Source organism: Pinus tabuliformis, chromosome J, assembly GCF_031772625.1.
Source record: "Pinus tabuliformis cultivar Carrire ecotype Pingquan chromosome J, CPIR1, whole genome shotgun sequence".
NCBI lineage: Eukaryota > Viridiplantae > Streptophyta > Pinopsida > Pinales > Pinaceae > Pinus > Pinus tabuliformis.
Genome location: NC_142295.1, coordinates 399,121,501 through 399,409,858, shown reverse-complemented (window position 1 = coordinate 399,409,858; position 288,358 = coordinate 399,121,501). Strand labels below are relative to the sequence as shown.

At 39.2% G+C, this 288,358-nt stretch overlaps 1 protein-coding gene across 2 annotated transcripts; it reads left to right on the top strand.

The window, feature by feature from the left end:
* Nucleotides 1–44,902: 44,902 nt before the first annotated feature.
* On the top strand, nt 44,903–254,323 carry LOC149227460 (U3 snoRNP-associated protein-like EMB2271). 2 transcript variants are annotated; one of them, XM_089377796.1, is made up of 7 exons: nt 44,903–46,166; nt 105,173–105,530; nt 105,618–105,842; nt 106,934–107,195; nt 107,530–107,705; nt 179,389–179,454; nt 253,816–254,323. In XM_089377796.1, exons 1-7 carry the CDS (start codon nt 45,718–45,720, stop codon nt 253,891–253,893), a joined length of 1,614 nt encoding a protein of 537 aa, XP_089233922.1. In that variant the 5' UTR covers nt 44,903–45,717; the 3' UTR covers nt 253,894–254,323. The 2 variants fall into 2 exon arrangements, with proteins under 2 accessions (XP_089233922.1, XP_089233923.1); XM_089377797.1 differs by lacking the exon at nt 179,389–179,454.
* Nucleotides 254,324–288,358: the final 34,035 nt, after the last annotated feature.

The following is a 288,358-nucleotide window of genomic DNA, read 5'->3' as shown; positions in this document are numbered from 1 at the left end:
GATAGTGGCAAGACTGTTGTGCGACAGGATATAAAATTTCAGGAGGAGAAAGCCATGAAGTGTTCGCTTGAGAGGGAGCCACACTTGCATGCAGATGAGGAGCTATTAGTTCCTAAGGACGAGCTTTAGGATGTGGATCAGCCATAGGACGAAGTTCATGGAGTGGAAGAGACCACTCATGCAGCGCCAACCATCAGAGGGCAAAAGCACTTGACAGAAGCTGAGCGACTGGCTCAAGATGCAGAGAAGGTTGTAGGACCACCTACAGCTCAACGTAGACAGAGACAGTCACTTGATCAGTACACTGGATAAATGGCTCTTGTGAGAAAATGTGTTGTGACAGAGATATCCTCTTTCGAGGAAGCTGTGGAGGATCCCGCATGGGTAGATGCCATGGTGGAAGAGTATGATTCGATTGTCAGAAACAGTGCATGGGAGATTGTCCCAAGACCGGAAGGGAAATCAGTGGTGGGTTCGATATGGATCTACAAAGTTAAGCAAGCAGCTGACTGGAGTGTGGAGAAGTACAAGGCAAGATTTGTTGCCCGAGGCTTCTCACAGATAGAGGGGATCGATTATGAGGAGACCTTTGCACTTATCGCAAGGTATTCTTCCATACGGACGATTCTTGCCCTCTCAGCGCAGATGGGGTGGCACTTTCATCAGATGGATGTGAAGACTGCGTTCCTCAACGGAGTCATTGAGGAGGAGGTGTACATAGAGAAACCTGAAGGTTTCGAGATCTTCAGCAGAGAGTCGCATGTGTGCAGGCTCAAGAGAGCGTTGTATGGGTTGACACAAGCACCACGTGCTTGGTACACACGGATAGACAGTTATTTCACCGGACTTGGATTCTCCAAGAGTGAGGCAAATCCTAACCTATACCAGATTGTGGTGGAGGGTAAGTTGTTTATCATTGTACTTTATGTAGATGATTTGATTCTAACAGGTGATGAGTTGTTGATACTTTCATGCAAGGATGATCTTGCTAAGGAGTTTGAGATGAAGGACTTGGGCCTCCTTCATTATTTCCTGGGATTGGAAATCTGGCAGCGCAGTGATGGACTATTTGTTTCTCAGGGTAAGTATGCTCGGGAGATACTGGAGAAGTTCAACATGCATGGCTGCAAGCTTGTTGATACTCCTCTTCCTGGAGGTTGGAGGAAGGAGGATGCTACTTCAGCAGAAGTAGTGGATGCCACTGTTTATCGACAGTTGGTGGGGTCGCTTATGTATCTGGTCAATACACAATCCAATATATGCTATGCTATTAACTAGCTTTCACAATCTATGATTAAGCCAACCAAGCTCTTCTGGAAGGCAGGCAAGCATGTATTGCATTATCTCAGAGGCACATCGGGATATGGATTGTGGTACAGACAGGAGGATGAGGTGAAGCTATGTGGCTTCACGGATGCAGATTGGGCAGGGAGCCCAACGGACAGAAAGAGCACATTTGGAGGGGTCTTCAGTATCGGGTCAACAACAGTTTCTTGGTACAGCAGGAAGCAGAGATCTGTGGCACTCATTTCATCAGAGGCTGAGTATATGGCAGCAATTTTGGCTGCAAGCGAGGCTATATGGATGAGGAAGATCCTAGTCGGGTTGTTCGGTTCATACTTGGAGCCTACTGTGATTTACTGTGATAACCAAAGTTGCATTAAAATCTCGGCTAATCCAGTATTTCATGATAGATCTAAGCACATTGACATCAGGTACCATCATATCAGAGATTGTGTGCAGCGGAGAATCATGTTACTTTCATACATTCCAACGGAAGATCAGGATGTTGATATCTTGACGAAGGCGCTCACCAGGAGCAAATTCGAATACCATCGAGGCAGGGTAGGGGTTTTTGATAATCCATATCTTGTTGAGAGGGAGTGTTGAGAATGCAACAAGATGATGGAGCTTAGTGGAAAGAAGTCGCCTTCACTAAGTGGGCCCGCAAGCTATTTTTGGCGCAAAGTCTATTTTTAGACTACGTCTATTTTTAGACATATGGATCATGGTCTATGAGTTGCAGGATGCTATTTGTGGATGATTGGTCATGTTGGTAAAAATAGATGGACTTCTATTTTTAGACATATGGGCAGTTTCTATTTTTAGACTACCAGGCTAAAAATAGAACAGTCGAATATTATTAGCTCATAATAATATTTGGACTATAAACATTATCTTATCCTCTTGTAGCAGTTTATTTTGAGCTATAGATGTGGCACATGCAACTGTCAGAAGGAAATACGCTTTTCTTTTGGGTCAGTTGAGCTATTGCATGCAAGACTTCAGTTAGAACTCATGTGGTTGAGTTTCGATGGAGTTGATTGTGGAGTTGATGGAGTTGTGTTCAGTTTGACTTAGTTAAACTAGTTGTATTTAGTCTAACTGCAAATACACTAGTGATGAGTGATGTGAATTAATTGTTAAATTAATTCACTAATTATTAACTCATAAAGCAACTAAAGAATACATCAGTTAACTCAGTGCATGGACAATTCAGTGGAGACAAGTGATAGAGGTTGAGATTGCTATCAGTTGTGACTATAGTTGTGCATGAGATCTTGCAAAATCAGTGGGATTGAGTAATGCTAATGAGGATTGCGTGGTTCAGCCAAGGAATACGAGTTTGCTTTAGCCATTCATCATTATTCCCTTGCAGGATTGCGCTGTGGAGGCAGGCAAACAGTGGAGGAGATTTGAGGCATCAGATCTGAGCTAGTTTGTGTGTAACAGGTGGAGATAGTACTGAGTGCTTATGAGGAGTATTGTACTATGTATTGTTACATGTTCTCAATCAATATAATATACAGATAGTGTGAGGTTTTCATCTGTATGCTTTCCCCGGGTTACATATTGTGTTAATGTGCGCATGCGATTGATGTTTCATTGTTTTTAATGCTGCTAGATTGATGCTCAACGTAGAGGAGATTATGTATTGTGCATGTATTCCGCAATAGTGTATAATCGGGATAATCTCTGTGAATAAGTGTCAAATTATTAAAAAATTCTACACTTTTCTCCATCATCGTATAGGCACTCAAAGTCCTTCTCATATCAATCTACCTTAGCCCTATGAGTAAAGAACCAATCCATTCCCAAAACCATGTTATATGCACCCAAAGGAAGCGCATTTAGATGTACTGATGTAGACATACCATTCGACTCAAATGCAGAAGATCTTACCCAATGGTGAACTCTTCTCTTAGTCCCTGTAGTCAACTACACCAACCAAGATTCTGCATGCACTTCTTTATTCATACAACATTGATCCACTAGGCAAGGACTAACGCAACTATAATTAGATCCAGGATCAATTAAAATGGAAACAACTTGATCACAAAGCTTACCTTCCATCTTAATAATAGATGTCAGATGATCTGCCTGCCTGTTATCAAGTGTTGTGTAGATCCAAAGAATGCTCTAACCAACATCCCCAACTATCTGCACCTTTTTAGCACTGTAGATATGTGGCTTGCCACCCTGGAACATTGGGCAACCCTTCTTTCCATGGTCCTTACCACAAATCCACCACTTCAACGATACCCTCCATTACCTATATTCTACTGCTCTCTAGGTTGAGAGCCATATCCTTTCTCAACTACATTAAACTTCTTATGAGGGGCCACATTTTCTTTCTCACCTACATCCTAAGATCTTCCTCGATTCTTGGACCATTTTCCTTTAATCTTCTCATTACCTTTCAAGTCACGCTTGAACTCAAGCTTGTGCTTTGACTGCTCATAACAATGCTTTAACTTCTTGATAGCTTCCTCCAATGACAAAGTCTCATCAAACTCAATTTTATCTTTAAATAACAACCAAAATCCACTGATGAAACTTTGGATATTTGCATTCTCATCCTTGAGGTAGGGAAGCTACCTCAACAACTCTAGAAATTTGGTTTTATACTATTCATCTATCATGGAACCCATCCCGAGCTCATATAACTATTTAGCCTTCTATCATAATTTTTTGGTCAATTTAGAGTGTCCTAAATTGCTATATTAATTGTCAATCCGGGAGTCGTAAACTGTTGAAGTGCGGCGCACTATATGTGCAATATAACCTATTTCTTACTTTTTGTCGTTTTTTATTTTTATGTCGTTTTTGGGTTTATCTTTGTTGATTTCCGAATGTGAGATGGAAATTCTAAAAGACAAGTATGGAGATAAATGTTCAAGGCAATGATGTCCTTTAAAATGATTTCCAAAACTCCAAACTTTTCAAAAAGGTTTTAAAACATGCAATGATGAAATTAATTCCTAAAAGAGAATGAAAATGTGCCACTATTCTAATTAAACAAACAGTGAACTGTTAATCATGAAACCATTAGTCTTGTTATGGCTTTCGGAGATAACTGAGAATGACGTGAATAATTTAATATCTAATCTAACTAATAAAGCAAATGAACAAAACTGAAATAAATAAAAAAAGTGTTGGAATTAAAAACTAAGAAAAATAAATCAACAGAAGGACAAGACTGATTCCATGTCATTAGTCATTGTAAAACTATGAGCAAATGCCCGGGCTGCCTACTGTAATCTAGAAAAAAGACACTGATCAATTAACAACAATATAAAGCATGAAAAATTATGGACAGAAATAAAACGTTAATACCATAAGAAATGCAATATATACAAGTGAATGATTATGGAATAAGGAACGTAAAGAAATAAAGCATGAAACTATACAGCAATAAACAAAACCTCGGTGTGTACAGGGGCCCTCTGCACAACCTCGGGCAACAGCTATCAACCACGAATTATGCTTATGAACAGAGTCTTCTTATGTATTTAAAACGCAGTCATAACAAAGAAATAATGTCACGGCACAGTGGGCTCGTTAACAGTCAAAATCACATTCCAAAGACTAACTATTATGCGTATGGGAACACATTATTTATAACAGAAGACGACATAACTAATTTCCTAAAAATTGCGCTGATAGAGGACACGTGAACAACGACGTCTAGGGATCTAGCATCATGGTTGCCGTGGTGATTAAATCTATTGAGGGTGGTTGTTGGATTCTCCTTATGGAGCAGTCCACAGGTGTTGATATGTCCCCTGAGATCTAGGAACGACCACGCAAGTCCTCACGTGTTGAAAAATGGAGTCCTGCTGCTGTAGGACTCTTATGTTAACCACCGCTTGACTACCTTTGACCGCGACCTTCTTTGGTGAATTCGATTGAGCCAATAGGACTCGGTCCATGTCCATGTCATTTCCAACTTGCCCATGTGGCTCGATTTGCCTGAAGACACCTGCAATATAGACTTTAACAAAAAGGTTGTGGAAAGTTGAACTGGCTGCAGAAAGTGACAAGATTCCGCAGCTCAATGAGAAAAAATCTAATTCAAACAACAGACACAAAACATAGTTAGGAAACCACTTTATATGTTCTTTTAAACTAATATGCAATGACGTTGACAGCTTAGGAGGTCTACGTAAATGGAAAAAGTCTAGAAAGGTGTATAGGAAAGATGCAAGTTTGGGACTCAACATACCCCCACTGTGAAGGTGTTGCATGTCCCCGTGCAATCAAAATTTTGATCATACTCCCTTTAGTCCATGTGCTCTGAAGCTTCTACCAGTACATCCAGTCCTCTTCTCCTCTTCCTTGGTACTACTACCATCCTGGGCTTCCTCCTCAAGCATATGAATTTGAGACTGATCAATTCCCTACTCAACTTCCTACACTTTTTCTTTAATTTCCTGTTCTTTTTCTGCCACAGTCCCAGATGTAACATAGTGTTGTCATGAATGATCTTGTCCAATCTGCTTTGCTCCTTTAATGCTTCATTTTCATTTTTAATATGTTTGTTTAAAACCTCCAATTCAAAGACTTCTTGTTTCAATTATTGGACTAGAGCTTCTTGTGATGTGTGAGGCTGAGTGGATGATGTGCTTGGACCTGCAGCTGTCTTCTCTAAGGATTCTATATAATCGTACATCTCCTACTGATTTCGGTCTACTATGGGTGTAGCCTTCCTTGGGCTGACCCCAAAATCCTATTAAGAAGGGCTGATTTCAAACTCTGGCTGAGAAGGACTCGTGTTAACATCTGGCTGTGAAATGTAAGTATGGTGTGGGCTATGGTCAGGAGAGGTTGCTAGAGGCCTTTCTGGGGTTTCCTCCCCCAAATAAATAAAGTGGGGCCCTTTGGTTTTTACTGTTTTTAATTTCCCTTTAAGCCTAGAGCTTCTTCTTACATGTTGTGGACTAGTATCTTCCTCCATACTCTGTTTTTCCATTCGTTTCTTCTTGGCTGCAGCCGCTTGTTCTTTAAGATAAGCTAACCTTTCGGATAGTGTTTGGTGATCTTTTTTTTTAGAAGGCTCTAAAGTTTGATATACAACTTCTATGTTTCGTTTACCTTTTGATTTTCTTTGGTTTCTATCCTTTGTTCTTTCCAGCCTCTCTTCTTGATCAACTTCTTTGATTTTGCTAATAGGAGGGTCTTCAATTATTACACTTGTCTCTTTCCTCCTACTCCTTGCTTTACTGCTCTTAGGTACCTCGGGTGGCTCTTGAAAGTAGTTTCTCACCAAAAATCGTTCCCAGGTGTCCCTATTTTTCTTCAATTGGTCTTCAATTAGAATTTTCACAAGCCCATGATGATACAAATGGGGCTCTATGTCTTTTATATTCTTTTGGAGTGTTGTACACATCTTTTTCAAGCTCAGCAATAAAAAGTAGGGAAGATTGAGGGTTTGGTTTTCTAAAAAGTTCATTAACAACCGAGTATGATACATATGCATTGCCCCAAAACGGCCTTTACAAGTAATGAACTTTTGAATGATTAACAGTAAGCTGGCCCACTCCTCTTTTAAAACATGGACAAGAATTCCTTTTTTGAATATACTTATGTCCATACCTGGGTTGCGTAGTATGACTCTCCAAGCCTGCTCGTCAAAGCTCTTGTTCTTGAACCAGCGTTCACCTTCCTGGGGAAGTTATGTAGTAGCTACTATGGATGCCTAGGTGATTGTAAACTTAAGGTCCCCAATTTCCACCACCTGGTCGTTAAAAGACCTCGCAAAAGCCTTTGTAATCTCCTTATTGTGGCCCTTAAATTTTTGAACAAAATGTATCCATCTTGCCTTCTTCAGTAAGTCTTTCACTTGCAGGTATCCTTCCAAAAACATAGGCCCTTCTAGTTCGGCCTTCAACAACAGACCCATCCCTCCTTCTGTTCTTAAAATTTGTCTGCGTGAGGAGGGTTTAGCGGAAGTGAGACGGCTGGTTATGGGAGTGAGAAAACCAGTGACTGTGAGCGGAAAAACAGAGGACAGACAGCGGAAGTGAATTCGTGAAATGGGGTGAAGGCTTATGTGAGCAAGGTGGAAATGCAGTTGTGATGTTAATAGAACAGTATGGAGAGTACAGTGCATCTGGCGGAATTTTAAATTGGTTGGCTGCAGAGTAGACGCAAACACGTTCATGAAATGGCTGCGGATTTTGTGCGACTGAGAAGAGCCGTAGTCAAATCGACCACGTCCTTATGATTACAGGTGGAGTGTTAAGATGCAGCCAACACAAATTAAATCCAAAGGCTAATCATAAGACCGTTCAGAAAATAAATGCATGGTTTGTGGAGGAATGTCGTGGAATGGTTACGGAGCTATCACGGCAATCATTGCATATAGTGGAGCTTATGGTTTAATAACTATGCAAAAATGTGCTTTGATTGCTATTTGAAAGAAATTTTCACTCATACCTTGGAATTTTTGCCATTTGTTGTCCATTAACCCTTGATCAACTGCTCCTTATTGATGCCTTTAGGTGCTCCATGTCTTCATAATATGTCCTCAGTCATACCTGCATTTACTTTCATGATTACTGAACTAACATCTTGACTTTCAAATTGAAAAACAGAGTGTTGGCTGCGGAAACTGCTTCTGGTTGCGGAAACTGACACAACAACCACTTGACTGAATGGAGATGGAGAGATGATAACCGACTGAGTGAAAATGGTCATGAAAGAAACTTTTATTGGTGAAATGAAATGAAATGGATGAAGTGGAGTGGAGTGAAATGAAAATGAAATGGAGTGGAATGAAAATGAGGTGAAGTGAAATGAAAATGGGAGAGAAAGAGATTTTTTTTTTTTGGAAAATATAGGGTTCTGGTGTTCCTGATTTTCACTCTATATTTTCTGTATAAGACTGTCAATCAGTGATTGGTTTCCAGGCTTATACAAAATTTCTATATATATATATATATATATATATATATTAACAGAAAGGAACAAAGGCTAGGCTGGTGGAGAAGAAGGATTCTTCTTCACCAGCCTTATTGCAGAACTATCTTAAAACATTTTGACAAATTCCTCTTTTGAGAGTGGCTTATGATAGATCTTTAATATGTGGCCATTCACAACAAGAGGAGTTTGAAATTCATCAATGGTTTTGATTCTTACCGCTCCATTGCTAAAGATTTTGTCAATCTCATATGGCCCAAGCCAATGAGTCTGAAATTTACCTTTGAAATCTTTAAACTTGGAATCAAATAGTAATCCCTAATCTCCCTCTTGAAACTTTTTCTCTTTGATGTATTTGTCATGCCACTTAGCTCTTTGATACTGAACTAGATTAGTTCTTAGGATTGCTTCTTGTCTGATCTTGTCTAGCTCATTTAGCTGCTCCATTCTATTCTTTTGGGCTTCTAATAGATCCATCCCCAAATGAACTGCCATCTTGAAAGTTTTGACTTGAAACTCAATGGGGAGGAGGACTTCTTTCCCATAAACAAGTTCATAGGGAGAATGTCCTGTTGTATTCCTCCATGTAGTTCTGTAGGCCCATATGGCTTCAGGAAGCCTTTCTGCCCAATCTCTTCTGTGTAGATGAATAATTTTGGTGATGATACCTTCAATAACTTTGTTTGTCGACTCCACTTGGCCATTTGCTTGCAGATGGTGAGTAGATTTTCTGTGCTTGATTTTGTATTCTTCCTTCAGCTTCTCCACCAAGTTAGATGTGAATTGACTTCCCTGATCTGTCACAATTTCTCTTGGAACACCAAAGCGAGTAAAAATATCCCCATAAAGAAAACTAACAACTGAATTTTCAGTAGCAAAAAGTAATGCTTTGACTTCTACCCATTTAGTGACATAATCAGTACATACCAATATATACTTCTTTTGTTTAGATGGTGGATTAATGGGTCCAATGAAATCTAAAGCCCATTTTTCAAAGGGTTCGATGAGTACCTGTGGTTGCAATGGCATTTCATTTGAAAGAGTAAGTTTCCCTACTCTTTGGCAGCTATCACACCTTTTGACATATTCTTTTGTATCTCTAAAGAGGGAAGGCCAATGATATCCTAAAGAAAGGATTTTATAGGCTGCCCTTTTGTCAGCAAAGTGTCCGTCGCATGGTTCATCATGACATGTCTTGAGGATGTCAGGCATTTGTTCTTCCCTAACACATCTTCTGATCACAAGATCTGGCCCTGTTTTAAACAATTCGTTAGAAATCCATGAATATTTTGAACTCTCCTGAATAATGTTTCTTCTTTCAATAGGAAATAGATGTGTAGGTAGTTTCCCTGTAACCAAATAGTTAGCAATATCTGCATACCAAGGAGTCTTAGTAGTTACCGCAAATAAATATTCATCCGGAAACTTATCCTCTACAGGAGAATCTTTTTTAGTATTTTGGATCCTAGACAAGAAATCAACTACTGTATTTTGTTTCCCTGGTCTATCCAACATAGTAATATTGAATTCCTGTAAAAGTAAGAGCCACCTTGTAACTCTGCCATTGGTAATAGGTTTTTTCATTAGATATCTAATCGCAGAATGATCAGTATGGACAAAAGTTTCATTACCTGTTATATAATGTCTAAACTTATTGATTGCATGAACAACAACTAAGAACTCTTTTTCAGTCACAGTATAGTTCAACTCAGTGGGAGTTAAGTTTTTACTGGTATAGTAAATGGCATAAGGAACTAAATCCTTTTGACCCAACACAGCTCCTAGAGTTGTATCTGAAGCATCTGTAGAAATATGGAAAGGAAGTTTCCAATTTGGTCCTCTCAAGATAGGTGCTTCAGATATTCTTGTCTTCAAAGCTTCAAATGCTGATTGGCAATCAGGATCCCATTTGAATTCACAATCTTTTGTAAGTAATTTGAAGAGTGGAGATGCTATTTTAGTGAAGTTCTCTATAAATCTTCTATAGTACCTAGTAAATCCCAGAAAACTTCTAACATCTTTTTGAAAATTTGGAATAGGCAACTTGGAGATGACTTCAACTTTTGATCTATCAACTTTAAACCCATCCCCTGAAATGTGATGTCCCAAAATAATACCTTCAGTAAACATCATAAATCATTTTTCATGACTCAATGAAAGGTTTGTTTCTTTACATCTTACAAGGACTTTTTCCAAATTCTCTAATGCCTCTTCAAATGAATTACCATAAACTGTAAAATCATCCATATAAATCTCTACACAATCATGGATTAGATCAGAAAAGATTCCTAGTACTGCTCTTTGGAATGTTGCAGGTGCATTACATAATCCAAAAGAAAGCACTCGGTAAGCAAAAGTTCCCCATGGACAGGTAAATGTGGTCTTATATTGATCTTCAGGTGCTACCTGAATTTGATTATAGCCGCTAAAACCATCCAAGAATGAAAAGTACTTTTTGCCTGCTAGTGTATCTAATACCTGATCAATAAAGGGCAAAGGAAAGTGATGCTTCAAAGTTGCTTTATTCAATTCCTTGTAATCAATGCATACTCTCCATTTACCATTCTTTTTAGGTACTATAAACAAAGGAGAAACCCATCGGCTATCTGAAATTGGATAAATGAAGTTTACATTGAGTAGTTTTTGGAGCTCTTCTTTCACTATCTCCCTAAGGTTTGGATTCATCCTTCTCTAAGGTTATCTAATTGGTCCACTATTTTCCTCGATATAGATGTGATGAATGCAAGTCTTAGGGTCAATATCTTTCATATCAGTATACTCCCATGCAAATGCAGTAGAATGTTTTTGCAAGATTTTTGTTAGCTCTTCCTGTTGTGACTTTTCCAAATTTTTATTGATATTCAATGTTTTACCTGGAAAAATCTCAATGGCGGAACTACCAAACTCTTCCATAGAGTAAAGAGACATTTGTCTAGATGATAGATACTCAATGTCAGAATCTAACTGAAATTGTGTGTGGTCATATTCTGAAGATGTTTCAAAATTTTCTAGTGTGTTCAAAATTTTACTATCTTCACTGATTTCAGAAATGGTAAAGACAGGTTGTATAGTGTCCTCATCATCGACCCATTCATTATCTCCTACTTTTGTAATTGCTTTTGCTGGAGGATACAAATTGAATTTCTTTGTCGAACTACCATCAAAGATGTACATATCTCCAGAACTACAACTAATGAAAGCATCAGCTGTGGCTAGCCAAGGTCTTCCTAAAATGAGTGGGTGCCCTCCTAAATTACTCTTGGGAGTCAAAATCATGAAATCTATTCGATATTCCCAAGAATCTAAGGACACTGAAATATCTTCTAATACACCATTTGGTTTGATAATTGATCGATCTGCAAGTTGCAGTAAAGTAGGTGTAAAAAGAAGATTAGGAAGTTTTAGTTGTTCCATAGTCTGTCTACTCATAATGTTGATAGCAGCCCCTAAGTCAATCAAAGTATTTGGAATTTCTACCCCATTTATATGTGTCTTAACAATTGGACTACCAGGATCTACATAATTCTGCATGGTAATTTTTCCCATCATGATATCTGCAATTTTTCCTACCAGGTGAATTCTTCTTGTATCTCTTGGTTTCCTTCCTGGTCTTTTGAGACTCAACTCCTTTATTGTTTTGTAGAATAGGAATCTCTCTAATGGCTTGTAGAAAGGGAATCTTGACACAGACATTCTTTAATTCATCTAGGAAATCATAGTCAGGTAACAAGATTTGTTTGTCCACTCCTTTGTCAATTTGTAATCTTTCAGGGAAAGGAGGTATGGATGAAGATGTAGGTTGCTCAACTATAGGAGTTGCGGGGGTTGACTCTTTTTCTTTTTCTTTTTGAGTGTTTTGGTTTTGAAGAGATGCTTCAGAACCTTTATTGGCTTCAAGAGAGTCTTCCTCAGAAATACTTTGCTTTTGAGCATCTATAGAATGTTTTTCTAAAACTCTACCAGATCTGAGTTGTACATCATTAAGAGGAACAATCATATAGGTAGGAAATTGTCGTCCTTCTACCATGTAAGCATTTTGAGGATTTTTATTATTGGGATTTGGTAATAGCTGGGATGGTAGTTGATTTGTATTTTGTTGGAATGGAAGCAAGAGTTGAGAATTTGGGTTTTTTTGAGAAGGTTGTTGTTGTGGAAATGGCAATGAAAGTTATGGATTTTGATTTGGAAGTTGTGGAGCTTGTTGATTTTGAAAAGATGGAGGATATTGATAAAATTGAGCAAATCTCCCATAAGGATTTTGCATACCTTGTACCCATGATTGATATGGATTTTGTGGTTGGGACCAAGGTTGTTGCCAAGGATTCCAATTTGGTGGGGGTTGAAAGTTCATGGGGTTGTTAAACCCTTGATTTTGTTGCCCCTGCCAAGGTCTCCTTGAAACAAAACAAAGAGACTCTATTGAATTTGGATCTTCTTGAAAGACAACTTTGATCCCAGGAATTGAAGGACAATCCTTGGTCTCATGGATTTCTGAGTAAATCATACATGTTTCTACAACTTTTGCATCCAAGGGGCATTCCCTTAGAGCATGTTTCTTCCTACATTTTGGACAAAAGATGGCCAAAGCTTCAGCTTCTGCTTTCTGCTTGTTTTGTATTTTAAGGGTGTCTAGTTGCTCACTAAGGCTCCCTAAAATATCAGTTTTGAATTCATCAATCATATTGCCAATCTCTGCCCTACTTACTGATCCAGTTGCAGATTTGTTTTCTCTAATGAGAGAAGGATCTCTAGGCCCTTTTCCCGTTTTAGATTTTCCCCTCGAGAGATGGACACATATTTCTACTATGTCATGAAGTGGAAGTTGAGAAATATCTCCCCATCATGTTTAAAATATCTATCCATTCATCTCTAATGGCTTTTAATAGAAGGGCTTTCAAGGTTTCCTCATCTAAGTTACTCATTTTTGCTCTTTTCAGGTTGTATTGAAATCTTTCAAGTAAATCCTCCAAGTTTTCATCTTCTTTTTGCACCATTTTGAACACCTCATCCTTATGGTTGGTGGGCATGCAATAGTCCAAGTATATATCCAAAAACGTTTGTTTCATATCATTCCAAGTCCTAATAGATTGAGTGACTAATCCCATGAACCATTTCAAAGCAGCTCCCTTCAATGTTGAAGGAAACAATTTGAGTTTTTGAGAGTCTTCCATATAGTCATAAGTTCGGCACACGACTTCAAACTCAAATAGAAATGTTTCAAGATCCTCACTTCGCAACCCATAAAAGTTTGGGAGGACAGATGGTGAGATGTTTTTCATTGTTGTACCTAGCTATAAACCTTCCCCTAGAATCTCTTGCTCTATGCATGTCATTTTTTTATTTTTAGTTTTTTTAAGTCGTGCTAATAATTCTCTTTCTGGTCTTCTAGATCACTCTAGGTGCAAGAAGAGAGCATACACAAGAAATTATTCAACCAATAACTGTCTTTTTTGATCCTCCAAATCACTCTAGGTGCAAGAGGAGAGCATACTTTGAGAAGTTATCAATTTTTCCCTTCTTAAATTTTTTTTCTTTTTTTTTTAAGAAATTTGCTACCTAGTTTCACTTCCCCGGCAACAGCGCCAAAATGTTTAGCCAATTTAGAGTGTCCTAAATTGCTATATTAATTGTCAATCCGGGAGTTGTAAATTGTTGAAGTGCGGCGCACTATATGTGCAAGATAACATATTTCTTACTTTTTGTCGTTTTTGATTTTTATGTCGTTTTTGGGTTTATCTTTGTTGATTTCCTAATGTGAGATGGAAATTCTAAAAGACAAGTATGGAGATAAATGTTCAAGGCAATGGTGTCCTTTAAAATGATTTCCAAAACTTCAAACTTTTCAAAAAGGTTTTAAAACATGCAATGATGAAATTAATTCCTAAAAGAGAATGAAAATGTGCCACTATTCTAATTAAACAAACAGTGAACTGTTGATCATGAAACCATTATTCTTGTTGCTGTCTAAATACAAAATAAACTGAACTCAAAGAAATCCAAAAATTGCAAGCAAAATAAAGCTAAAATCAAATTACATCAACTCGTATTCTGACACCTCACCATTAGTCTCGCTATGGCTTTCGGAGGTAATCATAAACAACTTGAGCAATCTGATATCTAATTCACAGAAAATAAAACTAATATCAAATTACATACTCATATTTCAATCCCTCACCATTAGTCTCGTTATGGCTTTCGGAGGTAACTGATAATGAAATGAGCAATTTAATATCTAACTTGCAAAAAAATAAACTAATATCAAACTACACACTCATACTTCAATCCCTCACCATTAGTCTCGCTATGGCTTTCGGAGATAACTGAGAATGACATGAGCAATTCAATATCTAATTTGCAGAAAAAAAAAAAAAAAAAAAAAATTAATATCAAACTACACACTCATACTTCAATCCCTCACCATTAGTCTCGCTATGGCTTTCGAAGGTAACTGAGAATGAAGTGAGTAATTTAATATCTAATCTAACTAATAAAGCAAATGAACAAAACTGAAATAAATAAAACAGTGCTAGAATTAAAAACTAAGAAAAATAAATCAGCAGAAGGACAAGACTAATTCCATGTCATTAGTCATTGTAAAACTATGCGCAAATGCCCGAGCTGCCTACTGTAATCTGGAACAAAGACACTAATCAGTTAACAACAATATAAAGCATGAAAAATTATAGACAAAAATAAAACGTTAATACCATAAGAAATGCAATATATACAAGTGAATGATTATGGCATAAGGAACGTAAAGAAATAAAGCATGAAATTGTACAACAATAAACAAAACTTCGGTGTGTACAGGGGCCCTCTGCAAAACCTTGGGCAACAGCTATCAACCACGAATTATGCTTATGAACAGAGTCTTCTCATGTATTCAAAACACAGTCATAACAAAGAAATAATGTCACGGCACAGTGGGCTCGTTAATAGTCAAAATTACATTCCAAAGACTAACTATTATGCATATGGGAACGCATTATTTATAACAGAAGACGACATAACTAATTTCCTAAAAACTGCGTTGACAAAGAACACGTGAACAACGACATCCAGGGATCTAGCATCATGGTTGCCATGGTGATTAAATCTATTGAGGCTGGTTGTTGGATTCATCTTATGGAGCAATCTACAAATGTTGATATGTCCCCTGAGATCTAAGAACGACCACGCAAGTCCTCACGTGTTGAAAAACGGAGTCCTGCTGCTGTAGGACTCTTATGTTGACCACCGCTTGACTACCTTTGACCACGGCCTTCTTTGGTGAATTCGACTGAGCCAATAGGACTCGGTCCATGTCCACTTCGTTTCCAACTTGCCCATGTGGCTCGATTTGCCTGAAGACAACTGCAATATAGACTTTAACAAAAAGGTTGTGGAAAGTTGAATTGGCTGCGGAAAGTGACAAGATTCCACAGCTCAATGAGCAAAAATCTAATTCAAACAACAGACACAAAACATAGTTAGGAAACCACTTTATATGCTCTTTTAAACTAATATGCAATGATGTTGACAGCTTAGGAGGTCCATGTAAATGGAAAAACTGTAGAATGGTGTATAGGAAATATGCAAGTTTGGGACTCAACAATAATACCTCTCGGATAGATACTTCTTCCAGAACAGCTTCTCAGACTCTCCCCAAGTCAACTTCCCTTCTCTAATGCCTCTGACATTCTTAAGATCTTCCCACTAGATATCTGTTTTTCCTTTGAGACTAAAGGTGATTATCTTGGCTTTCATATTCTATGAGTGATCATGCAATCTGAAAATTTTCCTCATCCTAAGTAGTCACTTTTCTACATCTTTTGCTTTCTTCAACTCACCATCAAAAGTAGGGGGCTTGGCTTTCTTGAACTCCTCTAGCAAATACTCACTCCTCCTATTGATATGATATATGATCTTAGACAATTATTAAGGTACTACAGACTCATGTGCTTGGATATGCCTATGTTACTTTGTGCAATGGATCGATAATATTGCAAAATACATAGACAATGAAGCAGTTAATGAACATAATAGACAACACACATAAACACAACAAGTTTAATAGTGAGTTCACCCAACATTCCTGGGCTACATCTCCTGGTCCAACGTTCAATTGTGACCTCTCTATTATGTCTTCAAAAATAGAGTTTTACAACATTACGCTCAATTTGAGCCTCACAAAACAAGTACATAACAATAAGGCTTTACTTGGATCCCCCAAGTCTCTTCTGAGTACACAGACTCTCCTCACTGACTCTCTGTCTTTATTGCTCTGTCTCAGCACTACTTGCCTCTGTTTGCTCTCTGCCTATGGCTTTTAAAGCTAATATGCACTGTCTGTCCACTTCACCTTCCCGGGCTCTGTGGCTTCTCGACCTCTGTCCGCTCAGATCCCTTTTTGAGTGTTATCAATCATTGCTAAATGCTTCCAGGGTTGGTGGCCACCTGTTCTGTAACGGAATGGGTCATCGGGCCTTTGAAATCCCAAAATTGGTCGTTTTCTATTTACACAGAGAAACACTACAAAACATGGAAAAAGTCTCCAAACATTGTTCATCAGACTTCAAATATTATGAATCTACCTTATAACTCCTATCAAGTCCGCTTATACACCAACATCGTATCTCCACCATTGATCTGGGAGATCTAGATCCAATGACTGTGGTTCGTTTCAGGTGGTTTTCTCTCTCCTCAGCCTAGACACGTGGCAGCCATTATATGGGATCGGGCGAAGCCCAGCCCAAACCATTTACTGCCCACGGCCTACCCGAAATCCTGCTTGTTTCGTTTGTATTAAAAAATACATTAAACGTTGAAATCTCGCTCATATCGGACTTGAAATAGTATTCAACAACGTTAATAAACCCTTTCAGATCCGTAATATCGCATCGGTGCTCGAGTGTGTAATATCGCATTGGCGCATTTTCTTTGGTTTCTCATTTATTTAACGAAAATGTGGTTTACAAAGGAAAACCTTGTTTTCCGGATCTCAAATCATATCAAACATCGTTTATAATCTTTATCGGGTCCGGCTATCAGCCCCGCTCCATTGTAATGTTCTGATGCGATATTGCGATGCGAACGATCGTAATCGCATATTGCACATGCCCCAGGCCGATTGTAATCGCTCATTGGTATTTGCCAATTGCGATATCGCGTATTAACATGTGTCATCGATCTGCGCGCTTGATCGATGGTCCTCGTTGATCCGCGCTGATCGCAATCGCAATTGTCATGTGATAGTCCCCGATTGCGTCTCCCTGCCATCGCTGATTGTGATATGTCGATCGGATCTGGACCATTGATCGGCTAGATCCGACGGATCCGATTCAAAGTTGCTTTAAACTGCCGATAAGCTTGTTTTCACTGATTTCTTCATGTTTTTGCCTCTTGATAGTGTTATCCAACTTTTTAAGAGTTTATCCTCATGCGATAGTTTTGATCTTTTGAAATATTTTGAAGACTTGGAGGATTTTTAGATCCATTTTGGATCATGCCTTCCCACTGAAAAAGCTTTTGGACCACGAAAAGTTGGTTTTTAAGCATCAATCAAGTGAGAATACAACTTCCTCACTTGTACAATCTCTATCCATCTTGCACTTCTTGGTTTTGAACCTTTGAGTCCAATTCTGAGGTACTCAACATCCCTTTTGTGTGTAGTTCTCACCTTCCTGTCCAGAACTGTATCTTCCTACAACTCATTGAAATATTTAGGCAACAGATCATCAATAGAAGGCAACTGACTTTGCTCTTCGGGATCTTCAATCAATGAAGGTTCAAATAGTCTCAAGTTCTTTGCATTAACCACTGAATAGATGTGTATGTAAGCTGGAAAATCAAGGCGAAAAACATTCTCACCAATTTTCTCAAGTATCTTGAAAGGCCCATACCTTTTTAGCTTCAATTTCTTACCTTCACCTTGCATTCTTTGTTGATGTACAACCAGACTGATCACCAACTTGGAAGCTATGCTGAATTTGATGCTTATCATGCCTTGCCTTGTACTTGGCTTGGCTCCTTTCCAGCTGTTCCTGCATTGCCTGGTGAATTTCTTGGATCTGTTCAATAAACTTGGTTGCTTTGTCCACATCACTATGTCCATCAACTGCTATGTCTTTACTAAAGACAAAATCCAAGGGAGACGTTGGTATAAAACCAAAACAAGTCTCAAAAGGAGATCTTTGTGTAGAAGAATATTTATCATGGTTGTAAGCATGTTGCACATACATAAATGTTCATCCCAAAGTTTGGAATGCTTGCTGTAATAGACCCTGAGCAACTGGATCACTGTCCTGTTGACCACCTCTTTTTGACCATCTGTTTGTGGATGAAATGTTGTGCTCTTCTTCAATTTGGTGTCCATTAACTCCCATAGACTTGACCAAAACTTCCCAACAAATCGAGAATCTCGATCAGAGACAATAGAAGTGGGTAACCCAAAATGAACCCATATATGCTGAAAGAACAAATTTGTTGTTTGTTCAGCTGTAGTCTGCTTGTTACAAGGTATTAAAATACACATTTTGCTGAACCTATCCACAATAACATATAAAGAGTCATGACCTTTTCTAGATTTTGGCAATCCCCCAACAAAGTCCATGGAAACACTTTCCCAAGGATGTCAAGAAACTGGAAGTAGAGTGTACAAGCCTAGTTTTCTATTGCTAGGCTTTCTTTTAGCACACATGGTACACCCTTTAATATATCTAGAAACGGTTTCATCAAAATATACAATTACAAAATCATCAATAAAAGCCCTGAGTACATCATTCATTACTCTCATGAAAGTGGCAGGATCATTAGTTAAGCCAAAAGGCATAATTAGCCACTCATACAACCCTTTCTATGTTTTGAAAGCAGTATTCCATGCATCTTGTTCTGCAACTCTAACCTAATGGTAGCCACTACGCAAGTCCAACTTGGAAAAGTAAACAGCTTCTTTCAGTTGATCTAATAGATCATCTATGTGAGGAAGAGGATAATGATTCTTGATCGTTATTTTATTCAGTGCTCTATAATCAATGCACATCCTCCACAAACCATCTTTCTTTCTCACCAATACGATTGGAGATCCGCATGGTGATGTGCTTGGCCTTATGAACACTTTGTTGAGCAGCTCTTGTACCTGCTTCTTGATCTCTGCATTCTCTAAAGCGGATAACCTGTACATTCCGATGTTAGGCAATGGAGCATCTTATTGCAAATGAATATCATGTACAATTTCCCTTTTTGGTGGCAGGCCTTTAGGTTCTTGAAATAGGATATCATATTCTAAAACAACTTTTTCTAAATCAGCTTTTTGTTTAGCATCACTGCCTTCAAATATATTGGTTTTATCAGGGGTCTTTTCCTTTACAACCATTAGTAAAAATTGCTTGCATGAATTTACAATATTTTTCATCTGCCCTGAGTTAATGAGAGTGTAGTTATTTTTGAGTAGATGAGCTCTTACAATATATTCTATTCCATCTTTTGTGAGTTGATACTTATTTTCAGCTCTATAGAATATGGCTTTTCTATCATACAAGTAAGGACTTCCTAGAACAATACCACATATATCCAAAGGAACTATATCTAACTCAACCTCATCTACAAAAGTTGACCCATAAGCAAACCTAAGTTTACATTATCTAGTCACTTGTAGCTTTTTTTTATCACATACCCAACCTAATGGATATGGCTTCTTGTGAGGTGTGGTTGGTAGTCCCAACTTCTTTACAATTGCTTCAGAAATCAAGTTTACTTGTGAACCACTATCAAATCAAGTATCAATCTTTTGATGCTTGGAAATAACTCTAATATGAAAAATCTCATGCATTTTCCTCTCATTTTCTTCATTATCAATAGATTGTGCAAAATTATTAGTAGATACTTCAAAAATTTTACCTTTTATGCCTGTAGTTGTGACTATTGTTTCATCACTTGAGTCTGACCCCAAATCTTTTTGAAAAGTAGCAACAGTCTTCTTCTTCTTGCCATCGAACTTCTTACATTTCAGCTCTGGATGCAAATACCAGCAATGTTCATCATCATGTCCAACCTTCTTGCAATGAGTGCATGAAGTTTTGTCTTTCTATACAGTGTTTGTCTTCCTCTCTTTCCATTTCTACTTCCTATTTTCCTTGTTCTTGCTTGCAGTGGGTTTTGATGATCCCCCAATATTTGGGTTCACATTCTTGCCTCTAGCCACCTGATGTGTAGCCTAAACAAATACCTCATCTATGCTAGTAGGGTTAAACATGAGAATGGTGTGCCTCAAATAGTTGTGTAAACCACCTATATACTTCAACAAAGTTTCAGGTGAGTCTAAAGAAATGCCTAGAATTAACGCTCTTTTTCTAAATTCCTGGGTATAGCTTTGTACACTTTGCCCTTTTAGCTAGTGAAGAGTTTGCCAACTCATCATTGCTTGCTGCATATAAGCTAGTGGATAGAATTGTTTTTTAATGGCAAAAACAAATTCACTCTAGGTAGAAAGAATTTTACCATGCTTCTTCAAATCAGCTTGTGTCCTGCCTTCCCACCACACTAGGGTAGTTGCTCCAAGGCGAAGACTGACCAGCTGAATCTTTCTCCTTTCTTAATCGATGTTCTGCACCCTACAATATACATCAATCTGTCTAATCCAGTTATCTAGCTTTTCTGCATTTAATTCTCCATCATATATTGGCAAATCAAATTTTACATTTAATTTAATCAAAGGGCTAGAAGGAGGTGTTGATAGAGGAGGTTATTTTCCTTTCCCTTTGCCTTCCGAATGGCCATTTACAAGAGTTTCCTCTTTTCCTTTGTCTTGTTTGGAGGTGGAAGCATCTTTAGCTCGACCTTTCTTAAATTCTCTATACATCTCTTCTACCATGGCTCTCATGGTCATGAAACTGTCCATGAACTAAGAGTCTGATTCCAAGGGAATTTCATCAGCATTTTCCTCCTAGACTCTTCCTATTTCTAGGTTAGTCTCAACCAGTTCTCCCTCTCCTAATTTGAGCTTTGACCTAGTTAGCATTCAACAATCCAGCACAAGCTTGTCTAACCTTAGCAAACCTAAAACTCTGATACCACTTGATCTGATATATGATCTTAGAGAATTATTAAGGTATTACAGACTCATGTGCTTGGATATGCCTATGCTACTTTGTGCAATCGATCGATAAGATTGTGAAATACAGACAATGAAGTAGTTAAAGAACATAATAGACAAAACACATAAACACAACAAGTTTAATAAGGAGTTCACCCAACACTCCAGGGCTACATCTCTTGGTCCAACCTTCAGTGGTGACCTCTCTATTATGTCTTCAAAAATAGAGTTTTACAACAATGAGCTCAATTTGAGCCTCACACAACAAATACATAACAATAAGGCTTTACTTGGATCCCCCAAGTCTCTTCTGAGTACACAAACTCTCCTCACTGACTCTCTATCTCTGTTGCTCTGTCTCAGCACTGCCTGCCTCTGTTTGCTCTCTATCTGTGGCTTTTAAAGCCAATATGCATTGTCTGTTCACTTCACCTTCTCAGGCTCTCTGGCTTCTCGACCTCTATCCGCTCAGATCCCTTTCTAAGCATTAACAATAATTGCTAAACGCTTCCAGGGTTGGTGGCCACTTGTTTTGTAACGAAATGGGTCATCGGTGTTGGGTTGTGTTATATTCTTTCCACGATTAGCCCACGTAGTTAACCGGGGGATTAGAGGGGGGGCAGATCCCCCCTTCATTGAGTCGATTGTGTAGCGGGAGGGGTGGGGGGGTCAAAGGGGGTTTGAGGCGTACCTGTAACCTCACTTTATAGGGTCCGGGGCAGCGCCCAGGAAAATTTTGGTTTTGGACCCTATGTTAGATTGGGTGGACCCACCTATGGTTTTGTGCATGATTTTCACACATGTTTTTTTTGGACACAATGGTTTTCGGTCCATGGTATTGGATGCTTCGGCACATATAAATATGTATTGTAACATTGAAAGGAACATAATGAAAAATCAAGCTGGTAGTCCCAGTTTTGGGATCCAAGGGAAATCTCTGTGTATATGTGTTTTATGTGTTATGCTCTCACATTTTTTATTTTCTGTGTTTTAGAATTCGTATGCAGGTAATTTCTATACGGGGTTAAAAGCTACATTTCGTATCAAAGTTGTTTTGGCTTCAAGGGGACGCCTTTGTTGCTGAGGGGTTTCGCTCGGGCTTGTGGTAGACCCTGTTCAGTGGAAGATCTGCAAGATCAATTCTGGTGGTGAGAGAAGATGGCGAGTAGTGGAAAGATAGAGATTGAGAAATTTAATGGTCAAAGTTTTGAGCTGTGGAAACTCAAGATGGAGGATCTGTTGGTGGATAAAGATCAGTGGATCGCAGTAGATCCGAGTACTAAACCAAGGAGAGTGCCCGATAAAGAATGGATGAAGTTGGGTCGGAAGGCAAAGATCATAATACGATTGTGTGTCTCAGATTCAGTATTGCTGAATGTATCAGGGAAAGCTACGGTGAAGGCTTTTTGGGACAAGTTAGGGACTTTGTACCAATCTAAGTCTCTAGTGAATAAATTGTTCTTATGGAAAAAGCTATATAACCTGAGGATGAAAGATGGAGACTCGGCGATAGAGCATCTGAATGCATTTAATACTGTGGTAAGTTAGTTAGCATCTGTTGATATTAAAATTTCAGATGAAGATAAGTGCATCAATTTGTTGTGTTCTCTACCAGATTCGTGAGATAGTCTAGTTATTGCAATAGGTAGCAATGCAACTGCCTTGCATTTTGATGAAATAGTCTCACCCTTGCTGACGGAAGAGATGAGACGGAAAAATACGGAGAGCTACAATGCTGATGCCTTGTCTGTACGAGGATGGTCCCAGAACAGAAACAAAAATAAGTCATAGAGTGGGAGATCTAAATCTAGAGGGAGATCTAAATTTCCAGGAAAACCTGTAAAGGTGGTGTGCTAGAAATGTGGAAAGGAAGGAAACTTCAAAAGGGACTGTAAATCTAAAGCTCCTGACAAAGGAAAGGGATCTGATGATGCTCCTTCTGTAGAGCCGAAAACCACCTCAGATGAAGGTGGAGATGTATACTTGGATTCTTCAAGTACACATGTAGATCATGAGGCATGGTTGATTGACTCAAGTGCATCCTTTCACTCCACTCCCCATAGAGAGTGGTTCTGCAAGTATGAGAAATATGATGGTGGTGATGTCTTCTCGGGGGATGATAGGAAGGCTAGAATTATTGGTCGTGGAAAAGTAAAGTTGAAGCTACAAGGGTGAAGGGTTAGAACACTTTCGGGTGTTTTGCATATTCCTGCATTAGCCAAAAATCTGCTTTCTGTTAGCAAGTTGGATGATGCAGGTGTAAAAATAGTGTTCGAGAAGGATACCTGCAAGATGGTTCGGGGAGAACTAGTATTGATGTAGGGAGTTCGGATTGGAACTCTGTACAAGCTGCAAGGTAGCACGGTTGTTGATAAGTACAACAATTCTGTGGTTCCTGAAAGTGGAGTAGAAAGTCTAGTGGTCTCTGGAGAGAAGACCATGCTGTGGCATCAAAGGCTTGGACATATTGGAGAGAAGGGCCTTCGAATACTTCATGGTAAAGGTATGGTAGAAGGTATGAGTAATAGCTCTCTGGATTTTTATTTTTGTGAAAATTATGTATATGGGAAACAGAATCGGGTGAGTTTCCCCTCTGGTAGTAAGAGGGCGAAACAAATATTAGAACTTGTGCACAGTGATGTGTTTGGACCTATGAAGGTTCCATCACTGAGTAAGTCTGTGTACTATGTATCATTTATAGATGACTTCTCAAGGAATACATGGATATATTTCCTTAAGAAGAAGTTTGAAGCCTTCGAAAAGTTTTAAGAATTTAAGGCTCTTGTGGAAAATCAAACAGAGAATGGGATAAAGGTGTTGAGGACAAATATTGGTGGAGAGTTTTGCAACAAGGAATTTGAAGAATTCTGTAAGAAGTGTGGTATAACACGAAAGAAGACTACTCCATATACACCTCAGCAAAATGGAGTTGCAGAAAGAATGAATAAGTCATTGATGGAAAAGGCAAGAAGCATGCTCAGTGGTGCTGGGTTAGGACAAGAATTATGGGCAGAGGCAGTGGATACTACATGTTACCAGGTCAACAGGTCACCTTCATCAGCGTTGGAGGATAAGACTCCACAAGTATGGATTGGTAAGAAACCCTCTCTTTCACATCTGAGGGTATTTGGATGTGATGCATATGTACATGTTCCAAAGGAGAAACGAACCAAGTTTGATAGTAAATCTGAAAAGTGCATCTTTATTGGCTATAAGGATGGTTTAAAGGGTTATAAGCTTTGGAACCCAGTTACACGGAAGGTTGTGTACAACCGAGATGTGGTGTTTAGAGAGGTAAAAGATGTTATTAAACATGAAGTCCAACCAAAGGAACCTAAGAAGATAGAGTTTGAACTTAAGGAGGAAGAATCAGACTCTACAACAGAGGAGGGATGAGAAGATGAAGAGCCACAAACTCCGAGTGTAAGAAGATCAGTTCGAGAAAGAAGGCAGCCAGAAAGGTATAGTCCATCTACTTTCTGTTCAAATTTTGCTTTATCTATTATTGATGATGATCCCAGAACTGTGAAGGAAGCAGTAGATTCAGAGGATGGAAAACTCTGGAAAGAGGCCATGGTTGATGAAATGGCATCTTTGCACAAAAATGAGGTTTGGGATCCGGTGGAGTTTCCGGTTGGAAGGAAACCCATTGGCAGCAAATGGGTGTTCAAGAAGAAGACAAATGCAAAAGGAAAGGTGGAGAAATATAAAGCTCGGTTGGTAGCAAAAGGTTATTCCCAGGTGCTGGGAATTGATTTTGGTGATATTTTTTCTCCTGTTGCCAAGGTAACTTCTATTAGATTAATTTTATCTGTTGCTTCTGCTTTTGATTTTGAGGTAGAACAGATGGATGTGAAGACAACATTTCTTCACAGGGATCTGGAAGAGGAGATCTACATGAAGCAACCTAAAGGCTTTGCGGTGAAGGGTAAGAAAGAACTGGTATGTAAGTTAAAGAAGTCTCTGTATGGGTTAAAACAGTCACCAAGGATGTGGTATCAGAAATTTGATACATTTATACGGGGACTTGGTTTCACCAGAAGCAAAGCAGATCACTGTGTGTATTTAAATTAATTGGTGACCGTGTTATTTATCTAGTCTTGTATGTGGATGATATGTTGCTTGTTGGAAATGACAAAGAAATTATCCAGGATTTGAAGACCCATTTTTCCTCCAAATTCAACATGAAAGATCTTGGTTCTGCAAACTATATTTTGGGCATGGAAATTAAAAGAGATCAGACAAAGAGGAAGCTCTGGCTAAACCAAAGGAAGTATGTTGAGACAATATTGGAGATGTTTAATATGCAAGATAGTAAACCGGTGAAGGTTCCTATTCCTGTAGGTGTGAGGTTATCCGCTGAACAGTGTCCCAAGACACAAGAAGAGGAAGAGTACATGTCCCGTGTTCCATATGCAAATGCAGTCGGTAGCCTTATGTATGCAATGGTCTGTACTAGACCAAACATTGCACATGCAGTGGGAGTATTGAGCAGGTTTATGTCAAAACCAGGGAAGGAGCATTGGACAACAATGAAGCAGGTTTTCAGGTATTTGCGTGGCACTAGTAATTATGGTTTGTGCTACCGAGGAAGACCATGATTGGATAGAGTGTTGGATATCCGTGGCTTTGTTGATGCAGACTGGGTTGGAGATCTGGATCAGAGAAGATCTACAAGTGGGTATATGTTTAACCTATTTTGAGGTGCAGTCAATTGGATGAGTAAGAAACAACCTGTAATGGCACTATCAACTACAGAGGCAGAATACATGGCAGCCGCTCATGCAAGCAAAGAAGCAGTTTGGTTGCAGAGATTGTGTTCAAGTATGGGGTTAGTACAGGGAGCTATAAGGATAGACTGTGACAGGCAAAGTGCAATTTTCTTAGCAAAAAACCTTGCATATCATTCAAAGACAAAGCACATTGATGTTCAGTATCATTTTGTGAGGGATATGATAGAAGACAAAAAGGTGTTGCTGGTAAAGGTGGACACTTTGAAGAATACCACAGATGCATTGAAAAAATTTGTGATCTCTGGAAAGTTCTCTTGGTGTAGAGAGACAATGGGTGTTTCAGGGCTGAAAAATGACTAATCTCTCTTGTGGCCCCCAGTGGAAAGAAAACAACAAGTGGGAGAATGTTGGGTTGTGTTATATTCTTTCCACGACTAGCCTACATAGTTAACCGAGGGGGGCGGAGCCCCCCTTCATTACACCGATTGTGTAGTGGTGGGGGGGGGGGGGTCACAGGGGGTTTGAGGCGTACCCGTATCCCACTAAAATTTTGGTTTTGGACCCTATGTTAGATTGGGTGGACACACCTATGGTTTTGTGCATGATTTTCGCACATGTTTTTTTTGGACACAATGGTTTTCGGTCCATGGTTTTGGATGCGATGGTTTTCAGTCCATGGTATTGGATGCTTCGGCATGTATAAATATGTATTGTAACATTGAAAGGAACATAATGAAAAATCAAGCTAGTTGTCCCGATTTTGGGATCTAGGGGACATCTCTATGTACATGTGTTTTTTGTGTTATGCTCTCGTGTTGTTTATTTTCTATGTTTTATAATTCCTATGTAGGTAATTTCTGTACAGGGTTAAAACCTACAATTGGGCCTTTGAAAACCCAAAATTGGTCGTTTTCTGTTTACACACAGAAACGCTGCAAAACATGAAAAATTCCGCCAAACATCGTTCATCAAACTTCAAATATTATGAATCTGCCTTATAACTCCTCTCGGGTCTGCTTGTACACCAACACACATCTTCACCGTTGATTTGGCAGATCCAAATCCAACGGTTGTCGTTCGTTTCAGGCGGCCCTTTCATATGGGGGTTAACCGCCCGATGAGGGTGGTTTTCTCTCTCCTAAGCCTAGACACGTGGAAACCATTGTATGACCTGACCCAAACCATTTACCACCCACGACCTACCTGAAATCCCGCCTGTTTCCTTTGTATTAAAAAATACATTAAACATTGAAATCCCGCTCATGTCGGACTTGAAATAGTATTCAACAACGTTAATAAACCCTTTCGGGTCTGTAATATCACATCGGCGCATTTTCTTTGGTTTTTCGTTCATTCAACAAAAATGCGGTTTACAAAGGAAAACCCTATTTTTCGGATCTCAAATCATATCAAACATCATTTATAATCTTTATTGGGTCTGTCTATCGACCCCGCTCCATTGTAATGTTGCGATGCGATGCAATTACGATCACATATCACACATGCCCCGAGCCGATTGTAATCGCTCCTTTGTATTCGCCAATTGTGATATCGCGTGTTAACATTGGCCATCAATCTGCGCACTTGATCGACGGTCCTCGTTGATATGCGCTAATCGTAATCGTAATTGTCATGTGATAGCCCCTGATTGCCTCCGCTTGCCATCGCCGATTGCACTTTGCCGATCAAATCTGGACCGTTGATCGGCTAGATCCAACGACTCCGATTCAAAGTTGCTTTAAATCGTCGATAAGCCTGTTTTCACTGATTTCTTCATGTCTTTTCCTCCCAATAATGTTATCCGCCTTTTTAAGAGTTTATCCTCATGCGATAGTTTTGATCCTTTGAAAGATTTTGAAGACTTAGAAGGTTTTTGGATCCATTTTGGATCACCTATGATGTTGACGACGATGGTGATGATGTCTCCTAGAAGAAGAGCTAGAATAAAACCCATGTGTATCAGTCCTCTTGTTAGGGTTATCCAAGAGTCTGCAACTCCTCACTGTATCATCCTTGTCCAAATTGTACCTTATCTAAGACTTGCTACCATCTGCCCCATTAGTCTTCTCTTCCTACCTATCTCCATGACTTATCCTAATTTTTCCCTAATTTTGCAACTCTGAAAGGCTTTGAAGAATCACTGCATTGAATTCAATTTGATTTTCTTGAGCCTTGGAAGGCATTTCTTAGGCCTCAATCAACTTGTTATTATCTTCTTTTCAACTTCTAATATATGCCCTCAGATTCCTCAATGTATCTGCAAGATTAGGAGAATATTCCTCTCCTTGTTGCGCAACTGACGTTTCCCATTCCATTAATTTCACTTTGGTTTTGTACAGGGATTCACGTGAATTGTAATCCACCATTCTACTCTTTATCTTTGGTCTTCTATTTCCTGCAACATACCATGTTAGATAAACGAAATAGAAGACATAATTAAAATCATACCTTAATGTATCTCAGGGGAGGCCTTTACATCTGCACAAGTGAGACTAGATTATTATATATATATCGTGCTAATCTAGGCTCACTTGTGTAGATGTAAAGGACTCCTCTGAGATACATTGAGGTATGATTTTGATTATGTCTTCTATTTGGTTTATCTAACATGGTATGTTGCAGGAAATAGAAGACCAGATATGAAGAGCATAATGGTGGATTCCAATTCACATGACTCCTCATACAAGCCCGAAGTGAAATCAATGGAATGGGAAAAGTCAGTTGCGCAACAACATATCAACATTTGGATTCATTATCATGCATGAATCAATAAAAAAAAATTGTAACAATAACTATATGCATAATAATTGTAACAGACCTGGGTTAAAAGTTCATGTAATAAAAATTAATAAAGGAAAAAAAAGACCACGGTTAAGGGAGTTGTATCAAGGACGAAGGTCCAAGAAGGGTGGGTCAGCCATTGGGGGCCTTGTGGCATCAGGAAGAGGTCAGTAAGGTCTAGTTGTGTCGACTCCATTGCCTTAAGGTCATCTAGGAGGTTGAGTCTCATCATAGTAGCCCCTCAGCTCGTGTTTAACCCAGGCAAGCCAATGAAAGTGGGTAGATATGAGATGAGGTGTGTTACAATAACCATGACCTTCTACATATACCCTAAAGTCCAATACTGTAAACATCTCGCTTTGATACCACTCTATAACATCAGTACTAGAGAAAGTTTTATAGGGAACGAAATTGCTCTGATACCACCCTATAACCACCTCATCCCACTTTTACAAGCTCTCCAGGTTAAATATGGAGTTGTGAGTTACTATGACATGACCCAACCTCCAGGTTTCCACATCTACCATCCCCAAGCCTGGATTTTGTGTAACAACCACTGGTTTATTTCTTATGTAAATAAAAAAGAGACCAAGGTCATGGGACACGTATTCCAAGTTGAATGTTGGGAAAAACATAGTGATGGGTATCACTAGCGATCTAGGAGGATCTTGTCAGATCAATTACACATGTGCAGTGTCGTCGTCAACAATTCAGTCCGGTGTCATTTAGTTTCGAAAATGTTGATTATGGTTCAGGTTGTTTGGGTGATGTTAATGGTTTTCATGGTGATGGTTTTGTATCTGGTTGTCGACATGTGATTGTCGTCCGCCTCAAAGGATTTCGTTGTCGACATGTTGGTTGTTGTTAGTCCGCCAAGATATGGTTTGTCTTCCATGTTGCCAGGTTTGGTTGTCGTCTTCAAGTTACGATTGTCGCAAATGTCACTTTCTGACAATTTGATGTAAAAGGTTTTGGTTTGTCTTCCATGTTGCGAGGTTTGGTTGTCGTCTTCAAGTTACGATTGTCGCAAATGTCACTTTCTGACAATTTGATGTAAAAGGTTATTTTTAAAAATTAACCTAATACAAACCTAAACCCTAGCCTTAAAAGCTATGGAGGAAAAAAAAAAAACAAAAAACAAAAAAAACAAACAAAAAAACAAAAAAACAAAAAAAAACAAAAAAACAAAACAAAAAAACAAAACAAAACAAAACAAAAAAAACAAAAAAAAAAAAACAAAAAAAAAAAACTAAAGACCTAAAACCCTAATACATTACCTCTATGCATTAAAACATGTATTAAACATATATTAAAATGCATTAAAACAACATAAAAAACACCTAAATCTAAGTTCTAGGCCGAAGTCCTAACCCTATTGATGTATTGTATTACAAACAATGCAAACCTATGTATTAAACATACCTAAAACCTAAGTTGTTAACCCTTGACCTTTGCAGTACAAACAGAACATTATAAACAATCCTAACCACGGTTTAGAGACCGCAACAGGACCGCGGCTCATGTGAGCAATGTGCGGCTATGGGTAACAGACTATCGGAGTTGTAGTGGGAACCGCGAGGGTATAAACCGTGGTCATGTGCGCAGCCACTACGGTGAACAAACGATAGGAGGTTGCAATAATTGCAGCGCCGGAACTGCAGCATGTGACCAAATGTGGATTAACCGTCAGGGTTATAAACTACACCAAACGTAACTGCAACAGTGTAGACCGCAAGTCAGAACTGCCGACATGTGAACGGGTCGGGGTATTCGCCAACGGTTAACTGTTTCGGCCAACATGCAGCGAAACCGCCGGGCTGTAACCGCAGGATATTAGCAGCGTTCACATGCATTGTCTCTCCTCCGCCTAGTCAGCAAAACTACCAATGGTTTTTGTTTTAATACAAAGTTTATAAATGGGTTTTCATTGTAATTTTGGAGGAGAACTAATTCAACCACCATGGTGTTATCCCTAAGGTGTCAAAACCTAATAAGACCGAGACCAACAAACTCTAATTTGAGTCTGATTCATTCCTAAACTCTACCTAAGGAGTTCGAATTACTTGCAAGGATATAAGAGGCTGTTTTGCACATTGAAGTGGACATTGGTGGTTTTGGGTTTTTGTATGCAGATTCTGGAGGTTAGAGGTTGTTTTTGTTTTCAGTGTAACAGGAGCATTTGGAGTCGGAATTGGGAACCGTGATAGGCATTGGAAAGCTGGTTCAGAGAGCTTCCTTATAACAGTGATAAAAAGTTCTTGTGTGCACATTCAGTTTGGTCAAATATCTCTGTAATCGACCTCTTTTGTTTCAATCCTAATAAAGTGGTCACCCATCTTGAAAGTGTACCCGGAGATGTAGTCCATCAGGGTCGAACTCCGTAATCTATTTTGTTGTCTGGTATCACTATGTTTTGTTGTTTTCATTACTGTTTTGCATCTTACTTATGTTTTATCAGCTGCCGTAAAGTCTTTCTTCTGAAGCAGTGCTCTTGTTTTCCGCACTTTCAGTTAACATTCAACTCATTAATGGCATAATCAATTCTACATCAATTTTAACTTATGATCATTTCAGATCAACTAGTGATTAATTAATGGCTATGGAATTTGGAAAAGGCAAAGTGGCATTAATTTCCATTTTATTTATGAAATAAAGGAAAATAGGAGAAAAGGGAGATGAAAGGTCACAAAATTGCATGACGAGGAAATTGAAGGAAAATCAAGAAAATAGAGGCCTCAATGATAAAAAGGCTTCTAAGGATCAATTCACAACTTTTGTCAGTTCAGTCTTTGGCTCTCTCATTCAATTCACAATCGGATTGCTTTGTAGGTAATAGGTTGCATGTATGATCTCCTTGTTGATTTATGGATGCATGGTATATGCATGTGATTATTTGGTTATGAGTTGTCATTGACAAGGAATATTGCTTGGATTGATAGTGGTTTTAGCCTTCCCTTGCCATTTCCTAGATAGCCATGGTGTTGTGGGTTTTTTTCCACTTGATTATTTTTTGCTGGTTGGTGCTCATAATTCCTTATGGTTGTGGGTTGGAATAAACGCTCTAGAAGCCTTGAAACATTTTGGGTTGAGTTACTAGTCCTAGATCCTAAGTTGGGACAAATGATTTGGACCCCTTGGTGGTTTGAGTTACTAGTCCTCGAAGACGGGTTGGACAAATGCTCTGGAGCCAAGGAAGGGTGAGGGTTGAGTTACTAGTTCCTGGAGCCCTCGACAGCTTGGGTAGAGAGTGATCTGGTGGGTATTAGTGATGTCCAACCGTGACGTGGAATCACTAGTTAAGGGTTAAGGTGGTTTAGCCTTTGGAAGTCCTGGTTTTATTTGTCTTGGTTTATTCCATGAGATCCCACATTCATGCTTGGTATATGGCGCGAGGATGATTGGTTGAAAGAGAGATTTGGTTCAACCCAATCTATGGCCGGGTGGTACGTGAAAGTCTCTAACTTGGTTGGTATTTTCATATGTTAATAAGATCCATTCTTCTATTGTGATTCATGTATATTTGTAGCGATTATGTTGATGATATTATGGCTGAGTTACCATGGTTTCTATGTTGGTTATTTTATGGTTATAAGTTGGTTATATGTTGTGTATCATCTATGACTATTGCCATTAATCGTTTAGTTATTGATTGGTTGATGAATGTATGGACTAATAATTGTTGTTGCAACTATGTGGAGAGGGCATAAGGCCTTCTCGATGATTCTCAAATGAATCATAGACTTTTACGATCATATATGCATGCATGACTTGTAGCTTACGTGTTTGCCATGTGTTTGACGAAATGTTTCTTATGTTCTAGGCAATCTAGGTCAAGTTATGCCTTCAAGTTTGTATGTTTAGCCTTGTTGTCATATCATTTATGATCTTGAGAAGTTTCAAGAAGTTTTGGGCAATGGTTTGGAGTTTGATATGGAATTTGGGCTCAGATATTGGGACCACACCCTTTGAACTAGACAACTTGGGTTACATCCACACTCAAGCAGGCTTATGCTTGCCGTTGAAGGCCTATAACTGCATGGAATCCTTGTCATGCATGCAGTTGGGGGGTTAAAGTGTGTGAAAAAGAGCCCCAGCTCAGGGTTTGGTCACTTGGGGTGGTTCTTTGCTCCTTGAGTGTCCTATAGCCCTGGGGGATGAGGTGAGATGTTAATTTGTCAGCCCCGCTTCCTTAACTGAAGCTAGGAGGTCGGGTCATGTCATAGTAACTTTTTGTCTCATTTTTACCCTAGCAAGCCGGTTAAATTGGGTAAATGTAGGACAACATATTACAAATCAGTGTAACAGCTCCTAGGTTCAACACTTGGACTGGATGGACGAAATGTGTTTGTCATGCATTCATGTTTGTTGTCTATGTGTTCGTTATGCATGCATTGTGATAGTCATTGTTGTATTGGTGTTATCATGCATGATGTCAATATATTGATATGATTATGTATATACATGTATCATGTTAATATGGATTGGTTTTGTAGACGAGATAGACTCCCCTCAACTTCACTGAGGCATGTGAATTATGTTTATATTTGGTATATTTGACATGGTATGCATGCAAGAAGTAGAAGATTAAGATGAAAAACAAAATGGTGGACTACAGTTCACGTGATTCTCCCTACATATTAGATGAAAAACATGGTGATGAGTACTCCCCTGACATAGCAGACACATTGAGAAGTTTAAAAGCATAGATCATAAGTTGTAAGGTGGATAACGACAGGATCATTCAGTCACAGGAAAGACTTGCTAGAGCACAGGAGAAGCAAGCAGAAGTCAATGAATTGATTCTTCAGAGTTTATTAGATTTGCGGAGATAGAGACCGTTTAGGATCAATCATGGATAGGAGGAAATTACCAATGGGGCATATGGCAATAGGTCTCAATCATGATACAAGTTTGATAAGGATGACACAGTCAGAGATGGTAGGTTCTTGGATACACCTGACAGGAGGGGTAATGACCGTGGGTTCTATTCTAGTTTTGATTCAGAGAGACAACATTGTCATCACTGTCACCATCTGTATAGGAGGAGTGAGAAGCAGTTCTTGCCATAAGAGTTCAAGAAAACAAAGCCTCCTACATTTGATGGAGAAATGAAGAAGTCACAAAATGCAGAAGTTTTTGTTTGTTTGTTTGTTTAGATTGCATGATTATTCATAAAATATGAAAGCTAGTATAACCACTTTCAGTATTAAAGGAAAAACAAACATTTGGTGGGAAGATGTAAAGAATGTTAGAGGCATTCGAGAAGAGGAGCTAACTTGGAGCGAGTTCGAGAGGCTTTTCAAGAAGAGGTATCTATATGAAAGATACTATGATGACAGGGAAAAAGAGTTATATGAGTTGAAGATGGGATCTATGACCGATAAAGAGTATACTAGCAGATTCTTAGAGTTGTTGAGATATGTGCCTTATCTTAAGGAGGAGAAAACAAAGATCAAGAGATTCATCAGTGGGTTGTTGGTATCATTTAAAGAAAAGATTGAGTTTGACGAGCCTAGATCGTTAGAGGAAGTCATCAAAAAGTTGAAGCATTGTTATGAACAATTGAATCACAAGACTTAGTCTAAGTAGGATTGGAAAGGTAGTGAGAAGAATAAAGGAAAGTGGACCAAGAAGAGAGGAAAACCTTAAGATACAAACGACAAGGAGAATGTAATTCCACACAAAAAGTTTAATGCAACTAACAAAGGACATGGATTTCAGTCTCAGGAGGAGAACAAGGGTGATGGCTGGAAGCCTTTACAGTGTTGGACTTGTGGCAAGGACCATCATAAGAGAGATTGTCCACAGTATCAGGGTGGCAGGCTGCAGATTTACAGTGCTCAGGAGGCACAAGCAGTTAGGGATGTTGGAAAAAGTATTCCTTAGCTTTATGTAGCATTGAATAATAAGTAAGTTGATCACCATGCATTTATTATAAAGATGGAAAGTAAGCTTTATGATAAAGTTGTTTCTAATTTGATTGACCCTGGATATAACTATAGTCATATTAGTCTTGACCTGGTGGATAAGTGTTGCTTGAATGAAGAAGTGCATGTAGAATCTTGGTTGGTGTTGTTGGCTACAGGTACTAAGAAAAGAGTTCATCATTGGGTGAGATCTAGTGCATTTGAGCTGAACGGTATGACTACATCAGTGCATCTAAATGTACTTCCATTGGGATCATATAGTATGTTGTTGGGTATGGATTTGTTATAGATTCACAAGACTAGGGTATATGGCTATGATAAAGCTATTGAGTGCTTGGATGATGATGGAGAGAAGAGAATATTACATGGTAAGAAGAAGCCTACATCATTGAGGATGGTTACAACTATGCAGGAAAAGTGCAGTAGTAGGAAAGGATGTGTATTTTTTGCAATTCATATTTTCAGGATGTTGAGGATGTTGAAGTCTCGAAGAGGTATCCAGTTTTGCATCAGTTTCAATATGTATTTCCAATAGAGATTGAAGAGTTACCACCGCATAGGGAAGTGGACTTTTCTATTGAGTTGATGCCGAGAACAACACCAGCATTGAAGGCACCCTACAAGATGAGCACTCTAGAGTTGGTGGAATTGAAGCTGTAGTTGAAGGAAATGTTTGATAATGGATACATTAGCACAAGTGTGTCGCTTTGGGGTGCACCAATATTGTTTATGAGGAAGAACGATGATACTCTTAGGTTGTGCATTCATTATAGACAACTAAAGAAGGTGTCAATTAAGAACAAGTACCCTTTGTCGCAGATTGATGACTTGTTTGATCAGTTGAAGGGAGCAACAGTGTCCTCAAATATTGATTTGAGATTAGAATATCATCAGGTACGCATCAAAGAAGAGGACATCTACAACACTACTTTCCGGACTAGGTATGGGCATTATGAGTTTGTTGTGGTTCCTTTTAGTTTGACTAATGCTCCAACTACTTTCAAGTGTTTGATGAGTAATGTGTTGTTTATCTAGACAAGTTTGTGATAATATGCATTGATGATATATTGATATATTCTAAGAATGAGGAAGAGCATGCAAAACATCTAGCAACAATGTTGAGATTGCTAAGAGAGCATCAATTGTATACCTAACTTAGTAAATGCAATTTTTTTTTAGACAAAAGTTCATTACTTGGGGCATGTTGTTTCCAAGGAAGGTATAGCATTGGACCCGAAAAATAACAGAGCTATGATGGAGCGGGCAACTCCTAGGAATGTGGATGAGGCCAACACATTCATGGGACTAGCAGGTTGTTACCAGAAGTTAATCAGGAACTTGCTCATGAATTTCCTATCTTATTACATCCTTACAACAAAAAAGAAAGAAGTTTGAATGGACAAAGGAATGTGTAGCTTGTTTTGGGTATTTGAAGCAGTTGATTACAAATGCTCCAGTTCTAAAGATTGCAGATCCATAAAAAGAGTCTGTGGTATGTATAGATGCTTGCAAGATAGGACTTGTTGGAGTCCTGATACAGGAAGGACAGTTAATATGCTATGAGTCAAGGAAATTGAATGAGCATGAGCATAACTATGTGACTCATGATCTTGAATTGGCAATGATCATCCATGCATTGTAGATGTGGAGACATTATCTCCTTGGTAGGAAGTTCATCTTGATGAGTGATCACAGTGGGTTGAGGTACTTATTTGACCAACCTGATCTGAATGTCAGGCAAGCTAGGTGGTTTCCTATGCTAAATGAGTTTGAATTTGAGATTAGGCACATTAAAGGTAAAGAGAACAGGGTTTCAGATGCTCTTAGTAGGAGAGTGCAAGTAAATCACATTGTAGCTATGAGTTCATATGGTACAAACTTTCATGAGCAGATCTTACAGGTAGAACAATAGGATGACAAGTACCAAAAACTTAAGCACATGTTACAACAACAGAGTACAAGTGATCAGGATGTGGATTATCATCTCATGGTAGATGGTTCGGTCAGATTTAGGGACAAGATATATGTACCAGACAACAATCAGCTCAAGAAGCTTGTATCTATGGACTTTCATGTTGAGCCTTATTTAGTTCACCCAAGATATCAAAAGACATTGATAGCAACGAAGAAGTTTTGCCATTGGTCGAACTCGAAGAGAGAGGTGGCTGAGTTTGTTGCGAGATGTTTGGATTGTCAACAGGGAAAAGTAGAGTGTAAGCATCTAGGTGGTTTATTGCAATTGATTCCGATTCCATAGTGGAAATGCGAGGTCATTCCCATGGACTTCATTACAGGTTTGTCGAGGACATCTAGACAACATGATTCTATTATGGTTAAAGTTGATAGGTTGACTAAGGCAGCTCACTTCATTCCGGTGAAGTCTACAAATTCAACTAGTGAGGTAGCTCAGGTATTCATTAGGGAGATAATGAGGTTACATGGTATTCCTAGGGAAATTGTGTCAGATAGAGATGCCAAGTTCACTTCAAGGTTTTGGAAATAATTGATTGTAGGTTTGGGGATAAAGTTGGCCTTTAGTACAACTTATCATCCGCAGAGAGAGAGGGTCAACAAGATGTTGAGGATGTATGTCATGCATCAGCATAGGGATTGGGAAGAGTTTCTACCACTAGTTAAGTTCTCATATAACAAAGGGTATCAGGAGTCCTTGAAGATGATTCTGTTTGAGGCACTTTATGGGCAGAGTTGTAACACTCCTATTAGTTGGAGTGATCCCGTGAACAGAGTATTGATTGGACCAGACATGTTGGAAGAGATGGAATAGGAAATGCAGATTATCAAGAAGAATCTAAAGGCAATACATGACATGCAGAAGAGTTACGAAGATCAAAACAAGGCATTTAAGGAGTTTTAGGCTAGGGAACATGTGTACTTGTGTATCAAGCCCATTAAGAGCTCCTTAAAGACTGGATCATGTTCCAAGCTGACACCTCGGTATTGCGGGCCTTTTGAGATCCTTTAGAGGATTGGACCAGTGGCCTACCAACTGCATTGCCTCCGACAATGAAATTACATGATGTTTTCAATGTGACATTACTTAAGAAGTATTTGAAAGATGTTGACCATGTGGTTGACTAGCCTGTATTGCAGGTAGATCCAAAAGGAGAATTATTGCCAGAACCATAGTGCATTTTGCAGCCGAAAGATGCTCATGCTCCAAAATCAAGCAATCGAGCAAGTTAAATGCAGTGGAAGGAGTTTGGGCCCGATGAAGCTACATGGGAGATGACTGATTAGATGCGGGCTATGCATCCTTCTCTATTCGTTGGTTGAGTGGATGTGCTTTGATATATGTTTTGATGTTGTGTTTTGGTTATGTCTGTATATGTATATGTATGTAAATACCACATCAAGTTGTGTTATAAAGCTCCAATAAGCGGTATGGTGTTCATGGTATGATATGATGTAAATGTTGCATTGAGCTGTGTTATAAAGCTCCATGGGAAACATGTGTATTCGCTGGTTTATAGGTGTCATTGAACACCGATGACAATGTTCCCCCAAGGGGGAGGGGTTTGTAACAACCCCTGGTTGATTTCCTATGTAAATAAAAATAAGACCAAGGTCATGGGACACGTATTCCAAGTTGAATGATAGGCATCACTCGCTATTAATTAATGGCTATGGAAATTGGCAAAGGCAAAGTGACATTATTTGACATTTTATTTATGAAATAAAGGAAAATAGGAGTAAAGGGAGATGAAAGGTCATTGAATTGCACGAGGAGGAAATTGAAGGAAAAATAGAGGAAAATGAAGTGGCTTCAATGATAAAAAGGCTTATGAAAACCAGTTCACAACTTTTATTAGTTCAGTCTTTGGCTCTCTCATTCTATTCTCTCACTCTCTTATACTCTTGCACACTTAGAGTATTCTTGGAGAATTCTTAGAGCACTTTGACATGCATTGGATTTGGAGAAAGAAGGCAAGGGAAAGCATGAAAGCACAAGGGGACAACAGGATCAACAACTACAACCATATTGTTTTGTAGGTAATAGGTTGCATGTATGATCTCCTTGTTGATTTTTGGATGCATGGTATATGCATGTGATTATTTGGTTATGAGTTGTCATTGACAAGGAAAATTGATTGGATTAACAATGGTTTTAGCCTTGCCTTGCCATTTCCTGGATAACCATGGTGTTGTGGATTTTTTCCACTTGATTGTTTTTTCTGGTTGGTGCTCATAATTCCTTATGGCTGTAGGTTGGAACAAATGCTTTGGAAGCCCTGAAACAACTTAGGTTGAGTTACTAGTCCTGGAGCCTAGGTTGGGACAAGCACTTTGGAGCCCTTGGTGGGTTGAGTTACTAGTTGCTAGAGCCGGGTTTTACAAACGCTCTAGAGACCTGGAAGGCTTTGGGTTGAGTTCCTAGTTCCTGGAGCCTTGGGAAACTTGGGTAGAGACCGATCTGGTTGGTGTTAGTAACAACCGACCGTGAGGTGGAATCACTAGTTGAGGGTCGAGGTGGTTTGGTCTCTAGAAGCCCTATTTTGGTTTGTCTTGGTTTATTCCGTGAGATCCCACATTCATGCTTAGAATATGGCATGAGGGTGATTAGTTGAAAGAGAGATTGGTTCAACCTAATCTATGGTCGGGTTGTAAGTGGAAGTCCCCGACTTGGTTGGTATTTTCATATGCTAATAAGAGTTATTCTTCTATTGCGATTCGTGTATATTTGTAGTGATTATGTTGGCGATATTATGTCTAAGTTGCCATGGTTCCTATCTTGGTTATTTTATGGTTATATGTTGATTATATGATGTGTACCATTTATGGTTCTTATCATGGATGGTTTAATTATTAATTGATTGATATGGTTTAGTTATTGATTGATCGATGAATGCATGGACTAATAACTATTGTTGCAGCTACATGGGGAGGGCATAGGGCCTTCTCGGTGGTTCTCAGATGAATCATAGACTTTTTATGATTAAATATGCATTCATGACTTGTAGTTTACATGTTTTCCATGTGTTTGATGAAATGTATGTTATGTTCTAGGTAGTCTAGGTCAAGTTCTCCCTTCAAGTTTGTATTTTTAGCCTTTTGTCATGTCATTTATGATTGTAAGAAGTTTCAAGAAGTTCTGGGTAGTGGTCTAGAAGCTAATTTGGAATTGAGGCTTAGATCTCAGGACCGCACCATCTGAATTGGACACTTTGGGTCACAATTGCACTTAGGCAGGCTTGTGCATGTGGTTGGAGGCCTTGTCATGCACGCGATTGGGGATTAAAGTGTGTGAAAAGGAGTCAAGGTTTGGTCACCTGGGGTGGTTCCTTAGCCCCTGAGTGTCCTGTAGCCCCGGGGGATGAGGTGAGTTGTCAATTTGTGGTTAGTTTGTTAGTCCCACTTCTTTAACTAAAGTTAGGAGGCCGGGTCATGTCATAATAACTCTTCATCTCATGTTTACCTTGTCAAGTCGGTGAATTTGACTAAATGTGGGATGGCATGTTAAATTTTGGGTCCCCGATCCTCCAAATGGCGAAAAAAAGTTCAACTTCATGTCGGAATGGAGCCACAAAGGTGGAGATCGACCCTCTCCAAACCTCTAAGTTGTTACCCTCTTGTTGATGGGTATATTTTGGGGTACTAACCCAAATTTGCCAGAGACTACCTACTTTTGATTCATAGTTGACCAATTCTTCCTCCACCGTGTAAGTCCCCGAGTTGGAACAAGTCAACCATTATTCCTATTGAAGAGTTGTTGACACGTTACGATAACCTCCCAATAGTAGAGGTATCCAAAAAGTAAGGGTTGACAAAGATAGAGAGGAGATTTGGTTGGTGTTGAAGACAAAGATAAGACACAATTAACTTAGAAACATAGTTTGCGCCTACTACTAAAGATTTCAACTATCTATATATTTAGGGCAATAATCCCTACGTTCTCACGAAACCTCATTTGGCTGACCACCATTCTCTTGTGATTAATATTTGATATGAATTTTAATTATTTGTGCAAAACATTAATTTGATTATTATTTTCATATCAAATAAAGATTCAATTCAAATTGAAATTTTCAAATTTAAAAAATCAAATAAATAAAAGATGTGCTTGTAACAATATTTTTTTTAATTTCAATATTTAGTGATAAACAAAAAGAAAATCTCATTAATTTATTTATTTTTTCTAAAATTTTGAATGTCTAAATCAAATTTAAAATTAAATAAAATTTTAACCACATTACTTTACTATACACTAATCTGAAGTCACGATAAGTATTTGGTTGAGCTTCAAGAAGAGTATCTAAAATGGGGATTGAACACTCTTGCACCACACATCATTGAAATATTCAACAACATCATTTAGCAAGGATTCCCAAGGGACTGGACAACTAGCCTAGCAATACCCCTTTTGATAAGTGGAGACATTAATAATCCTTCCAATTATAGAACCATTAATATTCAACAACATCATTTAGCAAGGATTCCCAAGGGACTGGACAACTAGCCTAGCAATACCCCTTTTTATAAGTGGAGACATTAATAATCCTTCCAATTATAGAACCATTATGATCAATCCTTTATTTGCAAAGCTTTTCGGCAGCATGGTAGAAAATAGAATTAGTAAGTGGGCAAAAGTAAAAGAAAAGAGGGCAAAAGGACAAGCAAGTTTTAGGTCGAAGCATTCTACAGTGGATCAGGGTATCACATTGAGACACATTATTGAAAAGGTTTGAGGGGACAAAGAAGAAGTATTATGCTGCTTTGTTGACTTCAAAAAGACATTTTACACAGTCCCTAGAGATAAGCTGTGGAGTAAAATGGAAGAACTTGAAATTCCTTTGCATTATAAAGCTATTGTCCATAAACTTTATGAATAGGTGAAAGTCAAAATTAGAACCTCAACGGATATTTTAAAAAGCTTTAGAAGTGACATTGGAGTCAAGCAAGGTTGCCCTCTATCCCCTACTCTTTTTGGTTTATATATTGATAAACTGGAAGAGTGCCTAAATCTGCAAGGTGGAGATGGTGTTCGGTTGGGGGAATTTGTGATAAAGCTTTTTTTATATGCTGATGATCTTGTATTGATTTCTAAATTGGCCCATGGATTGCAGATGTACCTATATGCCCTTGAGGATTTTTGTAGAGCAGTGGGGATGTAAGACAATACTAGCAAGACCAAAATAATGATTTTCTCTAATAAAAGGAAGCTGGGCCATCATACATTCTTCTTTGAAGGAAACATTCTTGAAGAAGTAATGAGTACAAGTACCTCAAGATTGTTTTCAAAAACAAACTTAATTGGGAGGACTATAGAAAGAAGATAATTTTAGGAGGGTGGAAAGCATTATATGCTCTTCAAAACATATTTAGAGAGGCAGAGTGTTTAGTCAATTTAGTGTTTCTAAATTGATGTCATTAATTGTCAACCCGGGGCTCGTAAGCTGATGAAGTGAAGGTGTACTATATGTACTTAAGCAACCTCTTAGAGCTTTTTGTCGTTTGGGGGTGTTGTTTGTGGTTAATTTACCTTCCTAAAATGGAGTGGTGATTTATAAACAGATGAGTGATGGTGTGTGTAAAGTGAATTCTAGATGAGTGAGAGTGTGTGATTAGTGATTTCTAACTACTTGCTGAAAAGGAAAAGCTTGAATGAAATAAATAACTTGAAATGACTTGAAACAAAGAACCACTTTCTAATGGCATTAGACACCATTCATGCTGCTGCAAATAAAAGGTAAGAAAATCACTTAAAAGACCAATGATAATGTTTATCTCTTCCTAACTCTCTGCCTCTAACACATAGTACTGTGTAAGACACGATTAGGGAGTAGCTAAAGATAAGTCTAAGAAATGATAAAAAAATGAGAAAATCTACTTTAAAGACTAGTTATGATGTTCAGCTCTCTCTAACTCTCTGTCTCTACCACATAGTACTGTGTAAGACACGATTAGAAAGTAGTTAAAGATTAGTCTAAAAAGCACTCAAAGCCAACTGCAAGTTATTAGTATTCTGATCTCTAAGAGATAGACAATTTATGATAAAGAGATCATTCATATGTTAGCAAACCACTTTGAGAAATAAATACTAAAAAATCAGCTATGAAAAATAAGTAAAGGCAGCAACTTGAATCTGTCAACTGAAACTACCACTAGATATTTAAGCAAATACACAAACACAAAATCAATCCCGGGCTTAAAAACCTGCAAAAGAACAATGCTGATCAGCGTAAAATAAAGGCTGGAAATGAAATAACAAGAAAGTAAAGCAAGCTGTACATGTTTCAACTAAAAGAAATGCTGAATAGAAATAAGGAAATGCTGCACATAAAATACTTTACAAGGCTAACATGAACAGGGGCCCTCCATTCATATCATCCAAAAGAGACTCAAGGAATTGTAAACTTCAAAACAGCACTGTTTCTATTACTCCATGTGCAGAAAAATACAGTCCAGAGTGCTAGAACAGCACTATAAAAACAGAGTCTTCGAATGCTCTAAAATAACAACAAGTTTATAAAATGCAGCAACTAAAAAGTAACCTTCAGCGTATGCAAACGCTAGTTTTTATAGGCATCTGAAAGACGGCCTAATGCGTACAGCTAAAACTGGAAAACTAACTAACTGTCATGCGTAATTAAGGATCAAAACACGTCATAAGTCTGCGTGGATGAGCTGGAGGTTCTGGTCGTTATGGGCATTGAATCCAGAGTTGGATTATGTCCCCCATGGTCTGCATAAGACGGACAAGTCACCTTTTAAACTGACATGACCCAACAGCTTACGTATCACCGTTAGGCTGCCTTTGTTGACCGTAACTTGACCCTCGTTGACCGGAGGTACATATGACATGGATGGCTGAACGGATAGCACAGGAACCTCGAGCACCTTGATTCCTAAGTGCCCATGTGGCTCATTTGGAAAAATGACACGTGGAACCTTGAGATTAACAAAAAGACTGCGGGATCATCAGATGGCTGCGGAATCAGCAGATGGCTGCGGAATGCCTGTAAATATGTCAAAATCTAAACAAAACAGTCACACATTAGCAAAATCCCTAAATCATGCTTAATGCCATCATATGTAATGATCTGGGTGAGTTTATGCAGCAAAATAGAGCAAAAGGGAGAGATGAGTGAGGGAAAACTGTAGGAAATGATGGATAACCAAGTGTAAAGTAGAGACTCTACACAGAGTTATGGGATTGGAAAACAATTAAAGTGCTTTTGGATTCCTAGTTTCTCCAGTGATGCTATATGGGTGTGAATTGTGGGCTAGCAACACCCTCGTCTCAAAATGGAAACAAATTAAAAAAATCCAAAAATGCTTGATCATGAGCAAGTTCAGGACCTTATGAGATAATGTTGAGTGAAACAAGAGCAACTCCCATCGAAGCAATTGCTATGATGTGACTCATAAGATATCTAAAAAGAATTGAGCAAATGAGAGTAGGTAGATGGCCTAATGTTATCTTCAATGAAGGCATGAGTGAAAGAAAGAAAACATGGATGAGACAACGCTACACATGGATGTAAAAGTGGAATACCTACCTCAATGTTTGTCCCACAAATAGCAAGGAGCTAAAGAATTTTTTTATGGAGAGATTTTGTAAACAGGTATGGGGAAAAGAGTTGGGTAGAAAGAAGAAGTACTACATTAAGGAATTCAACTCTACGTGTGATCTCCAACAAAAAGAGTACATTGGAGCTAGCATTCCATGGAGGGCAAAGGTTCTTATTGCTCAATTAAGGACCAACTCACATCAACATCGACGTGAAACAAGATGGTGGAAAAGGCCTAAAGAAGCTTGGGAAAAACGTGTGTGTATATTTTGCACGTCTAGGGTAGTGGAATCAAAAAAATATTTCATTTTGAAATGTGATGCGTTCAAAGACATCAGAGAAAATTGTGGGAATATGTTAACATCAATTTCTTGGCATTGTCTTTTCAGTGAAAAAATTGTTGGAAAATTGAGCCAACTCATCATCAATTTATTTAAGAAACAAATTGAATTGCAAAAAACCAACAAAAATTAATAGTCTCACAAACTATTTATTTTTATATCATAAACCTTAAAATATCATTTCAATTCATTATTTCAAATTTATAACCTAGAAAATAAATTAACTTGTTACAAAATTAACTTACCCCATTGAACTAACCCAACCACACTAAAACAACCATAAGGTTTTCAATTATAATCACAGCCCTTCGCATAGTTTTGAATTTTGACACACTATCACCAAGGGGAAAGATACTCGAAAGCAAGGTCGGTTGATGCGCTGCGAAAGGCTGCCTGCTACTACCTACGAACAAAGAAGAGAGGTTGTCAAAGACGGAAACGATGGTCCAGGTCGAAGCTTTCGTTTAGCGTGGTGGTTTTCGTGGGAAGAAGACTGAGTCGTGGGGAAGAAGGCAACTCAGTTGAAGTTGCTCGTGGATTCTGGAAGCACTGAAGCAGCAGTCAGAAGGTGAGAGCTTATTATTGCTGAAGTGAGTTCTTGGATCCAAGTTCCCTTAGTTAAGGCGTAAGGTCAGTCTGTTCTGTATTGTTGGGTGAGGTGTTCAGGATTGTAGGGTGAGGCAGGAGTGTTGGGTTTCGGGAGGTAAGTAACTAAAAGTATCCTTCTCGGCTTGTACATGGATGTAGCTCAATAAATAAACTATGTCTGGCCAGCACAGTTCCTTCCATCCTGCCCCGAACGCTCAGTAAATACTCAATTGTGCCCCGCTGCCGCCCCCGTCCCCGCCGGAAAGAGTGAATCCCCCAACGCTCACTACAAATAATCCAGTTTTCTGGTTCAAACCTTCTGGATATTTTGCTTCAGCCTGCTGTGAGAATAATGTCTTCCTGTGAGAAATTGTGTCTACCACTATAAAATATCCAGTCTTCTCTGTGCCTACTACAATAAATTTCCAATCTTCTCCGTTCCGGCTTTCTTGATATCTTGCTTAAATCCTTAATTGTCAAAGGGTTTTACACAGTGTTTAGCAGCATTTCCACAAGAAGAAGAGGAAGAGGAGTTCCAATAAGATGAAGAAACGGTCACGACCCAGCAATGGGCACCCATCGGCTGGGGGGAAAAATAAAAGCCGAAAAACTGCCCCTATAACAAAAGACCCGTTCTTTAATGGAAGCAAAAGTAAAGGCAAAGGCAAAAACAGAGGCAAAGGAGAAGAGATTTTCAGCAGTGAAGAAGACGATGACGCTATTGGCAGAGATGCTCCAGCAGAAGAAGAAGAGGAAATTCCAGAGGAAGAAAGGGAAACCGCAGATGAAAAGCGCCTCAGGGTGGCTAAGGCCTATCTGGATAAGATCAGGGCCATAACTAAAGCCAATGAAGAAGATAACGAGGAGGAGGCGGGCGAAGACGAAGAAACTGAAGCAGAGCGAAGGGGTAAAAGGGATTCTCTTGTGGCCGAGATTCTTCAGCAGGAACAGCTCGAAGAGAGTGGGCGAGTGCAGCGCCAGCTAGCCTCCAGGTACACACTTTGTGAAAACTTTTGTATTTCTACCCCTAAAGGTTGTGCCTTTTTACTTTTCATGAATGCAGGATATCCAAAAAAATATTTGCGCAAGTGACCCACAAGGGCAGAAATCATGGTGTTAAATAATTGCAGGCAGGCTCTTTGTTCATGTGCTCAAGTTTGTTGTTATGTCGGGGGCCTGTTTGAAGGGAAGGAAGTAAAATTGCAGCGTTTAGGGTTTTAGATGATATCAAAGGGTTCGGTGTTATTATCAGGAAGGGAGAATTATATGCGATACCAGCTAAAACCCTAAACCCCAGACTTTCATTTCATTGAAGATTTTGGGAATGACGCTTTTATGTGTTCTAGGTTATTTATTTATAATAAAATTTTAATTACGTTGTAAAGCATCTCCCTATTGTGAATCATATGTACGATTCAGACCTGTAAATCGCACGCTACAGTCTTACGGATCCTTTGGACAACTATGGATTCAATCATGTTCGGCCATCCTCACTTCAAGTCAGTGGGCATCTTGCAGGATAAGTAGTTGGAATTGTTTTGCAGTAAACCTGGGTATGACGTTTCGAATTTTCTGTGGAGAAAGAGAAGAGCAGGACTTGTTCTAATTTGTGCCCTTCTTGAAGCCAAGCTGTGACCGGAGCATCCCCTGTTTCACAGGCGGGTGGAGTGAAGTCCTATCCAATTTAGCGAAGGACAATCGGAGCAGTTCATCACAAGGGAAGTGAGTAGTCAAAGGTGTGAACGTAGAGTTGGTTGAGTTTTACGAGTGTTGAACAAAAGCTAGGGTTTTTGGAATGAAACACCATAGTTCATTCCGATGGGGCTATACTGCAGAAGAAGCTCCAGGTTTTCTGCATTTTAAAAGTTTTACAATTAGAGGAAGGATAGTTTTAAGCACCACCGCTTGACATGGTGGGGATGGTTTTGACGACTTGGTTTTTGTTGTAGTTGAAGATGGAATCCTTACTGGCAAAGATGAAGAGATTTCCTTCTGGAAGAAAGATGCAGAAACATTTACAAAGTGTTCTCTTCTCTAGTGGTGTTGGTCTTCACCATGTTAGGAATAATTGAATGGGCACTCGTTTCAGATGATGGATTATAGGATTGACATTCAATCTGTTACTCACCTTGCGCATCCACAACATGTTACTCACCTTGCCTATCCACAATATTCTTAGGCATTATCACGATTCATTATTTGGGATCAAAATATGTTTTATGCATTTAACTACGTCATCTCAACTCAATTTCTATATTTTGCTCTTAAATTCATAAAATAAGATAATTTTATTAAACTTGGTCATCTCAACTCAATTCTACTTTTTTTGTTCTTAAATCCATAAGATGAGATGATTTTATTAATGTCCAACAAGATGACCATAAATACTTCGAAGGGACTGCTATGTACAACATTGTGGAATACAAAATGGGAATGCAAAGATCTCTCCTATAAAAATATAATCAACATGGCAAATGTATATTTATGTGGTGGGTAGTTACAGATTGAAGCAACACTATAGTTCCTTGCTTGCATATTGAAAGGTTGGGCCTCTAGATTCAAGGTGGAAATTTTTTGAGACCAAGAGGCATCGACAACATCTTTCTAAGCTCATGAAAATGAGTTCGATGGTCTTGTTGTCAGTACAGATACTAGAAATATGAACACCATTGTTGTTTACGATAGATTTTCTGGCGTAAATCACATGATATTTCATTTGTCGACGTGTTTCGAACCAACCAGTGTGGTTCATCGTCAGGACAAGTTGAGGAGCAGATCAAGCTATGCATGTTAAATAGGCAGAGCAGACCTCCAACGGCTATAATTCATGACCAGGCAACGGCTATAACGGCTAAATTTGCCTGGTCATGAATTATAGCCGTTGGAGGTCTACTCTGTCTATTTAACATGCATAGCTTGATCTGCTCCTCAACTTGTCCTGACGATGAACCACACTGGTTGGTTCGAAACGCGTCGACAAATGAAATATCATGTGATTTACGCCGAAAAATCTATCGTAAACTTGATATGGATCACAAAAGCCTCAATTCAACCATTGCTGTTTTTTGTAAACTATTAGGAATATGGTTTGCTTGATTACCTAATTATAGGTTTTAACCACAACAATTTTAATGTTCTTTAGGTGTGTATATTTGTAAGCAAAAAGCTACTGGAAGCAATGTTGGTTGAAATGTAACTTGTCATCATCCTTGCATCTTATGTGTAGGTGTAGCCAATGCAATTGTGAATAGCATTTTAGCCAACTTTATTGTGCCAATTGTAGCATAGTTTTTTAAAGAGCCCTTGTTTATATCCCTACATGTTGGATGGGAGTTTTCTGCTTTACGGAGTCTCTTCACTTCGTGGAGTGTCATGACTGCTAGATGCTTCCTGCTCCTGAACCTGTACCTGTTCCTGTTCAACACTTGCTTCTATTTTGACATTATCATTAGTATCATGCCATACACCTGATTTTGGTGCTTGCTTCAAAGTCATTGCATGTTGTTAGAGAAATTTTTTCATGGTATGTATGCTCATTGTTCCTGTTCATACCCATATTCCATTGCAATTGGAACCAACTAAGTAAAGTTTCAGTCTCAATTAAGCTTCTTTTAGGTGTCTAGAGATATATTAGATTAGGGTTTTACCGTTTTGGTGTGGCTCATCTTAGCAATTGGTTCTCATTACAATTTTGCTTCGGGAGTTCCACAATTTGGATATTGGATTGACCTTGTTAGTAAATTCATACGAGACATTAGAATGTCTGATATTTTTGATTTCAAAGTACATTGTTGGGAAGGGAAACAATCTACCAAATTCATAAGTGCTTGGCTTTAATAGAATATGTTGGAATTGTGGGCATTGAAATGAAGGAGATTGATGTTTTAGTGGTTTGTGCGTCTTTGGAATGATTTTTTTAATGAATGAGTTGCGATCGCCTACGATGATGATTGAATCATTCAACAATATTTGTTGGGAAACATACTATTGGTTGGCAACAAACCTCCATATTTTTGTTATTCACCTCTTCTATGATTGGATTTTGTGAGAAATATTAGGTTGGAATTGTGGGCATTGATATGAAGGAGATTGATGTTTTAGTGGTTTGTTGTGGGTCTTTGGAATGATTTTTTTAATGAATGAGTTGCGATTGCCTACGATGATCACTGAATCGTTCAATAATATTTGGTTGGAAACATACTATTGGTTGGCAACAAGCCTCCATATTTTGGTATTCACCTCTTCTATGATTGGGTTTTGTGAGAAAGATTAGGTTGGAATTGTGGGCATTGATATGAAGGAGATTGATGTTTTAGTGGTTTGTGGGTCTTTGGAATGATTTTTTTAATGAATGAGTTGCGATCGCCTACGATGATGACTGAATCATTCAACAGTATTTGGTTGGAAACATACTATTGGTTGGCAACAAGCCTCCATATTTTTGTTATTCACCTCTTCTATGATTGGGTTTTGTGAGAAAGATTAGGTGGTCTTGTGAATCTATTGGACAATTATGTGGCATGGAAAGATTGAGTGACGTGTGTGTGTAAGGGTATTATTCAATCGAAGAAGACTCACTAGACTGGATTTTGGGTGTATCTCATGAAAAATTGCATTTTATTGATTGGTGTAGAGATGGGTTTAGGTGATTGAAGTCTGAAAGGGGTTTAAAATATTAGATTGGAAATGGATTCAAGGATGTTCATGGATTGAAGGACATGGGCGATCAGGGAAGGGGCAGGGTGTGTATGCATCCTAGGAGTAGTGGAGTGGAAGAGGGAGAGCTTGAGCCATAGTTACTGGTTGATGGGATATTTGTGAAGTGGATTTTTGATGCAAAGGTTAGACATAGGAAGAATCATTGAGTGGGTGAAGAAAATGTGGATATAAAAAGAATGGGAATGAGGTTTGCGTCGGGGCTGAATGGTGACAAGAAAATTGGACTTGATGATGATTATGTGAATGGAAAGAGTATATTTTGAATGTAGAAGGAAGAGTGTTGCTTTTGAAGAGAAAATGGAATTAGTTGATTGAGATTTTAGGAAAACACTAGAGATGGCAGTGAATCATGAAATGAGAAATGGTGATCTTTAGGGGAAGGTAGTGTAGATTGATAATGGTGCAGTTGAAGTGAGGGAATTGAGATTGGGCAGTGGAATAAATGATAGAAAAGGAAAACCCACTTGCCTGAGAAATTATCCTAATTCAAATATGAGATTGGGCAAGAAGAAAGAAATATCTTGAAACTATTACTAAGATTGAGGAAGGAGCAGTGTTATCAGAACCGGACCAGAACCGGCCAGTCTGACCGTTTTTGGCCCAAAACCGGTCTGAATCGGGCTTTCGGACCAGAATAGGCTGGTTCGGTACCGAACCAGAATAGGTTGGTTCGATACCGAACCAACCGGTTTTGTAACGAAACTAGCTGGTTCGGCATTGAACCAACCTATTTCACTGAAGTGGCAAGTTCAGGACCGGTTCTATGCACCTATGCAGGCAAGCATAAAAAATTGCCTTATCTTTAATTTTTTGAGTTTTTCAGTCGTTTGGTCCACTTCAAATTCTTCCCTAGGCTAGCCTAATATTCAAGCCTATGACCCTCAGCCTAATGATCAAGCCTATGGTCCTAGTATTGCTATGCAATTCATGGTAATGTTAAATTGTTAAAGTAAAAGGATGAAAATGAAATATAAAGGAGAATGTCACTTTTCATCGTTCATTTTCATTTATCTTTATCTTTCATTTTCATCCTTTACTTAAAGCTTTAACATTACCATGAAATGACTCGGGATGTTTGAGAGTAGTTCCAACCTCATTGGATTTCATATGGAGAAAGTAGAATTTTAGATTTCACTCAAAATCCGAGAGACTTAACAGTTTTTCAGGATTTCAAGATTGCGGGGATTACAACATTTCAATTGGATTTTGTCATGTATGAGGTTATGGAACTAGTATTTAATAAAGAGAACCAAGCCCTCTATGTACTTTGATGTTAGTGGCATTGGTCGTCAAACTCCTCTATCATGACTGTACTAAAAATGTACCCATCACTCAAACAAAATCTTGACTTGACATGCTACGTTTTTTTCTATCTTATTTTAATGCCTAAATGGTTATATTGATGACAAAGACCCCAATATAGGCAATGATTTTGATGATATGTAGGTGTTTGTTGTAGCACGATTTTATTTGGATGCTAGAGGCCATCTAGAGCCTATTTGTTGATGTATTTTCGGTTCAAAGATGGATTGCACTCGATGCTATTTTGGTTATGTGCACCCTTACATGCTATGTAAATGAGAACTTTTGCATATTTTTGTATAAATGGTTTGGATTCATATGGATGAACATGAATATATATGTTTTTCTTTAAAATATGAATATTCTATGTGTTTTTGGTAAATTGGCTTTTTTCCCGGTTTTTACCGATTCCGACCGGTTCCCGGTCCACAAGGTTTTTCGGTTCGATCACTGGTTCGTTCTGATAACATTGGGAAGGAGATGATGTAGAAGCTGACAAGGAGATGGAGAAACATGGGTTTTAAGCCTTGACCTTCAGTTACTTGTCTTACAGGCCAAAACCCTTGGTTATAACTCTGTCCAAGGCAAAACTAGATGTGGAAGCTTATTTGAGTCTTACGTTGTGATGGGATAGTTCAACTACTGTTTACCACCCTTTGCCTGCTTGTTTCCATTCCTCAACACCTGCTGGCCTAATGTACACAAAGCTTGGATAAAACAAGTTTCTTTTGCAGGAAGAGTGCCTGCATGGATTAGTTGTTGATTTGGCAGGGATTTTTTTGAATCTGTTAAGGAGGAAGAAGGGCAATATTTTTGATTGGAAGTCGATTGGGCAGGGATTGCTCCTAGAGCTGAGGCCTTTAAGCTTTACCTTGCAAAGGTTGCCACAAGCCACCTCCTTGTCCATCTGTCCTACTCAGCCATTACTGCGACTTTATGTTCAGCATAGTCTCAAATTCATCATTTTTCAAAAGTTTTTGCATGGATCTGATGCCTCAATCATTGTTGGCACCCTTGGAATGCTTTGTAAGTGGGAAGTTGGAACTCAAACAAATGTTCTATGGATTCCTCAAAATTTTATAATAATTTTCATTTTTTAGAGCTATTAGCAATGTTGCATTAATCGTTATCGGGATAATATCAGCGCGAGGGAAAAATCGGAAAAAATCGTAATTATCGGGAAAAAATCGTGGTACAAAAATATTCATTTTTTTATTTTTATTTTTTTCAATTTTTTTAATATCTAAACCATCTACAAAATAAAATAAATACATTGACACATAAATATGATAAAAGAACTAATATATAAGATGTTTAATATCATTTCTAGTGCTAAAATCACACATAACATTGAATCATGTCCTGAATAGTAAGTCCTGACTCTTGAGTCCCAACTCAGCCTCAAAATATCAATAAAAAGTATAATAATGTATCTCATCATGTCATAATGTCATATACAATAAAATGAAGAAAATAACTAAAGTCTAATCCTATTGATTTCCTTTGCCCCTCTTGCGAGAAAATGCCACAGCTTTCCCTTTCCCTCTAGATGTAGATGCTGGTGCTGGTGGAGTTGGCAGTGGAGTTTGCTGTGCTCTAGAAGCTGAAGAACTAGAAGTAGGAGCTATAGGAGGTAGACCACATCCTCTACTGGTGGCAGGGGCAGCTCGGGCAGGTGGTGTCACCTGAAAACATTACAATCTCCCAATCCTGAAATCTTGAAAAACTGATAAGTCTGCTGGATTTTGAATGAAATCTAAAATTCTACTCTCTCCATATGAAATCCAATGATGCCGGAACCACTCTCAAACATCCTGAGTCATTTCATGGTAATGTTAAAAATTTAAGTAAAAGGATGAAAATGAAGATTGAAGTAAAAGTGACATTCCCCTTAATCTTCATTTTCATCCTTTTACTTAAATATTTAACATTACCATGAATGACATATCAATACTAGGGCCTAGACTTGATCATTAAGCTGCCCCACTCAAAAATTATTTTTTTTTTTCAAAAAAAATTGCTGCCCCGACCCTTGGCGATAAATTGGGAAAAAATAGCGATTTTTTCGAAATTATTGGGTATAAAAAAATCCGCAATTATCACTCGCGATAATATCGGCTTTGGGAAAAAATCGCGATAAAACGATAATATCGCGATATTATTGCGATTTTCACAACACTGGCTATTAGTCTTGGTTGATACTTAAGTTACTCCATGTATACCATCATAATTAATCCAGATTTCAATATTCTAAGTTACTAGGAGTCCTTACCTGATTTCAGTTGGGAAAACTGACTGGAGTTGTTACAGTAATTCGGATAATTTCAATTTTCAATATTGAACTTCTGTTTTATCTCACTAAATTCATCGTATCAATTGTATTCCTGTAGTGACTATTTGCTCAGATACAGTAGATTTGTGACAAGTATTGCCATATTAATCTAGGGTTGAAGAGTGGTTTTATGATTTGTTTATTCAGGGCTTAGTGTTTTTTAAATAAATATTTTGTAACTCAACTGGTTATATTACTGATGTCAATATTGAAGCCTATAGATTTTTTAAATTTCCATTTCGTGTCCTATTTCAAATTATGCTGTAATGGGATAGGTGCCCATAAATTGCATCTGTTGTTGCAAACCTGGAGCTAAGTTGACCAGCTTTTTAAAATATAGCTAAGAAAATATTTGTGTTGATCTTCAAATTTCCTTGCATTTCTGAAAAACATTGTTATATTAATTCATGGTTAGTAAAATCTTTAATCATCATGTACTTGTATGTCTTTAAATTGGTTATTATATTTATTTTTCTTGATAATGTGAACTTTTTGTGTATTCTTAATTGAATTTATTTTCCCTTTTTCTAATTGGCTTGAAGAAATTATTTTCTTTGATTATTTATTATTATTATTTTTTGCTGATTCCAGAATTTTTATTTTATTTTTATTAAAATATATATATTATTTCTTTATTTATTTTAGATAACAATTAATATTTAGATTACACCACGACCAATAATCTAAATACTGCTATCACATATTAAATTGGGTTTTATCCAATGTTTTTTCAAGCACAAACCACCTGAAGCATTTGGATTTTTTTGCATTGGGTTAATGTTTGATAAAAGATATCACTTCAAAATGCAAGTACACACTACACATGCCTGGAATGTGTGTGTATGTGCTTTTTCTCTGAAATGAGCTTCAAGATTTGTGTTTTCTGCAAAAGACTGGTTTTGATGTGGGAAATTTGAAGTAATTAGGGTGACATAAAGATACTTAACTTTGCTTGACATAAGCAACTCTTGCAACATATAGTTAGATCAGGCTTGCTAAGATGATAAAGATGAAGGATTACAGAAATTCACATATTTTCTGCTCCAGGGCATTCTGTTGGACATAAATAAGTCTGCACCATTTGTTTTAGGTTCCGCTTTTCAAACACTTCTCATCAGTGTTGAAAATATTGGTATCGGCAAAATATCGACGAGGGTCCAGCAAATATCTTATCGGCAATATCGGCGAAAATATCGGCAAGCATAAAAAATGCATAATATATTCATTTTTTTCAGACTTTTAAACATATAAAGCAATAACAACATGAAATAGACACATTGGCATATAAATATGAAGAAAGCACTGATATATATGATGTCAAATAGAAATGATACATGAAAGGCGATACCAAATCTTGCTGATCCCTAATAATTGTCCATTCAAGGACTCAAATGTGGATAACCAATACAAAATAACATCACATATATAAAAGTATCTCATCATCATGAGTTATATGTAACATAACAAATAAAACTAGCAGCTATCTATCTGAAATCACTGTCCTCTCCCCCTTTTACGGGAAAACATGATGGGCTGTTTTCCAGGCCTGCCCCTAGTAGTACAAGGCCCCGACCCTGCCTCTGTGCCTATTGTCAAATAATGAGTGCTAGGTATGGGGTTGTGCTCTCCTATATCTATAGCAGATGGTGTTGATGTCCTCCTCCTCCTCCTCCTCCTCCTGCTCCTCCTTCGAGTGCTGCTACTGCTGCTCCTCCTCCTCCTCTTGCTGCGCCTGTTCTAATGGATCATCTGGCTCTAACCATGAAGGTGACTCTCCAAGATGGAGGTGACTCCTCCAAGATGGGCTCGTCAGACTCCAAGTCGGATGTTGTAATGCACATACACTAAATCATTGAGGCGTGCGAACTCCAACCTGTAAGAGTGTCAAAAAAACTAATGAGTCTTGACTCTTGACTCTTGACACTTGAAGGTCATAAATTAAAAATTAAAAATTACAGTAAGTGTAATTGCTCAACTGAAGGCTGGAGCTCAAAGTTATACCTGTTGCGCTTTTTTGCATGTATTTTTTTAAATACACTCCAATTGCGGTCACACCATGAAGAGCTACATGTTTGACTTAAGATTTGTATGGCCAATTTCTACAAATTTGGTGCCCTTGCACCATAGCCTTAGCCACCAAATATCTACAACAAAATAAAGAATAAAAAATTTCAAAAACTTAAAACATAATTAAACTTTCAAATAAAAGTTACATAATTGAATTTAAAAAAAATAGAATTATAAGTAAGGAAATTCTAAATTGAAAATTCTAATTTCTAATGAGGGTCCTTTCCATAATAGCATCATCAAAGCCAAATAGGCCAACACAATCTCGATAATTCTGTATCTCGCGATTGATTTTGCTACGAAGCTCAGGATCAGGTACCATCCTATGAATACAGGAATGGAGCCCTTCCATCACCTTGCCATCAAAATCAAAGCCGCATTTGTATGAAAATGCGGGGTTGAGGAAGAGTGCTGCTGCATGAATGGGTCGATGAAGCATCCCTGTCCACCGACTATCAATCACATCCCATAACATCATCTGCCTATCAAGGCCAACAAAACCCTTGTCTGCATAATAAGAACGAATGGCCTCCTTGGCCCTATCCATGCCCTCATACAAATAAGCCATTGCAGGCTTCTCCCCATCTACCAATCTGAGAACCTTTACTATAGGTTCACTAAATGAGCATGCTTCTTCTACTCCACGCAAAAACGTCTCAGAGTATACCATTTTTGCAATGGCTTTCCCGTCCTGTCTCCTGTTGTATCTACAATTACGCCAGTCATCAGACACAAACATTTGCTTCAACTCGAATTGACATCGAAGCAAAGACTGAAGAGTAATAAAGTTTGTGGCAAAATGTGTGATCGTAGGACGCCACAACTCCTTGTTTCTAGTGAACCTTCTCATGAGGCTAAGAACAAAAGCATGGTTATAAATAAACTTGGGGACGCTCCTAGCCATATCAACCGCCTCCTTGATGAAGGAGAGTTTCCCCATATCCTCAAGCAACAAATCGAGACAATTCGCTGCACACGGAGTCCAGAGCAATGTGTGATGCCTCTCCATAAGCATCTTGCATGCAGACACATAATTAGCTGCATTGTCTGTTATGACTTGCACCACATTCTACACGCCAATCTCCTAAATGAACCCATCTAACAATTCACATATCGTTGTTGCATCTTTCATATGTTCTGATGCATCCAACGATTTAATAAACATGGTACCTTTAGGACAATGTACCAAGAAATTTAGAAGGGTCCTACCCTTCCTAACTGTCCAACCATCAGACATCACTGTGCATCCAGTAACTTCCCATGTTTTTTTCAACTCCGCCAATCTAGAGTTGATGTCCTGCTTTTCTGCTTGAAGAATTGGCCCCTGCAACTCCTCATATCTAGCGCTTTTGTACCCTGGGCCCACAACAAAAATAAAATCACACATTGGCTGCCAAAATGGATTGGTTTTGTTGATGTTGAGAGGTAAGTCGCTCTAGAAATACACCTCCCCATGACTCATCTGCTTCTTGCTTCTCCTTTTTTTTAACAAGCGATTTTATGCCAGGTTGTGTTCCATGTCCTGTTCGTGGAACAAAAAATGATGACCTCACACTAGCAGTAGCAGGTGATGATGTGCCAGCTGTGGAGCCCCTCCCACTACCCTCAACATCAAAATCAGGAGAAGATATCTCGAAAGATCTACCTGCACGTTCAGCCTTGTTTCTTTCTGTCTTTTTCATCAACTGCCTCAAGAGCTTTTTGTATATGCTCCGGACTAGAAACTGTAAAAATCCCAACATCATGTCCAGTGAGTCTAGCCAGATGGTATTTCAGTGGTGTAACTCCTCCTGTCATCCTGGTCCCACACAATTTACATGTAAGATATGCTCGATTTGTCCCACCATCGGGGTTCCCATACTCCCAAAATGGGTCCAAGGGTTTTGGCATATTTGAATTTTATAGTGGGCTAACTCAAACCTAGGGCACCAAAAAAAAATGGAATTAATAACTTAATAAGTAATAACCACATCATTTTACAAAATAGTTTTTTTGCTACATTATTTGCAATGTGAATTCAGTGAAAAACCATAAATGACAATAAGATGGTGTATTTGAAAGTTTTAAAAAAATGGAGTTTGCTCTCCAAATATGGAGAAAAGTTAAAACCCTTGCATTTGCTCATGGGCATGAAAATCATAGCAAATGGAAAAAAAAACAAGCAAAATGATTGTAGGCAAATAGGCAAGCAAGAATAATCCTAAAACTAACAAAAAATTCATTAACATAGGGGTTTATTTGAACATACCTGTTAATGGAAGAAATGAAATTGTCTCACTGTTCTTCAAACTTAGATCAACAAAATCTTCATTGTTGGTGGCGATAATAGCTATTCAACGCTCAAACCCTCCTTGGCAGCAAACACATAACTCTCCCCTTCCTTCTCTAGCAATCAAAAATGAAAATGATCGAAAAAAAAAACAAAATCGGACTTTTATAGCCGCACGACAATTTTTCATTGTCTCCGGGCGATTTTTTGCATCGTCGCACGATATTTTCCCGAAATATTGCCGATATTTCAGAAATATCGTGATATTTTGTCTCCCCGAAAATATTGCGATATTTTTGAAATATCGGTGATATTTTGGGAAAATATCACGCGACGATGCAAAAAATCACACGGAGATAGGGAAAAATTGTTGTGCGGCTATAGAAGTCCGATTTTGTTTTGTTTTGTTTTGTTTTGTTTTTTGGTCTCCGATCATTTTCATTTTTGATTGCTTGAGAAGGAAGGGGAGAGCTATGTGCTTGCTGCCAAGGAGGGTTTGAGCGTTGAATAACTATTATCGCCACCAACAACGAAGATTTTGTTGATCTAAGCTTGAAGAACAATGAGACAATTTCATTTCTTCCATTAACATGTATGTTCAAATAAACCCATATGTTAATGAATTTTTTGTTAGTTTTAGGATTATTCTTGCTTGCCTATTTGCCTACAATCATTTTGCTTGTTTTTTTCCTATGATTTTCATGCCCATGAGCAAATGCAAGGGTTTTAACTTTTCTCCATATTTGGAGTGCAAACTCCATTTTTTTTTTTAAACTTTCAAATACACCCTCTTATTGTCATTTATGGTTTTTCATTGAATTCACATTGCAAATAATGTAGCAAAAAAACTATTTTGTAAAATGATATGGTTATTACTTTTTTTTTAAGAAAAAGAAAAATAAGCTTGGCAGGACTACATCTTCATCATGTCCAATATATCACCTTGATGGAGGCGGGGAATTGAACCAGTGACTTCACATCAAGGAATGCCTTAACAGAGCCCTGATCACCATCTATCCAAGACCCCGTGGACATATGGTTATTACTTATTAAGTTATTAATTCCAATTTTTTTTTTCGGTGCACCGTGTTTGAGTTAGCCCACTACAAAATTCAAATATGCCAAAAGCCTTGGACGCATTTTGGGAGTATGGGAACCCTGATGGTGGGACAAATTGGGCATATCTTACATGCAAATAGTGCGGGACCAGGATGACAAGAGGGGTTACACGACTGAAATACCATCTGGCTTGACTCACTAGACATGATGTTGGGATTTGTACAGTTTCTAGTCTGGAGCTTATACAAAAATTTCTTGAGGCAATTGATGAAAAAGACAGAAAGAAAGAAGAGACAGAAAGAAACAAGGCTGAACGTGTAGGTAGATGTTTCATGATATCTTCTCTTGATTTTGATGTTGAGGGTAGTGGGAGGGGCTCCACAGCTGGCACATCATCACCTGCGATTGCTAGTGCGAGGTCATCATTTTTTGTTCCACGAACAGGACATGGATCACAATCTGGCATAAAATTGCTTGTTAAAAAAAGGAGAAGCAAGAAGTAGATAGAGTCATGGGGAGTGTATTTTCTAGAGCGACTTACCTCTCAACATCACCAAAACCAATCCATTTTGGCAGCCAATGTGTGATGCTATTGCTGTTGTGGGCCCAGGGTACAAAAGTGCTACATATGAGGAGTTGCGGGGGCCAATTCTTCAAGCAGAAAAGCAAGACATCAACTCTAGATTGGCGGAGTTGAAAAAAACATGGGAAGTTATTGGATGCAGAGTGATGTCTGATGGTTGGACAGATAGGAAGGGTAGGACCCTTCTAAATTTCTTGGTACATTGTCTTAAAGGTACCATGTTTATTAAATCGTTGGATGCATTAGAACATATCAAAGATGCAGCAACGATATGTGAGTTGTTAGATGGGTTCATTCGGGATATTGGTGTGCAGAATGTGGTGCAAGTCATAACAGACAATGCAGCTAATTATGTGTTTGCCGGCAAGATGCTTATGGAGAGGCATCACACATTGTTTTGGACTCCGTGTGCAGCACATTGTCTTGATTTGTTGCTTGAGGATATGGGGAAACTCTCCTTCATTAAGGAGGCGGTTGATATGGCTAGGAGCGTCCCCAAGTTGATTTATAACCATGCTTTTGTTCTTAGCCTCATGAGGAGGTTCATTAGAACAAGGAGTTGCGGCGTCCTGCGATCACATGTTTTGCCACAAACTTTATTACTCTTCAGTCTTTGTGTCTGATGACTGGTGTAATTGTAGATACATCAGGGGACAGGATAGGAAAACCATTGCAAAAATGGTGTACTCTGAGACGTTTTGGCATGGAGTAGAAGAAGCATGCTCAGTTAGTGAACCTATAGTAAAGGCTCTCAGATTAGTAGATGGGGAGAAGCCTGCAATGGCTTATTTGTATGAGGGCATGGATAGGACCAAGGAGGCCATTCGTTCTTATTATGCAGACAAAGGTTCTGTTGGCCTTGATAGGCAGATGATGTTATGGGATGTGATTGATAGTCAGTGGACAGGGATGCTTCATCGACACATTCATGCAGCATCACTCTTCCTCAACACTGCATTTTCATACAAATGCGGCTTTGATTTTGATGGCGAGGTGATGGAAGGGCCCCATTCCTGTATTCATAGGATGGTACCTGATCCTGAGCTTCGTAGCAAAATCAATCGTGAGATACAATATTATTGGGATTGTGTTGGCCTATTTGGCTTTGATGATGCTATTAGGGAAAGGACCCTCTTCATGCCACGTAAGTGACAAGTCATCACAAATTCGAAATTAGAATTTTCAATTTAGAATTTCCTTCCTTATAATTCTATTTTTTAAAAATTCAATTATGTAACTTTTATTTGAAAGTTTAATTATGTTTTAAATTTTTTTTTTGTTTGTTTGTTGTAGATATTTGGTGGCGAAGCTATGGTGCAAGTGCACCAAATTTGCAGAAATTGGCCATACGAATCTTGAGTCAAACATTTAGCTCTTCAAGGTGTGAGCGCAATTGGAGTGTATTTGAGAAAATACACGCAAAAAAGCGCAACATGTATAACTTTGAGCTTCAGCCTTCAGTTGAGCAATTACACTTATTGCAATTTTTAATTTTTAATTTATGACCTTCAAGTGTCGAGAGTCAAGAGTCAAGACTCATTAGTTTTTTTGACACTCTTACAGGTTGGAGTTCGCACGCCTCAATGATTTAGTGTATGTGCATTACAACATCCGACTTCGAGTGAGGCAAATAGAAGCACCAATGGATCCAAATGCCATTTCCTTAGACAATATTGATGTATTGTCTCAGTGTAGGGTGGAGTCTGAGGAGCCCATCTTGGAGGAGTTACCTTCATGGTTAGAGCCAGATGATCCATTAGAACATGGGCAGCAAGAGGAGGAGGAGCAACACTCATTGGAGGAGGAGGAGGAGGAGGAGGACATTGTGGGAGCATCAACATCAACACCATCTGCTATAGATATAGGAGAGCACAACCCCATACCTAGCACTCATTATTTGACATCAGGTGCAGAGGCAGGGTCAGGGCCTTCTAGTACTAGGGGCAGGCCTGGCAAACGACTCATCATGTTTTCTCGTAAAAGGGGGAGAGGGCAGTGATTTCAGATAGATAACTGCTAGTTTTATTTGTTATGCTACATATAACTCATGATGATGAGATACTTTTATATATGTGATGTTATTTTGTATTGGTTCTCCACATTTGGGTCCTTGAATGGACAATTATCAGGGATCAACATGATTTGGTATCGCCTTTCATGTATCATTTCTATTTGACATCATATATATCAGTGCTTTCTTCATATTTATGTGCCAATGTGTTTATTTCATGTTGTTGTTGCTTTATATATTTAAAAATCTGAAAAAAATGAATATATTATGCATTTTTTATGCTTGCTGATATTTGCCAATATTTTGCCGATATTGCCGATAAGATATTTTCTGGACCCTCGCCGATATTTTCAACACTGCCTTCTACTGTGCCCACAACAAGAGATCTAAGTCAGCAGAGACTTCGCTGCCCTTGTATTATGCCCAGAACAAGAGATCAATATCAAAAGAACTTTGCTGCCCTTCTGTTGTGCCCAGAATAAGAGAACAATATCAATAGTGAACTTCGCTGCCCAAACAGAGGTGAACCATTACAGAATTCATTGCCCAAAACAAGGATTAACCCTCACAGAAGTCGTTGTGTTAGATAGAAATCCTGTGCCAATAACAGGGAGAAAAAAAGAGAAGGATGTTAACTAGGGTGGAATCTTTCACCACTGAAATTGACAAGGAGAAAATGAGTCTTAAAATCCTTAGAGCTAATGCTCAAGAAACAAATGAGATGATCGACAATGATAATCCCAAATGAATTCATCCCTCTCATATTTATAGATTCCCTAGAGGGCATCTTCTTCTTGCACTGATTGAGTAAATTTTACTCCAAACCCCAATTTTGGGTTTCTTTGCCCAGCTGTTCCAAAACTTGTCCAACAATGGGGTATTTTGGGTTTTTTTTCCTTTTATTGAGGACTATAGCCTATGGGGATGGGATTGATAGGTTATTTTCTCCGTAAGGCAATTAATTTCTCGGGAACATCACATTTGCATAGTTTGACATCTATGCATTTGAACTTTCACTGCCAAACTAATTATAGAATGTGGTAATTGAAAATTGTTAGTAGATGGATAACTTATTGTTTAAATTTTAAATCTCAACCTTAGTAAACCTCAGATTTAGTAAGCTGATATCAAATATCAAAGAAGTCAATGACCTTCAGAAATGTATGATAGAAAATATATGCGGGATGATGCAAGACTATGTACTTCAGTGAGGAACATAAAGGAAAACCCCTGCTGTTGTATATGTAGATATACAATGTGTATCTTCTTTTTCTTTGTATGAAACGCTTCAAGGAAAAGTTATTGACGCCACAGTAACGAAAAACACTGATTTCTAAATAATACAATATACTCCATGACATTGTAGCATATACCTAGGGTTTGCAGAAGCCTCCGATTGACCCCATTTCTCAATCAATCAGAAATCAGCTAATCTTAAGGGCCAGTCACCGACACCCACATAAAATAGAATATAACTTCAGAGTATCAGAGTGCAACTATAACTCCATGAAAGAATAAATGGGCTATAGTGGTATACATGTAAATTCAAATGGCAACTTGGCCACTATGAAGAAACCTTCTTACTTTAACGACAATCACCATAACAACAAGATATAAGGCAGACAACTTGCCTGCCCTGTCGTTGAATATTTAGAACTTTTGGCTTCTTAAACAAATATTTTGAAGGACAAGGTTGGTTGTCCGTGGTCTTTTTTCTTCTACCCTAAGACCAAACATTTCTAACAATGTTTGTACTATAGGTTTGTTTGGCAGGCTTCAGTGTCTTTCATTGGTAAGGGAGAACAGTAGCTGATGTCTTTGTAAATATTCTGGATCAACACCATAGAATCATTTAAACATCCTCCCTGATTCTATTATGAGTAATCATTCGCATTTTCCGAGTGTGAGAAGCAATGGACTCTGCCAGTGGTGTCATCCTATGCTTACTCTTTTGTCTCATGTTTCATTCTTAACAGATAATCAGTATAAGACATGGAAAAGGATCTTAACATGCCCATGCTAAACCGGTTTTTGTAGTTTGTAGAGCATAATTGACATACCAAAGTGCATGAAAGATGTATTTAAGTATTGCTTTTGATGCCAAGGTTTGTGATCAAATCCAAATTATGCAATACATTCTATCACTACACATTATAATGGTGTCCTTTTCACCAATGTTGCAAAAGTCCCTATAAAATCACGATAAAATCGACGACTCGCGAGTTTTTCTGAGTGCCGATCTTTTTGATTTGGAAAACTCTTGATTTTGTCAAAAAAGTTGTGTGATCTAGATGTTGGAAAATCAAGAATCTTGTATATGATGTTTGACTTTCCTTTCTTGATAATTACTTGTGATGTTAGTTGGCCTTTTATTATTTCTTTTAGTTCTTGTTCATCAAGCAATTACCAAAACAATGAAGATCACAAAGAGACAAAGTACACAAGATATAGGCTCCAAGCTAGGGCAAAACCCCTCTAGTGGGAAAACCCAAAAATAATACTTTTCTTCTTATAGAATCTGTTCAAAATGATACTTCCAAGACCCAAAGACCAAAGCCCAAAATTCTCCCAATCACCAAGTCTGCGCACCAACAAGATCTCTTCAAGGCAGCTTCAAAACTTTGACCTCTTGTAGCTTTGCTCTAGAGTTTCGACCCTGCATCTACACTTCTCTTCTTATAGAATCTGTTCAAAATGAGACTTCCAAGACCCAAAGACTAAAGCCCAAAATTCTCCCAAGCACCAAGCCAGCCCACCATCAAGATCTCTTCAAGGCAACTTCAAAACTTTGACCTCCTGTAGCTTTGCTCTAGAGTTTCGGCCCTGCAACTACACTTTATAATTTCGGCCTTGCAATTCCCCCCCCCCTTGCAACTTTGTAGCTTCACAGAAACCGTAGCAGCTTCACACGTGTGGACAAAAAAGAGATTACCTCAAGAGACTTCGACTTCTCGTTCTTTTCTTCATCCTTGCAGCTCTTTTTCCTTCCTCGCTATTGTAGATTGAACTTGTGTTGATGTGATGCACCAAATGAGTTGAGCTCCTCTTATTTATATCCTTCTTGAGGGGTTTAATAGTCTTCCTTAGGCCAACTTCATCTTCACTGGGCCGATTTGGTCTTGGAGGATGAAATGGCTTTTCTTGACTCAAAATAAATATTTTCTTTTGTTACAATGAGTCCAAATGGGACTATAATACAACACAAAAATTCTTCTCTGTCCAAGAAAGACCTAGAAAGATATAGCAACATGAAGAATATGCTTTTCACCTAACTAGAGCATGCAACCCCTACTATAAATAAAATGAAATTTCTTTTTCTTTCTTGATATACAAAATATTCAATTGTCATGATTACAAAAGTCATTATGAAGACCGAACCTATTTACAATTTCCAACACTCCCTCTTAACTAGGGTGGTATTTGTAATGCCATAATGAAGTACAAGGAATCTCAAACTTGACGTATTCTCATAAAAAGAGTCGGATTGATAATCCATATGTTCAAGCATCTTTATCACAACCAACATTGTCAATAAGGCCTTAACATGACAAGCTCGACTTATATGAGAGCATCATGACAAGCTCGACTTATATGAGAGCATCATGCTAGGAGGCTTTACATCAGATACCACACTACCTCTAAAGTCACATACCCCATCTGGATGTTCATCGGGTATGTCCTTTTAGGACTATTCTTATCTTGGATTGCCAATCCTCAAAGAATATCGGTCCTCTTCGACTACTCTTATCTTGGATGCCCTACCTCATCCTCAAAGAGTATCGGTCTATAGGTTCACTTCTATCTTGGATTTTATGATCCTCAAGAAGTTCCAATCTCAGATGCTTATCCAATCCTCCGGACCCCATTCTTTCTTTATGGCCTTCACTAAGACTTACGACTATTAGTCCTGGTCTAGTGCATGACACATAAAGAGAAGAATATATTGTCCATCATCCCTCCCTCTCAATTAGAGAAGAGATATCCACCAAACCAAGCTTACCTCTCAGGTACTCAAGCTTCTTGTTTGGTAATGCTTTTGTCAGAATATCAACTACTTATTCATCTGTAGGAATATAGTGTAGCTTCACGACCCCATCTCGTACCAAACTTCTAATGTAGTGGTACTTATTGTTTATATGCTTTGTCCTAGCATGAAACACCAGGTCTTCTGTCAGCTTTATGCAACTATCGTTGTCACAATGTATACATGCAAGGCTAATTGGTCTTTTGAACAAATCGGATAACAACTTCTTGGGCCAAACAACTTCTTTGCAAACTTCTCTTGCAACAACGTACTCGGCTTCAACACTACCCAAAGCAATAGTATCCTACTGCTTGCTTATCCATGAGATCATGGAAGATCCCAAACTAAAGCATCCACATGTAGTGCTTCTTTTGTCCGTTTCACTGACAGCCCAATCACAATCTGTATATCCCACAAGTTGGATTTCATTACCAGCGTATCGAAGGTAGTTATATATGGTCCCACGTAGATATCTTCAGATATGTTTGGCTGCCATCCAATGGTCATGCGTTGGCTCCATCTGAGATTGACTGAGGACATTTACCGCAAAACAAATGCCAGGTCTAGAATTTATCAGATACATCATGTAGCCAATCAAGTGTCTGTAGCAAGAAGGATCCACTGTACTAGAATCTAAACTCCTTGACTTACTTAGATTAGTGATCATGGGAGTTGTCATTGGCTTGCTATCCATCATGCCAAATTATTGTAGAATCTTGATCACATATTTTCCTCGACCAAGATATATCTCACTAGGTTTTTGCTAAGCTTCTAGTCCGAAATAATAATGCATGATCCCAAGATCCTTAATGTCAAATTCTGTTGCTCACTGTTTCTTGCATTCCTGAATTTTGATGTTGTACACCTATAATGAGTAGGCCGTCCACATATAATAGTATGATGAATGGTTCATCCTTAACCACCTTAATGTAGAGGTTAGGATTTGCAGAGCTCTTGACGAATTCAAGTCTTAATAGGTATGCATCCATTCTAGCATACCATGCTCTGGGTGCTTGCTTTAAGCCATACATTTTCTTCTTCAATCTGCAGACATGTGTATCCCTTTGATTCACTTCAAATCCTAGACGTTGTTTGATGTAAACCTCTTCATCAATGGTCCCATTCAGAAAAGCTGGTTTAACATCCATTTGATGGATGTTCCATCCCATTGTAGCAACCAAAGAGACAAGTGACTTGATTGTTGTATATCTAGCTGGAGGAGCAAAGGTTTCGTCATAATTGATACCTTCTTTCTGAGAGAAGCCTCTTGCTACAAATCTAGCTTTATATTTATCAATGCTCCCATCTAGAACATGCTTTATCTTATAAATCCATTTTAAAGTGATTATATATTTTTCACTTGGTCTAGGAATAATTTCCCAGACATCATTCTTCATGATTGATTGGTATTCTTCCTGCATGGCATTCCTCCGCTTTGGATGTTTAGTTGCATCTTCATAGGAGGAAGGTTCAGCTTCTATGAGCCTAGTCATATAAGTTGCATAACCTCTTTGGTCTTATAGTTTCTCTAAAGGTCGCTTTAGTTGTGTGTCCTTCTGCTTCTTGTAGAGTAGTTATCAACCAAGCAAGCCTCTTTCGATTTTCAGGAACAATCACTTGCTGCACAGGCTACTAGAACCTTCAACATCTTCTTGAGTTGATGTAGGATGTTAACCATCATTGTCCCTAGAGATATCCTCAAAAATGGGTATCTCTTCCTCATCAAAATTGATTGGAATATATTTGGATTTCTTGTAAGTCGCATTTTCATCAAAGATTACATCCCGACTTACTTCAATATGACGATCCTCTTTAATGTAGATTATGTATGCCTTTGATGAAGCACTATAACCAACAAAGGTGCCTTTCATACTAGTAGGATCCAACTTCTTTGGGACATCCAAATATTCGAAGATGATCCACACTAGGTTTCTTTCCTGTAAATGCTTCTTTCGGAGTCACGTTGAAAATCTTATGAGAACTTTGATTTTGCAAGTAGACCACTGTTACACATGCTTCTCCCCATAAGAATTGAGGGAGATCCTGATCATGTAGCATGGCATTGACACATTCTTCAATTGTTCTGTTCTTCCTTTCAGCCACACTGTTCTGTTCAAGATTATAAGGAATATTAAGCTCCCTCTTAAACCTTGCTTTCTTGCAAAATGCTATGATCTCTTTGGAGGTATATTCTCCACCATTGTTAGACCTTAGGATCTTGATCTTCCTTTCTGTCAGATTTTCTACTTCATTTTTGAAGTTTTGAAACTTTTCAAATACCTCATCGTTGTTCTTGAGGAGGTATAAGCATGTTTTCCTTGAGATCTTCAATGAAAGTCACATAATATTGATGACTTCCAAGAGACTTCATTGCCATAGGACCACACACATCAAAGTGTATGAAATCTAAAATTTCGTTTGATCTGGTGTCACTTCTTGCAAAGGGTTTCTTCACGTTCTTGCCTAGAGCACATCCCTTGCAGATTCCTTCATGCTCTTCCTTTAATTCAGGGATGCCGTTGACCATTTGATTTAGAGATGGCAAAACTTTGTAGTGAAGGTGTCCATACCTTCTAAGCCATGGTTCAAAAGGGCTCACATCTAGATGCACTAGGGCTTGAGGAGAGGAGTAAGTAATCTATACAGAGTTCCCTCATGAATCCCAATTATCCTTGCATGATCAATACTAGAATCTTTTCACCAAACCAAAACTTTGCCATCAACAAAAGTAATTCTATCACCTTTATCTTTTAGACGTGATCTGAAATGGGGCACTAAAGACTTCTTGTCAAGCTTACAAGAACCTCTCCCTCTCCAAAGCTTATATATATATATTCCCAAGATCTAGACTTATGATTGATAATTGTGGAAATAAGCACTTGAAATAGGTGTATGCTTTAGTTTGCGTTTAATTGACCAAATGCCTTAAAGTTTATTTACTTAAACTGATATGCAGCATATAACAGCGAGATAGTGCAGCAAATAAACATCATACACATAGCAATAAGATGCAGCAAGTAAACAAATCATAAGACAACAAGCTTAATATGGAGTTCACCCTGATATCTTAGGCTACGTCTCCTTGAGCTCTAATCAACCCGACTAGTCTCTTTGGGATTATGGCTTAAATTCTTTTACAAGCTCCACGCTCAACTCCATTGGTTTACAACCGAACCTATGGGTTTAGAATATCATCTTATCCCGCTGGCTGCCCATACTCTGCAGATAGATCTAGGCTTCTCAGGACTAGATTCCTTAAATCAACGCTCTGAGCTATCTTGAGCTCTAGCTTGCACCAACTCCCTCAAAATTCTCTTACTGTCTCTGGAACTCCTTCTTCTGTCTTCAACACACTCTGGACATCAGCAATAGCTTGATCATTTGATCTCTTTGTTGTTCTGAACTTCATTACAACCCATGGGTCTTAGAAGTTTGTTTGAGCTCGCTGGTTGTGGCTCTCTAGCTAACTGGCTCTGGCTCTCAGCTCTCTGGCTCATCTGGCTCTGGCTCTCTTAGCTATCTAGCTGTGCTTCCAACCTCTAGTGGCTCTGCCTTTGCTCGGCCCTCTGGCTCTGAAGCTCTCAGGCTTTCTGGCTCTCGGCGCTCAAGTTCTCGGGCTCTCTGTCCCTTTCGCGTTTTGCTCGGCCTCTACGCGCCCCCTGTCAATTTTGTTCTCTGTGTATTTAATACACAACAACTATAATTGCCTAACGCATGGAAGTCCGATTGTTTCCTTACAAGAAGCAATTTACAATTGGAAAGGAATCGGCGGGCACGGGAAACCCGGTCATTTGGCCTTCCTGTGCAGAAATTCCGAATTCCAACACATCATCGCAATACACAGAGAAACACATGAAAAACACATTATGGGCTTTAAGCCCGGACTTTAAACAATATGCAATCATGCTTATAATCCCATCAGGTCCGCCTTTGGTCGCAATATCGCAATCGCATTGTGTAAGGTCGAAAAACCCAAATACACGGAAAAACACTGAAATCCCGTAAATCCAGATTTCAGATATTATGAAATCGCGCTTATAATCCTTATCGGGTCCGGGTCTGATCGTATATCGCAATTGCTCAGTGCATGGCTCCTTTGTGTCGGGGATCACCAATCGGCAATCGCATTGGCGTATTTTTATCGGCCCAATCGCATGTCGCTAGTTGCAATGGCCCTTGTATTGGGGATTCGCCGATCGCTCTATCGACGCTATCGTTATCGGCCCAATGGATTGTGTCTCTGCTCCTTCGATCGCTCGATCGCTCGATCCAATCATCGCAATCGCACGTCGCATGCCCAGGGTTCCGATATCGCATGGCAGCCTACCTCGGATTTGATATATCAGAGATCGCTAATCGGGGGTCCTTAAGGCCTTTGGTCTAAGTCCTCTTTTTAACCCTTCTGATGTGATTTTTCCATATAAGGCCTTAAGCCCATTTCTATAAGAATTTGCCTCCTCTTCAAAGGACAATGGGCAAACTTCTTATTACAATAACTTCTTCATCCGAAGTCCATTTTAGCCCATTCAAATTGCATTAGATTCAGATTGAAAAGATCTTATGCAATGGGACTATTTTCAGAAGCATCTTTTGACTTTCATTTTTGAGTAAAAAGTTATCTAGGATCATTTTTTGATCACGCCTTTCCACTAAAATGCTTTTGGTCTCCAAACGTCTGATATACTGATCTGAACAGTAGATGAGAGTACAACACCCTCTTCTTTCAGCCTTCATACACTTGCCTGCATGGCTAGTGCCTCTGAACCAAAGCCTTTGAACACTCCCTTCCTGGATGTGCTTGTCCTCCTGGGAAGAACTGTCTTCCTCCTTGACTTCCTGCAGAACTCCTGCTGAGAAGGTCACAGAAGGTAGTTTGAACTTCTCTACCTTGATCATTGATCCAAGGTGGCTCAAACCAATGTGAAGTTACATCTGCTTCACAAAATTTTCATTTGTACCTGTTTGACATACTGTCAACAACAACAGGATTACAGACAACAACTGGATGGCCTAAACTCTTGCTTCATCAAAAGAAACAGATTTTACATCTTGTGAATTACCTCCATGTCTTTACATCTGCATACAAATGATTGACTAGATAACAACCCAACAAAACATGCCTTTAAAACAATTGACCCTTCAAGTCAAGCATATCTTTACATATTTTTCTACATGCTTTTCCAAAGATGAAACACTTCATCATTATCTCCATCTTGGAGACCAAATCAATTTTTTCCAAGTCAACATTAACATTACATGCATGCCAAGGCAATCAACTCTTCAAGTCAATTACACATACATGTTCAAATACAAGGAAGTCATCAACATCCCTGTGTTCATGCATATCATGCTTATGCATGCATTTCATCCTTCAACTTTCGCTTAAGTACACTGTACTTTCGAAACTGAAATGAAATATAATGTTGCAGCGACAAAGTGAGTCTCCTACTCAACCTTTCCATTCACCTTCTTGGTAAAAACCTGCAACTTTCATTCCATTAACAAAGAAATGCAAATAGATGCAACTTGATAAAATGCATCTTCAAAAAGACATGTAACCTTAATTGGATAAGAACTCTAACCATTTCTTACCAATCCATTTCAAAGGTCCTTCCTTTGTCTGCACATCAGCATCAACATGTGAATCATCCTGAAACACATCAATCATGGAATCTTTTTTCCATTCTTGCATTTTCTCTTTCCACCTTCTTCAAGTTTCGTGGAAGCATTGTTGGATTCAGAGTCCAACATTTTGCAGCAATATGTCCTTGCTTATGGCAGTAAGTGCAACACATGTGCATCCTCTTGACAACATGCTTTGCCTTGTCCAATAGACCTATGGCTTTTTACTTTCTTTCCTCAAAAGTTTCTTGTATGTGGCCATTATCTTCCAACATCTAGAAACATTGTGGTTAACCAAACCACAAAAGGAACATGCAACTCTCTTCCCATACTTATATGGAAATTTATCATGCTTAACATAATCAAAAGGAATATGGTTAAAACGAGATTATACCTTTCTCTTTCACCTTTATTGCCTTCATGAGGAGGTGAATTGAATGAAGAAGTAGCTCCCTTTGGAACACCATCAATCTCTTCAAGGCTTTTAGAGTTTCCACAACTCTTTGGTTCAAGTGCATGTTGATGAACACCTTCTTCCTGAAAGTGATGTTTCAAGCTATTGCATTCCCTATGAATACAATCTTTACACTCTTGAGGTAGAAGACTTGAAATGAAACTCCTTCTTGGAGCTCTTTCAATGGTCTTCATGGAAGCCTTGGAACTTTCTCCATAAGCTTGTCCATAGCCAAGACCCAAATACTTAGGCCTTTCCTCATCTATTATTGGCTCAACAATATCTTGTGCATGTTTGCCCAAGCCTTTTCCTTCATAGCCCATCTTGGACATTAACTTGGAACCTATGCTTCTGGTATGTTTTTCAAAAGAACCAATATAAACATTCTTAGAAGAATTTGAAGACAAACATGAATTGTTTACCTCTTCTTCAAGCTGATACTTGACTAAGGCTTCTTTGGCAACAAAGAGCTGTGTCTCCAACTTCTGCATCCTTTTCAGGTTCATATTTGCAATATGAAGTTGCTTCTCCATTTCTTGCAGTTTGTTAAAAAGCAACTGCTTCTCTTCCTTCATGGAATTCAACTGCTCTCCAAGTATGATGCTCTTCCTTCCATCCTCGTACATTTCTCTCACCATATCCATCATGATGAACAAGTCTTGCTTCATGTCTTCATCAAAGACTCTTGTGAAGAAAGAAGAATTTGAGGACTCACTTGTAGAAGTTGTCATTATCAGAATGAACAAAAGAACTTCAAACAAGATTAACAAAGAGCTTATTCAAGAAACCGTTTGCAACAAACCTCTTGTGCTTCAAGGATTGCTCTGAGGTCCTTTGGGATAAGAAGAATGCCATCAGCCCTTCTTCCTTCTTGTCCTCTCCTGGACTTAGCTAACAACAGCTTTCCCTGAACCTTTGCAAACTCAAACAACAGTCAATTTACAAACAATCAAACAATCTGAATTTAGCTGTTTGAACACCTTTCAAGTCAAACAAGCATATATTGGTACCACTTGCATCATGATAGCATCTGCTTTGGTATAACCAGTTTTGATATAACCTTCTTTGAAGGTGGGGTTAATCAACTTGATGTTCTGATATAACCAGCTTTGATACCACCTGATCTGAAATGGGGCACTAAAGGCTTCTTGTCAAGTTTACAAGAACCTCTCCCACTCCAAAGCTTATATATTCCCAAGATCTAGACTTATGATTGATAATTGCGGAAATAAGCACTTGAAATAGGTGTATGCTTTAGTTTGCCTTTAACTGACCAAATGCCTTAAGTTTATTTACTTAAACTGATATGCAACATATAACAGTGAGATAGTGCAACAAATAAACATTATACACATAGCAATAAGATGCAGCAAGTAAACAAACCATAAAACATCAAGCTTAATATGGAGTTCACCCTGATATCTTGGGCTACGTCTCCTTGAGCTCTAATCAACTTGACTAATCTCTTTGAGATTATGGTTTAAATTCTTTTACAAGCTCCACGCTCAACTCCATTGGTTTACAACTGAACCTATGGGTTTAGAATACCATCTTATCCCGCTGGCTGTCCCTACTCTGCAGATAGATCTAGGCTTCTCTAGACTAGATTCCTTCAATTACCGCTCTGAGCTATCTTGAGTTCTAGCTTGCACCAACTCCCTCAGAATTCTCTTACTGTCTTTGGAACTCTTTCTTCTGTCTTCAACACACTCTGGACATCAGCAATAGCTTGATCATTTGATCTCTTTGATGTTTTGAATTTCATTACAACCCATGGCTCTTAGAAGTCTGTTTGAGCTCTCTGGCTCTGCGGCTGTGGCTCTCTAGCTAACTGGCTTTGGCTCTCAGCGCTTTGGCTCATCTGGCTCTGGCTCTGCCTCTGCTCGGCCCTCTGGCTCTGAAGCTCTCGGGCTTTTTGGCTCTCGACGCTCAAGTTCTCGGGCTCTCTGTCCCTTTTCTGTTTTGCTCGGCCTCTGCGCGCCCCCTGTCAATTCTGTTCTCTGTTTATTTAATACACAGCAGCTACAATCGCCTAATGCATGGACAATGTTGCATGAAGCGGGGACGTTTTTTGGAAGCGGGGACGCGGAGGCGTCATTTTCCAAAAATCTAGGAAGTGAAGAGTCTGCTATATATATATTTATATTTTTTTGCATTTATACTCAAAACAAACATCCCAAATACCAAATTAGTTGTAGAAGACATGAAAACATGCATATTTTTGCATAAATCAAGATAGATATAACATCCATTGTACATTAATGATTAATTATTTGAGCATCAACAATTTTGTTAAAATTGGACAACTAGGTCCAAACTCCATGTTCTGATGCTCAGATTAAGAGGCTAATATTTTTGTTGGATTCCTCTTTCTGAGAGGTGTAAAATCCATATAAAAATAGTCTTAATCCGATGAGCAGAACTTATATTTTGAATTTATTATTCTTAATAAATTATATGTGCAAGGTTAGCCAGTTTTGTAATGTAGGCTCACATGCCCAACAGATGTGTCACACACCCTCATTGATGGATATATATATACAGGAAAAGTTGGAGAGAATTTGAACACATCACAACTCACATCTTCCTCTCTCATCCTAAAAGTACGAGCTACCTGGAGGGTTGTTGTGACACATGCTGGGCTGGCTGACCAAAGGAGACTTTGCTGGTTGAAGCATCTTGTTGACCGCCGAAACGAACACATACATTTTTCTTGTTTCTGATTTGTCTTCTGTAAGATCTGCTTATATGTTCTATCTGCATTTTGCTTATCTACTTGTATGATTGCTGTGAGAAAAGTGAAATTGCTCTTAGCATAGAACATCCTCAAAACTTTACATGGTATCAGAGCTGAGGTGAAGACAAACTCACTTCAAGTGATCTCCTCTCCACGTCTTGGGTTTTGGAGAAGGAGATTCACACTAGATTACGCCGGCCTAGTATGATGCCCTAAGGGAGAACGCAGTCATGAAGTCATACGCTATGCAGTCATATGTTGGAGTTATGTATACGCAGGAAATGGATGGTTCTGAGATTTCAGATGGGTTCGAGTTCTTCTCTTTGATGGTTTAGAATTCTAGCTCGCATTCATTACAGGATAAGAGCTCACATGGTCTATATTCTCCTCACTTTGCCTCAAGATTTCTCACGTAGCAACTACAGCCCTGTATTTACCCGCCACACAAAAATAATTGCAACCGATGCTCCAGAGTCGTCATCAAATTGACTTCTCGCTCTGTAAAATCAAAACAACACATCAGGGGGTTGAAATCGAACACTTCAGCAGTTAGACCGTCGGATTTACCAGTGCCATAGGCGACGAGGGGATTCGAAGCTGGGTCGGGGAATATTGCGAAAATGCATTTTCATGCGAAGTCGGAGTCGGAGGTGACGAGCATGGGGGCATCGTCAGCGTCGACGCCGCGGAGGCCTCTCTACTTCGTGCAGAGCCCAACGTCGAGGGACTCGTTGCCCGATGGCGACAAGACGCCCTTCTTCATTCACTCCGCTAATTTCACTCCCCTCGGCTCTCCCTCGCACCGGTCGGTGTCGGCGTCGCTGTCAGGGCGCCACTCGAGGACTTCCTCGGGCACCCATTTTTGGAGCAAGGTCATCCCCGACGAAAATCACAGTAGAACTAAGTGGCCTCAGGCCAATGCCATCGCAGAGGAAGCGTTCCGCGACGATGATTCCGGGGGCAGAAAGATCTGGCCGCGTCGTTGTCATGCCCTGCTCTTTGTATCGTGTTTTGCATGTACAGCCAGCTGTCGGTAGCTACGGGTCAGCATGAAGCCGTAGTGATAACAAGCACGGAAGAACCGCAGGTAGAGCCGCATGCATAACATGATAGCCGCAGTGATACAGTCAGCCGCAGTAATGAAACCATCGTCGAGATCCCTCACAGTCAATGAAGAATGCATACGCAATCAAAAGCAACGGAGCTATGAAGAGCCGCAGTCATGAAGCCGTAGTGAGCCGCAGTTATATATGGAAACGTAGTTAACCGCAGTTATATATGGAGCCGCAGTCATCTCCACATGAAGCTGAGGACAAGGGTTTGACTGCACCTCACTATAAGAACAATCATCAACTCGGGAGACAGTAGCCTCAGAATATAAGTAGATGAACATATCTCGGTGCTCTCACAATAGTGCATTCGCAATCACAGTGAGGAAAAGGTTTTCAATTATACGGTGGCATACATGTAGCAGCCCTAACACAATGGAACAGCAGTGAGACGGTGGCATATGTGTAACAACTCCAACACAATTAACAACAGTGATAGAACTCTTGGCAAACTATTTCTGCAGAATCGTGTTGATGAAATAAGTTTCCATGATGCACAATATTCAGATCTATGATATCCGCAGCAAGGTATTGATTGCACCGTGGTGCAGTCATGGCACTCTCGGCATCCTGTAACGTTCGTTGATCTGGCAGCGTGGGATCTGGCAACATAGATCAGGCAGCGTGTATTAAATGATCTCGGCATAAGGACGCAGTCACCATGAATGAATACCCTCGACCTCCACACATCTATGATATACCTGTAGTTGATCTATTATAAAGCAGTTATACTACAACGTGGGATCCGTGTTAATGCCACGTAACTGTAGGTGACAGCGTGGTAAAATCCAGCGTTGTCTATGAGAAGAAGCAGTCTTGACTACAGATCTCGGTGGTTCTTCTATAGATGTTTAAGTATATTGAATAACAGTATGAAGATAATCCAGTAACGTATCTATTGCAAACAATGATCTGAATTACAAGAAGTGACAAGGGTAAGGATCTCGGTTGGATGAAAATCTCGAATGAAGGGACCGAGTTATCTCACACAATAGTCCTGAAATGTAGATCTCGGTGAAATCCATATGGCAGTACAAACATCTTGTACAGCAGTAACGTGGAGTATTAAATGATGTTCTAATATGCTATCACATGTATGGTTCAGTGCTCTTTCAATGAGAATATTTCGGTGCTACTACAACAAGGGTTTTTAGTGCAGACACTGTGATGAAGTCTCACCACAGTGCCACAGTCCCGGTGAAATCTCAGTAAAGGATTTCGGTGCTATCTCAGGGACAAGGTCTTGTTACTATCTCAAGAAAAAGTCTCGGTGCTACCACAAAGGACAGTGACTTCAATTCGGTGTTGTGATTTCAGTTTCGGTGTTATTGCAGAAGTAGAGGTTCAGTGTCATTGTAGAGATAAACTCAGTGACCACAAGATTCGGTACTATTAAGAGTGACCTCAGTTTGGTGCCATCACATGACCACTATGATAGGACGTTCTACTTCTACAACCTTAGTGATGCATGAGATCAAGAGCAGCATGATGATGCATGATGCATATGCAGTGGTGCAGCTTGAGAACTTGATGTAGGATGATGATAGGTGAAGGAGTCACCTTGGAGGATCAGTTGAAGCAGAATGTCTTCAACTGATCTCATCGTTATAGGAGATGATCTATGCTCAGATCTAGACAAGTCAAAGTGTTGACTTTTGTTGTAAATGGACACCCTCGAAGATGCTGAGGGTCATGCTACCCCAAGGGGAACATTCCGAGAAAGCAAGAAGCTGTGTAGATACCAAGGGTATCTAGCTGCCATGAGTACTATTATACAATCTGAACCTGGATCTTTTGAGGAAGCCATCAAGCATCAAGTCTGGAAGGATGCTATGCATGAAGAATATGAGGCTATTATGAAGAATGATGTCTGGGATGTGGTCCCGAGACCGAAGGAAAAATCTGTTGTCACCGCTAAATGGCTCTACAAGATTAAACATGGATCTGATGGGAGTGCTGAAAAGTTTAAGGCAAGATTTGTTGCCCGTGGCTTCTCTCAAAAGGAAGGAATTGACTATGACGATATATTTGCACCTGTGGCTCGATATACCACCATCCGATCCATCATAGCCCTTGCTGCTACGCAAGGATGGAGTCTTCATCAGATGGATGTCAAGACCGCTTTTCTGCATGGTGCAATAAAGGAAGAGGTGTATGTAGAACAACCTCTGGGATTTGAAGTTCAAGATCGAGACACTTATGTCTGCAGATTGAAGAAAGCCCTCTATGGGTTAAAGCAAGCACCCAGAGCTTGGTATGAGAGGATGGATAGTTACTTGATGACGCTGGGCTTCACTCGAAGCAATGCTGATCCAAACCTTTACTTTAAGGTTGAGGAAGGAAAGCCTCTCATTCTAGTGCTATATGTGGATGACCTCTTCCTGACAGGTGATGACCCTCTCATTCATCAATGTAAGAGGGAGCTTGCTGCTGAGTTCGAGATGAAAGACCTAGGACTGATGCACTATTTCCTAGGCCTGGAGGTCTGGCAGAGACCTGGAGAGATTTTCCTTTCTCAAGGAAAGTATATTGTGAAGCTTTTGGAAAGATTTGGGATGGTGGACTGTAAGTCCGTGTCGACACCAATGGAACTCAAGTTTAAGAAGTTGAGTGGCAGCGCTGCAGGGCCTATCTTGGCCAATCCTACTGAGTATCGTCAACTCATAGGAGCTTTGATGTTCTTAGTGAACACCCGTCCGGACATATGTTTTGCAGTGAATACTTTGAGTCAACAGATGGTTGAGCCTCATCATTTTCACTGGGTTGGTGCCAAGAATCTTTTGAGATATCTTCGAGGCACGATAAACCATGGGCTGAAATACACTGCCGGGAGTGTGATACTCCGGGGATATACTGATGCCGATTGGGCTGGCAGTGTGGTGGATCGTAAGAGCACATATGGATGCTGTTTCAATCTTGGTTCTGCTTCGATCTCATGGATGAGCAGGAAGCAGAAGTCGGTGGCTTTGAGCACCGCGGAGGCCGAATACATTGCTGCTAGTATGGCCTGTTGTGAAGCAGTTTGGTTGAGGAAGCTCTTTAGTGAGCTGTTCCAACATGTGCTAGATACCACTGTAATACTCTGTGATAATCAGAGTGGGATTCGTATGACTGAGAATCCTGTGTTCCACGACCGATCCAAGCATATTGATATCAGGTACCACTTTATCCGGGATATGGTACAGCGAGGCGCCGTAAGGCTCGATCATATAGGAACTGATGAGCAGGTCGCAGATATTCTCACTAAGCCCCTGGGGAAGGTCAAGTTTCTAACCTTCCGTGAGAGTCTTGGTGTCGTGGAAAGACCCTATGATGTGGGTCCTGTTGGACGATGAGCTCTGGGAGCTCTGGGGGGCTTTGGGGATAGCTTCTCGGAGCTATAAGCACTCATAATGCTTCTGCCCCACCCTTGTGATTATTGAGCTGGTTCGCCACTCATTTAATCTGTGCCCCGTATGCATCCTACCCATTGAGTTCAGGGCTCATGGGAAGTACCTCTCATTTGGCCAATGAGGTGTGGAAAAGCTAGAGACTATTAGCAAAGACTGATGGACACATCAGAGATTGCCGTACTCTCTATCTAGGATGGCATGGTCCAACCACTTGATCTGGGATCAAGATTTGTGAGGTCTGGGACCTCTGGACTGATTATGTCAGTTGGGGAATGATGTCTTTGTGACTGACCCACTTCTGTTCTGAAATAAAGAAGCCAGCAAAGCAAGTTTCGGCGGGATGACTCACGATGTTAATTGCACTAATAGATGGAGTTCTCCCTAGTTGAGAGGGAGTGTTAAAATTGGACAACTAGGTCCAAACTCCATGTTCTGATGCTCAGATTAAGAGGCTAATATTTTTGTTGGATTCCTCTTTCTGAGAGGTGTAAAATCCATATAAAAATAGTCTTAATCCGATGAGCAGAACTTATATTTTGAATTTATTATTCTTAATAAATTATATGTGCAAGGTCAGCCAGTTTTGTAATGTAGGCTCACATGCCCAACAGATGTGTCACACACCCTCATTGATGGATATATATATATACAGGAAAAGTTGGAGAGAATTTGAACACATCACAACTCACATCTCCCTCTCTCATCCTAAAAGTACGAGCTACTTGGAGGGTTGTTGTGACACATGCTGGGCTGGCTGACCAAAGGAGACTTTGCTGGTTGAAGCATCCTGTTGACCGCCGAAATGAACACATACATTTTTCTTGTTTCTGATTTGTCTTCTGTAAGATCTGCTTATATGTTCTATCTGCATTTTGCTTATCTACTTGTATGATTGCTGTGAGAAAAGTGAAATTGCTCTTAGCATAGAACATCCTCAAAACTTTACATTTTTGCATTTATACTCAAAACAAACATCCCAAATACCAAATTAGTTGTAGAAGACATGAAAACATGCATATTTTTGCATAAATCAAGATAGATATAACATCCATTGTACATTAATGATTAATTATTTGAGCATCAACAATTTAGATGCATCAACCATCTAGAATCTAGATTCTTCTCCTCTTGTCTACCCTTTGCCTCTACCTCGATTGTCGATATTAGTCAACATTGCCCAATTTTGATCAAACTACCTAATTCAAGACTTAAAATATGGTAGGAAGAGCTTAACATGCTTGATCGATGATTTTGACTTGATTGAAAGGTAATTTTTTGCTAAGGCTGTACCGCGTGACAAAGGAGTTCAACAATTAACACCACCAACACTAGGGTACATATAGGGCTTGGTGCTCTTGATTAAATGCTAATCGCATACCTTCATACTTGATATAATCTAATGAAATGCCGCAAACCCATTGATCCTGAATTCTTGAAAACTGTTAAGTCTGATGAATTTTGAATAGGATATGAAATTTTATTTTCTCCATATGAAGTCCAATGAGGCTGGAACCACTCTCAAACATCCTGAGTCATTTCATGGTAATGTTAAAAATTTAAGTAGAAGGATGAAAATGAAGAATAAAGGAGAGTGTCACATTACCATGAGGGAGCATTTGCTATATTTATATTTTTTTTGCCTTCATTCGTCACCCTAACCCAAGGTGGACCCACCCCCAATAAGCAAACTCACCTAAAATAAAAAAAAATAAAAAAAATGATTTTCTAAACGCTTTTCCGGAAGTGTACGGGAAGCATACGCTTCCTCCTCCAAAGCGCCACGCTTCTGACGCCAGAAGCGCTGTACGAAGCGTGCTTCCGAGCCATGCTTCCGAAAAGTCCAGGAAGCGACAAAAAAAATCGGAAGCGCGCTTCCGGCCAAGCTTCCTAGGCGCTTTCGCACGGGATGCGCTTCCGGGCTTGAAACCGGGGAGGGGGGGCACGCTTCGTGCAACATTGAACCCGACTGTTTCCTTACAAGAAGTAGTTTACAATTGGAAAGGAACCAACGGGCACGGAAAACCCGGTTGTTTGGCCTTCCTGTGCAGAAATCCCAAATTCCAACACGTCATCACAATACACAGAGAAATGCATGAAAAACACATTATGGGCTTTAAGCCCGAGCTTAAACAATATGAAATCGTGCTTATAATCCCATCGGGTCCGCCTTTGGTCGCAATATCGCAATCGCATTGTGTAAGGTCCAAAAACCCAAATACACAGAAATACACTGAAATCCCGTAAATCCAGATTTCAAATATTATGAAATCGTGCTTATAATCCTTATCGGGTCTGGGTCTGATCTCATATCACAATCGCTCAGTGCATGGCTCCTTTGTGTCGGGGATCACTGATCACATCGGCATATCGCTATCAGCGCAATCGCATGTCGCTAGTCGCAACGACCCTTGTATCGGGGATTCGTCGATCTCTCTATCGGCGCTATCGCTATCGGCCCATTGCATTGGTGTATCGCATTGGCCCATCGCATCGGCCCAATGGACTGTGTCTCTACTCCTCCGATCGCCCGATCCCCTGATCCGATCATCGCAATTACACGTCGCATGCCCAGGGTTCCGATATCGCATGGCAGCCTATCTCCGATCCGATATATGGGAGATCTCTAATTGGGGGTCCTTAAGGCCTTTGGTCTAATTTCTCCTTTTAATTCTTTCGATGCAATTTTTCCATATAAGGCCTTAAGCCCATTTTTATAAGAATTTGCCTCATTTTCAAATGACAATGGGCAAACTTCTTATTACAATAACTTCTTCATCCGAAGTCCATTTTAGCCCATTCAAATTGTATTAGATTCAGATTGAAAAGATCTATGCAATGAGACTATTTTCAGAAGCATATTTTGACTTTCATTTTTGAGTAAAAAGTCATCTAGGATCATTTTCTGATCAAGACGAGAAATAGAAAGTAGATTTTTCTTCAAACCTGGAACATATAGAACATTATTGAGATTAATGCTCCCATAGGTTTTTAGCTCCAAAGAGGTAGATCCAATTCCCTTCACTAGATAGCTCTTCTTGTCTCCAAGTTTGACTGAATGAGAAGAGATTCCTTTTGAATCTTGATAGAGTCTGGAGTTGACTGCATTCACTTGTCATATGTTTGGAAGCACCACTGTCAATAACCCATACATTATCATCCTTGAAAGTACTAGAGAGAGCGAAGAAGAAACTTCCATTCATTGCTTCTTTTGATAACTTGGAGATAATCTTCAAAATTCTCTCTTTGATAATCACAGCGAGGTTCCCAAGAAACTTGCAACCCTTATTCATGATCCTTGCCATTGAGAGAGTGCCAACTAAGATGTGATCTTTAGTCTCCTTGCGCCTTAGCTTTGATACCATGTTGGAAAATCAAGAATCTTGTATATGATGTTCGACTTTTCTTTCTTGATAATTACTTGTGATGTTAGTTGGCCTTTTATTACTTCTTTTAGTTCTTGTTCATCAAGTAATTACTAAAACAATGAAAATCACAAAGAGAGAGTACACAAGATATAGGATCCAAGCAAGGGCGAAACCCCTCCAAGGGGAAAACCTAGAAATAATACTTCTCTTCTTATAGAATGTGTTGTCCAAGACCCAAAGACCAAAGCCCAAAATCCTCCCAAGCACCAAGTCGACCCACTAGTAAGATCTCTTCAAGGTTCAAAAGTTCGACCTCCTGCAACTTCGCTCCAAAATTTTGGCCCTGCAGTTACACTTTAGAATTTCGGCCTTGCAGGTACACCTCGTAGCTTCACAAAAACCCTAGCAGCTTCACACATGTGGACAAAAAAGAGATTACCCAAGAGACTTTGACTTCTTCTTTTCTTCGCCCTTCCAGCTCTTTTTCCTTCTTCGTTATTGCAGATCGAACTTGTGTTGGTGTGATGCACCAAATGGGTCGAGCTCCTCTTATTTATAGCCTTCTTAAGGGGTCGAATAACCCTCCTTAGGTTGATTTCATCTTGACTAGGCCGACTTGGTCTTGGAGGATGAAATGGCTTTCCTTGACTCATAATAAATATTTTCTTGTGTTACAATGAGTCCAAATGGGATTATAATACACGGCAAAAATTTGTCTTTGACCAAGAAAGACCTAGAAGCACGAAGAACATGCTTTTGACCTAACTAGAGCATGAAGCCCATGCTATAAATAAAATAAAATTTCTTATTCTTTCTTGATATACAAAATATACAATTGTCATGATTACAAAGGGCATTACGAAGACCGAACCTAGTTACAATTTCAAACATTGGATTGGATCATGGTATTGTTTGTCATCCATCTCGATGCTTTCAAAGTGGAAAAAGTGGAGGAATCATCTCAGAGAACCATTTTACCGACGAGACCTAGTTTGTCAAATTGGGGTTTGAAAGCTTTTGGGAGCATTTTGAGTCATCAAATGATGTTTTTTGGGGGATAAAACTTAGCTTAGTTGCTTTAGCGCTAGACCTTTTATTCCTATTCTACACACAAATACCTTTCCAATGGTGCAAGAATCGCCTCAATCAGAGCCTGTATGCAAAAGTTATGCCACTTGAAATTTGACCTTTTTGTTTTGTCCACCGTAGTTTGAGAGGATGCCATGTCAACCCCCATTACTCAAGGAAAAGGGGCTAGCCACATGATCATGATGAAGAAGACGCAGAAGAGTCCTTGTTGTAACTCTGAGGAGAAGCAAAGGGTTTTTGGGCACCAAAGAGGAGGATAAAACGAGTTTTTCCGAGTGGTGATCGATTTTACTCCACTGTTCAATGAGTTCTCTTCAACAACCGTTGACTTGTAGGTATGTGCAACAATTTCACCTTTTTTGTTGCTAGTTTTTATGGGTGTTTCAATGACCCATTTTTCGTATGAAATTGCTAGGGATATAGGAGGGGCTTTTTTAGCCATACATGTTTCCTTCAGTGGAGAGGGTTTCTCAACATTGTCGAACTTCCTAGCAACGACCAATTTCCTTAAGTGAAGAGGGTTTTCCTTCCTCAATTTTTTTGGGAATGTAGGAGATCTATAGTGAGGTAAACTACTAAATTTTAGATTTGTTTTTTTTCAAATTCTTTATATTTTGAATCTTCATTCCATTTAAAAAAATATTAGTGGTAATTTTTTCAAACTTTTTTGTGCCTTAGGTTCAAACTCCAATCATTATGTTGAAGACAATGGTGAATTCGAAGGGGGGATTTAATAGACAAATTTTGAATTGCAAGTTGTGTGGGAAGCATATGTCAGGGGGCATCAGTCGATTGAAATAGCATCTGGGGCAAATTCTGGGACAAAATATAGAACTTTGCCCAAATGCTAATCTAGAAATCATTCGTATGGCCGTAAAATCGCTGCAAGATAAAAATGAAGCCAAAGATAACAATGTAGCTATGAGAAGTCAAATTATAGGGGGAGGAGCAAAGGTAAGTGAGAATTGCTTATTCAACATCACCATCGACATCCATAGTGCCCAACCCCTTAGTTGCCTTGTCATTTTTGGTTCTTGGAACCACACCTGGTGCACAATCTTCTATCGTGTTGGCACTAAAACAAAAGGAGAAAGAAGAAGCTGACAAGTTGGTGGGTAGGTGTTTTATATGGAGTGACATTCCTTTTAGTATTGCCAAGAACAATATACTCTAACAACTTATGTTTGATGTTGTTGCTATTGTTGGTCCTGGGTACAAAGCCCCTTCCTATGATGAGTTGAAAGGATTTCTTCTTCAAAATGAAAGGGTCAATTTCATTGTTAGATTGGAGGAGTTTGTAAGGCATCATGGGAATAACATTGGATGCACTATGATGTTGGATGTTTGGACTAATCAAACGGGTAGGACTTATTGGTTAGTTGTTCCAAGGGGACAATGTTTATGAAATATGTTGGTGCATTTACACATATTAAATATGCACAATTATTATGTGAGTTGTTGGACATCTTCATTCGTGAGGTAGATCCACAAAATGTTGTCCAAGTCATAGCTAACAATGCTACAAATTATGTTGTTGTTGGTAGGTTGCTTATGGAGAGTTATCCTAACTTGTTTTAGAAACCTTGTGTTGCACATTGTATTGGCTCGATGTTAGAGGATATAGGGAAGATTCCTTTTGCGAGGGATATTGTTGAATCATCTAAGAGGATAACAAAATTCATATATATTCATGCATCTGTGCTTTTAGCTTGATAAGAAGATTCACCAATAACAAGGTGTTGGTGCATCCTAACATTACACAATTTACAACTAGTTTCATATTTCTTCAATCTCTATTGAATTCTACGTGGGATGTAAAGTCCATTTTTCTTTCATTGGAGTGGCATGTTTTATCTTTTAGTCACAAATTAGAGGGAGAGGCCATATGCATACTAGTTTCATATTAGGAGAGATTTTGGGTAGGAGCAGAGGATTTGTTTACCATTTTCGTACCTTTGGTAAAGGTTTCTTTGGTTTGTTGTTGGAGATAAGCTCGCAATGGGCTACTTGTACTTGTATGAAGCCATGGACAGGGCCAAAGAAGCCATCCATGCCTATTATGAGAATAAAGGGGACGAGGGGATTGAGAAAGAACAATTGATATGGAAACCGATTAATGAGAAATCGAACAATACCCTCCATCGCCCTAATCATGTTATAGGGATCCACCTTAACCCTGCATTTTCTTACCCCTGTTGTTTCATAATTGATGTCGAGGTGATGGATGGATTCCTCACTTGTGTTGAGAGGATGGTGACATCTAAGCAAGCACTCGAAGAGATTTCTAAAGAAATGGAGATATATAGGTTGGCAGGTGGCCCATTTAGCATTAAGGATAGGAAGACGAAAATGCAAGTAAGCTTCAATTTGTTCTAAATTTCATTGTCTTTTCATAATTTGCTTCATGTATCAAATTTCAATGTTTTTTCTTATGTTTCTCATATTTGTTTTAACTTTTAGATGCTTGGTGGACAATCTATGGTAGTAGAGTACCCAATCTTCAAAAGCTTGCCATTTGGAAAAAAAAAACACACCAGGAAGCACAACAGATTAAATTAGAAGGAAGAGTTGGTTTTGTTTGGTCTTTTTGGAAGCAATGAAATTTTGGGAATGATGTTTTTGGTTCTAGTTTACATATTTTTAATAATATAAATTAAAATGAAGAATTGATTTTGCAATCAAGTAGTTCCTCCGGATGTGTACGCCACTGGAGTGTATTTGAAAAAAAACACACCATGAAGCACAACAGATTAAAAAAAATTAAATTAGAAGGAAAAATTGGTTTCTGTTTGGACTTTCTGGAAGCAATGAAATTTTGGGAGTGATGTTTTCTGATCTAGTTTACATATCTTTAATAATATAAATTAAAATGAAGAATTGATTTTCAAAAAATAATCAATTTGGTTTGGTTCTTTTCTAAGTAGTATTTTTGAACTATAACTTGGTGGTTGAACTAGGTCATGAAAGTTTTATATATAATACACACACAATATTTTTGAATTAAGGCTTTGTGGATGAATTGAGGTTTAGATCAATACTACCAAAGCATGTAGTGGAGTGGGAGTGTCATTTTCCAAAACACCTTTGAAGTGGAGCATTTGCGTGTGTATGTGTGAAACATGCATATTTGTACATTAATGAAGGTAGAAATGGCTTCCATAGTACATTAATGATCAAACATTTTAGCATCAACCATCTAGATTCTATTACGACTCATGAGCAATCATCTATATTTTTCAAGTGTGAGAAGGAATGGACTCTATTAGTGGTGTCATTCTTAATAGGGAGCCACTATAGGACATGAAAACAAATCTTAACATGCCCATGCTAAACCAATTTATGTTGATTGTAGAGCACAATTGACATGCTAAAGTGCATGAAAGATATATTTAATTATTACCTTTCTTGCCAAGGTTTATGATCAAATTCAAATTCTACCATAAATTCTATCTCTACACATTATAATGGTGTCCTTTTCACCATTTGGGGCAATTGCTAGTAACATAAATTAGAAGGAAGAATTGGTTTTGGTTTGGTCATTCGGGAAGTAATGAAATTTTGGGAATGATGTTTTCTGGTCTAGTTATACATTTTTAATAATATAAATTAAAATGAAGAATTGATTTTTCAATAAATAATCAATTTGGTTTGGTCCTTTCGAAAGTAGTATTGTTGAACTATAATTTTGTGGCTGAACTAGGTCATGAAAGTTTTATATTTTTGAACTAGAGCTTTGTGGCTAAACTAGGTCACGAAAGTTAAGAGGTTCAGATCAAGGTTGTCAAAGCATAGAGTGGAGTGGGAGTGTCATTTTCCAAAACACCTACAAAGTGGAGTGTCTATATATATATATATATATATATTAAAAGAACATGTTGAATGCCAAATTAGATGCAGAATATATGAAAACATGCATATTTGTACCTTAATGAAGGTGGAATTGGTATGCATACTACATTAATGATTAATCATTTGGGCATCTAGAATCTAGATTCTAGTAATTACAAATTTTTAAGCCACATAAAAGAAAGCAGACCATTCACTCAATGAATGAAGTATGTTATGTAGCAACTAATAACAATAATATGACCAAATAGTTATGCTTACAGACTAGGCCATTTGCACACCAAAGTATGAAGATTGAAAGGTCTAGTCACTCCAAACAATAAATTGAACTAATTGCTTAACACCTCTTTACAAAAGTATTGACCTATTGTGAAAGCACCCATGTTGCTAGATGTTATAATGATGGGGTAGCACTGCCATGCATGTTCCAGCACCCCTTGACAAGCAATGTTCCACCATCGCTTATATCGAGATCCTCATCATTAGTATCATCCTTCATTCTTTGACTCTTGTCTAGCCTTTGGCTTTACCTCAACCCTTTATCCTTCCTTTTTATCCTTTTACTTTAAGATTTTAACATTATCATTAGTGCGCATCCAAGGAGCGCCTTGCATGTTCCACAAGTCCTTGACAAGCAATGTTTCACCATTGCTTATCTCAAGATTCTTATCATTAGTATCATTCTTCATTCTTTGCCAAACTAGTTTTTTAGTTTACTCTTTGATGCAAATGGGGAGCTATTCTATGCTCATGGGTATTCTTTTCCACCTGTTCTTGAATCACCCTTTCCACAAACTCAACTATTACAATATGCAGCCATATTTTCCTATATATTAATATAATTGTTGGTTGACCGAAAATTCGAGAGAAAGGGTTGACCGCTTCCAATCATTAATTCATCGCCAAAGATGGGCCACAATACACTGCGAGTAATTCTATCTTTCCGCTAATCGGAGCTTTAAGTATAGGTCTCCATCATTGAGGCAGACAATGCGGCAATAGCCTCGGTTAAAGCAAACCTTGAAATGGCGTTATTGGAAAAGGTACTTTGAAATTGTGGTGGGTGTATTGAAATAGCGGGTTTCTGGTTGCTGGTCCAGCTTTGTGATAATGGAACCAACCAGCAAAAAGCATTAACGCTGCAAATATCAATGCACCAATTGCAGTGCAGTAAAGTCGTAATTCATTGGTTATTCCAAATGCTCGCCAAATTTGGAAGCTTGTCTAGCCTTTGCCTCTATGTCGATGCTTTATCATTCTTTCTATCCTTTTACTTTAAGAATTTAACATTTCCATTAGGAAGTGTTCAGGGAATGCCTTGGGAGTGTGCTCCTTGGCTTCGAGAATGTCCTCAGGAGTGCCACACTCTCGAATTGGCAGGGAGCATGCTTCTTGAGCATTTTCGCCCAAAGCGAGGTTGTAGGGTCAGAGTGGGGTGGGGTGGGGTAGGGTGGATGCCTCCTGCAACCTGTTAGATTGTGAGTCCCCAGATAGTCACAAAGTCTGAGACTGCATTTATCTTTTTTTGTAGTTCGGGTAGGTGCTTTTGCATAGGCCTTGTGTCCAGGCATACGGAAGTCACCCACATTTTCCATAGATCGCTTGCTCAAATGTGAGCAAGTCGCTGATGCAACTTAGCCTAAGTTTAACTTAAGAAAAAACACCTATTAATATGTTGGCTTATTGAGCTAACAGAAACTTCGGAAAAGTAAAGTAATTTACTTTAGTAAGTTCTAATCTTAGCCGTTGATCTCATGTGAAGTGAGATCTAATCTCGATCGTCAATCACTTTGAGATTAGAGTTAAGGTTAGGGATTTAACTCAGTGTAAAGTTATAAAAACAAGGCTAGGGAGAGGGAGAAAGCAAGGTTGTAGGGTCAGAGTGGGGTGGGGTGGGGTAGGGTGGATGCCTCCTGCAACCTGTTAGATTGTGAGTCCCCAGATAGTCACAAAGTCTGAGACTGCATTTATCTTTTTTTGTAGTTCGGGTAGGTGCTTTTGCATAGGCCTTGTGTCCAGGGATACGGAAGTCACCCACATTTTCCTTAGATCACTTGCTCAAATGTGAGCAAGTCGCTGATGCAACTTAGCCTAAGTTTAACTTAAGAAAAAACACCTATTAATATGTTGCCTTATTGAGCTAACAGAAACTTCGGAAAAGTAAAGTAATTTACTTTAGTAAGTTCTAATCTTAGCCATTGATCTCATGTGAAGTGAGATCTAATCTCGATCGTCAATCACTTTGAGATTAGAGTTAAGGTTAGGGATTTAACTCAGTGTAAAGTTATAAAAACAAGGCTAGGGAGAGGGAGAAAGACACACAACAACAACAACATAAGATTGAGAGGGCATCCCAATTAGTGGTGTGCTGGGTCCAATTGAGTGCAGAGAGGTTCGAGATCTAGATTTGCAGGAGAGATTGAGCACTGATTTAGGGCAGATCTGCTGGATCAGATCCAATTTATTGTATTATGTATATTTTCAGGTGGGCCATTATCCTAGGATGGGAGCCCATCTAAATTTGAATTTGTTAATGAAAAACTTGTTGGTCAGACATCTGTTTGTATCATTGTGATTGAGATCGTTATATTTGTGTGCATTGGATGTTTTTGTTAGGATCCTAGTTGCGTGTTTATTTAGTAAGTTTTTTTGCTAGGAATTAAATGCCAAGTGCTTGGTTTTGAAATCGAACACCATTGATATGAATTTTTAATTATTATCTTTGATGAGGTGTTGTCATGATCCACTGATGAGTTGTCAGTGAGATGTAGATCTGGAATGGTCAAATTCATGTACTACAAATTCATGTTTTGAGATCAATATAATATGTTGAGGATGAGATAAAGCATTTTTTTGTTAGTTATTGTGATGTGTCTTGTTTGTACTCAATTTTTAACATGGTATCAGAGCTATGGTGAAGAAAGGATGAAAATATCAGAGCTCTATAATTCTTTTTCCTCAAGAAATCCATGCTAGTTTTCCATGGGAGGTGAATTCTAAGTTCAGGTGATGATGCCAAGATGCACATGAAGAACTCATGTTGCCTACAAGAACATGATCTACTATTTTTGTTGTGTAACGATTTTGTGTGCCTACAAGAGCTTGGGATGTGGGCACTCGATATAAGTTATGCTTTGCAACACATGGTAGTTAAGGTCCATGACGGTAGTTGTTGCACCTCTTGTGATCTTCTTTTCTAAGACAAATAATTAGCTCCAACGTTGTTTGAGTGCATCAACCTGTCTCTAACAATTCACAGTTATCTCCATTATGTGCACACATCAAGTTGGAATGCAGTATGAAGAATAGGAGACAATGAGAGTATGAAGAATGAGAGAATGAGAGTATGCAAATTGCTAGCCAAGAATGCACAACCAAGAATTAATGAAGAGAGTTTGCCTCAAGGGAAAAGCCACATGCATGTGCGATTTGAAAACAAAGAGGTGATCTTGTTTGTAGATTCAAATAATAATTGTTTCCAATCAAACTTGCCCATGACTTCGTTCATTAGGCTTGTTATTCTTCTTGGTTTGAGATTTTAGGTTGCAGATTAATGGAAGTACATGTACCAGATCTAGTATTGCGGATTGCGTTTCAAATTACGTTGCAGATCATGGCCTTGATGAGAATTGTGTTTTAGTTTTGGTGCCACCACACAGGATCACAACTTTTCTTATTTAAATATTACTTGTGATTTATTGAAATGGGTGATATAGCTGCCATGAGCTTGCTTGACAGAGAAATTCATGTATACTTATCACCAATACTATCCTTGTTAATCTACCTTTCCAAAGGCTGAATACCTCCTGTGCCTTAGGTTGGATCTGCAAGTAGCAAAATTATAGGCAATATTCTTCTTGAGGATATCACCACAGGCTATTTTTGCATGGCATAAGCCTGTTCTCCTATTGCAAAACTTGCTCTTCTCATTTGTATTTCTAGATTCGGCATCAACCCACGGGCACAACTGTCCAGTCATTGCCATTATCATTACTAGCACAATAAAGTGATTAGGCTAACATATTCTTGTAGTGTAAAGTCTAGCAGAGAGCAAAATGTTAGTTCAATAGAAGAAGTGACTCTTGATCAAGTGATAGGTTAAATTGAATAACCCAAAATAAAGTTCCATTGAATTAACGTGATATTTTACAAGAATGGCCTTGCCATTGTTTAGCTCTAGAAATGGTCAATTTAGATTCTTAAGTGATTGAGCATTCATCCAATACATACATTGTTGGATGTTGACATACATATTGACATATTTGAATGGGTATTAAAAATTTCACACTTCATGGCACTCCTTGAATGTATTTTTTGAAAAATGGCATAGCATAGTCATATTTTATTACTTTTGTAATAAAACCAAAAGTAGAAGGGTAGATTTGAGAATTTGTAGTTTATAAGCTTTATGTCCTTAAAGAGGAAGCGAGAGGTATAAGGTTGAAGTTAATAAGTTAATGTGTTGAAATTATAATTTATGTGCCATGAAGTGGGAGGCATAAGGGTGAAATCAATATTTTTATAATAAGTAGATGTATTTGAAATTTTTATCAGATTAAGGTTGGGGGGGGGCAACATATATATCCAATATTATTATACTTGAAGTATTGAATGGTATTGTTCTTGATGTTTGTAACATTGGACATGAACTTTTGCACAGGTCTAAGTGTCAAAGATATGTGGAAGTTGTCCAAAGCCTTCAATCTTCAGCAAATTCACTTTAATTAAAGTGATTTTTTTATAAGAAGTGAGTTTAATCTAATGAAATGTAAAGTCTTTTACATTAGTGAATTAGATGAATCTTAATTGTCGATCTCAAGTGAGGTGAGATCTATTCTCAGTCATCAATCACTTTGGATATTAGGGTTAATGGTTTTGGTCAATAACTCAAGATTATAAAAGCAAGGCTAGGTGAAGGAGAAAAACACATTGTTTGGAAACTGTTTGGTACTAAACCCTCTGACGCTTTGGGTGTGAGTGAACTGATGTGCTTTTCGGCACCTCCGCAACGGTCTCGAGGGAGCAGATTGTTGTTTGTCCCTCTAGTTTTTTGAAGCATTAAATTGATCCTTAAATTAAAGGATAAATAATTGAATTTGAATTGTACAAAGAATGCATTTGCAAAATACTTATAAGTGTTTTTCAATTGTCTTCCTAAAATTGAATGAAGAGGTCAAAAGTCAAAACTTTGTTATCACACTTTAGGGTGGACGATCAATAGTACCTGACACTCCAAGGTGACTGTTATCACAAAATCACTACTGAGGGCTGCAACCAAGCAAGATTTCATGTAACTCTTTCAACCTAACTTTAGATCAAAGATCAGCCTATTTGATCAGAGAGGGCTCTCTCACAAACTCTTGATAAAAATCCTTCACTACAACAGATGGCTAACTCTTTACTCATTCATGAAAGCAAAAGCTGGTTGGAAACATATCAAACTGGTTCTCATTGGGCTATGGAGTCTCATATACTAGGTAAACAAGAAAAACATAGTCATTTCATGGAAGTCAAGGCTCTTTGCATTACATGTCAAACATACTCCATCAAAACCACAGCTTGCCAAACACACAGGAAGTCAGAGCATAAGATTATGAATTCTGAGTGATTGTGTTACAACAAGGCTGTAAAAGAACATAAAATATAAAACACCATCATTATATTTGAACACAATAATCCATCGAGAATCTTGAGAAGAAATCAACACTGTTTTACTATTACTGTCACAAGTCTTACAATGGCCCAAATAACTCTGTTTTTGTATAAAATGTCCAACTCTTTCTACATCTAACATTGATCCATATATAGGCAAGCAAACTTAACCACCTCGAGCTTCCTCCTCCAGCATGAGGGGAGCCTCGAAGGTGGCTATTGACTATCCCTATCTAGTGCATAACTAACTTATTAATTACATAATGGCTAAACTGAAATTACAAATGGTTTTCATTTAATCAAAATCCACAATCTTTGCTCCTCGTAGCATGATACTTTTCTGGCTCTTGACACATGTCCTTTTGCTGCTTGGGTTTAGGTGTCTTGAAGGAGAACACACTGAATGAGTTGGCCTTGGATTCCAGTCACGTAGATGGCTTCATTAATTAACTAAGGGAGGTGCTCTGTTTTCACGGCTTCTGTCTCCCATCACTCTTCATCACTTTAAAAACATGTCCTCTGCTCTTTAATTCTTCCCAAACAACGCATATTACCACACCTTTCAAATGAGCTGGAAGCCTTATGAGCTGAACAGGTGTACAAACCGGATCACTGAAGACTAAAACCAAAACCCGAATAATTCGGTCATAAAGTGCCTTTAACGAGACTTTAGCTGGAAACAAAACATTTCACCTTTTTGCAAGGCACATCTGTCATTTTCTGAACAGCTAGGATAGTTTTGAATAGTCACCTTTATGCTCTGAAAACATTTCATTCAAAATTAGCTGACCTCAGCATCAATTTCATTTTTTATCATAAAATAGTCATCTACAGCAGTCTCGTAGCGCGCTACGAAACTGCTGTTAACAACCTCTATTTGTTCCGTAGCAAATGAATCTGTAGTTGGTAAATGATTTGCTTGAGAATCTTGAGAATTCCTGTGTGCTCTTAACAAGAAGTCTGAATGGAGTCCACCTCTGCAAACAGCTAAAAGGTGAGCATTTAAGCAACCTAAGTCCTTGTATACCCCTCCATACTACTGGAAATTTTGCTTCAAAAGTCCTTCATACCACCTCTAAATTGTTCAGATAGTGTACGTGGATAGAACGGAAGTCTAAACGAAAAGAACCCTGTTCGGATGGTGCAGGTGTATATAATAGCATCTTTATATCCTTTCGAGGAACCTTTAACCTAGCTATTTGGTCCGCCAATGACAATTCTCCATGAACCAATCCCATCAACGAGAAAAGGTCAATGCTCTCGATGTTTATTAAATCTCCATTTATTGCTATCAGGGATTTTCCTGAAGGCACCATCCGCTGATTGGTAATAATTTCATCTTTGATTGACTGATTAAGCTTCATCCGAGACAAAGACGAAACCAAATTTGGAAAATTTTGGTTTATTTCTTGCATAGAATGCAATGGATCTGAAGCCTGAACAATCCTCTGAGCTGTTTGATGTCCTAGATCTTTCAGTTCCCATACATCCAGGGTATCTGATACTGTAGATGACAGCAAATAATCTCGAAATTCCATCAGATCTGCAGTAAACTCAGGTTTGTGTTCCAAGAGCTTGGAAAATATGAATCCTCTAACTTCCTGGCTAAGGTCTTCAGTTCGGGGGTCTTCCAAGGTTATTCCTTTCTTCACTTCACTATCATCAATGGCTTTGTACTCCATGTTCTTCAAAGCAAGTTCTACACCATAGCCAGCCAAATTCAATAGGCTCCCTGTTTTGTGAAAGAGGTTGCAGATTGTGAAAAGACAATCCCAAATGTCAAACACAACACCCAGGTCAGTGACGGCCCAGGAATAGCTTTCACCTCTTTAACATCTTGGACTGTATATATATAAGTGTAGATGAGGCACCGCAACTATAAATACCTTATTTGAACTCTTTCGGTTGAGGAATATTTTTGAATGAAATTTGACTAGCTATGTCTTGATCTTTAGGCCGAGACAAATACTTTCAACTCAAGAACTTGTAGTTGAATGACAATAGGATTTACCAGCCTTTATCTATTAGCCATAGCCAACCAGCAGCAGATCATCCAAATAGTCCTAATATAAAAAATAGTACTAATAAATTTCCCAGTGCGTTCTGTTCAGTTCCCTTATATCCTTTCTGTGCAGCAGTGACTATACAAACTGTAAGGTATCCATTGGAAAAACCGAGCACAATACATAGGAAAAACATTCAACCTTGGGTACCATATTTTGCAGTAAAATAGAAACAAGGAATTCAAGAGTTCCAAAGCTTTAGATGCATTTCCTTCTTTCAAGTGATTAGCAATTAGGAAGCATTTTTATCCTGAGAAACGTTCTTTTCATTATAAAGAGCCTGAAGAACCTCGGGCAACGGTGGAGCTGACATCATTGCCTTGATATCTTCAATCTTATCTGAAAGATCTGACATAGACCTTTAAGCACATCAACCTCATCCACAGCAGTTGTAGCCAGTGTACAATAGGCATGCTATGATTTGGGCCTCCACTGAAAACTCGAACAAATCCCCAGTTTCGTAGCACGCTACGAAACCACTCAAACAGGTAGCGCTGCGAAACTGCTAAAATAATTCAGGCGCTGCGAAAACACCCACTCTTTAAGCCAGGCTAAAATTTTTTTGGCTACAGCATTTTCAGTGATAACAGTGGCTCCACTTGGGATAGTGTGCCCTTGTGGTGCACTAAGAACCTGCAGCTCCAGTACCTTATAGAATTTATTTGACAAACAGAAGCTTGCTTGACCAGCATGACTGTAGGAGAAAGACAACTACATCTACTGAAAAATAAATGCTCAATCAACCTTGAGCTTATTTGCAATTTCCTACCTACCTACCCTAACAATTCAAACTTCCCTCTGCTCAATCAATATGAAATTTCCAATGCAGCCAATCATTTGTCTTATCTGACATTTGAGTCCTTTGACCGCACCAGAGTTCAGAGCTAATATGATAGTCTGATGACCACTGCCACCGAATTTGCCTCTGATCTTCTTCGAAAAACTGAAATACTGGAGAGTGAAACTCTTCCATGTAATCAGCTACAGGATCCCAAAATACATGATCAACTTGGTTTTCGTTGTAACTTTCCAGCTGTGCAAACTGATCTTCAACCACAGTGTTGAGGTCCTCCATCGTGAAAGAGAAAGGAACCAGCATAGTCTCCTTGCGTTCAGCTATAAAAAATTTCTGAGAATAATAATCATGATCAGGAAAACTGTATGCCTGAATTTGTCCTTCTAAGCCTTCAATTTCCTTCTCAATATCTTTGGCAAATTCATCAAAAAATTTCATCTTATCCTCTGACTTGCAGTCAAAAGATTTCAGATATGAGGATAAGGACAAAGAAAAAGATTCATTTGTTTCTTCTTTACTATGATCATTATTCCATTTTTTAAAACCTTCAACTGAGAGAGAGTCTGCCATCACCTCTGTCCTATCTGTCCATTCCTCCAAAAACATAAGCCAAAGGTCTTGAAATGACTTAATGGATTCGGCAGGCAAGCATTCAACCCACTGTTTGCATTTCCCTTGAAGTGAATCATGGAATAACATAATGCAAACATCCTCATGTTTAACTCTAAGAAGCTGTGTAAATTCACAAAAATCTGATATATGATTCAAGGTTAAACTTAAATCCTCCCCGTTGAATTTTGGACCATTCCTTAGAAAGTATGCATCCTTGGGAAAATGATTTGGGAAACCATGAATTCCTGAGAAATCTATGCATGCATACCTTGAACAAAGAAGGGCAGCTTCTGGGTCTTTCATAACTCCAGTGGAATCACCATGAATATATAAACCTTGAATTCTTCAACAATGGAGTCGCCAAGGTAGTTTTGCAGCCTTGAAAATCATTTTGAACTCCTGCTACCTTCAGAAATCCAATCTTCAAATTTCGGGAGAGAGTAAGCTTCAGGCTCCCGGCAGACGCACCAAAATGTTATCACAAAATCACTACTGAGGGCTGCAACCAAGCAAGATTTCATGTAACTCTTTCAACCTAACTTTAGATCAAAGATCAACCTCTTTGATCAGAGAGGGCTCTCTCACAAACTCTTGATAAAAATCCTTCACTACAACAGATGGCTAACTCTTTACTCATTCATGAAAGCAAAAGCTGGTTGGAAACATATCAAACTGGTTCTCATTGGGCTATGGAGTCTCATATACTAGGTAAACAAGAAAAACATAGTCATTTCATGGAAGTCAAGGCTCTTTGCATTACATGTCAAACATACTCCATCAAAACCACAGCTTGCCAAACACACAGGAAGTCAGAGCATAAGATTATGAATTCTGAGTGATTGTGTTACAACAAGGCTGTAAAAGAACATAAAATATAAAACACCATCATTATATTTGAACACAATAATCCATCGAGAATCTTGAGAAGAAATCAACACTGTTTTACTATTACTGTCACAAGTCTTACAATGGCCCAAATAACTCTGTTTTTGTATAAAATGTCCAACTCTTTCTACATCTAACATTGATCCATATATAGGCAAGCAAACTTAACCACCTCGAGCTTCCTCCTCCAGCATGAGGGGAGCCTCGAAGGTGGCTATTGACTATCCCTATCTAGTGCATAACTAACTTATTAATTACATAATGGCTAAACTGAAATTACAAATGGTTTTCATTTAATCAAAATCCACAATCTTTGCTCCTCGTAGCATGATACTTTTCTGGCTCTTGACACATGTCCTTTTGCTGCTTGGGTTTAGGTGTCTTGAAGGAGAACACACTGAATGAGTTGGCCTTGGATTCCAGTCACGTAGATGGCTTCATTAATTAACTAAGGGAGGTGCTCTGTTTTCACGGCTTCTGTCTCCCATCACTCTTCATCACTTTAAAAACATGTCCTCTGCTCTTTAATTCTTCCCAAACAACGCATATTACCACACCTTTCAAATGAGCTGGAAGCCTTATGAGCTGAACAGGTGTACAAACCGGATCACTGAAGACTAAAACCAAAACCCGAATAATTCGGTCATAAAGTGCCTTTAACGAGACTTTAGCTGGAAACAAAACATTTCACCTTTTTGCAAGGCACATCTGTCATTTTCTGAACAGCTAGGATAGTTTTGAATAGTCACCTTTATGCTCTGAAAACATTTCATTCAAAATTAGCTGACCTCAGCATCAATTTCATTTTTTATCATAAAATAGTCATCTACAGCAGTCTCGTAGCGCGCTACGAAACTGCTGTTAACAACCTCTATTTGTTCCGTAGCAAATGAATCTGTAGTTGGTAAATGATTTGCTTGAGAATCTTGAGAATTCCTGTGTGCTCTTAACAAGAAGTCTGAATGGAGTCCACCTCTGCAAACAGCTAAAAGGTGAGCATTTAAGCAACCTAAGTCCTTGTATACCCCTCCATACTACTGGAAATTTTGCTTCAAAAGTCCTTCATACCACCTCTAAATTGTTCAGATAGTGTACGTGGATAGAACGGAAGTCTAAACGAAAAGAACCCTGTTCGGATGGTGCAGGTGTATATAATAGCATCTTTATATCCTTTCGAGGAACCTTTAACCTAGCTATTTGGTCCGCCAATGACAATTCTCCATGAACCAATCCCATCAACGAGAAAAGGTCAATGCTCTCGATGTTTATTAAATCTCCATTTATTGCTATCAGGGATTTTCCTGAAGGCACCATCCGCTGATTGGTAATAATTTCATCTTTGATTGACTGATTAAGCTTCATCCGAGACAAAGACGAAACCAAATTTGGAAAATTTTGGTTTATTTCTTGCATAGAATGCAATGGATCTGAAGCCTGAACAATCCTCTGAGCTGTTTGATGTCCTAGATCTTTCAGTTCCCATACATCCAGGGTATCTGATACTGTAGATGACAGCAAATAATCTCGAAATTCCATCAGATCTGCAGTAAACTCAGGTTTGCGTTCCAAGAGCTTGGAAAATATGAATCCTCTAACTTCCTGGCTAAGGTCTTCAGTTCGGGGGTCTTCCAAGGTTATTCCTTTCTTCACTTCACTATCATCAATGGCTTTGTACTCCATGTTCTTCAAAGCAAGTTCTACACCATAGCCAGCCAAATTCAATAGGCTCCCTGTTTTGTGAAAGAGGTTGCAGATTGTGAAAAGACAATCCCAAATGTCAAACACAACACCCAGATCAGTGACGGCCCAGGAATAGCTTTCACCTCTTTAACATCTTGGACTGTATATATATAAGTGTAGATGAGGCACCGCAACTATAAATACCTTATTTGAACTCTTTCGGTTGAGGAATATTTTTGAATGAAATTTGACTAGCTATGTCTTGATCTTTAGGCCGAGACAAATACTTTCAACTCAAGAACTTGTAGTTGAATGACAATAGGATTTACCAGCCTTTATCTATTAGCCATAGCCAACCAGCAGCAGATCATCCAAATAGTCCTAATATCAAAAATAGTACTAATAAATTTCCCAGTGCGTTCTGTTCAGTTCCCTTATATCCTTTCTGTGCAGCAGTGACTATACAAACTGTAAGGTATCCATTGGAAAAACCGAGCACAATACATAGGAAAAACATTCAACCTTGGGTACCATATTTTGCAGTAAAATAGAAACAAGGAATTCAAGAGTTCCAAAGCTTTAGATGCATTTCCTTCTTTCAAGTGATTAGCAATTAGGAAGCATTTTTATCCTGAGAAACGTTCTTTTCATTATAAAGAGCCTGAAGAACCTCGGGCAACGGTGGAGCTGACATCATTGCCTTGATATCTTCAATCTTATCTGAAAGATCTGACATAGACCTTTAAGCACATCAACCTCATCCACAGCAGTTGTAGCCAGTGTACAATAGGCATGCTATGATTTGGGCCTCCACTGAAAACTCGAACAAATCCCCAGTTTCGTAGCACGCTACGAAACCACTCAAACAGGTAGCGCTGCGAAACTGCTAAAATAATTCAGGCGCTGCGAAAACACCCACTCTTTAAGCCAGGCTAAAATTTTTTTGGCTACAGCATTTTCAGTGATAACAGTGACTTAAAGAAACAAATGGGTAAAGAAGGAAAGCATTTACAAAATGGCTCTCAGAAAATCAAGGAATTTACAATAATATAAACACAAATTTCATAATTGGCTTATTGATCTTTAGTCAAATAGATATGATTCATATGAAGGATCAATTGATTGATGCACTTAAGATAAAATTAAGAGAAAGGTAGAATCAAATTGTTGACATGATTTATGCAACATGTGCAACAAATAGTCCCATACAAAAAGGTTGATGCAATTTATGACATAGAGGTTCTAATACAAAAGATGAATGTAGCTTGGGATACATATGAACTCATCCAAAATGTTGATGTAAGTTGTGGTATAGAGGATCTTGTCCAAAAGATTGATGTAACAGGTGATACAAATGAGATACTGCAAAAGTGTTAAAATTGGCAACTAGGGCTAAACTCCATGTGGGTTTACTTATTCATGGCAGCTGATATTTTTATTGGATTCCTCTCGTCAATAGGTGTAGGATTGATCTAAAGATCATCCGATTCTGATAAGTATTCATGGATATATGAATTTATTTGTGTTATGGGACAATTCGACAAGGTCAGCCAGCGACCAAATTGCTCCCTTTCATCCTCAACGTAGCACTATAAATAAAGGTGACTTTCAAGTCATTACACACACCTCTTGTGATCTCTTCCTCTCCACTTGTCTTTGGGTTTTGGTGGGAGGAGAGATCTTAAGATGATACGCTGCCCTAGAAGAAGCCCTAGACCCTAATGCTGTCATGGAGGAGACACAGCTTCTTATACGCTGTCAAGGAGAAGCCCTAGACGTGGAGCTGAAAGGGTTTTCTAAGGAGACCTACGCTGCCCTAAATTACAGTCCATAAAGCCAGCCTTAACGCTGGTATGGAGAAGCCACTTGATGCCCTAATACGCTGTCTAATACGCAGCAAGAAGAGGCACTTAACACAGTCATGAACACAGCTAAAGGGAGATCCACAAAAGCCCTAACCGCAGTCCTCTATACACAGCTAATCACAAGGCATAACGTAGACCCCAATACACTGTCCTATACGCAGCAAGAAGAGGGACTTCACTGTCCCTAACATAGTCATGGAAGGAGGTTAAATGCAGGCCTTATCTGCTGGCCTTATTCCACTCATACGCTGGAAAGAACACAGCTCTAACGCTGCCCTAAATGCGGTCATGGAATCACAGCAAGGATTGGGCAAAAACGCAGGTCTATGACTGACATCTAGATGCTGATTTAGGAGGGTCATATTATGCCCTAGCTGCAGAGAATAGGAGGGCTTATGACTGTATAATGGAGGCCTAAAAGACAGGCCCTAATGCTGTGTAAGAAGGTTCAATGCAGGCTTGAATAAGGACACCTATGTGCAGTCCTAAGGAAAGTCATACACGCTGTTACAGTGTCGGTATATACTACAGACTTGGGTATAGAATCTTGGTGACTAGGTGCAGTCACAGAAGGAGCTTAGACAGCATGGATTTGACAGTGGTGCAGCCTCAAGGATAGGCTGTTCAAGGGTCAAGATATTTGGGTGCTGTGTGTAGACCTATCTTGCTGCTGAGCTAGGCCGCAGGCCATAGCCAGCAGTATAGAACTTTAAGGGTTGCACTAATCAGTGGCAGTGCTGGAACCTCTCTTGGATCACTGCAGTCTTTGAGTTGTTGACTGTATCAAGGACTAACTTTAATACAACATGATGTAGGCAACATCAGTGATGTTGAGAACAGCTCAGTGATATTTGGGTGCAGCACCGAGACGATGAAGTACAGCATGATGGAGACAGCATGATGATGCATGCTGCAGCATGATGGGCATGGTAGTGAGGTACAGCATGATGATGAGGTGCAACATAATGATGAGATGCAGCACAGTGAGGTGCAGCATGGTGATGGAGTCACCTTGGAGGATCGGTCGAAGCAGTATGCCTTCACCTGAGTTCAAATCAGCTACCCCATATGTCATCTTCTTAGAGAAGATCTCTGCTCTTATTTTGATAAGTCAAAATGTTGACTTCTGATGTATATGTACCATCTCTCTCTCTGCTGAACTATTGAAGAATATAAGAAGAAATGATCAAGGGTTTCCCCACATTGGGGTTTGTCCCTGGCTGGCGCCACATCTTGTGCCCTCTTGTCTTGGCTTGTTTTGCTGCGATTTATGTTTATGTTCTATCTGCATTTTACTATCATGTTAAATGTGATTGCTAATCTGGAATTGATATTGAGCTAATATGGACAATTTGAAGTAAATTTGCTCTCAGCATAGAACATACCTAAAATTAACGCATATGTGACTGCTTGCAAGACCATCAACAGATGAAAGTATCTTTTATTCTACCGACGCGTCAATGGGAAAGACACTTAAAGAAGCTAAGTTTTAAGAAATCAGTAGAGGTATTGGAGGAAAACTGTTTGTGGTTATTCAATGGATAACATTATAAGGGTTACCATATGTGTTGGAGAAAAATTATTTGCGGTTAATGAAATTCTTTATTCAAATGTGCTTGAAATTTTATGGTGGCCACTTCCTGTTATTGTGATTGGTCTTTGCTATCTAGTATCAATTTATCAAGCGATTGAAATACCAAACGTAATGAACAGTCAAGAAAGCTGTCAAGGAATAACTAAGAAATATGTACGGGGAATGTCTTGAAATATATATTTGGATATATTTTCTATGAAACAGAATCGCACTGTATGTGATACCGAAGACAATGCAGTTTGTTGATGCTAATTGTGATACAAAAGACTTGATTGAGATAGAATCTTCCTATTGATTCATGAAAAAAACAATAGTTGAAGATAAGTTACGAGAAGAAGCAAAGAGTCATAGTAGCAACAACAGCAAAATGAATTTGAAGAAGTGAAAGAACAATATGAAGAGTTACAAAAGGAGTCATAGTAGCAACAACAGCAAAATGAATTTGAAGAAGTGAAAGAACAATATGAAGAGTTACAAAAGGATCTTTCGAAGATGTTTGTCAAACCCTGGAAAGAATTATCATTCAAGAGAAATCAACAGGGATTGGGATATGATAAAGGAAATAACTTTCATATCCAAACCAATTTAGTGTGAGTGCAGGATCTCCTGAACATGTTCAAAATCTTGATGATAAGTGCCATCATGTCAAAAAATTGGTCACATGGAGAGTCAATGTTTTGATCTCCATCCTTGTTTTTATTGTGGGAAGAGCAATCTCTTATCTGAAAATGTTGAAAGCATAAGCAGGTTAAGAAGACAATTCATTATGGATGGGTAAATTCCCAGAGATGGTATCAACAAGTAAAGAAAATGCATAAGTCTTACCATCTAGTCAAGACAAAGGTAAAAAAAGAAAAAAGAAGAAACGACAAAATTAAAAAGCTTTCAAACAATTATTCTAGATAATATTGGGCATGACGCAGATCTACTTCTATATGTTCACTGAAATTAAAACATGAATTGAAGTGGTACTCTCCAATCTCAAAGTGGGGAGCACATTGATAAAAAGAAACTCTCTATACACCCTAAGTGGGAGGGGGGAGGGAAAGTGGTTAGTGGTAAACTGAGACCACCACATTGCTCAAATAAAATTGGTTAGTGGTCATCCAAAATCACCACATTGTTCAAGTGAAAATGGGTAGTTGTAAACCAAAAACCACCAATATGAATGGAATTTGGTGAGTGGTCAACCAAAAATCACCAAATCAAGTGAAGATGGTTAGTGGTCAACCAACAAAACCACCACCTAAAGAATCCAAAGCTCAAGCTTGGGTCCCTTCAACTATGAATTGTTGAAGAACAAAAGAATCCAAAGCTCAAGCTTGGATCCCTTCAACGAACTTCTCACTTTGCATCCGACAAGGGGGAATGTCACATGCAACGATGATATTCAAGCTTCAAGTTTCAAAGTCTTATCACAATCAAAATTCAGTGGGCATTTAGAAATTCTAGCATAGCAGTTGGTCTCCTCAACAGGTAATCAACAATCATTTCAGTTATTAATTGGGAATGTTGAGACTGAGACATGTCAGCTGTTCATTTTCAAGTTTTAGATATTGGGAGTTTTTTAGGTATATTTTCATCGGAGCTTAGTTCAGCAGCTTTATATTGAATTGGATGCCAGTTATTGTTATCTTATTGTTATAATATTTTAGACTTGTGATTGAGGGGCGAATGTTAGACTGAGAGTCCCTAGACAATCACAAAGTCCATGGCCACATTGATATGAGTTGTTGCTTGTTGTCTTTGATGAGGTGTTATCATGATCCATTGATGAGTTTTCAGTGAGATATTGATCTAGAGTGGACCAAATTCATGTACCATAAATTCATATATGGATATCAATAAAATATTTTGAGGATGGCATAAAGCCTTTTCTGCCAGTTATTGTGTTGTGTGTCACTTTTGTTCAATTCTTAACACAACCTTTTGGTTTAGACTCTTGTTTTTGGAGCTGTTTCGGGCAACATGCCCTGACCTCAGAGGCTGCACTAAGTAACACATACTTCTTTTGGCTTAGGAAGAATTTATGTTGATACTGAAGAATTTTTACTTTCTGCCAAATTATAATTTCCAATTTTGATCTTATGCTTTCCTTCAATTTAATTTTGACCATAAAAGAACCATGACTTTCTCCAACATGCAAGGCATTAACAGTTATCTGGAAGACTACAGAAAAGTTACTTGGTTAGTTATACTAAAGTTGTGAATACCATGTATTTGTTACTGTAATACAGTTTAAAGAAAATAAAAAATAAAGATCTTTTTTAATTCATGCATATGTTTTTGTCAATAAACTAGGAAATCTTCTTTTCTGTGCTGGAATACATGCCATGATGTGGTCCAGGATTGCACACTCTCATTGTCTTGACTGTAGTTTATATGTGAATGTGATATCCATCTTTGTAAGACCTACATATTCAGGAGGAGAGCTTTGGTATCTGGAATAAGTTATCCAAGGAACATGCCGATCAATGAGTGGTCATGGTTTTTTTCATGTTGTAGTTGTGTTCAATGAAACTTTTCATGGTGATAAGTTATTGAGTTTTGAACCGTATTGCAGTCATCAGGAAATGTTTGATTTATTACTCAAAATTTGATGTTATTTTTGATGCTGTGGAATGTTGAATAAAACAGTTTCACTAGTTAGTCTTTTATGGGTTCTGAAACCCTGAGTAATGGAATGGTCACATATATTTTGAATTTGGAGAAATTGTCATAATTACAGTTTTAGTGAATAATGACCATGTGGAATTTTGAATTGCCCTCCAATCTTATGATAAAGTTTTAATTTTCTGAGTGAAATCCTTGTAATATATGAAATCCTGTGTCAGAATTTAACAAAGAGAGCTCATAGTTAATCTTCTGCAGAGTTGTGACACCATCAAAGCTGGTAGAATGTCGAGTTGTTAAAAGGCACAAGCAGTCTGTCACAACTGTGGCGCTAACAGAAGATGATTTGAGAGGATTTTCAGCATCAAAAGATGGCACTATTATTCACTGGGATGTTGAAACTGGTGCAAGTGAGAAATATGAATGGCCTAGCCAAGCAGTATCTGTTTCAAGTTCAAATGAAGTTCCTAAAACACAGAAAGGCAAAGGTTCAAAGAAACAGGGTAGCAAACATGTTTTATCAATGGCTGTCAGTTCTGATGGCCGTTATTTGGCAACTGGGGGTTTAGATCATTATGTTCATTTATGGGATACTCGAACACGTAAACATATTCAGGTACTACTATTCTGCATGCCATTCCTGGGTACATGTGGTGTCTCTAGGCAGCAAAATTGCTCATGTTTTATGTTTCATTTATTTCAGGCTTTTCGGGGTCATAGAGGAGCTGTGTCTTGTTTAGCTTTTCGTCAAGGCACACAGCAACTTATATCAGGATCTTTTGATCGTACAATCAAGTTGTGGAGTGCAGAGGATAGGGCCTATATGGACACTCTTTATGGTCACCAAAGTGAAATCCTTGCAGTTGATTGTTTGAGAAAAGAACGAGTTCTGTCTGTTGGACGTGATCACACTTTGCGACTATGGAAGGTGTGATATGTTTTAAACCACATACACTGTGTAAAATATCCTATTTTAATGAATAGTTAATGGTTGATGCTGATTAAGAAAATTATATGTATGAGCAGTGAGCAGATTAGGTCTGACTTGTGAGATTATCATATTTCTCTTTGAGATAGTAAATAATTTATAATTTTTGAATATATCTGTCTGCTGTATATATCAAATGAAAAACAGAATAATTAATCTGATCTACTTTTTGCACTGAGAGTAGCGAGGTGCTCTACAGCCTAGTATGGGGGAGATGTTGTCATGTAACATTATGTTCTGTTAACATAAAAAAAACTAAATAGAACATAAATTAATATGTACATACATATGTATGTGACAAGGTCAAAAAAGTTAAACCAATGAGACCCATCTTAAATCTGGATCTATCAAGCACTGAGAGGGACCAACTTTCTTGAGATGTAATTTTTTTTTTTGGTTCTGTTTTTTAATCATTTAATAGGAAAGAACATGAGATGGAAACAACTGATAAAAAAATTGACACCTCAAGAAATTTGATCTCTCTTGTTGCTTGATAGATCTGGGTTTAAGGTGGATGATTGATATAGAATCTTTGAATGGTTAAAGTGTCGAACTTACTAGACATATTCTCCCAATTTTATGGAGTATTCAGTGAGTGGGTATATTTTTGCAAAGTGAGGGTAATGATTCCCAAGTTTATTTGGTACACATCCCACCCATTCAATAAGGCTTTTGATATCTTCTTTAAAGTCTACACTGAACGGTAGTCCATCTCTTGTACTTGCAGGTTTATATATCACTACGAGTTTACTTATGCTAAAAAATGTTAGAATATGCATGACTGTTTTTTATTTTTAAATTAGTCACATGAGAGGATTGCATGCGTGCATAAAAAGCGAGAATAAAAGGATAAGATGGAAGGAAAGTATGCATTCCTCAGATCCTGGTTTTAGAATAAACTCTTTTTCTACCTATATTTATCTGTGGGTGCCTTCTGATTCCATCTTGGTTTCTTGTTTGTATTTGTAGATTTTCCCTGATTCCTTGCTTTACATTTATAAATTATAATTACTGCGTTGTGACTTTTGTAGGTCCCTGAGGAGACACAGTTGGTCTTCAGAGGGCATGCGGCATCTTTAGAATGTTGCTGTTTCATCAATAATGAAGACTTCCTCTCTGGCTCTGATGATGGAAGCATTGAGCTTTGGAGTATGTTGAGAAAGAAGCCAGTTTTTATGGCAAAAAATGCACATGGGCATGCTACTGTAGAAAATATTTCAGAAGATACGAGTACTAGGGAAGAGCCAGATGAGGAAGCGACAGCAAGACAATTACCGAATGGAAATAGTATTGGTATGTTATTCATGCTGTATGTGTTATGCTGGGATTTTATTCTTTGTTGTTGTCTGGTATGTTTAGGAAGGGGAGGCATTTTCCCTACAAGTACACTTACTGAAACATGAAAGAATTGCTAGGAGAGCAGTCCTTTGTGCATGAACATTTGAGTTTTGAGTATCCTGACTTCGATAATGAAGTTTGGATGTAAGAGGGCTAAAAACTCATCTTTTCATAATTTGAATCAAAATACGAGTCTTATTATCTTACTTGTTTTGTTTTTTAAGGACCTTAAAATACTTGGTGTTTACTATATTGATTGGATGCTAAAAAAGATGGCTCATTTATACAGCGAATGGTATCACAAATCAAATGGGAATCACCCCTTCCGTAGAGTCATGGGTTGGAGCTGTGGCAGTGTGCAGAGGAACCGATCTTGCTGCATCAGGAGCTGGTAATGGGGTGGTACGGTTATGGGCTGTTGAAAATAGCAGTAAAACCCTTAGAGCTCTACATGACATTCCTCTGGTAAGACATAGAGACACTTCCAGGGCCCTCCTTTTCTAATTCAGTGATGGATGAAAACCAATGTTTAATGCAGATGTAAACAATAAATACAAGCATGCTTTTATATGCTAATTATTATCCTAAATGCTAATTAAATATTAGACACTGAAGAAATGATCTTGCATTGTATAATTGTTTCTGACATGACAAATATTTCTTTCCTATTGAAATTTACCATTTAAATCTTTTCCTTCAACTGAATACAAAGACAGGATCAGTATCATCAGAGACCACTTACATTTTGTTTTGTATGAGTTAGTTAGTTCTTGCCTGCACTTTTAGGGTGTAAATTTAGCTTCTACAATGGTTGACAAAACCACCCTAAATATTATGAAAGTGTTCAACTACAATTTAAGAGTACTAAATGATAATCCTGTAATGGTCCCTATTCAATCAGCTGTAGTAGCTAGATTACTTACCAAAGACATTGATGACAGAGGGGAGTAAGTGCAATCATTGATGTTCTCTTCAAATATAAGAAATGTTAAATGTTAACCTACTTTTGTATGGTTTTATGGTTTTTTAACAATGTCATTTTGTAATAAGATATCTTAATGATATTGTTGTTATAACTACCATTGAAAACAATTATGATTGAATTCTAAGATGCTTTAATATAGTGAATCTGTAAATATGGTATACATGTATGTTGTTTCTAGGAATGAAGCTTATCAAACAAAGATAAAACACATTAATAAGGCACTTCTATATATTTCTTATCAGAGCATAGCCTATTTGCAACAATGTGGAAAAATTCGAAGTCGGGATTAAATCGACAAGGGTCCAAAAATTGAAAAAGTCGTGAAAGTCGGGAGTTTTTTTAAGAAGTCGGAAAAATTAAAAAATAACAAAAATACTCATTTTAAAAAAAATCCCGACTTTTTCAATAAAATCCCGATTTTTTCAAAAATAAAATAAAAAATCGTTAAAGAAACTACATCATTCACGATTTTTTGGAAAAAATCCCGATTTAATCCCGACTTTTTCGATTTAATCTCGACTTTTTCAACTGGGAAAAAATGGGCAAAAAATTGGCCGATTTAATCGGCCAGCCAAAAAAAATCGCGTTTTGGGGATTTAATCCCAATTTTTTCCCGACGTTTTCCACAACTTTGCAATCTCTTGCGGAGTTGGAAAACATTTTTCATAGAATATTACCTAGCAAAAACGGCCATGGCCCATCATCATGTATATTTTCATTTGTGTAAATATTGTTTGTTTAAGAAATCCAGATGCGATGATTGAGAAAACTGATTACTCAGAAGTTTTGTGAAGTTAAAATGGAAACAGTCCCATTAAAGCAGATCTATAATGCAATAATCACGTTAAAGTGAGAAGGCATCTCACCCGAACCGTGTTGCCCTAGGGAAGTCTCATTAAACAAGAGCCTGTGATTGCCCAACAAGTGGAACCAAAAAAAGAATGTTAGCCATCTAAAGGTTCAGATAGTGGCCCTAAGAATGATGCTTATTCTCAAACTGAATAAGAAACATGAGTACCTCCCTTACAGGAAGAGGGACTAAATAAAGGGGAATAGATATCATTGGGACGGACATGCCTAACATTCAATACTTTCCTTCTGTTGAAAAGTAGTGAGTGAAGGTCTTCTTTGACTTGTGCCTAAGTCAAAGAGACCTCAACGAGTTCTTCTTTAGCATGCTCGAGTTCCTAAAAATTAGGACGAGTTAGTAAGCAGCTAGACTTATGCGTGGGAGTGGAAGGCTCAGTTTGGTGTCTTCTAGTGCGAGTTATCTTTGGGAAAAGACAAGCCAGTGAGTCTCAAGTTCTAAATTGAGGCAGGAGGAGTTACATGAGTCGGTTAGACTCAGTTAACTCATCAATCACCAGTTTGAGTTGCAAAAATAGAACTTGCCAGAATTAGCCAATTCAATTTGCTTATAAGGAGAACCAATGCAGAATTTGTATTATTACTCTTGAGCAGGAGTTTGTGTGTGGAGCTTGTGAGAGAACCGAGTGAAGGAGAGGCTTGTGCAAGTTTGATGGAAGGAAATTTTTCCTTGTGGAATGTGCTAGAGTTTAGGAGGAGATTCCTAGGAAATAGGAGCTCTTCCTGCGCTAGGAAATAGGAGCTAATTCCTCAACTAGCGCAAGGAAATCAGAGCTCAGCTAGGCAAGGAAAGGAGGGAGAAAAGATCGTAATTCTTGCAAGGGTTTCAAGCTTAGAACAAGCAGGGAAGACAAGAGCGTTTTCTATTGAAACAAGACTGTATTGTAAGAGAGCTATCGCTCAAAATTTCTATCAAGAAAATTCTCAATCAAGCAGAGGGTTTTACTTGTTGGGTTCCCTAGAAAAATGTTGTGTTTTTCTATTGTGAGACTGTTTTATTTTTGTTCTATTCCATCGCAAATAAGTAGAGAAATTCTCTGTCTTTATGAATAGAAACTATTTTTCAGAATTGTTCATTGAAGCAGTTCAGAGTTTCAAGGAAATTCTATATGGTATAAGAGTTGTGAACAAAATAAATATGAGCACTAATGAGATCGGTTTCTTGTTGGAAGAACATAGATCAGAATTTTGAAGAGCACTTCCTTGGACTTGGAAAATGACGTACCAAGGACTGAGAGCTGATCATTGTTTAGAGGGAGCATCAAACTTCATCTCTTGGAAAGGGAGGATCATGATTGTGTTGGAGGATAATGGGGTGGGAGATTTTATCAAGCAGGCGATAGCACCACCTCAAGATCCCCAACAATTGGCCCAACATACTAAGAATGATGTCAAGGCTAGGAGGATTATTCTAGAAGGGGTCAAAGATCATATAGTTCCTCATATCCATGAGAAGAAGACAACATATGAGATGTTTGATGCCATCTTAAAATTATATCAGAGTACCAATGATACTAGGAAGCTTGCTCTTAAGGAGAAGCTAAGGAGTATCTAGATGAAACAAGGAGAGCCCATTGCCACATATCTTACTAGGTTCACTCAGGTTCGAGATGAACTAGGTGGTGTGGGTGAAGTTGTATCTGATCATGACCTTATGAGTTTTGCCTTCGACTTCACAAGTCTTGGCAAGGGTTCCAAGATGTTGTTAGTGGGAGAGAGAACTTTCCCAATTGGGAAAGGTTTTGGATTGATTGCATACAATAAGAGATCCGGTAGGAACCAGAGAAGGGAGATTAGTTAAGACCGAGGACGAGGAAAATTTTGCTCTTGCAGGAAAAGCCAAGGGCAGGAAAGGCAAAGGGAAGGGCGAGTCCAGTCAGAAGGGTGACAAGAAGAAGGATCTGAGCAAGATCAAGTGCTTCCATTGTCATGAGTTTGGGCACTGTGCTACCAAGTGTCCAAAGCGAAAGAAAGGATCTTGTAAGGATTAGTTTGAGAAAGACTTCTCATTCATAGCTTGCATGGCAATCTTAGTAGGCAGTAGCACATGGTATATTGATTCAAGAGCTTCTTTCCATATGACCTAGAATAGGGAGTATTTCATCCAACTAGAGGAGGACATGCAGGTTTGTATTGAGCTTGGAGATAATGGCAAGTATGAGATCAAGGCAGTTGGTACTGTTAGCTGTGAGAGGGAGCCTGGGAACTCTCTCCATCTTAGAGATGTTCTCTATGTTCTAGGGCTGAGGAAGAACCTGGTTTCAGTAGCAACCCATGAGGACAAGGGATATGTTGTCATCTTCAGCATAGGTAAGGTGTACCTCAAGCACCTAACTTCTAGATCTGTTAAGCAGATAGGTGTGAGGAAGAGGAACCTGTACAAGTTGCAGGTTGAGACTTGTGCAACCCTAAGCAACAAGGCAAGTGGTGAGCATATCAAAGATATTGGAGAACTATGGCACAAGCACATGGGTCACTTGCGTCATGGGGCGCTAAAGACTCTTTAGTAGATATCCACAGGATTACTAACATGCAGCTTTCACAAGAATGGAGTGTGCAAGGGATGCACGCTTGGCATGTATGCCAAGACTTCTTTTTAGGGCCGAGACAACAGAGTCGAAGGTATTTTGGAGCTGGTGCATTTAGATGTGTGTGGACCCTTCTCTTCTCCGTCTCTTATGAGATAAGTATTATGTTACTTTCGTTGATGATTATTCTCGTAAAACTTGGATATTATTTATGAAGTAGAAAGATGAATTTTTGACCAAGTTCTTAGATTTTAAGGTCTTGGTAGAAAACCAAATAGGGAAAAAGATCAAGTCAATGAAAAGTGACAATGGGGGAGAATATGTCTCCAATGCATTCAAGAAGTGGTGTGCAAAAGAGGGCATTAGGAGGGAATGGGGTGGCTGAGAGGAAGAATTGTATAGCATTGTTGGAGTAGCCAAGGCCATGTTGCATGATTAGGGACTGCTTATGTTCTTGTGGGCAGAGGCATGCGACATTGCAGTATTTCTGTAGAACAAGATTCCACACAAGGTGGACGAGTTACACTAGAGGAGGCATTCACTGGCAAGAAGCTTGATGTTTTACACTTTCGTACCTTTGGCACTAACGTTTACTGCCATGTGTCCAAAGATAGAACGAAGAAGCTGGAGACCACAACAGAAAAGGGTATTTTGTGGGATACAATGAGACAACTTAGGGATACAAGGTGTATCTACCAAGACTCAAAAAGACAATTTTGAGGTGGGATGTGAGGTTTGAGGTGGATAGATCTTTGAGGGAGTCCTTGCAGTGAGAGCAAACAACAATACTTCAGATGGAGGAACTACTCGCTCCTAAGGAGGAACCTAAGGCAAGATCATAGACAAAGACTTAGACAGGTGGCAAGAGGTTCACACAACAGGATGCAGAGCAAGATGCTGAGGAGAAGAGACTAGGACAAGAGTAGGAAACTACTTAGTTGGAGACTCTTGGCATAGGAAGGAAGAGAGCCAAGTGGGCTGACTGGTTGATTTCGGAGGCCCAGGAGCATGTTGAAGCTCCTAACACTATGTTCAAGCAGAGCAAGCAACCACAGAGGTACACAGGTTATATGGCACCGATGACAGAATTGGTGGACACTAAGCCTTCTTCTTACAAGGAGACAACTTCATAGCAGGTTTGGCAGGATGCCATGGTGGAGGAATATTCCTCCATCGTGAAGAAAGATGTCTGGGAGATTGTGCCACGACCCGAGGGAAAATTAGTGATAGGATCGAGATGGGTGTACAAGGTGAAGCATGGAGCAGATGGGAGTGTGGACAAGTTCAAGGCCAGGTTTGTGGTCAAGGGATTCTCATAGATTGAGGGCATAAACTATGATGAGACCTTTGCCCCAGTAACACAGGATTCATCCATCAAGTTGAGATGGGTGTACAAAGTGAAGCATGGAATAGATGGGAGTATGGACAAGTTCAAGGCGAAGTTTGTGGCCAAGGGATTCTCACAAATTGAGGGCATAGACTATGATGAGACCTTTGCCCCAGTAGCATGGTATTCATCCATCAAGTCTATTCTGGCACTTGCAACATAGGTGGGGTGGAACATCCACTAGATGGACATGAAGACAACATTCCTCAATGGAGTGGTTGAGGAGGAGATTTATATGGAGTAATTAGAGTGGTTTGAGCATTTCAACAGAGACAAATATGTTTGCAGGTTAAAGATAACTCTTTATGGGTGCAAGAAGGCTCCAAGAGCATGGTACACTCGTATTGATAGCTACCTTCGAGGATTGGGCTTCACTAAGAGTGATGCGGATGCCAACCTATACTACATCATGGTTGGTGGGATTCCACTCATTCTAATGCTCTATTTTGATGACGTTATATTGACTAGAGCAGACAACTTGATCCAGTATTGCAAGGAGGACCTTGCAAGGGAGTTTGAGATGAAGGATATAGGGCTTATGCACTGTTTCCTTTGCTTGGAGGTTTGGCAGGGTGATGGTGAGATCTTCGTGGGACATGGGAATTACACTACAAAGATTCTCCGAAGATTTCATATGCAGGATTGCAGGGCCATGGCCACGCCTCTAGTCACAAACTAGAGGAAGATGGATGCTAACACAATAGAGCTAGTGGATGCTACATTATATAGACAACTCATAGGGTCATTGATGTACTTGGTCAACGCACGACCTAATATTTGTTTTGCAGTGAACCAACTGAGTTAGTCCATGGTGGAGTTGACCAGAGTTCACTGGGTTGCTGCAAAACATGTGTAGAGATTTCTTAGAGGCACAACAAATTATGATTGTGGTACAAATAGGTTGATGGAGTGAGGCTTGAGGGCTTCACAGATGCAAATTGGGCAGGGAGTTCAGCATTGGGTCAACAACTATTTATTGGTACAACAGGAAATAGAGATCAATTGCACTCAGTTTAGCAAACGCTGAGTACATGGCTGCCAGTTTGGCAACATGCGAGGCTATTTGGATGAGGAGGTTGCTTGTGGGACTTTTCAAACAGAGGATGAAGCCTACCATGATACACTGTGATAATTAGAGTTGCATCAACCTCTCTAAGAACCTAGTGTTTCATGATTACTCAAAACATATTGAGATCAGGTATCATCATCTCAGAGATTGTGTGCAGAAAGGGTTAGTGAAGCTATCGTACATTCCAACAGAGGAGTAGACAACAAATACCTTGACCAAGGCATTGACAAGAAGCAATTTTGTTCATTTTAGAGATAAGCTGGGAGCTGTACAAAATCCCTTCCTCGCTAAGAGCGAGTGTTGAAAAGTAGTGAGTGAAGGTCTTCTTTGACTTGTGCTGTAGTCAAAGAGGCATCAACAAGCTCTTCTTTAGCACACTTGACTTCCTAAAAAATAGGACGAGTTATGAAGCAATTCGACTTATGTGTTGGAGTGGAAGTCTCAGTTTGGTGTCTTCTAGTGTGATTTATCGTTGGGAAAAGACAAGCAAGTGAGTCTCAAGTTCTAAATTGATGCAGGATGAGTTACATGAGTCAATTAGACTCAATTAACTCATCAATCACCAATTTGAGTTCCAAAAATAGAACATACTAGAATTAGCTAATTAAATTTTCTTGTAAGTAGAACCAAGGCACAATTTGTATTGTTATTCTTGAGCAGGAGTTTGTGTGTGGAACTTGTTAGGAAACCAGCTCACAAAAAGATAGAAAAGATAGATCAACGCCTTAGAATTCAGCCTCTTTGAGGGGGCAACCTTCTTTACATTACACAAATGAACAATTCTTGGTTGATACAAATGACTAAACCTCCCTTCTATATATAGAAGTCTAAGGGGTCACAATGTAATCAAGCCGACATAATAGCAATAACATAAGGGCACAAAACATAACAATAGTGGGTTTCTATGGGGCATACTAATAACAATATGGGGACAATAGGGGCATAATAATAACAATAAGGGATACAATGACAATAGTAATGGGGGAATCACTAGTATTATAGGTGCCTAACATGCCCTTCTCCTTTCGAAAAGCGTTGTCCTCAACGCTTGAGTAGTTCTGGATGCTTCTGTATAAAATTCTCACCCTCCTATGTGGAATCTTCAGCAGATAAGTTCTTCCACATAATGAGATACTCCGAAATTGATCGATTTCGTAGCTGTCGAGTTCTTGTTTCTGTGACTGCTTCCGGTTGCAATATGATTTTTCCTTCCTCGTCAAGTTCTGGCAATATTGTTTGAAGTGGGAGCTTGTCACATATAACCTTCTTTAAACATGAAACATGGAAAACTAGGTGCACTCGGGAAGCTGCAAGAGCTCCAATTTGTATGCCATAGTACCAATCTTTTGCAACACCTTGTACAAACCATAATATTTTGGTGATAATTTATTATCCCTCTTAGCTTGCTTGAGGGACATTTGTTTATATGGTTGTAGTCGTAGGAATACCCAGTCACGTACATCAAAACTTCTTTCGCTGCGATGTTGATCTACCTGTTGTTTCATTCTATTATGTGCCAACGTGAGGTTATCCTCTAAGAGTTGCAGAACTTGTTTTTGATGCTTGATGTGATGTTCCACTGCTTGAACCTTAGAATTTTCTCTTAAATATGATGTGATGGATGGTGGATGATATCCATAAAGTGCCATAAATGGGGTCATTTTTGCTGCAGTATGGAAAGAAGTGTTATACCACCATTCAGCCAGAGGCAACCATTTGACCCATTGTGTCTCTTTATCAGATACAAAGCAACAAAGATATCCTTCCAAACATTTGTTTACTATCTCAGTTTGCCCATCAGATTGAGGATGATAAGATGAGCTTATGAGCTAACTGAGTACCGAGACAAGAAAATAATTCTGTTCAAAAATTTCCAGTGAAAATGGGATCTCTGTTGCTTACAATAATCTTTGGGTTTCCATGTAGCTTTTGAATTGTTTCCATAAATGCAGTAGAAATTGTACTGTCTTTAAATGGATGTGATAATGCACAAAAGTATGCATACTTGGTAAGTCTGTCAACTACCACCATGATGACACTCTTTGCTTCGGACTTGGGTAAACTTGTGATAAAATCCATTGAAGCCTCCTCCCAACATTGGCTTGGAATGGACAAAGGTTGTAATAGACCTGGGGTCTTAATTGTTTCAACTTTATTTTGTTGGCAAACCAAACATTCTGCCACAAACTTTTGAATATATGAATTAAGGCCATCCCAAAAATTTCCTTCTTAACCCTGTGGTAAGTTTTTAAAAATCCTGAGTGGCCTCCAAAGGGAGAAGTGTGCAATTCCATAAGAATCTTTTGTTTGAGTTGGAAATTCTTATATAGGTATAAACAATCTTTGTACCATAATGAATCATTTTTCTAGCTAAATGTATCAAATGTATTGGGATCTTGTTGTAACTTTTGAATGAGGACCCACACTTCTTCATCATTCTTCCATTCTTCCCTTGCTTCGTTTATCCAATTTGGTTGGATAATAGAAATGGCGCACAACATTGCTTCCACATCCTCATCCTTTCTTGAGAGTGCATCTGACACAACATTTTGCTTCCCTTTTTGGTAGATGATTTCAAAGTCGGAACCCAACATCTTTGTGACCCATTTTTGTTGCTCTTCAGAGGATAATCTTTGTTCTAAAAAGTTATTTAAGACTATCATGATCCGTTTTTACCTTGAAGTGTCTTCCCATTAGGTAGGGTCGCCATTTCTTAAGTGCATGTAGTATTGCCAACATTTCCTTCTCATAAATAGATTTGCATAAATACTTTCCCTTGATTGGACAACTTTCAAAAGCAATGGGTCTTTCATCTTGCATTAAAACAACACCAATTCCATTTCCTGAAGCATCACGTTCCGCAATAAAGGTTTTTGTGAAGTCCGGTGTAGCTAAGACCAGTGCTTGGCACATTGCCTCTTTAAGATGTTCGAAGGCCTTTGTTGCTTCTAGAGTCCATGAAAATTCATATTTCTTCAATAATGTTGTTAGAGGTGCTGCTGTTCTCCCATAATTCTTAACAAACTTGCGATAATATTGTGTCAACCCGAGATATCCTCGCAGATGCTTTATCGATGTGGGGATTTTCCATTCCGTAATGGCTTTAATTTTGCTAGGGTCTACCCTAACACCTTCATGAGATACAATATGACCCAAATATTCCACCTCTTGTACTTCAAAGAAACATTTGGAGCTTTTTGCATATAATTGTTTCTCCTTCAATAGTTTGAGCACCCTGTCAACATGTTCAACATGATCCTTCCAAGACTTGCTGTAGATTAGTATATCATCAAAAAATACTAACACACATTTTCCAAGGGAGGGTTTGAAAATGGAATTCATCAAACCTTGAAATGTAGAAGATGCATTGGTAAGGCCAAAAGACATGATCAAAAATTCATAATGACCCTCATGAGTTCTAAACGCTGTTTTCGAAATGTCTTCAGTCTTCATTCATATTTGATGATATTCTGAACGAAGATCCAACTTGGTGAAGTAAATTGATCCATGCAATTCATCCAATAATTCATCAATGACAAGAATAGGAAATTTATCTTTAATAGTGAGCTTGTTGCGCTCCCTATAATCCGGACACATGCACCATGATCCATCCTTCTTGTGCACCAATACTACTGGAGCAGAGAAAGAACTTTGACTAGGTTGAATTATACCGACCTCTAGCATTTCTGCAACTATACGTTCAATTTCACTCTTTTGGGCATAGGGCTATCTGTACAGCTCGATGTTTGGAGGAACACTTCCTGGAATCCAATGAATAGCATGATCATGATCACGAATAGGTGGGAGACCTTTGGGAGTCTCAAATACCTTGGAATGATTGTCCAAGACTTCTTAGATATCTGGAGAAATAGATGATTTTGATGTGGGAACCTCTAGCGAACATAATTGTGCAATTACACCTCGTTGTTCCGTCTTTAGAAGCTTTGTCATACCGGTAGAGCTGATTATCTTTCCCGGTTTCCCTGCAATACCCCTTAATTCAACTTCCTTTCCTTCCACACAAAATTTCATGAAAAGTTCTTGAAAATTCAAAAATATTGTACTGAAGGATTGTAGCCATTGGACTCCTAGTACAACATCTGCACCACCCATTGGAATGGAAAGCATTGGGCTATTCAATACATATTCTCCCATGGATAGCTTGATATTATGGCACTTTGCAGAGCAATTTATGATTCCTCCACTTTCAACTATCACTTGACACTTTGGTGCTGGATATAGGAAGCAATTCAATTCCTTTGCTACCTTACAATGAATAAAATTATGGGTACTCCTGAATTCTATGTTGCACAGGTTCCCGCACCCGGGGGTGGGGTTCTCGAACCCGTCCCGGGTTCCCGAACCCAAGTACCGGATTCGGGTACGAGTTCTTTTCAGAAAGAACCGGGTTCTTACATGAAGAACCAGGTTCTTCAAAAAAAAAATTTGGGTTCTTTTCCTTTAATGGGTTCTTGGGTTCTCGGGTTCTTCGGGTTCTTTGCTGTGTTGCATGGGTACCCGCACCCGGGGGTGGGGTTCTCGAACCCGTCCCGGGTTCCCGCACCCAAGTACCGGATTTGGGTACGGGTTCTTCCTAGACGAACCCAGAAGAACCGGGTTCTTCAAAAAAAAATTGGAATCTTTTCCTTTAACGGGTTCTTGGGTTCTTCGGGTTGGGTTCTTTGGGTTCTTCGGGTTCTTCATAAAAAAACTACATTAAAAATTTAATTTTCAAATAATTTTTTTTATTGAAATTTAAAAAATAACTTATAACAAAGGTAAAACTTATAACAAAACCTAAAAAACCCTAAATCAATTCTTGTAAATCAATTTGGAATGAAACATTCTTCCACGGTCCTTACCATCAAAACCTGTGTTGCACGGGTACCCGCACCCGGTTTTTAAAGTTTTTTACAAGTCTTGTTTTTTAAGAATTGTTGTAAATCAATTTGGAATGAAACATTCATTCCCGAGCCAAATAACCATCAAATTATAAACTGTAAATGCACACATACAGGTTCAGACATTTTCGTTCAAATAGAAAGTAGGATTGAGACCAGCCATAAGATGTAATCAGCTAATGCTGTTAAATGGCGAAGGGCTATTTTGGACAATGGCTAAATTAAGTATCAAAATCTGCCAATTTCTCACAACCTTCTGATAACATCATGTTAAGATTAAAACTAGGAAAATATGCCTAAATCATATATGGTCTCTACAGACTTGTACACCAAGTAATCTCTAAAAACTGCGAAGATGTTTTATGTTTAGATAATTAATATTCAGGCAGAGCTTCGCACTCAAAGACAAACTATCCCTCAAGCCATCAGATGGCTGTTGTGCATTTTATTGGGAAACAAAGACTGATAAGTGTGTTTTGTGGAAGGGTAAGGCTGCCACTGTTTTTGGGATTGCTTTACCACAGAGCACACCATGCATGGGGCAGGTGGATGATTAGACATCAAGAAAATTCTAGACCACTATCAGGTTGAGAAGAATCTCCTACGAAAAAATTGTGTTTTTATATGGGAGAGACTAAACATTCAAAGCAAAGTTACAAGCTCAAGCTCCAGCCAGAATGAGCAATTTCAATAAGGAGAGAAGCTGTCTTGAAATTAGAGCAGGAGGCAGAAATGCTAACACTCCTTGGCTGTGTAGGAGGAAGGGTCTGTACGACCACAGCCTAATTCATTGATAGGCATCCTTGCAAATGAACCTAAGCTGCATAGTTATTTTAAAGCCTGTGTGTGACAAAATCTGTCCCAAGTTTCACCAAAATAGCTAAGTCTAGCATTTATCCTAGTATGTATTTTGAATTTTCAGTTTTAGTAGTAGCCTTGAGCTCTCTCACATAGCTATCACAGTGTCATGGTTACACGGAAAAGATTCAAAAGAACAGTTTTTTGGTGATAAATTTTGAAATTTCAATGTCAATGTTGAATGTTCAATGATGTGCATGTTTAAATGATTATCATTAAAGTTTTCTTGTTTAAAGTTGAAAAAATATACAAATTCAAATTTCATATATATTATTAATTATAAATTTATAATTTATAAAATATAATTATTAAAATTTAATATTATTATATTACCTGACGAACCCACGCACCCTGTTTCCAAAAATGCCGTCCCCGTCCCGGTCCCGGTCCCCGTCCCCGCACCCACGTTTCCTGGCAACATAGGTTCTTTGGGTTCTTCGAGTTGGGTTCTTTGGGTTCTTCATAAAAAAAACTATATTCTTAATTTAATGATTTATAAGTTGCAACATCGGACAGGGCATAGCTCAGTTATTTGATTGCCCTAGAAACAAATATATGCGCATTTCAGCTACAGGAAACCACATTCAAATGAATCCAACTATACTCTTCTTGAGTACCTTTAGTGCTTCATTGTTAAGTCAAACCATAGCACTATTAAAATAAGATCAGTGACCTTAATACTACATCTATAACTCAGGCATTCGTTGAATAAGCATTCTTAAATTGTTGAAATTACTGAACTTAGGATAGTAGACCGTTTTACAAGCTCGCTGTGGTGGAATGGGAGCTTCAAGAGCGTATTACTGCCCCTAACTATGTATATGACATATGCAGTGTGCCTAGTTATCAATACCATGATATATAACGTCCTAATCTAAAAGGTTGGTAGGAACAGGGCTCAGAATGAGTGACTAAGGGTTACATAAATATAGATATGATATAAATACCTGTCTAGATGGAGGAGATAAAAACCAAGTGACTGACAAAAACTGAGAAATATAAAGATACGTAAATATTTCTGCATAAGGATCAGCATATAAATTTACTGGGTGCATGGACCTTGAGTTTGGTTAACTCCCGTGTTAAGTGTAACTATGGCACCGAGTAAGTTGGCCTTAATGAAATTATTCGCTGTATTATTCATTGTGCGGGTTTTACTTAACCAGATAGGTACTGGCTTGATACCTCACGTGTTAGATTTTACATTGTTAAAAAGGAATGGGAATGGTAGTTATAACTCTGCCTTCACTGCATGGAAGAGTTTCAAAGTTGGAGAAAGTGGCTCCATCCCTGGCGATGTGAACAGGTTTCTTCAACTTAAGCTGTATCTTGCAGACGATCAAAGTCCTTTGTAAGCTCTACAACTTATGCATAATGAAGTAATGTGTTGCTGACCAGCAGCGCCATGCTGCAGTGTGCAGGTAAATGACAGAGCATAGATTAATGGCAGGATAATTCAAAGTTCAAAGTTATTCAGTTATTCACAATTAAAACAGTTCCTTCATGAAAATCTTCACAGCTAGCCATAGGAAGGGATAACAGAAAAATAAACATTACTTCATCCAATTAGTTCGATAGCCACTACCATGGCCAATGAGAGAAATAGATTGAGGCATTTTGAATGCCTTTTGAACCTGCAGTAGAGCTAAAACACTTTTTAAAATCATGAACCTATGAAGCTTACTTTGAGAGATATGTAGGCAGTGGGCACGGTAACTTCCAGGTGCATTTTGAATTTTTAGTTTTAGTAGTAGCCTTGAGCTCTCTCACATAGCTGTCATGGTTACACAGAAAAGATTCAAAAGAATGTTATGCTGTCATAAAATATAGCTTAGTCTCTCATTAATATTTATTATTAACATCTATTAACATAACTTTTACTTTGAATTTTGTTAAATAGATTCAAATTGTGTTCCAAAATTTGCAAAATAAAACATGTCTTTAGCAAGTCCACAATATCCACTTTGGATATATGTGGATAGGCATTTTGAAATTTCATATATGTTATTAATTATAATTTATAAATTTATAATTTATAAAATATAATTATTAAAATTTAATATTATTATATTACCCGACGAACCCACGCACCCTGTTTCCAAAAATGCCGTCCCCCCCGTCCTCGAACCCACGTTTCCTGGCAACATAGTCCTAAATCAATCAACACTATTACCTTTTTTTTCTTGATATGTCCTTCTATCTTGATAGTTTGAGGAGTGGTAATTCCAGCCAATGCATTACAAGATATGGTCGGATTCATTTCCTCTTTATCTAGGGTTTGTTCCTGGAGTCTATCCTCCTCTTTTGACATTTCTTGTTCCTTTTCTTCCTCTGTTTACAATCTATGTAGAATAATTTCTTCTCAGCACACTTATGGCCTTTAGTGTATTTGCTATTACAACCCTTTTGCTCTTTTTTCTTCCAATTGTTGTGGTGTCAACATTGTAGGTTGTGGAAGGCTAGGGGCAACAACACTTTCATCTTTATACTTGTGAATGGTAGGCTTCCTTGTTGACATAATTTTGCTTTCCATTTTTCTTGCTAACCTGAATGCCTTCTCCAATGAATCAGGTTCCCAAATGCGAAGCTCATGTTGGATATTATCCTTTAAAGTCCCTATGAACACATCAATCCTATGCTCCTCTGGAATATCTTTTACCCTTATGTTCTCATCATGTGTTTCCTTTACTACCCTTTCACCATTAGTGACCATTTCTTGTAGCAACTTATTCAAATTCATCCTCAATTCTTCCATCTTATCGTCCATGCCATTCATCTTAGCTTCTACGCCTTTCTTTAAACCATCCATCTTAGTGTCCACGCCATCCATCTTAACTTGCATGCCATTCATATTAGTTTCCACGCCATTCATCTTGGCTTCCTTTACCTTTAGTGAGAGTGAAATTTGTTTTACTTGGTCTTGTAATTTTTATATATCATGTTGCATTTCTTCCTCTTCTTCACGAGTCATGTTAGACCTTTCAGGTTGCTTACTAGGTGTTTCCATTTTCTTTCTTCGGGGCATTAATTAATGCTAATAATTCTTCACTATTCCCTTTGAATTCTTTCAAACTAATTTTTCAAACCAATCTTATGCAAAATTAAAAAAAAAACTACATACCTTTTTTTTAAAACTTTGTAAGAGCTGGATATTGAATATGTTGTATCTCTGTAACTGCGAATCTTGAATATTTGAATTCTAGTCCTACGGTAGCCCTTTGAGTCCTCTTTCTAACCCCGCAAGTTTGATCAAGATTGGGTTCTCCAAGTAAGAGTTATGCCAACTCTTCCATGGTGTCCTGATTATAGAATAGTTCAGTAGAGAGAACTTGTACGACGTGCCACATGTCACTGTTTCGACCTTAGTACCTGAAACTGATTCACAGAAAATTACAGGATGTCCTCTTTCTAAAACTACTTACAAAATTTCAATCTGATGCTCAAAACAAAAGTTATGATGATTTTCCTCAGGTCACTTGTTTGGAATGTAATTAGGGAGTCTGCAAAAACACCAACTTCCTCAGATCATATCTTCGCGAATATAGTGAGACAAGCTCTGAAATTTGGACCCGAAGTTTAGAACGCTTTTGGTCCAAATGGTTTTTTTTTTAAGCTTTTGAAACATCGTAGAAACAAAGTTATAGCGAAAATGTCACGATGACCTGTTTGGATTAGCAAAACCCTAGAATCCAAAGCTCTGATACCAAATGTTAGGAAACCAGCTCACAAAAAGATAGAAAAGATAGATCAATGCTTTAGAATTCAGCCTCTTCGAAGGGGCAACCTTCTTTACATTACACAAATGAACAATTCTTGGATGATACAAATGACTAAACCTCTCTTCTATATATAGGAGTCTAAGGGGTCACAATGTAATCAAGCCGACATAACAGTAATAACATAAGGGCACAAAAATAACAATAGTGGGTTTCTATGGGGCATACTAATAACAATATGGGGACAATAGGGGCACAATAATAACAATAAGGGATACAATGACAATAGTAATGGGGAATCACTAGTATTATAGGGGCCTAACAGAGCTTGTGAGATAAAGATGAGCTAAGGAGAGGCTTGTGCGAGTTTGATAGAAGGAGAATTTTCCTTGTGGAATGTGCTAGAGTTTAGGAGGAAATTCCTATGAAATAGGAGCTCCACATGCGCTAGGAAATAGGAGAAAATTCCTCAACCAACGCAAGGAAATCAGAGCTCAGCCATGCAAGGAAAGAAGGGAGCAAAGATCAAAATTCTACAAGGGTTTCAAGCTTAGAACAAGCAAGGAAGACAAGAGTGTTTTCTATTGAAACAAGACTGTATTGTAAGAGATCTATTGCTCAAAATTTCTATCAGTAAAATTCTCAATCAAGCAAAGGGTTTTCCCAGTTGGGTTCCCTAGAAAAATATTGTCTTTCGCTATTGTGAGACTGTGTTATATTGTTGTTCTATTCCGCTGCAAATAAGTAGAGAAATTTTGTGTCTTTATGAATAGAAACTAGTTTTCAGAATTGTTCATTGAAGCAGTTGTAGAGTTTCAAGGAAATTCTATACCTTATGTTCAATACTTCCTTATGGCGTTTGTAGCAACATCAATAGTATCAGTTATTATCTAGCCCTCCATCACATGCTTCTCTTCCTCAAGCTATCCCTCACATTGATACTTCCTTCAATTGTTAAATTTAGGTATGTTCTATGCTAGAGCAATTTATTTCAATTTTCATAGTTAGCTCAATATTTTTCCAGATTAGCAATCACATCAGCATTAAAGTAAACTGCAGATAGAACATAAATATAAATCACAAAAGACAAGCTAAGACAAGAGGACACAAAATGTGGCGCTAGCCGGGGACAAACCCCAATGTGGGGAAACCCTTGATCAATACACAAGATGTGGCGCTAGCCAGGGACAAACCCCAATGTGGGGAAACCCTTGATCAATTCTTCTTAAATGTTCTTCAATAGTTCAGTAGAGAGAGAGAGAGTACATATACAGAAGTCAACATATTGAGTTATCTAAATAACAACAGAGATCTTCTCTACGAAGATAGCATATGAGGTAGCTGATTTGAGCTGAGTAGAAGGCATACTGCTTCCACTGATCCAAGGTGACTCCATCATTGTGCTGCACCTCATTGTGCTGCACTCAATCATCATGCTGGACCTCATTACCATGCTGCACACATCATACTGCTGCATCATTAAGCTGTACCTTATCATCATACTGCACCCACCAGTGTTGCCTCATATTGAACCTCACTGTGCCCATCATGCTGCATCTCATTGTAGCATTTATTTATCAATGCTACACTATACTTCATCATGATGCCCATCATTATCTATTTGCTGCATTAACAACAGATAGGGAAACATTCATTATATCAAGGTAGTCCTATCTAACGATCATCAAATCCTTGACTGTGGTGTCATGGCTTGCGGCCTGACACACAGTCTTTTTGTAGCTTCTAGGCTGCACAAATATGATCCTTGATCCTCCAATGATACCTCAATGGATCTGATCCTAACTCCCCTAATTCTGCCGTCCTAAATAGCGTCACTGTCTTCCTAAAATAGCTTCAGAGCAACGTTATTTCTCCACGCTGAATACTTCTTCTAGCTATTGCTGTCACGCTGTTCTTTTAGGGCAGATTCAGGCCTAATGTATGGACTTGTCACCCTCAAACAATAGCTGTACCTTCTAGCAAACCCTCCTTGTCCTAGCCTCCTCCAATCAATGATACTGTCCTCTAAACAGACCCTTGAAATAGCCCTCAAATATCCACGATGTCCAGTCCTTTCCTTGCTGCAGCTAGGGCTTCCTTTTGGACAATGAAATAGGGTCTTCAGACTGTCAATGGATGACCTTGGATTAGGTCTCTCTAGACTTCGAATAGGGCTTTCTTTAGGCAGCAGATGAGGGCAGGTTTGGGCAGCGTATAGGAGCCTCTTTAGGCTGCGTATATAAGCTCCTCTAAACGTGGATAGATCTCCCTTCAATGATCTGTCTTTTGCTGCGGCTAGGAGCCTCTTTTGACTATGGTTAGGGCATCCCTTTTTGCTGTGTCCAAGGGCTATCTCAAACCCTTTAAAAACAATGTATAGGATTAAGGCATGGCAACGTTCATCTAGGGCATGATAACACCTGTGGCTAGGGCATGATAGGACTGCATTAGGGTCAGCTGTTATGCCTCCTTCACCGTGCTAGATCTCCCTTCTTGGATTGCCGCTAGACCACCTTTTGCGGCTAGGGCATCATCCTTTAGGACTGCGTTTTTCCCTTAGAGATTTTTCTTTCCACTAAATCCCAAAACAAGTGGAGAAGAAGAAATCTCAAGAGAGTTGTGTGTTCAAATGACTTGCAAGGCGCTTGTATTTATACCAAAACATGGATCACAAGTGGGGGCAGTTTAGTTGCTGGCCGACTTTTATGAATTGTCCCATAACACAAATAAATTCATATCTCGATGAATACTTATCAGAATTGGATGATCTTTAGATCAATCTTACACCTCTCGATGAGAGGGATCCAAGAAAAATATCAGTTGCCATTAATATGATGACCCACATGGAGTTTGGCCCTACTTTTCAATTTTAACACTCCCTTTCAACTAGGGAGAACTCCATCCGCTGATGCATATGTCTGACTGTACTATCTCTGCCATCAGTGCCCTGCATTGTTCTGCTCTACTGAGCTCTGCTCTGCGTTGCTCTTCTGAACCATGAAGAGGAAGAATTGATCAAGAATGTCTAATACCATTCTCTACTGACCCGAAGTCAGTTTCATCTGAAGAGAGTGTGTCATATCACTCTTATTGACTCGAAGTCAGTTTTATTGATCCCAGATCAATATCACAAGAGTGTCTCAAACCACTCATACTAATCCTAGATTAGTTTCATTGATCCCAGATCAATGGAGGTCATCCTAGCATAGGGAGTACGGTAGATACAACGATGCGTCCATCGATAGTACTACTATGGTCCCTAATTCCATTTCCCTGCTCATTGATCAGATGAGAGGTACTTCCCATGAGTCCCAGACTGCGTGGGTAGGATGCCTTGACAGGAGAACTAATCATCCTGTCCACAGGAGAATGAATCACCCTGTCCATTGGTCGCCACAGGAGAACTAATCATCCTGGCCCACAGGGGAACTAATCATCCTGGTTCACAGTGGCCATGGGAGAACTAATCATCCCGAACCACAGGAGAAATAATCATGCCATTCCATAGTTGCCACGAGAGAACTAATCATCCCGGCCCACAGGAGAACTAATCATCCTGTTATATAGTCACCACGAGGTATCACAAGGAAAGGTTGAACTTGTCACCCTGTACATAGCGCACCACCAAGGGAGGGTGAATCGCCCTGTGGTCGTATGTCTCTCTAGTAAGTACCCCAAGCTCCCCTAGAGCTCCCGGGGCTCAGTGCTTGCAACATGTAGGACCCTTATACGAAGGTCTCTCAACGACTCCAAGTCGTTTGGAAAAATCACATATTTGACCTTACCCCGGGGCTTTGACAAAGTGTTTGCGACCTGTACATCAGTCTCAATGCAATGGAGCCTCCTCGTTCATCGACTTACCATATCCTAGATAAGGTAGTATCTAATGTCTATTTGCTGGAGCAATCATCAAATACAGGATACCTCAATAATCGAATTCCCCCCTGGTTGTCACAAAGAATCACAATGGTATTCATCATGTGTACAAACAACTCACTGATGAGCTTCCACAACTAGGCAGATTCATACGAGATCAGTATCTGATGTCTATCTGTTGGAGCAGTCATCAAATACAGGATACCTCAATAATCGAATCCCCCCCAGGTTGTGAATCTAGAGAGATTATCAATGATAACACAACCCAACATTCTATAGAGGCCTTGGCGGTGCTTATAGCAATCAACTTCTGTTTCCTGCTCATCCATGATATCGAAGCAGAATCTAGAGAGAACCAACATTGAGAAGTGCTCTAGCGATCCTCCACACTGCCTGCCTAGTCAACATTCGAATAATCATGCAGCTTCATATTTCCGGCAATGTATCTCAATCCATGAGAGATTATGCCTTGGAGATACCTCAGAAGATTCTTGGCACCAATTTAGTGAGGCTCAACCAAATATGAGCTTACCATGCTAACTGCAAAGCATATATATGGACGGAAGTTCACTAAGAACATCAATGCATATGAGTTTATGAAACTCAGAGGCATTTCCCAAATCTGGTTCGGCATCACCACCATATAACTTCTGAAAGTTAAGATCCTCGAGGTAGTCATGGGCTTGTAGTTTACCATTCCATATCTGGAATCCAACTCCCTCTTAGTTCTGCAAGTGAGAGGGTCTGGACCTGTTTGAAATAGGTCGTTTCTCAGAAGGTGCCAATATAAGAGGTCTATCATCCACAGCCTTCAAACAATGGTTTGGATCGGCTTCACTTTTAGTGAATCTTAGCTGCATCAGACAACTATCAATCCTCTCATATTAGGCCCGGGGTGTTTTACTTCAAGCCATAGAGGGCTTTCTTCTACCTGTATACATGAGATTCCCAATCATGAATCTCAAACCCCTTGGGTTGTTCCAAACATATGGACCTGCTACATGAGGGGAATGGTCCCCTTGTAAGATTTTCCTTCGGTACATCTCAGACATGTACTTTCATGCTCTTCTTGAATTTAGGTATCCTTGTCACCATCTGACTCACATCGGCTAGGGCCTCATAAAGTAGATCTCAGGTGTTATAGATGAGATATGTCATGATCCCTAATGGACCATCCTGCAACTTGACACAAATTGCTAACCCTGAACCCATCAGTAAAAGCATCTTTGAAAATTTAATTTTCAAACACGTACCTTTCCATCGATGAATGCCACCCTGTAACCTTTGACTTCCATTGCCGAAATGGACACCAGGTTCTTCTTGTGATCAGGTACATAAAAGAGATTCTGTAAATGAATAGAGTTACCCTCATTCAATTGAGGGGTAACATTCCCTACACCCTTTCCAGGATAGGTGGCATTGACTCCAAGTATAATCCCGCGATTATTTCCATCTCTACCAAATTAGAGAGAGCACCCTTCCATTTGATGAAGTGCCTTGAAGCACTATAATCGATAAGCCAAATTCCCAAAGAATCTGAAGGAGAGGGCCAATACAAGATAACACTTCTTTATATTATCAGTAACAACATTTGATTCTTCATACCTGGGGTTCCTTGCTTTCTCTGAAGAGTCGACCGTTTCTTTGATGCCCTGCATTCCTTGTCAATCCTTTGAACATTGAAGATGTCCCTGGAATGATTGTTATCATCATCAAGTGACGTGTCCCTGCCGTTCGGACACTCCTTCGCATAATGGCCGAACAAGTTATCTGCCTTTTCTTCCAACCTGAGATCCAATCTTCCCAATGAAGTGATCTTTAGGTAGGCCATATTTCGCTGTGCCATTCTGATAATATTCTCTGCTTCAATTTCACCCTCGGTGAATTTAAAGAGGGATGAGGAACCCATTGATCCTTTTGTCCTTTCCCATCTATCTTCAGGGATTGCTCTTTCACTCTTGCTTTGGGCATTGTCTTCACCTCAACTTTGATACCATGTTAAATTTAGGTATGTTCTATGCTACAACAATTTATTTCAATTTTCACATTTAGCTCAATATCTTTTCCAGATTAGTAATCACATCAGCATTAAAGTAAACTGCAGATAGAACATAAATATAAATCGCAAAAGACAAGCCAAGACAAGAGGACACAAGATGTGGCGCTAGCTAGGGACAAACCCATATGTGGGGAAACCCTTGATAAATTCTTCTTACATGTTCTTCAATAGTTCAACAGAGAGAGAGATAGTACATATACGTCAGAAGTCAACATATTGACTTACCTAAATAAGAGCAGAGATCTTCTCTACGAAGATAGCATATGAGGTAGCTGATCTGAGTTGAGTAGAAGGCATACTGCTTCCGTTGATCCAAGGTGACTCCATCACCATGCTGCTCCTCACTGTGCTTCACCTCACTGTGCTGCACTCAATCATCATGCTAGACCTCATTACCATGTTGCACACATCATACTGCTGCATCATCAAGTTGTACCTTATCATCATACTACACCCACCAGTGCTGCCTCATACTGAACCTCACTGTGCCCATCATGTTGCATCTCATTGTAGCATTTATTTATCAATGCTGCACTACACTTCATCATGATGCCCATCATTATCTCTTTGCTGCATTAACAACAGATAGAGCAGCCTTCATTATGTCAAGACAATTCTATCTAACAGTCTTCAAATCCTTGACTGTGGTGTCATGGCCTGCGACATGACACACAACCTTCTTGCAGCTTCTAGGCAGCACAAATATGATCCTTGATCCTCCAATGATACCTCAACGGATCTGATCCTAAGCCTGCCCTCCTAAATAGCCTCATTGTCTTCTTGAAATAGCTTCAGAGCCGCCTCATTTCTCCATGCTGAATACTCCTTCTAGCTGTTGCTGTCACGCTGTTCCTTTAGGGCAGATTCAGGCCTAATGTATGGACTTGTCACCCTCAAATAGTAGCTGTACCTTCTAGCAAACCCTCCTTGTCTTGGCCTCCTCCAATCAATGATACTGCCCTCTAAACAGAGCCCTGAAATAGCCCTCAAATGTCCACGTTGTCCAGTCCTTTCCTTGCTGCAGCGAGGGCTTCCTTTTGGACAACGAAATAGGGTCTTTAGACTGTGGATGGATGACCTTGGATTAGGTCTCTCTAGACTGCAAATAGGGCTTTCTTTAGGCAGCGGATTAGGGCAGGTTTGGGCAGCGTATAGGAGCCTCTTTAGGTTGCGTATATAAGCTCCTCTAAATGTGGATAGATCTCCCTTCAATGATATATCTTTTGCTGCGGCTAGGAGCCTCTTTTGACTGCGGTTAGGGCATCCCTTTTTGCTGCATCCAAGGGCTGTCTCAAACGCTTTCAAAACAACGTATAGGATTAGGGCATGGCTGCGTTCAGCTAGGGCATGATAACACCTGCGGCTAGGGTATGATAGGACTGCATTAGGGTCAACTGTTAGGCCTCCTTCACCATGCTAGATCTCCCTTGTTGGAGTGTGGCTAGACCACCTTCTGCGGCTAGGGCATCATCCTCTAGCACTGCATTTTTCCCTTAGAGATTCTTCTTTCCACTAAAACCCAAAACAAGTGGAGAAGAAGAAATCTCAAGAGATTTGTGTGTTCAAATGACTTTCAAGGCACTTGTATTTATACCAAAACATGGAGCACAAGTGGGCGCAGTTTAGTTGCTGGCTGACCTTGATGAATTGTCCCATAACACAAATAAATTCATATCTCCATGAATACTTATCAGAATCAGATGATCTTTAGATCAATCCGATGAGAGGGATCCAAGAAAAATATCAGCTGTCATTAATAAGATGACCCACATGGAATTTGGCCCTAGTGGCCAATGTTTGGATGCTAAACCAAAAGTACAGCAAATGGCCAATGTTTGGATGCTAAACCAAATGTACATCAAATGGCCCTTTGTTTGGATGCTCTGAGCGAGTGTTGAAAAGTAGTGAGTGAAGGTCTTCTTTGACTTGTGCTGTAGTCAAAGAGGCCTCAACAAGTTTTTCTTTAGAATGCTCGACTTCCTAAAAAATAGGACGAGTTATGAAGCAGTTCGACTTATGCGCTGGAGTGGAAGGTTCAGTTTGGTGTCTTCTTGTGCGAGTTATCGTTGGGAAAAGACAAGCAAGTGAGTCTCAAGTCCTAAATTGATGCAAGATGAGTTACATGAGTCAATTAGACTCAGTTAACTCATCAATCACCAATTTGAGCTCCAAAAATAGAACATACTAGAATTAGCTAATTCAATTTTCTTATAAGGTGAACCAAGGCACAATTTGTATTGTTATTCTTGAGTAGGAGTTTGTGTGTGGAGCTTGTGAGAGAAAGACAAGCCAAGGAGAGGCTTGTGCGAATTTGATAGAAGGATAATTTTCCTTGTGGAATGCGCTAGAGTTTAGGAGGAAATTCCTATGAAATAGGAGTTCCACATGCGCTAGGAAATAGGAGCTAATTCCTCAACCAACGCAAGGAAATTAGAGCTCAGCCAGGCAAGGAAAGAAGGGAGCAAAGATCAAAATTCTAGAAGGGTTTCAACCTTAGAACAAGCAAGGAAGACGAGTGTTTTCTATTGAAACAAGACTATATTGTAAGAGATCTATTGCTCAAAATTTCTATTAGTAAAATTCTCAATCAAGCAAAGGGTTTTCCCAGTTGGGTTCCCTAGAAAAATATTGTCTTTCGCTATTGTGAGACTGCGTTTTTTTTTTGTTCTATTCCGTTGCAAATAAGTAGAGAAATTCTGTGTCTTTATGAATAGAAACTAGTTTTCAAAATTGTTCATTGAAGCAGTTGTAGAGTTTAACGAAAATTCTATACCTTATGTTCAATACTTGCTTATGGCGTTTGTCGCAACATCAATAGTATCAGTGATTATCTAGCCCTCCATCACATGCTTCTCTTCCTCAAGCTGACCCTCCCATTGATACTTTCTTCAGTGGATCTACCTTCCCGTCGTACTTCTCTTAGAAATTATTGATTCGTGAACAAAAACTACGCTAAATTAATCGAAGGTTTGAGAAGGGAAAAGATGAGGTAGATTCTAGACCAAATAGAGATCTATGCATGTGAAATAGATTCAATTGTATAGATTCTCCAGAGGAAATATTTTAAAATGGAAAGATTCCCCTTCCAATGGATTGATTCGCCAAAGAAGATTAAAGAAATCATATTTTCTTTTATATTATATTAGGTTCTTGAACATGTATGAAGCTTAGTTGCCATGTTTACATTATAGTTGCTTGGACTAGAAGAGGTGTGTTATGGGTTGGTTCTTGGTGCCAAAACCTATATGAGTCTTTGTCATAACCTTGAGCATCTAAAGATGCATAAATAAGCTAGTAGATTGGTACAACTAAGCTTAATCCTACTACTCTCTTTATTCAATAGATATAGGTTTGATTTCAACACTTTAAGGTGTTATTGGATACTACTTGCTTTATTTTGAACAAAAAGTAGTTTGGGGAGTCCACAGAACTAGCGGTAAGCTTCCCACATATAGCAGACCTTCGCATAATGATCTAGTAGTTGAGGATGCTAAACCAAAAGTACACCAAATGGCCCTTTGTTTGGATGCTTTGAGATATTCATCCAAAGGACGTTTGTGCGATTCAATGTTCAGATTTTTGTTGGGTTGTGTTATATTCTTTCCACGTAGTTAATAGGGGGTTGGAAGGGCACCTGTAACCCCACTTTATGGGGTCCGGGGCAGCGCCTTGGAAAATTTTGGTTTTGGACCCTATGTTAGGTTGGGCGGACCCACCTATGGTTTTGTGCATGATTTTCGCATATGTTTTTTGGACACGATGGTTTTCTATCCATGGTATTGGACGCGATGGTTTTCGGTCCATGGTATTGGATGCTTCGGCATGTATAAATATGTATTGTAACATTGAAAGGAACATAATGAAAACTCAAGCTGGTAGTCCCGGTTTTGGGATCCAGGGGAAATCTCTTTGTATATGTGTTTTATGTGTTATGCTCTCACATTTTTTGTTTTCTGTGTTTTAGAATTTGTATGCAGGTAATTTCTGTACGGGGTTAAAACCTACATTTGGTATCAGAGCTGTTTTGCCTTTAAGGGAATGCCTTTGTTGCTGAGGGGCTTTGCTCGGGCATGTGGTAGACCCTGTTCAGTGGGAGATCTACGAGATCAATTCTGATGGTGAAAGAAGATGGCGAGCAGTGGAAAGATAGAGATCAAGAAATTTAATGGTCAGAGTTTTGAGTTGTGGAAACTCAAGATGGAGGATCTGTTGGTGGATAAAGACCAATGGATCGTGGGAGATCCGGGTACTAAACCAACGGGAGTGTCCGATGAAGAAAAGAAGAAGTTGGATCGGAAGGCAAAGAACACAATACGATTGTGTGTCTCAATTTTAGTATTGCTGAATGTATCAAGGGAAGCTACGGCTAAGGCTTTGTGGGACAAGTTAGGGACTTTGTACCAATCTAAGTCTCTGGTGAATAAACTGTTCCGACGGAAAAAGCTATATAACCTGAGGATGAAAGATGGAGACTCGGTGACAGAACATTTGAACGCATTTAATATTGTGGTAAGTCAGTTAGCATTTGTTGATATTAAAATTTCAGATGAAGATAAGTGCATCAGTTTGTTGTGTTCTCTACCAGATTCGTGGGATAGTCTGGTTATTGCAATAGGTAGCAATGCAATTTCCTTGCAGTTTGATGAAATAGTCTTAGCCTTGTTGACGAAGGAGATGAGACGGAAAAATATGGAGAGCCATAATGGTGATGCCTTGTCTGTACGAGAACGGTCCCAGAACCGAAACAAAAATAAGTCATCGAGTGGAAGATCTAAATCTAGAGGGAGATCTAAATCTCTAGGAAAACCTGTAAAGATGGTGTGCTGGAAATGCGGAAAGGAAGACCACTTTAAAAGGGATTGTAAATCTAAATCTCCTGACAAAGGAAAGGGATCTGATGAGGCTCCTTTTGCAGAGGCGAAAACCACCTCAAATGAAGGTGGGGATGTGTACTTGGCTTCTTCAAGTACACATGTAGATCATGAGGCCTGGTTGATTGACTTAGGTGCATCCTTTCACTTCACTCCCCATAGAGAGTGGTTCTATGAGTATGAAAAATATGATGGTGGTGATGTCTTCTTGGGAGATGGCAGGAAGGTTAGAATCATTGGTCGCGGAAAAGTAAAGTTGAAGTTGCAAGGTGGAAGGGTTAGAACGCTTCCAGGTGTTCTACATATTCCTGCATTAGCCAGAAACCTGATTTCTGTTAGCAAGCTGGATGATGCAGGTGTAAAAACAGTGTTTGGGAAGGATACCTGCAAGATGGTTCGAGGAGCACTGGTATTGATGCGGGAAGTTCAGATTGGAACTCTGTACAAGCTGCAAGGTATTACTGTTATTGATGGGTGCAATAGTTCTGTGGTTCCTGAAAGTGGAGTAGAAAATCTAGTGGTCTCTGGAGAGAAAACCATGCTGTGGCATCAAAGGCTTGGACATATTGGAAAAAAGGGCCTTCGGATACTTCATGGTAAAGGTATGGTAGAAGGTATGAGTAATAGCTCTCTGGATTTTGATTTTTGTGAAAATTGTGTATATGGGAAGCAGAATCGGGTGAGCTTCCCCTGTGGTAGTAAGAGGGCGAAACAGATATTAGAACTTGTGCACAGTGATGTGTTTGGACCTGTGAAGGTTCCATCGCTGGGTAAGTCTGTGTACTATGTATCATTTATAGATGACTTCTCAAGGAATACATGGATATATTTCCTTAAGAAGAAATCTGAAGTCTTTGACAGGTTTAAAGAATTTAAGGCTCTTGTGGAAAATCAAACAGAAAAGAAGATAAAGGTGCTGAGGACAGATAATGGTGAAGAGTTTTGCAGCAAGGAATTTGAAGAATTCTGTAAGAAGTGTGGTATAGCACGACCGAAGACTACTCCATATACACCTCAGCAAAATGGAGTTGCAGAAAGAATGAACGAGACGTTAATGGAAAGGGCAAGAAGCATGCTCAGTGGTGCTGGGTTAGGACATGAATTTTGGGCAGAGATGGTGGATACTGCATGTTACATGGTCAACAGGTCACCTTCATTAGCGTTGGAGGATAAGACTCCACAAGAGGTATGGATTGGTAAGAAACCCTCTCTTTCACATCTGAGGGTATTTGGATGTGATGCATATGTACATGTTCCAAAGGAGAAACAGACCAAGTTGGATAGTAAATCTGAAAAGTGCATCTTTATTGAGTATAATGATGGTTTAAAGGTTTATAAGCTTTGGAACCCAGTCACGCGGAAGGTTGTGTACAGTCGAGATGTGGTGTTTCGAGAGGTAAAAGATGCTATTAAACATGAAGTCCAACCAAAGGAACTTGAGAAGATAGAGTTTGAGCTAAAGGAGGAAGAATCAGACTCCACAGTAGAGGAGGAATCAAAAGATGAAGAGCCACAAACTCCGGCTGCGAGAAAATCAGTTCGAGAAAGAAGGCAACTAGAAAGGTATAGTCCATCTACTTTCTGTTCGAATTTTGCTTTGTCTTTTACTAATGATGATCCTAGAACTGTGAAGGAAGCAGTTGATTCAGAGGATGGAAAACTCTGGAAAGAGGCCATGGTTGATGAAATGGCATCTTTGCACAAAAATGAGGCTTGGGATCTGGTGGAGTTGCCGGCTGGAAGGAAACCCATTGGCAACAAATGGGTTTTCAAAAAGAAGACAAATGCAGAAGGAAAAGTGGAGAAATACAAAGCTCGGTTGGTAGCAAAAGGTTATTCCTAGGTGCCGGGAATTGATTTTGGTGATATCTTTTCTCCTGTTGCCAAGGTAACTTCTATTAGATTACTTTTATCTGTTGCTGCTGTTTTTGATTTTGAGGTAGAACAGATGGATGTGAAGACAACATTTCTTCACGGGGATCTGGAAGAGGAAATCTACATGAAGCAACCTGAAGGCTTTGCAGCGAAGGGTAAGAAAGCACTGGTATGCAGATTAAAGAAGTCTTTGTATGGGTTAAAACAGTCACCAAGGATGTGGTATCAGAACTTTGATACATTTATACGGGGACTTGGCTTCACCTGAAGCAAAGTAGATCACTATGTGTATTTTAAATTAATTGGTGACCGTGTTATTTATCTGGTCTTGTATGTAGATGATATGTTGCTGGTTGGAAATGACAAAGAAATTATCCAGGATTTGAAGACTCAATTGTCCTCCAAATTTGAGATGAAAGATCTTGGTGCTGCAAACTATATTTTGGGCATGGAAATTAAAAGAGATCGGGCAAAGAGGAAGCTCTGGTTAAACGAGAGGAAGTATGTCGAGACAATACTGCAGAGGTTTAATATGCAGGATAGTAAACCGGTGAAGGTTCATATTCCTGTAGGTGTGAGGTTATCTGTTGAATAATGTCCCAAGACACAAGAAGAGGAAGAGGACATGTCCCATGTTCCATATGCAAGTGCAGTCGGTAGCCTAATGTATGCAATGGTATGTACTAGACTAGACATTGCACATGTAGTGGGAGTATTGAGCAGGTTTATGTCAAAACCAGGAAAGGAGCATTGGACAACAGTGAAGCGAGTTTTCAGGTATTTGCGTGGCACTAGTGATTATGGTCTATGCTACCAAGGAAGACCAGGATTGGACAGAGTGTTGGATATTCGTGGCTTTGTTGATGCAGACTGGGCTGGAGATTTGGATTAGAGAAGATCTACAAGTGGGTATGTGTTTAACCTATTTGGAGGTGCAGTCAGTTGGATGAGTAAGAAACAATCTGTAGTGGCACTATCAACTACAGAGGCAGAATACATGGCAGCCACTCATGTAAGCAAGGAAGCAGTTTGGTTGCAGATATTGTATTCAAGTATGGGGTTAGTACAGGAATTTATAAGGATAGACCGTGACAACGAAAGTGCAATTTTTTTGTCAAAGAACCCTGCATATCATTCAAAGACAAAGCACATTGATGTTCAGTATCACTTTGTGAGGGATATGATAGAAGACAAAAAGGTGTTGCTGGTAAAGGTGGACACTTTGAAGAATACTGCAGATGCATTGACAAAATCCGTGAGCTCTGAGAAGTTCTCTTGGTGTAGAGAGACAATGGGCATTTCAGGGCTAGGAAAATGACTAAGCTCTCTTGTGGCCCCCTGTGGAAAGAAAACAACAAGTGGGAGAATGTTGGGTTGTGTTATATTCTTTCCACGTAGTTAATATGGGGTTTGAAGGGCACCTGTAACCCCATTTTATGGGGTCCGGGGCAACGCCTTGGAAAATTTTGGTTTTGGACCCTATGTTAGGTTGGGCGGACCCACTTATGGTTTTGTGCATGATTTTCGCACATGTTTTTTGAACGCGATGGTTTTCTGTCCATGGTATTGGACGCGATGGTTTTCGGTCCATGGTATTGGATGTTTCGGCATGTATAAATATGTATTGTAACATTGAAAGGAACATAATGAAAAAATCAAGCTGGTAGTCCTGGTTTTGGGATCCAGGGTAAAATTTCTGTGTATATGTGTTTTATGTGTTATGCTCTCGCATTGTTTATTTTCTATGTTTTAGAATTCGTATGTAGGTAATTTCTGTACGGGGTTAAAACCTACAATTTTTTCCAAATATCTTTGTACTTCAGGTCTCTCTGATGTTGTTTCTATCTTCCTGTTATGAACTTTGTTAAGTTGATGCTTGTGCAATCTAATTTAGTTGGTGCTTGTTGGATGATTGTGGGTTGACCCTTCATTAGCCCATCATCTCAACATTTGTGAGATGTGTTAGCTCGCCAACACAATGTTCCCATACCTCTTAATTGAGGTTAGATTGATTCAACATTTCTTGGTGTTACATCCTTTAGAATGTTAAGCTAGTGTGATTGACCTAAGAATTCGGTGTACCCCCTAAAAAGAAGAATAAGTATAGTAAAAGATAATTACACCCTCACCTCAAGCGAAAGTACAAGAACAATAACTTCTAGATCAAGTGAATAGTGATCTAGTGAAATAGATTTTATCTATAGTAGGATCCATGGTGTAACTTTCCCCTTTGCTGTTCCCCTCTAGATTTTGACTTTCTTGATTTTTGTTGAGCCATTTGGTTTCTCTCCTTTGTCTCTAATCCCTAGCTTGCCTCTTCTCGTCCCTTCGATCTAGCTGGTTTTACCCCTTTCCTTGATTCACTTCTTCCCTTTGGAAAGGAGTTTCTCACCCCTGAATTAACATCCCTATACAACTTTTTCCCAAGGGATGGATCCAATATTGCTTCTGCTGAAGCGATTCGACTCTTCCCCTCTCTTTGGGCTAGAATATCCCTCTCTTAAGGTTTCGCCATTACCAAGTAGCCTTCGCCTGAGAAGGAATGAGAAAAAACACTTCCTTCAAACACTCCTTAGCTATCCCTTTTAGTGCTGTCTCCTCTTAAAGATACAGGTTAAAACCTCACTTCCTTAGAGACCTTTAGGAACATTTTCCAAGCAAACAAAATTGCATGTCAATAAATCCAATTGTTTATATGATACAATTTTCGCTATATTGACAAAATAAGGTTGGTGAAAACTCAACAAGCATATGAATGGCCATTTGAGATGCATAAAAACAATTGAGGGAACCCTGAAATGGGGGAATGAATGCAGGGGGGGCGATGGAGATGAGGTGCATGGTCATTTGTTGGTTTTCTCATTACTTGGATATACTTATAGAATATGATAGATTAGAGATGTTTTTGATTCCTATTTGTTATGTTGGTGAATTGATACCAGCTAGGAACAATAGTAAAAAAAATGACTATTTTTCCCATTTGATAGCCATACATAGCATATGTATATATAAATAGAGGAAATCTCCTTAATGCCACTTAATATACTTACGACCTAAGTCCCCTGACACGGGGAATGAGGATTCGTAGGATACATGGATTCGAGTGTCAGATTCAGACACGTTGATCCCCCGGAACAGGGCATGTAGGATTCGTTATATATTATTTTATATATATATATATATATATATTAAAAATTAGATATTTATTACACAAATTCTAATTAATGATACAAATTCATTGATTTCAAACATATATCTTCATCTATAGCATGCATAGTACACACAAAATTCAAATACATGTCAGTGGTCACATAAATCATGATTCATAATTCATAAATGAAAGACAACTTACAACTACAAGGTAGTAAGATAAAGACACTGACAACTGTAGTTTTCTCATTAAGTCATCAAATCAAAATGTGTTACATAGGTAGTGCTGGTGTAATGCCAATGGCAAATAGAAATAGAAAATATAAAACAACTACAGGTATACAAGCCTCAAGGCAATAGGTAGTTATCAATCCTCAGTCATCATCAATGTCCTCATCATCATGGTCACCACTGCTCTCCTCTGCATCCTCCTCCTCTCCTGTATCCATAGTCGCCTTTGCATTTACTGGTGTGGAGGATGACCCCTCTGAAATATCATCGTCATCAAATCTAACAGGCTCTAGCACTGGATCATTGAGATCCATGTTGGCCAATGCCAACTCAACACTGTTGTCCAGACCCATATCATCAGGAAAGACATGCCACATCTTTGTCTTTCCCCTCAACCACTCTTCCCTCTCCCTGTAAATAAGACGAAGGTTGGTCTGCACATACACCATTGTGTCTGCCCTGGACTGCTCAAGCCTGCTCTTCTTCACACTATACAAATTCCCATATGTGCTCCAATTCCTCTCGCAACAAGAGGATGAAGTCACCTGAGAGAGGAGCCTCATGGCTAACTGTTGAAGAGGAGGGCTTGTTGCCCCATGATTTGCCCACCAAGAATAGTGCTTTTTAGCCCCCTTGTCTCTAATCACATCATATCCTGCAAATCGACTAGTGCCAGTGGAAAACTCTGCAAAGGCATCCTCCACCTCATCAAGCAATGCATTATCCTGAAAAACCCGCCTGAATGTCTGTTTCCTCCCCTGTGAGATTTCACCATCCATGTGAGGAGGGAATCTGCCGGAAGGTCCACCATTCAACCACTCATGGCTGTAGTATTTTGGGTTCAATGAGTGAGCCAAACAATGTAAAGGTGTACAATTCTTATCCCATCTGCTGACAAGAATATCTTGTATAGTATCACAGAAGGCCTCTGGTGATGTCTCATACTCGAGGCACTCACTCTGTAGAATAATGCTCCTCACAGACTCAATCATGGAATCCCATCCCTCATAAACCTGTCCTTGGATGGGTTTGTCTGTATATGCAAATCGAAGCAAAGAAATGATAGGGTCCATGATTTGAATAATCAGATCTACCCTCTCCCACCAAGCATCATCTAGCACTGTGTCCTTCACTCTTTTAGAGGCTACCTGATCTGTCTTTCTCTAAAAAGACGAAAACTTAGAAATAACCATGGACCCAAGAGCGGTCTTGACCTCCCTCAACCTCTTCAAAATCATGAATGAAGAGGCAAACCGTGTATCAACAATCTTCAACAATGATAGATTGGTGTACTCCTTGTAGATAGTGAGGGCATTTGTATGATTTTGCACAAAGTTATGGATATATCGTGCATTCTCAATAATGTTACCAATCCAAAAGCACATCAGAAGCAATGGATTTCAGTGCTAAGTTCAATGAATGGACAATGCAAGGTGTCCAAAACACTTGTGGATATTTAGCTTCCACAATCATGCCAACAACCTTGCAAATAGGTGCATTATCTGTAATGATTTGCACACAAGAATCAACACCTACATCTTCAATAACTTTAATAAATAACTCACCAATAAATTGTGCATCCTTGTATTCTCCAAGTGTATCCACTGCTTTCAAGAAAACTGGACCATTCAAGGAAGATACCATGAAGTTGATGATTGGGTGTCGTGTTGGATCTGTCCATCCATCATAAACAATGCTAACCCCAGATGTTGGCCATATGCTACAATAGGCTCAAGCATTTTTTGCTCATCATTTTTTGCCTTCGTCAACAATGTGGTTCTAAGCTTCTCTGAACCAGGAGGCACATACCATGATGGAGACCCGTGAGTTAGAGCTTGACACATCTCAATAAATAGAGGTGAGTGTGCAACATTAAATGATATGAAGTTTTGATAGAAAAAGAAGGCAATGGTGAGATCAAGCTCTTCCCATTTCTCTTTTTGAAAAATCCTGTGTGTTGGACCAAGTGTAATTGCTCTTCTTTTCGCTGCTTGTCCCCTAATAGAACTCTCAAATGGAAATTTAGTGGTGCCTTTCCTAAAAAATCGAAGGGGGTCTTCATTCTTGGTTTTTCTTGATTTTGCAGCCACATTTTCCATACCAACAGTGGACTCCTTTTCCATTTCTTTCCTCTTTTGTAAAAGAACAACTTTACAAGCTCCAATTCCACAACCTGCTAAAGCCAACAAATGGCCTTTCACACGGAAATATGTGCTTTTGAAAGAAATGTGACAAAAGTTGCATCTCCATTGCACATTGCGTCCTCCCTTCCCCTTGGTGCTTGTCCCATCCTCTCTTGTGACATATTTCCACAAGGGATATTTCTCAATGTTGTCTTTAGGTCCTTCTCTTCCCTCAACATTACTTGCAGCAGACTTTGATGATGTTGGGGGAGGAGGGGCGTCTCCAATGGAGACATTCTTCCCCTTCCTTTGCCCCCTAACTGCTGCCTTTGATTGAGCCATGAATACTGTAAAAAGAAATGAACAAAACATGCACAAATTTGTGAAAAAAATCATATACAAACTGCTGTAATAGAGATGCAAATAAATAGAGCTGAAATGCACTTACCTGGTGCTTGAATCTCCTTGCCGAACGCTCCACACCCTTAGCTCCTTGCCCACAGCTCAAACTATGCAAAAGTGAATGAGAAATAAGGTGAAAATCAAAAGGAACAACACTTATTTTAAGTCCGCGGAATGCATTTTAGGGGATTCGAATCCCAGAATCGTGACACGATGTGTTCGTACGGATTCATAGGGGGTTTAGGACGAATCCGATTACTTAGCTTACAACTTTGTGGATATTATTATTGTTGACGTCTATCCTTATTTTATGATGGTATTCATTCACTTTTCTCAAAGGCAACATGAATTCTTGGCTGGAAAATAACTACCTGCACAATGGTTTAGCCCAACATTTGAGGTTCTAAACATGGATGCAAGCATAGAGGATGTTGCCTTTGAAACATCGGCTCGACCCAAGCATTGTTGCTTGTTGAACTATGAACATGGAACCTACATCCTTAGGCACATGGCCCTAAAAATGATGGATAGAGGAGCTATTGAGTGAGTGTGGGATGTGTTGGATTTTCCTATTACATCTGATCATGTTTGTTTCTAATCACGATCATAAACACACTGAAATACACAAGTTCAAGCTCTTTGCATAGCGAAAATGTAACAACAGTGAATCAATTAAGTACGCAAGAATTTTGTAGACCCAAAACTTGTTTTTTATTACAACTTTAATAAAACAAGCATAGGGCTCCCATACCAGGGATGATGGCCCTTACACAACCCTGATACAAGAATAACTAGGGATTGAAATCAACTTCTTTTGACTGTCAATCTTCCCAAGACAAGAACAAAACTTGACTTACTTGTTGAAGACGCTCTCACAAATCAGCCCTTTCAGTCCACTTTGACTTAACACTTGGCAAGTCCTTTGCCTCCTTTCTCATAGAGAAATTTGATCCTTTAGTATCTTTGTACATAGTTGCTCACAATGACCTTTGCCCTTCAAGATGTTGAGAAATCTCTATGGCCGTGATTATAGTGATTTCTCTTTAGTCGATAACTGCTTGTGATGTCTTTATACTTATTAACTTTGTTACTTATGATTATATGTGTGTTATCATCAAACAACTACCAAAAGCAAGAAGAACAAGAACATAGAATATAGGTTGCAAGCCAGGGCCAAAACCTCTCCACTTGAGAAGAAAACCTGCAAATCTCGTCTCTTCTTTATAGATTCTTTAATTGACAAATGCCAAGACCTTAAGACTGACTTCAAAACCCTCCAATACCAAGACCAATCTCTTCGGATGATGTGCTATCCTTAATCGAGTAAAACGTAGTAAAATCTCTTCCAGTAGCACTTCTTCGACCTCCAGCCGCAGAATTTTGGCCTTCACTGTAGATCTGAATTTTGATCCCCCAACAGTTGTCGCTGCCACACGTGTGCGCTTCGATTTGCCTCTTGAGCCTTCCTTTGACCTTCGCTTGCCTTTCCCTCACTTTTGGAGCTTGAGGATTACCCTTGGTGACCTTCGATTGACCTACTTGCCTTCTTTTCTCCAAGATCGAACTTGTAGATTGAAACCCTAGATCTGCTGCAGAAACCCTAGTTCTACTTAACACGTGTCAGAGAGAAATAGCCCAAACAAAGTTCTGCTTCGTCCTCTTCCTTCTTTGCTGCCTTCCTTTTCCTTCTTCTTCGCTAGAAATGAGAGATGAGTGAATGTGTCTCAAGGAGGACGAGTTCCCTCCTATATATAGGCTCTTCAAGGTGGACATGGCTCTTCCTTTTAGGTCGACTTGCCAGCTGCCAGGCCGACTTGGTCTTGGAGGGTATCTGGACACTTTTTAAGACAAAAATAATTTTCTTTACAAGTTACAATGTGCCCGATCGGGTCTTCAACTTACGACAATGACTTTTTTGACTTCTTGACCTAGGAAAAACCTTAGAAGCACTCAATGGGTGCTAGACCTATAAAATGAAAGACCTTGAGCATGAAACCCATGCTCCAAAAATAGTAATAATAATCTTCTTTCATTTTACACTTTAAAAGAATCAAAAGTACATTTCATCTTTATGAAGACCAAACGTTGTTACACATTTTTCAGCTCTTCCTCTTAACTAGGGAGGTATTCATATATGGTACATAGACATTCTCAATCTGAAGAGATCTCATAGGAAGAGTCAGATTGGTAACCCATTTGTTTTAGCATCATACTGACCAACATTGTCACATAGCAAGACCTTGACTAACAACTCTTATCTCTCCATAAGATCATAGCACAATATTGGTGAGACCAATGATTTATAGACACCATCATGATTGTCTCTCAAGTTACAGATTCCACCCGGGTGTTCACAAAGTATGACCTTCTTTGGACTATTCTTATCTTGGATAGTCAGTCCTCAAAGAATATTGGTGCATGACTACTCTCATCTTGGATACCCTACCACATCCTCAGAGAGTATTGGATGCCAGATGCTTACCCAATCTTCCATTCTATCTTCCCAAGTGAAGACAAGAATGATGTGTCTATCTCTCCCTCTCAACTAGGGAGGATATATCAACCAAGCCAAGCTTGTCTCTCAAATACGCAAGCTTCTTATTAGGAAGAGATTTTGTCAATATGTCAGCTACCTTCTCATCGTTGGAGATACAATGTAGCTGCAATACACCATCTTGTACTAGCTTCCGAATATAGTGATAATTTTTGTCGATATGCTTTGTCTTTCCATGAAATACTGGGTCTTTAGACAATCGTATACAATTGGTGTTATCACAATGTATCACTGTAGGGTCCATAGGTCCTGCAAATAGGTCGGATAACAACTTCCTTAACCAGACCACTTCTCTGCTTACTTCACAGGCTACAATATACTCAGCCTCAACACTACTCAAAGCAACTGTATCTTGCTTTCTGCTCATCCATGAGACCATGGAGGATCCCAAACTGAAACATCCTCATGTAGTGCTCCTTCCATCTTGCTCACTGCCTCCCTAGTCGGAATTTGTATATCCAATCAGGTGGACATCATTCCTTCTATCGTACTTTAGGCAGTAGTGGATGGTTTCTTGCAGATATCTCAGAGTATGTTTTGCTGCTATACAATGATCATGCTTCGACTCTACTTGGAATTGATTGAGAACATTTATTGCAAAGCATATGTCTGGTCGAGTATTCACCAAGTACATCAGTGAGCCAATCAGTTGTCTATGCTTAGAAGGATCCAACAGGCTCGATTCAGAACTCAACCTTTTCAAGTTTGTGATCATCGGAGTTGTCATTGGTTTGCAATCCATCATGTAAAAACTCTTCAACATCTTGATCACATACTTCCCTTGACCCAAATAAATCTCATCAGGTTCTTGCCAGTAATGCATCAACCCTAGACCCTTCATGTCAAATTCTGCTACTAATTGCTGCTTACATTCTTCAATTCGACCTTCTACACCTGTCAAGAGAAGATCATCTACATACAGAAGAATGGTTACCTGTTCACCCTTCACAAACTTAATATAAGGTTTAGATCAACAAACTCTTAATGAAGCCTAATCTCAAAAGGTATGCATCCATTCTAGCATACCATGCCCTTGGTGCTTGTTTGAGGCCATATAATGCCTTCTTCAATCTGCAAACATATGCCTTTCTGTCTTTAACTTCAAATCCCAAGGGTTGCTCCATATAGACTTCATCATCAATTTTGCCATTCAGAAATGCAGTCTTGACATCCATTTGGTGGATGTTCCATCCCATAGATGCTGCCAAAGATACCAATGAACATATAATTGTATACCTTGTTGTTGGTGCAAATGTCTCTTCATAGTCGATGCCTTCAAGTTGAGAAAAACCCCTAGCCACAAATCTTGCCTTATACTTGTCAATACTTCCATCTGCTGCATGTTTGATCTTATAGATCCATTTGAAAGTTACCACAGATTTGTCATCGGGCCTAGGCACGATCTCCCAAAGTCCATTCTTCATTATAGATTGATATTCTTCATTCATGGCATTCTTCCATTCTTGATGATTGACAACTTCTTCAAAAATGGATGGTTCTGCTTCTATTAGTTTTGTCATGAAGGCTGCATATCCAAAATATCGTTTGGGCTTCTTTCTTTCCCTTAATGTGCCCTGAGTTGCTCCATGACCTTCTGCATCAAGTAGTGTTGACTTCAACCAATTAGGTCTCTTTCTTGATTCGGGGATGACCGCAGGTTGAATAGGTTCACTGGGACCACCATCTTCATGGTGAGATTCTTCTTCTTCCCTTTCAACTTCTTCAAATATAGGAAGTTCTTCATCATCAGAGTCCATGGGAAGTTCCTTTGATTTTTTGAATGCAATACTTTCTGTCAAATATGACATCTCGACTGAATTATATACGGTGTCCTTCTTTTATGTAGATTCTGAAGAAATTTCAACTCCCACTCCGGTTATTAGTTTTCCTTATCATTCCATGCATTTAGTTTTAAATCCAAGCATGATAAAAATTCTAAAATCTGGAAATGACAATAATTCTTTGAAAACACAAATTTAAAGCTTTCACAATTGCTGAAATTGCAGAAATAAAACACAGCAAAATTATGATAGCGACACACAGAAAATAACACAGTTATTTTTGGTCAATGTGACCCTAGAAAACCCCCCTACAACTCTTGGGGAAAAACCAGTTTGAGAGCTCTTCTTTATTTCTGAAAATGCTTTTACAGAGACTGAAATACACAGTAAAAATTCCAGCAACTATAAATTACAACTTATCTCGATTTCCGTGCTTGAACTCCACCCCGAAAAGCGTGCCAATCAGCGAACAGCCAAATCAAATTTTTTTACAGCGATAAAACAACATTAAATGTTGTACGGCTTGCCTCCAAAAATGTGCCAAAACTTGCTGTACGGACTATATAGATTTCAGCAGTATGGCTGCCTCAAAATTCGTGCCCTTGCTCGATTTCTGTGCCTTTCTAATGCTATACGGTTTTGCCTTGGATGCGTGCCAATATATGTTGCTGTCTAGATTTGCTGAAATGTATTTCACTGCTCTCCTTCACTTCCTCACTGCTTAGAAATTTTCTTCTTGCTCTCTTTTCTCTTTCTCTCAAATGCTCATGAAAGAATAAATTGATCTTTTTCTCTTCTCTTCTCCTTTTATTCTCTAAATGACCTTTTGGGTTACCCTAAAATGTAATGGCTGAGATTCATTTAGATGTAGGGATGAGAATAAATGTGCATTTAATTTTCACTTTCTATTTTTTAACTCACCCACTTAAATAAAGACACACTTAGCCTTTTATTTCCATAGTGACTTTTTCACTTTCTAATTCTTCATTGACTTTAATAAAGTCACTTTTAAATTAGAATGTAACTTTACCACTTATAAAGTCACTTTTAAATTAAATTGACTTTAGCACTTATAAAGTCACTTTTGGAGAAAAGTAAAAAAATAAATCTGGACACTTTTCCCTAGGCCAATGATCAAAGCCTTAGGGAACCACTTGTCCTCTGTTACCCAAATTTTAACATATTCTATAGGCCTTAGAGGAGTTGCTGTAGCCAACAAATGTTCCTCTCATGCCTAATGGATCCAACTTCTTTCTTTTGTCCTTTGGTATATGAATATATACAGGACAACCAAAGATTCGAAGATGATCTACAGTTGGTTTCTTCCTAGTGAATACTTCTTCGGGAGTTCTGTTATCCAGTGACCTATGGGGACTTCGATTTTGAATATATACAATTGTCTTCGTGGCTTCTCCCCACAAAAATTTCGGTAGATCTTGATCATGCAACATTGCTTTTACACTTTCTTCAATGGATCGGTTCTTTCGCTCTGCAACTCCATTTTGTTTCGGATTATATGGGACTATCAACTCCCTCTTAATCCCAGACTCCTTACAGAAAGCTATAGTTTCCTTGAGTGTACACTGTCCTCCATTATTGAATCTTAGTATCTTGATTTTCCTTCCTGTAAAGTTCTCATCTTTAGCTTTGAATACGTGAATTTTTGTAAATACTTTGTCCTTGGATTTGATGAAGTAAACCCAAGTTTTCCTTGAATGATCATCTATAAATGTGACATAATATAGATTACTTCCAAGTGATTTAGGAGAAATAGGACTTGTTGACCACTACGTGTCGACGACCCATAGTAGTACACCCTCTTTTTTCGCAAAAGGGATAGCGCCTGATCACCAACTTGACTTCCAATATGTTATGTAAACCCATTCTTCATGTACATGATGTAAATAATCTCAGCAGAACCGTGTCATGTATGTAGCAACCTAGGTAAACCTTCTTTTCTAGTGACGATCTCCATTCTGGGAGGTTTTTTATCTCACCGATCCATTTTCAGATGGTCGACAGAGTTTTTCCCTCCAGTCTTACACCAAAGCTGGAATGGATTTTGTCGCTAGGATCTTAGGCGAGTCTTAGTGTTCTAGATTGAGTTTGTGTAAAAGTAATTTGGGAATAATCTTAACTATTTGGTTAGATTATGTTATTACAAATTACTTGGTCTACTAGATTATACTTGTGTCACAAAAATGGGTAGTCTGTGAGGGTCTATTACAAATGGGTTTTCCCCCTTATGATGTAAAAAATATGTAAATGATGATGTAAAATGTCTTGAGGGTTGGAAAAATAATTTATCTACTCATAGGTTAATTAATTAAATTTTCTGGCCCAAAATTAATTAAGATCTTAAGCCAAAAATTTAATTAATTCTAAGTCTTAAGTAAATTTAAATTCTCCAAAGGCAAAATTTGTTGGTCCTAAAAAGTTGAATTTTAAAAGGCCCCGAGACTAAGTTAAATTAATTATTTTGATAATTTTTAAACCTTTAATCCCTGGGGGTTAAGTCAAAATCAAGTCAAATTTTTTGGGAAATTAACTCAAAAATTCTATTTTCGAGTTAATTAAAGTGCATTCAAATGAAAAATTCGAATTTTTTCAAAAATAAAATATTTCGACGGATGAGATTATTTTTTTTTTTGATTTTCATCAATGGTCGAGATTGCTTTGACGATGATCACTTGAACTAGCCGTTGGAGGATTTATTTTTAAATAGGAGGTCATTTGTCAGTTGATCTATCCGATTTCTGAGTTGTGTGCTAAGCAAGAAGCTCTTATGTAATTTTTTTATTATTTTATTTTATTTTTATTTTTTTATCAGTTCTGGATAATAAAGAAAGACTTTGGGGTTAAGTTCTGCTGGTGTTATTCTTCATGGGAATACTATAAGATATTTTATTTCCCACATAATTTTTTCTAAAACCATTGATGATAACGTCTGAAGAGCGAGTTAAGTACATGTATTTTTCTCAGCCGCTGGGGTTTGAATAATAATTTAAATTTTGAACGTAATAGCAGGTTTCTCTATTTGTCTAAGTTTTATTATTATTTTCTTGCTCTATTTTTAATGGCTGGATTGAGTTTTGTAGGGAAATCTTGATTTAGATCATCGTGTGTTAGGGGAAGTTTTCAGTTGGACCAGCCAACTCCTGATCTGTATTTCTTGACGAGCCCAACTAGATTAGTTCTAGGCTTATCATAAGATTTTTGTTTTGTGACGCATAAGGGTTTCGAGTTAGCACCTCCTTTAAAAATTTAAAAAAATTCTGATTCTTGTGCAACATAATGACAGATTTGGGTAATTAGAGCCTTCAGTTTGTAATTATTGTAACTACTAATGTGGGTTTTTGGGGTTTTCAATTTTATTCGTATGTCTAGTTTCTGGGTGTTTTGTTTTTGTTATTGCAGGTACAGATCCGAAAGGCAAATTTTTATTTGAAGTCAGATCTATAGGCTTTGAAGGGTAAGCTTTGGTCTCAATATCATTTTGCAGGGGCATTATTCTTTTTAGAGTTTGAGGGTTTGAAAAATTTAAATTTGTGGTTGTTATAAGTTTCTCTTGGAAGGAAATCTGAAGTAGAAGAATATCACTTTGATTAAAAATTCCTCGATTTTTTTTAAGGGTTTAAGCTATGAGCTTTTGGCTGCGTTTTTCTTTACCCCGCAGCTTTTCCTTCCCTCACTGCTCCACGAATCTGCCAGATCGCAGTCCCTTCTTGCTTGTTGCCCATCCACGACTCCCTTTTCTCTTCTGCCCTCACCTCCTCACTACTGCGTTCCTGCTCCCTCATCCCTCTCTCCGTCGCAGCTCCCTTAAACCCTTGCCCTCGAGCTTGTCCTCATCGCTGTCCCCTGCAACACCCCTCTCCACGACTCTCTCTCTCTCTCATCCCCGTGCTACTCCCTTTCTTCCTGCGTCCAAATTTGAGCTCCATTTCGCCTGCCAAGAATTCTTTACCACGGTTCCTCCTCGATTGACCTGCCATCCCCTCGATCCCCTCGCAGAATTCTCTAGTTGTCTCCCCACTCCTTCGCGTTGGCTCCATCTCTTTCAACTTGCATTGCTGCCATCCCCCGAGCTCAAAGTTTTGTCGCCGCCACACCTGCACACACTCAAACAATTCGATTTCGTTTTCTTTATTTTTATTTTTATTTTGTGTATGCATTAGGGTTAGTGCGTTTTCATTTTTTTTCAAATTTGATTTTTTACCTTTGTTACTTTGGTTAGATTCATTTTAAATTCAATTTTTTGTCTTGGTTGTGGTTTCTAGATTTCCTTTTTATTTTTGTTTGGATTTTTTTTGTTTTTGTTTTAATTTTTCAATTATAATTCATGACTTTGATTTTTTTTATTTTTATTTTGGTTTTGTTTTAAAAAATTAAAAACCTAAGAAACTAAAAAAAGATATATATATATATATATATATATATATATATATATATATGTATATTTTATGACTTTGAGATTGCGAATGAATTGAATCAAAGGACCTACGCTTTCACATTTAAAAAATTAAATTTTTATGTGGTCTATGGCCCATAATTTTTTTTAATTTATTAGTCTTTTGATTTTTATTTTTTGTCACACAAATTTTTTTCTTATGAGCTTAATACATTAAAAGATCGCCCAAGGAATAATTAAATTGTTAACCTAAAATTTCTTCTTGGTATCTTTTCGTATTAAAGTGTTTTTGACTTTGAAAATTAAAAAGGGGAAAATTTTGTGGTATTGATTTATCTATTGTCAAACACACTTAAAATCATATTTAAAGATCGACTATAGACAAATTTCATAGATCTGGGTTGTTAAAGAGAATCATTTTGACTCTAGGATCATATATTGTTTGGCATTTAAGTTTCATATTTCTTCATGGTATTTAATTGCTAGAATCTTCTTCATGCTAAAGTTTTGAGCATTTTATATTTAATCGTTCGTGATCGTCACTTCCACTACATTTACAAATTTCTCTGGATAACTTGTTTCCATTTGGTTTATGGTTAACTGAATATTAAGGCATAGGTCTAAAAATCATTTCTATCTTGTGATTGTATTTGTCTTAATTGTTTGATCTATCCATCTCGGTTAACAAGGTCTTTTTTTACGTTCGTCAAGTTGTTCCTCTTAAAGTCTCCTAGAGCCCGTGTTCTACAGGCTACCCTCATTTATTCACCCTAGGGACTACCCCCCTTGACTTGTCTAGGAGAGAGTCTAAACAAAGGGAGCAAGGATTAGAGTGACAACCCTTACTCTGAGCGTTGTTGTGGTGCTTAGACACTTTGTGCGACAATAGGACCACAAACATCAGATGAATAAGATCCAAGATTTCTTTTGACCGTGAAGCACTGCTTCTAAATGGTCTCTTGGTATTCTACCCAGTGCACATCCTTTGCATACTCCTTTGTGATCTTCTTTGAATTCGAGGATTCTTTCTATTATAGAACTTAGAGTTGGAAGGATTTTGAAATGAAGATGACCAAATCTTCTATGCCAGAGTTCACATTGGTTGATTTCAATGTGAACCAAAGCTTGTGCAAGAGGAGAGATCAAACTGTAAAGTTTTCCTTCACGAATACCAATTACTCTAGCGTTTTCTATGCTTGAGTTGTTACTCCATACTAACAACTCTTCCATCAAAGAAAGCTACTATATCACCCTTATCTTCTAAACTTGAAATAGAAAGTAAGTTCTTATGCAAACCTAGAACAAATAGGATGTTGTTTTTTTTGCTGAAGCAAGAGACGATCCTTCTATTTCATTAATCCAAAAATAATGTTACAGAATATACAAAAAACCGTCCATCTTCATGGACTCAGGAAAAACAAAGGGTATCCTCCCAAAGACATGACTCCCCCGTTACGACAATCAATGCCAAACTCTCAAAATACACAAAAAGTTGGACTAAATGATTCTCCAACCTCGAGGAGAACTCCGGTAACTTCCACACCCCACTGCCCAGAAAAATAACAACAGTCGCCACTGTCCATACTTCTCGTGCCAAAGACATGTGGAGAGAAAGACCTGGCGCCACAAAACAACACGGTTGTTTCTGCCGTGGATCTGGATGACTAGATCCAACGGCCAGGAGCAATATTGCGCTGCCAAGATAACCGGACGTTAGTGTACGAGGGGGGGCGGTATTCATTACCACCCCTTTGCCATGTGTTGGAAGCCTAATGGGATCGCTTCCAAATCTCCAATACCATTTACCGCTCAGGAGCCATGCAATCACCTGGAAACTGCTTTGTACACGGTTTTCCATTCTGAAAGTGGATTGAAGGTAGATTGCCGCTGCCGGAAATCCCGCCAACTAGACCAAAAACTTGCACTATCAATCCCGGCCGTCGAATCGCTTCGCATGATCCAACGACTGAGGATCATTTCGCATCGACTAATAACACTAAACCTTAGCGCTTCCCGCCAACTAGACAGATAACCTGCACGATCAATCCCGGTCGTCGAATCACATCGTGTGATCCGATGGCTGAGGATCATATCGCACTGACTAATTTCACTGAACATTAGTGTGTGATGAGGGCGGTATTTTAGCCGACCCCACCGCCACGTGTAGCCCTCGGTATGGAATCACTTCAAATTTGGCAATACCATTTCTTGCTTGTGAGGGCCGCGATCGCGGGAAAACCGCTCTAGGTCTGGTAATCCTATCCCGGACGGAAAACCCCTGGTTTTGCGGTTGCCGAGAGTCCCGGGATCCTACCTGTCTTTTCGTCTTCACTACCAGAAACTAGGAAGGACGAAACACTCGCCAACCGGTCTTGCTTTGAAGAACCAAGGCCGCCCAACTGAGTATCCTCTGGAATCTCAAAAACGATGCTAACACATGTTATTATGGTCGAAAATGAACTGCAACCCCCTAAAGACCTGAAAGTAGAAAATATGAGAAACATAGAACACCTGAATCAACTGGATTCTGTCTCCAAGGCCCTACTCCGAAACACAATCCTGTCTTCATTTGCCTGGTCATAACATTTCGCTTTTAACCTACTCTAAGGCATTTCTTGCCAGCCAAATGCAACCCTGTTCTCTGTGCTGATTACCCCTTGATTGGCAAGAAGATCCGCCAATTTATTTGCTGATCTTCGTACATGTTCGAAGCTAACTGTCCGAAGGCTTTGGAGGTGTCGCTGAATCCATCGAAAGCCCTGGATCAGACGCCAGTTCCTTGAGGTTTTTTCCGGCCTTGTACCCCAACTGATCCTCTTGATTGATTCGATGATTAACTCCGAATCAGCTTCAACAATCACATTTTGACGGTTATCCTATTTCAGGAAACCTAAACACTGCTCCATAGGCATCAATTCCGCTATGTTATTGGTGGCTCTTCCTAAATGACAGTAGAAGATGAACATTACTCCACCATTCTCATCCCTTAACACACCTCCATAACCCGCGGAGCCCGGGTTGCCCTTTGAAGCCCCATCAATGTTGAATTTCAAAAAACCCTTGGGGGGAGGATGCCAGAAATCTTGCTCTGAAACCAGGGAGATAACTTTCCTATCCCATCCCTGAGGTATAAGTCCCTGCAAACCTAGTTCACCGAGAGTTCTCAAATCCTCTACTGAAGGAGGGTTCTTGGGGAGATTTCGCACAATAGTGCTAACCGCTTCCTTGATTTGTTTTAAGATTTGCTCAAAACGACATTGGGATGGCCTTTTTTCATTCTTGAAGATTCTGTTGTTCCTTTCTTTCTAGACATTCCAAATAATGAAACTTGGCATGATGGCCCATGCTGAGCTAAGAATCTCATTGTCGGAAAAGGTTCTTCTCCATCTGTTTAGGGTATTGATGATGCTCCCTTTGTCCCTGTCAATCTGTTGGAAAATGGTGGCAAAAGAATCCCACAAACTGGAGGTGAAGATGCAATTGTTGAGAAGGTGCTCCATAGTTTCCTCTTGGGCTTCACAGAGCTGACATCTAGAAGGCCCCAGGACACCCCTCTTCCTGATATTATCCTAGGTTAGGATTTTCTTATGCTGAACCAACCACATGAAGAGTTTAATCTTCATCCAGCCTTGATGTCTCCATAGGTCTTGCCAAGTCTTATCTGGAGCTTGTGAGTTAAGGTCTAGGAGAATGAGTTTTGCTTCTTTGAGATTAAAGGTACCCTCATTTTTGTTGCCCCATCTTAGCTGATCTTGCCCCCCTGATTTCAAAATCTTCCTTTGCTCTAACATGTTTTTTAGAGTTTCTGCTTTAGCCTTCAGGGGGCTTTCATCTCTGAAATCAAAGTTCCTCCAGGTTCTCCATTTTTCAGTATTGTTGGTTTGGACCCAAAAGTCTTTTACTTTAGATAACCCTTTAGTATCTGTATCTTCCTTGAGATCCCTCAAGTCTTCCTTTAACAAAATAGGTTCTTGTTGCCATCTGTCCTCCCATAATAGGGCAAGGTTTCCTTCTCTAATTTCCCAGAAGCTATTTCTTTGGACTAAGCCCCTGTTATCCCAGGCATTATTCCAGATGTGAGAGCCCTTATTATATCTTGACATACTTATTAGATCATTGTTTTGCCACATGTGAGCATATTTTTCTTTCCATATCTTTGCCCATTGAGCCTTAGGGTCTTTAACCCATCGCCACCATAATTTAGCTCCTAAAGCCTTACTTAGAATCTCAGGATCATCTAGACCGAGTCCTCCATAGTTTTTGGGTTTGCAGATTTTTTCCCATGCTACCAAGGCCCATTTCTTTCTTTCTTCCCCCTTGCCCCAAAGAAAGTCCCTTTGCACGTTTCTAATTTCCTGCAGAACACATTTGGGCACTGGGAGAGCTGATAGCATGAAGACTGGGATTGATTGAAGGACAACCTTGGTTAGCACCAACCTACCAGCCAAATTTAAAGATCTGATAGTCCATTTCCTGATCTTATCTTGCAGTTTGTTAATCACTGGCTCCCAGATGCTCTTGTGAAAAGGTTTGGCCGTTAGAGGGACTCCAAAATATTTTGAAGGGAGGATCTCTCTTTGAAATCCCAAAATTCTGGAAATATTTCTCTGAATAGCAATGTGAGTATTAAAGAAAAAATCCTTAGATTTGGAGAGATTAACTTCCATACTTGAAGCCATAGCGAAGTCTCTCAGGATTTGCTTATAAGCTAGAGCTTCTTTGACTGTGGGGATGCCCTGCAGCATGGTATCATCCACAAATTGTTGATGTGTTAAGGCTTGACCATCTTCAGAAAGTTGGAGACCTTTGACTATACCAACTTCTTTAGCATGTTTTATAGATCTACCCAGCCCTTCCATCATGAGAATGAAGAGAAAGGGAGAGAGTGGATCTCCTTGCCTGAGGCCTCTTGAAGGAATAAAATTCTCCGAAGGAGAACCATTAACAAGAATTGAAAAACTAGGAGAAGTTACTAGGGCCATTACCCATCTGATCCAATTGTGATCAAACCCAAAAGCCAAGAGAACTTTTCTGATATAGTTCCAATTCAGCTTATCATAAGCTTTGGCTATATCCAACTACATGATCATTTTAGCTTTCCTCTTGAATGTTAGTGAGTGCACCACCTCATGAGCTTGAATTATGTTATCGAGGATTTGCCTACCTTCCACATATCTAGATTGTTCCCCCGACACCAGGGTGGGAAGAAGAGGTTTGAGTCTATTGGCCACAACCTTGGATATTATCTTGTAGACAACATTGCACAAGGCAATGGGTTTGAACCTATCAGGAGTTAGAGCTAAATCCTGTTTAGGGATTAGGGCAATAAAGGTGGTATTAAGCGCCTTCAGAATGGTTTTGTCCCTCCTAGAGTCTTCCACCACATTCAAAACTTACTGTTTTACAATATTCTAGCAAGCTTTGAAAAAATCAACATTGAAACCATTCGGACCTGGTGCCTTACCATTTTGCATTTCTTTTAGGACCTCACTGATCTCCTCTTCCGACACTGGTCTATTAAGGTTGAAATTGTCCTCTTTGGAAACCAGCTTAGGTATATGTCTTGATATAACCCTAATGGATTGTTCTCTATCTGAACAGGATTCCTGAGCAATACCACGAAAGTGCTGAACCAACACTGCTTCTATTTCTTCATGAGAATGAAGAAGATTACCTCCTTCGTCCTTGATAGAAGAAATCTTGTTGTGAGCTCTGTTCGCCACAGTGGATCTGTGGAAAAATCTGGTATTACGTTCTCCTTCTTTTAGCCATTGCACTCTGGATTTTTGCCTCCAAAAAATCTCCTCTTGTTTATAGAAGTTCTCCCATTCTTGTTGATATTTGGTTGCCTGCTCATTTCTATCCTTATCAAAACCCTCCCTCATAAGGGTTTGGTTGAGTTCTTGCATTTTTCCCTCAACAGATTTTTTTCCTTCAAAAATATTACCAAACTCCTTGTTGTTTAACTCATTGAGCTTGAGTTTGATATGTTTTAGTTTTTTTTTGAAGAAGGAACATGCTTGTGCCCTGAATGTTTAATTCTTCAGCCCACCAGATGGCTATGTTGTTGACGAAATTTGGGTGGGAAAGCCAGATGTTTTCAAATTTGAAAGGTCTATTCTTGGTGGTACCAATGCCTTGAATTTCCAGTTGCATTGGCCAGTGATCAGAGCCTCCAAAGGGGAGAACTCTTGTAACTATGTCCTTGTCCTTGAGCATAAGATCCTTTGAGGTAATGAATTTATCTAATTTGGAAGCCACCTGAGACTCACCTCCTCTTTTATTGTTCCAGGTAAAGGTACCATTACTCATAACAATATCCACTAACTTCATATTTTCTATGAAGGATTGGAAAGCGAAAGAATCTTTGTTTAGAGTTCTGGTACCTCCTTTTTTCTCCGACAAAGATTTGATCATATTGAAATCACCCCCCAAGATCCAAGGGATACTTGCATGTCTTTCCCTGAGATCCTGCAGGGAATCTAAAAGCTTGAGTTTGCCATCCATGTTTTGGGGACTGTACACATTCGTGACCTGGTAGACTTCCTTATCTCCCATTGGTTGTATGACCACTGATAGATAATTAGATAATCCTTGGCTGCCTTTGCATCTATAATGTCAATTTTTTGGGGGTTCCAAAGCATGAGAATGCCACCTGCTGTATTCTCTGCTTTGACTTCCAGAAACTCAAATTTATTGAGCCATTTACTGTGAATCTCTTTTATTTTCTGAATGGAACATTTAGTTTCCTGGATGAAGATTACATCTGGTGCTGCTTGTTTCATTCTATTACTAAGTAATCTTTGTTTTCTTTTACTGCCTAGGCCTCTAATATTCCAAGAAGTGAACTTCATTATTAAAGATTTGTAAAGGAGTAACTGGATAGGTCTTTCATCTTACCTGAGTCTATCATTAGCTTTCCACATTCCATCAAAAGCTCGTTCTACTTTTTCCTGCCTCTTTTCTTTCCTGGGTATCTGGGTGCCAAGCCCAGTGTGGTTTTCATAGCTTTCACACCTTCGCTGCCCTGCCTTTCATGATTCCCTTGCTTTTCCAGCTCTATGGTCTGAGTTTTCCATAAGAACAACTGTTGAACTCTGTTGAACTCCTCTGGAGGTAACGAATCTACTCCCTCCCTAGTTCCTTGTTTCAAGAATCCTTCTAGATCTAGATTCTCTTTCTCAAGAATCTCCTATAGTTCGTGATCTTCCATTTCCATCTCACTCTGGGTCATTTCTAGATCCATGTCCAACTTTGTGTCACCCATCATATCTTCTTTCTGTATATTAATGTTTTGTGTTTGCTCATCCTCTTCTCCATTCTCCTCGTTCACTGGACTGCCTCCCTTGGTCTGATCTGCTTTCGTAATCCCCTCTTCCTCTTCTAGTGCTTGAAACCTATTTTGACTGGCTTGTTGCCTGTCATTTTGATGTGTCTTCGATCCCCTCTTGCTTCCTTTTCCTTTCTGGATCACTTTGTGAAAGCTTTCAGTGTCTTTCATGGTGTTGGTTTTACTATTATTTTCAGTTTTGCTGAGAGGGTAGTCTCTAAATAGGTGCCCATGCTCGTGATATTTACGACATCTGAATGGGATGTGCTCATAATCCACTGTTTGTACCCATTCTTCATCAAACACTTCCAATATTACCTCATCCGGCAGAGCTCCAGAAAGATCCATCTCCACACATATTCTTGCAAAGGATGTGTATTTTCCCCTTCTGGTGGCCTCAGAAGCTTTGACAAAACGTCCTAACTTATTTCCTATGGCAGATAGGGATTCCAGTTGCCAGTAATCCAAAGGTAGAGAGTAGAGTCTTACCCAAATCGGGACCGAGGTAAAAGTTTCATGTTCTGGGACAAAATTCATGATCCAAGGTCGCATATACAGGCTTGTTGCTGCATAAAAGTAGGGCCCTCCTTCAAACACTTTGTCCTTGTCTTTAATGTTTGCAAAGACTACAATGAAGAATCCCTTTGACCCAAGATGTAGTTCTATGCTTCCTTTTGGTTTCCAGTGGTATTTAATCCATGTTTGTAAAGCTTTTTCAGTGGGCCATAAACCCATGAACTTACAAATGATTGCATAAGTCTGCATGTGGTCCCTATGCGCCTGCAGAGCAGGATCATTCAAAACAACTCTAGGAGTGATAGTAGTCTTGGGTTTGCATGGTCCCTTTTGAGTTTTGTCTTTTGTGCCTTGTTCCTTGTCCGCTTCCTTGCTTTCTTTAGTGTTGTTATTCTCCTTAGATTTAGAGCCCTCCTGCTCCTTTTCTCTGTTTCTTTGCCCTTCAGCTGAAGGATCTCTATCCTCTTTTGTTGGTTTTTTTCCTCTGCTGGCCACTGCCTGCTTGTAAGAGGGAGTGGATCTCTCTCCTTTACGGCCTTCCATGGAGAACGAACTCTGATAAACTGTAACCCTAGCTCAAAAATCGCCTTCCTGCTCCCGTCCCCGGGCTAATTTTCGTTGTTCTATTTCGATTCATATTTGATTGTTAATCAGAACAAATAGGATGTTGTTGAGATGAATGTTGCTTTCATTTTCCAGCTCTATAGAGGTAGATCCAATTCCTCTTATAGGGTAGATCTTATTATCTCCAAGTTCCACTGAGTAAGAAGTTTTTCCCTTTGATAATGTCTTTAGTTGTTTGTGGTGACCAGTCATGTGTCTAGATGCACCACTATCGATTACCCAAATGTCATTCTCTTGGAATGTGCTAGTGAGTGTTGAGAAGAGTCCTTCATCCTTTATCTTGGAGCTTGAGGATTACCCTTGGTGACCTTCACTTGACCTACTTGCCTTCTTTTCTCTAAGATCGAACTTGTAGATAGAAACCCTGGATCTACTGCAGAAACCCTAGTTCTCCTTAGCACGTGTGAGAGAGAAATTGCCCAAACAAAGATCTTCTTCGTCCTCTTCCTTCTTTGCTGCCTTCCTCTTCCTTCTTCTTCGTTTGAAATGAGAGATGAGTGAATGTGTCTCAAGGAGGATGGGTTCCCTCCTATATATCGACTCTTCAAGTTGGACGTGGCTCTTCCTTTTAGGTCGACTTGCCAGCTGCCAGGCCGACATGGTCTTGGAGGGTATCTGGACACTTTTTAAGACAAAATAATTTTCTTTACAAGTTACAATGTGCCCGATGGGGTCTTCAACTTATGACAATGACTCTTTTGACTTAGTGACTTAGGACAAACCCTAGAATCACTCAATGGGTGCTTGACTTATAAAATAAAACACCTTGAGCATGAAACCCATGCTCAAAAAGAAATAATAATAATTTTCTTACATTCTACGCTTTACTAGAATCAAAGTACATTTCATCTATATGAAGACCGAACCTAGTTACACATTAAAATTTTCAACACAAGAACCATTGCATATATAAGCTCAAAACAAGATCTACTACTCATAGTGTATTAGGGTTACAATTCATTGTACATTACCCCTCTTTCCGTTACTGTTCAACCCTCTCTAGTGAATAGACTTCAGGAATCATTCTCAGTAGTCATTCTGTTAAAATTGGCAACTAGGGCCAAACTCCATGTGGGTCATCTTATTTATGGCAGTTGATATTTTTCTTGGACTCCTCTCATCGAGAGGTGTAGGATTGATCTAAAGATCATCCGATTTCGATAAGTATTCATGGAGTTATAAATTTATTTGTGGTATAAGACAATTCGTCAAAGTTGGCCGGCAACCAAAGAACCCACACATGTGCTCAACGTTTTAATATAAAAAGAGGCGACTTGATAGTCATTTCTACACACACTTCACTCTTGATTTCTCTCCACTTGTTCTCGGTTTTAGTGGAAGAGAAATCTAGGAGAGGAAGCCCTAAACGCAGAAGGTAAGGAGCCCTAGACACAGTGAAGGAGGGCTACATGATGCCCTATACGTAGTCAAAAAGGAGGGCTACACGCTGCCCTATATGATGGTCTCTACAAGCCCTAGACGCAATCAAGAAGGAAGCCTACATGTTGCCTCATACGTAGGCCTATGATGCCCTAGCCGCAAGCCATTTCAGGTGACCACAGTGCTGGAAGAAGGGCGGAGGATTTCTGTGTTTGGAGGCTGAGTTCTAGGGCCGAGAAGGCAAGCGGCTAGGCTGTGTAAAGGAGGAACATAATGCTGTATGGAGAGGCCTAAACGCAGGCCTAATGCTGTTGTCCTAGAATACCCTAAACGCAGTCATTTACAACCATACGCTATTCTAAATGAGCTCTGTTCACACTTGCAAGGAGGCCGAGTTTGGAAAGGAAAATTAAAGATTGTTTGAGGGCAGCAAGAGGTAAGGTAAGACTGTTTCGGAAGGCTGTTAGTGTGCAGCAGAGGTCTGTGGTAGGCCGCAGGCCTAGCCACTCCAAAACAGGCCAACATGGAAGTGTTAGGGGCTGCCATATGGCCAGAACAACAATATGAGGAGGCAACAATCTACCTTGACTAGGCCATAGGTCATTATGGTTGTTCAAGGTATGTGTTGGGCATGATTGTTGGGTTGCTGTAGGTTACAATGGGACAACAACAAGCACGGTGCTGCAAACACAATGGGCCAACATTGTACAACAATGCTACAATGGGACAACAACAACAACATGGAAAGCAAAGTGCAATGGGACAACATGACAATCAATGTACAACAAGCACATGGGGGCAATAATGGTGCTGCAAGCACATGGGACAACAGTATGGCAACATGGTTCAGCATGCCACATGGGACAACAATGTGGCAACATGGTGCAACAATGGCACATATGACAACAATGGTACATGATGCAATACAGTGATGGGTACAGTCATGATTAGTGAAGCGTGATGAGATGCAGCGTAGTGATGATGGGTGCAACATGGTGATGGAGTCAACTGGGAGAATCAGTGGAAGAAGCATGTCTTCAATTAAGTTCAGCTACCTCATGTATCATGTACTTAGAGATGATCTATGCTCTTATTTAGATAAGTGAAAGTGTTGACTTCTGTTGTCTATGTACTATCTCTCTCTCTCTGCTAAACTATTGGAGAACATATAAAAAAATTGATCAAGGGTTTCCGCACATTGGGGTTTGTCCCTAGCTAGCGCCACATCTTGTGTCCTCTTGTCTTGGCTTGTCTTCTGCGATTTATGTTCATGTTCTATCTGCAATATACTATAACGTTGATGTGATTGCTAATCTGGAAAAGATATTGAGCTAACCGTGAAAATTGAAATAAATTTCTCTAAGCATAATACCTAAACTTAACATGGTATCAGAGCTGAGGTGAAGACAAAGCCCAAGCAAGAGTGAAAGAGCAATCACTTAAGACAGTTGGGAAAGGACAAAAGGATCAAGGATTCCTCATCCCTCTTCAAATTCACCAAGGGTGAAGTCAAAGCAGAGAATATTATCAGAATGGCGCAGCGGAAGCTTTTGATGGCCTACCTAAAGATCACTTCAATGGGAAATCCGGATCTAAGGGTAGAAGGAAAGGTGTATGCCTTTTTTGTAATAAGTTCGGCCATTATGTGAAGGAGTGTTCGATTGGTAGGGACACATCACTTGATGATAACAATCATTCTAGGGACATCTTCAATGATTAGAGGAATGACAGGTAATGCAGGTCATTAGGGAAACGACCGACACTTCAAAGAAAGGAAGGAACTCTAGGTAATCAAATGTTGTTTCTGATAAGATAAAGAAGCATTATCTTGTATTCGCCCTCTCCTTCAGACTCTTTGGGAATATTGCTTATTGATTGTAGTGCTTCAAGGCACTTCATCAGATAGAAGGGTGCTCTCTCTAATTTGGTAGAGATGGAAACAATCATGGGATTATACTTGGACTCCATGCCACCTATCCCAGAAAGGGTGTAGGGAATGTTGCCCCTCAATTGAATGAGGGTAACTCGATTCATTTACAGAATCTCTTTTATGTACCCGATCGCAAGAAGAACCTGGTGTCCATTTTGGCAATGGAAGTCAAAGGTTACAGGGTGGCATTCATCGATGGAAGGGTACGTGTTTGAAAATAGAATTTTCAAAGATGCTTTTGTCCTTGAGTTCAGGGTTGGTAGCTTGTATCAAGCTGCAGGATGGTCCATTGGGGACCATGTCAGTTGTCACATCTTATCTATAGCACCGGAGGCCTACTTATTATGGGTCCCTACTCGATGTGACTCAGATGGTGACAGGGATACCTGAATTCAAGAGGAGCATGAAGGTACATGTCTGAGATTTACCGAAGGGAAAATATTACAAGGGGACCATTCCCCTCATGTAGCAGGCCCACAGGTTTGGAACAATCCAAGGGGTTTGAGATTCATGATTGGGAATCTCATGTATGCAGGTGGAAGAAAGCCCTCTATGGCTTGAAGCAAACAACCCGAGCTTAATATGAGAGGATTGATAGTTGTCTGATGAAGCTAAGATTCACTAGTAGTGAAGTCGATCCAAACCATTGCTTGAAGGTTGTGGATGATAAACCTCTCATACTGACACCTTATGAGGACGACCTCTTTTTGACAAGTGCAAACCCTCTCATTTGCAGAAGTAAGAGGGAGTTGGATTCCAGATTTGGAATGGTGAACTGCAAACCTGTGACTACCTCGATGGATCTTAACTTTCAGAAGTTATGTGGTAGTGATGTCGGACCAGATTTGGGAAATGCCTCTGCGTTTCTTAAACTCATTCGCATTGATGTTCTTGGTGAACTTCCTTTCGGATATATGTTTTGCAGTTAGCATGTTGGGCTCATATTTGGTTGAACCTCAATGGATTGGTGCGAAGAATCTTCTGAGATATCTTTGGGGCACAATCTCTCATCGATTGAGATACACTGCCAGAAATGTGAAGCTGCATGATTATTTGATATCCTGGATGAGCAGGAAGCAGAAGTCGGTTGCTATAAGCACCACTAAGACCGAATACATAGCTACGAGTATGACCTCGTGTGACGCTGCTTGGTTGCGGAAGCTCTTCAGCGAGCTGTTTGTACACATGATGGATACCACCGTGATCTTCTGTGTCATCCAGAGGGGGATTCGATTATTGAGGAATCTCGTACTCTATGATTGCTCCGGCATATAGACATCAGATGCTACCTTATCTGGGATATGTTATATCGATGAGCAAGAAGGCTCCATCGCATTGTGATTGATGTGCAAGTCGTAGACATTCTGTCGAAGCCCCGAGGAAAGGTCAAATTTGTGACTTTCTAGAATGACTTGGAGTCGTTGAGAGACCCTCTTATGAGGGTCCTCCATGATGCATGCATTGACCTCTGGAGCTCCGAGGGGCTTGGGGTACTTTTTGGAGCAACAAGTGACCATAGGGTGACTCACCCTCCCCTAATGGTGCGTTGTGTACAGGGTGAATGGTTCAGCTTTCCCTTGTGATACCTCGTGGCAACTTATGGATAAGATGAGTAGTTCTCCTGTCGAGGCATCCTACCCATGCAGTGTGGGACTCATGGGAGGTGCCTCTCATCTGGCCAATGAGTAGGGAAATGGGGTTAGGGACCATAGTAGTATTATCGATGGACACATCGTTGTATCTACCACACTCCCTATGCTAGGATTACCTCCATTGATCTGGGTCAATGAAACTGATTTGGGATCAGTATGAGTGGTTTGAGACACTCTCTTTTGATATTGATTTGGGATCAATTGGAACCGACTTCGGGTTAGTAAGAGTGATATGACCCACTCTCTTGGAACTGATCTGGGATCAGTAAGAGTGGTATGACACACTCTCTTCATATGGAACTGACTTCGGGTCAGTAGAGAATGGCATGAGACATTCTCGATTAATTCTTCTTCTTCATGTTTCAGCGAAGCAGAGCTCAGCGGAGCAGAGCAGAGCTCAGTAGAGTAGAGCAGAGTAGAGCAGAGCAGAGCAAAGTCGATGGATCAACGAATGGAGTTCTCCCTAGTTGAGAGGGAGTGTTAAAATTGTCAACTAGGGCCAAACTCCATGTTGGTCATCTTATTTATGGCAGCTGATATTTTTCTTGGACTCTTCCCATCGAGAGGTGTAGGATTGATCTGAAGATCATCCGATTCCGATATGTATTCATGGAGTTATGAATTTATTTGTGTTATAAGACAATTCGTCAAGGTCGGCCAACAACCAAATAACTCACACATGTGCTCAACGTTTTAGTATAAAAAGAGGTGACTTGATAGTCATTTCTACACACTTCACTCTTGATTTCTCTGCACTTGTTCTGGGTTTTAGTGGAAGAGAAATCTAAGAGAGGAAGCCCTAAACGCAAAAGGTAAGGAGCCCTAGACGCAGTCAAGAAGGAGGGCTACACGCTGCCCTATACATTGGTCTCTACAAGCCCTAGACGTAGTCAAGAAGGAGGGCTACACGCTGCCCTATATGATGGTCTCTACAAGCCCTAGACGCAGTCAAGAAGGAAGCCTACACGTTGCCTCATACACAAGCCTATGATGCCCTAGCCGTAGGCCATTTCAGGTGACCAAATTGCTGGAAGAAGGGCTGAGGATTTTTGCTATAGGAGGCTGAGTTCTAGGGGCCGAGAAGGCAAGCAACTAGGCTATGTAAAGGAGGAACATAACGCTCTATGGAGAGGCCTAAACGCATGCTTAATGCTGCTGTCCTAGAATACCCTAAACGCAGTCATTTACAACCATATGCTATTCTAAATGAGGTCTGTTCACACTTACAAGGAGGCCAAGTTTGGAAAGGAGAATTACAGATTGTTTGAGGGCAACAAGAGGTAAGGTAAGACTGTTTCGGAACGCTGTTAGTGTGTAGCAGAGGTCAGTGGTAGGCTGCAAGCCTAGCCACTCCAAAACAGGCCAACATGGAAGTGTTAGGGGTTGCCATATTGGCTAGTACAACAACATGAGGAGGCAACAATCTACGTTGAATTGGCCACAGTTCATTAGGGTTGTTCAAGGTATGTGTTGGGCATGATTGTTGGGTTGCTGTAGGTTACAATGGGACAACAATAAGCACGGTGCTGTAAACACAATGGGATAACATTGTACAACAATGCTACAATGGGAAAGCAACAACAACATGGCAAGCAAGGTGCAATGAGACAACATGGCACAATGGGACAACATGGCAAGCAAGGTACAACAAGCGCATGGGGGCCCACATGGTGCTGCAAATGGGACAACAGTATGGCAACATGGTTCAACATGCCACATGGGACAACAGTGTGGCAACATGGTGCAACAATGGCACATAGGAGAACAATGGTACATGATGCAATACAATGATGGGTACAGTCATGATTAGTGAAGCATGATGAGATGCAACATAGTGATGATGGGTGCAAGATGGTGATGGAGTCACCTGGGAGAATCAGTTGAAGTAACATGTCTTCAATTGAGTTCAACTACCTCATGGATCATCTACTTAGAGATGATCTATGCTTTTATTTAGATAAGTGAAAGTGTTGACTTCTATTGTATATGTACTCTCTCTCTCTCTCTGCTGAACTATTGAAGAACATATAAGAAGAATTGATCAAGGGTTTCCCCACATTGGGGTTTGTCCCTGGCTAGCGCCACATCTTGTGTCCTCTTGTCTTGGCTTGTCTTCTGCGATTTATGTTTATGTTCTATCTGCAATTTACTATAATGTTGATGTGATTGCTAATCTGGAAAAGATATTGAGCTAACTGTGAAAATTGAAATAATTGCTCTAAGCATAGAACAGACCTAAAATTAACACATTCTCCAACACATTTTAGCTCACAACCTGTCCCATTGCCTTCTCTTTGTCCTTGAGATTACTTGTTGCCTCTGCACGAAATTTGAGGCTAATGCGGCCTCCTTTAGAGGTTAACCATGCGGCAAAAATCTAACAACTTCTTGTAGCCTTGCGACCCTCCAGAATAAGCTAGACAAAGGCATGTTGGGCCTCTTTTAGGGTCTTGACCCTCCTCCTTATGCAAAAAACAAACCTCAGATCATAGACATAACTTCTGTGCCTTCTTATTTCTTCTCTTGGCCTGGACAGAGCCCTAACTAGGGTACAAAACTACCACATAATTTCTTCCTAGCTCCTTGAGCAGACTCTCTGCTCTTTCTAGCACAAGAAACCATAAAATCACTCCTTCATAGCAGCGGCTTCGCTTTGAGGCAATTTGTTTCCCTTTAGGCTAAAGAAGTCTAGTTGACTTGCTATGATGTGTTTGACCTCTCCTTAGATCACATATATTTATACTTTCCATTGTTTCCTTTAGGTGACTCCTTTAGTCCATCAAAGGTGCCCTCTTGCAACAAACAGAACAAGCAATAATTTCTTTTGCGTCTTTAGCCCACCAACTTGTGTCCAAAGCCCACCGGTTGGGTACATTACCCTAAAAACTTCGTTTTCGTGGGTCAAATCCTCACAACCTAGTACCCCAAGGGTTGTGGGAGTACCTCCCAATCTACAATTTCATTAGGATGGAGGAAATGGACTTTATTTATGATCGAGTCTTAAATCTTGTAGGGGGTTCTTGGTGAGGAGTGATATTGAATTGGCAACATTAATTTTTGAATCAAAATAAGTTAAAACAGGTTGAAATAATTCTTCCTTACCTTCAGACTAGTCCATTGGGGTCCTATTGTGCATTTGAAATGATTGCACCTTTGCAAGTAGTGAATTGAAACATTAGTCTAGTTGTCATTTCTCCAAGGAGTTCTCATCCAAGCATGTGACGACACTGTTACTAATTGAGTTCCCAAGCCATTGTTACCAAGCAATGAAATTTTGACTTATTATTTTTCTCAGCTTAGACTTACTATCTTTCTTGTGTACTTGGTGCATACATCTATCCAAGTAAGAGGTCTAATCTATGAGGGCTATTTGGTCTTGAGAGGGTTATTTCAAGACCTTTGATGATTGCTTGAGAAAGTATGGCCTGATATACTCATTGGCCTATCTATTTATGGTGAAATCTCCAAAGGGGATACACATAAATCAAGAGACATTTTGATTACATAAATCATGTAATATGTTGAAGGAGAATAGATGAAGTAACGATGTATATTTGGGTTCCGCTAATTTACTTCATGAAACTTTGATGCGAAGTAGATAGTTGGAAGAGAGGTAAACCTTTCCTTCAAAGGGAGAGATGACCTCACTTATATATCCTATGCTAGTCATAGTCTTGGGCATATATAACATAAGGTGTCTTTCTGGGTGAAAAGTAGCCGACTCTTTCTCTCCCTAACCCTCCTCTATCTTGAGTAATTAGACGCCTATGAAATAAGCCCCGATTAAATTATGATGGGTTGGCATCACTAGTGAGAAATGAAGGCGATGGAGGGTGCACCTAGTCAAATGAAAGAAATTGAGTTTTTCAATCTGATTGATGTTTCACTTTGTTAAGGGGGGGGGGAGACAGGCTTAGATTTTAACGTGCCAAAAGCATTGCCTTATTGCTTATTGGTTGTTTGTATAGTATAAGCTAGATAATAGGGGGTTGAGGGGGAACTAGTTGCTTGATGAGCTTTTGTTTCTAGCTACTTGCTGCCTCCCTTCTAGGTTAGATCTTTCTCAATATTCTTTGTGGCAAGGTGCTTTTTCTTTTACAGTGAGTTATTGCTTATGGGGTAGTAAAGTTTGATATATGCCCTGGCTTTGTAATAATTCAATGTATAATGGTGTGTGGGTTGATTTTACGAGGTGAATGCAAGGGTTGAATATGGTGATGTTATGATGGGTGTAAAAATCAATCTTGCTTGTAAGGTGATCATTGGGGGAAGATTCTAGTAGTGTAGGAAAAGTGTGTGAAAAGGTGGCAATTGATCTATGAAAATGATTATGAGGGTTGGTGCACTCGTATCTTAGTTTCTGCTTTGGTGGTAGGGAGAAAAGGAGTTCTTTGATTTTGTTTGTCCCCTCTTGCTTGGATTTGAATGTGTGCTCAATAAGGTATCCCTCATTCAATCTCAAAGACTTTGTACGGTGGTTGGCATTCATCAAACATATTTGTTGTTCTAAGCTATTTCCTTCAAATTGGTATAAGCCAAGTTCATACTCTTGTTGAGTATGTTGCTATTTTGAGCATAAATAGTCCTTTCAAATGTCGAAAATGCAGTTCTTCTAGTTATTTTTGAGAGGTAGTTAAACTGAAGTAGATAATGTTGCTATTGTATATGTAAATATGATTGCCCCCCCTCACTAACCAAGCCAATAAGTAAGTGGTCATTTATGGATTATATATGTTACTATGCTATCAAGGAATTGAGAAAATAATTTTATCGAACAAAACCTACGTTTTTGCTCCAACCCTATCTTTTTTGGCACCTATAGGCGTGCCAAAATCTATGATATTTATAGAAATCATAAATGTTTTGTAGCTTTTAATTTTCCCTCCAATGGGGGAAACCACTGAGCTTTTCGAAAACTAGGAGTTTGAATTGTCTTTGTATATGTATGTAATGATGCTTTAAGGTCACATGTGAGTTTAGAATCTTTATATAACCTAATATAGAAAGAAATAGAAAGATAACTAAGCATAAGAATAATGATTTGAGGGGAATAAATCAAGGGCTAGGACATGACTGTTGAAATTTGGTACCGGAGGACAGGTGGTTCCCTTAGGCTTTTGATCCTTGGCCTAGGGAAAAGTGTCCAAAAGAATTTAATTTTTCTCCTAAAGTGACTTTATAATTTTATAAAGTTAAATCTAATTTAAAAGTGACTTTAAGTGATAAAGTTACTAAGTCTAATTTTAAAGTGACTTTTATAAAGTCAATGAAAAATTAGAAAGGAAAAGTGACTTTGGAAATAAATGACTAAGTGGGTCTTTATTAAAGTGGGGTGAATTAAAAAATAAAAAGTGAGATTTAAATGAGCATTTAATCTCAGCCTTAGACCTCAATCTATTTCAGCCATTGGATTTAGAGATCACCCAAAAGTCACTTGGGGTTAGATTAAAGGAGGAAAAGGTTATTCATTCTTTCATGAGCAGATTGAGAGAAGGAGAGCAAGAGAGCAAGGGAGATTTCTGGACAGTGAGTTGCGGAGTTTCAGCAGGGCGGAGTTTCAGCAGAGCGGAGTTTCAGCAAGTCTGTACAACGGAGTTTCAGCAGGGCGGAGTTTCAGCAAGGCGGAATTTCAACAAGGCTGAGATAAGTTGTAAAAGTTTGCTTGCTGATTTTTGCTGAATATTTCTCTTACTGTAAAAGGGCATTTTCCAGAAATAAAGAAGAGCTCTCAAACTGGTTTTCCTCAAGAGTTGTAGGGGGTTTTTCCAGGGTCACATTGACCAAAAATCTCAGTGTTTAAATGTGTTTTAATGGATGTTTATTACTGCTGATTTTTATTTTTGCAATTTCCAGCATTCTGTAAAATTTCCAGAATTTGTGTTTTCAGCAAATATATTTTTTCTAGCTTGTTAAATGTATATGGTTATGGGAAAGGGCATTTAACTATATGGGGGAAATAAGGAGAAACTGAAAATCGAGATGGGAAATGAGAAATTTCTACATGGTATCAGAGCTTGAGTGCTGAAGGACAGTTTGGGACAGCGAAAGGAAACATTATAGTCGCTGATTTTTCACTCAGAAAATTCCAGCAAGCTGATTTTTTTCAGAAACAACAGTTTAAGCTTTACTACAGCAGTGCTATTTTTCAGTTTTATGATAGCAGGATGTAATTGGGATTGAGGGTGGAGGATAGGCTGGATGGGCATACAAATTACAATGTTTGGATGGAGATAATGCAGAGTATCTTTGAGGAGGCAGAAGTCTGGGATATCATGGTGCATACCACACAGAACCTTGTTGTTGTGCCTACTGATGCTACTCAGTTGACAACTTATAATAAAAAGAACAAGGGTAAGAGGCTGATTCTAGACGGAATCAAAGACCATTGCATTCCTCATGTGAGAGGAAAGAGCAATGCCCACGAGATGTCGACAGCATTGTCCAATCTCTACCAGAGTACCAATGACAACTGGAAGATGGTCCTGAAGGAGAAGTTGAAGAACATTAAGATGGGTAATGATAGTGCAGCTGGATATCTCACAAAGATTACTAATGTGAGAGATGAGTTGGCAGTGATTGGAGAGGCCATTTCACCCTCTGAGTTGGTACAGATTGCAGTGAATGGCCTCCCCGTTCATGGTTGAACTTTGCTGATGGGGTTTGTGCACGTGAGACCCTTCTCACATGGGAGAGGTTTTGGGATGATTGCATTGAGATAGAGATCAGGAAAGGTCAGCGTGGGGCAGCCAAGCTAGTTGAGTAGGATGAGGATGTAGCATTGGTGATAGGAGGCAAGAAAGGCAAAGGGAAGAAGTAGGCTTCCACAAGCAGTGGTGGGGGCAAAGGCATAGGTAAAGGTAAACAGGGGAACACACAGAAGGACTATTCCAAGGTGAAGTGTTGGAATTGTCAAAAGATGGGACACTATGCAGTTGTGTGTTCGGAGAAGAAGAAGAAGAAGGAGAAGAACCAGGACATGCCAGCTTCAACAGAGATTGAGGACTTTGCAGGTCGTTTTGACCGGGAATTTGCGTTCACTACGTGTGAGTCCTCTAGTGTAGGATCAACTGCCACACAGGTTCAGAGGGAGAGCATGCTTTTCCCTCGATTAGCGGAGCATCTTCAGGTATCTGGTATGTGGACAGTGGGGCTTCACGTCACATGACAGGAGTCCGTGAGTACTTCTCATAGCTTTCAGAGAGTGGCACTGATATAGAGGTAGTACTCGGTGATGACAGAGTTGTTAGAGCAGTCGGGGTGGGGACACTGACATTTCAGAGGGAGTCCAAACCTCCTTTGAAAGTGTCAGATGTTCTTTATGTGCTAGGGATGAGGAAGAACCTCATATCCGTCTCAGCTTTGGAGGACAGAGGATATGAGGTACTGTTTAGGGGAGGACAGGTGTTGATGTATCCCAGGGGCACTCCAGCTGATTCAGCTAGAGTGATAGGTGTACGCCATGTAAAGGTGTACAAGTTTGCATTCCAGCCCCTTTTGGCATTGAGCAGTAGTACCGACAGCAGAGCTAGCAATTCTAAGCTGTGTGAGATTTGGCACCGCATGATAGGACATATGTATCATGGAGCCTTGAGGACATTGCAGGAGATCACTACAGGTGTGCTAGATTTCAGTACTGATCACTTTGATGCTTACAGAGGTTGTGTGATGGGCAAGTTTGCCAAATCCCCTTTTCCCAGTAGTGACAACAGAGCGGATGGGATACTTGATTTGATTCATTCCGACGTGAGCGGTCGGATTTCTCATGTTTCCTTGAGTGGATATTAGTACTATGTTTTATTCATTGATGATCACTCCAGGAGGACCTGGATTTATTTTTTGAAGACCAAGAGTGAGGTCTTCAAGCGGTTTCAGGAGTTAAGAGCTCTTGTGGAGACACAGACAGGTCGAAAGATCAAGTCCCTGAGGTCGGACAATGGAGGAGAGTACACCCTTGGAGAGTTTGTTGACTATTGTGCGGAGGCAGGTATTAGGAGGGAGTTCACTGTTCCTTACAACCCCCAGCAGAACGAGGTTGCAGAGAGGAAGAACAGATCCATCATAGGGGTTGCCAAAGCCATGTTACATGATTAGGGGTTGCCATTGTTCTTGTGGGCAGAGGCCTGTAACACAGCTGTTTACTTGCAGAACAGGAGTTCGCATCGTGCCTTGGGGCACATGACTCCGGAGGAGGCTTTCTCTGGGAAGAAGCCTGATATTGGTCATCTTCATATCTTTGGATGCATTACATACTCCTATATACCCAAGGAGAAGAGGACCAAAGTAGAGCCCACCGCAGAGAAGGGTATCTTTGTGGGCTACAGTGAGACCTCAAAGGCCTTACGGATTTACATTCTTGCACAGAGGAGAGTTGTTGTCAGACGAGATGTGAAGTTCGAGGAGGACAGGGCCTTTAGGAGGTCACGGGAGTTAGAGTATCTGGATCAGCCAAACACTCAGCGACAATTGAGTCAGTCGCAGGGATCCAGTGGGCAGGGATCAGGAGGATCAGAAGGTACACCTATGAGGATGTCAGGTCCGTCAGTGAGCAGTGGCTCACCGAGCCAGAGGGGTGGTGCTTCGGGCAGCATGTAGAGCAGTTCACAGAGCAGTTCACTAGGGAGTCCACTTATGGACAGTTCACACGGTACCTCAACTTCTACAAGTTCAGGTGCAGGCAGGAGGACAGCAGACAGACAGTCAGGCGTTCAGGCTCCTGATGATGATGATGAGGAGGAGTTTCATTCTTCGGTGGGAGAAGTGCGCTCAGGGAAGAGGAAGCCCAAGTGGCTTCAAGACACCTTGAGAGATGCCTCATCTGTTGTTGAGCCGAAGAGGCCGATTAGAGAGAGTGGACCACCTGAGAGGTTTTGTAGCTATATGGCGATGGTTACCAGCATCCTTGACTCTGAGCCTTCTAGCTATGTATGAGGAGGCAGCTAGCCAGCTGGTCTGGAGAGAGGCCATGCAGGAGGAGTATTCTTCTATGATGAAGAATGATGTTTGGGAGGTGGTGCTGAGGCCTGAGGGCAAATCCATGGTTACTTCCAGATGGATTTACAAGGTAAAGCATGTTGCAGATGGCAACATTGAGAAATTCAAAGCAAGGTTTGTGGCTAGAGGGTTCTCCCAGGTAGAGGGAGTTGATTATGAGGAGACCTTCGCTCCCGTGGCTCGATATACTTCGGTTTGCTCCATTATATCGATAGCAACAGAGATGGGTTGGAAGATCCACCAGATGGATGTGAAGACTACATTTCTCAATGGCTTCATACAGGAGGAGGTGTACATTGAGCAGCCACAGGGTCTTGAGGTGCATGGGAAGGAGTCCCATGTGTGCAGACTGAAGAAGGCCCTTTATGGCTTGAAGCAAGCTCCCAGAGCTTGGTACTCCAGGATAGATACATATTTGCAGGGGATGGGTTTCACAAAGAGTGAGGCAGATCCGAACCTTTACTTTATTGTGATTGGTGAGGAGCCTCTCATTCTGGTGCTGTATGTGGATGACTTGGTCCTTACAGGTGCAGAGAGACTCATAGAGCACTGCAAGAGAGATCTTGCGACGGAGTTTGAGATGAAGGACATCAGCTTGATGCATTACTTTTTGGGCTTGGAGGTGTGGCAGGAGGAGGGGCATTTCTTCCTGGGGCAGGGGAAGTATATTGTGGACATCCTTAGCAGATTCCACATGGAGGATTGTAGACCCATGTCGACACCGATGATCACCAAATGGAAGAAACTTCATGCTTCGGATTCCGAGTTGGTGGATCCCACATTGTACAGGCAGCTGATTGGTTCCTTGATGTATTTGGTCAACACTAGACCAGATATCTGTTTTGCAGTCAACACGATGAGTCAATTTATGTGTGCGCCTAGGAAGGTTCACTGGGTGGCTGCAAAACACATTTTGCGGTACTTGCAGGGGATAGTGGATTATGGTCTGGACTACAGGCAGGGAGATGGAGTGAGATTGGCAGGATACACTGATTCTGATTGGGCAGGTTGTGCTTCTGATAGGAAGAGCACTTCAGGGTGCTGTTTTGGGTTGGGTTCAGCAGTAGTGTCATGGTTCAGCCGGAAGTAGTAGTCAGTAGCGCTGAGTTCAGCGGAAGCAAAGTATATGGCAGCCAGTGTAGCTAGTTGTGAGGCTATCTGGCTTCGCAAGATGTTGTTTGGCTTATTTGGTCAGCTGTTGAGACCTTCAGTGATTTACTGTGATAATCAGAGTTGCATTAAACTCACGGAGAATCCAGTATTTCGTGACAGGTCAAAGCATATCGGGATCAGATATCATTTCATCAGAGACTATGTTCAGAAGGGAGCTGTGAAGCTTGAGTATATTTCCACTGATGAGCAGGTTGCAGATATCCTTACCAAAGACTTACCACGGGGCAAGCATGTCTACTTCAGAGACAAGATGGGTGTGGTGAGGAACACCTTCCTCCAACCTTGTGAATTTTGAGGCACCAACTCTATATCTGGTTCAGGCTCCGACCTGGTTTCTTGAGGACTCCGATCCTCTAGGGCTCCAACCCTATCCTCCAAGACTTCGATCTTGTTACTTTGAGGCTCCAACATCTAGGGCTCCAACCCTATCTCTGGTACAAGCACCAACCTGGTCTTCTTGAGGACACCTATCCTCTAGGGCTCCAACCCACAGCTTCAATTCATCAATATAAGATTACTAGTTCTTCACGGCTCCCAATATCATCTGCAATGAGCCCTACCAATCTCTTCACCTCCCAATATCATCTGCCATGAGCCCTACCAATCTCTTCACCTTCAGCACTGTGCTCAAACGATCTCCAAGGCAGTGAGCTCATCAATGACAACTTTTGTCTTTTCAGAAGGTGTCACCACAGCTCTTCATGTCACCCAAACAAACTCTCCAAAGTCACCTCATGATGACTTCAGCACATCATGATCTCAAGGGTGCCTCCAAGATCAACTTCTACAACTGTCTTCAGATGTCTTCAATAATCCAATGTAGCTTCAGGGGTGCTCCAAGAAAAGATAGCCCAAAATCTCTTCAACAATTCTTCAATGTCTATTCTAAAATTACTTCAAGGACACCTCAAGGTCTGGTCAAAGTCTGCTTCATAAAGGCTTCAAATGGTTATCTTCGAAAACTAATTCAAAGGATGTCCTTGCAAGATATCTTTAGGGATGCTCCAAGGTATAGACTTCAGTACACCAAACTTGCCTCCATTAGTGCTCCAAATATAGACCAAAATGCCTCTGATCTGTGTTGTTATTCCAAAATTCAGTCACAGGTCTATGTCACAGATCAAGGATCACAGTGCCACAGGTCTGCTGCTCCAAAAGTCCAAGGTCTGTTCTGTCCAAAGGTCTGAAATGTGCTCTATCCAAAAGTTACAAGGTCTGAGCTCTGGTTACCTACAGGTCTACAGATTATACTTGCAACAGGGTCTGAAGTTTATGCTTACAACAGGTCTGAAGTTTATGCTTGAAACAGGTCCAAACTCTTGAGATTTTGTCTACTTACAAGTGAGTCCGAGCCTCTGCAATGCTAACACTCACTGTTCCAAGCCTCTGCAATGTTCGAGCTCCTTGTCCACAGGTGCAGATCTGAGGTGGCTGTCACAGGTGACTGTCACAGCTGTAGATCCAAGCCTGTTGCACAATCCTGAGCCTTCAACCGAATTTCCCAGGTGACTGTTTACTGGTTGGAGGTTATCACAGTTCAACTACCTCTCCACTGGTGGCTATCACATGGTCTGAAGGTGCTTGTGATCACAGGTTTCAAAGTATCACGGATCTGAGGTTCTGTTTATAAGTCTGAGCTGCATGATAGTGTACACTTCTTCCACAGAACCTAGTTCGAGCTTGATAAGACTGTCCCTGTCACAGTTTCAAAGTATAGATGCCAGAAATTCTGAAACTCTGCAATGCTGTCCACACACACTTGTCATGGGTTTGCTGTAGCTCTGGTTAGCTCAACAATCAATCACAGAAAACAAAAAAAAAAATTTGCCCAAACAACAATGTCTTCTCTGCCCTCCTCGGCCTCCTGTCTTATTTCTGTGTTGCTTCTTTGTTTTTTTCACCGAATTTTATCATGAAAATGAAGTGTCCGAATCCTTATTTATACTGTTTTTTCATTTGACGAAGAGACATGTCTCTTGGACGACATGTTGAGCCTACACAAGTTGGCTTAGGTCGGCTAGGCAAATAATTATTTTTCCAACTTATAAATTTAATTTCTCACAATCTAGAAGGAGTTAGGAGGCGTATAATAGCTCGCTAGAAAGGGAAAAATATCCTCTACAAGATGATGTCAATTTCATCCTTAGGTAAGGTCATTTGATCATAAATAAAATAATATTTGTGAAACTGTCATCATTATTTCATTTACGCACCCTTTAGGATTTTATGTCAAGGACAGAGTTTAAGGCTTCTTTCACTTGAGTTCTCCATTAAGGTAGGCATCCTTATTTCATTAAAGGTTAGGGCACTATAAGCATCAATCAAGGAGGGCTTGTCATCATATGGATAAGGGCTAGGGAATCATCAATGTATAATATTATGCTATGACATACAAGGTAAATAACATCATTATAAAATGCCCTAGGGTTGACTCCATTAATTGATTGACCTCATATTGACTTAAGTGACATATGCATAGGAATTTCTTCTAGGATGAGGATAGGGCAACATCACACATCACAAGAATATTTGCCATCTCAAAGAATGCCATATTGACATCAATGACAACCTTGACCAACAGCAAGGCTTACAAAAATAATTTTATTTTCTTCATTACATTGTTTACAAAAGTCACAATTACATGTCATTATGAAGACCGAACCTAGTTACACTTTTCAACAGACATCACTGCCATGAGCATTATTGTGGACTCCATCAAGGATCATCTAATTCCATACATTCCAAATCTTAACACTTCAAAGAAGATGTATGATGCCCTAAATGATTTGTATATTATCAATAATATTGGCCAACTTATGAGTTTGAGAAATGAGCTTCATGATATAAGAATGACAAGGAACGATACAATGGCTTCATACTTTGTGAGGATTTCTCAACTAAGAGATCAAATACAAGCTAATGATGAAATTGTCTCTGACAAAGAACTTGTGCCTTCAACTCTTAATGGACTACCACATTTATGGGTTTCGTTTGCAGCATGTATAAGCAGCGGAAAGGAAGTTCCAAGTTTGGAAGAACTATGGGCTTCTTGTTCCCAGAAAGAGCCAAGACTTTTGTCTAGGGAAAGAAAGCCAAAGGAAGAAGAAGATTCTCAAGCCTATGCAACTTGTTCCAAGAAAGTTGAGGAAGAAAGAAGTCCAGTTTTCAGAAGAAGAAAAGGGATTTTGATAGAAGACCTAATCCTCAAAGGAAGAAAGATATGTCACAAATTCAATGTTTCCGTTGCAACAAATTTGGTCACTTTAAAGCCAAATGTATTGAAAGATTCAATGATAGGAAGAGAAGATGGAATCATCATGCTACCACGACAGAGTTTGAAGAACATTCCAAGAGACCCAAAGTTGAAGGAGATAAAGACCACTGCTATTATTCCACACTTGCAGGATCTCTTGCGGATGGCAACAACATATGGCTGATTGATAGTGGAGCTCCAAGACATATGAAGGGGGAGCGTGATTATCTTACAAGTTTGATGGAAAGAAGATTGACTCAAAAGGTGGAGCTTGGAGACAAGAACAACAACTATGTAGTCAAAGGAATTGGGACAACATCCATTGAGCTGGGAACAGGTGAAAGTGTTCACTTGAGCAACATAATCTATGTTTCAGGTTTGAAAAAGAATTTGGTTTCAATTTGATGTTTAGAAGATAGAGGAGATAGAGTAGCCTTCATTGATGGGAAATTCCTTGTGGGACAAGGGCTCTAGTATAAGCTAGGGTTAGTGGGATTCGTGAAGGAAGGTTGTATAAACTCTTGGAGCAACCTTCCCAAGCTTTAGTGCATAATGATGTTAATCCTAGTGAGCTATGACATAGGGGATATGCACACCTTCATTATAGAGCCCTGCCAGCTTTGAAGTGGATTGTTTTAGGTGTACCAGATTTGCAGAAGGATCATAAAGGTGTGTGTAAGGGATGTGATCTCGGAAAGAATGTTAAGAAATCCTTTCCAAGCAGTGAACATAGGTCCAAAGAGATTTTGGATCTAGTCCACTTCAATGTGTGTGGTCCTATGCCAATGAAATCTCTTGAAGGCTATACTATGTATCCTTTATCGATGACTTCTCTCGCAATACTTCGATCTATCTTATGAAGTCAAAAGATGAAGTTTTCAGAATGTTCCAAGAATTCAAAGCTGGAGTAGAGAACTAGACAAGGAAAATAATTAAGATCCTGAGATTAGATAATGGAGGAGAGTACACCTCTAAGGAACTCATTTCCTTCTGTAATTAAGCTGGGATTAAGAGGGAGCTAATAGTTCCCTATAATCCTCAACAGAATGGAGTAGCTGAAATTAAGGACATATCTATTGAAGAGTTTATGGAGGGCAATGATACATGATCAAGATGTACTATTGTTCTTGTGGGGAGAAGTAGCTAGGACGGCTGTTTACATTGTGAAAAGAAGTCCTCATCGAATTTTGGAAGACAAGACTTCTGAAGAAGCATTCACCAGTCAGAAACCACAGGTTGATCATTGAGGAAAATATAGTTTTATATCATTTTAGTGATGATATAATTTATTAACACTGGTCATGCATTAGATGATGATGTTGGCACAAGACATGATTTTGAAGCAGGTTTTGATGTTCTAGATTTTCAAATTTTCATTTTAAATTGAGATAGACTTTAAACTCAGGATGACGTTATCATGTTTGTGAGACTTTTGCATGTCTCTTTGATAAATTTTTATTTTTGTGTACACTAATGTTTTTTTCTATGTTTATTTGATTTTGAGTGACACATAATTTTATAAGATATATTTTTGATATTTTGGTGTTTTTTTTGCTTTTAGTGTAATTCTTATTTCAAAAAATCAGCAAACATTTCTGTTCTTGGCTTGTTATTTGCTAAAAAAAGGATTGCATATTTTGGTTTGTGGAAAACAGACTGGATTTATCAATTCACTTACTTTTGCACGGTCTGGGCGCTTTCTTATTGCTGGAGTTGGGCAGGTTTGCATTTTTGGCTCTCACCCCTGATATTTATTCTAGTAATTGATAAAAATGTTACTTATTTTTCTTTACAGTTGTGAAAAACAGTTGGATTTGTTCATCTTGTTGAGATCTGAACTTTATATGCCTCATGGGTTAGTTATGCACCTGCTGCTATCGGGATTCACCTCTCTTAACAGATGCTAATGTTACAAGAAACATATATATTGGGGTAGAAGATGACAGTTCTCTGAAATGGAAATCATATCTTAAATAATAGATACCCTTCTCTCATTTGACAAAGTACCTCGAATTTTGTTGGTGTAAATTTTTTAGGATTTGTCTGATTAATGCCTTGAGTGTTGACATTTAAGCAATGAAATTATTGATTCAGGTGCTAGGCCTATTGTCAGAGTTGCGTGGGTGGTTCTGTCCTTCAAGCAGCTACACCCATATGTAATGCAACCTCAACTCAATACCTTTCTTCTTTAGAAGAACAATTGCCACTCTCCCACACCTATAGTTGTAGAACCTTTTACCCTTGTGGTGTCTGCTCCTGTGCCCACACCTGCACCCGACTTCACCCATTCATTTACCATTGTTTACTATTCTAGTTTGCATGCAGCTTGTTTGATCCTTGAGCGTTTAAATTTTGTTGGTGTAAATTTTTTAGGTTTCATCTGATTAATTCCTTGAGTGTTGACATTTAAGCAATGAAATTATTGATTCAGGTGCTAGGCTTATTGTCAGAGTTGCATGGGTGGTTCTGTCCTCCAAGCAGCTACACCCATACGTAATGCAACATCAACTCAATACCTTTCTTCTTTAGAAATGACAATTGCCACACTAACACACTTATAGTTTTAGAATCATTTACCCTCGTGGTGTCTGCTCCCATGCCCACACCCACCCGACTTCATCCATCCATTTACCATTGTTTACTATGTTGGTTTGCATGCAGAGCATTTGATCGTCGCCCTCCCTACACAATTTTTCCTTTTGATGAGACTTTTGCAACTGACAGGGAAAACCCTTGTGCTTCTACTTTCACATGTTGAGAAAGATTACAACAGGTCTTATCATTTCAAGTTATTGAGAACTTTCTGAAGTTTTTAAAATAATGAATATCAACTATCATGCTATTATGCTATGAGCATTGGAATATCAACTATCATGCTATTATGCTATAAGCATTGGAGATTTCAGTGCCTGTTTGGAGGAATCTGTTTATGTAAAATAAACAAATGAGGCATATATATGATGAATATACTTGAGCAAAATAATAACAATAATATTAAATTATTAATTCTGATACAGTCATGACTATTTGGAAAAGAGGTAGAAAGACCAGATAAATGTTCCTCAAAACATTGCAACATGTTACTATTCTTGTATCAACCTTTGGACTTTTAATTGGAAATCCAGGTCGTGACCCACCTTATAATTGGCAGTATTAGACATGAATGCTACTATTTATAGTTGACTGGTTCGCCAGGATTAGAGATCACTAAGATTTTGTTGTAAATATTGGTAGTTTTCTCTTTCCCTTTTCAGATTTATTCTTACAATTTTTAACTTCACATAACATTGAATCCTCGGAGCAGATTTTGCCTCAACAACATTGAAGTTCAAACACTAGGGCCTATGAAGGTTTAATGGGATGTGATATCATTTTATTGGAATAACATGTGCATTTATCGTGTAACATGTAGCTTTGTAGGAATGCTCCCCAAAGGAAGAATATTGGATTATTGGTGGACTCATATTTGGATTGAAAGAGAAAAACTAGATGACAATTGCGTGTTAATTGATGTATGCACCTATTATCATTTGTAATACTTTGAAGGATCTAGTCGGGGATGAGAACAACTGCTTTGGTATTTCGATCCCAAGATTATCATTTAATTCAATTGCAATGCTAAAAGTGGGTCCAAGCTGACTACCATAAAGAAAATTGCCGAGGACTATATGCAATGTTCCACCAAGTCTCCAAGTGTGGGGAGACGCACAAGGCGGACGTGTGGAAGTACCCTCAAATTTTAGGGAAATTTAGGAGGGGGCGGGCAGACGTAGGGGAAATACATTGATTCATACTCATCATCCTTACTAATACATACATGATTCATCCATAGACCATGAGATTCAATAATGAAATACTCTAATCCATATTCATCATTCATTATTGACCATTCTAGAATCTACATTGATTTAAAAATTAAATTCATCATTCTAGAATCTACTTAGTAGTAAGCAAAATAGACTGTAATAGATACTGAAATCTGAAGATTGGAATAGTAAATTTTGACATAACTAAAATTCAAAAACAATGGAGTGATGAGTCTAACAGTCACTCTGAAGTACACAGAGGGCTTGGTGCTCTTGATTAAATATTAATTCCATACCCTTGTACATGACAAAATGCAATGGAGACACTCCAACCCATCAAATCCTGAATTCCTAAAAAATTGTTAAGTATGCTGGATTTTGAGTGAGATCTAAAATTCTACTTTCTCCATATGAAATCCAATGAGGTCGGAACCACTCTCAAACATCCTGAGTCATTTCATGGTAATGTTAAAAATTGAAGTAAAAGGATGAAAATGAAAGATAAAGGAGAATGTCACTTTTAAAAGAATGTTGAATGAATTAATTGAAAATGAGCAAACAGCTCAATGATAATACAAAGATATTTACAATAATAGAAACATCAGGTTTCTATGTATAATATGGAAACACTCAGTTTCGTCTAAGAAACTGCTTAAAAGAAATAAATAGCAACATCTAAAAGACTGAGTATCAAATACTAAATAGGAATATTCTAATACCCTCCCTTAATACTCAATCTATTTACAACACCAATAGACCCTCTGAATTTTACAAATTTATCAGGACCAAGAGGCTTGGTGAAGATGTCGGCGGGCTGCTCTGTTGTGGGAACATATTGCAACTGAACTGAGCCGTCTTCAACAAGCTGGCGAATGTAGTGGCAATGAGTTTCCACATGCTTTGTTCGTTCATGAAAGACTGGATTCTTGGCAAGTTTGAGCACTCCCTGATTATCACAAAACAAAGAAGTAGGCCCTGTCTGGGAAACATGCATATCTGCCAGCATACGTCGAAGCCAAACTGCCTCACAGGATGCCTTAACTGCTCCCCGATACTCTGCTTCTGTTGAGGAGAGAGCCATTGCCTGTTGCTTCTTACTATTCCAAGTAACAGCACCGGATCCTAGATTAAACACATACTCAGCTGTAGATTTACGGTCATCAACCGAACCGGCCCAGTCAGAATCAGTGTAACCACTGAGTATAGGATCGGAACTTCGAGTGTATAGGAGGCCATAATCAGAAGTGCCACGCACATATCGTAGCACACGCTTTGCTGCTTGCCAATGATCAGCTTTAGGAGCGGACATGAAGCGAGAAATGTAGCTTACTGCAAAACTGATGTCAGGTCTGGTAGCAGTAAGATAGATGAGACTGCCCACTAATTGCCTGAATAAAGTTTCATCCACAAGGGGAGATGATGACTGAGCTGAAAGCTTGAGCCCTGGTTCCATAGGAGTCGTGGCCGGTTTGCAATCCTGCATTCTGAACCTGTCCACAAGATTTTTGGCATACTTGGACTGAGAGAGAAAGATCTGATTTTCAGTCTGCCAAACTTCAACCCCCAGACAGTAATGAAGAAGTCCCAATTCTGTCATCTCAAAAGTTCTGCATAAATCTTGTTTGATCCCATGGATCAAATGTGCAGAGCTGCCAGTAATGATAAGATCATCCACATAGACAACCACAAACAAGATATCATCACCAGTATGCTTGATGTACAGGTTTGCATCAGAAGGGCTCCGCTGAAAACCCTGATCTGTCAGGTACTGATCAATTTTCATGTACCAAGCCCGAGGAGCTTGTTTCAATCCATAGATTGCTTTAGCTAACCGACACACTTTCTGTTCTTGACCAGCAACCTTGAATCCTGGAGGCTGCGTCATGTAGACTTCTTCTTGGAGATCACCATTTAGGAAAGCACTTTTTAAATCCATCTGATGAACTTTCCAATTGAACTGAGCTGCTAGGGCAAGGACAAGCCTTATGGTACTCATCTTGGCTGTAGGAGCAAAAGTCTCCTCATAGTCTATGCCTTCCTTCTGTGAGAACCCTCGAGCCACAAGCCGAGATTTATACTTGTCTATGGTTCCATCAGCTTTGTATTTCACTTTATACACCCATTTGCAGCCTATGGGCTTTTTTTCTGCAGGAAGATCAGAAAGTGTCCATGTGTGATTCTTCTGAAGACTCTGGAATTCGGCTTCCATAGCCTGTTCCCACTCAGATGTACCCTTAGCCTCTGAATAGGTTTGAGGCTCAAAAATACTGTGTAAGTTAGCCATAAGAGCAAAATTGACAGTAGACTGTTGTATGTTCTTATGTCTAGAAGTTCTACCTTCAAGGAGCTCATCATCCCGGAGATCACCAATGGTTTTAGCCCACCATTTAGGCCGAAGAGTAGAAGAACCAATATCAGGAGTAGAGGAACCAATATCAGGAGGAGGTGGAGAAGACTCAAGAGCAATAGGGGCCGCAAGAGGAGGGTTATTTTCTGGAGGAAGCTCAGATAGAGTAGTATCAAATACTGATGCTACATCATCCCTCCCATCAGGTGGACCGACCGGAAGACGAACACTGTGAGGCTGATCCTTAGAACACTGCTCAGAAAAAGAAGACTGAAAGAATCCTCTGTCTTCATCAAATACTACATCCCGACTGAAGGTAAGACGACCAGTGGCTATATCTATCAGCCTATAGGCCTTATGATGATCACTGTACCCTGTCATCATGAGTTTTTGACTTTTGGAATCCAATTTAGAGCGCTTAGCAGCTGGAATCCAAACATATGCAACTGAGCCAAATACTTTGAGATGACTGATCTTAGGCTTACGGCCAGACCAAACCTCTTCAGGAGTCTTCCCTGTAACAGCCTGAGTGGGTGATCGGTTAAGAAGGTAAACAACAGTAAATACTGCTTCAGCCCAAAATCTGTTTGGAACACTCCTGTGTTGTAACATGGAACGAGCCATTTCAACAACCGTGTGGTTGCGACGCTCGACAACACTGTTCTGCTGGGGAGTGTAAGGGGTGGTTAATTGACGTTTAATGCCATGACTATCACAGAAGTTGGCAAAAGCTGAGGAACAAAATTCCCCCCCATTGTCGGTCCTAAGGGTCATGATATTACAACCAGATTCTTTTTCAACTAAGGTTTTAAACTTCTGAAAGGTACTAAGAGAATCAGATTTATTTTTTAGAAAATACACCCACATCTTTCTACTGAAGTCATCTACAATAAGTAAAAAATATTTGCAAGCAGTAATAGAAGCTGTATTCATACGACCACAAATATCAGCATGAAGTAACTGAAGTACCTTAGATGCGCGCCAAGATTCTCCATCTTTGAATGAAGACCGATGTTGCTTTCCCGCTTGACAGGCGCTGCATACCCCCAACTGTTGAGTCTGAATATCAGGTAATCCTGACACAAATCCCTCCCGAGAGAGCTGAGAGAGATACTGCATATTTAGATGCCCATATCGCTGATGCCATAGAGTGCTGATGGGAGAGACACGTGCTGCTAGAGCCACTTCTGGAGAGTCACCGGTATCAAGTAGCTTGTATAGACCATGGTCCTCTAGGCCAACAGCAACTGTTAGACTGGTCTCCCTGTCAATGATGGAGCACTTGTGTGCACTGAACACAACATCAAGTTGAGGAGAATTCCTCATAATCTGGCTGACAGATAGCAGATTAATTTCCATACCAGGAACATAGTATACATTCAGAAATATGAGTGTGCGTCCACCAGACTGAATTTGAACTGTACCTCTGCCAGCTACTGTGTACTTCTCACCTCCGCCAAAAACCACAAAATCACTGAAAGGTGAGAAGTCAAAAAACCAGTCACGCCTGTGAGAGAAATGGCGTGATGCACCAGAATCAATGTACCATGCAGAGGAAAGAACATGATCTGAAGACCTTTTAGCCATTAAGGCGTAAAAGGCAGGCTCTGTCTGCTCGGAATGCTCTGCAACATTTGCTGTCTGATGTGGCCCTCCCTGTTTCTTCTGTTCAGAAGCAATCCTCTGTCGGCAATCTTTCTTCATGTGACCGAACCTATGACAGTAATTACACTGCACACTTTTCTTCCTAGCAGGATCAAAAGACTGAGAAGAGCCTTTCTGCTGAAAGGACTGAGAGGACTGATGTTTTGCAGCAAATGCATTTTCCGAGGACACTGATGAAGCACTACTACCAAACTGCTGTTTCCACCGATCCTGCTGCAGAAGTTTGGTACATAAATTTGGAAACTTCAGATCAACATTTGTGGTGGTAATGTTGAGTGTTTCGATGAAGTGTTCATAAGATTTCGGTAGACTTTTCAAAGTAATGACTACCATATCTTCTTCCTCCATGGTCCGACCAATGGCTTCGAGCTGATCTCGAATGTCTTTAATTTTGTTGAGATGTTCCTGTAAAGACATATGTTCGTCCATCATGATGGAGAACAACTGATTTTTGAGAAAAAAAGCTCTGCTTTTGTCAGTTGTCTCGTGCAGTTCTTTCAACTGTTGCCAGATTTCGGCAGCTGTCTTGCCAGAAGGAATCTGTGGTAACTGATCATCAGCGACAGAGAGCTTGAGAAGCATAACAGCCTCTCGATTTCGATCATCAAATTTATCTTGATCGGTACCAGCTGTACCGGGACGAAGCTCTTTGCCCAAAATGCGCTGATCAAGACGCCTGTATTAAAAAATGGTCAACATTCTTTGTTTCCAAATGTTATAGTTGCTGCCATTAAAGCGTTGATTTCCTTCTAACATCAGATTGGTGAGTGTGGCCATTTTCCCAAAGAAAATACAGAAGTCTGACACAAAAAAAATGTAGCTGCCTGCTTATCCTGGTGTAAATCAAAACAGACTTTGTTCTGCTAGAAAGAAAAAAATATTTACCCAGCAAAAATATAGCTCCCCAGTCTAAAAAATTGCAATACTGCTGAAACTGTACCCTTCTTTTAATCCGCTGACTACGCTGATACCACGCTGACTTGTATATGATACGGTTGTATTCAATAGATTGGAGCGATCATCTAATTGGAAAAACTGCCGGCAGACTTCCCAAATACGTAAAACAAATACGTAGATTAAATACAGTTAACCTACGTGAGCCGTTGAATGCCGTCAAGGCTTCACGTCTCTGCCAAAAGATTGCACAAGATTCGTGAAAATATAATCGAACGTCTACAATCAATTTCGAGTTTGATTCCCAATGAGCCAGCGGGAGCTTCTGTGCTGTTTCGAATCAAAGCCTGCCAAGAAATTATTTTTCCGGCCCGATAAAATATGCAAGGTCATTCACGGGACATAAAGAGTTTCGACGTTTCCATGCCACGTCAGAAAGCCTTGATAGGACGAAAGATGAACGACGAATATCACAAATTTCCAGCGATTACTCTGAAAAACTTACAGACTCCTTTCATATCCCGATCCCTGCTTCATAGTAATTAATCCACAGAAACGCCAAGCTCAAGCTCGGAATATTTTAGCATTCAAGTTTGGACACGGATCCAGTATTAATCCACAGAAACCCGAAGCTCAAATACGTAGATTGAATACAGTGATTAATTATCGGTCTTCAATGGCAAAATGACGTATCACGATGAGACAAATAGAAAATACGAGAGCCACGATGAGATGACAAGGGTTCTAAAAAAAAAACAAATAGACTGGGTCACCTTTGCCGAAGAAATAGGCGGATTCGAAATGTCGGATTTTAATTTCAAAGCGATTTCACAATTCTGAGCCGGAAAGCCGTCCAGTTTTAATTCACGATTTCAAGCAAACTGGCCAGCCAAAAACAACAAATCCCACTCCCACGAAACGGTCACCGCCACAAATTTAATTCCTCAGAAAAAATGATCATGCAGGAGAAGAATCCATTTCTGTATCGAGATGGACGACTGTAAGCTTTTATCACAGCGAGCAAAGCCGAGGCTAAGACCCAGTGAAGGCTACCTGGCTTACAGAGGGCTCGACCTTAGAAAGGACTCAAGAGATTAAGATGCAGAGAAAATAACTGTTCAAGAAATCTCTTAACCTCGCTCTGATACCATAAAAGAATGTTGAATGAATTAATTGAAAATGAGCAAACAGCTCAATGATAATACAGAGATATTTACAATAATAGAAACATCAGGTTTCTATGTATAATATGGAAACACTCAGTTTCGTCTAAGAAACTGCTTAAAAGAAATAAATAGCAACATCTAAAAGACTGAGTATTAAATACTAAATAGGAATATTCTAATAACTTTTAGTAAAAGAACTTAACATTACCATGAATTGCATAACATTAGTAGGCAATATGGTCAAATACTAGGTTTCCCCTCTCATAAATCATTGTTTACAAGCAAATTTAAGGGAGGACGCATAGCCCATTTTGAGAGGGGATGCCTAGCCATACCCCTTTTAGGGAGTCGCGCCCCCCACACTGGGGAAACTTCCCCCTTGTGTCTCCCCACGTCTCCCCAAAAGAGGGACGTGGGAAAACGTTTCCCTTTGGGGAGACGTGGGAAAACGTTTCCCCAGACATCCTCCTGTGTCCCTGGGGTGCGAGGGGTGCACGCCCTGACCCTGGGGGACACGTCTCCATGGAACGCTGACTACATGTAGTGAAAATGAGGGGCTAGTTGTTGGCTTTCTGTCAAGGGGCGATCAAGAGGCCAAGGACTCAAGGAATGAAAACTGCATGTGTTTGTTTTGTTTGGTTGCTTAGAAAATGGAAAATTTGGCATGGAAAATGAAGTAGTTGATGAATAGTAAAACATCCTACAAGATGCATAGGGCTTAACTCATCCAGTAATCTCATCACGTACATGAATGAGGTGTATTTTTAGATGTGGTTCATGGCCTCCGAGGATTAGTGACCGCTACATACACAGAAGCATTATTTTGGGCAGATCCACCCAAAGGGATCATATCCCTCTAGCTCATTAATGGAGCCTAATCTTGAGAAAGTCGAGGAGAATTGACCTCGTGACATCTCAATAGCGAGGTGCTTTAACTATGGGAACTTGACTAATTGAGCTAACCCTTGAGGCTTGACTGAGGTGCATTGAATGTTGAAATGACTGAATTTCAAGGATTTTTTAATTAATTCTTATTATTTTATTCTTTATAAAAATATAACGTAGAAAATCGTAAAAGCACTAGAACTTCACTATAACCAATGATGGTTCAACACAGAGCTTTCCTCACGCAAGGATCATATCTTCCGTTAGAAAATCTTTGACCAAAGGGTATAACCAAGACGGAGAAGAAGGTTTGAGAGTTAGCCAAATGTTACATTGTCACAAAACCCTTTTTGATTTGCCACATTGTCTTTTGAGCCAAAGGGAACATCTTTCATGTGAAATCTTATTTAACAAAACACAAAAGAAAAGACAAGACATAACAAGAAAACAAAACCAAAATGACAAATCAAAAGGAGGCTAGATCGAAAACAGAGTGCAAGACAAACATCAGAAAACACAAAACAGACTACAGAAAATGAGTGTAGGATGAACATGTAGGTAAACTAATATGTAGCTAGACCTACTCCTAAACTAACCAACTAGAAGGTCAGGGTTACGTATAATGAAATTTCCAATGTAACCACCGTAGCTGCTTCCGACCTGCATCCACAAAGATACGAGCAATTAAAACAAATATAAAACAATGTGCAAAGGAAAAGATAAGAGCTTGAATAACTTGCACAGAAAATTGAAGGTCTTGTCTGTCAGCAAAAAAATGTGTCATAGTCACTACTTCCACCTAACTTGTGATCTTCCCTTCTCGATGAAAATTATAAATAGATAAAGCTCGAAAACTTCTCGTGAATGCACCATCATTTGTGTTATTCTTCTTAGCAAGCATTACAAAATACCAAAACTTGTTATTAGCAAAAGGGCTTGCTAAGTAGGATACTTCTAGGCAATCATATGTTGGATCATGAAATTCAAAGCAATCCTCTTGAAAACCCCACAATCTTTGAGAAGATGAATTTTCAACTAGAAGCAAAGGGTTAGGATGAGAATCTTGTGAGGGAAAATGGATTTGATCATATTCGGTAGGCATGCCAAGATAGTGAAGGCTTGACAAACCATCAACAAAGGTTGAAGTGCCTCAGTTGCTTGACAAGTATCCGAGTTGTGAGAAAAACCATAAAGATTAATTGATGCGAAACAATAGTCATTAAATATATTGGTGGTGTTGATTTTTAATGTACCTTGGACAAGTGGGTTCCCATGGGTTAGTCTCTACCTAGGGTCCAAAATAATTCTTTTCCTAAGTGTGACTTTATAAAGTGAAAGTGACTTTCTAAGTGGTAAAGTCAATGTTAAGTTATAAAGTGAAAAGTGACTTTAGACATAAAGGACAATGTGGGTACTTTATTTAATGGGTGAGTTAAAAAATAGAAAGTGAGAATTAAATGCACATTTATTCTCATCCCTTGATTTAAATGAATCTGAGCCATTAGATCTTAGGGTTGCCGAAAAGTCATTTAGGGAAACAAAAGGGGGAAAAGAAAAGAGAGTTTGCATTCATTTTTCATGAGCAGATTAGAGAAATGAGGCTGAGAGTTGGAGAAAAGCTCTGAAGGAGAAATTTGTTGCAGCAAGTTGAAGGAGTGATATCTGGGCATGGAGATCAAAGCATAGAAGACAATAGAATGAACAATATGAACATCATTGAATGCTGTGTGCTGCACGCCGTTCGTGTAACGACCCATCTATAAATATAAAGAATGCAAGAATAATAGTAGGCATACGGTACATGCATATGATAGCTACATATGCATGTGTCGCGTACACCGCACTAGTATTTTATACTAAATTAATTATAAGTGCTAAATACCATGACACTTCTTTGAATAGAGGTTCTACTCATTCATCAATATTGCTTAATGTATGGGTAAATCTTAAAAGAGGACTATATAAATTATATATTCCAGATTATTGATAAAAATTATATTAATAAATTTTTAAAATAAATTTTAAAAAATATATAAGAAACTAATTAAAAGGGGCTCCAAGTATAAAGTTATAATGTTATATTAAAACAAATATATAATAAAACAATGTGATATATTAAATATAATGTTTATAATGTTTAAATGATATATTAAATCATAATGTGGTATATACGATATAAAGGTTATATTAAAAGAATATTTAATAAAAATATCATATGATTTCAAAACATAAACATATACATTCACGACCTTAAATGAGATAAGGGAAGAATGTGTAAGGGAGGAGCGTGTCACCAATAGGATGAGTGGTGGGCTGCAGAGGGAAGAGTGGCCACCGCCAAACAACAGGATAAAACCATGGGACAGTGATTTGGGCAGAGGAGGAAAAAAACAGGAGGAAGAAATGGGAAGGAGGAGGAACATCATATATGGAAACCATCCACAGGAAGAGCTTGAGTTGTTCCGAGGTTCTGGGCAGAGGGGAACAGTCGGCTTCTGTTAAGAAGCTTACTGGATTGAGCAGCCAGGTTCTGCTCAATTTGGCTGGGTGGATTGGGTCTTTTGGTAACTGTAGTAGCGAAGCTATAGGCATCTTCAACTGCAGGGGCGCAGGTAGGTACCTCAGCAGTTTTGTTAATTGATTTTGTCAGATTTTAGGAAATTTTTTACAAGTTCATGATATAAATCCCTTACTATTTTTTTGCATCTGTTTACGGTCTTTACAGTTTGAGAGAAGTTTTTGAATGTTTTTATTTTTATTTTTTAATTATGAAAAAAATCCATACAGTCTGTACAACAGTACGAAAATCTGTACAATCCATACGGAGTCTGTACAATAGAGTCTGTATAGTCGTATCCGTACAATACATATTTTCAGCTTCAAGTGGCACGAAAATAGAGGCAAACTGGGCACGATTTTCAAGGAGTTTTGTGCTGAAGAGATAAGTTGTATTTTGCTGTTTTGTTTTATCTGCAAATGTATTTTTCCTAAACTTGAAAGATAAATAAATTTGAAGAGCTCTCTAACAGGTTTTCCCAGGAGAAGATTGAAGGGGTTTTGCCTGGGTCTAAGTTGACCAAAAATCTGTGTGTATTTTTATGCATGTTGCGGGTCTGGTTATGTCCATATTTATTTTCAGCATGTGTTGATTGTCCCATGTGTTTTAATCTGAAAATTTCATTTCCAGAATTTTATATGTTGAATGTATGTTTATGGGAAATGGCATTTAACTGAATGGGAGTGATAAGGTGAAATTAAAACCGGGTTCGGATTGCAGGAAACTTTTTTTTAGTCATCAAATTTCAACATGGTATCAGAGCTATAGGCTTAAAATTGCAGTTTGAATAGTAGACAATAGATGGGAACAACAAACTGAAATTTTGGACAACAAACTTAGTTTGGACAACAAACTGATATTTTGGGACAGCAAGGTGAAATTTCACACAGACTAAACTTTTGGGACAACAAGGTGTGCTGAAAAGTTCATTTCTCCATTTTCTTGGTTTTGTAAATTTTGGACAACAGTCGTGGTCATGTTCTTAAGGATAGAGGACACACTAGATGGGATATCCAACTATGCCGTTTGGAAGGACAAAATTCAGACAGTGTTTGAGGAGGCAACAGTTTGGGACATAGTGCGACAAGTGGTTGTACCTCCTACTGTTGCAGATAAACTTGTTGAATTCACAAAAATTAATGCAAAGGCAAAAAGGATTTTGATGGACAATCTGAAGGATCACGTGGTTCCTCAGGTGAGAAGAAACACATGCATATCAGATGTGGACAACTCTAACCACTCTCTATCAGAGTACCAATGAGAGCAGGAAGATGGTACCCAAAGAACAATTGAAGAACATTAGGATGACAAACGCTGAAAGTGTAGTTCATTATCTTAGCAGGGTCAAACAGGGAAGTGATGATTTGACTGCTATTGGTGAGGCAGTTGCACCCACAGAGTTAGTCAAGATAGCTGTAACGGGACTTCCCAAGTCTTGGGAGGTCTTTGGAGATGCTGTTACCTCTAGGGAGAATCTTCCCAATTGGGACAAATTTTGGGATGATTGTGTGCAGCATGAGATACAAAAGACTAGCATGGTGGGGTGAAGATAACAGATGAGGAGGATGTAGCCTTGACAGCTAGGGGTAAGAACAAAGGGAAGACCAAGAAAGGGGCCTCATCAGATGGGGCTAAGGGAATGGAGAAGAAGAAGAAGAAGAAAGATACAGAGATGTCCAAAGTCAAATGTTGGGCATGTCAGAAGATGGGACACTATGTTGCTACATGTCCTGAGAGGAAGAACAAGGGGAAGAAGGGTATTGTAGCTTCAGCAGTGGTGGAGCATTTTGCTTCACAGCTTGACCAGGACTTTGCATTTACTACTTCTACATCTAGTAGGAGCACTTCATCCGACATGTGGTACATAGACAACCGGGCTTACTGCCATATGACAGGTGCACGTGAGTTATTTTCAGAGCTTGCAGAGAGGGCACTTGATATTGAGATTGTACTAGGAGATGACTGCACTGTGAGAGATGTTGGTATGGGGACTGTGACCTTTGAGAGGGAGTCTTTGCCTCCTCTGAAGGTCATGGATGTTTTGTTTGTTTCGAGGATGAGGAAGAACTTGATTTCAGTGTCTAGTATGGAGGAGAAGGGGTTTGACATCACTTTCTCAGGAGGGTAGGTATTGATGCATCCCAGGGGATCTTCCATCACTTCGGCCAAAGTGATTGGAGTCCACTCTGGGAAACTATACAAGTTCAGTTTTTAGTCGGTAGGAGCGTTGGTGGGTAGCACATTTGGTAGCACTCACACTAGAACCACCAACAGTAGAGACTTGTGCGAGTTATGGAACCAGAGTATGACCCATATGCATCATGGAGCTTTGAGAGTATTGAGGGAGATCACTACTGGAGTTCCTGATTTCAGTGTCGAGCATTATGAGGTCTGTAAAGGGTGTGCTTTGGGCAAGTACACCAAGTTCCCATTCCCAGTGAGGGACAACAGATCTACAATTCATACTGATGTTAGTGGCCATATGTCTCATGTGTCTTTGGGTGGTTATGAGTATTATGTTATATTCATTGATGACTACTCTCGGAGGACTTGGATATATTTCCTGAAGACCAAGGGTGAGGTCTTCAGTTGCTTTAAAGATTTCAAAGCTCTTGTGGAAAAGCAGACAGGTAGGAAGGTTCGGGTCTTGAGGTCAGACAATGGTGGTGAGTAGAGTACACCAATGTTGGGGGTTTTCTGACTTCTGTGCACAGGAGGGCATTAGGAGAGAGTTCACGATTCGTTACAACCCCCAACAGAATGAGGTGTCTGGAAGGAAGAACAGAGCTATTGTTGGGACTGCTAGAGCGATGATTCATGATTAGGGGGTACCTTTGTTTTTGTGCGCTGAGGCCTGCAATACTGCTGTTTATGTTCAGAACAAGAGTCCTCACAGAGTATTGGGGAATATGACTCCGGAGAAGGCTTTCACTAGAGAGGAGCCTCATGTGGCACATCTTCGTTTCTTTGGATGTCTCACATATTCTTATTGTCACACGGAATTTGTCAAGGGTGCGGACACGACTGACCTTCCTAGAAGTCTAAGACGTTCTAATGACAAACAAGACAAAATGGAGTGATCTTTCTCTAAATACACCTTTTGCAACATGAAAACTACAAGTGTTTAGGCTTACCTTATTCCAAAACGCTGTTGTTGAAGTCCGTTCTTGACGATCCGGATGAGCTCCTCCTTCAAGTCAATTCCTGCAACCACAAACAATCAAACAATTACCAAGCACTTGCATTTCATATAATAAAACATATATTCAACATGCAGACCAAGGAACACATGAAATAACTCATTAACACAAGCTATTGAGAAAAATAAACCAGTTTGTATTAATAACGAAACAAAGAAACTCTTACAACCTGGCCTTGGTGTTGTGCAAGTTCCTCCCAGGGTCCATCAAGGGTTTTCCTCTACTTTGACAAAGCTCACCCTCTCCCAAGTAGAATCAAGTGAAGACAATCTCTCCTCACAAAGGCTCTAATGGAAGACCTAAATCCTGCAGCATTTACCCAAAGAAAATGTATAGCTCCAACCTCTTCTCCCTCTGGCTCAATGTCTTTATTTATAGTGCTGTAAAGAGGTTATTCAGGTCCACTATCAATGGGATCATCCCCCTCTTTGGGTGGGATAGCTCCCTTATTGATGGGATAAGTTCCCCCTTAATAGAGATACATGAACCAACTGGAGGCGCATCCATTTCATCAAACCGACCTTTAGAATGTTCTAGAAGTAACCACAAGTAACTTTTTCAAGATAAAACTCGCGCATTTTGCCTTTTACAGAGGGACGCACCTGTCCCTTAACATACAGAGCGTCCATGGACGCAGATTTTGTGAACATTGGTCAGCGTCCCCGCAGGTAAGGCTAGAGAGAACCTGCGACCCCAGAGATAAACATAGTTTTTACAAGACTTTCTCTCTTCTTTGAGTTTGAGATGGATAACAGAGGCATGAGACTTGCCTAAGAGGGTAGCATGACTGTTGATTTGAGCCATACTAACTGTAAGTAGTCAAGGTGACATTTTTTAGTGTAACAGATTGCCCCCTAAAGTGCGAAGCCTGGAATAGAATAGGGTTTTGTAATTCTAGGAAGGGTGAAGCGCTTTATCATTTCAAGGATTGTCTTGTGGATGACCTGGTCGGAACCTGCAATTTTCAACACAAAATACATGTATAAGATTATATCATCACTGAGGTAGGCATTCCCATACTCAGATTCAAAACTTTAACTAATGGACTAACTATTCTGATACAGGAATGATCTTGCAGTACATCATTTTTTATAGACTTTTGTAGACACAGTATGGACGCAGCCATCTGTTTATGATTAGTCTACATAGATAATGAATACAAAACTCCTCGCAGCCTGGATGGTAGAAACTAGATCCAGGGTCTTCACTTCTACTTCCCGAATTGGTACGATTCTAGCCATGTGATTAAATGATTCGATGTCGAACATGGTAGAAACCACTTGATTACCAGTCAATGATGTAAACTGTTAACAAGCGTGAGAGAAACCACCAGTAATGTCAATGGTTCTCAAAGTACCAAGCACAACCCGTGAAATGTGAATAGATGTTTTGATGTCGAACACTTCACGGAATCCTTTGATCGAAAGTCAATGATGTAAACTGACGTCAAAGGCGAGAATCCTGCCATTGATGCATGCAGACTTCAAGGTACTGTCGATTCCTAAGTCATCTTTCTAGATAATGTGCCGATGTCGATAGAAAGCGACTCGTTGCAGGCAAGCCCGCAACACGAAATCATTGTTCAAGTTGAAGAAATGTTGCCGTAAGGACTGACTCAGGGATGGTCAAATGGATGACAAGTATTTTGCAGATGAAAGTTTTGCTTGCAGACCTCTTGAACACATAACGACACAACAGATGGCTTGGTGACGAATAACTCAAAGTTAATCCCCGAAACCCGGTTAAAGACTTTCAAAGTGATTTGGTCAACTGTGAGGTAAAAGATTTCCCAACCCAGGTGAATGAAAAGTGTCGTGTTCAAGAGTGGTAATAAAGTTTCTTTTGAGACAAAAGGTAACAAACAGGTTCATTCTTCTCTCTTTTCCCCCACCATTTCTGGCAAGTACCTCTTTATTTTTAACAAGCTTGAGGAGGATAACATATGCTTGATTATAAGCTCATCCTTCAGACAAGTCCAACCTAGTTTAAATTCGAACCCTAGGAAGGAGTGGTTCGTTCCTGTTTGTAATTGAACAGGTCCTTTACTGTAAAAGTTTAACGAGCCCAGTATAGGAGAAACTCGGCGTTTTTCAATTTTAGAGAGTCTGAAAAACTTAAGAAGACTCCAAGTTGAACTTTTTCGTAGATTTGTGTCCCTCAAGCCCGAAAAAGTATAAAATAATACCTGGGGGAACCGCTTGATCTTGCGACCAAGGAGTACTTTCATAATTAGTGCCACTGACCTGAAAAGTAAAAAGTGATCAAGGACACGTCGTTTTATTTCCGTATCGAGTTTGAAACGACAAAAACCCGGCAATCTTTTCCTGATTTTACGGTCAGAAAAGAGCTAAAAGGGGACCGTCTTTTAATTCCGTTTTAACGAGTGTAAAAGAAACGCTCGGCGATCTTTTCATATTTTAGGAGTCAGAAAAGAGCTTAAAAGATGACTCTAAGGTTTCACTTTTTCGTAAGTTTTAACGAGTTCGAAAAAATGATAAAAATGTACTCATGGTTTTCACTTTTTCGTAAGTTTTAACGAGTTCGAAAAAGGGATAAAAATGTACTCATGGTTTTCACTTTTTCGTAAGTTTTAACGAGTTCGAAAAAATGATAAAAATGTACTCATATGGCCGACTTTCAATTTAATTTACGAGTAGGAAAAGACGGAAAGATCTCGGCATTTTTCATTTGTTTTACGAGAATGAAAGATAGCAAAATAATCTCGGTATTTTCATGAGTTTAACGAGTCTTGAAAATAACTGAAATTGACTCGAGATAGGTTTCATTTTTACAAAAGCTTGAAACAAAGAAAAACTATGCTTCAGAGTAGTTCCATTTTTTCACAAGCTCGAAACAGAGAGAAAACTGTGCTTGATGCCCCCTAAGCATGACTGTTAGAGCGCATGCCCCCCAGCTTCATTTCATTCAACTAAGGTGGATGAAATGAAGGTTCAAGAATGAGATCATTTGAAAGACTCGACCTAAAACTGTAAGAAAATTATGCAAAAACTGAAATAACTAACCTAAACGTACAACCTAACATCTATGAGGTCTAGTCAAACTCTCGACTCAATTAGAGGAGGATTTGTTTCATTTTTTAACGAGCTTGACACAGGAAAAGAACTATGCTCGGATTCAGTTTCATGTTTATGCAAGCTTGAAACGAAAAAACTATGCTTGTTATAAGTTCACATGCCCCCAGCATAATGATGCAAATCAAGGTACATGCCCCCCAAGCTTCATTGCATTCAATGAGGTGGATGGAATGAAGCTTTACTTTCAAGATCTTGGAAAGACTTGTGGGAGTTGTTTCATTTTTTAACGAGCTTGACACAAGACAAGGAACTTTGCTCATAACTACTCTCTACAATCTACCTAACAAAAAACTTTACTCTAAAAACCTTGATTCATTTTTTAATGAGCTTGACACAAGACAAGGAACTATGCTCTAAAATCCTTGATTCATTTTTTAATGAGCTTGACACAAGACAAGGAACTATGCTCATGACTACACTCTACAATCTACCTACTTAACCTACCCTTGTTTCATTTTTAAACGAGCTTGACACAAGACAAGGAACTATGCTCAAAAAGTTCGCATGCCCCCAGCATAATGATGCGAAATGAGGTACATGCCCCCCAGGCTTCATTGCATTCAACCGGCTGGATGAAATGAAGATTTACTTTCAATATTTAACTTGAAAAGGGAGTTGTTTCATTTTTAAAGAGGTTGACACAAGAAAAGAACTATCCTCGTACCTGATTCATTTTTTAACGAGGTTGACTCAGTAACAGGAACTATCCTCAAACCTGATTCATTTTTTAACGAGGTTGACTCAGTAATAGGAATTGTCCTCAAACCTGATTCATTTTTTAACGAGGTCGACTCAGTAACAGGAACTGTCCTCAAACCCGATTCATTTTTTAATGAGATTGACTCAAGAAAAGAACTATCCTCATACCTGATTCATTTTTTAACGAGGTTGACTCAGTAACAGGAACTATCCTCAAACCTGATTTTCTACAATCTACCTACATATCCTAAAATCTAGCTGATTCATTTTTTAATGAGGTTGACTCAGTAAAAGAACTGTCCTCATGCTAGCCTATTTCATTTTTTAACGAGGTTGATACAGGAAAAAACTATCCTCGTACACTGATTCATTTTTTAACGAGGTTGACACAGTAAAAGGAACTTTCCTCGTACACACTGATTCATTTTTTAATGAGGTTGACACAGTAAAAGGAACTTTCCTCACAATCCTACTTTCTACAATCTACCTGACCTAAAAACTAGCTGATTCATTTTTTAATGAGGTTGACTCAGTAAAAGAACTGTCCTCATTTCAGCCTGTTTCATTTTTTAACGAGGTTGACACAGGAACAAAACTATCCTCGCACACACTGATTCATTTTTTAACGAGGTTGAGAGAGGAACAAACTATCCTCGTTCCTGATCATGTCAATGGACACACCTTGATCATGGCTTCCAAGAGATCTTCATCAGAAGGAAGAATAGTTTGTTGGAAGGAACACACGTCAAGGGACTCAAAAGGGATAAGAACATCGTGTTCAAATAATCCCGTAGAGTTTTCCATGTCAATTACCGGATCTAAATCAACAGTGAGAGGCTCACTTACATCGGTAACTGAAAGCATGGGACCAGTTGCCACATAATTAACCCATGGCAGGGTAGATACCACTTTAGAATCAGGAACATTTAGGGGTGTCATATTATTGGTAGTTGAAACAAGACTAGGGAATGAAAGCTGGTCTACAGTCACAATACTGCCATTGTGAGGGAAAGACATCACGCGAAAGAGTGTCGATACGACAGCTTTCATTGCATAAACATAGTCTCGCCCAAGGAGTAAATTGAAATCCAAGGGACCTCGAACTACCATAAGATCAATACAGACAGTTTTACCTTCCAAGGTAATAGAAAACTTAGGAAGGATCCCTAAAGGTTCACTAATGGTTCTGTTAAAAGCTTTCAGATTCTGCGTAATAGGCGCAAGCTGAGGGGAACCCAAAGCTTTCCAAACAGTTGAGGATAAAATACTAACAAAAGCACCTTCATCTACCTGAGTACGATGTATGTCCCTACCACCAGCCTTGACAATGATTTGGAAAGGGATGGAGGAAGGAAGACGAGGTTCTGTCAGTCTATTCCAATCAAAGGAAAAGACCTCAGTGCTTGGAGGGGGTTTTATAGAAACAGGTGAAATGCCCCCCGGCATAGAAGAATCTGATGTAACAAGAAGAACCTGAGCGGTATGAAGTTTACTCTCGAAAGGGAGAGTGTGATCGACCGAATGTGAAATTGAATCGACCACTTGATCAACTAATGGATCATCAACCTGAGTGACATGAGTTTCACTCTCCAATGGAAGAGTGTGATCCACTGTACTTGAATTTAAATCAATCACTCCGTCAGTTGACGGTAGGTTGGGAGAAAGTTTACGGTAACCAGTTGGAAATTCTTGCTGTGGAACAGTAAGTTTTTCCAACAATGTTGAGGCTTCATCCATGTGAGGGCAAATGTGAGTTTGATGACTCCCTTTGCATAACTTACAAGGAAACCTAACTTTACCCTTTTTCTCAGAAACCTGACTATCACTGGTTGATGGATCGACGGAAAGTTGATGAGATTTTTTCGACCATACTTCCAAGACCTTTGGAATACCAGGACAATTGACAAGGAAGTGGTCACCCTTACAAAGCCTGCAAGGGTATTTGGGTTTACGATGCATGTCGGAATTTTCCTCAACACAACTAACACTTACAGTCGTGGTTGGTTGGTTGACTTCTTTCTTAGCTTGCTTCTTCTTCTTCTTCTTCTTCTTCCCTTTCTTCTTCTTCTTAGACTCCTGGTTACTAGCATCAAGGCTTTTACCAGGCGAAGAGGAAGAAATGGAGGAAGAAAAATTAGGCGAAGAGGGTAAAGGGTCAACAGAAGGTTGGTGATGTTGAGATGGTGAACTCTGTTGAGGTGAAGCATCCGGTTGAGGTGGAACAATTTGAGTATTTTGGGCCAACGAAGTTGAAAATAACCATATCGGTAAACCTATTGTAAATCCAGGTAATGACAAAGTAGCCATATAAGGAGGACCAACATTTCCAAAGTAAGGAAAAGTACTAGGATTCTCATTAGGAGGGGTTCCTAGGTCGATAAATTCCGGAACATTTGCCATTATATTCAACTTCAGTGAATTTTATTAACAATTTAAAACTGAAATTAACAATTAACAATTCACACTTAACAACTAAAATTCACAATTCACACCTATGGTCTCTAAAAGTAAAAACAAACAAATTAACACGCGCTATCAAATCTAGGAGTCAAACCACACACAAACAGTAAGCTCTCCGGACCGAAAACACTAGTTGGTGATGAAGTCCAACCTCGCAGAATTCAGTACAGAAATGGCGGGTGGAACAGTTACCCCGGCAACCTGCTTAATGAATAGACCGGCACAAGTTCCTCCACTTTAACCGTCTCGAAGTGAAGTGAACCCCCCGGAAAATCCAAGTGAGTATAACCGACGTCTGCTCCAGGTACAGTGGGACCTTCCCTCCACCGTCACCTCGGTAGAACCCTAAAGATTATGGTCACTAAAGTTACCAATCACAACAATTACACCTGGGGGAACAGTCTAAACTCCGACAGCACGCAAGGGTAGAGTAACAAGCTCAATCCCCTTACCGGCTCCTTGACAGTAATCCAAGGTTTACCGATAAGTGACCCCTGGCTCCTCGACAATGGTTAATCCGAGGTTTACCGTTTGTAATACGTACTGTCTGGCGTCGTTCCCAACGAGGGGGGAATGATCCCCTCACTGGTTCGGACACGAGCTCGTGCTTCTCCTTTAAGAGGAGCTTTCCCAGAGTGCAATTGAAACAATTGGATTTATTCTACTCAAGATAAACTATCTGTTTGGTTTTGTAGTCTTGGAGAGTTAAGTACTCACCTACTCCAAGACCCTAGCCTAAGCTATGTTGGTGTTTCAGAGCCCTAGAAATGTAAAAATTACTAGATGAATTTTAATTAAGCGCTGTGTTATTAAGGCTGTTATTACTCAAATGGGTAAATGGAGATGAAACCAATGGTGTTATGACCCGACTCAACTGAATGCAATCGAATATGATAATGCAATCCTTTCAATTCGATGAATCCTAACTAGAGTAAGGAGAGAGTTTCCATTCACTTCCAACAATGCAAAAAATTGATCACTAAGAGAAAATATAACAAATTCTCTAATGCACTAATTTCATCAAGAAAAACTAATGCAAATCAATTCCAAACCAATTTTTATTTTTATTTTTGTGTAAATTCAAATCAAAGAAAGCTGATCTAAATCTACGATTGATTTTTCAGAATGTAAACTATGCAATTGTAATCTATGCGCAATTCACATGAAAAGTATGCGAATGTAATCTATGCACATTTTTCATTCATATTTTGAAACTGAGAACTCTAATTATGCAAATGTGATCTATGCAAGAGAATTCTCAAACACAAGATGATTCTAATGTAATCTAAGAACCAATCAAGTGCAAGTCGAGAAAATTGGGTGAGAGTTCCAAAGATCAAAACATAAAAACACTCAAAGGCGATTAACACTCATACACAATTTAGCCCCCCCGGCGAATGAGGGGGAAATTTTTTTGCAAAAACAAAAGCAAAAAGATGCAAAATTGTGAAAAGACTGAGAGAAACCTCCAAGTAATGACCAAAGGAAATCAAATTAAGAATTTCTCAAAAAAGAGACTCAAAACACCCAATTGATGAAAGCTAAAAGCAGGAATGCTAATGAAACAAGTTCAGGTGAAAATTTTTGACAGGGTACTAAAGGATCTGGGCAGAAAACACTAAGAAAAAACAAAATCTAAAAGCAATTAAAGCAAAAATGGAGTTTTCCTAAATTTTTACAGGAAGACGCAGGCAACCCGTTAGAACAGGCGCGGGCCCGCTCTGTGCAAACGGCAACAACGCGTCCAAAGACGCACTGTGCAGTACTCAGAGGGTGCGTCCTTCTGGAAAAGTTAAGAAAAACCAAATCTAACTAAATCTAAAGCTAAGCCACCCAAATACTAATTCTCACAGTCAAAAACCAGAAAATAAAAATGATTTTCTCAGAGCAAAGTTCACACAAACGAAAAGACTTTCTCATTAATGGATTCCCCAGTGGAGTCGCCAATTTGTCACACGGAATTTGTCAAGGGTGCAGACACGACTGACCTTCCTAGAAGTCTAAGACGTTCTAATGACAAACAAGACAAAATGGAGTGATCTTTCTCTAAATACACCTTTTACAACATGAAAACTACAAGTGTTTAGGCTTACCTTATTCCAAAACGCTGTTGTTGAAGTCCGTTCTTGACGATCCGGATGAGCTCCTCCTTCAAGTCAATTCCTGCAACCACAAACAATCAAACAATTACCAAGCACTTGCATTTCATATAATAAAACATATATTCAACATGCAGACCAAGGAACACATGAAATAACTCATTAACACAAGCTATTGAGAAAAATAAACCAGTTTGTATTAATAACGAAACAAAGAAACTCTTACAACCTGGCCTTGGTGTTGTGCAAGTTCCTCCCAGGGTCCATCAAGGGTTTTCCTCTACTTTGACAAAGCTCACCCTCTCCCAAGTAGAATCAAGTGAAGACAATCTCTCCTCACAAAGGCTCTAATGGAAGACCTAAATCCTGCAGCATTTACCCAAAGAAAATGTATAGCTCCAACCTCTTCTCCCTCTGGCTCAATGTCTTTATTTATAGTGCTGTAAAGAGGTTATTCAGGTCCACTATCAATGGGATCATCCCCCTCTTTGGGTGGGATAGCTCCCTTATTGATGGGATAAGTTCCCCCTTAATAGAGATACATGAACCAACTGGAGGCGCATCCATTTCATCAAACCGACCTCTAGAATGTTCTAGAAGTAACCACAAGTAACTTTTTCAAGATAAAACTCGCGCATTTTGCCTTTTACAGAGGGACGCACCTGTCCCTTAACATACAGAGCGTCCATGGACGCAGATTTTGTGAACATTGGTCAGCGTCCCCGCAGGTAAGGCTAGAGAGAACCTGCGACCCCAGAGATAAACATAGTTTTTACAAGACTTTCTCTCTTCTTTGAGTTTGAGATGGATAACAGAGGCATGAGACTTGCCTAAGAGGGTAGCATGACTGTTGATTTGAGCCATACTAACTGTAAGTAGTCAAGGTGACATTTTTTAGTGTAACACTTATATCCCCAAGGAGCAGAGGACGAAGCTGGAACCCATGGCAGAGAAGGGTATCATTATGGGTTATAGCGAGACTTCGAAGGCCTATCAGATCTTCATTCCTTCTAAATGGAGAGTGGTGATTAGGAGGGATGTGAAGTTCAAGGAGAAGAGGTCCTATCGAAGATCACAAGAGTATGATGAGAGGGAGTCACAAACTTCTCTTTAGCAGTGAGGTCCGGTACAAGGTGTAGGACCTCAAGGTTCTGGATCGACTAGTACAAGAGGTACTTCAGTGTCAGTGACATTTGGGGCACCAGTGGCGAGTTCACAGAGCACTTCTTTAGGGAGTCCACTGGTACAGAGTTCACATGGAACTTAAGCTGACACATGCACAGGTTCCAGTACAGGTTCTTCGAGGAAAGGTGCTCGTACAGGCACACCAGGGTTAGTTGGCAGGCCTTCAAGTTCACCCGACTGGGGGGTAGAGGATGAGGTTCCCTATGGGGAAGCTTCTTCAGGGAAGAGGAGGCCCAAGTGGCTTCAAGACACCTTGAAGGAAGTAGAGTTTGTTGGTCCTCCGAAGAGGGTGAATAGGGAGAGTGTGCCATATGAGCGGTTTTGCAGTTATGTAGCCAAGGCTACCAACATTGTTGACTCTGAGCCTAGTAGCTATGAGAAGGGTTAAAATTGCAGTTTGAACAACAGACAGTAGTTTGGGACAACAAACAGTGGTTTGGACAACAAACTGAATTTTTGGACAACAAACTGATATTTTGGGACAACAAGATGAAATTTCACACAGGCTGAACATTTGGGACAGTTCCAGTCCTCTAGCTGTGACCCGGTAGTAAAGGGAATCACTAGAAGGATGAATCAATGAAGAGAAAGGAGTGATTCCTAAGGCCTATTTGTAAGAGAGACTCAATTGTATGGTTTGCTTGCTTGAGAAGCAATGTGTAAGGCTCTCTAAGAAGGGCCAAGGGAGTTTCAAGGGCTAGGGTTTGTGAATGAGACTTATCAAGGTGGAACCTAGTCCTAGAAGCCCTTGTGAAAAGTTGGTTTCCAAATGGTCTTTGTAAAATTATCTTCCAAAAGCTGTGGGACTGCACGCGACCAAGTGGACCCAGATTTAGGTCAAGTGGGTGGAGTTGATCAATCGGGGGTGTGCTTGACCTAATTGAGGGGGAGAAGGGGATCAAAGGAGAAATTTTCAGTGATTTTAGTGCAATGATCCCTATGAGGTCACTAGCCAATGGGAAACTAAGGGAAAGAATCGATCTTAGATCCAGGGCTTGGAATATCTCAAGGTCCCACTGTCGGAATTGCCTCAAAGTTGGAGGGCTCCTAGGAGACACAACAACACAATAGAGGGCAAGAGATCAAATTTTTTTGATGGGTGAATTGTGAGAAAAAGATGCCCTTGGTCACCTATAGAGGCGAGACCTAGAAAGAAAGAGAGAAGGTGAGAAAGATGTGCTTTATAGTGATCACCTGTGGAGGATCAATGTCTAATCCTTTGGGAGAAATGGAGTCAAGGATGTTTCAATGCTTGGGATAATTTAATTTGGTCAAGGAGGCCTCTAGAACAATTTCGCATGGCAGTTAGGGCATGTGACAATTGCTTCAAATTATTTACACTTCAATATGCAATATATGATGACTTATCAAGATAAAATTTCGACAAAATATCTCTAGGAATATTCACTTATTCATACATGGTCCATGACATGATGCAATGATATAAAAGGACAAATTTCCACACTTTCACATAAGAAAAGCATAAAATTTCAACCTAGTATATCGAAAATCCCCAACAACATACATGTGACATAAGAAAATGGCAAAATGGCATTAAAAAAGCACTTACATGTAAGACAAAGTATATCCAATCATCATTATATGCCAATAGTTAAGCTCCAAGACAAAAAATGAAGAGATCCAAACATCAAAGTTCATCCATTCATCCAGTTTCGTCCTCCAAACGGAATAGCGAAAATCTCACAAGAGAGAATGATCCAATCCAAGTGGTGATGATCAAAATGATTGATCATGCTATTTATACACTTCCTAATGAATTCAATTTAGCTAATTAGCCCTAATTTAGTCCCTCAAATAAAATAATGTGCATAATAAAAAAACTTTTGGTGACAAGCCCACCAAATAGCTCAATAATGTAAATATAAGTGTCTCAAGAGGGTCAAATGATCAACAAAGGGAGTCATTGGGCCTTTGAGGGGGTTTGATGAAGTCCAAGGGGTGCCATAATGAAGAAATGGACTCCAAACGTAGTGGGCTAGGATCTCGTATAGGGAGACCAAGCCCTAAATTAAGACCCGCCTGCAATCCTACATAAGATCCAATGTGTCCCCTTGCCCTCCAATACAACAAATCATTAGAATAATCAAGTAATAATGCTTACAAATCATGGGATGAATAGGGCACTTCTGTTGAAGAAAGTGTAACTAGGTTCGGTCTTCATAATGACATGATCTTTGTATTTGATGTAATAAAAGAGAATAAATTATTTTTGTAATCTTACTGCATGAGTTTCATGAGCAAGAAGTGTCACTAGGTAAAAGACTTCTTCTTGATGTCTTTAGGATTTATTTCTATGTCAAAGAATCATGTCACGAGTCCATATAACCATATACAAGTCTTCAACAAATGTAGCAACCCTCCAAGACCAAGATCAATGCCTCAAGAACAAGCACAAGAAGTCTGCAAGCGAAAACAACCAAGGAAGTTCATGTCGGCTCAAAATATGAATTAAATACATAAATGAAAGTGATGTCAGCTTGGGAAAAGAGACACATCTGTTCACAATTATATGTCAACTTGAATATGTGCACACAACCATTATAAATACCTTGTTGGATATCTGCAAATGGGCATGAAAGAGAATCCGCATATACCTTTGTAATCTTCGTGAATGAAGCCGCAGTCAAGGTGAATGGATCCGCAGTAAGGTGAATGAAGCCACAGTCAAGGTGAATGGAGCCGCGATAAAGTGAATGAAACCACAATCAAGGTTAATGAAGTCGCAGTCAAGGTTAATGGAGCCGCAGTCAAGGTTAGGGGAGCCGCAGTTAGAAGGCAGAGAGCACACATGCTAGATCTCACATGGAGAAGCAGGTTTTGAATGCACCTCGGCAGGGTATGAGGTGCAGTCATGACCAAAACTCTTAAGTATGATATGGATGTATATCAGATCGATATTCTACCTATGGATCCATGCTTGGATAAACAGAGCAATATAGATCTCGGATGGGGTAACTGCGGTAAGGTTTGAACTGCATGGAGACCTAGCCCTTGGTATGATAGTCTTCGTATTACATGGATAAGGTATGACAGTATGTAATCATGATACTCCTACAGAATACTTGGTATAAGGATGAGCATGTCATGGATCTATTCTATAGATCACGTCCCTGTTTATAAGGAAAAGCAGTACCAAAGCTACAACAATCTAATAATCACTGTCTCAATAATGATAAGGATATAAGGTATAGTCATCATGCTGAAGACCTCGTTGGAGACCTTGTTGACATAATGAAATGACTATCGTAATAGAAATCTCAGTATATCAATGAGAGCATAAGTGAAGATCTCAATGGAGCACGTTGACATGGTGACGAAGCTATAATGAAGATCTTAGTGATGCTAATGGCTTCAATGGTGCAGCAATGAGGATGATCTCAACAAGCTACAGAAAGGAGGATTGATATCATGGTCTTGGAGAGGCAGAATGTGTCAAGGGTCATGGTCTTGGTATTCGTCAATGGAATCTCTATAAGAAGAATTTAAGCATGGGTTTTCCTCTCCAAGAGGGAGAGTTTTTGACCCTGGCAGAAAGCCAATCATCTGTGTTCTTGTCTCTTTTGTTTTTGATAGCAGTTTGATGAAGCTAACATACACATGCTAATAATGCAGTACACATTAAGCTAAGATAAATTGTTTAAATAGTTCACAAATTGTCTTCATGTAATGAAGAATCAACTTAACTATGCATGCCCTAGATTCTTCAACAACTTCATGGTGGCATGCCCTTAGTGGGCTTTGGCATGTAGAAGTGTCTCCAAGCTCAATAAAGGGTTAGCCAAGGACTCTATTAGGTGGTTCAAACCTCTAAAGGGGGTGGCATGTCCGTAGTACATCCTTTAAGAAGTAGGTGGTAAGTGATATAATAATGGAATGGAATGGGGATTAGGGGAACCATCCAGACCACATGTCAAGGTGCATGGGTAGCTATAATAAGGGAAGCCCACACCTGGGTATATGAGTGTAAGAGGGAGAAAATCATGGTGCATGAGTTACCTTGACATTTGTTTTTCCACCCTTCTTCATGTGTTTTTTGCCTTTTATTGATTTTTCTTCATAAATGCTCGAGACTCTAGGGGATGGAGAGCATGATGTGTAATATATAGCGGTGGATACCCCCTTGAGGTGGGGTAGTTCATCCCCCACCAGGGGTTGGGGCAATCATGGGTTCTTTAATGATGGAGGGGGCTCATCTAGGGTGCATAGGAACCATGGTGATGGCCATGAATAAGGGGTAGAGCTCATGTTTGGCTTTTTCCCATGTGCTAAATTCCCCCACCAGGGGTTGGGACAATCATGGGTTCCTTAATGATGGAGGGGGCTTATCTAGGGCCCATAGGAACCAAGGTGATGGCCATGAATAAAGGGTAGAGCTCATGTTTGGCTTTTGCCCATGTGCTAATTTTGTATGTTCTGACCATCTTTTGCATTTTGTGGTACATTTCTTGTTAAGAGTGGCCAAATTATGCGATTTACTTTCTCTTCAGCTGCATCAACCCCCGGGGCATCGTTTCATGCCCGACCCAAGGTGTGGACAAGTGGAGGGGAGGCTAACCCTATGTGGACCCAATGGACACATGTGGACCCAGATGGGAAAATAGATGAATGGGCTCAAATAAGTGGAGAGGGAGTAATGTAGGTGGTATCGAGAAGCGAGACCACGCAACCAAAATCATGATTTCCCATGTAGTGCCAACCCTAAAGCTAATGGCTAGTAAAGGAGATCCCACGAGACTAAGATACAAGGGTAACCACGAAATCGAGCAATGGAGACAAGAATACAAATCTAACCCACTCTTTTCGTTGAATCCCCCCACCAATTTATGCCCCAAAATGGCCATGACAAGTAAGGAAAACTACTCAACTATACTAATGAAAAGACATACCTTTGGGGTCAAGAGGCCCACCTTCAAACATACATTCATAACAGATGGGTGAGGGACCACATGGTTGTCTCAGGTAATGACACATCGAGCTATCTAGGGGCTGCCGGCTGAGGACCATTTAGGAGAAATTTTTTCTCACATATACACTACCCACATGTGTTGGGTAACAGGGTTCAAGTCCTCAAGCTTGAGGCTTGAAGTTGCCCAATGCACAGTTTTGGAGGGGGAGAGGCCAAGTGATTGCGTAGTTGTGCAGTTCAAGAGCTCAATGCTGAGGCTTGATGCTTTAGACTACGCAGTACGTAGAGAACGCTGGTTGGAGGCAAGGATTGCACAGTTCTAGAACTTAATGACTGGGACTGTGCAGTGCGTAGTTCCAAGAGGCAAGGTCAGGGCTTGAGGGTTGAGACTGCGCAATGCACAGTGAAGGAAGGCTGAGTGAAGTCAAGTTGCTCGGGAGCAAATTTTTTTGGATAAGGCTAATTGTGGGATCAATGAGGCTTAAGTGAGCACGAAACTTGATCATGATCACACACTTGGAACAGTCGACGACACAACATTGATATCTCAAAAGCCAAGAACAACATGATGCCTTCAATGCGACAACAATGGAACATACCTCTCCAAGTGCGACACAAAAGATACACTTTGCGACGAAAGTGACGACACTTGTGTGACAGTGCATGAAACTTTCGGAATGAGTGTAAAACATGTCTATATGACTAGTTGGACTCATCAACACCAAAGTTAGCTCTTGAAACAAGCCAATCCCATGAGAAAAGACGACATTTGCTATATAAAGAGAAAAGTGCGAACAACAGTTGCGATATGCGAATGACGGTGAAAACAACACATGTTACAACCAAAATAAAATGAAAACAACACTAATTAAGATGAAAGCAAACAAAGGCGACAATTGAAAACATGAAAGCGACACTCACGAAAGTGAACGTGTAGAAAAGCGACAGTTTGGAAAACTCACTGAAATGGAAGTACAATCACAACCAAAAGTGACATACTGCCAATGAAAGCGCGAACTAACTGTCAATATGGATTGATCATTGCACAGACACAAGCTCGATGGACTATGCTATGCCTGTACAAGCTTGCGTAAAAGAATGCGCTCATGAACTTGTTGTTGACTGAGCGTGTGCGAGCAGGTGAATTCAACACTTATAATCCAAGAGGGAGCTCAAAGACTTAAGAAGGCATCAAACGACCAAGAAGTGACTACAGAATGAGTGATCGCAAGATCCTCAGTAGGCTCCAAAATTCAAGTGTAGGCAAAATTTTGGAGGGTGTTTGTCGCAATGAAAACACCACCATGGGAGATTCGTCATCCTTACTTAGCTTGCAACCTATAAGCATAGATGTGCTCATAATAACACATTCTTCCATCCTAAATCCCTTAAGCATATCTCTAAGATATTTTGCTTGTGATATGAACATACTTGCTATGGTTTGAGTTACTTGAAGTCCAAGAAAGTAAGACAACTCACTAATCATCGATATTTCAAATTCTTTTGACATGTTTTGGGCAAATTTATGACTCATTTCATCTTTGTTACTCTTAAACATCAGTCATCCACGTATACAAGTGTGATTAATGAATTGTCTTTGTCCATCTTCATGTAAAGATTGCTTCTTGCAACTCCCTTCTTGAAGCCTTGTTGTTGAAAATAGTGATGAAGTCTATCTTACTAGGCTCTTGGAGGTTGCATTTGTAGAAATTCATTGAAAGTTTGCAACTGCTAAAATGAACAATATGAACACTAGTTTCTTTTCTTTATGACACAATTTGTCTACCATAGATAAGTAGTGGAATAAAAGAATATGCAGAGATAAAGAATACAATCACACAAGAACACAATATTTTTTTCCCAGGATCCCAACTGGAAAAACCCACTTCTTTGCTTGAGATTTTATTGATAGTGTTTTGAGCAATAAATCCCTTACAAAACAACTTTGTTTCAATAGAAACACACTCGTTCTCCCTTCTTGACATAAGCTTGAAACACTCTACTTTAAGGCTTGATTTTGCTCCATAAATCCTTGCACAACGTGAGCCCTACTTCCTAGTGCTGGAAATCCCTATTTCTTGGCGCAATAGTGGCTCCTATTCTATAGGGAATTATCCCTATTTCCTAGCGCAAATCCTAGCAAGAATTCCTCCCTTTCTCAATTGCGTGTAGGCTTCTTCTTACATGCCCTCCTAGCAAGAAGTCTCTTTCACACAAACTTGTGCTCATAATAAATGATACAATGATGTGCCTTCATCCTCCTTATAAGCAATTCTACCCATCTAAATCTGGCAAGTTTATTTTTGGAACTCTGACTTGTGATTGACTAGTTAACTGAGTCTAATTGACTCATGTATCTCGTTCGAGCCACAAATAACCATTGGGACTTGTCACTTGTCCTTTTCCAACTTTAACTCACACTAGGAAACGAACATATTGAGCCTCCAACTATAGACATGAGTTAAACTGCTTCATGAACTCGTCCCAATTTTTAGGAACTCTTACATGCTAAAGAAAGGCTGCTTGTGGTCTTGTTGACTAAGGCACAAGTCAAAGAAGACCTTTCTCACTACTATTTTCAACAATTTTAATTTGTACAAGGCCTTCTTCAATTTGCAAACAAAATCTCTTCCTTTTACTAAGTCTAACCCTTCTAGTTGTTTCATGTATACTTCCCTCTTTTATGTCATGGTTTAGAATTGTTGTTTTTAGTCCATTTGATAGAATTTGAAGACTTTAGAACAAGCAAATGCCAAAAACATCCTCGTAGCTTCTAACTAGGCATCAAGAGCGAAGGTTTCTTCCAAGTCAATTCCTTCAATTTGAGAGTACCCTTTGGACACCAACCTTGCCTTATTTCTGATGATTTGTCCATCTTCATTCATTTTGTTCTTATACACCCACTTGGTTCCTGTAACATTCTTATCCTTTGGATGAGGTACTAGCTCCCATGTTCCATACTTTTTGATTTGATACATCTCTTCTTCCATTGCTTTTATCCAATGAGGGTCCTTGCTTGAGTGAAATTTTCTAATATAATTTAATTTTGGTGTATTTGTCATCTTTCTTCAAGTTTGTATTCCACTATCTACATCACCAATAATTTGATGTTCCTATTGATGTTTTTGAATGAACTTTACCCTTGATGGAGTTTGAGATGGTTCCTTTTGATTTAACGGCTCCTTTTCTTCTTTTGTAGCATCTTCTTTTGGATCTACAAGGATAGGATCTTCTTCATTGATTTCAACTCTTTCTCAAGAATAGCCTCATCAATCTTTACATCAATACTTTCAACTATATTTCACAATGGTTGTTGTAGCATTTGTAGGCCTTGCTTCTTGCAAGAAATATTCATTCATCAACCCGAGAATCGAACTTGATCTTCATAAAAACATGTACTTCCAAATATTCTAAAATATTTTACTGAAGTAGGTCTTCCTTTCCATAATTCATATGTGGAGTTTTGTCACTATTCACCTGGAGTTGTGTACTGTTCATAGTATATACTGCTGCCCAACTACTTCTCTCCAAAATTTAGGTTTTAAATCAATTTCTAATAGCATTGTTCTTGTAGTCTCTTGTACATATTCTTTCTTTCTTTAAACCACTCCATTTTGTTGTGGAGTCCTAGCAACAAATACTTCCTTCTCGATCCATGTTTTTCACAGAATTCATTGAATTCCCTTGAGATGAATTTTCCACCTCTATTTGTCCTTAAACATTTGATCTTTGACTCACTTTCATTTTCAACTGCTACTTTGAAGGTTTTAAAACATTCTAGTGCTTTTGACTTAAATCTTATGAAAAATACCCACATCATTATAGTATAATCATCAATAAATAATATAAAGTACCTTTCTTTTTGTAGAGTTGGAGTTCTGGTTGACCCACATGGATATGCATGAATGATTTCTAGAGGCTTGGATGATGAGCATTCCTTTGTCTTAAAGCTAGTCTTTGTTTGCTTTCCATGTTGGCATGGTGTACAAATAGCCTTTTCAAGTTTTGAAATTATGGGGATATCTCTCACTGCTTGAGTCTTTCTAATCTTCACCAAATTATCAAAGTTTACATGTCCCAATCAATTGTACGATAACCAATTTTCATCTACTTGACTCATGTAACATTTTTCTTCTTGAATTTCATAAAGAATGTATACATTATCTACTGTTCCTATTCTTCTTCCTACCAAATTTCCTGAAGATGATCTCCTTATCTCACAGTGCTTGGAATGAAAGATGCGATCATGACCTTGATCGCATATTTGGCTGACACTTAGAAGATTATGCTCGAGCCCTACATACAATGCATCTTGCCATTGGCGAGATCACTGTGCCTTTACCAACAATTTTAGCAAATACACTACAAAAAGTCGCATTTCCATCCTTCTTGTTTAGCGAGATGAAATTCTTTTGATCACCAGTCATGTGCCTAGAACATCCACTGTCTACAAACCATTAGTTTCCTCATTTTGTGCACACAAAGCTAGGCCACACTTTTCAGGGGTGGATTCTCTAGTCTTCCTTCTCCATTACCCTTTCTCATGGTTCTCGTGGACAATTTTGTGCTTCATGACTTGCATTATTGCATTTGGAGCATTCTAGGCTATTTTGAAAGAGGAGCAAATGAATTGTAAGTCCTAACTTTTTTGTCTCCTTGAATCAATAGTCTTATTTTGGTAATTGGTCCCATACTTTCTTGAGTCAACATTATTACCTCCATAAGCCTTGCAATGCTTAGCTTGATGACCAAAATTTTTACAAAGAAAACAATGACCAAGGAAAATAGTTTGATACCTGTTAGTATAAGCTTGGCTTGATGTGACATTCCTTTCTGGATAAGACAACTTCTCATTCCTTGGATTATTGCAAGGAGGTCCCTTTGGTGTGTCGAATTGCTTCTCACTTCTTGGATGATTGTGAAGAGCATCAACATAGCTTCTTGGTTCTTCTTCATGATGGATACTAGTGTTCTCCTTTGAATTAGAGGATTCACTTGTATAGCCAAGTCTTGATTTGTCATGTTGTGGTCTTTGAGTGTTGAGGATGACATCTAGGGTTTGAGAACTTTTCAAGCTTTTGTTGACCTTATCCAATTCCTTTTAAGAGAGACAACTTCAGCTTCTAATTTCTTGCAGGTCTCTTCCTTTCCCTTAGCTTATTGTTCAATACTTCTTCCATCCTCTTTTGCTTCTTCTTTTTCAGTTTTTCTATTCAATGGTACTAATCAACAATTCATCCACATTTCCTTCTTCTTCTTCAGGTTTATTTGTATCATCTATGAAGGCCATGAATAATACTTCTCTACTTCCTGCATAATCATCATCTTCATCAGAATCATCACTATCTTGCTTGGAGAAGAAATTTCTTTGTTTGAGCCTTTCTTTTTGAATGTTCTTTTCTTAGGTTCATCTTCATCAGAATCATTAGAATCTTGTTTAGAGAAATTCTTTTTTGTTTGAACCTTTCTTTTTGAAGGACCTACTTTTAGGTTCATCTTTCTCACCAATGTCATCCTTGAAAGGATACTTTGCAACATAATGTCCTATTTTGCTCCATTTAAAACAAATGAGAGGGTACTTACCTTTATGTTTGGATCCTTTCGTTAGATTCTTGACAAATTTTGTCAATTCTGTTTCAATATTAGAATCATCACTATTGTAGTTACAACTCTTCCCCTTGATGTTTTTGATGCTTTGAAAGCAACTTCTTTGTGAGTTGAGTTTCCTGTTCTCATTTCATATGCAATAAGAATTCCATGAAGCTCATCCATTTTCAAGTCATCCAAGTCTTTCAATTCTTCTATGGCACTGAATTTGGCATCAAAGCGGTCTGGAAGTGATCTTAACATTTTATGGATAATTGTCTTCTCTTTGATGTCTTCACCTAGTCCTTTGAGAGAATTGACAACTTCATCTACTCGGAGAAAGTAAGCAACAATGTCTTCTTCTTCATTCATTTTGAGACTTTCAAACTACCTTCTAAATGTTTGGAGCTTTGCCTTCTTGACTTTATCATCTCCTTCATAGATGCTAATGAGCTTGTCCCACATCTCTTTAGCTGTTTTAATATTCATCACTTTAGTGAATTCTGAATTTGACAAACCACTTGCTATAGAATTCAAAGCCTTTGCATTTTCCACATATGCTTTCTTCCCGTCAGGATCTGTTGGAATAGGAGATGAGTTAGTATATCCATCTCTAACATATTGCCAAACTTTGAATCCAAGAGACATTAAGTAGAACTTCATTTAATTGTCCAAAAGGTAAAATTTGTTCCATTAAATTGGGGGACCCTAGCATGCTTACTAGCCATTGTGATTCAAAATCCTTCTTTTAGCGGTTAGACTCTTCTTTGAAAAAGTTGGCTTTGATACCAATTGTTGGAAATATCGAGAGGGGGGGGGGGGGGGGGTGAATCAATGTTTCTTTCAATTGTTGTTTTATGTCGGTTAAGATTTTTATCACAAAATAAACCAGAACAAAAGGGATAGAACAAAAATATTTTTATTGATCAAAATAGTGAGGACTACAATCCTTTTTACAACAAATTAGGCTCCAATCTATACAACAAAATATAAGACCTTTTCAAGGCTCCAACCTTGAACAAATCCATGCTCCTACTTGGTCAAAATGAGGACTCCATTCCACTCAACAATTCAAAGCTCCAACTTGGTCAAAATGAGGACTCCAATCCGCTCAACAATTCCAAGCTCCAACTTGGTAAAAAATGAGGACTCTAATCCTCTCAACAACTCCAAGCTTCAAGTTGGTCAAACCAAAACTTTACAAGAGATACAAAAATTCTCCAAAATGTCTTCAATAATTCTCCAAGATTGCCTTCAATAATGGTTCAACAAGGCTGCTCTAAAGGATGTTTTCAATAGGGTTCAATAATGCTTCAATAAAGCTGCTCCAAAGATGTCTTCAATAAGCTTCAACAACGCTGCTCCAAAGGATGTCTTCAATAGGGCTTCAACAATAGGACAAGGGTGGCTCCTAAGTCCGCTCCAAATGAAGCCCAAGTTCTATCCAAGAGAGGGTCTAAGTACAACTTCCAAAAAGGCTGTAATTTTTCCACTCCACAGTACCAAGGTTTGTTCCCACAGGCTCGAGCCCTACTTCTCCCATAAGGCTGTACCGTACTTCTCCCACAGGGCTGGGGTTTGTCCATCACAGGGTCAAGACTGCTTCTCCTACAAGGCTGGAGATATGCCATTGGTCTGAGTTTTAGTAGGCCGAAAATTTTGAAAAAGAAACCCAAATATGTCTGCTCCAAGTGTTGGAAATATTGAGAGGGGTGTGAATCAATATTTCCTTTCAATTAGTTAATTTTTACTTTCACGAAGCATTAATTGTTATTAGCATAAGATAAACCTAAAGCAATCATCAACACCATTCAACATATCACAAAAATAAAGACTGTACATAAGAGATTTTTAGGTGGAAACCCTTCCAGGAGAAAAACCATTGAACGCTTCTTAATATTTGTCTTCAATAGTTTACATCAATTAAGAAGCTCTAACTTTCAGGATTTTCAACTCCCAACTGAAGAAGGCTCCAACCCCTTGGTTTACCATCTCCAATTGGAAGGACACTCCAACGCCTTGGTTTGCAAGCTCCACTAAAGGATGCTCCAACATTGTTTAGCAACTCCGACTGGATGGATGCTCCAACGTGCTGCGCAAGCTCCAATGTGCCCTAACACCACCCTTCTGCCTTGAAGTGTTCTTAGGTTTCAACCTAAAGGAGATTCCACTCTCCTGCATTGCACCATTCCGCCACCTTGCTCAACAAGTTGCCACTTACCCTGAAGGCTCCAACCTTTAGCTCATCACGACAAACCATGTTTCATATATTTTCAGACCGGATCCACCTCTGCTCAATAACATCAAACTACAATACAATACTTGTTCAATCAAATCTACTTCTACTCAGCAGATTACATCAATAACAAACCCTAGCAGATTACATCAATAATCAATTCATTGCTCAACATCTCTATAACAATAACTAGCAATAACCAATCTGATCTTTGCAATATTGTGAAACCCTAGCACTGCTCAACGACATCATCATATATACATCCCTGAAAACCCTAGCAACATCTTGACAATACACTAATCTAGCCCTAGCAAATCTGGCATACCATTTTACTTGATGAACTCAGGCACCAAGATCACTGATCAATAGTATATGCTTATTCCTTGTTCAACACATCAATACTACTCAACTGCATATTGCACAAATAAACCCTAGCAACAACAAAATACATTCTTTGGCCAACAACACTGTAAACCCTGGATAACCAACTGTGATGCAAATCTTAGCATACATTAACAATTAATTCTATGTCGACACTTTGGTACATATATCAAACCCTAGCTGCACAGATCAATAATATACAAGGGAATTGATGACACCACAATCAACTTTGAGACATAGGGTTATGATCCTTGAAGATACATCAATAATGTTTTCTTTCTTTCAATCAAAGTTCATCTCTGAAGTTTGATCATCTCTGAATTTTGATCTTAGTGCTTCTTCCAGTTTTTAATTTGAGTCAATATTGGCTTTAATAACCCACACAGTCATAATAAACCATATATTAAACTAACTATATTCAACATATTCACAGTTTCAGGGCACATTCTACAATTTGACAGGAAATTGGCACTGATTCTACAAAAGATCATTGGATTCCGACACTGGTCACTGGGAACTATTTAGTATTCACTGTTCAACAAACTTTTTAGTTGATTGAAAAAATAGAAATTACTCTGACCTTTGCCTTTCGGGGGTTCCAACTTTTGTTCTTGGCCTTGCCAATTGTGCCAATTGCACTACTTTACAAGAATGTTTTATTTCCACATAAAGTATGTTCTGACTAAGAGAGGGAAGGCAAATGTGATGTTCCACCCGACAGTTCACGTCCGACGCATGTGCATTACTTTCAATTACAATCGGAACCATGGTAGCCAATCAAATTAAAACCATGCAGTCGCAACATCCGTGACTCTGCTCATGTGCTTATTATTCAGTTCGATGATGTGTGCACCATAGCTAGATACCTACACCAATTCTTTGCCAAATTCTACAGGCCTGTAACCACAAAGATTTGGGTTTAATCCCCTTTTTAATTCTATAGGCGTGCATCAATTTATGAATAGAAAGGATGATGTGTTCAATAGTTCCGACGAGCCATGGTCAATAATGTGGATACAAATGGTATTTTAAGCCTGCTCCATGTCACTCGTATGGGGATATCTGCAAGAGTATATTCATAATTATGAGACAATGATTATATAGACCATTATGCAAGTTGCTCCTCATTCATTAGGCTCATCACACCGCACTAGTGATTATTGCTATTTATATTTACTCACGAGCTACTTTAGTTGAAGTGCTTCAGGTAGCCTTGATTAGGGCTTGCAATTAGAGTTAGGTGGCTGCGCTTTTAATGCCAAGAATAGTGTTAGACTTTCAATGAATCTCTAATAGGGGTTATCCGAGGGGCCAGAAAAGCCTTCCAAGCCTGCATAGTTAGGACTTGAGTCTTAGTTCAGAATGTCAATGTATGCCAAATAATAAATAAATGCTTAAACTTGTTCCTAAAACTATTTCTACAATTTGCCCTAGAATAGTTCATAAGGGGCCTCAGGTTCAATGAAAAGTTAGCCTCAGATTCAACAAGAAATAGCCTCATAATGTGCCATTATCCCAACGAAAACCATAACCCAACAAACATAAATATTGAGCCAAAACCCTTTAGAAACATCAACCTCCTGTTAGATAAGCTTGACTGCTCAAGGCCACAGTTGTATCTTAGTGGATGTCAATGTTCAAGATGCTTACCTTTGAGGAGAGAACACGCCTCCTTTTATAATCACCAAGAGGGCTTGTAGGAGGGCTAACCGACCTTCAAATTTAAATTCAAATCTTAATTTTTGTTGCCAAAATTTCCCTCTAATTTTTGGACCATCTTGAATTAATAAAAGTTACTTCAATAATTAAATTTACCCTTTTATTAAAGCATCCTTCTTAGCCATAGTCTAGCCAATAATATGTAGACACATCATCTAGCTTATGGGGACATTGACCCCAACAAGGGGGCTTTGATATTCTGAAGGGCATAACTTTCAAATGGTGTGGAGTCTTGAGGCATGCCACATACCGTTGGAAGCGTCATGACGAGGACCATCCAATGATAAAGATATTGACCTTAGAAATCATGATTTTCCATGTCATTTTGGTCAACAAAGTGAGGCATCAATGGATTTCCAGGGATTCTTGACAATTGGAGCTTCAATCAATGCAATCTATACAATGAATTAAGATCGTTCAAGAACCGACATTGGCATTAATGACAACAACATTCAACAATCTCCCTCTTTGTCATTGATGGCAACACATACTCCCCTTGCGATCACTGCTCCTCTAGACTCTTTGCCTCTTTCCTTTCATGGTTTCTCTCCCTCTTTGACATCAATGGCAAAGGGTTACTCCCTCTGACGAGATATTTTCCACTGTCTTCTTGCAATAAACTACCTTTCTCCCCTTGACATGCAATGCTTCTCATGGCTTGCCACAACTAATTCTACCTGCCAATATGCATCAACGAAACAGGGCTTGTTGCAATTCTGTCCATGATTTTGCCTTTCAAAACTGCTACTCCACTGAAACTACCCATAACGCTGAATGTTTCTCTGACGACTTCTTCAATCTGCCAACTGTTTAGCTGTAAAAGGATAGATCTTCAAGTGTGCAACCACTGCTACATAGACTCCCCCTTCTTCATCATTCACAAGACAAGGAGTCATCATGCTGGATTCTTTAGATTAATGTATGAGCTAGCTCTACAACAAGATCATCCTGAAACTTGACATCTTCCAATGTACCCGTTCATTCATCATAGTCTTGCACCTTTACAAATCCTAATAGCATGACTGCTGAGACTTCCTCATTTGCTTGGTCTTGCTTTCTATTTTCTTCTCCAGACCTTCCTGTCCTTAGTTTTAGGGTTGCCTTTCATGGAAGATTCCATCTTGTACTTGTAATTGCGAGCTATATGCCCATAGTTATGGCATTTGTAACATTCAATGTTGGGCCTGAATGATGGAGCAAATGACATATACATTCTACTGGCAAAGTTATTTCAGAATCTGTATTGCGATCTTGCAAACTTGCTTTTAGGGTTTTGCATCGATCAACTTTGGCTTTTACAAGGTCTAGGAAAGCACTAAGAGTAACATTCATGGCTTTCATATTTTACCTTCTAGATTCTTCGGCAGACATGTCTCTAGAAACAATAGAGTGCCATACATTATATCCTTGAGCTTGCAAATGAACTTCATTCTAGATTCCCAGATTTCATATTTGGCTTCATCAAACTTAGGGGTTGGTAGACCGACTTGATTCTCTTCAAATTTGGAGATTGTTGCTATACCAAAAATTTCCTTTGATTCTTTCGAACGTTTGGGGGCTTGCTTTTTTAACTTTCCCATCTTGATTCACATGAGATCTACCCTCTAGTTGTTAGGCTGCAACTGAAAGAACCGACTCTGAAACCAATTGTTGGAAATATTGAGGGGGGGTGAATCAATATTTCCTTTTTATTAGTTAATTTTTACACTCACGAAGCATTAATTGTTATTAGCATCTGATAAACATAATGCAATCATCAACACCATTCAATAATGCACAACAATAATGACAACACACTAGAGATTTTTAGGTGGAAACCCTTTTGGGAGAAAAACCACTGAACGCTTCTTAATATTTGTCTTCAGTAGTTTACATCAATTTGGAAGCTCCAATTTCTAGGATTTTCGACTCCAATTGAAGGAAGCTCCAACCCCCTAGTTTACCAGCTGCATCTGGAAGAGCGCTCCAATGCCCTAGTTTGTAGGCTCCAACCTAAAGGATGTTATACCACCTTGTTTACCAGCTCCGACGGGTGGACGCTCCAATGCCCTGCACAGACTCCGGCCTGCCCTCGCAGCACCCTGCCGCCTTGAAGTGTTCTCAGTGTTCAACTTGAAGGAGCCTCAACTCTCTTGCCGTGCACCTCCTTGCCACTGTGCTCATCAAGTTGCCACTTGCCCTGAGCGCTCCAATCTTTAGCTCACCTTGCCATACCCAGTTTCATATATTTTCAAACTAGATCCATCTCTGCTCAATAACATGAAATTGCAATCCAATATCTGTTCAATTAGATCTGCTTCTGCTCAATACGTGCATCAGTAGCAAATCCTAGTAGCTTATATCAATACTCAATTCATTTCTCAGCATCTCTGTAACAATAATAATCAATATCCAATTTGATCTCTGCAATCTTTGAAATCCTAGCACTGCTCAACAACATCATCATATATACATCGCTTAAAACTTGAGTAGCATCTTGATAATACATTGATCGACAATAATATCTAGCCCTGTAGCAACATACACATTTATAGATTATAACGATCAACTCTTCCCAATAACATCAAGCCTTCACAAATATGGCATTCCATTTTACTTGACAAAATCAAGCACCAAGATCACTGATCAATAGCATATGCTCATTCTCTCTTCAACACATCAACATTGCTCAATTGCATATTGCACAGATAAACCCTAGCAACAACAAAATACATTCTTTGGCCAATAGCATTGTAAACCCTAGACAACCAACTATGATGTAAATCTTAGCATACATTAACAATTAATTCTCTATAGACACTTTGGTGCATATACTAAACCCTAGCTGCTTATATCAATAATATGCAAGTGAAGTGACCACACCATAATTAGCTTCAAGACATAAGGTCATCAATAAAGTTTTCTTGCTTTCCATCAGAGTTCATCTCCGAATTCTGATCTTAGTGCTTTGGTTTTTAATTTGAGTCAATATTGGCTTCAATAACCCACACAATTATAATAATCCACATTATTAAACTAATTGTTTGGCATATTCACAAGTTTTAGGGCATGTTCTACAATTTGACAAGAAATTGATGTTAAAATCTGAAATTTCTATTCAGATATTTAAAAATTCTTTGCAAAAACTTGAAAGTTCAATGCAGAAAACTAAATGTACTTGCAGAAAATTGAATGTACTTTTGAAAACTGAATGGAATTGAATGTACTTTGTAAAACGTTGAATGTACTTTGCAAAAAGTTGAATGTACTTCGTAGAAAATTGAATGTTCTATTCTGTTACAATTACTTAGAATGCTGATTTCTTCTTTAAAACTTTTTAGATCAGAAATTGTGGATATAACATAAATTGAAGAATCATATGAAGACAACCAAACACAAATATAAGACACTGAGAGTTAGGTCCAATGACTAGGGCAAAACCCACAAGGGAAAAACCCAAATGATTCTTCTTCTATTAGATTTCTTCAATTGTTCAGAGAGAGAGAGAGAGAGAGAATGCATAAAGTCACCAATATCTGATCAACTTGTAGCTGAAGTGCTCTTGCTTTTTGCTTGAAGATCTCCTTCTCTTGATTAGATCTTATCCTTCACACTTGCTTTAGCTCTTCCCTTGCTCTTACTCTTCACTTGCTCTCACACTTCTCTTGCACACACTCAACATTAATTCTTCTTCTTCACAACTAACATGCATCTCTCAACTCTCACTTGCTCTTGCTTAAATATATGAGAAAAGAGATGAGTTACAAAATGAATTTATGCCTTGAGACAATAATACGAGAATGAAACTCCATGAGGGAGAAGTTACTCGAGGAGAAGTGTAACTCATCCCAAGAATAGAGAGAGAGGTACACTTGACTTAAGGGGTTGCGAATTAGGGAGAGAGAGGGTTACACTTAGACATGAGAGAATATTTTGGCGAGAGTTACAAATCGAATTGAATGAGGGAGTTACAAGTGCATTTAATGAGGGAGGGTTACACTTTTTCCATACATTGAATTAATGGGGGAGACTTACATTCTGTTAGGTGTGGAGTTACTATTTTATTCCAAGAGAGAGGTCCGATTTGCCAAGTAAGAGATTCTCAACTTAATTTACGTATTGCATGAGAGAATTCATTTTTATTAATCCATTAAAGGTGAATGACTTTAGATTATTTATATGTGAATGACTTTAGATTATTTTATAAATAATAGTATCATAATAATAATAATACTAGTAAGGATAAAAATATTAATTCTTCACTTGTATAATCACGATTGATTTGATTTTAAAATGGATTCCATATGTTGAGATCATTTTTGATCATTTAGACATGACTTTATTTTTGGAAAGTCATGTCCAAATTGAGATGTGACTTACTATTTTTGGAATGTCATATTATATTGTCAGAAATGAAATTTTATTATAGGTGATTCAAACAAAATTGAAAGATATGATTTTTTCTACAAGAAATGTGAGCTGCCAAATTTTAACTCTCCCTCTCAACTATGGAGGAATTTGTTTCTGCATCAAAGATCTCTGCTTCCTCTGATATCTTTTATTCATCTCAGCTCAACTCTGCTCTGTAACATTTGTAACAATGAGGTCACATTCTAAAGAAGAATCATCCTCTTGACACAAATTTGGAAAGGAAAGGATCATCACATTTCACATAGAGAGGGATTACATTCAACAAAATTTCATCTCAAAAAATTAAGTGATAAAACACATGCATGACATAAACAAGACTGAAACAAGTCACACAAATAATAATCAAACACAACCAAGTTTTGTCAAGTGGTGGAACACCTGCATCCTAGACAAGTCACATAGACAAGTCTCACTACACCTATTGGCCAGATAGGTGACTCTTCCCACGTCCCAGATTGTGGGTTGGGAAGCATATTGAGGCCTACAAGCCTACTCTTGTGGCACATGCTGCACAAGAGGTCCGTCATCCTTAGGAGCTTTTCGACATCATTCCCTAATCCTGTGAGCTTTGACAGGGGGGAAAGACAACTCAGTGTTCTCAATTAGCTGTGACTGCTTCTCGGAAGGGTCATGTCCATAAGTCCAAGCTGCTCTTTAAAAACCAAGAACTTTCCTTTCGGTAAAGACTTGGTAAGAAATTCAACTATCTAATCATCGTGGGAGATGTGATGGAGTCTCACTACTCCTCTCTGCACCATATCCCGGATATAGTGATACTTAATCGCAATATGCTTGGACTTATCATGAAACACATGATTTTTTGCAAGATGAGTCCCACTCTTATTGTCACAACATATAACTGTTGTGTCTTGAACTTGCTCAAATATTTCCCCGAAAAGCTTTCTCCGCTAAACTGCCTCACAACTAATTATGCTAGCAACAATGTACAAAACTTCAACTGTACTCCGTGCAACAAACTTCTGCTTTCTACTCATCTAAGCGATCATGGCAAATCTCAGGTTAAAGCGGCACCCAAAAGTGCTCTTTCTATCAACAGAGTGACCTGCCCATTCAACATCAGTATATCCATGAAGTCTTAAATTTTTAGCAGTATATTTCAATCCTAGATTGATAGTTCCATGCAAGTATATGAGTACATGTGTTGCAGCAATCCAGTGGGCATGAAAGGGATCAATCATATGTTGATTTAAAGTGTTTACAAGAAAGCATATGTCAGGCCTAGTGTTTACCAAAAACATCAAAGCACCAATGAGTTGTCTATACTTTGTAGGATTTGATAGATTGGATCATGCAGCTTCGCCACATAATTTCTTAAAGTTCATTTCCATAGGTGTATGCATGGACTTACATTCTACCATAGCAAATCTTTCAAGAAGCTTAACAACATATTTTTCGTGAGAAAGACAAATTTCACCAGGTCTTTGCCAGATTTCTAGACCCAGAAAGTAATGCATCGAGCCAAGGTCTTTCATTTAATATTCAGAAGTTAACTCCATCTTACATTGGAGGATAAGAGGTTAACCTCACGTCAAGAATAAATCATCAACATACAATACCAAAATCAAAGGTATACCTTGGATTGCCTTGAAGTAGAGTTTTGGGTCTGGACTGCTTCTTGTGAAACCAAGCTTTATCAGGTACCTATCAATGTGAGCTTACCAAGCTCTTGGAGCTTGCTTCAACCCATACAAGGCTTTCTTCAGTCTGCATACATGAATTTCCCTGTCATGCTCTTCAAAGCCTTGTGGCTATTCCACAAATACCTCTTACTTGAGGAAGCCATGCAAGAAAACAATTTTCACATCCATTTGATGAAAATTCCATCCCTGACTAACAGCTAAGGCAACAACAGATCAAATAGTAATATCTAGCCTTATATTTTTCAATACTACCATCTGCACCATGTATGATCTTATACAACCATTTCGAAGTGACAACAGATTTACCTTGTGGTCTAGGTACCACTTCCTAGACATCTTTCTAGATGATGGACTCGTATTCTTTAGTCATGGCATCTTTCTAGACTTGTTTGTTTGCAACTTCTTCAAAGGTACATGATTCTCCTTGAATGCATGGCAACATCATACCCTTGAAACCGACTTGGCTTCTTACTTTCTCTGAATGTTCCTTATGGGGTAGCATGTTGTTCAACATCTTGCAAGGTATCTTGCAGCCATAATGGTTTCTTTTTGGTAGGAGGATCTAGATGATCCATGGAACCCATTGGATTATTACAAGCTCATTCTCAGGTTCCGGTTCAGACTCAGATGCAGGCTCTTTTTCATTAACAACTTATCTTTCAACAATGGTAGGAGGAGGAGAATCTCTTGCTTTTGTAAGAGCTGCATCTTCATCAAATGTTACGTCTCTGATAAACACTATAGTTCTTTGACCAGGTACATAAATTCTATAAGCTTTTGAATTATCATAATAAGCAACAAACATACCTTTCTTACCTGAAGCTTCCAGTTTGTTCCTTTTCTCCTTTGGCACATGGAAGTACACAGGACAATCAAAGATTCTAAAATGACTCACCTCAGACCTTTTACTAGTGAAGACTTCTTCAATAGTCTTATTGTCTAAGGCCTGATGAGAAGTTCTGTTTTGCACATAAACAACAATATTTGTAGCTTCTCCCCACATAAACTTTGGTAGTTTTTGATCATGCAACATGGCTCTAACTGCTTCCATAATGGTTCTATTCTTCCTCTCAGCCACACTATTTTGTTGTGGATTGTACGACACAACGGTTTCTTTATTTATTCTGACGTCTTTGCAAATATCATTAAAATCATTGAGGTGAACTCTATCCCATTTTTAGATTTGAAAGCTTTGATCAACTTTGCAGTTTGATTTTCAATTAGAGTCTTGAAATCTCTAAACATGTTAAATGTTTTCACTTTCTTTTTCAAAAGAATATCCATGTCTTGTGAAAAAAATCATCAACAAAAATCATGAAATACAAGTAGCCACCAAGAGAAGTAACAGGTATAGGTCCACATAAATCAGAATGTATGAGCTGAAGTACCTTACAAGTTTTTATTCTGCTTGAAGGGAATGGTACCTTTATATGCTTTCCAATTGCACATCTTAGGCAAACTCCTTCATGATCCATTATGATCTCAGGCATTCCAGAAACCACATCTTCTTTAGATGAGGTAAGGCTTTGTAGTGTAGATGAGCGAATCTTCTGTGTCATAGCTCACACTGAAGATCGATATCATGGACCGGTGCATGAATGGGTTTACCGTTGACTTTGTAAAACCCTTCACATCTTGATCCAAGAGTGAAGGTTTCTCTCATACTTGAGTCAAAGGCCAAGTTAGAAAATTTCCATTAATAAAAGCAATTTTCATTACTTTATCTTCTGGAGCAGGTATAGATACAAGGTTGATTTTCAAACCAGGTACATACAAAAATTCTGGTAGAAAAATAGATTTGCCATCATCTAATTGAAATGAAACTGAACCATAACCTTTAACTTGGTGAGTAGAATTATCTCCAAGGATAACATTTAAATTAGTTTCCCCCTCTACTAGATTAGAGAGTGTTTTTTGTAGCCAGTGAAATGTTTGGAAGCACCACTATCAACTAACTAACTATCAAATGAATCTGTAGAAGAAGAACTGGAAATAGCATAAACAAGAAAATATTCTATTTGAGTTTTTGCTCCATTATTTCTATATCTTGGATTTCTTGTTTTCTTAGGATGCCATTTTCTTTGATTTTCATAAGAGTCTTTTCCATATTTAGATTTGTTTTTGAATGTAGGTGCTCTTCTTCTTTCTTTACAATCACGAGCATAGTGACCATGCTTTTGACAGTTAAAGCATCTAACTTTTGACGTGTAGATTCCCTTTGTTTGATTTGAAAGCAAATTTATTTTTATTACTTTTTTTTCTTTTGTCATAGGCTGAAAATTCAGTAGGTTCTCCTTCTTCATAATGGAAATTCTCTCTCTAGTGATCATTTTGGCTTCCTCTTGGATACACTTTCCCAGGAGCTTATCAAATGTGACAATAGTATCTGAGTACATGCAAGTATCTGAGGACATGTTTTTAAGCAATCCAGTGGGCATGAAAGGGATCAATCATATGTTGACTTAAAGTGTTTACAACGAAGCATATGTCAGGTCTAGTGTTTACCAAAAACATCAAAGCACCAAAGAGCTGTCTATATTCTGTGGGGTTTGTTAGACTAGGTCTTGCAGCTACGCCACATAATTTCTTAAAGTTCATTTCCATAGGAGTATGCATGGACTTAAATTCTACCATAGCAAATCTTTCAAGAAGCTTAACAACGTATTTTTCGTGAGAAAGATAAATTTCACTAGGTATTTGCCAGACCTCTAGACCCATAAAGTAATGCATCAAACCAAGGTCTTTCATTTCAAATTCAGAAGCTAACTCCCTCTTACATTGGAGGATAAGAGGTTCTCCTCATGTCAAGAATAAATCATCAACATACAATACCAAAATCAAAGCTTTACCTTGGACTGTTTTGAAGTAGAGGTTTGGGTCTGCACTGCTTTTTGTGAAACCAAATTTTATCAGGTAGCTATCTATGCGAGCATACCAAGCTCTTGGGGCTTGCTTCAACCCATATAAGGCTTTCTTCATTCTGCATACATGAGTTTCCATATCATGCTCTTCAAAGCTTTGTGGTTGTTCCACAAATACCTCTTCCTTGAGGAAGACATGCAAGAAAGCAATTTTCACATCCATTTGGTGAAGAGTCCATCCCTGACTAGCAGCTAAGACAATAATAGATCAAATACTAGTATCTAGCCTTATATTTTTCAATACTACCATCTGCACCATGTTTAATCTTAAACAACCATTCCAAAGTGACGACAGATTTAACTTGAGGTCTAGGAATCACTTCCCAAACATAATTCTGGATGATGGACTCATATTCTTCAGTCATGGCATCTTTCCAGACTTGTCTTCTTGCATTTTCTTCAAAGGCACATGGTTTTGCCTGAATGATGTTGCTCATGGCAACATCATACCCTTGAAACCGACTTGGCTTCTTACTTTTTCTGAACATTCCTTTTGGGGTAGCATGTTGTTCAGCCTCTTGCAAGGTATCTCATAGCCATAATGGTTTTTTTTTGGTAGGAGGATCATGTGGTGGAGGATCTAGAGGATCCATGGAAGCCATTGGATTATCAACAAGCTCATTCTCAGGTCCCGGTTCAGACTCAAATGCAGACTCTTTTTCATTAACAACTTATCTTTCAACAATAGTAGGAGGAGAGTTTCTTGCTTTTCTAAGAGTTGCATCTTCATCAAATGTTACATCTCCGATAAACTCTATAGTTCTTTGGCTAGGTACCTAAATTCTATAAGCTTTTGAATTATCACAATAACCAACAAATGTACTTTTCTTACCTGAAGCTTCCAATTTGTTCCTTTTCTTCTTTGACACATGGAAATACACAGGACAACCAAAGATTCTTAAATGACTCACTTAATTCGTTTTACTAGTGAAGACTTCTTCAGGAGTCGTATTGTCTAAGTCTCGATGAGGAGTTCTGTTTTGCACATAAACAACAATATTTGTAACTTCTCCCCACAAAAACTTTGGTAGCTTTTGTTCATGCGGCATGGCTTTGACTGCTTCCATAATTGTTCTATTCTTCCTCCTTTTCAATACTTAGCATATTGATCCTCGGAGAACATTGCCCGTATACAGACAAGCCGGTCCAAATGTTGGTACACCGGTGTGACAGAGATTCTGGAGTCTTCAGGAATCCAGATTGAGCTCTGAATGCTCCAGGCCACCTCCTTCCCAATCAGCAAGCGCTGAATAAAATCATTAAGGAAGATATTTACAAACGTTACATTCAGATTACATGGACCAACCCTCCCAATGGGTTGTGCCCTAAAATGGCCTTTTACGCGGAACATTGCTTGGAGATCAAGGATGGGCTCATCATCAGACCCTAATACACGTTCCAACATTGGATGCATGCCCTTAGAATCCCCCTCGGGCAGCTCAGAGTCGGATCTCACAGACTCTGGTGGAAATAGACCACCACACTGATAGAGCAGATAGGATTTTCCGGCTTTGTCACTTACAGGAGATAGAGACAGAGACACATTTCATATTCAGATGCCCTGCATACTACGAGATCCGGGGCCGCTTCCATTGTCTCTTCAGGTCTTCTTAGACCCTGTCCAGCTTCCTCAGATATGTTGACCAGAGATGCCTAACAATTTATCTCCAGGAGGCCTTCAGATTCCGGGCCCGCTTTCTTCAGCCACCAGCCAGACCGGACACCACACAAAAGATCACGGACTTATTTAGAGCACTACCCTCAGCGCGAGGCACCAAAAGAATCATAGACCGACCCACATACACTGAAACCAGATTAGTGCGGTCCCGGGGGGGCCGACCCACCAGACTGCACCAGCGCTCCAGGATCAGTTCCACCCCTGTGAGGCGTTTTAGAACTTCTAGGAGACATCAACGATAGCCCAGTATGCCCACAAGACAACAGACTTTGACGAGCTTCTCTCAGTTTTCTTCTCTCGACCTCGGATGTTAGGAGTAGGGGTTAGACAGGGTCCCCCCCCCCTCTTCTTCTTCCTCTTCTCCTTCGCCGCTTCATCGAAGCGGTTTGTTCCGAAGCCGTGAGCTTCTTGACTCTTCGTTTACTTTTAGATGTATTTCTTGCTTTTAAAAAGAAATGTTAAAGGGGACTGTTTGGTCCATCGACTTGCATAATGTAATCATTTGTAACCGACAATCCTGTTGACCTATTATAGTCATTTGTTGGACATTAATAAAATTATCCTATCTTATCTTATCTTATCAGCCACACCATTTTGTTGTGGATTGTACGACACAATGGTTTCTTTCTTTATTCCAACGTCTTTGCAAAGATCATTAAAATCATTGGAGGTGAACTCTACCCCATTATCAAATTTGAAAGCTTTGATCATCTTTCCAGTTTGATTTTCAATCAGAGCCTTGAAATCTTTGAACATGTCAAATGCTTCCCCTTTCTAGAGGATCCATGGAAGCCATTGGATTATCAACAAGCTCTTTCTCAGGTTTCGGTTCAGACTCAGATGCAGGCTCTTTTTCATTAACAACTTATCTTTCAACAAATAGTAGGAGGATGAGAGTTTCTTGCTTTTCTAAGCGCTGCATCTTCATCAAATGTTACATCTCTGATAAACTCTATAATTCTTTGGCTAGGTACCTAAATTCTATAAGCTTTTGAATTATCACAATAACCAACAAACATACCTTTCTTACCTGAAGCTTCCAATTTGTTCCTTTTCTTCTTTGGCACATGGAAGTACACAGGACAACCAAAGATTCTTAAATGAATCACTTCATTCGTTTTACTAGTGAAGACTTCTTCAGGAGTCTTATTGTCTAAGTCCTGATGAGGAGTTCTGGGGTTTCTCATTTCTGGCATTATCAAGGAATGGCTAATTTTGATTTTGTAGCTGAAGTGCCCTTGTTCTTTGCTTGAAGATCTCCTTCTCGTGATCAAATCTTATCATTCACACTTGCTCTAACTCTTCCCTTTCTCTCACACTTCTCTTGTACACACTCAACATTATCTCTCCTTCTTCAGAATGAACATGTATCTCTTAATTCTCACTTGCTCTTGCTTAAATAGATGAGAAATGAGAGGAGTTACAAAATGAATTCATTTCTTGAGCCAATAATAGAAGAATCGAATTCCATGAGGGAGGAGTTATTTGAGGAGAAGTGTATCTCATCCCAAGAATCGAGAGAGAGGTACACTTGACTTGAGGAGTTACAATTCGAATTAGGGAGAGAGAGAGAGTTACACTTAGACATGAGAGAATATTTTGGTGAGAGTTACAAATTGAATTGAATGAGGGAGTTACAAGTGCATTTAATGAGGAGTTACATTTTGCCATACATTGAATTAGTGAGGGAGAGTTACATTATCTTAGGTGTGGAGTTATTATTTTATTCCAAGAGAGAGGTTCAATTTACCAAGTAAGAGATTCTCGATTTAATTTACTTATTCCATGAAAGAATTCGTTTTTATTAATCCATGAAAGGTGAATGACTTTAGATTTTATAAATAATAGTATCATAATAATAATACTACTAGTAAGGATACAAATATTAATCCTTGACTTGTATAATCATGATTGATTTGCTTCAAAAGTGGATTCCATATGTCGAGATCATCCTTGATCATTTAGATATGACTTTCCAAATATTTTTGGAAAGTCACTTCCAAATTGAGATGTGACTCACTATTTTTGGAAAGTCATATTACATTTGTCAGAAATGAAATTTTATTGTAGGTGATTCAAACATAATTGAAAGATATGTTTTCTTCTAGGAGAAATTCATCTTTGCGCTGCCAAATTTTAACAATTGGCATTGATTCTACAAAAGATCATTGGATTTTGGCACTGGTCATTGGGAACTATTAACTATTCAACAAATTCTCAGTTGATTGAAAAGATATAAATTACTCTAACTTTTACCTTTCAGGGGTTCGAACTTTTGTTCTTGGCCTTATTAGTCGTGCTAATTGCACTACTTTATAGAAATGTTTTATTTCCACATGAAGTATGTCTTGACTAAGAGAGGGAAGGTGAATGTGATGTTCCACCCACCAGTTTATGTCCTACACAAATCATGTGCACCACTTTGAATTACAATCGAAACCATGGTAGCCAATCAAATTATAACAATGCAGTCACATCATTCATGACTCTGCTCATATGTTTAATATTCAGTTCGATGATGTGTGCACCATAGTTGGATTCTTGCGCCAATTCTTTGCCAAATGCACAGGCCTTTAACCAAAGATTTGGGTTTAATCCCCATTTTAATTCTATAGGCATGCAACAATTTACGAATAGAAAGGATGATGCGTTCAACAATTCTGATGAGTCATGGTTAATAACGTGGATACAAACAATATTTTAAGCCTACGCCACGTCACTCATATGGTGATCTCTACGAGAGTATATCCATAATTACGAGATAGTGATTGCATAGACCATTACGCAAGTTGCTCCTCATTCATTAGGCTCATCACATCGCACTAGTGATCACTGCTATTTATATTTACTCACTAGTTGTTCTTAGTCGCAGTGCTTTAGGTAGCCTTGATTAGGGCTTGAAGTTAGAGTTAGGTGGTTGTGCTTTTAATGCCAAGAATACTTTCAAACTTTCAACAAATCTCTAATAGCAGTTAACCAAGGGGTCGAAAAAGACTTCAAAGCATGTGCAGTTAGGACTTACGTCTTAGTTCAGAATGCCAGTCAATGACAAATAATGAATGAATGCTTAGACTTGTTCCCAAAAATTGTTGTGCAATTTGCCCTAGAATAGTTCGCAAGGGTCCTCAGGTTCAACAATAAGTTAGACTCACATTCACAACAAGAATTAGCCTTAGAATGTGCGAATATCCCAACAAAAAGCAGAACCCAAAAAACATAAATATTGAGCCCAAAACCCTTCAGAAACTTTGACCTCTTGTTGGATAAGCTTGATTGCTCAAGGCCACAATCTACACTATCAAATCATTGCCCAACTTTCAAAGGTGTAGTTGAACCACTCTTGTTATCGACTTCATTGTTGAGTTCACCACCTTAATTGTGGTCTTATTGCTCCTAGGATTACAACCAAGTGATGTAGCAATCTATTCACCGCACACAAGATTCACAACTACCCAAGTCTTGGCATAATTACTCGAGTCACAAGTACTCGATTAGCTAGCTAATCTCTCATGATAACAACTTCTTTCTGGTAGTGATGACAAGAACTGGCTTGAAGGAGTGATGGGTATTTCATACTATGTATATAGCTTATCGACCCCTTCAGGCCTTAAAGGAAAAAACTAGAGTGGCATGAGGGTCAGGAATAACCAATCCAAGGTGTCACAAATATTTGTATTTCAGAGGATCTTAACGTTCAAGATGCTTACCTTTGAGGAGAGAACAAGCCTCCTTTTATAACCCCACTAATAGGGCTTGTTGTAGGAGGGCTGGCTGACCTTCAAATTTAAATTCAAATCTTAATTTTGGAGCTAAATTTTCCCTCAAATTTTTGGACCATGTTGAAATAATAAAATTTACTTCAATAGTTAAATTTACCCTTTTATTAAAGCATCCTTCTTGTATCGCCAATAATATGTAGCCATATCATCTAGCTTATGGGGACATTGACTTGAACAAGGGGGCTTTGATCTTCTGAAAGGCACAACTTTCAAATGGCGTGGAATCTCGAGGTGTGCCACATACCAATGGAATTGTCATGATGAGGACCATCCAATGATAGAGATCTTGACCCTAGAAATCATGATTTGCCATGTCATTTTGGTCAACAAAGGTGGGGCATCAAGGGCTTCCCAGAGCTTCTTGACAATTGGAGCTTCAATCAATTGAATCCAAACAATTATTAATAGTGTTCAAGAATCGACGTTGGCATCAATGACAGCACCATTCAACACCAAGGTGCTGCAAGTGTGCTCCACAAGCTTGTATAATAGGCTCAAACAATGGTCTAAACAATGCCAAAAGAGTGCAGAGGTATGTTGCCAAGGAGGGCTGAATGTTTACTCTAATGCATAGAGTGTTCTTGCTCCAAAAGAGGCTTAAAGTATTGCTTTAATGATGATCCAAGAACCCATGATAAAACCTAAGAAATAATGTAACCAAAACCCAAAGAAATACTACCTTGTCTTGCCTCCTTGATGAACTCTTTTAGTTCACTAGTTGTGAACCCTTTCTGTCTTGCCACATATTGAATGTATTCTTTGTATGCTTGACCAAGTTGGATGGTTTACTGGAGGATGTATTGCTTATATTTATACTCGTTTGACTATAATTTGAATAGGGTGTGTCTCTTGGGGAGGCCGACTTGAGTTCATGTAGGCCGACATGAAGGGAGACAAAAAACATGGTTCTTTAACTTAGAAATTCAATATCTCTCCAACCAATAGGAGTTAGAGGGCGAGTAAATGTTCGTTGCAAAGGGCTTGAAGTCTTCTACAAGCCTATCCCACAATCTTCTTGAAATTGTGTCTCCTTTGACATCAATAACAAGAATTCTTCCAACATAGCTTGCTGATTTGCACTTTTTTTCTGCAGAAATAGCAGGAGATATCCTTTCTTACTTAGTTTACTTAGTGTTTTAATCATCTAGAATGGTGTGTCTCTTGGGGAGGCCGACTTGAGTTCATGTAGGCCGACATGAAGGGAGACAAAAAACATGGTTCTTTAACTTAGAAATTCAATATCTCTCCAACCAATAGGAGTTAGAGGGCGAGTAAATGTTCGTTGCAAAGGGCTTGAAGTCTTCTACAAGCCTATCCCACAATCTTCTTGAAGTTGTGTCTCTGACATCAATAACAAGAATTCTTCCAACATAGCTTGCTGATTTGCACTTTTTTTCTACAGAAATAGCAGGAGATATTCTTTCTTAGTTAGTTTACTTAGTGTTTTAATCATCTAGAATCATTATTTAGGCATTAGCTTGCTGTCCTAACTCATTAATTTTGGTGGTGTCATTTGTTTTTTATTATACCTCCAGTGTCGAGGAATTTTATTTATTAATCAGTCCTATTTCTTCATGTGCTTAGAGTTGCAAGTCTCAAACATACTAATCATTGAAAGTTTTGCCTATGTTAATAAATTGCAAATGTGCTATTTTTTCATGTCTTTGTAGGGATTTTATCCAGGACTACAATTGAGGTTACTGTTATGGATACAAATGAAAGTATCATGAAATAAATATAATAAATAAAATAATAAACACTAAATAAGTTCAAGTAGATTAATTAAAGGTCAAAGGACATACATCTTACATTGTGACCAGTCAATGCATGCAAATGCACCATCACGAATCTCATTATAATCATCATCTGATCAATTATCTATTATTCAATATATACACTTATATACTATATATTTGCAGAAATCTTCTCCTAATAGGAATTTGTTTACTATTTTTGGTATCAGAAAAATAGGACTGATTAATCTTTTGCCAAGTTGTGGGTTAATTTTGAATATTATTCCAGCATTCACACTGTCTTAAAATTACTTTTCTATACATTCTCGCTGCACACTTGCTAGCCATGTGATCTGTTGCAATTTAGCCATGCATTGATTTGTACAATTGATCCACTGCTGTGGAAACTGCCGTTCCAAAAGAAAACCTGTTCACCACAGCTAATACAGTGGCCAATTGACCATATGCTCCCAATTGCAATTCTGTACAACCATCACTGTTAACTGGTATACTTCTTTTTAATACTCTGATGTGTACAAATTGATCCATCACACGTTCATACACATTATCTGTCAATTCCACCATAAGCTGCAGTACAAATGGTTGCCGCCATTCATTTGTACCTGATGGGTTTTTAACTTTTTCCTAATGTTGCATCCTTAATGTTATTTTAGGCTTTACCTTGGAAATTATATGCTGAGGTTGGCTTGGGTTATGAAGTCACTTTATTGAAGTTTTTCCACCTTGGCTTCTGAAGTGGTTTATCAAGGAAAACTAGTGGCTTATCTGCTAACTGGAAAATGTTCACAACTCAGAAGATCTTCTTAAGAGATTTCATGTCGAGAAGAAGATGACAACTTTACCGGGTTCACTTATATGCAGCAAATAGGGACAAGATAATGACTATACCAGTTATTGGGAAGTCCTAGCTAGTAGATTCCAGACTCTACTGAGGATTATATACTAAAATTGTATGTTTTAGGATTAAAACCCCATTATCTGCAGCGAGTTAAGGCTATCAAAACCTAAGAATTTGGTTGAACCAAAAAGAACAGGGAAGATAAGGAAAAGAAAGCCCAATACTCAATAGGAGGTAGCTTTCTGACTCTCGGAAAATATAACCAATTGTGACAAAACACAATCAAAAGTATCACTGGCATCAAATTCATGCGCACTACTAAATAGAATGAATTTGATGTGTCTCAAAAGGAACAAATACAAGAATTGTCTCTAAAGTATCTTCCACCTCATCTTAGAAATGTTGATAAGATCCAGGTTCCAAGAAAAAGAGAAGGGAAAGCCTATAGTTCCAACTTCCACCTGCAACCAAGAACAGGAAATCACAACCTAAGACACTTAAGCTCAAAGGAATCATAACAAATAGAAACATTTAAGTATTGAGGGTCTTTCGCAATGCATTATATTAGATATCATTTTTTGGGATTCAACTGCGTTAAGAAAGTCATTCATCTATGACCATTTCCATGAGAGCATCACCCGATGCAATGAGTGCTAAGTGGACTATTCAAAAATCATGAGAAATTAGTCAGTTACGACTACCTCTCATGGAAATGGTCATAAATGAATGACTTTCTTAACACAGTTGAATTCCAAAAAATGATATCTAAAATAGAAGCATGACAATACTGGCAAATTATGGTAATACACATTACTGTATAGATACCAATGATCCTAAACAACTAAAAATTTGTGTATCCCAGCAAGGACCTCACAGTAACAATGGTTGATGGACAAAAGGTGAAGGGAGTAGGACTTGTCACAATATCTCAATTCAAATACAAGAATTGCAACTGCAAACAGGGTTTTACATTCTACTGCTCGATGATGGATATGGTGATAGGTGCAGAATAGTTGATGCAATTGGGCACTTATACCACCAACCTTGAAGAACAATTCATGAAGTTTAATTGGCAAGATCAACCTTATAAATTATATGATATTGAAGGTTCCACTGTCAAGAAAAATGAAGTACAACTAATGAAGAAAACCAGAAGAGGCACAGACAAACATACAATAGAAGCAAGAAGAATCAGTTACCAAGAAGAATCAAGGGTTTACAATGTACATTAAACAGCCAGGTCAAAAGACTTTGGAATATGTTGGAGCTTGAATGTAACCCTTAGAACAGTTAATGTAAATGAAAGTGAAATGACAGGAAATGTAATTGAAATGCTAGGAAAGGTGCATGCCATTTGGAGGGAAAGTTAGTTAGATATTTTCATAAAAATAATAAACTATTCCCTCCAGCTCATAGGGTTAGGGATTATGTATGGGGGTTGAATGGGGATTTGAGGCTGTATTTTGGGTCTTGAGAGGGCTGCAAAGGTTTGGAGTGTGTGTGAGGAGCTGTAGAGGCAGAACAGCCTTCCTGCCGACATGGCAGGGAGGCCTGCAACCTATGTACACTTCTGTTCCGTGCTAATGGAAAATTGAATCCGGGTTTCCATACATCATAGTGTTATGTGTTTACGGAAGCAGTATGTTTTCTTTTATTTGCAGCTATGTAATGTGCTCTTATATTTTGTTGGTAGTTTGCTTTGCAACAGTTTATTTGTCCTTTTATTTGCTGTAGCTTATTTGCAGCAGTAGTGGTGGTTATTTCTGTAATGAGTGTTTATTTCTGTAATTAGTTTTTCAGTATCATTTTGTTTCCTTCTTGTTGGCGCTCCTGGCCAGAGCGTGGCCAGTAATGTGCACCAGCCAGGAAGACTTGGTTTCCCTCTCCAGTCGTGTGGCAGCAGTGGTGGAGAGAAGCCCAAGTGACTGAATCTGTGGTCAGAAGGGGGTTGTGGGCCTGGCCAGCCTGCAACTTCAAGAAGAACGCAAAATCCATTGTCTTCTTGTGAGGAAATTTCTGGGTTCTGTTAGTTCCATGGCTACTTCTGAGTTTTCAGAGGCTCTCCTCATCTATGGGGCTCTTGTAACGGTTTCCCTGTGACTGCTCTGTGTTTTCAGAGACTTCTTCTCAGTCGTGAAACTCTTGCAATGTTTTCTTGATGCATGCAAAGGCCGCTAAGACCATGGAGGAGCTACAAGAAGCCACTCCGATAGAGAACGTGAAGGCTCTCAAGGTATCGATAAAGGCAGAGAAGTTGGGAGGTTAGATGAGCAGTCTTCCAAAAATACACCTGTACTGAGTATCAAGCCCCTGGGAATGAATTTCATGGATGAGTGCGGAAGCCAATTGTAAGGACGATAGTTCCAAGATGCTCCACGAGTTCTGGTATGCCCAAAAAGGGATGTTGAATCTTCATTTGATGGATGCGGTGTATAGCAATGGCAAGAGCTGCGTGAAGGTTTGTGGTCTTAAGGAGCACTTTTTTGTTTCAGCTGCACTCTTAGTATGAGCTATTGACAGTGTCGTCTGGATGGAGTGCATGGGTTGACCGAATTTATTTTGACGACCATGGATGATGGGGCGGCGCGCTGACAAGAGACACGATGAAGAGTGAAGAGAAAAGTTCGTGGTGGAGCATGACCATTGCATGGTGGGAGAGAGGCGCGCGGTGGCCAGGAGACATGTGCAGAGCTCCATACTCAAAAGTGAACTACAAACGATTGAGCTATAAACATTGGCGTTGTGTTAGTTAGAGAGAAAGGGATGAGGCTGGTAAATAGGGTAATGATACAAGCAAACATCTGGAATCTGCAACTGGGAGAGATAGGTTGCCAATATGAGAATAAATGGTGCACAATAACTGCATGCCATGGAGACTCAGCCCACGACCGTGCCCATAAGTTATGGTAGCGATAAGGACAACAACCTAAAACACTTGTTCAGAATTGAGAATCCAAACAATGGCCAGTATGTTGCCTTTCTTAATTATTATTAAAAATAACAAGTCTAAATGGAGTAAGCTCACAAAAGAATTACACAGATGCAATGCATTTTTGGTGCGAAGGCACGTAGGAGTTGGTAATTGTTTTCGTTTTACTTGGCAACAAATTGTGCTTGGGGAGCTCCACCTGAAAATGTAAAAGAACCCATAAATTTAAATTGATTGCGATGACTTGTTTTTATTTTTGTTCTGCTTGTTATGTTTTGTGCTGTCAGTTTATGAAGACCCATGCAACACATCAATGAAATCTGGGAGAGGGTATATGGGCAGTCTTTGTTAAGACTCCCACTAGTGTCGTTAGCTGGTCCTGATCAAACCAGATGAGATACTGCAATTTCAAATGTCCCGAAGGAGCAAAATATGCAGAGAGAAAGACAGTTTTACAACAAAAACCTCCAACAACCACATTGTCCAATAGCACCAGTAGTTATAGAGGACAGAGTATCTGGGCAGGTGAAGCGAACAGGGACAGTGGAAGAAGGGAGAACAATAGGGAGCTAATTGCAGGCTGCAGTAGATAGAGCGGGAAAGAGAAGAAGAGAGGACATGGGGTCTTGCGAGCAGGTGGCTGGGACGCCCATAAAGGAAGAGGTGTGCCAGGCGGGAGTGCAATAGTAGAGTAGAATAGAGAAGTAACCTGCAGTTCAACATTCAAAGGAGGATTTGCATTGCACAGCAGAAACACAAGTGAGTGTGGATGTCTGCCTGCAACTAGCTCGGGATGAGCCAGGATTTGTGCCAGGGCCTGTTGGAGCTTGAATGTAACCCTTAGAAATTTAATGTAAATGAAAGTGAAATGACAGGAAATATAATTGAAATGCTAGGAAAGGTGCATGCCATTTGGAGCGAAAGTTAGTTGTTAGATATTGTGATAAAAATAATAAACTATTCCCTCCATCTCATAGGGTTAGGGATTATGTATGGGGGTTGAGTGAGGATTCAAGGCTGTCTTTTGGGTCTTGAGAGGGCTCCGAAGGTTTGGAGTGTGTGTGAGGAGCTGTAGAGACAACGCATGCAATAGGGAGGCTTGCAACCTATGTACACTTCTGTTTTGTGTTAATGGAAAATGAAATCCGTGTTCCCGTACATCATAGTGTTATGTTTTTATGGCAGCAATATGTTTTCTTTTATTTGCAACTATGTAATGTGCTGGTATATTTTGTTGGTAGTTTGCTTTGTAACATCTTCTTTGTCCTTCTATTTGCAGCAGTAGTGGTGTTTATTTCTGTAACGAGTGTTTATTGCTACAATTAGTTTTTTAGTATCATTTTGTTTCTTCTTGTTGGCGCCCTTGCCCAGAGCATGGGCACAGAATATGATGAAAACATCACAAAGGGATCTCTCCAACACTCAAAACAGGAACGTTCAACAAGGTCAAGCCTTTACAACCAGAGAAAAACAAAGATGATGACACCAAGGAAACATACTCAGCTAGAGGGGATCCACTTTTATAATGCTTTGGGACAATGCATTCCTTAACTGGGTGGCAATGTAATAAACATAAATATAACGAATATACTAAATAATAATAATAATAAATACAAAATAATAAAAAGTAGATTAACGGAAGATCATACACCAACCAATGCATATAAGCCATATAAGTATACCATCACGGGGCTCATTGCAATCATCATCTTGTTAGTTATCTATTATTCAAGATATATTTGCAGAAATCTTCTGTCACTCGTAATAAACAAGGACCATTACAAAACACAAAAAAATGTCCTTTTAGTAAATTATAATGTGCTTTCTTCTTCTTGAATTTTGAGATATTCCTTATGGGAAAAATACAATAAATAAACAGAGATGAACTTGAAACAACAATTAATAACAAAATAACACAATCAACAATTAGATACCCAATGGACACCAACAAAATCATTGAGCCATTTTATTAATTTGCCGAAAGGAGTATATCAGTAGGAAGAAATAGTGGAACTTGGGCTTCCTAAGCAAGCAGAGAACAACCCAGAAAGATGCCTTTGACCCAAGTGAAGTATGGCCCAAGATGAGAATGCACACTGCCCAGGAAATAATCTGCTGAAAGCTGTCTGAATGAATGAGGATGATTGGCCTGGAAAATGATCGGATCACCTTGAAAATACACGCATGGAATCCTCACCAAAAACCCGGAAAAACCCAACAAGCATTTGGCCTTGAACATGAAGGTGTGAGACCCCACCAAACAATGCGTATGACCCAACTGAATTGCTTATGCTGCCCTCTGCAAGAAATAATGCCGTTGGAAACGACCCCAATCTGTTAATCTGAAACCCAAAAAACTGGAGGATAGCTAAGATGGGATCCTCTGAATTGAACTGCAACTGATAAATGCTCCTATGAATTCTGGATGAATTTACCAAGGAATGAGATGGGTCCTCGACCACTCTCACTAAATCACCCAAGGGTTTCTGTCCCTGGGCTACAAAAGCTGGGAACCAGGTTCTCCAAATCTCACCAAAGACCAAATACATAAATCCAAGATGTCCCCCAATGATGTGCCGCCCTTCTCCTTTTATAGATTTAATGGGTCCCTCTCCAACCTTCTAGAAGTATTTTACTTTACTATTTTATTTTCATTCTAGAAGATTCTCCCATTAATTGAATCTTAAGTGACTCATTATTTTGGTCACTTGCCCCCCACTTTTGGCCCTTTTTCTCCTATTAAGCACTTTTCCTCTTTTTATCAATAAAATGGTTAATTAAAAAATCACTTTACAACCCGGAAAATGATTATTCGGCTATCATACCTTCTCTGCCCACTAGAAGCCTCTACTCACCATCACTAGAAATCCATCCTATCTGCATCATAAGGAAATCTGGAAAATGGGAACATTTCAAATCCTCTCGCTCCAAGATTGCTTGCTCTCAAGCAATCCATACCTGTCCACAACAGAGGCATCAGCACATTGATACCAGGATCCCATACACACCAATAGGTCACCTCATGCTTCCATGCTAGACAAAAATGAATGGGTCCCTCGATATTTGGATCCCAAACAAGCTGTTGACTTGATATGACATCAATGAATCCACCTAGATCCCAAATCCCCCATGGCCAATCATCATTACTCATACCCCATGGCTCTAGTTATGCTCTATATCTAGCCATAGATGTTGTTCTACCAATAGAATTCCAAATTATCAGTTCTCTCTAATCCATCTCCTAGCATAGGCTAAGGTCAACCCCACTATGCTGTCGCTGGGCTAGCGCAACTGGATTGTAGATGAACTGTCGGCCTACATCCCACTGCCAACTGGAGCATGTGGTATCCCTCATATCTAAGGGCCTCTACTGTACTATGCCCCTGACTAAGAATGACACCCCATCAATAGGATACCAACTAATGATCTCTCACTAATTCATCTTGTGGAAAGGATTGGATGCCTGGGCACCTGTATATGGAACAAGCAGTGTTCCACGGGGACTCGCCCCCCCCAGGGGTCTAGTTCCCTTGCTCCCCCGCGCTCCGGGGACTTGGGGACTAGAAGGTGACGTTTCCCCACGCTCCCAAAAATGAGGAAACTCAGGGGGACGTGCCAGGGGGGCGTTTCCCTTCCCTGAGGGGGCGTTGGGGGACGTGAGGGGGCGAGGGGGGACGAGGGGGGACGAGGGGGGGCGTGAGGGGGCGAGGGGGGACGTGGCACATTAAAAACCATTTAAATTAATTAAACGCTGAATTTAATCTTTAATTAAGAGTTAATTAACGTTTAGGGTTTTGGAAAATGGCGGTTTCATGTTATAAAAACGACACCTGAGCCATGAACAACACACTCACAGCCTTTGCAAGTTTGCTGAGCGCTCCACTCACTGTTTCACTGTTTGGATTTCCGATTCATCATTCCAGAACTCCTCCCTCTCTCTGGTCGAGCGTCCTAGAAGCAGCAGCTCCCATCGAGCATCGTGCGAGCAGCACCTCCCTGAGCAGCGCTGCGTGTTGAGGAGCGGACTGCTACAGCTGAACAGGTTAGTAACAGACTAACAGTTCAATAAGTGATATAACAATATAACTTATAAGTCTCCAACAGATCAATAGTGCGCATTGTTTGGTGTGTCTTGACGGCTGTTTTAACTTTTTTTTAAGCGACAATGCTATCGTAACTTCCAGCCATCAGTTCTCCCGTAGAGTCACCATGGTCTCGAAAGAAACCAAGTTTCCATGTTTCAGTTATAAATTAAAAATTTTAAATATATTATGCAGGGTTTCATATGACGCCGGACGGCCTTGTCTACGGCCACACTGGTTTTCATATGACGGCCTTGTCTCGATTTTACATATATTCTGCAGTTTTTATGATTTATCATTGCACAGTACATCAGCCCTTTCCGAATCATTGGGCGTGTGAATGAAGTTTGGGCAATCATCAGAGTGTCTGTCTCAGAGCAGTGTCCATTGTCAACCAAATAGGCTAGCCGCTATTCATATATTAATATTATCAGTTGAAAATCTACGGCCTGCCTAACTAATATCAATATAAAATTTATTGCTGTGAAGTAGCCCTGAAAATTGAAATCGGTTTGCTTTTGTGATGCGTGTGTACTGTTGGTGTAGTTAGAGTTAAATTACAATGTTTTTCCATGGTTAAATCATAAATGCCCTTCTACACCCTGCCCAGTCAACTTCGGTATGATTGAGCAATATTGCTAATAATGTATATGACAACGCTCATACTGATGCCAATTAAGCTAGAAGCTTTTATAAAAACATGATTGCGGCTCTAAAATATATGAACCGTTTCAACTTTCAAATATATTATATAACACAAAGGTTTGGATGAAGTTTATCCATCTAAATATGAAACATTGTTTCTCGCCTGTCTTAGAGCTTATCCCAATACTCCATTATATAGTCTTTTACACAGCCTGCAAACTTATGAAGATGTTGATTTCCACACAATACAAAAAAACAGAAACTTTAGTTTTATTGAAAATAATCCAATGTCAAGGCCTCCAATATTTCATCAAGTTCTTGCAATCCTTGCTTTAAATTTTTACCTTCCAAAGATTTAATGTAGGTATCATATTCCTCCACTTCTGTTCATCCAATAATCCTTTTTCAAGATCCCATGAAGGGTGTTTTATGGATTCAATCCTTTGACTAATTAGGTTTACAATCATAGATGTTGGTTTTTATTATTACATCATATGATTTTCATAATTGTTTGGAGTTAATTACACAGTATGATTTTCAGCATATGGTGTACTGTCTATATTATATAACAAACTTTCTAGCTGTTGGATCCAAATTTCCAATACAGCTGGACAACCCATTGTAGTTGCCCTTTCTAATGCCAATGCAGTCTTCCTGATCTGTTCATTTACCTTTTCACAGAATTCAGTGGCTACTGGCTACCTTATCAAGCTGAAGCTCTCCCTCTGTCTGACCAAAATTTAAATCTATAGTGTGCCACTGTGCTGCACCTCATAAAGATCTGGAATTTGGTAGTTTACTTCTTCCATGCCACCTTTTTCTACCAAAAAATTGCTCATCACTGTTTTTCTAAGGACAGTTCTCTCTTTGTTTAAGTTTTCTTCTAAGAAGGATTGTGTAAATTTTCAAATTCATTGCTTTCTTGCTCTAGGAATTCTTTAACTCAAGGAATATAACTTACCAAATCAGGTTAATAAATTAATACACTTGGCAGATGTCAATAGCAAACTTAGAAACCACTGTCCAAAAGAAAACATATATGATATTATAAATTTAGATAATGTCAAATGATATTCATATCAATGATCATGCTTTGCAGCTTTTCAATTCAAACCAAATTGGCAAATTGTCATAGTGGACTCAATTAATAAATTATATTTTATATTTATAAATTTTTAAGACTCTGACGCTCCCCCACGTTTCCTAAAAAATGGTAGGGAGCTTTTGCATAGGCCGCTCCCGCGCCCCCTCACCCCCTCGTCCCGGAACCTTGGTGGAACACTAGGAACAAGTCCACTATGTTGCACTGTGCTCAACTCATGCAACTTTGCCTGATCAATCAACAAGATCCGTCTAGGAAATTTTCCCCTCATTCTATAATGGATCAAAGTGTGATAACCGTTCTGCAGGCTCTGCTTATGTTCTCCTAGAGAGGGCTGCTGTCTGAAAGTACTGCAACTCTGCCGGCTGTCTGTGCGTCTGTCTGCTTCTCATCAATGGCTGGCCCAAAAGATGGCTACTCATCCTCCTCCACAGCTTAACATGAAACACTAACTGCTTCTCCATAGATAACACATTATGCATAACATCCTCATCTAACTGACATCCCTTTATGTGCTCTCCATGCTGAATCATCACTTGTAGCTCATCTCCTTGAATGTCTCCTACTCTGTTTTCTTTACTCATGGGGACTATTAACTGCTCATCATACTCATTCCTCAAACATGAATGCACATCTGGGCTGTTGTCAATATATCCACATGACTGCTCATGCTCCTCAGAGGTATCCTCGTAAAAACCCTTGGACTCAACTATAAAGGAAGAATCCTCATTCGTAAAGTCAGAATGAATCTCCACCTGATTTACTTATGTCATCTCGTGTCACTCAAGGATGAGTGGTTAGGCCCCCAATGTTCCTTGCTGATGAAGCAAAGACCCTTTCTCCTTAACTCATTCTTGTTGCATGGTCCACAAATCCTGAGCAGCTCCCCCTGGTCAACTGTCTTCTGAACAACTTTATGTTCTGCTCAACCAACCCTTTGGCTAGTTCATGAGCAACAACAGGTGAGACTATCTGTTCCTCTTTCCAAATGGCCAACAACTTAGACTGCAACTTCTTGCGAATGGCGTCACAAGCCTCCCATTACTGAAGACAAAATGGACTGCATGTTTGTTTTGACTGTGTCAAGATGATCATTATTAATGCTGAAAAAGCATTGGAACATTTGGAGAATCAAGTCATCACACTCTGCACCCAACATGATGTGATATGATCTGACCATGGCCATGATTTCTAAAATCTTGAGCTTTTTCCCAAAGGTAGGACCCACGGTGTTATCCAAGTCCCGAAAGGTCTCTACTATCAGCTTAAAGATTCTCCTCATAATATCATTGCTGTAAGGTGGGATAGGTGAGGTTAGCCTCATGATTTTAACTGAGACAAGAGGCAACTGGAAGTTTGACCCCTTCACAAGGGTGCTTCAAGAACTTGTGTTGTGTTGGTTTTAGAGCCCAACTTAAATTCTCACAATCTGACTGGTTCACGTTGGAGAGTAGTGAGTCTAGTTCTTCCAATTTGAGAAGGGATTTCACTGTAATCCTCATGAATTCCAGATCTTTCCTGAGTGTAGAGAGTTTGTGTCCGATTTCTTGCTCTTTCTGCAAGTCCCCTGGTTGCTCCTGCGGAAGAATGGCATGGACCCCTCTTGAGAAAGGTCTGCTGTTCTGCTTAGGTTTTTGGTCCCATGATGCAGTGTGATTCAAAGAATCAACCTTTGTACTACTGGTCTGATTCAATCGTCTTAATTTATTCAGGAGTTCTATAAGCCTGTCCATAGGTTTGCCCAATGATGACAAGTACCACTGTAAAATTCGCACCTAGAGATGACCCAAAATTGTCATTGTATTCTCTGATTTCAATGTATTTCTTCAGTGTGGTTTTGTCAAACATATATGGTGCACAAGTTGTTGTAGGTGTGATTTTTGGCTTTGTTGTGTCTCAAATGTATATGTATAATACCTAGAATAATAACTCCACTTTAAACCAACAACTTAAACATGATATTAAGCTTGGAAAACAACATGAACCATGGGAATATAAGGTATTAACAACCAACTGTAAATTACACAGTTATTCCCTCTTTCATTGACAGAAGTTACAGCACTTGAGAACTTAGTAGAACCTGATATATAAGATAATGACCAGCTCTTGATACAAGACCAAAAACACAGTCCTCAGGAATTTCCTTCTTTAAATCTCTCGGGAACTCTGCTACAGCCACCTATCATGTCACAGGAGGACACTCATTAAACCTGAAACTCATGCACCTTTGAAACTGATGTACCCATTAAGGGACTGGACTGATTTCTAACCCCAGCAATGCAAATGCGACCACCCAGCCAACAATACAAAATCAGACCACGATAGGCTCAGCTCATTTGTTTGTGTAATCTGTAGCAAGGAAACCCACCTCCTTTTCTCTGCTAATAATAATAACCAGCTGTAAAATTTCCCTTTGGAATTCCACCCAAGTGTTACTGAGTTTCTGAGTTTTAATATGTTTTTCTAGTGAGTGATTTTGTCAAACGGTTTATCAACATACTGTTGTAGGTGCATGTTTGTGTAGTTTATTCAATACCAAACATAATGTCACATGAAAAGCTCAGTGGAACACTTGAAGCAAATAACACTTAACACTTTTCTACTGATATAAGCATATGAGAAATAAGATTCAGATTTATGCACTATTGTATGACTGATAATAAAGCAAGGAACCTGAGTACATTTCAGACTGCAAATGACAGTGGATTTTTTCAGTAGCGTGAGCACACCTTCAACAAACTAGTTGACCCATTTCCAGCAGTCATTTAACTCTCTAATCAATGACCAGCCTCCACACAATACTGTGAGTGGGTGTATCAATACGTCCAGCAATCAAATCAGAAAATCGCGGCTTCCTTCAGCTCTTGTATGCTTAGTAAATGAGCAGCAAACCAAGGCACACCACTTCTACCAACTTCTACAGGCTTATACAAGAGAACTTGGCCCCCAAATTCTGCTACAGCCACTGAAAATTCAATTTCCTCTGGGATAGAACGTGGCCAACACAAGAAAACATGCCAGAACTTGAATGGGAAACTTGGGCACGCAACACAATAGAAACTCGGTCCCTTGAGCAAAGATAAACATGTCCAGTAGGAATAATGAGGATTTGGTCTCTCCTTGAGCTGAATAGAGCCACTGTATAGATGCCAACGTAACAGAAACTAAACGACTGCCTCACCACCAGTCACAAAGCTGAACCACAAGCCAGCACTACTAGAAACTTTGACCCACATCAAGGGTGATTCGTTCAGCAAAGAGAGGAACAGGACTCGGTCCCTTTCTTCACTGCTATTTCGACCCAACTAGGAGATTCAACAAGCAATACACCAGGTGGAAGCACAGCCTCTTTTGACTGGAGCTCATCCCAAACAACCACAGAAAATACCCTGTGACAAATGAATCTCAACATCTGCTTACAAGAGGAAACTTTGGCCAGCAAGAATCGTGGGAGAAACCAGTGTTTTTAAACCCGGCCAGCTCGGAATTGACTCGGCCGAGTTGGTCTGAGTCGGTCAAAAAAAATTTGACCCGGCCATTGAACCGGTTCGGCCGGCCGGGTTAATACCAAGCCAGCCGAGTTGTTACACAACTCGGCCGGCTTGGTATTAACCCGGCCAGCTCGGAAACAACTCGGCCGGCTCGGTATTAACCCGGCCAGCTCGGCCGAGTACATATCAACCAGGCCGGGTTACGTATGTTATGTAAAAAATTAGTTAACTTAGGTTTATTATTTAATTCTAATTTTAATTAGACGAAAGGGCACGATCATTATTCATAAGATCATGCCCTTTCCCAAAGGGTGTCCATGGCGGTATATAAGCCAGGCACCCGCAGTTGTAATAGCATCATCTGTGATCTGTCTTATTATTAATAAAATATTTGTATATCTATTTCTGCGTTCATAAGTTCTTCGCTCCATTGGTATCAGAGCGGGTCGATTCTCGCTTATCCACCTGCAAATACATAGAAGTTTGCGTTCTGATAGTGTTATTTCCTTCCACCACCATTTTCTGTAGACGCTGCCAGCCAACGCCTTGTTCTTCAACCCTGCAAGTCGTCTGCCACACGCTTCCGCCTTCCGGAATTGTTACAGCCGCCACTGTCCGCTATTCCTCATCGCTCTGTTCCTTTATTATTGCCCACGTCTGTCTTGTTGAGCCGTTCAAACCGTCGTGTCGCTCCAAGTTAAAGTCGATAAGAGTTTTATTATATATATGTATAATATATATAATTAAATTATATTAAAAATTATATATTATATAATATATATAACTATATTATATTAAAAATTATATATTATATATTATATATTATATATTATATATAATTTTATATACATATAGTATATAGTTGGAAACTGTATCGGTGAAACCGTGGTTATATATATTTATAGTATATATATAGTTATATTATATATTATATACAATACAAATAATTTAATTAATTAAATTTATTTTAATTAATTAAAAATTATATATATATATATAAAAGTTAATTTAATTAATTAAATTTATTTTAATTAATTAAAAGTTATATATATATTAATTTAATTAATTAAATTTTATTTTAATTAATTAAAATTTATATGTATAAAAATTATTTTAGCTAATAAAAAAAAAATAGGGGGAGGAAAAATATTTTAGCTGGCAAATAAATACACGCCCCTGCAAACCCGCTCAATGTCGACAATGACAATGGCGGATTTCCAAAAAAAGTTGTTGGATGCAGAGCATAAGATAAATAGCAACCACGATGAGGTCAATAAAAGACTAAATGAATTCGAGATCAAGCTTGGGGAGCAAGTGGACAAAATCAAAAATCTTCAAGATATGACAAATCGAATAGAGATAAAGATGGAAAGTCAACATGTCCAAACAGAAGTAAACATCAGAGATGCCTTAACAATGCTGAGACTTCTGTGTAAAAGGTCGAATTATACACCTGAAGAGCTATTAAAAGAAAGTGAAGAGAATCAAGAACACATCTCGACTGATTCAACAAAGTCAATAGACTCTCATGACAAAGTTGAATCTCCAAAAAAATCAGCGACACCCCACCAAGAAGCGAGTAACACAGCCTTTACAAACAAGCAACTCTGGGATAACTTTACCAATCAACACCTTTTTTTCGCTCAACCAGTAGCAACATACCAGCGAAGGGCAAAAGTCGAGATGCCTAAATTCGATGGAAACGAAAAAAACAATGTTGCATGGATAAATAAAGCAGAAGATACTTTGAGATATATGACATCAATGACGAAGACGAAAAGCTCAGGCATGCATCCATGAAAATGGAAGGAGAAGCATATAACTGGTATATGTCGTGGAAAAAGACAACACACGTCATTAGCTGGAGAAAATTTAAAGCTGCGTTCTTCAAAAGATTCCAAGGTGTAAGAGAAGAAGAGTTCTTTTCAAAACTCATCAAAGTACGAAAAAAAGGAAGTGTGGATGAATACACTCAAGAATGGGAGACCTTAGTAACACGAGTACCTGGGTTATCAGAATCTCGTCTAATTCAGTCATACATCTCGGGACTCAAAAACCATTTACAAGTAGAACTTGAGATGCATGACATTACATCTATAGAAGTAGCAAGACGAAAAGCAAAAACAACCGAAAAGAAATCCGAACCAATATTTTGGTCAAAAGCGGAAAAAGCTTATGCAAGACGAAGGATACCCCAGTATGTGGACTCAAATAATACAAGATATGTTCCACCACATCGTCGTGAAGATGAAAAGTCTAATGTGGAAATACAAAGGATAAAAGAGGGAAAATGTAAACGCTGTGGTGAGAAATGGGACCCCAAACATAGATGTGCTAAAGGAAAAGAAGCAAGGAACCTATATAATTGTGAAGCAACCAATGATTCAAACAGTGAAGATTATGACATAGAAGACACAGAAGACGCCCCAAAATTCTCACCAGAATTAGATGATGGAAGTATTCCACAAGTGTCATTATCAGCTATGACATGTATATCACAACCTCAGACTTTAAAGTTAAAAGGACACATAAATAAGAACAACGTAGTGGTTCTCATCGACTCTGGAAGCACACACAATTTTTTAGATGCAACCGTGGCAAAGAGACTCAATATCTTTTCATTTCCCTTACCAAACATAAAAGTGATGGTAGCTAATGGTAAGAAGATTGAAAAGGTAGGGAAATGCCATAAGGTCAATTTGCAGATTCAAGACTTTAATCTATAGTCTCCATTCTTCACGGTACCGTTAGGAGGAGTAGATGTAGTCTTAGGTATCCAATGGTTACGAACTTTAGGTACTTATGCCGCCAACCATCAAGTACAATTTATAAAATTCAAATGGAGAGGTCAGAAGTACAAGCTACACGGATTCCAAGCACCATAAAATCAAGTTGTATCATCATCTCAGATGATGAAACTAAGTCGAAAAGGAGCACCCGCTTATGTAGTACAATGTCACCAGTTAGAGATGTTATCTGCAAATATAACCAGAGAAGAGTCACCCGAGATACAAGATTTGATTCCGAAGCATGAAAAAGTATTTCAAGACCTACCTATGAAGATGCCACCTAATAGGGAAATTGAGCATACAATAGAAGTCAAGGCAGGGTCAGACCTTGTCAACATCAAGCCATACCGATATCCACATCACCAAAAAACGGAACTTGAGAGATTAATCCAAGACCTTTTAAAGTGTGCGACCTTGATCATCTTGCAATATCTGATCAAGCGGAAGGACTTACCCGAAGAAGAAGCTTTCTGGGAGAATGAATCATTCTTCAACAACATTCGTCGTTACTTATGCTTTGAGGACAAAGCATTCTTTCGAAAGGAAGGCAATGTTATGTAAAAAATTAGTTAACTTAGGTTTATTATTTAATTTTAATTTTAATTAGACGAAAGGGCACGATCATAAGATCATGCCCTTTCCCAAAGGGTGTCCATGGCGGTATATAAGCCAGACACCCGCAGTTGTAATAACATCATCTGTAATCTGTCTTATTATTAATAAAATATTTGTATATCTATTTCTGCGTTCATAAGTTCTTTGCTCCAACGTACAATGGCCAGTGAACCCAAAAAAGCGGCTTTTTTTTTTTTTTTTTTGATTTTTGGGGGACTCCCAGGGCTTCCCTGTGTGACTCATGGGTTTCCCTGTCCGAATCTGATCCCGAGTATTGATATGTTATTCATGGTAATGTTAATTTCTAAAAGTAAAAGTGACATTCTCCTTAATGAAGATTAAGGAGAAAGTCACTTTTACTTAAATTTTTAACATTACCATGAAATGACTCAGGATGTTTGAGAGTGGTTTTGGCCTCATTGGATTTCATATGGAGAAAGTAGAATTTTAGATTTCATTCAAAATCCAGCGGACTTATCAGTTTTTCAAGATTTCAGGATTAGGGGATTGCAATGTTTCCATTGAATTTTGTCATGTATTAGGGTATGGAACTCGTATTTAATCAAGAGCACCAATCCCTCTATGTACCTTGATGTTAGTGACATTGGTTGTCGAACTCCTCTGGGATTCGCTCCCAAACCGGGAGCTTCTGAAAATGTCACTCCCGCTCCCCGCTTTCACTCCCGCTCCCAAGTAACACTGAGCCAGATGATGTTGGCAACTCTAGCAGTAGCCAATAGTACTGGTCACAAACTTTTGTTGTAGAGGCCATTTCTAGCCTCCTTGGTTATGTGTTTTTGTTTTGATCTCTATATCATCATCGTGTATGTATTGGACAATGCACTGGGTGCCATTTTGATATAATGGATATATTCATGAGCCTACTTTGATCATATGTTGACTTCTATCTATATTCTAATGCTGTGTGTTTGGAAACATGAATGAAAATCTTTAAAATTATGTGTTTTTATAAATAATAAATATTTAATGTATTTTTTACAACGACCGAGTCATTGAAATCGAGCCGGTCGAGTCGATACTGAGTTGGAGTCGGAGTCGGAGTTTTAAAATATTGGGAGAAACTTGACTTTCAATGCTTCTCCGGCTTGGCGGCTCTAAGAATAATTTGTCCAAGCAAACAATATTTGGCCCCCTTGATTAAAATTTTGCTTTCAGCCCTTTAATAAAATAATTCAGCCAAGCAATAACAATATTTGTCCCCTTTATAAAAGATTACTGAGCCCTTCAAAAATAATTTGGCCAAGCAATAATAATATTTGTCCCTCTATAAAAAAAAATTTCTTCTGCAATGCACAATGGATTTGGACAGCTCTGACACCATTGAGATGTTTCTTTCGGGAAAAATACAGTAATTAAACAGAGATGAACTTGAAACAATAACAAAATAACACAACCAGCAATTTGATACACAGTGGACACCAACAAGATCACTGGGCCATTTTATTAATTTGCTGGAAGGAGTATATCAGTAGGAAGAAATAGTGGAACCTGGGGTTGCTAAGCAAGCAGAGCAAAACCCAGAAAGATGCCTCTGGCCCAAGTGAAATATGGCCTAGGATGAGAATGCGCACTACCTAGGAAATAATCTGCTGAACGCTGGCTGAATGAATGAGGATGGCTGTCCTGGAAAATCACTGGATCACTTTGAAAATACACCCGCAAAATCCTCTCCAAAAACCTAGAAAAACCCAACAAGGGTTTTGCCTGAAACTTGAAGGTGTGAGACCCCACCATATAGTGCATATGACCCAGCTGAACTGCTTATGCGGTCCTCTGCAAGAAATAATGCTGTTGGAAATGACCCCAATCCGTCAATTTGAAACCAAAATAACTGAAGGATAGCTGAGATGGGATCCTCTGCAATGAAATGGATCCTCACCCACTCTCACCAAATCACCCAAGGGTTTCTGTCCTACAGCTACAGAAGCTGGGAACCAGGGTCTCCAAATCTCACCAAAGACCAAATACATAAATCCAAGATGTCGACCAATGATGTGCTCACCTTCTTTTATAGATCTAATGGGTCCCAGTCCAACCTTCTAGAAGTATTTTACTTTATTATTTTATTTTCATTCTAGAAGATTCTCCCAATAGCTTAATCTCAAGTGACTTTTTATTTTAGTCACTTCTCCCCCTTTTGGGCCTTTTTTTCTCCTATTAAGCACATTTCCTCTTTTTATCAATAAAATGATTAATTAAAAATCAATTTTTAACCCGGGAAATGATTATTCAATCACCATACCTTCAATGGCCACTGGAGACCTCTCCTCACCATCCCTGGAAATCCATTCTATCCACATCATATTGAAAACTGGAAAATGGGAACATTACAAATTTGGAGGGATTGTATCTAGGACTAAAATAGAGGTTATTGTTATGTATGCAAATGAAAGTGTTTATGTATTGAAACTTTATTAGTTAAATTCAGGGTTCGTTTTCTAATTCATGATGTTCTTTCAGGAACCTCGACTGGGTAGATGGGGCCGTATTCAGGCTGCTCGCAATGGTGTCACTTTATGCCCAATTGAGCTTTCATGATGGATTTTGGGGGCAAAACAAGTCTACAAGATGATGGTATATTTTTGCATTTCCAGCACAGTTCTGATTCTTTAATAGAGCAACTGTCACATTCAACGGAGAGTCTCAGAATGGAAAGTCTGGCATACTTGATTATTGTTTTGATGCCTCTTCTTATAACCTGTACGATTGCCTATATATCACCATTTTTGCTAATTTTAATCCGAGTTTTTAGGGTCTGCAAAAGGTTGCTATAAAATATTGAGTTTTTAGCTTCCAAGATCATTTTGTGCAGTGATTATAAGAGACGATAAATTATAATATCCGGGAATCCAGTACAACATGTATTTTAGCAATTTGGCATGAAACGTAATGTAGAGGGAGTTGTAAAATTTTATCCTCTCATTACTTTCATCTTCCTTAATTCTTGAACAGTATCATTTTGATATTAGAGATGGAAACAATGAAATAACCTGACCAGAAATTGTTGCATGGTCAAAAATTTTGAATCCAGCTTTATAAGTTGCACATGGAATGGCATTTTAAAGTATTTATTCGTGACTAATGAGTATTATCAATGTACATCTAACCTGCTATACTTAAAATAGTTATCGTGTTATTTAGGATGTAACTTGAATTAAAATATTTTTTTCGCAGAAAAGTATTGACTCTATTAGTACAATTGGATGCCTTTGATTTTATACATGCATTTGGTTATTTACATATGTTCCACTTTTTACATGGCAACAAATTTGTGATTTCCAAACTGGGTGTGCGGAAGCGTCTACTATATAACATTCACCATTTCTGGACTGTAGTTTCTGGCACTGTATTGCCTTCTATTCTGCACAATGTAACCGGAAATTATGCGACTTGATCTACTGGTATATATAATAAAAACAAAACAAGCGTATTTTTTCCTTCTGAAAAAAAAACATTCACCATCTCTATGCCCATATTTTGAAGGTATAAATCTCTTTCATGCATATTCCTTTCTATGCAGTTCACACGTTTTATAATATCTCTAGAAGTTTACTTTGTATTGTAAATCATGTATTTTCAAGGAATGGTCTGATGAAGCAACACATATATATCAGCAATAACCTCACATGCAACTTGTGCAAACTAGAAGTATCTCACAATCCCTTACAAGAAAATGGCTTAATCTAAACCGCAACTTGTGCAAATAGCAGTATCTCACAATCCCTTACCAGAAAGTGGCTACATTTCGAATGGCTATACAACATTATATGGAATCGCTTACCAGAAAGTGGCTACGTTTCGGATGGCTATACAACATTATGTGGGTGGCATTATTTTGGGGATGTGTTGAGACGATATGAAAAAATGCATTGCCTATTCTAAGATATAAAATCTGCAGGATTTATTTAAGTTTCAAGTATCTCAAGTGATTTATATGTAATATCCCTTAGGGTTAAAAAGAGCACATGAAAAATTGTACGAGTATCACAGTATTCCTTCTAACTAAGACATAGATGATATTGAATGTATTACATTATAAACAAGCAGTTGATTTTATCAACAACACCAGCAGTACAAAACAAGTTACAAATCCAGTCTCACACCTAAGGCTGTTATACCAGCAGATCCTTCTGTACAACACACAACAATTTATAAACAATAGCAATCTTTTACAAGGAATATAACATCAATTACCCTATTAGCAACACTGCAACTATAATATCCTCAAGGGAAATTTTGACAATAGATGCTAGAAATGAACTTGAACAACAAAATAATCACAAATAGACACAACCAACAAGTTGATGCACAAATAAATGCCAATAAAAGCACTGAACCATTTTATTAATCCATTGGAAAGAGTACATCAACATGATGGAATAGTGGACCCCGGGCTTGCCAAGCAAACAGAGCAAAACCTAGAAAAATATCTCTCACCAAAATGATAAAGTCACTTCCCATCATCTCATCTTGTGGATCTTTTCATTTCGATTCCAATGAGCTATTACACTAAGGTGTTTAGTCAAGTATTCCTCTCGAAATGCCACCTTAAGCGTAATTAATTGAGTTAAGCTCCATAATAACGTTGTTTTCCGAAAATTGTTGGAATGCAACAGAATGAAAAACAAACTATACGGATGATGGAATATGCCAAACGAATGCCATCAAATCCCATAAAAACTCCTTCAAGACCCCTAATGACATAATCCTGCTCCCTAGACTTAGCCATCCCGTGCCCTAGAAATCCATCATCGCTGAACTATATAGGAAAATAAAAATGGGGAACATGACAAATCCTCTCGCCCCAGGATTGTTTGCCCTCAAGCAATACACCTATTGTTGGAAATATTGAGAAGAGGGGGAGGTTGGGTTGAATCAATATTTCTTTTGCAATTGTTATTTTATGCCAGCTAAAATCACTTAAAAACAAACAAAATGTATAACAACTTTTCCTATTAATTAGAGTAATGAGGACTTTAATCCTCTTTTACAATAATTTAAGTTCCAACCTCTACACTAATTTCTTAGGGTTCCAACCCTAGATGACGACTCCAATCTCCAAATGAATCAGACTCTTGTAGTTCATAAAGCACCAACTTGATCTTCTTGAGGACTCTAATCCTCTAGGGCTCCAACCCTTTTATCTAGCTTAGGCTCCAACTTGGTCTTCTTGAGGACTCCTATCCTCTAGGGCTCTGACCCTCTACTTCAATTCTTCAAGATAGGTACTAGTAGTGCTTCAAGACTTCCAATCTCTTCTACAACAAGTCCCAGTAATGATATTTTCAAAATCACCTTCAGCAATTCTCTCAAATAATCTTCAAACCACTTCGACCATCAATGACAACTTTAGCAACCAAAAAGGTGTCTCGACAACTCTTCATGATACCCAAACAATTTTCTCCAAGGGTACTCCATGAGGGCTTCAATCATGCATTGAGGTCTCCAAGAATGTCTCCAAAATCAGCTTCATGATGTCTTCACAAGATCTTCAATAATACTTCAAGGTGTCTTCAATGAGTAGCTCCAAGAGTGTCCAATCAATACTCCTCAAAGTATGCTTCAAATCTGATCTTCAACGAGTTCAAGTCGTCAATATAATGCTCTAATACAAGTCTTTGAACATACTTAAAGAAGGTCTTCCAAAGTGATGTTTCAGCTGCTCCAAGGTACTCTTCAAGATCTGATACAAAAAGTTGATCTCAAGTATGTACAACAATCCTCCAATAAAGCTACTTCATAAAGTGTTTTCAAAGATACTTCTACAAACTTGTATAAGTGTCCATAGCTCCTTTAGGTCTGCTTCAAAATAGTCTTCAAAACACTGTTCCAAGAGGAGTCCAAGTTTTGCACAAAAGCAGATCTCAAAGTCTGCTCCCAAGGTATTTCAGAATTTCATCTTCAATTGATGCTTCAAGACTTCTAGCTTACTTTAAAACTGCTCTCACAATGTTGCTCTAGGCCTTAAAAATGCTTCAATATATATGTTTCAAAAATATTTTCCAACCTTGCTCTAAAAACGATCTTCTAGGCCTACTCTTCAATTAGTCTTTTTTCCAATCAAGATCTGCAAACAATTTACTGTCTCAAAACATTGCTCAAAGATCAACTTCTAAGGTCTACAACTTAAGGAGGTCGAATATGCAATTTTTTCTAAACTGAGCCAAGATCTGCGACAAAATAATAGGCCCAAGGTTTTCAACTCAAAATCTGCAACAAGAATAGGTCTGAGGGTTCTCTCCATAGGTCGAAATTACAAAGAGAGGATTCAGGTCCAAGTCTTCAGAAAAAAAACCGAGGTTCAGGCATGAAATTCTCCACAGTAAGACCAAATTTACAGGTCTATAATAGGCCTACCACAGGGCCGAAAATTACAGTATGAAATTGCAGGAAGGCAGAAATTATAGAGGGCTGAAGTCTGCAAATCATTCTGAGGTTTGTTGTAAGGTAAGCAGGACCTGGGGTCTGTAACAAGGTTAAGGACTTCTCCAAGTTGATCTGCAATAACAAAAATGAACAACCTTTTTCCAAGTAGAGTTAGGTCACTTGTATAATGATCAACAATTAACCTTTGTCCAGAATCAGACCACAAGAAGTTAGCTACAACTCAACATCCTTCAAAATTCATTTCGTTCAGCTTTCTCTTGTTTTAATCCTTGTTTTCCTTGTTCTTCTATTTCAGACCTGAATTCTCTTTACTTGACTGAATTGATTGCCCAAAATTGAGAAGCCAAGGTTTATATTTATAGTTGTTTTGCCATATATTGAAAAGACACGTCTCTTTGCCAAGGATCAGGAGCCTACACAAGTCAACTTGGCAGACTTTGCCATATTTTTTTGACAGTCATAATTAAAAAACTAATATCTCTTAAATGACAAAGAGTTAGAAGGCTTATAGATACTTGTTGGAAAGGGCTTGAAACCCTCTTTAATCTGGTATAAAAAACTTTTTTTAAGATGATGTCTTGTAATGATGGAAAACATATTTTCTTCATGACAGTCTAGGAGCTTTTGAGTTTAGGGTTTTATGTCTTGCAATTTAAGAAAATAGGATTTCAATTCTTGTCTAGGGTAGCTTTCATATTAAGCCTTTCTTAGGGCATCATCAATAATACATTAATGCATAAAGGCTTGCTTAGGGCTTGTTTAGAGTAGCACCATAGGCTAGTGTTTGAGTATGGTGGTATCATGGAGGTTAGTCATTTTTCAATAGAAGTGTTAGGGCAACTTTAACTAGGGTAAAACAAAAGTACCAGGGGAATAATTTTTTAGGGCTTCTTGTAGGCTAGGGTTTCATCATTCAACCAATGCTAGATTAGGACTTCCAAGGAATTAGGGTTAGGGCATTATTAGGGTTTAGCCATCTTCAACAATGCAATATTGACATCAATGACAACTTTGACCAACAATCTCCCCCTTTGTCATTGATGGAAATATTTTTGCCCTTTCAACATTCCCTCCCCCTTTGACATAAATGTATAATGGGGTATCCCGACAACACCTTTCTCCATCAAGTTCTTCCCCTATCATGCTTTTTGTTGTTATGTCCCCTCCCTTGTCATCGTGCTTTCCTTCTTTTGGCAATATGGTACAAGAGATATCTTTGTGTTTCTTCATGATAAACCAGCTCCCCCTACTTGCACAACTCCTCTTGCTTTTCTTTTTATGGAACCCAAGATAAGAAAGATTGTTGCCTTGTGATCAAGTGGAAGGCATCTTCAACAATGGATGTGTAGTGAAGACACAATATCATGCTTTTCTTTAATGTAATTACTCCCCCTAAGCTTTGCATGCATGGTTTTGGCAGAATCTCATCATCAAAACTTGAAATATCATATTTGCCAAAGATGTACTCATTAGATCAACAACATGAATTGATGTTTTGAGTATTCAAGACACATTCCACGTGATCTCCTTGTGGTTCAGCTTGCTTCCTTCTCCAAACTTGTTTAACCTTCTTTTCATGCTTGGTTGTTATGTTTTTAGCTTGTTTAGGAGCCCAATTCAAGTTACAATCACGAGCCATATGACCAATATTATGACATTTGTAGCATTCAATTTTGTACATAAATGAGGAGGCATAATTTCTTCCTACAAAGTTTCTTCTAGGAGGCTGATGAGGACCATTATATTTTTCCTTGTTGTATGCCCTACAATCGTTTTCCATATGCCAAAAAGTGTACAAGAATGACAATAACCAAAAAATATATTTTGGTACTTGGAGGATGGAGCTTGCCTTGATGAACTGATGAAGTCTTTCTGCCTTGAAATCTTTTGATGATATCCATTGCTTCTTGCATCCTTGACACCTTCTACATACCTTCTTGGAGTAAGGTTTCCTTTAAGGTTATCTTGATTAATCTTCTTGCTTTTGCTGGAATTGAGGGCATCAACATTTCTTGCAAGCTTCTCCACATCTTTGTTGTTTGATGCATTAGGGTTTGCATCATTTTTGTTTGAGGTTTCACCTGCATAACCAATACTTGATTTATCAAAGGGGAACCTTTGATGATTTAGAATGTCATCTAGGGTTTGAGAGCTCTTTAGAGTCTTGTTAAGTTAATCAACTTCTTTCCTTAGGATATCAATTTCATCTTTCATCTTCTTGCATTCCTCATCCTTCTTCCTTGTTGCTTCACATGTTTGGGCCTTGAGAGAGGAGATATCTGATTTCAATCTGAAGATTTCTTCATATTTTTCTTCTAGTTTACATGTTATAACATTTCTGTCCCTTTTTCCTTTTATTTTTCCTTCTAAGAGGGCCAAAACTTCCATCTCCTTTTCAGATCCTTGTACTTGTTTCTTCTTCCAACTGAGATCTAAGGGAGGAGACCTCTTCCTTGTATTGACCAATTTTTGCTTCAAATTTGTTCAATTCCTCAAGTCTTTGTTCAAGATGGTTTGACAAAATGTCTTCCCTTTTCTTTGATGTATCCAACTGATTTGTCATGGTTATGACTTCTTCATGATGTCTTTTTTTGTTTTGATGCAATTCCTCCTTAAGCTTGGTCAACTCCTTATCTCTTTCTTGTACTTGAATCTCATCAGGGGAATTTTGAGGTCTAAAATGGGTATCCTAAAGAAATTATAAAATAATAGTAGAAATAATAAAATAAGATTAGATTACATCATCAAATTTTAGAAGGAAAAAAGAAAAAAAAACTATTTTTTCAACTTATCTCCTTATGGGTTTACTCAAATTTCGAGTGGTAACACTTGTTGGATGCAAAATTTGATTCCTCATCCAAGGAGTACCCATGTATATCTCATTTTTCGTGTAGCAGGGTCCATCAAAAGTATGCAACATGGGTACTCCTTGGATGAAGAATTAAATTTTGCATCCAACGAGTAATCTCGCACAAAATTTGAGTAAAACCTAAGGGAGATAAGTTGAAAATATGAGTTGAAAAAATAGTTTTATTATTGTTGGGTAGGGTCCCCCTAGGTCAAAGTTTTGTAAATAGGCCGCATTTTGAGGAGCGAAGCGCGCTTCGCACAATGTTTTAGGAGTCATAGTGGCTAAGGGCGGGTCAAAGCCCCTTATTTTGTAAAAGAATGAGATCAATTTGTATGTTTTGAGCTCTGCCCAAGGTTTGCGGACCATGGTATTGCGAGAGAAAAATAGATATAAAGGGTTGTCTTAGTAAGTCAAAGGCACAAGTATGGATATGTTTAGATGCTTTGAGTCTGTAATTGTCATATCTTTTTGTGTTGAAGCGAAGGGGAAGGCTCCTGCGGCTGTGTGTGTGGAGACCTTGGTAAGTCTGCAATTGTGTGCCCAGGGTAAGAAGGATTGTGATTGTGAAGATATGGAGGTAATAAAGAAGATTTTGAAGGCAAACCTGTATACTTACATTTTGTAATTTACTTTATGCAATCACTGTTTACTTTTGTGCTGTATAGTAAAAGATAATATCAAAATTAATATATCAATGCTGTTACAGTTAATTACAGTTAAGGTCCATTGATTTATGCACAGGAGATAGAGTTTTAGATCTACGAAGTAGTATTTTTGTATGAATAGATTAGATTTGGTATAATATTAAGTAAGATCGCGTAGTGCAGTAATAGAACTATAGGTGTGTCAGACTAAGTCAAGTTCCACACTGCATAATCCTTCTGGATGCGGAAACCTGGTTCCAGCATCCCAATATTGCTTGGGGTGACACTGTGGTTTGCGCGAGCAGATCATTGTTGAAAGGGCCGATGATAAAAGGTTTTTTTGGTTAGCACAACTAACTCTGAACTTTGGTCTAAACCCCTCAAGCCAACAAATGGTTCTGTTGTCGGTACCAAGATCTATTTGAGGGATATGTGATGTGGCATCCGACCAGAAAATAGATTCAAGATTGGGTCGATCTGAAGGTGCGCGAATTTGTAGCACAAGAGAATAGAAATCCGCATCTGTCAACATAAAGATGGTTGCAGAAGTATATATTTACAGATCAACACGAGATCTTTTTCACATCGTTCGCTAATGAATTGCATGAGTGGCTTAAACTAGCTAAAAGTAAAACTTGTTGGAAGCGCGACGAGCCTACTGTGTGGACCACAGAGCTAATTAAGCGACTTAAGGAGATTGAAAATAAGATCACAAGAGCTGTTGATTACTGGATCGATAATGTTCTCGACGACTTTATTACTTAATTCATGATTGACACATCGATATCCTACAATGACGCTGAGCACAAGTTTTTCAAGGGTCCACAAGGTAAGTATTTGAATTCTTTAAAGATTTGGATTACGATGTTGTTATGTGAGAAGGGCATACTGTGCATGCAAGCAGATTAATGTTTAAAGGAAGCAACACTCGATCTACGAGGAGAAGAAAGAGATTCAAAATAGACTGCAATAGTTTCACTGAAGCTATTTACAATCCATTATTGGGTGAATCAAAAAGCAAAGAAGAAAGGAGCAACCCTAGCACGCATAGAGGTGTGTCGCAGTCAGATAATCAAGACACTTATGGGATTCCCCATCCGACCACTCCACCTCCACCTCCACCTCATACACCTACACCTCCACCTCCACTTCCCCCATTTAATATGGCTAACGTAGTAAAGATGTCTGTTTTTAAGGGTCAGGGAACAAAGGATCCCAAGCAATTTTGGTTTGTCACAGAAGCTATATGGAAAGCACAACAAATCAATAATGAAGATATGAACAAAGCTCAACTTGTAACAACACTGCAGGACATAGAGTTTTCATGGTATATTAAGTACAATACAATAAACCCAGTTGCTTCGCTAGCTGATACAAAGAAAGCACTAAACGCAGAGTTCAAGAAACCAAAGTCGCAGTCACAGTGCATTACGAAGATGAAAGAGATTAAGCAATCAACGAGACTGCCTGGGAATTATATCAAAGATTAAAATGTTTGTTCGGACAAGTCAACTTTCAGATCTCCAATGAGTAGCACAAAGAGTGGTATATAGCTGCACTATTACCGCATCTCATATTACCGCTATCGCAACAAAAGATTGCATTGCAAGTTGAGGCATTAGAAATTGTGATGAAGCTAGAAGCATCGCCGGTACAGGATACTCATGTGGGATTTCAGCAGATACATATCCAGTTAGAGAGCTTACATATGGAGATACACGATTTGAAGAAGGGAAAAGAAGTTTGGCTTGATATGCACTCAGAAGTATGGTGCATAAAGTGTAAAGTGGAAGGTCACTATAAGGACTGGTGTCTTGTCTATTGTGATTATTTGGCTACTGGAGGTCCTAACCCTTTGAAGCCGGAACTTAATGTTGGACCAAGTACTAGATCAAGTGTCTGGTCTAGTTTTTTCTGAATTGCACGCCAGCACCTGACTGACCACTGTTATTTGTTACATAAGTATGTGCAGTGGCCAAAGCAATTGTTTTGTAGCTTCTATTGGTCAATAGGACATGACGAAAGAAATTGTCGCAGCTATGATTTGATGATAGAGAAAACTGCAATGTACAAAGTGCAAGCTGAAGGTTGCGCAGAGGAAGATCATGGTTTACTTGCAGCCTATGGAAGATTTCAGGGCCGAGGACGCGGTCTAGGAGGGGGCACTGGACGAGGTCGATGTTAGATTATATGTTATAATTGCGACGATGCTGGACATTTTGCACAGGATTGTTAGAACCCCATTACCCCTTCTTGTAAGTATAGTAGACAATTCGACCATGTAATAGATGATTTTCCTATTTTGATGGCTAAAATGCAGGAAAAGAAGAATCAACAACCTGCGTAGAACTTGCAAATGATGAGGGCTGAACTGCGCGAAGATGATCCAAGTGTTAACATAGTGACATGAAGTGGCGTAGCTACAGGAGGAGATAAAACAAAGGGAAAAAATCCTATGGCAGATACATGGGTCAGGAAGGCTGGAGAAAAGAGTATCGGGTTCAATATGCAAAGGGAGAAAGAAATCTTCATGGAAGCGAAGAAGAGTTTCATGGACCCAGGAGTTTCGACATCGAAGACACAGATGTAACTAGTACCATGGAAGAATAATCCTGAAGTGGTTATTGCGACGGAGAACCTTGATCCGACCATTCTGAAGTCCTTTCTGCAGACATGTATGAAGTTGTTAAGGGATAAAAAAGCAGTGGAAGGATTGCAAGAACTAATCGAAAACTACGCTGGTAAAGAGAAGCCACAACCTGAACAACGCGCAGTGAACAAATTATACAAAAATAAGAAAATAACTAGCCGAGAGATGCGATTAACTGTGAAAATTGACAAATTTGAAATGGATCAAATAATTCTTGACTTGGGATCGGATGTGAATATATTACCGAAGTAGACCTGGGAGCGAATGGGGCAACAAAGCTACAATGGTCACTGATTCAGCTGCGCATGGCCAATCAACATAAAATCATCTCGATGGGTTGATTGCATGTGTTGTTGTGGACATTGAAGGAGTAAGCATGGTGGCGGACTTTGAAGTCATTGAGATTGTGGACGACAACAATCCATATTCGGATTTACTTGGACTCAATTAGGCTTTTGATATGTACGCTATAATCAATTTGAAAAGAAGAAGTATGGTATTCGAGAAGAATGGTTCCAGGGTCGTTCCTTTGGACCCCTCTGAAGGAGCGCAGTGTACAAAACTTGTTTGCGACGAATATGACAATATGTATAAGTTAACTGGGTGGGACGAGGATTGGATCAACCCCACCGCAGATGAGAGGATAAGCTAGGAAAATGATAGTTCATGTGTCTTGGACTCTGATGAGGAATTGGAGAACTGACAGAACCAGTTGTGCGAAGTTTCTACTCTGTGCTGTAACATACATACAAAATCTCTTCGCTACATCTCAACATAGGTATGTAATTTACCTTACTATGATGGGATACGTGATGTCAGTGTATTTCTTGATGAGTTTGAAAGGGATGTACCGGAAGAATAATGATTATAGGCCTTGGATATAGATTTGAGGTCTACACCTGCGTGATGGTGGGGCACGCATAAAGACAATATAGGAGATTGGAAGGAGTATCGCCAATTGATGAGGATCAGGTTCAGTCATGCAAACACAAAGCTCACGTAGAAGTATAACGGTAAGGATGAGCCCATAGAACATTTGTCTAGTTGGACAATGGCATGGGGCAAAGAACCTCAACCAGAATGGGTACACAATTTTCCTTACTTCGGATGTGATACCGATGAATTGGTATCTCGAAACGGAGTTGTGCCATGGCACCGTCCACTGGTATGATCTAAAGGAAAGCTTCATATTGACCTTTAGCCTCAAAGATGGTTTTCAGTGTATCGATGATGTCCTTCAGGAAATCAGGGTAGGAGTTTTTTGGACACCAAATGAGCCAACGACTTGGGTATAGCCTGATTGGAACGCGTAGTTGCAACACGCAATAGAATGCTATAATATGATCGCGAAAGAGGGCGAGGAAGATCCGCACAACATTAACATCCCTGAATCAGAAGGACAACGCGAGGTTGCGGGACTAGAAGTTGAGATCCCTGACATAATACAACCTAGTAAGGCAAAGCAAGTTAATATAGGCTCAGATTCGTGCACATCAGAGATTAATGGGATGAGGATACAATAGGTAAGGTCGTTGAATTATTGCATGAGTACCAGGATCTATTTCTGACGAAGTTCATTAAGTTAAAATGAATTGTAGGCGATCTTAGCATAATGAGCATCACTTTGAAGAGAGATGTGAAACTCGTAAAACAACGACCATATAGGCTAAACCCAAAATACAAAGAGAAGTTGAAGGAGGAGCTTGAGAAGATGGTCGCAACTGGAATAATTGAACATGTGGAAGAATCCGAATGGGTGAGCCCGATGGTAGTGCAGGAGAAAAAGACTAAGGGAGACATAAGGATTTGTGTCGATTTAAGAAAGTTGAACGACACATGCGTACATGACTCGTTCCCAACACTGTTCACTGATGAAGTTTTGGATAATGTGGGAGGACAGGAGGCTTACTCCTTTACAAATGGTTTTTCAGGGTACCATCAGATTAAGATCGCGCCGGAAGATAGGAGTAAGATGAATTTTGCTACTGAATGGCGATCATTTGAGTATACAATCATGCTGTTTGGGTTGAAGAATGCACCTGCGATATTCTCCAGAGTTGTTGTTGCAACGTTTAAAGAATACATCCACAAATTTATGGAGGTTTGCTTTGATGATTGGACAGTCTTTCGACTATTAAAGAAGCATATTTCGAGCTTGTGCTTGATGTTGGATACCTACAGGAACTATCAAATCTCGCTGAATCTAAAAAAGTGTATTTTGTGTACCATATGAAATATTACTGGGACATCTTTGCAAGCAGGGGCTGATGGTGGACCCTACAAAAATTGTTGTTATTATCAATATGGATTCGCCGAAGAACGTGAAGCAGCGACGTGAAACTCTAGGGCATACTGGTTATTATCCGAAGTTCATAAAGGCTTACGTGCAGATCACTCTGCTGATGGAAAAATTATTGAAGAAATATGTCATGTTTTGTTGGGATGATGAATGTCAAAAGAGCCTTGATGTCTTAAAGGAAAAACTGGTCACTACATTGATCCTGGTGTTTCCAGATTGCAAGGAGTTCCACGTTCATGTAGATGCGTCGTGCATAACTTTGGGTGCTGTCCTAACGCAGCGAGGAGAAGGAGATCTTGATCACCCCATCGCATTTTCGAGTCGAAAATTATCTAAGGCATAAATGAAATATTCCACAATGGAACGAGAGGGATTGGCTATGGTGTATGCACTGCAGAAATTTAGGCATTACTTATTAGGTGCGCACTTCAAGATGTTTACGAAACATTCTACGCTGAAGTACTTGGTGAACAAGCCTGTGTTTGGGGGGAAGATCTGCAGGTGGCTATTGCTATTCCAAGAGTACGATTTTGAAGTAATAGTCAAGCCAGGACGATGGGCTAGATTATTTGTCCAAAATTGAGACTGGCGAAGAACCAACGAACATTGAAGGACTGCCCAATGTGCAACTCTTTGTAGTAAGGGTTTCTGATGATCATTTCTCCGACACAATTTATTTTTTGTCTATTGGAGTAGCCCCTGCAAAGTATATGACTCAACAAAAGAAAGAAATCGTAGTGAGAGCTGCGGATTTATCTCTGATTGCCGGACATTTGTATAAAATGGGCCCCGACAAGATATTGTGTAGATATGTCCCTGAGCACGAAAGACACAATATTTTGGCAGAAGCACATGATGGTGTCACGGGAGGACACTATGCAGGAAAATCCATTACGCAGAATATTTTAAGAGCAGGACTATGGTGGCCCACGGTGCAAAAGGATTCCAAAGAATATTGTAGTGCTTGCAATGTCTACCAGAGGACCGGAAGACCGTCAAGAAGGGATGAATTACCGTTGAATCCACAAGTCACCTTGCATGCTTTTGATAAGTGGATGATTGACTTTTTTGGGCTGATCAATTCGCTGGGAAAGAAGACTGGTGCGTGATACATTATTACTTTGACGAATTATTTGACCAGGTGCACTGAAGCACAACTAGTAAAGGATTGCAATATAGACACTGCTGCACAATTCATCTTTGAATATATCTTAATGAGATTTGGGTGTCCAAAGATATTGATGAGCGACCGAGGATCGCAGTTCCTACATAGCACTATTGAAGCATTGACATAGGAATTCCAGGTACATCATCAGAAGAGCATGCCTTATCATCCTTAGGAGAACGATACGGTTGAGGCTTTCAACAAAATTTTGGAGAATGCTCTAACTAAAGTATGCAACATTAATAGAAACGATTGGGATGTGCGCATACCAACAATTTTATGGGCGTACGGGACTACCTGCAAGAAGTTGACGTGAGAGACTCTGTTTAGATTGGTTTATGGACATGAAGCCGTAATGCCTATGGAATACATAGTACCCAGTGTTGGACTTGTTGCAGTCACAGACATGGCAAACAATGACATTATGGAGGAGAGATTGGAACAATTGCTCGCACTAGAGGAAGATAGCTTTATTGCAGGATTTAACCAACAAGTGCAAAAAGCTAGGGAAAAGGCTTGGCACGACCGACATATTAAGCATAAATCTTTCAAGAATGGAGACTTGGTTCTATTGTATGATAGGAAGTTGACAAGGTTCCCGGGAAAATTCTAAATGCATTGGTTAGGACCATACATTTTCAGGGATATCTTAGATGGTGGCAAAGTTTTGTTCGCGAAGCTAAATGAAGAATTCTTTCCTGGGCGAGTAAATTATAGTAGATTGAAAATCTACAGGGACGATTCCATCCCTGGGACTATGCAATGACTATATGAACGGAGAAAAGTCAGTGTGCTACAAGCAGTTAGAAGGAAGCACAAAACTTTAAACTACTTTGCCAAAGAAGGACTTCATCGAGGAGGAGGTGCTGCGCGGTATTTAGGAGGATGGCGCATATGGAGGAAGCTGCGACGAAGAAGGACTAACCATGCTGCAGGGAAGGGTCTGACACAGTTCATCCAGAATATGACCGTTGGGGTTGCTACAATTGATTTGATAGGGAAATTTCTGTTAAAAGGAGCAGGGGGAACACATTTAATGGCCATATCTGGGAAAATTTGTCGCCAAATTTGCATTTATGAGATGGATCTAAAGGAGATCATGGAGTTTGAAATTCAAAAAGGTTATAAATATGGCAACTCGCTTTGCATTCGAACAATTTTCTCATTGAGATTTCGACTGGTGATTTTTCGCTTAAGTGTGAGTCGAGCGTTCTGTTGCATGTCTGGTAAGAATTGGGAGGAGATTGAACAAGAATTTCTTAGATGAGGGCTAGGATTCATCATGACTACTACACTGCTAGCACATGCCACCGGGCCAAGGTCCCCAACAAAGCAAACTGTTGGCACAAGTGCGCAAAATAATAAGCGGCCACATGAGCCTCCAGTTAGGAAATCGCCAAGAAAAATCACTAAGGAGCAGAGAACTAAGGAGAGGCTGGACAAGCAGAAGGAGCCGATGGAGTCCCAAGATTCAAATGAAGAAGAAGTCGCTGGTATAGTAGAAGATATCGATGCAAAAGACGTGGAACCGATCTCCAAGTTGCCACCTTATATGTCGCCATGATAGCTGACCTCAAAGGTTACCAAGGACCCAGATGCTATAAAATTCAAAGTCTTTACACCATGTTTATCATATGAGGTGCCGATTGAGGGAGAGTTTTTGGCAAAGGTGTCACAACTGCGCATGGAGGACTGTGATCTTAACGATCGGAGCAAGTATCCCTAGTTCAAGCCCATCAAGTACATGAAACCAGTTTACTATATAGAAGTTGGAGTAACAAGGGTAGAACCGATGCCGTGGGCAGCATGAATTCAACAAGATGGGTTGTTGAATATGCTATATATTCTGCACTTAGGGCGCAACAATATCAACACAATTTGTGTGCACCAGTTGTTGGCGTTGGTGCATGATGGATGTCTATGGTTGGGGATGAAAATCCCCATTAATGATATGTTGATTAGAAGAATAATTATGCTTTCCTAGCAAGGAGCAAACCCCACTAACACATTTGTCGTAAAATATTAGGAGAGAAATCTGGACGAGCAAACTCCATTATTGGGTGGCCCCTCTCTAATAAGTAACTAAAGGGTGGTCGAGCCATGCTTACACATCCTCACCCCCCACTAAAGCCTGTCATTTTAGCCAGATCTCAGTCACACTCCACCAATATAGAGGTTGTACAAAATTGGGCTACATGTTATGCCCGCAGAAACAACCATGAAGTGTTGGTTGGATGAGGTACCCGCATCGGTCGTATCATTTGATGCACAGTGCAACAAGGGCGTCCAGTTTAACTGGGCAGGATATTTGTGCCAAGAATTTTTGGGTGATTTCCGGGAGGCATAAGAAGAGGGAAAGAAATTCCACTACGTGTGGTTATTACTCTTGATAACATTGACAACATGGAGAACGCCATAGGAGTCACAATTCCTCACTGTGGAGCCTGACGTTTGCGAGGCTACGAGGTATGCCTCGCTGTAGACTTCTAAGGAACCGACCCGTGTGACAAAGAAAAAACTATTCTGGGTCTTGTTTGGAATGGATTTACACACCGTGAGAAGCCAAAGGCCAAGGCTGTCACCAGTTTTATTTGAACAATACAGAGAGATTGCAAAATTCAAGGCGAACTTTCACCATGTACACATCCGTGCTAAGAAGGACCTAGAGGAGGTATGGTACGAGATGCCATACTTGGTCACTGATGATGACATCATGCAAGTTGTTAGCAACTGGCCAAGTGATTGGCTAACTCCACCCACAAAAGGAGCAGAGACAGAACAAGCAGACACCAGCTAAACAAAGAAATATATTTCAGGTGCGTGTACTGAGAAGCAACCAACCAGGAAGGGAAAAAAGACAGTGACTAAGAAAGTCATAATCGAGCTAGAGTCAGACACTGCGCCGGAGACAGAGCGCAAAGCCGAGCAGGAGGAACAGGCCACCAAAGGTGACAATGAGGGTGGTGAATACCCTTTTGTTGAAACTAAGGAGGTAGATTCCCCATTCATAATTAAAATGTAGAAACTAAGTGCTAGAGGCATGCGGAAGAAGCACAAGTCAGACAAATTCGCTGGGCATAATTGATGGTCCTCACTGAGGGGGACATCGATGAGATTGGAGACACAATCTGAGCTGTGACGGAGGACATATGGGGGAACATTGAAGACCAATATAAAACAATTTTGATAGAGGTCCAACAGGGCCTCAAGGGGCTATAGGTTCAGGCAAGCACGGTTCAAGCGAGCTCAGGCAAGCACGGTTCAAGCGAGCTCAGGCAAGCATGACACCATCAAGCACACCTGCAGGAAGCACATGGACAATAATCACATCCAAGCTTTGGGATTTGCAACTACCAGGCGACATTCTACATTTTGAGACTGTCGAAGATCGGGAGCATGCACAACACTGAAAAAATCTGAGTATCAATCTTGCAACGCTCCCAATTCAGACCTTGCATGAGTTACATCAGGAGTCACTGATGAACTAAAGGTGTGGGAGCAGCGTGCTCTATTGGTAATTAAAGAAGTTAAAAATGACAACCAACAGATGTTCGAGGACAAGAATCAGGCCATCAAGGATTGTGATGAGGTAGCTACGCACGGGAAACAACTAGAAGAGGCCATCACCAAATCTTGTAGCGAGCTACTAGAGCTCCAAATCTAGACAGAGGCAAAACCCGAAAAGAATCTTCAGAAGCTTGTGGCAGTAGTAAAAGAATCAAAGGTGGAAGTCGACAAAGTAAAACTCGAGCTAGAAATGAAGATCGTGGAGTTGCAAATGAGGCTGCAGTCGGCAACTTCACTAGATGTTCGCGAGCAATGCGAAGCAGATATCAAGGCTGCTATGGAGAATATAGCTACTACAGTCAAGGGATGTATCCAAATCTTCAAAGACACTATGGAGATATGGGCCTCACTGCAACAAGACCCATATGTTCAGAAGATAGAGGCAGAGATTTATGACAAGCAACAATAGTTTGATGAAATCAAAGTGACGACATGGACCTTAGCACCTGTGCAATGGTTTTCCCGTCTCCGGGATGGAAAGTTTTTGCAGGTTCATATCGATGAGCTGCGGCGAAAGGAGCATATCATTTCACTGTGGATGCAACCATGGGTTGATGAATCCATTAAGCTCTCACAGATAGTGGAGAGCAAGCTGAAGATCATAAGGAAGACGCAAAGAACCATCGGTTTGGCGACAGTAGGGCCGACAACAGAGAAGTTGGTAGAGGAATTACGACAGGCCGCTATGTGCGCAAAGACACTTCAAACTCTGAAGGATGCATACAATGGTTTCAAAGCGAAGATTCAAGATATACCAACTGAGTGACTTAGGACGAGTCACATCTTTGTGTTGGGGGCTTGTTGGGTAGGGACCCTTAGGTCAAAGTTTTGTAAAGAGATCACATTTTGAGGAGCGAAGCACGCTTCAGGAAGTGTTTTAGGAGTCATAGGGGCTTAGATGGGTCAAAGCCCCTTATTTTGTAAAAGGATGGGATCAATTTGTATGTTTTGAGCTCCGCCCATGGTTTGCGGACCATGGTATTGTAAGAGAAATATATATATATATATATATATATAAAGGGTTGTCTTAGTAAGTCAAAGGCACAAGTACAGATATGTTTATATGTTTTTGAATATGTCATTGTCATATCTTTCTGTGTTAGAGCGAAGGGGAAGGCTCCTGCAGTTGTGTGTGCGTAGACCTTGGTAAGTTTGCGACTATCTGTGTAGGGTAAGAAAGATTGTAATTGTGAAGATCTGGAGATAATAAAGAAGATTTTGAAGGCAAACCTGTGTAAGAACATTTCTCCACTTTGACCTCTATAGAATCTGGCAAGCCACTCAAAATAGCTTTAATAGCTATTGCATTATGTTCCTTGGAGTCTTCTTCTTCCATTGTGCTTCCAGTAACCACTGATTCCCAGACTTCAAAACCTTGAGCCATTAAGATAATTCTTCATTCTTGCCTTCCATATTTCAAGGTTTCCATTGAACAACAAAACTTTCCCAATTTGATATACATTGAGGAGGTGACACCTTCGAAGGGTTTGCAAGCGTTCTTCCTTGACTTTGCCATTTGTATTCTAAGGGTCTACCTTCAAGTTGTTAGGCTATGAGTGAAGGTACTGGCTCTGATACCAATTGTTGGAAATACTAGGGGAGAGGGGAGAGGGGGTGAATCAGTTAACTTCAAAACTGCTCTCACAATTAGGGGAATTTTGAGGTCTAAAATGGGCCTCCTAAGGAAATTATAAAATAATAGTGGAAATAATAAAATAAGATTATATTCCATCATCAAATTTTAGAGGGAAAAAAGGAAAAACTATTTTTTCAACTCTTATTTTCAACTCATCTCCCTATGGGTTTACTCAAATTTCGAGTGGAAACACTCGTTGGATGCATAATTTGATTCCTCATCCAAGTAGTACCCATGTTGCATACTTTTGATGGACCCTACTACAACAAAAATGAGAAAGTATGTGAAAAACGTGATTGAAATCACATTTTTCATGTATTTCTCATTTTTCGTGTAGCAGGGTCCATCAAAAGTATGCAACATGGGCACTCCTTGGATGAGGAATTAAATTTTGAATCCAACAAGTACTTTTGCTTGAAATTTGAGTAAAACCTTAAGGAGATAAGTTGAAAATACGAGTTGAAAAAGTAGTTTTATTATTTTATTAATTTTTAATCTTTTTACTTTTTTACTCCAAAAATGGTGAATCATTCCCCATGGTTGACATCATCATCTTGAAACCTGTTGGTTCTTATAAATTTTATTTTGGTTATACATTTTTCTTAGGAGGCCCATTTTAGACCTCAAAATTCCTCTAATGAAAAATACTTAAATAGATCTGTTTGAAAAATATTTTCCAACCTTGCTCTATAAACGACCTTCTAGGCCTACTCTTCAATGAGTCTTCTTTCCAATCAAGATATGCAACAATTTATTGTTTCAAAACTTTGCTTAAAGATCAACTTCTAAGCTCTGCAACTTAAGGAGGTCGAATATGCAACTTTTTCTAAACTAAGTCAGGATCTGCTACAAAAGAATAGGCCCAAGGTTTTCAAGTCAAAATCTGCAACAAGAATAGGTCTGAGGGTTCTCTCCACAGGTCCAAATTACAAAGAGTAGATTCAAGTCTAAGTCTTTAGAAAAAAACCAAGGTTACAGGCTTGAAATTATCCACAGTAAGGCCAAATTTATAGGTCTATAATAGGCCTTCCACAGGGCAAAAAATTACAGTCTAAAATTGCAGGAAGGCAGAAATTATAGAGGATCAATGTTTGAAAATTATTTTGAGGTCTGTTGTAAGGTAAGCAGGTCCTGAGGTCTATAACAAGGTTAAGGACTTCTCCAAGGTGATCTGCAAAAAAAACGAAATAGCTTTTTCCAAGTAGAGTTAGGTCACTTGTATAATGATCAACAATTAACATTTGTCCAGAATCAGACCACATAAAATTAACAACTCCTCAACATCCTTCAAAATTCATTTCGTTAAGATTTCTCTTGTTTTAATCCTTATTTTTCTTGTTCTTCTATTTCAGACCCGAATTCTTTATACCTGACTGAATTGATTGCCCATAATTGAGGAGCCAAGGTTTATAATTATAGTTGTTTCGTCATATATTGAAAAGACAAGTCTCTTTCCCAAGGATCAAGAGCCTACACAAGTCGGTATGACAAACTTTTCCATATTTTTTTGACTGTCAGAATTAAAAAACTAATATCTCTTAAATGGAAAATAATTAGAGGGCATATAGATACTTGTTGGAAAGGTCTTGAAACCCTATTTAAGGTGGTATAATTACTTTTTTAAGATGATGCCTTGTAATGGTGGAATTTTTTTTCTTCTTCTTGATAATTTAGGAGATTTTGAGTTTAGGGCTTTATGTCTTGCAATCTAATAAAATAGGATTTTAATTCTTGTCTAGGGTAGATTGCATATTGCATCATCAATAACACATCAATGCACAAGGGCTTGCTTATTTTTTGTTTAGGGAAACACCATAGGCTAGTGTTTTCATATGGTGGTATCATGGAGGCTAGTCATCTTCAATAGAAGTGTTAGGGCAAGCTTTAACTAGGGTAAAAGAAAAGTACTAAGGGAATCATTTTTTAGGGCTACTTGTAGGCTAGGGTTTCATATTTCAACCAATTCTAGATTATGACTTCCAAGCAATTAGGATTAGGGAATTATTAGGGTTTATCCATCTTCAACAATGCCATATTGACATCAATGACAACTTTGACCAACACCTATCCACTGTAGAGGCATCTGCAAACTGATATTGGGATCCCATATGAATCACTGGACCACATCATGCCTCTATGCGATTCAAACATGAATGGATCCTCCAATACTCAGATCCCATTCCCATCTTTGACTCGACTTTCTACCAGTAGATCCACCTAGATCCCAATGCCAATATGGACAATCGTCACCCAAGTCCCATGGCTCTAGTGGTGCTCTGTCCCTAGCCATAGATGCTACTCCACCAATAGGATACCAACTCATCACCTCTCTCATTCCAAACCTTGGAATAGACCAAGGTCAACCCCATTAGGTTGATGCTATAATGGAATATTGATGGACGACCAACCTATGACCTGCTACCAACTGGGGCATGTATTGTCCCCTATCTCTAAGGGCTCCTTCTAAACCATGCTCCTAACTAAGTATGACACTCCATCATTAGGGTACCAACTCATGATCTCCCACCAATCTAGCTCGTGGAAAGAATCTAATGTATGGACACTTATGTATAAAACAAGTCTACTAGGCGGATGCTGGTCCATGCTTAATTTCTATTTCTTTGCTGATCAACCAACAAAAAAAAGTTTACCCCTCTCGGAAGGATAAAGGTGGGAAAATGGTGCTGCAAGCCCTATATATGTACTCCTTGAGAGGGTTTTTGATGGTAAATATTGCAACCCCATTGGCTGCCACTGCACCTATTTTCACCTCATCAATGGGTAGACCCATATATGGATGCAACACCATCTCTAGAATATCTCCACTCATTTGACTCGAAATTCCGTGCTATTCCAATGTACCAATATCCTGCAAAGATAACATGTTATGCTCTAGCACCTCTTGATGACAAGTTTCGACAACCCCATTAGCTTGATGTGCATCTGTCTTCTCCTCACCAATCGCTGGCCCAAAGGATGGCTACTCATCCTCCTCCATCATGGGCTCAACATGAGCCATTACATGACTCTCCAGAAATGGCCCATTAGGCACACTATGCATATCATCCTCCTCATTTGACTCATGCTCCACCATACACTGCTCATGCTGAATCCTCACGGGTGATTCATCTCCATGAATGTCTCCCATGGGGTCTCTTGACTGCTCATCATACACCCCTGTTAAACGTGGTTGCATATCTGGGATGGTGTCAAGGTGTCAACACTACCACCTGTCTACTCATGCTCCTCAGATGTATCCTCGTAAAAACCCATGGACTCTACTATAGATGTAGAATCCCCATCTAGAAAGTTTGAAGGAATCTCCTCTTGATCTCCCTTTGTCATCTCCTTTGTGCTACTCAAACATGAGTGGTTTGGCCCTCAAGTTTCCTTGCGAATGAAACAAGTACCTTTCCTTATCTCATTCTTGCTACATGTTTGGATCTTTGTTTCCCGCATCATTGTCAACTCCTCTTGGGTTAGCTTCCTTCTGAAAAATCTCATGTTTTTCTCAGCCACCCCTTTGGCTAGCTCATAGGTAGTTGGTGAGACAACCTGTCTTCCTCCAAATGGATAACAATTTTTCCGACAACTATTTGCGAATGACATCACCTTCAACTGGCAATGAAGCTAAGATATCTTGCATGTTGGATTTTATCTCCTCAGGGTGATGTTCTCTGATGTTGGTGAAGAAGGATTGACACATTTGAAGGATCAAATCATCCTACTCTAGATCAAGCATGATTACGTAGGATCTGATTTTGGTAATGGTGTCTAGGATCACTAGCCTTCTATCATAGTTTGAGCTCTAGGTGTCATGCAATCTTGAATAACACTCTATAATCAATTGAAAGACCCTCTTCATGATCTCATCATTGTAGGGAGGAAAGGGTACGACTATCCTCAGAATATCGCTGAAACAAGAGGTGATTATAATCTTGAATCTTTCACCTAGATGTTCCAAGAATCTAACTTGTACCAATGCAAGCACAATTGGCTTCAGAGCCCAATTTTAACTCCAATCAGATAGATCCACCTTGGAAAGACAAGAATCCAACTTTTCCAATGTGGAAGGTCATCTACTAATTAGTCTTTAAGTTCAACCCAAGTGCATAAATCCAATTTCCCACTTCTTTTTCCTTCCGTATGTCCCTCTGCTACTTTTGCATTAGCCTATTATGGAACTTTCTAGAAAAAGGTATGCTGTTTTGCTTCATTCCTTGATCCAAAGAAGAACCAAGTAATGTTTTAAATTGTTGTTTCTCCCGTCTTCTCTCTAAGTTATTAAGGGAATTTTTGAGGTCCTTTAGGCTCTTTTCAATACCCATCCTTCTTGTAAATCTCTTATGATAATTCTATGGGCCCCCATACAATAGTGGCGACCATCAATTTTTGACACCAAAGGACTGGACCCAACTCAGCCACACATCTATCTTGATTGTTAACTTCACCAACAGTATACAAAATATCTTGACTCAAAAAAACTATGACGCAACTCAAGAATGGTTTTGACCTAACAACATCTTATATTCAACCCTATCTTTCAAACATCATGATGACTCCAAACATTTTGACGCATGCCACCTCTCAACAAATGCTAGCCACATAGATCATCCAGACACATGTAGACTCTAATACATGACATCCAATTCATTACTTAATAGGATGCATTAACAACTCAGGACATATCTGTTTCTTACGAGAACAACCCTACATACACTGTAAAATCTCCTTGTATTTTTCCCAAATATCACTATATTTTTCCGAGTTATTGGTTTGTTTCCCTAGTTAACCCCATTCATTAGAAATTTTACTTGCAAGCTACCATGGATATGAGTGTATTGGTTGAGTTGATTTTTCAAGTACAGCAACACCAATAAAATGCTAGGTCTTAAACTTAGAGTTTAATCATTAACTAGATCACCACATATATGCATGACAAAAATAACCCATTGATATTTGATACTGCACCCTAGTGCCACACATCTATACACTCGAGAGCAATTTTCAATACATATAAAGGTCCTGTATAAATTGAAATTATCATTAATACTACATAGTGAGTAAAAGATGGAATGTGGAACCTTTGGATGCTCAGTCATGCATTATCAACGTTAGCACTATCTTTGTTGAGTTGTAGATAACCATTCTGTTGACACCTAATCCTCTGAGATTGGGTGAATCTAGAATGTGAACAGTCATCAGAAGATGAATTGAGCAGTCACATCCTTTGTATATAACAATAGCTACCTAATGAAATAAATCGAAGCAGTTTTCTGCCAAACTAGAGTTACTCCTAGCCTGACATGGTATCAGAGCCAACCCTTTTTTTAGTTGTTGTAACTCCCTATTATGCTCCTCTGCTTTCCATTCAAAAATGCTGCCTGTTCATAAATATGGTAGCCTGCTCCACACTGTCACCTGAACACTGCTGCCTGACATTGCCTGCACCCTCTTCTCTGACCATTTTTTTCATATTCACTGTAAGCTGCGCTGCTCATCCTATGAAATACATTCTAGACGTTGTCAGAGGCGTTAGAGGATTTGACAATCGTAGGCATTGGAGGCAGGCATAAGCGAGCATGCATCGGAATAAGTCTATCTACATGCCAAAGGAATGTATGAACGCTGCTCTTGATTTGAATGCTGCTCCTGAGTTGAATGCTGCTCCTGAGTTGAATGGTAACCCTATATTGAATACGCTGCTCCTGATTTGAATGCACTCTAGAATGATGCTCTGTTCTGAAGAACACTGGTATATATATGTTGAATGTGTTTTGGCTATACACTGTCCTTTTTTCTGGCATATGCGTTAAATACACCGCCCATTCTACCTACGGATCTTGGTATTTGCTGCCCATACATACAGTTACGCTGCCCATGTTTTACCTCTCACAACACTGTCATGCTGTTTTGAACGCTGTATACAATTGGCTCCAGAAACGATGTGTTAAATGCTGCTTTATATAAATGCTGATGTTTATATATTTATTAAGTATAGGTAACATGGATTTGGTTGCACCCTATGAACATGATTCATGCAAATTCGAAGATTGAATTTGTAATCACGTGAAAGGTAAACTAAGCAGGAATCCGTGGACATTGAAGAATCGATGCAATCATCTATTAACTGATCATATTTCTGACCATTTCACAGATTCAGAATTTACGGTGAGAGCTGGTTATTTATTCATCTTTATCGTACGAGCTGAATATAAGTCGTATGATCCTTTTTTGTGTGGTTGTCACATGGTAATTGAGTTTTTAAAAGGAGACGTATGCCATATGCATATATCATAGCGGATTTATATGGATTTATATAAAACTTATATGAAGTTTATATGAGATTTATATGGTGGATTCATATGAGGTTTATATGAGATTCATATGAGATTTATATGGTGGCCTATGAAATTGATTTATATGAGGTGGATTTATATATTGATGGATTTATACGGGTCACATGGTGGATTTGAAATCTTTTGACAATGCCATTTTGAGTACAATTTCACTGTATATTGGCAGAAGTTTTTTTTATCAGTAGAAGTATTTTTTTATAGAATGCATTCAATCATCTCTATGGTAGGAATAATTTTCACTGGCAAGGAGAACTATCTTGAATGGTCCCGGATGATAAAACACACCCTCATCTTCAATGAGTTGTGGAAATGAGTGTGTGTCAGAGAAGGAGACAATGACCCAGTGCAGCCTACATCAGACAAAGAGATCGTCATTTGGGAAAACAAGAATAGCAAAGCCTATGCATTAATTGCATCATCTGTAAATGAATAGGTGAGTCGCCATATTTCATCATATTCAACTGCCTTTCAAGCTTTACAAAAGCTGAAAGAACTCTATGTCTCACATTCTGCACTTGAAGTTGTTCAGCTCATGATTAAACTCTTCACTCTTGAACTAAAAAATAATGATCCTCTTGCTCTTGCATCTGAAGTAAAATCTATAATGCATGATATCAAATCCACTAAGGTTGAGCTGGATATCCCTCTTATTGCTTTTCTCAAGGCACTCTATCCTACTTACTCAAATTATCTTGAATCTTTATAAGCAAATGGAAATCTTAAAGATATAACCTTTGACTCTCTTGTGAAAAAGTTTGCTGAAAGAGAGAAAGCCTTTGGAAAGAAGATAACCCCTGAATCTTCTGAAGAGACTGTGTGCCTTGCTCATAAAGAAAAGCATCCTGCTCAAGATTCTACAAGAGGAAGAGGTGGATGAAGAGGAAGAGGAAGATACTTCAGAGGCAGGGGGGCAGACATTCTCAAGGAGAAAAGGCAGACTTACATTGCATTCGCTGCAAAAGAAATGGATCACATGATGCCTCTACATGCAAGCTACCATGGGACAAAATTGAACAGAAAAGAAACCAACATAAAGGTAAAACTGATGATACAGACAAAGGTAAAGCACCTGAATCCGCTCACTATATTGAGGCACAATGTAACATTGGAGTATTGAAGATTTGTTTAATGCTTCACTTGCTTCTTCGAAAAATGATTGGTTGCTTAATTCAGGAGCAACCTGTCATATGACTCATAGAAAATATTTTTTTGAAGATTTCACCGATAATGTTGATGGAGCAGTATATTTTGCAGATCAGTCAAAAATCAAGCCATCAGGGCTTGGCACAATCAGGCTTAAACTGCTTGGTCTTCTAGACTTTCTTCTGGATCATATTCTATATCTCCCACAGCTCAAGAGAAACTTGCTGTCCTTGGTCCACATCTGCCAGCAAGGTCACTCCATTCATATGTTTGATGGCAAACTTGAGGTAAGAAAAACTTCTGACCACTCACTTTTCATGAGGGGAATAGAAGAAGAAAGGCTTCTCAAACTGCAAGGAACCTTTGTTCATGCACAACATTTCTCATATATTTCTCATCATGAAGAAGGTACACTTCCATCAAGTTTATTATGGCATGCTAGATTTGGACATTTAAACTATGACAATCTCCGCTTATTGAAGAAAAATGGTGTTGCTGGTTTGCCTACAATTCGTAGGAAACATAAGCAATGTGATGCTTGCATTCTAGGAAAGCATAGCAAACAGTCTTTTCATGATTCACATTCAAGAGCACATAGGAAGCTTGAACTCATTCATTCAGATTTATGTGGTCCAATGCCTGTTCCTTCTGCAAATGGAAATAAATATATCATGACATTTATTGATGATTACACAAGAATGTGTTGGGTTTATTTGTTGAAGAACAAATCTGATGCTTTTCAAACATTCAAGAATTTTCATAAATGGATTGAAAATGATTCACAATCTCATATTGGGTCTATTCGCACTGATAATGGAAAAGAATATACATCAAATGAATTTGAAAACTATCTTCGCCAACATGGGAGACTCAATCTTGATTCAGTCCCAACTCAATCAACAGAGCAGCCTGGACCATCTCAGAAAGGTCCCCTGAAGTGGCTGACAAAGACACTTGAAAGTGTTCATCCTGATGAAATTGGAAAAACAGGAACCAGAAACTCAAACCAACAAAATGGAGGTGATGTAGATGACTCTAATTCACCTGTTGATATGGATGTTTCTTATGATTGTGAATTGAACTTGTCTACAGATTTTGAACCAACTTCCTTCAAAGAAGCTGCTTCTCATGATGAATGGAAAGAAGCAATGCAAAAGGAGTATGATGCCCTCATAAAGAACGACACTTGGAAGCTGGTTTATCCTCCATTTGGAACCAAACCAATTGGCTGCAAGTGGGTCTACAAGAACAAGTACAAAGTTGATGGCTCACTTGACAAGCACAAAGCTAGGCTTGTGGCAAAATGTTTTGCACAGAAGGAAGGGGTCTATTATGAGGAAACTTTTTCCCCCACAACAAAATGGGCCACCATCCGGACACTTTTTGCACTAGCAGCTCAGAACGGTTGGAAAGTCCATCAAATGGATGTAAAAACTGCCTTCTTGAATGGAGATCTAAAAGAGAATGTTTTTATGTCCTAGCCTGAAGGATTTGCTGTGAAAGGACATGAACATAAAGTATGCAAACTTGTGAAGTCCTTGTATGGCCTCAAACAAGCACCGTGAGCCTGGTATGAAAAACTAACTAAGCATCTTCTGAAACTCAACTTCAATCTTTTTGATCTTGATGATGCAACTTTATTTGTCAAGAAAGTTGGAAAAACAGTTGTATATCTTGTGGTATATGTAGATGATCTTTTAATGACAGGGAACAATGAAAGCTACATTGCATCCATAAAGAAGGAATTGGGGAAAAGTTTTGAAATGACTGATTTGGGCTATGTTCATTACTATCTTGGCATTGAAGTAACCCAACATCCAAAATCCATATTTCTTTTTCAAAAGAAATACATTGGAGATTTGTTAAACAGATTTGGCATGAAAAAGTGCAATCCTCTTTCTACTCCAATGGAGCAAAAATTAAAGCTCACATCTATTGAAGGAAAGGAATTTGAGGATGCAACAAAGTATAGACAACTTGTAGGAAGTCTCATCTACCTCACTACTACCAGACCAGACATTTCATTTGCTGTTGGAATCCTCTCTAGGTTTATGCAAAAGCCTTGTGAGGGACATTGGTCTGCTGCAAAAAGAGTTCTAAGGTACTTGAAGGGAACTCAAGTATACACAGGTGGACGACTTCAGCTTGATTGGATACTCCGATTCAGACTTCGATAGAGACAAAGAAACTGGAGTATCTACTTCAGGATATGCTATGAGTCTTGGATCATGCGCTGTCTCTTGGAGATCACGCAAACAATCAGTTCCAGCAGATTCCACAACAGAAGCAAAATACGTGGCAGCAGCTGAAGCAACGAAAGAAATTGTGTGGCTCAGGAAAATTCTTGAAGATTTGTAGGTAAAACAAGTACAATCAACTCCACTCATGATTGACAACACCTCTGCAATAAAGTTGGCCAAGAACCCAAAGTTCCATGATCGTACAAAGCACATCAATACTAAATATCATCTGATCCGTCATCATGTTGAGGCCAAAATAATCCATCTCCGTCATTGTTCCACAAATGAGCAAATTGAAGACATCTTCACCAAAGCGCTTGGAAGAGAAAAGCTTGAAAGATTCAGAACGATGCTTGGACTCACCAACATCCCTTCAGATTAAGGGGGGGAATGTTGACACCTAATCCTCTGCGATTGGGTGAATTTGGAATGTGAATAGTCATCAGAAGATGAACTGAGCAATCACATCCTTTGTATATAACAATAGCTACCTAATGAAATAAATCGAATCAGTTTTCTGCCAAACTAGAGTTACTCCTGGCTTGACACATTCTTGTGCAAGAGAGGACGTGGGTCTGCTTGAAAGGTATACGCACAACCACTAAATTATGAACCTTTAGTGTGGGGTCCACTCAACCTTGTATTGATGCTGACTCCAAATATCCAACTGATAAGGGACTCGTGATACAACAAGAGTAGATAAATACCAACTCTCAACCTACCCTCTAATACACCATATCTATGGAATACGCTGGCCAACACGAATCTTGAACACTTGGCTCTTTATAAACTGGTCTTCAACAATAGTACACTCACTCTGAGGAGAATGTAATTCTCAAATTGGGATAAATTTGGTTCCCCAATCAAAAACGCTTGGCCTTCTAACCCTTTTGCAAATCCCCCCAGTCTAGAAATAAGTTCATCCCTCAAATTTTTTTAACTAAAATTCTTCTCTGTTAATGTTTAGCAATAAATACCAAATTCAACCCCTAATTCCCAAGGAACTCGGTTCACAAAGTTCAACATCGACTTCTTCAAGGAATTTCTCGACAAATAAATGTGACCTTGGTATTCAAGCAACCAAACTTGGCCTTGGAAATTTGATGAAATACGATTTAATCTCAACTTGATTAATTGGCCATGTCAACAAATGCGACCTGATTGCTTGACGACCATTCTCAAAAATATGTCAGGATCCCTATTAATGATTGTTGCTTCCACTATGTGACTCAAGTTTTGAGGTTAAATTTACTCATGCACTTACAAAATATAAGAGTCGACCCTTATAATTTCTTGGCATGAAGGCCACGTTACCACTCAAACTAGCAGAGGTCCGAGGAGGGGATCCTAAAAGGGAAACTACTAGGTCAAGGTAAACTATGGAGCGATAACCCACTATCACCTCAACTAAGGGTCCATTCTCTTTGCGAACATTCACTGATGGGAGGAGACCTGGTATAAAGGGAATCACTAGATGAGTATGTCAATGAAATGATGAAGAGTGATTCTTAAGGCCTATTCACAAGAGACTCAATTATATGGTTTGCTTGCTCTAGAAGCAAGGTGATAGGCTCTCTAGGAAGGGCTAATATGGTTTTTGAGTTTGGGGTTTGAGAGTATATCTTATCAAGATTACCCTAGACTCAAAAGTACCTATGAATGCATGGCTTCTAAGTGATATTTGTGGAATTGGAGTCAACAAGTTGCGGGACCACAAAGGGCCAAGTTGACCCAAAATTAAGTTAAGGGTATGGAGTTGATCAACTAAGGATGTACTTGAACTAATTAAGGAAGGGAAGAGGACTAAATAAAGAATCTTCTTTTGATTATTTGATGTTATTATCCCAATGAGATTACTTGCCAATGGGAAATGAAGGTAAATAATCGATCTTTGAGCTAGGGCTTGAAATATCTCAAGGTCCCATCGTCTGAATGTCATGAAATTTGGAGGGCACCTAGGAGACATACCAACACAATAGTGGGAAAGAGATCAAAGATTTTTGATGGATGAATCATGAGAAAATTGATGCCCTATGTGACCTATGGAGGCTAGGCCTATAAAAGAGAAGAAAGTGAGAGAAATAAGCTTTTAATGTGATCACATATGGAGGATCCATGCCTTGTCCTTCGGGAAAAATGGAGTCATGGAGAATTTATAGTTGACCATGGGCCTTGAAAACAACTTTTGCATGGCATTAGGGCATGAGAGAAGCTACTTCAAGGTCTTTACACTTCAATTTTCTATATTTAATGACTTATGAAGATAAATTTTGACAGAAATTATCTCTAGGAACATTCAATCATTCATACATGGCCCATGACATGATGCAACATTATAAAAGATCAAATTTCCATAATTTCGCATAAGAAAAGAAACAAATTTTAGCCTAGTATAGCGAAAATCCCAACAACATGCATGTGACGAAAGTAAATAACAAGAATAGCATTGAAATAGCACTTACATGTAATAAAGAGTGTATCCAATCATCAACATATGCCAATAGTGAATCTCCAAGACAAAAGGAAAGAGATCCAAACATCAAAATTCATCCATTCATCCAAACTCGTCCTCTAGGAAGGATAGAGAAAATATCGCAAGAGAAGATAACCCAATCCAAGTGATGATGATGAAAATGAATCATATCACTTCTATTTATACACTCTCTAATGAATTTGTTTTACCTAAATTGGCCTAATTGAGCCCCTAAAATAAAATAATGTGCATAATAACAATACTTTTGGTGACAAGCCCACCAAATAGCTCAATAATGTAAAGATAAGCCTGTTAAGAGGGTCAAATGATCAACAAAATGATTTGTTGGGCCTTTGAGGAGGCCTAATGAAGTCCAAGGGGTGCCATGATGTAGAAATGGAATCCAAACATAGTGGACAAGGGGTTGGCCCCTTTCTTTTCAAACAAGAACCTGTGGTGCTCCCAAGTGGGTGTGGGGGCACAAGCATGTTCTCATGGGTCTCGAAATGGATCAAATATGAATGTAGACCATTTGCAAGGGCCAGAGTAATGACATAAGTCCTCCCTCTGTAGCAAGAGACATCCTGGAACACCTGCCAAGTGTATGATGCAAATGTGGGGCGACTGGGCATGGTGAACCAAGCCCATCATCCTCATCCCAAAGATGGAACATGAGCAATTGATGAGTGATGTTGGTGATCCATGAAGTAGTATTTGCTATGGTGGAGGATCATGGCTCTCAACACTCACCCTGCAAGTGTGAATGTGGCCCTTTGGAGGCTTAGAACCCCCTATAGGGAGACCAAGCCCCAAATGAAAACCCACCTACAATCCTTCATAAGATCCAATGCATCCCCTTGCCCTCCAGTAAACCAATTCATTAGAATAATCAAGTAATAAATCTTACAAGTCAGGGGATCAATGTGGCACTTCATGGTGGCATGCCTTTCCATAGTGGGCTTTGGTATGTACAAGTGTCTCCAAGCTCAATAGGGGGGGTTAAACAAGGACCCTATTAGGTGGTTTCAACCTCTAAAGGGGGTGACATGTCCATGGTACATCCCTTAAGTAGGAGGTGGAAAATGATATAATAATGGAATGGAGTGGGGATCAGGGGAATCATCCAGACCACATGTCAAGGCATAAGGGTAGATATAATAAGGGAAGCCCACACCTAGGTATATGCATGTAGGAGGGAGAAAATCATGGTACATGAGTTATCTCGACATTTGTTTTTCCACCCTTCTTCATATGCCTTCTTCCTTTGATTGATTTTTCTTCATAAGTGCTCAGGGTTCCAGGATATGGAGAGCATGATGTGTAACATGTAGCAATGGATACCCCTTGAGGTGGGGCTGTTCATTTCCCATAGGTTTTGGGACAATCATGGGTTCTTCAATGATGGAAAGTGCTCATCTAGGGCCCATAGGAACCAGGGTGATGACCATGGATAAGGGGTAGAGCTCATGTTTGGATTTTTATCCATGTGCTAAATTTTTGTGTCTCAGATATCTTTTGCATTTTGTGGTACATTTCCCATTGAGAGTGGCCAAATTATGCTTTTTATTTTATTTTTAGCTACATCAACCTTTGGGGCATCGTTCTAGGTCCAACCCAAGGTGTGGACAAGGGGAGGGGGAGGCTAACCTTATGTGGACCCGGATGGGGAGAAAGATGAATAGGGATAAATAAGTGGAAGGGGCGTATTGTAGGTGGTATCAGGAAGTGGGACAATGCAACCAAAATCGAGATTTCCCATGTAGTGCCATTCCTAAAGCTAATGGCCAGTAAAGGATATCCCATCAGACTAGGATACAAGGGTAACCATGAAATCAGGTAATGGAGACAAGAATACAAAGCTAACCCACTCTTTCTGCCAAATTCCCCCACTAATCCATGCCCAAAAATTCCCATGAAAAGTAAACAAAATTACTCAACCAAACCAGTGAATAGTCACACCTTTGGGGTTGGGAGCCCCACCTTGAAACATACATTCATAACAAGTGGGTGATTACATGGTTGGCTCAAGTGGTGAAGAAAATGGAACATAGAGCTATTTGTGGGATGCAACGGGTTGCTGGCTATTGATTGAGGACCATATAGGAGAATAACATTTCCCCTATGCATACTACCCCTAGGTGGTGGGAAACATGCCACACAATATACTTCCAAACTTTGCCAATTAATGCCTTTTCACCTTGAATAATGAATAATTTCGGCTTGATGAAGTTTCTCACAATCCTCTTAATAAATTGATTTTAATTATTGACACCTTTTAGCAAATGATTAAGCCAAGACATAAAAATGTAAACCTTGATTTCTTTGAATTGTTGAGAAATCTAGGGCAAAGGAATTAGGTGATTTCTCATCTTTAGATAATTGCTTTTGAATACTTTTTACTTCTTAGATTAAGATCTTATTTTACTTAGATTATTATAATGTTATTCTTCATCAAACAACTACCAATGCATAAACCATAATGAGACAAAAGCCACAGAATATAGGCTATCAACCAGGGCCAAAACCTCTCCCACTTGAGAGGAAAACTTGAACAAATTCTTCTTCTTATAGAGACTTCAATTGACAAATACCAAGGCCAAGACCATTGACCGATTTTCCACTCCAAGACCAAAATACAATACCTCTTTTCTTCAATAATCAAATTGCATGTTTCTCTTTCATTATCAGTTATCCTTTAGATCTCGGCTTCTAGGATCATACCTATAACCGTCGGCTTCTGTTGAAACCCTAGTCGCGATATGTGTGACCAACTTCTACACTTTTCTACCACTTCGCTTGGAGAGGAAACCTTCTTATGAATTCTCCTTAATTCGACTTGATGACTTCTCCTTTGATTTGACTTCACAAGTGATCTTACTGACCTTGACTCTTCTAGCAATCTTCTCGGTTTCTTTTGCAACAAATTTTTCCTTATTTCTCTGTACGTGTGAGTATATGGATCCTTTTCTAGTGACTTTCATGCTTCTCCTTATTTTAGACCTGGACCGAAAATCTTGCTTTTGAAGTGAGGCTAAGCTGCCTATTTATAGTTGTTTGTCCATCAAATAAGCCGACATGAGTTGAGGGTGAGCCAACATGTCTTTTGGTGCAATTTCATTATTCCATCTTGAAGATGACTTAAAGGAGAGTTTTTGGCTTGGTCTTGGAGGGCCTTTTTATTCTTTTAATGACTTATACAAATATGTAACATGCCCAAGAAGGGTTCTTCATACATCAAATTGACTCAATTTGACTTTATGACCAATACTAAGGGCTCACAATGGGAGCCTTACCTAAAAATAAAATTCCTTGCTCATGAAACCCATGAGACAAGGATTACATTAATAATTTTATTTTTCTTCTTTGTATCAATTACATAAAATCACAATTACACATGTCATTATGAAGACCGAACCTAGTTACACTTTTCAACACTCCCTCTTAACTAGGGAGGTATTCATAAAGGTACTTGGTCATTCTCAATATGAATAATTCTCATAAGAAGAGTCGGATTGGTAACCCATCTATTAGCATCATATGAAACAACATTATCACATAGCAAGGCATTGACTAACAAATCTATATCTCC

Coding starts and splice junctions, on each gene's coding strand:
- LOC149227460 (XM_089377796.1), top strand. CDS start 45,718: ATGAAGAAACGGTCACGACCCAGCAATGGGCACCCATCGGCTGGGGGG. Junction 105,531..105,617: donor GAACACGTAAACATATTCAG/GTACTACTATTC, acceptor CATTTATTTCAG/GCTTTTCGGGGTCATAGAGG. Junction 105,843..106,933: donor ACACTTTGCGACTATGGAAG/GTGTGATATGTT, acceptor TGACTTTTGTAG/GTCCCTGAGGAGACACAGTT.